The 288358-nt window shown below is 47.4% G+C and overlaps 3 protein-coding genes across 5 annotated transcripts; 1 reads left to right on the forward strand and 2 right to left on the reverse strand.

The window, feature by feature from the left end:
* Positions 1–11565: 11565 nt before the first annotated feature.
* Positions 11566–20059, reverse strand: LOC143804120 (uncharacterized). Its single transcript, XM_077281876.1, has 2 exons — positions 19774–20059; positions 11566–14556 (listed from the first exon to the last, which is right to left on the reverse strand). Exon 2 carries the CDS (start codon positions 14548–14550, stop codon positions 11902–11904), a length of 2649 nt encoding a protein of 882 aa, XP_077137991.1. The 5' UTR covers positions 14551–14556; positions 19774–20059; the 3' UTR covers positions 11566–11901.
* A 20160-nt stretch (positions 20060–40219) lies between these two features.
* Positions 40220–164177, forward strand: SLC22A7 (solute carrier family 22 member 7). Of its 3 annotated transcripts, XM_077281895.1 has the most exons (10): positions 40220–40529; positions 40610–40873; positions 67831–67934; positions 73783–73937; positions 114093–114261; positions 115036–115159; positions 131645–131757; positions 132254–132534; positions 132625–132737; positions 163260–164177. In XM_077281895.1, the coding sequence occupies exons 1-10, from the start codon at positions 40509–40511 to the stop codon at positions 163590–163592; spliced, it is 1677 nt and encodes a 558-aa protein (XP_077138010.1). In that variant the 5' UTR covers positions 40220–40508; the 3' UTR covers positions 163593–164177. The 3 variants fall into 3 exon arrangements, with proteins under 3 accessions (XP_077138010.1, XP_077138008.1, XP_077138009.1); XM_077281893.1 differs by having other exon boundaries at positions 40220–40873; XM_077281894.1 differs by having other exon boundaries at positions 40220–40873; positions 132254–132468; positions 163260–163975.
* Positions 164178–249550: 85373 nt separating this feature from the next.
* Positions 249551–277719, reverse strand: LOC143804127 (zinc finger protein 318-like). Its single transcript, XM_077281896.1, has 10 exons — positions 277318–277719; positions 263394–263500; positions 258597–258744; positions 256721–258115; positions 253990–254092; positions 253660–253910; positions 253005–253457; positions 252769–252859; positions 252576–252694; positions 249551–252419 (listed from the first exon to the last, which is right to left on the reverse strand). The coding sequence occupies exons 1-10, from the start codon at positions 277645–277647 to the stop codon at positions 250647–250649; spliced, it is 4770 nt and encodes a 1589-aa protein (XP_077138011.1). The 5' UTR covers positions 277648–277719; the 3' UTR covers positions 249551–250646.
* Positions 277720–288358: the final 10639 nt, after the last annotated feature.

The following is a 288358-nucleotide window of genomic DNA, read 5'->3' on the forward strand; positions in this document are numbered from 1 at the left end:
GGCTCACCTTCACCTTGAACAAGCCTCTATCTCATAAAACCAGACACCTCCCATCACACATGATAGTCAACACTTCTGTACCACTGGCTCTCGCATCCTCTACCCAATAGCAGCTGCTGCAAATGTAACATGGTCCATCTCGAGTTCTGCAATCCGTAGTCAATGCTGGGGCCATCTGGCCACTCCTGATTATGTTCTGCATGTGACCACAATGTTTCATTTTCTTCATGTGTCCAGTCTGTGGGATTGGGGAGAAGATGGAAGCCTTTTCTTACATAGAAAAACATCTGGCCCGGCGATGTATTGTCATTGACAAAACCTCCATCATGTCTGCCAGAAGTATGTGGAAAATGAGTTGGGTCTGATGAGACCAAGGAGTAGCTTTTGATCATGTGTAGAAAAAAAATCCAGCGATTAAGAATTAATTAGAATTACACTTCAAATTTATTAGAAGTTTTAAAAAAACTTCATAATGTTGAGCATGTCTACACTACTAAAACATAGGGACCCTTTCTGGTCATAGCTCCAAAAGGTACAAAGTCAACATTTAAAACATCTAGCAGGTAACCATTCCCACAGTGAGACATGGTGGAAGCAGCACTGTGCTCTGGGGCTGGGGCCTTAGTCAAGGGTGATGGAATTATGAACAGCCAAGTTATCAGTCAATTTTGTAACAAAACCTTCAGTCTTCTGCTAAAATGCTGAAGATGAATTTCACTTTAGAGATCCTTTTGGTTTCTATTGCTCCCGATACAGATCATCGTGGTCTCAACTTCTACCAGTACAGATACTTGTGGTCTCCACTGATCCATGTACAGATCTGTGGGGTCATCTCTGCTCCCTATACATATTGTGGTGATCCACCTGAAGGGAGGACTCGGGTCCGATGCTGTGGGCCGGAACTGACTTCTCTTCATTTTGAAACCCCTCTTCTAAATGGTAAGCAGACGTGTGTGTTGTGCTGTGGGATTGGCTCTGTACTCGTCGTTCAGGAGTCCTTGTTACTTCCCCATCCTTGGGACCGGATACAGCTGCACACATATTAGGATACATTTCATCCAGTTCAGTTGCAGCATACAGAATGAAAAAGAGTCCCCTATGGTTGGTGTTCCCTTTGCCCAGCACGCTATCAGTTCTTGCCTCCATTCTGCCTGAACTGCCCCATCTCAACAGCTCCTGTTGGTACCAGCCAGGGACTACATACAGTATCCGGCACTACAGCTTCTCTGAGGCCCACCATCTTGCCCTCTCTCCATGACCCGACCAGCCTCTTCCTCTCAGGGAAGACAGAGCCATAGTATCCAATGCTTCTTCTGGGCCCTAGGCTCAAGACTTCCCCGTGATCTGCGTAAAACTTCAGATGTGTCTACATACTGTTTGGAGACTTGATACTGACAGAACCCTTCGCCACTTATGTATCCACTGACCATGAACCTCCCACTCAGTGTCGCTGTCTGAGACTTCCTCCAATAAGGAAGGATTACATTGCGTTAACAGCAGCCTGTTCAACACATGCGTTAATGGGCTGCTGTTAACGCAAGTGCCGATATGTCATCGCGCTAGCGCAGATAGAGTGTTATGATCCGGTGACCCTGGAGCCGCATGAGACTATCTCTGGAGTAGGTGGTACCTGTACTGACCGCAATCCTAATACTGACACCGCAACTAGAAGTAGCCGTGGGATGTACCTAACCAGGCCTAGACACCTCGACACAGCCGGAGGACTAAATACCCCTAAAGATGGAAATGGGAAATCCTATCTTGCCTCAGAGCAGAGCCCCAAAGGATAGGCAGCCCCCCACAAATATTGACTGTGAGTTTAAGAGGAAATACGTACACAGGCAGAAAAAACAGAGTTTAGCAAAAGAGGCCCTTCTAGCTAGATAGAAAGGATAGGACAGAGTTCTAAGCGGTCAGTATTAAAACACTAGAAAATTCCACAGCAGAAAATACTATATACTACTTCTAACTAAAGACATAGGATGTATTTCTGCATCTCCAGAGAAACCAGCATGACAGAAAAATCCAAACAAGTCAAGCTGGACAAAAACACAATAGATTGCACTGCACATAAAAGCACACTGCATGCGTGCTACAGAGAACCAAAACAAGGCACTTATCTTAGCTGAAATGACAGCAGGGCAGTGGAGCCAGACAGAGATGCAATCCCTCCAAGACACAATGGACAACTGGCAGGGATTGATGGATCCAACAAATCTAAATACCTAATAGAGCTGCAATAAGCAGAAACACCTGCCCTGGCCTAAAATCCAGAGACCACTGCACTACCACTAACAACCACCGGAGGGAGCCCAAGAGCAGAATTCACAACAGTACCCCCCCCCCCTTGAAGAGTGGTCACCGAACCCTCACCAGAGCCCCCAGGCCGATCAGGACGAGCCAGATGAAAGGCCCGAACCAAATCAGCAGCATGGACATCAGAGGCAAAAACCCAAGAATTATCCTCCTGGCCGTAACCTTTCCATTTGACAAGGTACTGAAGCTTCCGTCTCGAAAAACGAGAATCCAAAATCTTCTCAACCACATACTCCAACTCCCCATCAACCAACACAGGAGCCGGAGGATCAACAGAGGGAAGAACGGGCACCACATATTTCCGCAATAAAGATCTATGGAAAACATTATGGATAGCAAAAGATGCCGGAAGGGCCAAACGAAAAGACACCGGATTGATAATCTCAGAAATCCTATAAGGACCAATAAACCGAGGCTTAAACTTAGGGGAAGAAACCTTCATAGGAACATGACGAGAAGACAACCAGACCAAATCCCCAACCCGAAGCCGGGAACCCACACACTGACGATGATTAGCAAAGCGTTGTGCCTCCTCCTGAGACAACACCAAATTGTCCACCACATGAGCCCAAATTTGCTGCAACCTGTCCACCACAGAATCCACACCAGGACAATCAGAAGGCTCAACCTGCCCTGAAGAAAAACGAGGATGAAAACCAAAATTACAAAAAAATCCCGCTCCCAATGGTGAAGACGATGGCCGAATATGCCCTTTCTCCAAAGACTCCTTAATATAACTCCGCATAGCGGTATGTTCAGGCACCGACAGGTTGAAAAGTCGGCCCTTAGGAAACTTACAACCTGGAATGAAGTCAATAGCACAATCACAGTCCCTATGCGGTGGAAGGGAACTGGACTTGGGCTCATTGAACACATCCTGAAAATCAGACAAGAACTCTGGAACTTCAGAAGGGGGGGAAGAGGAGATTGACATCAAAGGAACGTCACCATGAACTCCCTGACAACCCCAACTAGTCACAGACATAGATTTCCAATCCAACACCGGATTATGTACCTGCAACCATGGAAAACCCAGCACAATAGCATCATGCAAATTATGCAACACCAAAAAGCGACAATCCTCCCGATGGGCTGGCGCCATGCACATGGTCACCTGTGTCCAAAACTGGGGTTTATTTTTAGCCAAAGGTGTAGCATCAATGCCCCTTAAAGAAATAGGGTTCTCCAAAGACTGCAAGGGGAAACCACAACGTCTAGCAAATTCAAAGTCCATTAAATTCAAAGCGGCGCCAGAATCTACAAACGCCATGACAGAAAATGACGACAATGAGCAGATCAATGTCACAGATAACAGAAATTTAGGTTGTACGGTACCAATGGTAACTGAACTAGCGATTCTCTTAATACGCTTAGGGCAGACCGAAATGACATGAGAAGCATCGCCACAGTAAAAACACAACCCATTCTGACGTCTGAATCCCCGTCGTTCAGCTTCAGACAGAATCCTATCACACTGCATAGGCTCAGGTATCTGCTCTGAGGACAACGCCACAGCGCGCACAACTCTGCGCTCACGCAGGCGCCGATCAATCTGAATGGCCAGAGACATAGAATCGCTCAGACCAATAGGCGTGGGAAACCCCACCATAACATCTTTAACAGATTCAGAAAGACCCTTTCTGAAAATTACCGCCAAAGCATCCTCATTCCATTTAGTCAGCACAGACCATTTTCTAAATTTCTGACAATACAATTCTGCCGCTTCTTGACCCTGAAACAGGGTCAACAAGGTCTTCTCAGCATGATCCACAGAATTTGGTTCATCATATAATAACCCTAGAGCCTGAAAGAAGGCTTCTACATTAAGCAAGGCAGGATTCCCAGATTCCAGGGAAAATGCCCAATCCTGAGGATCGCCACGCAGCAGGGAGATGACTATTTTAACCTGCTGAATGGGATCACCAGAAGAACGAGGTTTCAGAGCAAAAAACAGTTTACAGTTATTTTTAAAACTCAAAAATTTAGACCTGTCCCCAAAAAATAACTCAGGAGTAGGAATCCTAGGCTCTAAAACCGGAGTCTGAACAATATAATCGGAAATACCCTGTACCCTAGCAGCTAGTTCATCTACATGAGAAGCTAATCCCTGAACATCCATGCTAGCACACAGCTCCTCAGTCACCCAGAGGAAAAGAGGGAAGGAAAGACAAAACAGACTGCAGAAAAAAAAATGGCTCAGGACTTTACTTCCTTTCTTCTGAGATGCATTTAACTCATTGTTGGCCAGTTGTACTGTTATGATCCGGTGACCCTGGAGCCGCATGAGACTATCTCTGGAGTAGGTGGTACCTGTACTGACCGCAATCCTAATACTGACACCGCAACTAGAAGTAGCTGTGGGATGTACCTAACCAGGCCTAGACACCTCGACACAGCCGGAGGACTAAATACCCCTAAAGATGGAAATGGGAAATCCTATCTTGCCTCAGAGCAGAGCCCCAAAGGATAGGCAGCCCCCCACAAATATTGACTGTGAGTTTAAGAGGAAATACGTACACAGGCAGAAAAAACAGAGTTTAGCAAAAGAGGCCCTTCTAGCTAGATAGAAAGGATAGGACAGAGTTCTAAGCGGTCAGTATTAAAACACTAGAAAATTCCACAGCAGAAAATACTATATACTACTTCTAACTAAAGACATAGGATGTATATCTGCATCTCCAGAGAAACCAGCATGACAGAAAAATCCAAACAAGTGAAGCTGGACAAAAACACAATAGATTGCACTGCACATAAAAGCACACTGCATGCGTGCTACAGAGAATCAAAACAAGGCACTTATCTTAGCTGAAATGACAGCAGGGCAGTGGAGCCAGACAGAGATGCAATCCCTCCAAGATACAATGGACAACTGGCAGGGATTGATGGATCCTACAAACCTAAATACCTAATAGAGCTGCAATAAGCAGAAACACCTGCCCTGTCCTAAAATCCAGAGACCACTGCACTACCACTAACAACCACCGGAGGGAGCCCAAGAGCAGAATTCACAACATAGAGTTAGCAGATGCTCTATCTGCACTAGCAGTGACGGACCTGGAAACGCTGCAGCCCGCGTCTCAGGGTCCGTCAGTGAATGACGGCACATCGCTAGCGCACGCCCATTGTGGACATAGGACTTAATGGTGGCATTAACGGACTACGTTACACCGCGTTATGCCACGGTGTAACGTAGTCTGTCTAACGGCCGCCTATAACGTAATGTGAACTGTTGTGAATTTGGTTTTTGGGCTCCCCCGGTGGTCACTGGTGGTACTGGACTTGTGTGCTTCACTTTCTCTGTTCACCTGTTTCCATCAGGATATGGGTGTATCCTATTTAGCCTTGCTGCTCAGTTATTCTAGTGCCGGCCATCAATGTAACCAGAGCCTTTCTGTTGCATGTTCCTGCTTCTAGACTACTATCAGCTAAGTTGGACTCTTAGTCCTAAGTTTGTTTTGCATTTTTGTTCCAGTTCACAGTTATGTTATTTTTCTGTAGCTGGAAGCTCTTGTGGGCCGAAATTGCCACTCCGGTGTCATGAGTTGACACATGAGTCTTAAAGTAATTTCGGGATGGTATTTTAATAGGGTTTTCAGCTGACCGTGAAGTTCCCTATTGTATCTTCTTGCTATCTAGTAAGCGGACCTCGCTTTGCTGAACCTACCTTCATACTGCGTATGTCTTTTCCTCTGAACTCACCGTCAATATATGTGGGGGGCTTCTGTCTCCTTTTTGGGGGAATTTCCCTAGAGGTAAGCCAGGTCTGTCTTTTCCTCTATTAGGGTTAGTTAGTCCTCCGGCTGGCGCTAGGCGTCTAGGGATAAAACGTAGGTACGCCACCCGGCCACTGTTAGTTGTGTGGTAGTTTTAGCTCACGGTCAGCTCGAGATTCCATCACCCAGGAGCTAGTCTGTAGTTTAAGTTCTCTGACGTTCCCTTGCCATTGGGAACCATGACAGTATGGCCGGACAAGGGTTAAAACCGTTGGCAGAAGAAAGGAAAGAAAAAGAAGTCTGCAGATTTTTTTTTTTTTCTTCTGAGCTTGCTTTTAGTTGACTCAGTTGCATTTCTGCTCTAATTGCAGCCTTTGTCTCTCTCTCTCCTTCTAATCCTTGAATGGCTCTGATCTCACATGATTAAAATGGATCCTCAGAGTTTGGCTACAGGTTTGAATAATCTTGCTACGAAGGTTCAAAATTTACAGGATTTTGTTATTCATGCTCCTATACCTGAACCTAGAATTCCTATACCAGAATTTTTCTCCGGGGGTAGATCTCGTTTCCTGAATTTCAAAAATAATTGTAAATTATTTTGTTTCCCTGAGATCTCGCTCCGCTGGAGATCCCGCACAGCAGGTTAAGATAGTAATTTCCTTGCTGCGGGGTGACCCTCAAAACTGGGCATTTGCATTGGCACCCGGGGATCCTGCGTTGCTCAATGTGGATGCGTTTTTTCTGGCTTTGGGGTTGCTTTATGAGGAACCTAACTTAGAGATGCAGGCTGAAAAAGCCTTGATGGCCCTATCTCAAGGGCAAGATGAAGCTGAAATATACTGCCAAAAATTTCGTAAATGGTCTGTGCTTACTCAGTGGAATGAGTGCGCCCTGGCGGCGAATTTCAGAGAGGGTCTCTCTGATGCCATTAAAGATGTTATGGTGGGGTTCCCTGCACCTACAGGTCTGAATGAGTCCATGACAATGGCTATTCAGATTGATCGGCGTTTGCGGGAGCACAAACCTGTGCACCATTTGGCGGTGTCTTCTGAGAAGGCTCCAGAAAATATGCAATGTGATAGAATTCTGTCCAGAAGCGAACGGCAGAATTTTAGGCGAAAGAATGGGTTGTGCTTCTATTGTGGTGATTCAACTCATGTTATATCAGCATGCTCTAAACGTACAAAAAAGGTTGATAAGTCTATTTCAATTGGCACTTTACAGTCTAAGTTTATTCTGTCTGTGACCTTGATTTGTTCATTATCGTCAATTACCGCGGATGCCTATGTCGACTCTGGCGCCGCTTTGAGTCTAATGGATTGGTCCTTTGCCAGGCGCTGTGGGTTTGATCTAGAGCCTCTGGAAGTTCCTATACCTCTGAAGGGTATTGACTCTACACCATTGGCTAGTAATAAACCACAATACTGGACACAAGTGACTATGCGTATGAATCCAGACCATCAGGAGATGATTCGCTTCCTTGTGTTGTACAATCTACATGACGTTTTGGTGCTCGGATTACCATGGTTACAATCTCATAACCCAGTCCTTGACTGGAAAGCTATGTCTGTGTTAAGCTGGGGATGTCAGGGGGCTCATGGGGACGTACCTTTGGTTTCCATTTCGTCATCTATTCCCTCTGAGATTCCGGAATTTTTGTCTGATTATCGTGATGTTTTTGAGGAGCCTAAGCTTGGTTCACTACCTCCTCACAGAGATTGCGATTGTACCATAGATCTGATTCCGGGCAGTAAATTTCCAAAGGGTCGTTTATTTAATCTATCTGTACCTGAACATGCTGCTATGCGAGAATATATTAAGGAGTCCCTGGAAAAGGGACATATTCGTCCTTCTTCATCTCCCTTAGGAGCCGGTTTTTTCTTTGTATCTAAAAAAGATGGCTCTTTGAGGCCGTGTATTGATTATCGACTCTTGAATAAAATTACAGTCAAATATCAGTATCCTCTGCCACTGCTGACTGATTTGTTTGCTCGAATAAAGGGGGCTAAGTGGTTCTCTAAGATTGATCTCCGTGGGGCGTATAATTTGGTGCGAATTAAGCAGGGGGATGAGTGGAAAACCGCATTTAATACACCCGAGGGCCATTTTGAGTATTTAGTAATGCCTTTTGGTCTTTCAAATGCCCCTTCAGTCTTTCAGTCCTTTATGCATGACATTTTCCGTGAATATTTGGATAAATTTATGATCGTGTATCTGGATGATATTTTGATTTTTTCGGATGACTGGGATTCTCATGTCCAACAGGTCAGGAGGGTTTTTCAGGTTTTGCGGGCTAATTCCTTGTGTGTGAAGGGTTCTAAGTGTATTTTTGGGGTTCAAAAGATTTCTTTTTTGGGGTACATTTTTTCCCCCTCTTCCATTGAGATGGATCCTGTCAAGGTTCGGGCTATTTGTGATTGGACGCAACCTTCTTCTCTTAAGAGCCTTCAGAAATTTTTGGGCTTTGCTAATTTTTATCGTCGATTTATAACTGGTTTTTCTGATGTTGCTAAACCTTTGACTGATTTGACCAAAAAGGGTGCTGATGTTGCTGATTGGTCCCCTGCTGCTGTGGAGGCCTTTCGGGAACTTAAGCGCCGCTTTTCTTCCGCCCCTGTGTTGCGTCAGCCTGATGTTACTCTTCCTTTTCAGGTTGAGGTCGATGCTTCCGAGATCGGAGCTGGGGCGGTCTTGTCGCAGAAAAGTTCCGACTGCTCCGTGATGAGACCTTGTGCGTTCTTTTCTCGAAAATTTTCGCCCGCCGAGCGAAATTATGATATTGGTAATCGGGAGCTTTTGGCTATGAAGTGGGCTTTTGAGGAGTGGCGTCATTGGCTTGAGGGGGCTAGACATCAGGTGGTGGTATTGACCGATCACAAGAATTTGATTTATCTTGAGTCTGCCAGGCGCCTGAATCCTAGACAGGCGCGCTGGTCGTTGTTTTTCTCTCGGTTTAATTTTGTGGTCTCATACTTACCAGGTTCTGAAAATGTGAAGGCGGATGCCCTTTCTAGGAGTTTTGAGCCTGATTCCCCTGGTGATTCTGAACCTACAGGTATCCTTAAGGATGGGGTGATATTATCTGCTGTTTCCCCAGACCTGCGACGGGCTTTGCAGGAGTTTCAGGCGGATAGACCTGATCGTTGCCCGCCTGGTAGACTGTTTGTTCCTGATGATTGGACCAGTAGAGTCATCTCGGAGGTTCATTCTTCTGTGTTGGCAGGTCATCCCGGGATCTTTGGTACCAGGGATTTGGTGGCTAGGTCCTTCTGGTGGCCTTCCCTGTCTCGAGATGTACGAGTTTTTGTGCAGTCTTGTGATGTTTGTGCTCGGGCCAAACCTTGTTGTTCTCGGGCCAGCGAATTGTTGTTATCTTTGCCTATTCCGAAGAGGCCTTGGACTCACATCTCTATGGATTTTATTTCTGATCTCCCTGTTTCTCAGAAAATGTCTGTCATCTGGGTGGTGTGTGACCGTTTTTCAAAGATGGTCCATTTGGTGCCCTTGCCTAAGTTGCCTTCCTCATCCGAGTTGGTTCCTCTGTTTTTTCAAAATGTGGTTCGCTTGCATGGTATTCCGGAGAATATCGTTTCTGACAGGGGGACCCAGTTCGTGTCTAGATTTTGGCGGGCGTTCTGTGCTAGGATGGGCATTGATTTGTCTTTTTCGTCTGCGTTCCATCCTCAGACTAATGGCCAGACTGAGCGAACTAATCAGACCTTGGAGACTTATTTGAGGTGTTTTGTGTCTGCGGATCAGGATGACTGGGTTGCCTTTTTGCCGTTGGCGGAGTTTGCCCTCAATAATCGGGCTAGTTCTGCCACTTTGGTTTCTCCTTTCTTTTGCAATTCGGGGTTTCATCCTCGTTTTTCTTCCGGTCAGGTGGAGTCTTCGGATTGTCCTGGAGTGGATACTGTGGTGTGTTATGACCCCAATGGCGAGGGTCTCAGAGGAACAAGTAAGTCTGCGAAGTACAAAAATCCAGCTCATAGGGCAGTGGTAACTGGGTTGACCATATATCTACTCCTAACGCCAACACTAGAAGTAGCCGGGGAACATGCCTACGTTGGTCGCTAGATGTCTCGCGCCAGCCGGAGGACTAACTACCCCTAGAAGAGGAAAACAAAGACCTCTCTTGCCTCCAGATAATAGACCCCAAAAGTTGGATACAAGCCCCCCACAAATAACAACGGTGAGGTAAGAGGAAATGACAAACACAGAGATGAACTAGGTTTAGCAAAGAGAGGCCCACTTACTAATAGCAGAATGTAGTAAGATAACTTATATGGTCAACGAAAACCCTATCAAAATTCCACACTGGAAATTCAAGAACCCCCGAACCGTCTAACGGCCCGGGGGGAGAACTCCAGCCTCCCTAGAGCTTCCAGCAAGGTTAGGATACAGATTATGTACAAGCTGGACAAAAATGCAAACAAAAACAAATAGCAAAAAGCAAGAAAGCAGACTTAGCTTAATCTAGCAGGAACCAGGATCAGTAGACAAGAGCACAACAGATTAGCTCTGATTACAACGTTGCCAGGCATTGAACTGAAGGTCCAGGGAGCTTATATAGCAACACCCCTGAACTAACGGCCCAGGTGAGCATACAAGGGATGACTGACATACCCAGAGTCAAATCACTAGTAACCACTAGAGGGAGCCAAAAAGCAAATTCACAACAGTACCCCCCCCCTTAGTGAGGGGTCACCGAACCCTCACCAAGACCACCAGGACGATCAGGATGAGCGGCGTGAAAGGCACGAACCAAATTGGCCGCATGCACATCAGAGGCGACTACCCTGGAATTATCCTCCTGACCATAGCCCTTCCACTTGACCAAGTACTGAAGCCTCCGCCTGGAGAGACGAGAATCTAAGATCTTCTCCACCACGTACTCCAACTCGCCCTCAACCAACACCGGAGCAGGAGGCTCCGCAGAAGGGACCACAGGCACAACGTACCGCCGCAACAAGGACCTATGAAATACGTTGTGAATGGCAAACGACACCGGAAGATCCAGGCGAAAGGATACAGGATTAAGGATTTCCAATATCTTGTAAGGACCAATGAAGCGAGGCTTAAATTTGGGAGAGGTGTTAGAAAAAATGTATCTTAGTGAGGATTGAGAAGAAAAGCAAAAATAGAATTGTGTGGATAAAACAGAACTCATTTAATGTCCATTCAAAAAGAGTGATTACAAAAATGAAGAAAAAGTAAATTATAAGTTCATTGCACACAAATCTTAAGTATTAGATTTAAAAGAAAATGAAAGCAAGCATTGATCTTACATATGGTCTTGTGTGATGATGTGTTCGTCCATGTAGAGAGGCTCAAGGTATGAGGACTCCCACATATACTGAGAAGAGACGGTTTATATACAAATCCGTCCCATAGGCTTTCATGGGTTTCTATTTTCTCCTACATAATATCCATATAAGGTAACCCAGTTCCATGCCAATGGTCTATACCATAAAAGTAGATTCCAGAATATTCCTTATCTTAGTTACACTTGTTTACCGGCTAGAAATAACGCTAGACATCCAAATATAGGTTGGGCTTCACAAACACCCTCTAGCTTTTGACATGCAGAGGACAGATGGTCAATGACAAGACCTTCAGAAACTGTATCATACACTTTCCCTATACCCTTGGTTCTTTATATGATTTCATGTAATTATCCATATGTAAGTGATTATATATATTATTATTGGGTTTTACATTCCCCCCTGATTATGATTTGAGAATATCATAATTAACCCTAAAATCTTTCTCTCACCATTCGTATCACATTCATTCTTTATTCTGAAAACCTTGTATTAACATCTGTCTCGAATGTCACCTGAGTTTTGAAAACTAAAATTAGATTAGAGAATTATATTTTTCTTTTCAGCATTTCTCTTAAAATGTCATCTTCCTTTTTCATTTCTGTCTTTATCTTTTTATAAATGTTCTTAATTTTACACATAATAACTATTTGATATATTATACACAGCAAAACTATAATAAATATAATAACAATCGGATTAGATAATACATTTCCTACTGCCATCTTCGTTGAAGACTGTGACCAACTAGTTACTGATTTTCCTAAATTTTTCCACCAAGATGAGCCTGACATACTCGTCCATTCATGTTCAATATCATTTAAATTCCCTTGCTCATGTCTGAATACAATTTCAGCTTCTTTTAATTGTTTTGTTAACAAATTTAACAAACCCTTGTCTTTCTTTATCTCATTTGTCCACATATTCCAAGGAAAATTATTTATTTGGGACAAATTGAACTGTATTGGAAGGATTTTTAGGTTTCTTGAACTTATTAATGTAATATTAATACTTCCTTCCTTCTTTGAGAGAGTTTTCACATTTCCCTCAATACAATATAAACCTATTGTCAGATTTTCAGCATGTATACAAGATGGAAAGTATGCAGAAACCACTTCTTTCTCTGACATAACTTGGAAACAAATCTTATTAGCGCTTACTGGTGTCACCAAGTCATGGATCGTGTGTACATTCTCCACTCTGGCATGACATGAGGTATGATTATGGAAACACGAATGATAAAGGACTTTATCCTGTCCAGGTAAACACATTACCTTAGAAACAAAATTTAAACATGAAGAAATGTCCAACTGTTCAGTGTTTGTTCCGTCAAATGCAAAATCTGTGTACTGTAATTGATAATATAGCAATTGTGTGTGACTAACAGGAATTCCCAGAACAGTTATAGGAACCAGGGTTTCTTCTCTTCCCGACACTGGAATCAGTGATGTTCCTACACAAATATCCTGGTCACATCCTAACCACTTATTTACCCACAAATCTGTATGATTTAATGCAAAACTATATTCTGTAGGCAAATTTCTCATTAGTCCTAAAGGAGTAATTCCACTTTGTAAGGCTTGTGCAATCATTTCTAGATTGGTGGAATATTCAATCTGAATTTCTAGACATGTTTTGGCCACTTGAGATTCCTGTTCACTTTCTATTAATGCTAAAGTAGCATCTTGTAGATGTGATACAGAAGACCCCAATACAGAAGCAGTAGTCAAAACCATTTTCTCAAGAACTTGATTCAAACTTTTCTGAATCTTTACTCCTTTACCTCCGATATACCCAATATTTTCCAAATCTGATTTAAGTGTATGTATGTCCATAGTGTTAATTAGACTTCCTACTGTACCTAATCCCCCCAAAATACCTTCCAACACTCCCCTCTTACTTCTAACTTGTGTTGGAGTTCTTTTCCCAAACCATTGTTCTATTCCTATTTCCATATTAATGAGATGTGATTGACATTGAGGATATCTAGAAGAAATTTTCCAATTAGACATGTTAAAAGTCCATATCATAGTCATAAACACTCCATCTCGTAATATAGGTTTAGATTGGAATTGGTTAATTTGGAAAGGAGTAGATGGTTGGAATCTTGTCTGTGTGCAAACATTATCCACTGCTGACCATATATTTACATTTACATTTTTGCATTGTTTGTAATTATTTTTCGTTAAAACGCAACATTGGTAAAGTCCAGAATCCTTAGGAGATGGATTATCTACAGAAAAAATAAAATTCTTATTCAACCATCTCACATTTCCGGATTGACCTCTGTGTATAACATTTGTTGGACCACTTGCAAAACTTCCCAAAAATAAATTATCTTTGGTCCAGGTTAACAGAGATTCCGAAGGTAACTCTAACCTTGTGTTGCATTTTAATGACAAAGGAGACATATTTTCTTGGCTATGTACTGTTTGTGGTGTAACCCTTACTTCTGGAACTATAGTATTAGTTACTGTAAAAATTACAGATACCTGTACTTGTACTGGTTCTCTAGTTATCTGGAAGTTCCATGTTTTTACCCAATCTTCGTCTCCTTCTGTAATAGAAAGTAATGAAGGATCTAAAGTTTTCCCAAAAAGTTGTGTTTTCAACCAAATATCTGTTTTGGATGTTCCAACTTTCCCTTTTGTGATCATATCATTTGTAATATCTCCTGACCACACAGCTTTCTCTTCACCTCTTATCTCTATATTCCAGTATAACACATCTGTAGGATTACATTCCCATGTACCCGTCTTATTATTGTGTACATAATCTCCTTGTAACTGTATAAACCCAGCCTTAGGTCCTGTAGTAGCATGTAATATTATGTCAGTGTCGTGTATGAAGTGTAGCTCAATACAGCATTTCACCCCATAACCCATGCAGATGTTTCCAGTAATATCTACTGAATTGTCTGGTATGTCTTCATCTTTAAGGTTTTGTAAACTTGATCCTCTTGGTTTCCTCGAATGTAGAGTTCTTCTGAAAGGTTCATTCACTTCACTAGTGTCTGTTTCACGATGTAAGATGTCTTCTGCGTAGATCACAGTTGAAATAGTACATAGCAGCAGAAATGCGATTCCCATCAGATAGTAACTTTTCCTGGGAACTGTCGTCTTTTCTCGAAGGATTGGTGTTGAATCCCTTCCATCAAGGTCATGGTGTTCCGTATTCCAGCTCTTATTGGAATTCATTTCTTCCTAAAAGAAATGCAGTATCATTATTTTGCAATATACAATTTGCATTGATCAACATGTACCCACACTCTTTGTTGCCTGCGGGTATTTTTAACCACGTTTGATGCTCGTTGCACAAGAATCATAACTTGTCCCATGGTTTCAATGATATCAAAGGGACCTTCCCAGTTACTTTCCCAAGGTCCATTCTTCCTGAAAGTTTTGATCATCACCTGAGCCCCTTTTTTGAATTTAGACTCATATGGTGGCTCCATTCTCTGCATTCTTGATGCAGCATGAGGAAGAATTGTTTTCAAATTTTCCTGCAACAATTGCAACCATTTGGACCTTGCAACAGCATCTTTTTGAGATGTAGACAAAAATGGTTCATGTGGAAAAATCAATGGCATTTTTCTTCCTGTCATTAGTTCAAAAGGAGTGAATTGAGTTGTGGAAGAAGTTGTTCCTCTCACACTCAACAATACAAAAGGTACGGCATCAACCCAAGTATTGCCTTTGTCCAATAGCATCTTGGCAATTCTGGATTTTATTGTCCTATTCATCCTTTCCACAATACCAGCAGACTGTGGATGGTAAGGTACATGGAACTGTTGTTGTACCCCTAGAATAGTACAAACGGCTTGCATGATTTTTCCTGTAAAGTGACTTCCTCGATCAGAGGAGATCATTCTTGGGATCCCCCAAGTACAAAAGACATGATTAACTAATGCTCTAGCTGTAGACAAAGCATCATCTTTTCTGACAGGTAAAATTTCAAGCCATTTGGAAAAAACATCTACCACAACCAATGCATACCTGAGACCATTTTTACCTGATGGTAACGGACCAATGTAGTCGATTTGTAGTGTAGACCATGGACCATCTGCAGGTGCGGTTCGGAGTAGTGGCGGTTTCTGTCCTTTTGGTCTTGGATTAATTTGGGCACAAATGAGACATGATTGGACAATACTTTGTACTGTCTCTTCCATCTTTTCCCAGTAAAATTTCTCTCTGAGAATGTCTAACAATTTCTGTTGGCCCAAATGACCCAAACTTTCATGATTATATTTTGTGAACTCAGCCTGTAGATGTTTTGGTACAACAGGACGCAACTCCCCGTTTAAGTCATGACACAAAACCCCGTTTTCACAAACAAAGGGAGGTTTTGGATCAACCCGGGAAGCAACAAGAGATGTGTCTTTCTCCTGTTCTTCCGCAAAAGAAGGGATATGCGTGTCCGTTCTTTGAACTGCTAAAAGCTCAATAGTCTCTGGTTGAAACACTTCTTCTCCTGTCAGGGCTGCCTCTTTGGCTAACCTATCTGCAGTAGCATTTCCTACAGATAATTTATCATCAGTTTTTTTATGGGCTGGTACTTTGACAATAGCAAAACCATTAGGGGTTTTTGATGCTATTTTGAAAATTGTTTTCAGTGTGTCACTATGTACAAGAGTCTTATTTGAAGAATCTACAGAGCCTCTTTTTTCCCAAACTGGCAAATAATCTGTCAGTGATCTAACAACATAGGAGCTATCACTGTAGATTACAATGGGACACTGATCATCAGCTTCGTTCAGCTGTAGCACCATTTTTACTGCTTCTAGCTCTGCCCTTTGAGCTGAAAAATGACTTGGTAATTTGTGTTTTACTACCTGTTCTCTTTTAGGATAAAAAATGGAATATCCTGCATAGTAATGTCCATCTGCATAAAATCTGGAACCATCAACAAAAATTGGTTCATCTGTTGCCTCTGCCTTCCATCTGAAAAGCGATGGACATGGATCCTGAAAAGACTGCAAACAATCATGAGTTTGTCCTTCATATTGCATCAACTGAGGAAGAACATATTTGGCTTTGTAATCTACCTCAATTTGTTTGGGAGACAATGACAATAACCAATGAGCAAATCTCTGATGTGACACACCTGGGATATTATTCTCAAAGAGAAGTTTTAGTGTAGAATGAGGAGTTTGCAAAGTAATTTTGTTGAACCCAACAATGTGTTCAGTTGCTTTGACTGCAAAGTACACACCTACCAGGTGTCTTGCACATGTCTCAAACCCTCTTTCAACAGGTGAGAGAAGCTTAGAAAAATAGCCCAAAATTCTCCACTCTTCTCCTTGCAACTGCAGCAGCACAGCAGACACAGAAGTCTCTGATGTGTGCACTTGCAAAGCAAATGGAGCCGTAGGATCTACTGTGGACAAAGCAGGTGCAGTTTGTAAATTCATTTTCAATTGTTCAAATGAGGTTTGTTGTTCATCACCCCAAGGACCAAAATACTCACTATTTTCAAATTTTAAAAGATCATACAAAGGCCTGGCTTTGTCTGCAAAATTCTCAATGAATTCCCTTGAAAAATTTATAAGACCCAAGAAATGTCGTACTGCCTTGTATGATGTTGGAACTGGCAAAGAAGCAATTGCATCAATCCGTTCCTGCAATGGTTGTCTTTTACCTGGGCTCAACAATACCCCTAAGAATCTGACCTCAGTCTGCAGCAATTTGACCTTTTTTGTGTTCAATTTCAACCCTGCATCATGCAGCAGCTCAAACAACTCTTTCAGAAGTGAAACATGTGACTCCTTATCTTCTGTGGATAGCAAAATATCATCCACATACTGTAAAATACAGTCCGGCCTTGAAAATTTAGACAATACCTTTGCCAATGCCTGATGAAAGATGCTCGGTGACAAATGAGCTCCCTGAGGTAACCTGCAAAACAGGTATTGCTCATCCAAGAAAGTAAAAGCAAACTTGTACTGACAACTCTTTTCAAGAGGTATACTGAAAAAGCCATTACTGATGTCTAGTACAGAAAAGTATTTTGCCTTTGCATTCAACCTTGCCATCATGTCATGAGTATCTGCAACAATGGGTGCTACATTGGGAGTATGTTTATTAAACATCCGCAGATCCAATATCATCCGATAAGAACCATCAGACTTCAAGACACGCCACAAAGGATTGTTACTTACAGAATTAGCCTTTCGGATGACACCTTGTTTTAACAATTCCTGTATGATCTTTGACATAGACTCAATTGATTCTGGAGGCAATTTATACTGACGCTGAGGTGGGGGATCACGCCCCTCGACATTTACAATTACATCTTTCATGGTCCCTACTTCATTCCTGAACTGAGCCCAAAGAGAAGGAAAAAGCTGTACAATTTCTGTCAATACCTCATCACCACCAGTTTCAGGCCACAGATGATCTGTTGACACAACATCATTTAAGCAAATACTTCCAACATGGCTATAATCACTAGGATCAATGACTACAGGTTTACAACCATTAGAATCCTTCCAGATCACCTGATTTCCTAGATCAACAACCCATCCAAATTTCTGCATAAAATCCGTGCCAAGTATATTTTCAGAGTCACGACAATACCAAATGTCAATTCCTGTTTTGAAAGAACTAGGTATTTCCAATATCACATCAGTAACTAAGGTTGCTCTAGTTCCACCTTTTCCACTAAAACCAACAATTGTACAAACTGGTGAATCTGGTTGTAGCTTCAGATCAAGATTTGTGACACTTAAATGAGCTCCTGTATCAATGAGAAATACAACATTCTGTCCTGCTAGATTTACCTTGACAAATGGTCTTCCACATTCATCTAATGTAACTCGAGTCACAAATTCCAGTGGATGAGGTGTTGGAATTGTCTGTGATTGTCAGAAGGATGAAGGAGATGGAAGAAGTCCAGTGTCCTTCTTGAAAACACTCGGCATTCTATTTCTGGACTCAGTCTCCTTAACTGTCATCTCTCGGATCTGTCTGATTAATGGTGCATACGGTGACTGTGTTTGTCTGTTGTCAGTGTGAGTGGGGGCATTAGACTGTAATGGAGGTGCAGAAGGTCTGGTGGATGATTTTGGCATGAGACCATTTTCCCTTCCAAGATTACCTGTCCCTTGTGTACCTGTCTCTGATTCTGCTCTCAAGAATTTTCTGCATTGCCACTTTAAGTGTCCAGGTATACCACAGAAATAACAATGGATATTGTTTCTTTGTGTAGTATTTTTACCTCTTTGATCCACGTAATCTCTGCTCTTGAATGTTACTGTGGGTCTAAGTTTCAGCTGACTATCCTCTTTTCCATGAATTACAGCTATTTTAGCCTTTACCTGATTTTGCTTCATGGATCTCCTTACTCTGTCGATAAAAACTGTTGCTTCTTGCAATGATGGCTGAGTACTAGCCATTTGTTCTGAGGCAGGATCCAAATATTTGAACTTTTTCACAAAAAATCTGATCATGGATGTTGGTTCCTGATTAGACCCAATTTCCATCACCATTCTATAGGCCTGCTCAAATTTTACCAAAAATACAAATGGATCCTCATTAATATTAGTTTTTAATTGTTCCAAAATTTCAGCATTCGGAGTGGCCTCTCCTGTGATGTAAGAATTTAATTGCCTAAGTCTGTCCTCTCTTGTACTATGTGTCAATTCATGGTTCTCATTTAATCTGGGTGTGGTCTGTAACCTTCTTCCCATATGTGAGGGTAACCATACTTTGAAAATCTTGTTTTTCTGTTCATCATTAAGATTGTATTTGTCTGTGTTTGATTCAAAAATGTCTGCATTGTAAAAGGCATCCATCTTGTCATTGAATTTTGGAATGTCTTTTGCAATTTTCATTAACTGATCGTGTATTTTTAGATTAATGCGTGCAGCTCTGTCATGGAATTTTTTCCGTTGTAATTCTTCTGCATGTAAATCTACTGATTCATCTAATTCTTGTGTGTCAGGTATAAATGATGCGGCATTGTCTTCTTGGTCTTTTGATCGTGTAACAACAGAAGCTTTTTTTTTTAATATCTTGTCTCAATTTGGACAATAATTCTGTTCTGGTATCAATTTGATCTTCCAATTGTTCAATATGTTCAGACAATATCAAACAATTTGGACAGTCAAAGTAATCTCCATCAGCTTCTTGTGTTTCACGTATGTCAGTATGATCAATGTCTTGTGTGACAGTACATATTTGTGTCTGTGTTTCAGTTTTATCAAAAACTAAATTATTGTACACTCGGACCATGTGCATTACATTCTGCAGCTTCCTTTGCAACTTTTTTACAGAAAAAAACTTCTTATCAATTTTAAGATTCTCTGCTTCACATTGGTTATACAGACTAGACCATAATTGTGCATTTGTATGGCTATGAACAAACTGAAACTGTATATTACTCTTCTTAGAGTATTCATGGATAAACTCCATTTCTCTTACCTATGGAAATTCTTTTCCTCCTGGATTGGTCCAATAGTCAATGGAAGATCCTCTGTCTTTATGGATCCTTCAGAGCTCCGTATATGGGACTTGCATCACGTATCCTCACTTCTGTGTGTAGGTTCAGTCTGACTTTTGTAACACGATATAGTAGAATTTCTGTGCCTTTTAACAACTCAAAACAGGTGTTTTAGCAACCTCCCCCCTGAAAAGGCTGAAATTCCTCACAGAAAAGACAAAAAATCAGATCTGGCTAAGGCTCGCCAAAATGTTAGAAAAAAATGTATCTTAGTGAGGATTGGGAAGAAAAGCAAAAATAGAATTGTTTGGATAAAACAGAACTCATTTAATGTCCATTCAAAAAGAGTAATTACAAAAATGAAGAAAAAGTAAATTATAAGTTCATTGCACACAAATCTTAAGTATTAGATTTAAAAGAAAATGAAAGCAAGCATTGATCTTACATATGGTCTTGTGTGATGATGTGTTCGTCCATGTAGAGAGGCTCAAGGTATGAGGACTCCCACATATACTGAGAAGAGACGGTTTATATACAAATCCGTCCCATAGGCTTTCATGGGTTTCTATTTTCTCCTACATAATATCCATATAAGGTAACCCAGTTCCATGCCAATGGTCTATACCATAAAAGTAGATTCCAGAATATTCCTTATCTTAGTTACACTTGTTTACCGGCTAGAAATAACACTAGACATCCAAATATAGGTTGGGCTTCACAAACACCTCTAGCTTTTGACATGCAGAGGACAGATGGTAAATGACAAGACCTTCAGAAACTGTATCATACACTTTCCCTATACCCTTGGTTCTTTATGTAATTATCCATATGTAAGTGATTATATATATTATTATTGGATTTTACAAGAGGAGACCTTCATAGGAACAAATCGAGAAGACAGCCATACCAAATCCCCAACGCAAAGTCGGGGACCCACACCGCGGCGGCGGTTGGCAAAACGCTGAGCCTTCTCCTGTGACAACTTCAAGTTGTCCACCACATGATTCCAGATCTGCTGCAACCTATCCACCACGGAATCTACCCCAGGACAGTCAGAAGGCTCCACATGTACCGAGGAAAAACGAGGATGGAAACCAGAGTTGCAGAAAAATGGCGAAACCAAGGTGGCGGAACTAGCCCGATTATTAAGGGCAAATTCAGCCAACGGCAAGAAGGTCACCCAATCATCCTGATCAGAAGAGACAAAACACCTCAAATAAGCCTCCAGAGTCTGATTAGTTCGCTCCGTTTGTCCGTTAGTCTGGGGATGAAAAGCGGACGAAAACGACAAATCAATGCCCATCCTACCACAAAAGGATCGCCAGAACCTGGAAACAAACTGGGATCCTCTGTCCGACACAATATTCTCAGGAATGCCGTGCAAACGAACCACGTTCTGGAAGAACACAGGAACCAGATCAGAAGAGGAGGGCAGCTTAGGCAAAGGAACCAAATGGACCATCTTGGAGAAACGATCACATATCACCCAGATGACAGACATGCCCTGAGACACCGGAAGATCAGAAATGAAATCCATAGAGATGTGTGTCCAAGGTCTCTTCGGGACAGGCAAGGGCAAGAGCAACCCGCTGGCACGAGAACAGCAAGGCTTAGCTCGAGCACAAGTTCCACAGGACTGCACAAATGACCGCACATCCCTTGACAAGGAAGGCCACCAAAAGGACCTGGCCACCAGATCTCTGGTGCCAAAAATTCCCGGGTGCCCTGCCAACACTGAGGAATGAACCTCGGAAATGACTCTGCTGGTCCATTTGGCAGGCACAAACAATCTGTCAGATGGACAAGAGTCAGGCCTACCAGCCTGAAATCTCTGCAACACACGCCGCAGATCAGGAGAAATAGCTGACAAGATAACTCCTTCCTTAAGAATACCCACAGGTTCAGCGACTCCAGGAGCATCAGGCACAAAGCTCCTAGACAGAGCATCGGCCTTCACATTCTTAGAACCTGGTAAATACGAGACCACAAAGTCAAAACGGGAGAAAAACAATGACCAGCGGGCCTGTCTAGGATTCAGGCGTTTAGCAGACTCGAGATACATCAGATTTTTGTGATCAGTCAAGACCACCACACGATGCTTAGCACCCTCGAGCCAATGACGCCACTCCTCAAATGCCCACTTCATGGCCAACAACTCCCGATTGCCCACATCATAATTTCGCTCTGCCGGCGAAAACTTCCTGGAGAAAAAGGCACAAGGTCTCATAGTAGAGCAACCAGGGCCTCTCTGCGACAAAACGGCCCCTGCCCCAATCTCCGAAGCATCCACCTCCACCTGAAAGGGAAGTGAGGTGTCAGGTTGGCACAAAACAGGCGCCGAAGTAAACCGGCGTTTCAACTCCTGGAAAGCCTCCACGGCAGCAGGAGCCCAGTTAGCTACATCAGAGCCTTTCTTGGTCATATCCGTCAATGGTTTAACAACGCTAGAAAAATTTGCGATAAAACGACGGTAGAAGTTAGCAAAACCCAAGAACTTCTGAAGACTCTTAACTGACGAGGGTTGAGTCCAATCATGAATAGCTCGGACCTTGACTGGGTCCATCTCCACAGCAGAAGGGGAAAAAATAAACCCCAAAAAGGGAACCCTCTGTACACCAAAGAGACACTTTGAGCCTTTAACAAACAAAGAATTTTCACGCAAAATCTTAAAAACCATCCTGACCTGCTCCACATGCGAGTCCCAATCATCAGAAAAAACCAGAATATCATCCAGATAAACAATCAAAAATTTATCCAGATACTTCCGGAAAATGTCATGCATGAAGGACTGAAAAACTGAAGGTGCATTAGAGAGCCCAAATGGCATCACCAAGTACTCAAAATGACCTTCGGGCGTATTGAATGCGGTTTTCCATTCATCGCCTTGCTTAATGCGCACAAGGTTGTACGCACCACGAAGGTCTATCTTGGTGAACCACTTGGCACCTTTAATCCGGGCAAACAAGTCTGACAACAGCGGCAAAGGATACTGAAATTTGACAGTGATCTTGTTTAAAAGCCGATAGTCAATACAAGGCCTCAAAGATCCGTCCTTTTTGGCCACAAAAAAGAATCCTGCACCAAGAGGGGAAGAAGAAGGACGGATATGCCCCTTCTCAAGAGACTCCTTGATATATGAACGCATCGCGGTATGTTCAGGTACAGACAAATTAAACAGTCTCCCCTTAGGAAACTTACTGCCAGGAATCAAATCTATTGCACAGTCACATTCCCTATGAGGAGGCAGTGCACTGGACTTAGACTCGCTGAAGACATCCTGATAATCCGACAAATACGCCGGAACTTCCGAAGGCGTAGAAGAAGCAATAGACAAGGGCAGGGAATCTCCATGAATTCCATGGCAGCCCCAACTTGACACCGACATTGCCTTCCAGTCCAAGACTGGATTATGGGTCTGTAACCATGGTAAACCCAAAACAACCAAATCATGCATCTTATGCAGAACAAGAAAACGTATCACCTCCCGATGTTCGGGAGTCATGCACATGGTAACCTGTGTCCAAAACTGCGGTTTATTTTTTGCCAAAGGCGTAGCATCAATACCCCTAAGAGGGATAGGATTTTCTAATGGCTCCAGAACAAAACCGCAGCGCTTGGCAAATGACAGATCCATCAGACTCCGGGCAGCACCTGAGTCTACAAACGCCATGACAGGATACGATGACAGTGAGCAAATCAAAGTTACAGATAGAATAAATTTAGGTTGCAAATTACCAATGGCGACAGGACTAACAACCCTAGTAAGACGTTTAGAGCATGCTGAGATAACATGTGTAGAATCACCACAGTAGTAACACAAGCCATTCTGGCGTCTATGAATTTTCCGCTCATTTCTAGTCAGGATTCTATCACATTGCACTAAATCAGGTGCCTGTTCAGACAACACCATGAGGGAATTTGCGGTTTTGCGCTCCCGCAACCGCCGGTCGATTTGAATTGCCAGGGCCATGGAATCATTCAGACCTGTGGGAATGGGAAAACCCACCATCACATTCTTAATGGCTTCAGAAAGACCATTTCTGAAATTTGCAGCCAATGCACACTCGTTCCACTGGGTCAGCACGGACCATTTCTGAAATTTTTGGCAATACACTTCAGCCTCGTCCTGGCCCTGAGACATAGCCAGCAAGGCTTTTTCTGCCTGAATCTCAAGATTGGGTTCCTCATAAAGCAAACCGAGCGCCAGAAAAAACGCATCAATATCAGCCAATGCCGGATCTCCTGGCGCCAGCGAGAAGGCCCAATCCTGAGGGTCGCCCCGTAAAAAAGAAATAACAATTTTCACTTGCTGAGCGGAGTCTCCAGATGAACAGGGTCTCAGGGACAAAAACAATTTACAATTATTCCTGAAATTTCTAAATTTAAATCGGTCTCCGGAAAACAGTTCAGGAATCGGAATCTTAGGTTCTGACATAGGATTTCTGGTAACATAATCTTGTATGCCCTGCACACGAGCAGTAAGCTGGTCCACACCTGTAATCAAGGTCTGGACATTCATGTCTGCAGCAAACACAAGCCACTCAGAGGTAAAGGGGAAAAGAAAAAAAAAATGAGAAAAAGAAAAAAAAAACCTCAGAATTTTCTTTCTTATAATCCCGCTTCTGCAATGCATTTAACATTTAATACTGGCCTGGCAAACTGTTATGACCCCAATGGCGAGGGTCTCAGAGGAACAAGTAAGTCTGCGAAGTACAAAAATCCAGCTCATAGGGCAGTGGTAACTGGGTTGACCATATATCTACTCCTAACGCCAACACTAGAAGTAGCCGGGGAACATGCCTACGTTGGTCGCTAGATGTCTCGCGCCAGCCGGAGGACTAACTACCCCTAGAAGAGGAAAACAAAGACCTCTCTTGCCTCCAGATAATAGACCCCAAAAGTTGGATACAAGCCCCCCACAAATAACAACGGTGAGGTAAGAGGAAATGACAAACACAGAGATGAACTAGGTTTAGCAAAGAGAGGCCCACTTACTAATAGCAGAATGTAGTAAGATAACTTATATGGTCAACGAAAACCCTATCAAAATTCCACACTGGAAATTCAAGAACCCCCGAACCGTCTAACGGCCCGGGGGGAGAACTCCAGCCTCCCTAGAGCTTCCAGCAAGGTTAGGATACAGATTATGTACAAGCTGGACAAAAATGCAAACAAAAACAAATAGCAAAAAGCAAGAAAGCAGACTTAGCTTAATCTAGCAGGAACCAGGATCAGTAGACAAGAGCACAACAGATTAGCTCTGATTACAACGTTGCCAGGCATTGAACTGAAGGTCCAGGGAGCTTATATAGCAACACCCCTGAACTAACGGCCCAGGTGAGCATACAAGGGATGACTGACATACCCAGAGTCAAATCACTAGTAACCACTAGAGGGAGCCAAAAAGCAAATTCACAACAGTGGTGGATAGGTTGCATCGGATTTGGGGACAGGTGGTGGACAATTTGGAGTTGTCCCAGGAGAAGACTCGGCATTTTGCTAACCGCCGTCGTCGTGTTGGTCCTCGTCTTCGTGTTGGGGACTTGGTGTGGTTGTCTTCTCGTTTTGTCCCTATGAGGGTTTCTTCTCCTAAGTTTAAGCCTCGGTTCATCGGCCCGTATAAGATTTTGGAGATTCTTAACCCCGTGTCCTTTCGATTGGACCTCCCAGCATCTTTTTCTATCCATAATGTCTTCCATCGGTCATTATTGCGCAGGTATGAGGTACCGGTTGTGCCTTCCGTTGAGCCTCCCGCTCCGGTGTTGGTTGAGGGTGAATTGGAGTACGTTGTGGAGAAGATCTTGGACTCCCGTGTTTCCAGACGGAAACTTCAGTATCTGGTCAAGTGGAAGGGCTACGGTCAAGAGGATAATTCTTGGGTGACAGCCTCTGATGTTCATGCCTCTGATTTGGTCCGTGCCTTTCATAGGGCTCATCCTGATCGCCCTGGTGGTTCTTGTGAGGGTTCGGTGCCCCCTCCTTGAGGGGGGGGTACTGTTGTGAATTTGGTTTTTGGGCTCCCCCGGTGGTCACTGGTGGTACTGGACTTGTGTGCTTCACTTTCTCTGTTCACCTGTTTCCATCAGGATATGGGTGTATCCTATTTAGCCTTGCTGCTCAGTTATTCTAGTGCCGGCCATCAATGTAACCAGAGCCTTTCTGTTGCATGTTCCTGCTTCTAGACTACTATCAGCTAAGTTGGACTCTTAGTCCTAAGTTTGTTTTGGATTTTTGTTCCAGTTCACAGTTATGTTATTTTTCTGTAGCTGGAAGCTCTTGTGGGCCGAAATTGCCACTCCGGTGTCATGAGTTGACACATGAGTCTTAAAGTAATTTCGGGATGGTATTTTAATAGGGTTTTCAGCTGACCGTGAAGTTCCCTATTGTATCTTCTTGCTATCTAGTAAGCGGACCTCGCTTTGCTGAACCTACCTTCATACTGCGTATGTCTTTTCCTCTGAACTCACCGTCAATATATGTGGGGGGCTTCTGTCTCCTTTTTGGGGGAATTTCCCTAGAGGTAAGCCAGGTCTGTCTTTTCCTCTATTAGGGTTAGTTAGTCCTCCGGCTGGCGCTAGGCGTCTAGGGATAAAACGTAGGTACGCCACCCGGCCACTGTTAGTTGTGTGGTAGTTTTAGCTCACGGTCAGCTCGAGATTCCATCACCCAGGAGCTAGTCTGTAGTTTAAGTTCTCTGACGTTCCCTTGCCATTGGGAACCATGACAGTGAACCCAGCCTAAGGGAGTGCTTCCCCTTTTTAACTGATCTGACCCTCCCAATATGTGCTGTTCCTAAGCTTTTAACTATATCTTATCCTGACTGCTAACTGTATCCCTATGTGATGTGCCCACCAGGGCAATGGGGATACTCGGTACCAGGCCCGGTCTATCTTAAAGGGGATGTCACGGTGGCTGCGACCCGGTCCGTGGCCCTGGGCGCTCACTTAAAAGGGGGAAAGTTTTTAAAGGGAATTTGGTAATAAAGTCTATTCGTGACGCCACCTGTGGTTCTAGGTCAGAGTGGACCGACGCTGCTTAAAGGGGTCCTCTGGGGTGATGTTGCAGCAAGATGGTGACGCTTCCAACAGGTGAAGCGGGATCCCCAGGGCTCCCAAGGTGTGTTTGTAAGGATAGAGTATGCTAGCAAATAAATGGAGGACACAAAGTTGTAAAGTCTTTACCTGGTTTACTGGTGGTAGCAGTCCACAGTCCAGGGTACCAGGAACAGGTGGTGATGTGGTCCGGCCAGCCTGGAGGCAATAGCGGATCCCTCTCCCAGGTGAGGTCCGTAAGCCTTCCTACTCGCGCTAGTATGCGAGGTCCCTGCTGCCTGTAGCTTGCTGGCAAAGTCCTCTCCCTCCTGTCTGAGACAAGTACCTGTATGGTGGGCAGCTTGAGCCATTTTATAGGGTCTCTAGCATGACCCGGGCTCTTCAGGTGCTGCTTCCTCCGGGCGTGGTGTGGGCAATTAACATACAGTCCTATGCACTCCGGTTCTGCTATGTGTCCTAGAGTACAACACGGCCTCAGGCTCCCGGAGCCTGGTTCCTGCGCTTCGGCTCTGAGGGTGCCCGATCACAGTTCTCCTCTAAGGCTAGGTTCAGATTGCGTTAGGGCAATCCGTTTAGCGCTAAGCGCTAGCGGATTGCGCTAACGCAATGTCTTTTTAGGGGTCGCGTTAAACGTCCCCGCTAGCGCAGATCCCCGATCTGCCAGAGCGGGGAACGGACCTCGGGCACGCCGCGGACGCTGCAAGCAGCGTCCGAGGCGCGCCACAAAAGAACGGCACATCGCTAGTGCGTGCCGAAAATGGCACACGCTAGCAATGCGCTTTAACATTGCTGGCAATGGGAGCGCTAACGGACGCGTTGCACGGCGTTAATTTCGCCGTGCAACGCTGTCCATTAGCGCTCACACTAAAACTAAATGAGAACCTAGCCTTAGCCCCTTGTTTTCTCCGCTGTGCTCTTTTCCTCAATTGCTCCACCACTCTCAACCCCTCGGTTCACGTCCTTCCCTGGAGCTGCAGCTCAGTCCTGGCTGCACAACTCCGCTGTCTGCTCTCTGTTCCAGACTTCCTTCTCAGTCCACTGTCTCTCACCAACCAACCTAACTCCTCATCCAGACCAGAACACTTAAAGGGAATCTGTCACCCCAAAAATAGCCTATAAACTAAGGCGACCGGCATCAGGGGCTTATCTCCAGCATTCTGTAATGCATTCTGTAATGCTGTAGATAACCCCCGAAAGATAATAAAAACAGGTTACATTATACTCACCCAGGGGTGGTCCCGCTGCGGTCCGGTCCGATGGACGTTGCGGTCCAGGTCCGGCGCCTCCCATCTTCATACGAACACGTCCTCTTCTTGCCGTGGCTCCTGCGCAGGCGTACTTTGTCTGCCCTGTTGAGAGCAGAGCAAAGTTCTGCAGTGCCCAGGCGCCGAGCCTCTCTGACCTTTCCCAGCGCCTGTGCACTGCAGTACTTTGCAGTATAATATAACCTGTATTTTTTATCTTTCAGGATACATCGGGGGCTTATCTACAGTATTACAGATAAGCCACTGATGCCGGTCGCCTTAGTTTATAGGCCATTTTTGGGGTGACAGATTCCCTCTAAAGTTGGGGAAGCTCCTCTGAATCAAGGTCCTGAGCTCCCCCTTCTGGCCTGGATTCAGAATGTGTTGAATGTGGGTGCGTTACCTGGTAAAGGGAATTCTCCTTGCCTCCAAGCATGACATCGCCCTCCCTGAAAGGAAGGCAACAAAACTGTAACAACTGGTTACCTGGGGTGTTACATATGCATTCCATTGGCTTTCCTATGGACAGCCCTCCCCAATCCCCGGAGACGGCCTTGTGGTAAGTATAGATTCTTGCGTTTCCAGTACAAATTCTCATGGTCTCCTGTGCTCCCCGTACAGAACCTAGCTGTTCTCAATGCTCTTGGTACAGATCCTCACATTCCCCAATGTTCTCGGTACAGATCCTCACATTCCCCAATGTTCTCGGTACAGATCCTCACATTCCCCAAATGCTCTAGGTACAGATCCTCACATTCCCCAATGCTCTCTGTACAGATCCTCACATTCCCCAATGTTCTCTGTACAGATCCTCACATTCCAAAATGTTCTCGGTACAGATCCTCACATTTCCCAATGCTCTCTGTACAGATCCTCACATTCCAAAATGTTCTCGGTACAGATCCTCACATTCCCCAATGCTCTTGGTACAGATCCTCACATTCCCCAAATGCTCTAGGTACAGATCCTCACATTCCCCAATGCTCTCTGTACAGATCCTCACATTCCCTAATGTTCTCGGTACAGATCCTCACATTCCCCAATGTTCTCGGTACAGATCCTCACATTCCCCAATGCTCTCGGTACAGATCCTCACATTCCCCAATGTTCTCGGTACAGATCCTCACATTCCCCAATGTTCTCGGTACAGATCCTCACATTCCCCAATGTTCTCGGTACAGATCCTCACATTCCCCAATGTTCTCGGTACAGATCCTCACATTCCCCAATGCTCTCTGTACAGATCCTCACATTCCCCAATGTTCTCGGTACAGATCCTCACATTCCCCAATGCTCTCGGTACAGATCCTCACATTCCCCAATGTTCTCGGTACAGATCCTCACATTCCCCAATGTTCTCGGTACAGATCCTCACATTCCCCAATGTTCTCGGTACAGATCCTCACATTCCCCAATGCTCTCTGTACAGATCCTCACATTCCCCAATGTTCTCGGTACAGATCCTCACATTCCCCAATGTTCTCGGTACAGATCCTCACATTCCCCAATGTTCTCGGTACAGATCCTCACATTCCCCAATGTTCTCGGTACAGATCCTCACATTCCCCAATGTTCTCGGTACAGATCCTCACATTCCCCAATGTTCTCGGTACAGATCCTCACATTCCCCAATGTTCTCGGTACAGATCCTCACATTGCCCACTGCTCTCGGTACAGATCCTCACATTGCCCAATGTTCTCGGTACAGATCCTCACATTCCCCAATGTTCTCGGTACAGATCCTCACATTCCCCAATGCTCTCGGTACAGATCCTCACATTCCCCAATGTTCTCTGTACAGATCCTCACATTCCCCAATGTTCTCGGTACAGATCCTCACATTCCCCAATGTTCTCGGTACAGATCCTCACATTGCCCACTGCTCTCGGTGCAGATCCTCACATTGCCCACTGCTCTCGGTACAGATCCTCACATTCCCCAATGTTCTCGGTACAGATCCTCACATTCCCCAATGTTCTCGGTACAGATCCTCACATTCCCCAATGTTCTCGGTACAGATCCTCACATTCCCCAATGTTCTCGGTACAGATCCTCACATTCCCCAATGTTCTCGGTACAGATCCTCACATTCCCCAATGTTCTCGGTACAGATCCTCACATTCCCCAATGTTCTCGGTATAGATCCTCACATTCCCCAATGTTCTCGGTACAGATCCTCACATTCCCCAATGTTCTCGGTACAGATCCTCACATTCCCCAATGTTCTCGGTACAGATCCTCTTGTTCTCTGCTGGCTTCATACAGTGTTAGCTTTTGACAGGTTGTCTATATCAGTGTTATGCAACATTCACACATCCATGTATCATAGTCCGAGATGCACATACTGTGTGCAGGTCTCTTCACCTGAACCTGACAGCCTTATATACTATATGCCTATGAAGCTGTCAACTTTGGGTCAAGAGATCTTCCTTCGGTTTGTAGCTGAGCCATCGTGACATTGGGCAGGCAGTGTAGGTCAGGTCATTAATCTCCTCTCAATTTTGCAGTCAGTTTTCTGTCACTTTATGGCTGCTGTAAACTTTGTTCTGTTTACAATTTTTCTACTCTTTTGCAGGGATGTGATCGTCTCAAGGGAGACTGGAGACAATATCTCTATCCTTCGGAATGGTGAAGCCCAACAAAACCAAGAGTCCATGCCAAACCCTGCGGAGGAACCTGTGCTTACTCAAGAACACATCCCTCTCCCTCACTAATGCCCTCCACAGTGTGCCGCTCAGTGCATAGCATGAACCCAATAAAAAGTCTGACATGAAGTATCTATTGTCTTTACAAACCACTGTGAAATCCCACCATCACTTCCTCCTGGGACCCCACAAAATATTGCCACTGGTGATGGACCTTAGTCATGGACAATAATGCCCTGGTACCAGCTGCTATAGTCCTGTACTGTACATGAAGACTGTGTGGGCTCCGTCACCTGTTTTACCGCCATACATACTGCGTCCTGAGGAGCTTGTACAGCAGAACAGAGGGTGTAAAATGCTATATACTGCTCTACTGTGTGAATGAGCCATAATACACATCCTGTGATCCACACATGTCCACACTGCGTCTTGAAGTCCCTACCATGTCTGGGGAATATTGGCTGGAAACACATCTCCTCTGTCCTGACTCCAGATTGGTGAGATCAAACCAGTGAGCGCCATGTCTCATGTCCTTGTTCTGCTTGAAGACCCAAGAATATGGGAATTTCACAGTATAATTTGTGGTTCCTGTCATGTCCAGAGTCTGCTGAGCAGATACGTAATCTTAGACAAGTACAGGAATGCAGACAAATCCCAAATAGAAAGATGCAAAAATAAACAAAAACCCAAGAAGAAGAAAGAAAAGATGCCTGGGCTTTATAGCTGTCTGGGATCCAAAAAAAGAGCAGTTGATGTAGATAATTCGGTGCTGAGGAGATGATGTAGATAATGTCGGAGCTGAGGAGATGATGTAGATAATGTCAGTGCTGAGGAGATGATGTAGATAATTCGGTGCTGAGGAGATGATGTAGATAATGTCGGAGCTGAGGAGATGATGTAGATAATGTCAGTGCTGAGGAGATGATGTAGATAATGTCGGTGCTGAGGAGATGATGTAGATAATGTCGGTGCTGAGGAGCTGATGTAGATAATGTCAGTGATGAGGAGATGATGTAGATAATGTCGGTGCTGAGGAGCTGATGTAGATAATGTCGGCGCTGATGAGATGTAGATAATTCGGCGCTGAGGAGATGATGTAGATAATGTCAGTGCTGAGGAGATGATGAAGATAATGTTGGCGCTGAGGAGATGATGTAGATAATGTCAGTGCTGAGGAGATGATGTAGATAATGTCGGTGCTGAGGAGATGTAGATAATTCGGCGCTGAGGAGATGATGTAGATAATGTCAGTGCTGAGGAGATGATGAAGATAATGTCGGTGCTGAGGAGCTGATGTAGATAGTATCGGCGCTGAGGAGCTGATGTAGATAATTCGGCGCTGAGGAGATGATGTAGATAATGTCAGTGCTGAGGAGATGATGAAGATAATGTTGGCGCTGAGGAGATGATGTAGATAATGTCAGTGCTGAGGAGATGATGTAGATAATTCGGCGCTGAGGAGATGATGTAGATAATGTCAGTGCTGAGGAGATGATGTAGATAATGTCGGTGCTGAGGAGATGATGTAGATAATGTCAGTGCTGAGGAGATGATGTAGATAATGTCAGTGCTGAGGAGATGATGTAGATAATTCGGCGCTGAGGAGCTGATGTAGATAATGTCAGTGCTGAGGAGAAGATGTAGATAATTCGGTGCTGATGAGTTGTAGATAATGTCGACGCTGAGGAGATGATGTAGATAATGTCAGTGCAGAGGAGATGATGTAGATAATGTCGGTGCTGATGAGATGATGTAGATAATGTCGGTGCTGAGGAGAAGATGTAGATAATTCGGTGCTGATGAGTTGTAGATAATGTCGACGCTGAGGAGATGATGTAGATAATGCCGGTGCTGATGAGATGATGTAGATAATGTCAGTGCTGAGGAGCTGATGTAGATAATGTCGGCGCTGAGGAGATGATGTAGATAATGTCAGTGCTGAGGAGATGATGTAGATAATGTCGGTGCTGAGGAGATGATGTAGATAATGTCAGTGCTGAGGAGATGATGTAGATAATGTCAGTGCTGAGGAGATGATGTAGATAATTCGGCGCTGAGGAGCTGATGTAGATAATGTCAGTGCAGAGGAGATGATGTAGATAATGTCGGTGCTGAGGAGAAGATGTAGATAATTCGGTGCTGATGAGTTGTAGATAATGTCGACGCTGAGGAGATGATGTAGATAATGTCAGTGCAGAGGAGATGATGTAGATAATGTCGGTGCTGAGGAGAAGATGTAGATAATTCGGTGCTGATGAGTTGTAGATAATGTCGACGCTGAGGAGATGATGTAGATAATGTCAGTGCAGAGGAGATGATGTAGATAATGTCGGTGCTGATGAGATGATGTAGATAATGTCGGTGCTGAGGAGAAGATGTAGATAATTCGGTGCTGATGAGTTGTAGATAATGTCGACGCTGAGGAGATGATGTAGATAATGCCGGTGCTGATGAGATGATGTAGATAATGTCAGTGCTGAGGAGCTGATGTAGATAATGTCGGCGCTGAGGAGATGTAGATAATTCGGCGCTGAGGAGATGATGTAGATAATGTCAGTGCTGAAGAGCTGATGTAGATAATGTTGGTGCTGAGGAGATGATGTAGATAATTCGGTGCTGATGAGTTGTAGATAATGTCGGTGCTGAGGAGCTGATGTAGATAATGTCGGTGCTGAAGAGCTGATGTAGATAACATTGGTGCAGAGGAGATGATGTAGATAACATTGGTGCAGAGGAGATGATGTAGATAACATTGGTGCAGAGGAGATGATGTAGATAATGTTGGTGCTGAGGAGATGATATAGATAATGTCGGTGCTGATGATATGATGTAGATAATGTCAGTGCTGAGGAGATGATGTAGATAATGTCGGTGCTGAGGAGATGATGTAGATAATGTCGGAGCTGAGGAGATGATGTAGATAATGTCGGTGCTGAGGAGATGATGTAGATAATGTCGGAGCTGAGGAGATGATGTAGATAATGACAGTGCTGAGGAGATGATGTAGATAATGTCAGTGTTGAGGAGATGAAGTAGATAATGTCAGTGTTGAGGAGATGAACTAGATTGTGTCGGCGCTGAGGAGCTGATGTAGATAATGTTGGTGCTGAGGAGCTGATGTAGATAATGTCAGTGTTGAGGAGATGATGTACATAATGTCGGAGCTTCGGAGATGATGTAGATAATGTCGGAGCTGTGGAGATGATGTAGATAATTCCGTGCTGAGGAGCTGATGTAGAGAATGTGGGCGCTGAGGAGATGAAGTAGATTGTGTCAGCACTGAGGAGATAATGTAGATAATTCGGTGCTGAGGAGATGATGTAGATAAAGTCATTGTTGAGAAGATGATGTAGATAATTCCATGCTGAGGAGATGATGTAGATAATGTCAGTGCTGAGGAGATGATGTAGATAATGTCGGAGCTGAGGAGATGATGTAGATAATGTTGGTGCTGAGGAGCTGATGTAGATAATGTCAGTGTTGAGGAGATGAACTAGATTGTGTCGGCGCTGAGGAGCTGATGTAGATAATGTTGGTGCTGAGGAGCTGATGTAGATAATGTCAGTGTTGAGGAGATGATGTAGATAATGTCGGAGCTGAGGAGATGATGTAGAGAATGTCGGAGCTGAGGAGATGATGTAGATAATTCCGTGCTGAGGAGCTGATGTAGAGAATGTGGGCGCTGAGGAGCTGATGTAGAGAATGTTGGTGCTGAGGAGATGAAGTAGATTGTGTCAGCACTGAGGAGATAATGTAGATAATTCGGTGCTGAGGAGATGATGTAGATAAAGTCATTGTTGAGAAGATGATGTAGATAATTCCATGCTGAGGAGATGATGTAGATAATGTCAGTGTTGAGGAGATGAAGTAGATTGTGTCGGCGCTGAGGAGATGATGTAGATAATGTTGGTGCTGAGGAGCTGATGTAGATAATGTCAGTGTTGAGGAGATGAAGTAGATTGTGTCGGCACTGAAGAGCTGATGTAGATAGTATCGGTGCTGAGGAGATGATGTAGATAATTCGGTGCTGAAGAGATGATGTAGATAATGTCGGTGTTGAGGAGATGATGTAGATAAATGTGCTGAGGAGATGATGTAGATAATGTCAGTGTTGAGGAGATGAAGTAGATAATGTCGGAGCTGAGGAGCTGATGTAGATAATGTTGGTGCTGAAGAGCTGATGTAGCTAATGTTGGTGCTGAGGAGATGATGCAGGCAGTGTCAGTGTTAATTTAGTTGGTGTCAGGGCTGAGGAAGTGATGTTGATGGTGTCGGTGCTTAAGAACTGATGTAGGCAGTGTCAGTGCTGATTTAGATGATGTCAGTGCTGAGGAGCTGATGTAGCAGTGTCAGTGCTGAGGAGCTGTTGTAGGTGATGAGATGATGAGAGCTGCTGATGTAGGCAGTGGTGGTGCTGAGGAGCTGATGTAGGTGGTGTCGGTGCTGAGAATCTGATGTAGATGGTATAGCTGCTAAGGGGCTGATGTAGGCAGTGTCGGTGCTAAGGAGCTGATGTAGTTGGTGATGTGCTGAGGAGCTGATGTAGGCAGTGGTGGTGCTGTGGAGCTGATGTAGGTGGTGTCAGTGCCAAGGAGATGATGTAGACGGTGTCGGTGCTGAAAAGCTAATGTAGAAGGCGTTGATGCTGAGGAACTGATATAGATAGTGTTGGTGTTGAGGAGCTGAGCTAGAAGGTGTCATTGCTGAGGAGCGGATGTAGCACTAGCAGGTGTCAGTGCTGAAGAGTTGATGTAGACGGTGTCGGTGCTGAGGAGCTTATTTAGACTGTGTCAGTGCTAAGGAGCTGATATAGATTATGTTGGAGCTGAGGAGCTGATGTAGATGAGGTTGGTGTTGTCTGTTGAGGAGATGATGTAGATAGTGTTGAAGCTGAGGAGCTGATATAGATCATGTCGGTGCTGAGGAGATGATGCAGACAGTGTCAGTGTTCATTTAGTTGGTGTCAGGGCTGAGAAAGTGATGTTGATGGTGTTGGTGCTAAAGAACTGATGTAGGCAGTGTCATTGCTGATTAAGATGATGTCAGTGCTGAGGAGCTGATGTAGGTGGTGTCGGTGCTAAAGAGCTGATGTAGGCAGTGTCAGTGCTGATTTAGATGATGTCAGTGCTGAGGAGCTGATGTAGCAGTGTCAGTGCTGAGGAGCTGTTGTAGGTGATGAGATGATGAGAGCTGCTGATGTAGGCAGTGGTGGTGCTGAGGAGCTGATGTAGGTGGTGTCGGTGCTGAGAATCTGATGTAGATGGTATAGCTGCTAAGGGGCTGATGTAGGCAGTGTCGGTGCTAAGGAGCTGATGTAGTTGGTGATGTGCTGAGGAGCTGATGTAGGCAGTGGTGGTGCTGTGGAGCTGATGTAGGTGGTGTCAGTGCCAAGGAGATGATGTAGACGGTGTCGGTGCTGAAAAGCTAATGTAGAAGGCGTTGATGCTGAGGAACTGATATAGATAGTGTTGGTGTTGAGGAGCTGAGCTAGAAGGTGTCATTGCTGAGGAGCGGATGTAGCACTAGCAGGTGTCAGTGCTGAAGAGTTGATGTAGACGGTGTCGGTGCTGAGGAGCTTATTTAGACTGTGTCAGTGCTAAGGAGCTGATATAGATTATGTTGGAGCTGAGGAGCTGATGTAGATGAGGTTGGTGTTGTCTGTTGAGGAGATGATGTAGATAGTGTTGAAGCTGAGGAGCTGATATAGATCATGTCGGTGCTGAGGAGATGATGCAGACAGTGTCAGTGTTCATTTAGTTGGTGTCAGGGCTGAGAAAGTGATGTTGATGGTGTTGGTGCTAAAGAACTGATGTAGGCAGTGTCATTGCTGATTAAGATGATGTCAGTGCTGAGGAGCTGATGTAGGTGGTGTCGGTGCTAAAGAGCTGATGTAGAAGGTATTGATGCTGAGGAGCTGAGCTAGAAGGTGTCAGTGCTGAGGAGCTGATGTAGGCGGTGTCAGTGCTGAGGAGCTGATGTAGATGGTGTAAGTGCTGAGGAGGTCATGTAGGTAGTGTCATGCTGAGGAGCTAGTGTGGCGCCCCAGGATCCTGGTCGTTACAGTGGTATTGCTTTCCTCCCGGGGAGAGTGATGCTACATTTGGAGGCAAGGAAGGATAACTGCATCCAGGTATCACAAACATGCAACACATTCACACTCCAGGCCACCAGGGGGAGCTTTTGATCCTATTTACTAGGTGACTCCCCATATATATATATAACTGGTAATCTGTAGGGAAAGTTTGTCCTCCTCAGACTGATGTCTGGAACTAACTGAGGGTCCATGGAGCTGTGCATGCCCTCAGAGCTGCAGCTCCCAGAAAGTGACATCTTGAAGGCAGAACTGTATTGCAGCGAGTGTGAAGGAAGGCAAAGCAAAGGAGAGGATACCAGAAGGGGACCAGCCCCGAACAGGCTGCCTCCTTCTGAGGTGCAGAACACCGGTAGCCGGAAAACCGAAGTAGTAAGGACCTCTACGCCCTACTTCAGAGACCGGCAGGATAGCTAATTGCATGTTACCTGTTCACATCTACACCCAGGAGGCACGGTGACACCCACAGAGCCGGGTTATCTAAGAGACCCTATAAACAGGCTCAAGTCACCAGTCATACGGGTTTTGTCCTATCCTATATGGGGAACAGAGAAAGCGAAACATCGCATCTGTGAGGACCTTATTTGAAGCTTATGCAGTAAGGGACTACACCACTACAGCGCAAGGGAAGGCTATTGATTTCCACCTGGACAAGGGGATTCTGGACTTGCCTCTGAACTGGCTGGACTCTGCCTACCGTGTGGTCTTCACCCTGGACTGTGAATGCTGAAGTCTTCAGTAAAGGTAAAGAGACTGCAACCCTGTGTCCTCGTTCTTCTCTGCGCCTCTCACCATCCACCATCTACACACCGGGAGCCCTGGGGATATACTTCACCTGTGGGGGTATACAACCTAGCTGCCATAACATCACCCCAGCGGACCCCTTAAAGCAGCGTCGGTCATCCTGACCGAATACCACAGGTGGCGTCACGAACACAAACTTTATCCCTTTAAAGACCTTTCCCTTTTATACGGACGTCCCAGGGCCACGGACCGGGTCAGCCACCGTGACATCCCCCCTGTGAACCGCAGGACCCGGTACCGAGTACCCCACTGCCCTGATGGGGCGCTCCACTGATACAGATTATGTCGGAGCTGAGGAGCTGATGTAGATGATGTCGGTGTTGAGGAGATGATGTAGATGGTGTTGGTGAGAAGAAGCTGATGTAGGCGGTTTCAGTGCTAAGGAGATGATGTAGGCGGTTTCAGTGCTAAGGAGATGATGTAGGCAATGTCAGCGCCGAGAAGGTCATGTAGATACTGTCGGTACGGAGGAGCTTATATACGTGATGTCGCAGCTGATGTAGATGATGTCAGTGCTGAGAAGCTGATGCAGCAGGTGTCAAATGATGCATCATCAAAACAGCGCATGCGGAGGCATCCGCATACATCCACACGACCTGCATACCTAATGTTAGAGATAGGTACGCAGGCCGCATGCGGACGTAGATGGAGCTGAGCGTCGGAGGTGCGGCCATGGGTGGGGCTTCACGGAGGAAGTCCGCAGCTCAGCAAAATGCTAGTGTGAAACTAGCCTACATCAGCTCTTCCTAACCGCCGCTGCCTACATCAGCTCCTCGGCACCGACTCTGCCTACATCAGCTCCTCGGCACCGACTCTGCCTACATCAGCTCCTCGGCACCGACTCTGCCTACATCAGCTCCTCGGCACCGACTCTGCCTACATCAGCTCCTCGGCACCGACTCTGCCTACATCAGCTCCTCGGCACCGACTCTGCCTACATCAGCTCCTCGGCACCGACTCTGCCTACATCTGCTCCTCGGCACCGACTCTGCCTATATCAGCTCCTCGGCACTGACTCTGCCTACATCAGCTCCTCGGCACCGACTCTGCCTACATCAGGCACCGACTCTGCCTACATCAGCTCCTCTGCACCGACTCTGCCTACATCAGCTCCTCTGCACCGACTCTGCCTACATCAGGTCCTCGGCACCGACTCTGCCTACATCAGGTCCTCGGCACCGACTCTGCCTACATCAGCTCCTCGGCACCGACTCTGCCTACATCTGCTCCTCGGCACCGACTCTGCCTACATCAGCTCCTCGGCACCGACTCTGCCTACATCAGCTCCTCGGCACCAACTCTGCCTACATCAGCTCTTCGGCACCGACTCTGCCTACATCAGCTCCTCTGCACCGACTCTGCCTACATCAGCTCCTCGGCACCGACTCTGCCTACATCAGCTCCTCACCACCGACTCTGCCTACATCAGCTTCTCGGTACTGACTCTGCCTACATCTGCTCCTCGCCACCGACTCTGCCTACATCAGCTCCTCGGCACCGACTCTGCCTACATCAGCTCTTCGGCACCGACTCTGCCTACATCAGCTCTTCGGCACCGACTCTGCCTACATCAGCTCCTCTGCACCGACTCTGCCTACATCAGCTCCTCGGCACCGACTCTGCCTACATCAGCTCCTCACCACCGACTCTGCCTACATCAGCTCCTCGGCACCGACTCTGCCTACATCAGCTCCTCGGCACCGACTCTGCCTACATCAGCTCCTCGGCACCGACTCTGCCTACATCAGCTCCTCGGCACCGACTCTGCCTACATCAGCTCTTCGGCACCGACTCTGCCTACATCAGCTCCTCTGCACCGACTCTGCCTACATCAGCTCCTCGGCACCGACTCTGCCTACATCAGCTCCTCACCACCGACTCTGCCTACATCAGCTTCTCGGTACCGACTCTGCCTACATCTGCTCCTCGCCACCGACTCTGCCTACATCAGCTCCTCGGCACCGACTCTGCCTACATCAGCTCTTCGGCACCGACTCTGCCTACATCAGCTCTTCGGCACCGACTCTGCCTACATCAGCTCCTCTGCACCGACTCTGCCTACATCAGCTCCTCGGCACCGACTCTGCCTACATCAGCTCCTCACCACCGACTCTGCCTACATCAGCTCCTCGGCACCGACTCTGCCTACATCAGCTCCTCGCCACCGACTCTGCCTACATCAGCTCCTTGCCACCGACTCTGCCTACATCAGCTCCTCGGCACCGACTCTGCCTACATCAGCTCCTCGGCACCGACTCTGCCTACATCAGCTCCTCGGCACCGACTCTGCCTACATCAGCTTCTTAAAAATATCTTACAGTGATCGCCTCAGCACTGGGTCTACTTATTTCAGCTTTGCAGTACTGAGGGATGTATGGACTGAGGGATGGGGGGACGGTTAATGGGATGGATGGCCTTGTCAGGTCAAAACCTTATACAAACACTGTTAGAGCCTTTATCCTGTGGCCTGAGGTTCTCCGGGATCATGTGGCTGATGGGATATGCTATAAACCTTCAATCACCGTAAACAATTATGTACAGAGCTTAAAGTCTGAGTGTGAATCCTGTCAAATGATTGTGTGCGCGGAGAACCCATGGCCAGTGTTTTGTAATGATGTGTGGTAGGAATGTTCTACGTGTCCCGTGACTTGGCTCCTCTGCTCTTAGGGGTAAGAGGCTTATAGCACCAGGAATGTGAATCTGGGAAGGAACATGTTTTTAGCAGAGGATGGATCTGGAGAGGTAAAGAAGAGCAGGTCTTGGCTTTACACCACTGAGCCAATAAAGACCTGATATAGGACCCTTGCTGATAAAGTTTCCTCATGGATTTCCTGCCTCTGTCCCCAAGGTCCATGTCTCCTCCAGTAACACTGAGCTTTGATGACTTGCTCCATGAGGCCGGTGGGTTTGGAAGATTCCAGGTCCTCACATTATTGATCTTGTGCATTTCCCGAATCATCCTTCCCCTCCATTTCCTCCAGCACATCTTCATCTCAGCCGTGCCGCCCCATCACTGCACCGTCCCCGACCACAGGAACTCAGGAAACCTTAGCCAGGAAGACCTTCTGCTCCTTAACATCCCTCAAGAAGATGATGGCTCCTTCAGCTCCTGTCAGATGTTCTCCAAGCCCCAGCCGCATCAGAACACATCCCAGGACATGATGGCGAATGGGTCCTGGCTGCAGCGCTGTGATCAGGGCTGGGAGTACGAGCGCTCCACATTCTCCTCGACCACCGTCACACAGGTAGCTGCATGGGGCTGGGAGTGGCCCTCAGGGTCCTGGGAAAATGGGCCACAACGGCTTTTAGAAAGGCTGAGACTGAATTGGAGACAGCTCCCATGGCGGTGAGGTGGCAGCCAGGTCAGTGCAGGCTGCAACTTTCTTGGAGAGAAGTTTTCACGTTCTGTCAGAAGGTTCCAATTGTTGCATGTTTTTGTGCGGCACAGAATTCCAGAGGACAGGGGACAATTGGGAGAAGTCTTGGAGAAGATTCAGTGAGGAACGTAAGAGTGTGGAGGAGAGTGTGGAGGAGAGTGGGAGGTCCTGGGAGGACCGGAGATTATGTATGGGAAGATATCGGCAGATTAGTTCGGAGATATATAGAGGAGACAGATTATGGAAAGATTTGTAAGTCAGCATTAGTAGTATGAACTGGATATAATGGGGGATTGGGAGCCAATGACAGGATTTGCAGAGGGGAGGAGAGGAGGAATAGCGAGGAGACAGGTGGATTAGACGAGCAGAAGTGTTAAGGATGGACTGGAGAGTTGCGAGAGTGTTAGCAGGGAGGCCACAGAGGAGGATGTCGCAGTAGTCCAGGCGGGCGATGATGAGGGCATCTATTAACAGTTTAGTAGATTCAGGTTTGAGGAAAGGATGGATTCTGGAAATGGTTTTGAGTTGGAGATGACAGGAGGTGGCGAGAGCTTGGATGTTAGGTGTGAAGGACAGGGCAGAGTCAAGGGTCACTACGAGGCAGCGGACGTCCGATACGGGGGAAAGTGTGATGTCATTTATTGTGACAGATAGATCTGATAGGGGAGTTAGATGTGATGGAGAAAAGATGATGGGTTCAGTTTTGTCCACATTGAGCTACATGAAGCAAGAGGAGAAGAAGGAGGGTTATGGCTGATAAGACTCTCGGGAATTCTGTACCGTAGAGAGGTGATGTCTGAGCCGGAGGGGTAGATCTGAGTGTCATCAGTTGATAGTTGGTAATGGAAGCCATGGGGCTTTATGAGATTTCCCAGGCAAAGATGTAATACAAAGTTATCAGGTGTATAATAATAATAAGTTTTATTTCTATAGCCCTAAAATATTCAGCAGCACTGTACAAATAAGTGGAAACAGGTAAAAACAATAATAGACAGAACGTGATATCATGGCCATAAAAAATAGGGGTTACATGATCCAGCACCAGCCGGGATCTGTATATGTATGTACACGTCTGATCAGTCATCAGCCGGGAGCTGTGTATGTATGTACATGTCTGATCAGTCATCAGCCGGGATCTGTGTATGTATGTACATGTCTGATCAGTCATCAGCCAGGATCTGTATATGTATGTACATGTCTGATCAGTCATCAGCCGGGATCTGTATATGTATATACATGTCTGATCAGTCGTCAGCCGGGATCTGTATATGTATGTACATGTCTGATCAGTCATCAGCCTGGATCTGTATATGTATGTACACGTCTGATCAGTCATCAGCCAGGATCTGTATATGTATGTACATGTCTGATCAGTCATCAGCCGGGATCTGTATATGTATGTACATGTCTGATCAGTCGTCAGCCGGGATCTGTGTATGTATGTACACGTCTGATCAGTCATCAGCCGGGATCTGTGTATGTATGTACACGTCTGATCAGTCATCAGCCGGGATCTGTATATGTATGTACACGTCTGATCAGTCATCAGCCGGGATCTGTGTATGTATGTACACGTCTGATCAGTCATCAGCCGGGATCTGTATATGTATGTACATGTCTGATCAGTCATCAGCCGGGATCTGTATATGTATGTACATGTCTGATCAGTCATCAGCCGGGATCTGTATATGTATGTACATGTCTGATCAGTCATCAGCCGGGATCTGTATATGTATGTACATGTCTGATCAGTCATCAGCCTGGATCTGTATATGTATGTACATGTCTGATCAGTCATCAGCCGGGATCTGTATATGTATGTACATATCTGATCAGTCATCAGCCGGGATCTGTATATGTATGTACATGTCTGATCAGTCATCAGCCTGGATCTGTATATGTATGTACATGTCTGATCAGTCGTCAGCCGGGATCTGTATATGTATGTACATGTCTGATCAGTCATCAGCCGGGATCTGTATATGTATGTACATGTCTGATCAGTCATCAGCCTGGATCTGTATATGTATGTACATGTCTGATCAGTCATCAGCCGGGATCTGTGTATATGTACATGTCTGATCAGTCGTCAGCCGGGATCTGTGTATATGTACATGTCTGATCAGTCGTCAGCCGGGATCTGTATATGTATGTACACGTCTGATCAGTCATCAGCCAGGATCTGTATATGTATGTACATGTCTGATCAGTCATCAGCCTGGATCTGTATATGTATGTACATGTCTGATCAGTCGTCAGCCGGGATCTGTATATGTATGTACATGTGTGATCAGTCATCAGCCGGGATCTGTATATGTATGTACATGTCTGATCAGTCGTCAGCCGGGATCTGTATATGTATGTACATGTCTGATCAGTCATCAGCCAGGATCTGTATATGTATGTACATGTGTGATCAGTCATCAGCCGGGATCTGTATATGTATGTACACGTCTGATCAGTCATCAGCCAGGATCTGTATATGTATGTACACGTCTGATCAGTCATCAGCCGGGATCTGTATATGTATGTACATGTCTGATCAGTCGTCAGCCGGGATCTGTATATGTATGTACATGTCTGATCAGTCATCAGCCGGGATCTGTATATGTATGTACATGTCTGATCAGTCATCAGCCTGGATCTGTATATGTATGTACATGTCTGATCAGTCATCAGCCGGGATCTCTATATGTATGTACACGTCTGATCAGTCATCAGCCGGGATCTGTATATGTATGTACACGTCTGATCAGTCATCAGCCGGGATCTGTATATGTATGTACATGTCTGATCAGTCATCAGCCGGGATCTGTATATGTATGTACATGTCTGATCAGTCATCAGCCGGGATCTGTATATGTATGTACATGTCTGATCAGTCATCAGCCGGGATCTGTATAAGTGTGTACACGTCTGATCAGTCATCAGCCGGGATCTGTATATGTATGTACACGTCTGATCAGTCATCAGCCTGGATCTGTATATGTATGTACACGTCTGATCAGTCATCAGCCTGGATCTGTATATGTATGTACACGTCTGATCAGTCATCAGCCTGGATCTGTATATGTATGTACACGTCTGATCAGTCATCAGCCGGGATCTGTATATGTATGTACATGTCTGATCAGTCATCAGCCGGGATCTGTGTATGTATGTACATGTCTGATCAGTCATCAGCCGGGATCTGTGTATGTATGTACACGTCTGATCAGTCATCAGCCGGGATCTGTATATGTATGTACACGTCTGATCAGTCATCAGCCGGGATCTGTATATGTATGTACACGTCTGATCAGTCATCAGCCGGGATCTGTATATGTATGTACACGTCTGATCAGTCATCAGCCTGGATCTGTATATGTATGTACACGTCTGATCAGTCATCAGCCGGGATCTGTATATGTATGTACATGTCTGATCAGTCATCAGCCGGGATCTGTGTATGTATGTACACGTCTGATCAGTCATCAGCCGGGATCTGTATATGTATGTACATGTCTGATCAGTCATCAGCCGGGATCTGTATATGTATGTACATGTCTGATCAGTCATCAGCCAGGATCTGTATATGTATGTACATGTCTGATCAGTCATCAGCCGGGATCTGTATATGTATGTACACGTCTGATCAGTCATCAGCCGGGATCTGTGTATGTACATATCTGATCAGTCATCAGCCTGGATCTGTATATGTATGTACATGTCTGATCAGTCATCAGCCTGGATCTATATATGTATGTACATGTCTGATCAGTCATCAGCCTGGATCTATATATGTATGTACATGTATGATCAGTCATCAGCCGGGATCTGTATATGTATGTACATGTCTGATCAGTCATCAGCCGGGATCTGTATATGTATGTACACGTCTGATCAGTCATCAGCCGGGATCTGTATATGTATGTACATGTATGATCAGTCATCAGCCGGGATCTGTATATGTATGTACATGTCTGATCAGTCATCAGCCTGGATCTGTATATGTATGTACACGTCTGATCAGTCATCAGCCGGGATCTGTATATGTATGTACACGTCTGATCAGTCATCAGCCGGGATCTGTATATGTATGTACACGTCTGATCAGTCATCAGCCTGGATCTGTATATGTACAGTACATGTCTGATCAGTCATCAGCCGGGATCTGTATATGTATGTACACGTCTGATCAGTCATCAGCCGGGATCTGTATATGTATGTACACGTCTGATCAGTCATCAGCCGGGATCTGTATATGTATGTACATGTCTGATCAGTCATCAGCCGGGATCTGTATATGTATGTACATGTCTGATCAGTCATCAGCCGGGATCTGTATATGTATGTACACGTCTGATCAGTCATCAGCCTGGATCTGTATATGTATGTACACGTCTGATCAGTCATCAGCCTGGATCTGTATATGTACAGTACATGTCTGATCAGTCATCAGCCGGGATCTGTATATGTATGTACACGTCTGATCAGTCATCAGCCGGGATCTGTATATGTACATGTATGATCGGGTCACCAGCCGGGATCTGTATATGTATGTACATGTCTGATCAGTCATCAGCCGGGATCTGTATATGTATGTACACGTCTGATCAGTCATCAGCCGGGATCTGTATATGTATGTACATGTCTGATCAGTCATCAGCCTGGATCTGTATATGTATGTACACGTCTGATCAGTCATCAGCCTGGATCTGTATATGTATGTACACGTCTGATCAGTCATCAGCCGGGATCTGTATATGTATGTACACGTCTGATCAGTCATCAGCCTGGATCTGTATATGTATGTACATGTCTGATCAGTCATCAGCCGGGATCTGTATATGTATGTACATGTCTGATCAGTCATCAGCCGGGATCTGTATATGTAAGTACACGTCTGATCAGTCATCAGCCTGGATCTGTATATGTATGTACACGTCTGATCAGTCATCAGCCTGGATCTGTATATGTACAGTACATGTCTGATCAGTCATCAGCCGGGATCTGTATATGTATGTACACGTCTGATCAGTCATCAGCCGGGATCTGTATATGTACATGTATGATCGGGTCACCAGCCGGGATCTGTATATGTATGTACATGTCTGATCAGTCATCAGCCGGGATCTGTATATGTATGTACATGTCTGATCAGTCATCAGCCGGGATCTGTATATGTATGTACATGTCTGATCAGTCATCAGCCTGGATCTGTATATGTATGTACACGTCTGATCAGTCATCAGCCTGGATCTGTATATGTATGTACACGTCTGATCAGTCATCAGCCTGGATCTGTATATGTATGTACACGTCTGATCAGTCATCAGCCTGGATCTGTATATGTATGTACACGTCTGATCAGTCATCAGCCGGGATCTGTATATGTATGTACATGTCTGATCAGTCATCAGCCGGGATCTGTATATGTATGTACATGTCTGATCAGTCATCAGCCTGGATCTGTATATGTATGTACACGTCTGATCAGTCATCAGCCGGGATCTGTATATGTACAGTACACGTCTGATCAGTCATCAGCCGGGATCTGTATATGTATGTACACGTCTGATCAGTCATCAGCCGGGATCTGTATATGTATGTACACGTCTGATCAGTCATCAGCCTGGATCTGTATATGTATGTACACGTCTGATCAGTCGTCAGCCGGGATCTGTATATGTTTTGTGATATATGTGATGGTGTAGTGACCCCTGTGGTAGCTAGGGGGCGCTTTGTGCGCTCTGTGCGCTCTGTGAGATATGCATGGAAGCGTATCTGTTGTGGTGATATTCATGGTGTACCTGTAATCGGCAGTGTTATGAATGGCCGATGTGTGTCGCGGAAGGAGTCTGCGTAGTAAGTCAGATGTATTGTGGTTATGCTGGGACCTGTAGTCCCTCAAGAGTTTTGTTGTAATGTGTATAGTTAAGTTTGGGTGACTTACTAGGCTAGTCATGAGAGACGGGAGGGTCAGACTAGCCACACATCCACACACCCATCCAGGGGTGTGGTTTCAGGTATATAATGTGACCAGGTTGTGGGTCACATGAGAGGCGTGTCCGGCAGGTCCTGTGTGAAACCTGTGTGGTTCCTGTGTATGGACCTGGCCGGGGGGATTGTCCTAGGAATGACTAGGGTCCCGGGGATTGTCCTAGGAATGACTAGGGTCCCGGGGATTGTCCTAGGAATGACTAGGGTCCCGGGGACTGTCCTAGGAATGACTAGGGTCCCGAAGATGCAGGACTGTCCTAGGAATGACTAGGGTCCTGAATGCTTCTGGATTGGCCTGGGAATGACCAGGGTCCTGCAAGCACCAGAGAACGAGGTGAAGGTGCTGGATTGTCCTAGGAACGACTAGGGTCCCACAAGCACCCGAGAACATGGACTAGGCCACCGGCGTGATCCTGGTAACCTAAGGTAACGGGTGGAGGACGGGGTCCAGGACCTAAGCTGATAGGTGGAGGATGGGGTCCAGGACCTAAGCTGACAGGCGGAGGACGGGGTCCAGGACCTGTTGTGACAGGTGGAGGACGGGGTCCAGGGCCTAAGCTGATAGGTGGAGGACGGGGTCCAGGACCTAAGCTAACAGGTGGAGGACGGGGTCCAGGACCTGTGGGTACGAGGTGAGCACCAGGATCTGCTGGGCCGGTGTCTGTTACTGTGTGGGGAAGCTGGAGTCCTTCGGTGAGGTCTGGACTGACTACTGTGTGCCGGACAGGCGAGTTGGTGATCCCCGTTAGGCAGCTTACCCGGAAGAGGGTTAACAGAGTGTGGGGAAGCTGGAGTCCTTCGGTGAGATCTGGACTGACTACTGTGTATGGACCAGGCGAGTTGGTGATCCCCGTTAGGCAGCTTACCCAAAGGCTGTTGGAAGAGTCGGCAAGGTGGAGCAGGAGCTCCCGTCAGGTACCAAAGAGACTGTTGGTGCCTGTTGTGTTCTATGTAATGAACTGTGTTTAAACCCGGTTTACGTGGCTTAATAAACCGTATGAACTGTTTTGATATAAAAACCCATGCTGTGTGCTTAAATATCGCGGCTAAGCGAGTGTCCCCCAACACTCTCAGCAAGAGAAACCTTACAATGTGTACACGTCTGATCAGTCATCAGCCGGGATCTGTATATGTATGTACATGTCTGATCAGTCATCAGCCGGGATCTGTATATGTATGTACACGTCTGATCAGTCATCAGCCGGGATCTGTATATGTATGTACATGTCTGATCAGTCATCAGCCGGGATCTGTATATGTATGTACATGTCTGATCAGTCGTCAGCCGGGATCTGTATATGTATGTACATGTCTGATCAGTCGTCAGCCGGGATCTGTATATGTATGTACACGTCTGATCAGTCATCAGCCGGGATCTGTATATGTATGTACACGTCTGATCAGTCATCAGCCGGGATCTGTATATGTATGTACACGTCTGATCAGTCATCAGCCGGGATCTGTATATGTACAGTACATGTCTGATCAGTCATCAGCCGGGATCTGTATATGTATGTACACGTCTGATCAGTCATCAGCCGGGATCTGTATATGTATGTACACGTCTGATCAGTCATCAGCCGGGATCTGTATATATATGTACATGTCTGATCAGTCATCAGCCGGGATCTGTGTATATGTACATGTCTGATCAGTCATCAGCCGGGATCTGTATATGTATGTACATGTCTGATCAGTCATCAGCCGGGATCTGTATATGTATGTACATGTCTGATCAGTCATCAGCCGGGATCTGTATATGTATGTACATGTCTGATCAGTCATCAGCCGGGATCTGTATATGTATGTACACGTCTGATCAGTCATCAGCCGGGATCTGTATATGTATGTACACGTCTGATCAGTCATCAGCCGGGATCTGTATATGTATGTACATGTCTGATCAGTCATCAGCCGGGATCTGTATATGTATGTACACGTCTGATCAGTCATCAGCCGGGATCTGTATATGTATGTACATGTCTGATCAGTCATCAGCCGGGATCTGTATATGTATGTACATGTCTGAACAGTCATCAGCCGGGATCTGTATATGTATGTACATGTCTGATCAGTCATCAGCCGGGATCTGTATATATATGTACATGTCTGATCAGTCATCAGCCGGGATCTGTGTATATGTACATGTCTGATCAGTCATCAGCCGGGATCTGTATATGTATGTACATGTCTGATCAGTCATCAGCCGGGATCTGTATATGTATGTACATGTCTGATCAGTCATCAGCCGGGATCTGTATATGTATGTACATGTCTGATCAGTCATCAGCCGGGATCTGTATATGTATGTACATGTCTGATCAGTCATCAGCCGGGATCTGTATATGTATGTACACGTCTGATCAGTCATCAGCCTGGATCTGTATATGTATGTACACGTCTGATCAGTCATCAGCCGGGATCTGTATATGTATGTACACGTCTGATCAGTCATCAGCCGGGATCTGTATATGTATGTACATGTCTGATCAGTCATCAGCCTGGATCTGTATATGTATGTACATGTCTGATCAGTCATCAGCCGGGATCTGTATATGTATGTACATGTCTGAACAGTCATCAGCCAGGATCTGTATATGTATGTACATGTCTGATCAGTCATCAGCCGGGATCTGTATATGTATGTACACGTCTGATCAGTCATCAGCCGGGATCTGTATATGTATGTACATGTCTGAACAGTCATCAGCCAGGATCTGTATATGTATGTACATTAATTCACCCAAAAAAAACGGTCCTATTAGTTTATTGTGTTGTACTACACTTAGAATCCAACATAGAATCAAAAATTGCCTCAACGCAACAAGACTCAAAACACAATTTCCACTGAATTAAATATTGTGATGTTTATTCATAATTATAACATATATTAAATCATAATTTCAGACAGTAAAAAATCTCCAATGTAGAAACAGGAACGGATACATACACATAACATCAATTTAAAAAAACCTATATGCGAGCCAAAATTTCCAATGTGTATATATTTATTCAAATAAATCACCCCTATCTCCAAGAGACAACAACCGTCTCAAAATAAATAGCAGCCTATTACTAATATGCCCATAAATCCTTATATGTATACAAAATACATCTGAAAGCATAAACCGAGACTTAAACTTATTTTACTGCCATTCAGCATATATATCCCAAGTACTCGGTACTTCCTTAAACTCTGGCCAAGGCAATATAAATCAAATAATAGGCAATCAAAAGAAGGGGATCATTACTCACATAAAGGTCTGATGTCCGTGCCTCCTCGGGTTCCGGCATATAGGGCTTGCTGACACGCATAGCGCTCTTTACTGAGCGCTTGCCTGTTTGCGGTCCATGCTCCGGAACTAGTTGGGTCATTTCCGGCGCGCGGTAAACGGCATCAGCGCCACAACAATTCCTGAACCACGCAGCTGATCGGCACCTTAATTAGGAATGTTTTTTGATTGGTGGGGATACTGTTTAAATGTCCGGCGTCCCTGTACCCCGACACGCCCCCTGAGGAAGTGTTACGAAACGCGCGTCGGGGTTCAGGAACGGTGGCACGGATCTGCCAGGATCTGTATATGTATGTACACGTCTGATCAGTCATCAGCCGGGATCTGTATATGTATGTACATGTCTGATCAGTCATCAGCCGGGATCTGTATATGTATGTACATGTCTGATCAGTCATCAGCCGGGATCTGTATATGTATGTACACGTCTGATCAGTCGTCAGCCGGGATCTGTATATGTATGTACACGTCTGATCAGTCATCAGCCTGGATCTGTATATGTATGTACACGTCTGATCAGTCGTCAGCCGGGATCTGTATATGTATGTACATGTCTGATCAGTCGTCAGCCGGGATCTGTATATGTATGTACATGTCTGAACAGTCATCAGCCAGGATCTGTATATGTATGTACATGTCCGATCAGTCATCAGCCGGGATCTGTATATGTATGTACATGTCTGATCAGTCATCAGCCGGGATCTGTATATGTATGTACATGTCTGATCAGTCATCAGCCGGGATCTGTATATGTATGTACATGTCTGATCAGTCATCAGCCGGGATCTGTATATGTATGTACATGTCTGATCAGTCGTCAGCCGGGATCTGTATACAGTTAGGTCCATATGTATTTGGACAGAGACAACATTTTTCTAGTTTTGGTTATAGACATTACCACAATGAATTTTAAACAAAACAATTCAGATGCAGTTGAAGTTCAGACTTTCAGCTTTCATTTGAGGGTATCCACATTAAAATTGGATGAAGGGTTTAGGAGTTTCAGCTCCTTAACATGTGCCACCCTGTTTTTAAAAGGGACCAAAAGTAATTGGACAGATTAAATAATTGTAAATAAAATGTTCATTTCTAGTACTTGGTTGAAAATCCTTTGTTGGCAATGACTGCCTGAAGTCTTGAACTCATGGACATCACCTGACGCTGTGTTTCCTCCTTTTTGATGCTCCCCAGGCCTTCACTGCGGTGGTTTTCAGTTGCTGTTTGTTTGTGGCCTTTCTGTCTGAAGTTTAGTCTTTAACAAGTAAAATGCTGCTCAATTGGGTTGAGATCAGGTGACTGACTTGGCCATTCCAGAATATTCCACTTCTTTGCTTTAATAAACTCCTGGGTTGCTTTGGCTTCATGTTTTGGGTCATTGTCCATCTGTAGTATGAAACGACGACCAATCAGTTTGGCTGCATTTGGCTGGATCTGAGCACACAGTATGGCGGCTCTGAAGACCTCAGAATTCATTCCTGTGTCACATCATCAATAAACACTAGTGACCCAGTGCCACCGGCAGCCATGCATGCCCAAGCCATCACACTGCCTCCGCCGTGGTTTACAGATGATGTGGTATGCTTTGGATCATGAGCTGTACCACGCCTTCGCCATACTTTTCTCTTTCCATCATTCTGGTAGAGGTTGATCATGGTTTCATCTGTCCACAGAATGTTCTTCCAGAACTGTGCGGCTTTTTTAGATGTTTTTAGCCTTTTTCTTCTTGATGCTTATGAGTGTCTTGCACCGTGCAGTGAACCCTCTGTAGTTACTTTCATGCAGTCTTCTCTTTATGGTAGATTTGGATATTGATGCGCCGACCTCCTGGAGAGTGTTGGTCACTTGGTTGGCTGTTGTGAACAGGTTTCTCTTCACCATGGAGATTATTCTGCGATCATCCACCACTGTTGTCTTCCGTGGGCGCCCAGGTCTTTTTGCATTGATGAGTTCACCAGTGCTTTCTTTCTTTCTCAGGATGGACCAAACTGTAGATTTTGCCACTCCTAATATTGTAGCAATTTCTCGGATGGGTTTTTTCTGTTTTCGCAGCTTAAGGATGGCTTGTTTCACCTGCATGGAGAGCTCCTTTACCGCATGTTTACTTCACAGCAAAACCTTCCAAATGCAGCACCACACCTCAAATCACCTCCAGGCCTTTTATCTGCTTAATTGAGAATGACATAACGAAGGGATTCCCCACACCTGTCCATGAAATAGCCTTGGAGTCAATTGTCCAATTACTTTTGGTCCCTTTAAAAACAGGGTGGCACATGTTAAGGAGCTGAAGCTCCTAAACCCTTCATCCAATTTTAATGTGGATACCCTCAAATGAAAGCTGAAAGTCTGAACTTCAACTGCATCGGAATTGTTTTGTTTAAAATTCATTGTGGTAATGTCTATAACCAAAATTAGAAAAATGTTGTCTCTGTCCAAATATATATGGACCTAACTGGATGTATGTACACGTCTGATCAGTCATCAGCCGGGATCTGTATATGTATGTACACGTCTGATCAGTCATCAGCCGGGATCTGTATATGTATGTACACGTCTGATCAGTCATCAGCCGGGATCTGTATATGTATGTACACGTCTGATCAGTCATCAGCCGGGATCTGTATATGTATGTACATGTCTGATCAGTCATCAGCCGGGATCTGTATATGTATGTACACGTCTGATCAGTCATCAGCCGGGATCTGTATATGTATGTACACGTCTGATCAGTCATCAGCCGGGATCTGTATATGTATGTACATGTCTGATCAGTCATCAGCCGGGATCTGTATATGTATGTACACGTCTGATCAGTCATCAGCCAGGATCTGTATATGTATGTACATGTCTGATCAGTCATCAGCCGGGATCTGTATATGTATGTACATGTCTGATCAGTCATCAGCCGGGATCTGTATATGTATGTACATGTCTGATCAGTCATCAGCCGGGATCTGTATATGTATGTACACGTCTGATCAGTCATCAGCCAGGATCTGTATATGTATGTACATGTCTGATCAGTCATCAGCCGGGATCTGTATATGTATGTACACGTCTGATCAGTCATCAGCCGGGATCTGTATATGTATGTACATGTCTGATCAGTCATCAGCCGGGATCTGTATATGTATGTACATGTCTGATCAGTCATCAGCCGGGATCTGTATATGTATGTACACGTCTGATCAGTCATCAGCCGGGATCTGTATATGTATGTACATGTCTGATCAGTCATCAGCCGGGATCTGTATATGTATGTACATGTCTGATCAGTCATCAGCCGGGATCTGTATATGTATGTACATGTCTGATCAGTCATCAGCCTGGATCTGTATATGTATGTACATGTCTGATCAGTCATCAGCCGGGATCTGTATATGTATGTACATGTCTGATCAGTCATCAGCCGGGATCTGTATATGTATGTACATGTCTGATCAGTCATCAGCCGGGATCTGTATATGTATGTACACGTCTGATCAGTCATCAGCCGGGATCTGTATATGTATGTACACGTCTGATCAGTCATCAGCCGGGATCTGTATATGTATGTACATGTCTGATCAGTCATCAGCCGGGATCTGTATATGTATGTACACGTCTGATCAGTCATCAGCCGGGATCTGTATATGTATGTACATGTCTGATCAGTCATCAGCCGGGATCTGTATATGTATGTACACGTCTGATCAGTCATCAGCCAGGATCTGTATATGTATGTACATGTCTGATCAGTCATCAGCCGGGATCTGTATATGTATGTACATGTCTGATCAGTCATCAGCCGGGATCTGTATATGTATGTACATGTCTGATCAGTCATCAGCCGGGATCTGTATATGTATGTACACGTCTGATCAGTCATCAGCCAGGATCTGTATATGTATGTACATGTCTGATCAGTCATCAGCCGGGATCTGTATATGTATGTACACGTCTGATCAGTCATCAGCCGGGATCTGTATATGTATGTACATGTCTGATCAGTCATCAGCCGGGATCTGTATATGTATGTACATGTCTGATCAGTCATCAGCCGGGATCTGTATATGTATGTACACGTCTGATCAGTCATCAGCCGGGATCTGTATATGTATGTACATGTCTGATCAGTCATCAGCCGGGATCTGTATATGTATGTACATGTCTGATCAGTCATCAGCCGGGATCTGTATATGTATGTACATGTCTGATCAGTCATCAGCCGGGATCTGTATATGTATGTACATGTCTGATCAGTCATCAGCCGGGATCTGTATATGTACAGTCACCAGGTGCTATTGGGGTATGGAGGAAGTGGAGACAGATGAGTAAGGAGCAGATTCTAAGGAAAATGTAGGAAGGGCAAAAAGGGAATAGTTAGAATAGTGGGGTGAAGTGATAGGCTAGTTGTGACGGGGTGTGCGACAGAGCAAGCAGGGACAGCAGACCGATGAATAATCCAAGAGACCTTTATTGCAACTGAGAGAATATTCCGGCAAACAGTGATCAGGTTCTTCAACTTACAATAAGGCCGCAACAAAATAACAAATCCAGGGCGACACCCGATAATCCGACTCCAGGGAAAACAAAACACTAGTTCATAGACAGGCACCAGGATCTGGCCGCAGCAGCAGATCCTAGCTCCTCACACCACCCAGGTCCCAGAAGAAGATAGTATATCCATGGGCTTATTGTTCCACCCTATAGTGATCAGCCCCTTGGATGGGTGGAGGGGCTCACACCCACCCTCAAATATTTGTTACCTGGAGCAGAAAGTACAAAAGAGGCTCCAGATGTCCAGTCCCACTGTCCCAGCCAGTCTGAGAAGCCCCCTGCAGAGAGCAACAAATGAACACAATGCCCCCACCAGAAGCAGAAGTAGGAAATGTTAATGAAGTATGGTCTATGAAATCAGGGCGGGGGTGGTACTCCGTTACAACCCCTTCCCCTCTCAGATTGTGTCCAGACTAGTGACCTCAACAGGTCGCTTGTCAAGTACACTTAGACATGGCCAACATGACTTATGACTCCTCCTGCCTGGACAATCCATCGGCATTTTGGTGTTGGCTCCCTCTTCTGTATTGTATGGTGAAATTGTAGGGCTGAAGTGCCAGGCTCCACCGCAGTAAACGTCCATTGTCCCCAGAAACCCTATTCAGCCAAGTGAGGGGATTGTGGTCAGTATCCACAGTAAATTCTCGACCATACAGATATGACCTCAGTTTTCTAATTGCCCATACTACAGCCAGGCATTCCTTTTCTACAGTTGCATAGGCCACTTCTCGGTCCAGCAGTTTCCTGCTGAGGTAGGCAATGGGGTGCTCCTCCCCAGCTGCATTCACTTGGCTGAGAACAGCTCCCAGTCCATAAGAAGAGGCATCTGTCTGCACAATAAACCTCCTCTTGTAGTCCGGGGCAGCAAGAACAGGGTCACAGAGGGCGTTCTTCAGCAGGTTAAAAGCCTCGTCACATGCTGGAGTCCAGGTCACCACTCTGGGCATGGCTTTCTTCGTAAGGTCCGTAAGAGGTTTGGCCACAGTACTGAAATAAGAAACAAATTTCCTGTAATAGCTGGCAGTGCCCAAAAAAGCCATAACTTATTTCTTGGTTTGGGGTACAGGCCATTCTTTGATAGCCTGTATTTTGGCAGGTTCAGGACGTAGTTTCCCTCCCCCTACCCTATGCCCCAGGTATTGTACTTCACCCATCCCCAACTGGCACTTATCAGGTCGAATTGTTAGGCCAGCTGCATAAAGCCGGTCAAGAACAACAGCTACTTGACTCAAATGATCCTCCCATGTGTGACTAAATATAGCAATATTGTCCAAGTAGGCACAAGCAAAGTCGCCGCATCCCCGCAGTATCTGGTCCACCATTCACTGAAATGTGGCAGGGGCATTCTTCATACCGAACGGCATGTATAGGAATTCAAACAGACCAAAGGGGGTTATAAAAGCCAATCTTTCTGTTCCTCCCTTCGTTAGAGGGATTTGCCAATATCCTTTGCTGAGATCCAAGGTGGTGACATATTTTGCCCCAGCTAGCCGGTCTAGAAGTTCATCGATGCGGGGCATTGGGTAGGCATTGCTAATGGTATGGTCATTTAATCGCCTGTAGTCCACGCAAAATCTAGTACTGCCATCTTTCTTGGGTACTAACACCACAGGAGAGGCCCAAGGACTTTGTGAGGCCTGAATTACCCCCAGCTGTAACATCTCCTCCAGCTCATGTTGCATGGTGCTTCTAACAGATTCTGGTACCCGGTAAGGAGCCTGCTGTATAGGGCGGATGCCCTGGGTGTCCACATTATGCTGAGTTACTGTGGTTTGCCCTGGTCGGGATGAGAAAGCAGCCCGTCTTTGGTGAAGCAATTCCAGCATTTGTTTCTGTTGTAAGGAATTCAAGTGGTCCCCCAGAGGAACCTGTTCCACAGTGTATGTGGTTCTCGCAGCTTCAACAAGATCAGGTAACGGGTCCTCATCCTGACTCTCTTCTGAAACTAGCTGACAACTGGCTATCACAGGTAGGGTCCGGTCATGATATTCCTTGATCATATTCACGTGGACAGTCTTTTGCCTTCGACCCTGGTCATCTAAAGCAAGGAGGTAATTGGTGTCGTTAAGTTTTCTGAGAACTCGGAAGGGACCTTCCCAAGTGGTCTGAAGTTTATTTTGTGGATGGGGAACAATCATCAAAGCCCGTTGTCCTTCTGCAAACTCTATAGCGTGCTTTGCGGTCATACCATGTCTTCTGTCTGGTTTGAGCCATCCGTACATGATCCTGAGCAAACCTAGCCAGTTGAGCCAGAGTTTCGCGAAGCTTCAGGACATATAGTATGGGACAACAGGGATTCCTGTATCTTCCACTTGCCCCTCCAAATATTCTTTTAGCAGGGTTAAGGGTCCTCTGACCTTCCTTCCATACATCAGCTCAAATGGAGAAAACCCTGTGGACTCCTGGGGAACTTCCGGTAGGCAAATAGGAGATGGGGTAGATACTTTTCCCAGTCTGAATCTATTTCAGTGAAGGCCTTTAGCATATTCTTCAGGGTGCCATTAAACCTTTCACAAAGCCCATTGGTTTGAGGATGATATGGTGTCGTTCGGATCGCTCGTACTCCACAAGTGCGCCAGAGACACTGTACCAGCTCTGACATGAACTGGGAGCCTTGGTCCGATAGGATCTCACTTGGGAATCCCACTCTAGTGATAATTGTAGCCAGGGCCTCGACTACACGGGGTGTGCGACAGAGCAAACAGGGACAGCAGACCGATGAATAATCCAAGAGACCTTTATTGCAACTGAGAGAATATTCCGGCAAACAGTGATCAGGTTCTTCAACTTACAATAAGGCTGCAACAAAATAACAAATCCAGGGTGTCACGATTCACACCGTGACAGTCACCCCTACGTCACGGATTGGGGTGACTTTAGGCCAACAGACGGCTATCACATGTGCAGGGGGGCTTATCTTAGTTATCCCTCCACTGCTACAATGTGATAAAAGAAACACACACAAGGCTATTGACCTCTTAGTTTACAGCAGGGGCTTATTTTAGGTATCCCACTGCTCTTCAATATACCATGAACTGCAGGGATCTATGAATATCCCGCTTACAGTTCCACTTAAACCTTGCAGCTCTCTGGCGCCCCCCTTTCTGTCAGGTCAGATTAGGTACTGCACCTAGGGTAATTAGTCGCCAGAAAGGCTGCCTGCTATGTACTGGCTATTGGGCACGCTGCAATAAACTACTCCCACTCAGGCAGGAACCATAAATATCAATGCCGCAGTCGCTACTACAACACCCAAAGGCCTGCACGGTATGCTGCCACCAGCTTCGATTAAACGGGTCCGAAGCTAACCCAACACAGCAGCGTAATTCCCTTCAGGAGACAGGGTACGTTTTAGAGCATGAAGAACGAACTAGTACTTTAAATATTTTACTCCGAAAGAAGGCAGTGTTTTTATATAAAAATATTACAAGGATGTTACAGAAGAGACAATTGAAATATGTACAAGGTAATTATAAAAAAACAGGGATTACAATAAGAAATAACACGTACATGTGGTCAGATCTGTTGTGTATCCGCTTTTTGGGCTCCCCTGGTGGTTGCTGGTGGTACTGGTGACTTGTTTGCACTTTGCTGCTTCTGTTCACCTGCTTCCATCAGCGTTTGGGAGTTTCCTATTTAGCCTTGCTCTCCAGTCATTTCCTTGCCGGTCATCATTGTAACCAGAGCCTTCGGTTGCATGTTCCTGCTACTAGTCTGCTGATCAGCTAAGTGGACTTTGTCCTTTTGTTTTGTACCTTTTGTCCAGTTTGCAGTTTTTGTAATTCTCTGTAGCTGGAAGCTCTTGCGGGCTGAAATTGCCACTCCTGTGTCATGAGTTGACACAGGAGTCTTAAAGTAATTTCAGGATGGTATTTTGAAAGGGTTTTCAGTTGACCGTGAAGTCCTCTTTTGTATCCTTCTGCTATCTAGTAAGTGGACCTCTCTTTGCTAAATCTACTTTCATACTGTGTATGTATTTTCCTCTTAATTCACCGTTATTACATGTGGGGGGCTGCTATCATCTTTTGGGGTATTTCCCTAGAGGTAAGCCAGGTCTGTTTCTTCCTCTACCAGGCGTAGTTAGTCCTCCGGCTGGCGCGTGGCATATAGGAAGCCGTAGGTATGCTCCCTGGCTACTGTTAGTTGTGTGGTAGATTTAGCTCACGGTCAACTCGAGTTTCCATCACCCGAGAGCTCGTTCGTTACTTATATGTTTCTTACGTTCCCTTGCCATTGGGAACCATGACAGTATGACCGGCCTGTGTTAAACTTATTGGCAGAAGAAAGGAGAGAAAAAAGAAGTCTGTAATTTTTTTTTTTTTTTTTTTCCCTTTTTCCTCTATGCTTGCTCCATAGTTGGATCTGTTGTATTTCAGCTTTAATTGCAGCCTTTGTCTTTCTCTCCTTATAATCCTTGACTGGCTCTGAGCTCACCTGTTTAAAGATGGATCCTCAGAGTTTGGCTGCAGGTTTAAATAATCTTGCTACGAAGGTTCAAAATTTACAAGATTTTGTTATACATGCTCCTATTTCTGAACCTAAAATCCCTACACCAGAGGTGTTTTCTGGAGATAGATCTCGGTTTTTGAATTTCAAATATAATTGTAAATTATTCCTTTCTCTCAGACCTCACTCCTCAGGAGATCCTGTCCAGCAGGTTAAGATTGTAATCTCTTTGCTGCGAGGTGACCCTCAAAATTGGGCATTTTCATTGGCACCAGGGGATCCTGCGTTGCTCAATGTGGATGCGTTTTTCCTGGCTTTAGGGTTGCTTTATGAGGAACCTAATTTGGAGATTCAAGCTGAAAAAGCTTTGATAGCCCTATCTCAAGGGCAAGATGAAGCGGAGATATACTGCCAAAAATTTCGTAGGTGGTCTGTGCTTACTCAGTGGAATGAGTGCGCCTTAGCGGCAAATTTCAGAGAGGGCCTTTCTGATGCCGTTAAAGATGTTATGGTCGGGTTCCCTGCGCCTACAGGTCTGAATGAGTCCATGACAATGGCAATTCAGATTGATCGGCGTTTGCGGGAGCGCAAACCCGTGCACCATTTGGCGGTATCTTCTGAAGAGACGCCAGAGAAAATGCAATGTGACAGAGTTATGTCCAGAAGCGAGCGGCAGAATTATAGGCGTAAAAATGGGTTATGCTTCTATTGTGGTGATTCTGCTCATGTTATATCGGCATGCTCTAAGCGTACTAAGAAGGTTGACTCATAACCCAGTCCTTGACTGGAAGGCTATGTCTGTGTTAAGCTGGGGATGTCGGGGGGCTCATGGGGACACTCCTATGGTGTCCATTTCGTCATCTATTCCATCTGAGATTCCGGCATTTTTGTCTGATTATCGTGATATTTTTGAAGAGCCTAAGATTGGTTCACTCCCTCCTCACAGGGATTGTGATTGCGCCATAGATCTGATTCCTGGCAGTAAATTTCCAAAGGGTCGTTTGTTTATCCTATCTGTACCTGAACATGCTGCTATGCGCGAGTATATTAAGGAGTCCCTGGAAAAGGGACATATTCGTCCTTCTTCATCACCTTTAGGAGCCGGTTTTTTCTTTGTCTCTAAAAAGGATGGCTCTCTGAGGCCTTGTATTGATTATCGTCTCCTGAATAAAATTACAGTCAAATATCAGTATCCGTTGCCTTTGCTGACTGATTTGTTTGCTCGCATAAGGGGGGCTAAGTGGTTCTCTAAGATTGATCTTCGTGGGGCGTATAATTTGGTGCGAATTAAGCAGGGGGATGAGTGGAAGACCGCATTTAATACGCCCGAGGGCCATTTTGAGTATTTGGTGATGCCTTTTGGTCTTTCAAATGCCCCTTCAGTCTTTCAGTCCTTAATGCATGATATTTTCCGTGAATATTTGGATAAATTTATGATTGTGTACTTGGATGATATTTTGATTTTTTCTGATGACTGGGAGTCTCATGTTCAGCAGGTCAGGAGGGTTTTTCAGGTTTTGCGGGAGAATTCTTTGTGTGTAAAGGGTTCAAAGTGTGTTTTTGGGGTTCAAAAAATTTCATTTTTGGGGTATATTTTTTCCCCTTCTTCTATTGAGATGGACCCTGTCAAGGTTCGGGCTATTTACGACTGGACGCAGCCTACTTCTCTGAAGAGTCTCCAGAAATTCTTGGGTTTTGCTAATTTTTATCGTCGATTTATAGCTGGTTTTTCTGGCGTTGCTAAACCTCTGACGGATTTGACTAAAAAGGGTGCTGATGTTCCAATTGGTCCCCTGCTGCCGTGGAGGCCTTTCGGGAGCTTAAGCGCCGCTTTTTGTCTGCCCCTGTGTTGCGCCAGCCTGATGTTTCTCTTCCCTTTCAGGTTGAGGTCGATGCTTCCGAGATCGGAGCGGGGGCGGTTTTGTCGCAGAAAAGTTCCGACTGCTCAGTGATGAGACCTTGTGCGTTCTTTTCGCGAAAATTTTCGGCCGCCGAGCGAAACTATGATGTTGGTAATCGGGAGCTTTTGGCCATGAAGTGGGCATTTGAGGAGTGGCGTCATTGGCTTGAGGGTGCCAGACATCAGGTGGTAGTTTTGACTGATCACAAGAATTTAATTTATTTGGAGTCTGCCAGACGCCTGAATCCTAGACAGGCACGTTGGTCGTTGTTCTTTTCCCGGTTTAATTTTGTGGTCTCGTACTTACCGGGTTCTAGGAATGTGAAAGCAGATGCTCTTTCTAGGAGTTTTGAGCCTGACTCTCCTGGGAATTCTGAACCTGCTGGTGTCCTTAAGGATGGAGTGGTTTTGTCTGCTGTCTCTCCAGATTTGCGACGTGCTTTGCAAGAATTTCAGGCGGATAGACCTGATCGTTGTCCGTCTGGTAGACTGTTTTTCCTGACGAGTGGACCACTAGAGTCATCTCGGAAGTTCATTCTTCTACTCTGGCAGGTCATCCGGGAATTTTTGGCACCAGAGATTTGGTGGCTAGATCCTTCTGGTGGCCTTCCCTGTCTCGAGATGTGCGTGTTTTTGTGCAGTCTTGCGATGTGTGTGCTCGGGCCAAGCCTTGTTGTTCTAGGGCTAGTGGGTTGTTGTTGCCCTTGCCTATTCCGAAGAGGCCTTGGACGCACATCTCTATGGACTTTATCTCGGATCTCCCTGTTTCTCAGAAGATGTCTGTCATCTGGGTGGTGTGTGACCGTTTTTCTAAGATGGTTCATTTGGTGCCATTGCCTAAGTTGCCTTCCTCATCTGAGTTGGTCCCTCTGTTTTTTCAAAATGTGGTTCGCTTGCATGGTATTCCGGAAAACATCGTTTCTGACAGGGGTACCCAGTTCGTGTCTAGATTTTGGCGGGCAGTCTGTGCCAGGTTGGGCATTGATTTGTCCTTTTCGTCTGCATTCCATCCTCAGACCAATGGCCAGACGGAGCGAACTAATCAAACTTTGGAGACTTATTTGAGGTGTTTTGTGTCTGCAGATCAGGATGATTGGGTTGCCTTTCTGCCGTTGGCGGAGTTTGCTCTTAATAATCGGGCTAGTTCTGCCACTTTGGTTTCTCCTTTCTTTTGCAATTCAGGGTTTCATCCGCGTTTTTCATCTGGTCAGGTTGAATCTTCGGATTGTCCTGGAGTGGATGCGGTGGTGGATCGGTTGCATCGGATTTGGGGACAAGTGGTGGATAATTTGGAATTGTCCCAGGAGAGGACTCAGCAGTTTGCTAACCGTCGTCGTCGTGTTGGTCCCCACCTTCGCGTTGGGGACTTGGTGTGGTTGTCTTCCCGTTTTGTCCCTATGAGGGTTTCTTCTCCCAAATTTAAGCCTCGGTTCATCGGTCCTTATAGGATTTTGGAGATTCTTAACCCTGTTTCTTTTCGTTTGGACCTCCCGGCATCTTTCGCTATCCATAATGTGTTCCATCGGTCGTTGTTGCGGAGATATGAGGTACCGGTGGTTCCTTCTACTGAACCTCCTGCTCCTGTGCTGGTGGAGGGTGAATTGGAGTACGTCGTAGAGAAGATCTTGGACTCCCGTATTTCCAGACGGAGACTTCAATATCTGGTTAAATGGAAAGGCTATGGTCAGGAAGATAATTCTTGGGTAACTGCCTCTGATGTTCATGCCTCGGATTTGGTTCGTGCCTTTCATAGGGCTCATCCAGATCGCCCTGGCGGTTCTTGTGAGGGTTCGGTGCCCCCTCCTTAAGGGGAGGGTACTGTAGTGTATCCGCTTTTTGGGCTCCCCTGGTGGTTGCTGGTGGTACTGGTGACTTGTTTGCACTTTGCTTCTTCTGTTCACCTGCTTCCATCAGTGTTTGGGAGTTTCCTATTTAGCCTTGCTCTCCAGTCATTTCCTTGCCGGTCATCATTGTAACCAGAGCCTTCGGTTGCATGTTCCTGCTACTAGTCTGCTGATCAGCTAAGTGGACTTTGTCCTTTTGTTTTGTACCTTTTGTCCAGTTTGCAGTTTTTGTAATTCTCTGTAGCTGGAAGCTCTTGCGGGCTGAAATTGCCACTCCTGTGTCATGAGTTGACACAGGAGTCTTAAAGTAATTTCAGGATGGTTTTTGAAAGGGTTTTCAGTTGACCGTGAAGTCCTCTTTTGTATCCTTCTGCTATCTAGTAAGTGGACCTCTCTTTGCTAAATCTACTTTCATACTGTGTATGTCTTTTCCTCTTAATTCACCGTTATTACATGTGGGGGGCTGCTATCATCTTTTGGGGTATTTCCCTAGAGGTAAGCCAGGTCTGTTTCTTCCTCTACCAGGCGTAGTTAGTCCTCCGGCTGGCGCGTGGCATATAGGAAGCCGTAGGTATGCTCCCTGGCTACTGTTAGTTGTGTGGTAGATTTAGCTCACGGTCAACTCGAGTTTCCATCACCCGAGAGCTCGTTCGTTACTTATATGTTTCTTACGTTCCCTTGCCATTGGGAACCATGACACAGATCATTTGAAGCAACCAGGCTAGTGGAGTTTCCATCTGTCCCAGTGCATTAGGACTCTGGGTAGGAACAGCTCTTCAAGTCAGACTCCAGCAGACAGACAGACCCTTGCTGGAGTCTGGCCAAAAAACTTATAGCTGCAGCCTGTTACATCACCAAAAGTGTTGAGTTAAGATCGCCCTCTTCTTTCTTCAGTCTTAGTAAATGTCACACAAGTTTGTCTAATACCTATATCTCTGCTCCAGAACATGTCATAGTCATAACAAACCCAGCATTCATCTCGTCTTAATATTGGCATTCTAATGAGATCAAATATGTCCTATTTGTGATGCATAATTACAGAAAAATCCCTACTTCTTTACCAGATGGAGTTAGAAGCCCGTGCTTACCGTGGCGGATAGATCCACCGAGGGAGATTAAGAATATGTATTTTCCTGTTCCTATCTTAAATGGTTGGCCCAATATCTTACAATAATGGAACAAAAGACCCTCATGGATTCTAGAGATTTCTAATCCAGTTCTAGCTGGCAAAGCTTTCCAATGCAGCTATGCCGGTCGTAAATTCCTTTCTTCAATAAAACTCCCCCCACATACATTGGCAAGGCAGCTCTTGGCTGAGTGAAAGGGAAGGGGGGGTTTTGTAGCCCACAGCATAAGCTGAAGGACAAAACTACAACATCATATTATACTTCATACAATATCGTGACACAGGGCGACACCCGATAATTCGACTCCAGGGAAAACAAAACACTGGTTCATAGACAGGCACCAGGATCTGGCCGCAGCAGCAGATCCTAGCTCCTCATACCACACAGGTCCCAGAAGAATGATAGTATATCCAGGGGCTTATTGTTCCACCCTCTAGGGATCAGCCACTTGGATGGGTGGAGGAGCTCACACCCACCCTCAAACATGTGTTACCTGGAGCTGAAAGTACAAAAGAGGCTCCAGATGTGCAGTCCCACTGTCCCAGCCAGTCTGAGAAGCCCCCTGCAGAGAGCAACAAATGAACACAATGCCCCCCACCAGAAGCAGGGTAGGAAATGTTAATGAAGTATGGTCTATGAAATCAGGGCGGGGGTGGTACTCCGTTACACTAGTCTAAAGTAATGTGTTTTTAGGGCACACTTAAAATACCGTGTGTGCACTCTAAAAAAATGGTAAAATCGCAAGGGAAAAAATAATGCCAGTATTGTTGGCCTGCGAGCTTCCAGGCCAAAGATAGGAAGGAAAGGAGTTATCGATAACTTTCAAAGATACAGTAGGTGTACCTCACAGAAGACAGCCCATATGTGAGGTCAGCAAAGTGGAAGTTCTTAGTTTTATGGCCGAAGCATAAAACAAGATCGTCCATCTTTGGAAATCATTCAGAGCCAGGAGAGACAGCTGAACACCATGCTGTGGTACTGGATCATTTCTTTGGGATCTCTCCTCCCCTTTATCGACACGTCATACCTGTGACTGAGATTTAGTAAGTTTTGTATTTTTATCCTGTTTTATTTCATAACTGTTTGTACATACTTGTATTTTGTCTCTTTTGTAATATCATTTGTATCTTTTGTAAACACTGCCGATTATTCTGGAGCTAAATTATAAATCTGCTAGCTTCCTTCTTCTTGTTCTATAAGCGATCCGCTGCGTACTCCATGCAAATTCACGCTACCAAACATGTGTCCGACCAACCTATAAGAGGTCGGTGGTGGCAGCATAGTTGTCGTATTTATGTGGTGTTGGGGACTTGATGGTGACTGGATTGAGGTGTATATATATGTTCCTACCAGGAACCAGTGGTATATACATCCCGTCACATCACGCGCCGCAATATTCAACATAAATTACAGCACTCCTTTTCTTATCCTCTGTCAATATCCTTGTTGGCCAGCAGGGTAAGGGGGCGCCAGAGAGCTGCAAGTTCCTATTAAGTTTGTGACAGTGGAGATCTCTACAATTTAGGGCACGTTACGCCGGCAACAAGAGCTGTAATATGGAGCCATGTATTTAACTATTTAAACAAATGCACAAATAAAGGAATCCACATTTTTCGTAAGTGTCAGCTCTTCTATCTTGGCTTTTCCAATGATGAGCATAGTGGCGGAGTAACAGGCCAGATGAACCCCTGTCCATTTTAAACCCAGGTATAGTGGGGTCCAGGCTAGAGTATACCCAGGGAATATAGTGTCCTAGGCCAAACTATACTGGGGGTGTAAAATAGCCTAGGCCAAACTATACCCGGGGTGTAAAATAGCCTAGGCCAAACTATACCCAGGGTGTAAAATAGCCTAGGCCAAACTATACCCAGGGTGTAAAATAGCCTAGGCCAAACTATACCCAGGGTGTAAAATAGCCTAGGCCAAACTATACCCGGGGTGTAAAATAGCCTAGGCCTAACTCTATCCCACCAGAGTTCCCAGGGGCCGACCCCAGACGCACGTTTCCCATAAGCTTTTTCAATGGGGAATCACAGAGAAGTGCGGCAGATTCTCTACTTCATTAGATCTTTGTGGAAGTTTCATTTTTACTGACTGAAGTTTTTCTGCTTCGAGTAATAAAAGTCAATGTGTTTATAACGTTAAGATGTCAGTCAGTTATCAGCTCACGTCACCCGACAAAGCGGAAACCCAATAAAATGCTGGAAAAATAAGTAACTCTTGTGTATAGTGCTCAACACTGCTGATATCAAGGGGGTATAATCTGGTATGAGGGGGTGTAATCTGACATAAGGCGGTGTAATCTGGTATGAGGGGGTGTAATCTGACATAGGGGGTGTAATCTGATATAAGGGGGTGTAATCTGACATAAGGGGGTGTAATCTGACATAAGGGGGTGTAATCTGGCATCAGGGGGTGTAATCTGACATGAGGGGTGTAATCTGACATAAGGGGTGTAATCTGACATAAGGGGTGTAATCTGACATAAGGGGTGTAATCTGGCATCGGGGTGTAATCTGGCATCAGGGGGTGTAATCTGTCATAGGGGGGTGTAATCTGACATAAGGGGGTTTAATCTGACACAAGGGGGTGTAATCTGGCATCGGGGGGTGTAATCTGACATAGGGGGGTGTAATCTGACATAGGGGGGTGTAATCTGACATAAGGGGGTGTAATCTGGCATCAGGGGGTGTAATCTGGCATCAGGGGGTGTAATCTGACATAAGGCGGTGTAATCTGACATAAGGGGGTGTAATCTGACATAAGGCGGTGTAATCTGACATAGGGGAGTGTAATCTGGCATCAGGGGGTGTAATCTGACATAGGGGGATGTAATCTGACATAAGGGGGGTGTAATCTGACATAAGGGGGTGTAATCTGGCATGAGGGGGTGTAATCTGGTATGAGGGGGTATAATCTGACATAGGGGGGTGTAATCTGGCATGAGGGGGTGTAATCTGGTATGAGGGGTGTAATCTGACATAAGGGGGTGTAATCTGACATAAGGGGGTGTAATCTGGCATCAGGGGTGTAATCTGACATATGGCGGTGTAATCTGACATAGGGGGTGTAATCTGACATGTGGCGGTGTAATGTGACATAAGGGGGTGTAATCTGACATAGGGGGTGTAATCTGACATATGGCGGTGTAATGTGACATAGGGCGGTGTAATCTGACATAAGGGGGTGTAATCTGACATAGGGGGTGTAATCTGACATAAGGGGGTGTAATCTGACATAGGGGGTGTAATCTGACATAGGGGGTGTAATCTGACATAGGGGGTGTAATCTGACATAAGGGGGTATAATCTGACATAGGGGGTGTAATCTGACATAGGGGGTGTAATCTGACATAGGGGGTGTAATCTGACATAAGGGGGTATAATCTGACATAGGGGGGTGTAATCTGGCATAAGGGGGTGTAATCTGACATAAGGGGGTGTAATCTGACATAAGGGGGTGTAATCTGACATAGGGGGGTGTAATCTAGCATAAGGGGGTGTAATCTGGCATAAGGGGTATGAAGTGGCCTAGGCGGCATTAACCCCGGGTATACTTCGGCCTGTTACACCGGTTTGAGGTTTGTGGAGAGACCGGCAGAGGACGGATCCTACACACATCACTTCACCTTTGACTTGAGAGTTTCTGTAATGACTTCATTCTCAGTAATTAAGTGAACCCCTTCTCTGTTACACAGTGGGATCTGGTGTGTGAGAAGAAAGGCTTAGGTCGGCTCCTGACCACCTTCTTTTTCATCGGAGTGACCCTGGGAACAGTGAGCTTTGGTTACCTGTCTGACAGGTAAGTGGATGCAGAGGGGTGATCCGCCATACACATCCATCACAATCCTCAGGGTCCCTGGTGTCCTGCAGCGCTGAAAGGGTTGATCATAATTATCCTGGAAGTCTGGGGAATGAAAGGGCTTCATATTCCAGGTTCATGATTACATCCCTGGTGGGCTGGGGCAGTGAACAGGTTCATGATTAGACCAGATCTGTAGAAAAAAGACATGGATCGCACATCCAAAAAAATCATAGTCTGATCTAATGCCGCTTGGCATAGTGTGCAACACACCGGCAGTCATACCGACACAGTGGACATCACACCGCACAGCGGACGTCACACCGACACAGCGGACCTCACACCGACACAGCGGACCTCACACCGACACAGCGGACCTCACACCGCACAGCGGACGTCACACCGGCACAGCATACGTCACACCGGCACGCCACACCGGCACAGCGCGAGTCACACCAACACAGCGGACGTCACACCGCACAGCGGACGTCACACCAGCACAGCGGACGTCACACCGACACAGCGGACCTCACACCGACACAGCGGACCTCACACTGACACAGCGGACCTCACACCGACACAGCGGACCTCACACCGCACAGCGGACGTCACACCGGCACAGCGTACGTCACACCGCACAGCGGACGTCACACCGACACAGCGGACCTCACACCGACACAGCGGACCTCACACCGACACAGCGGACCTCGCACCGACACAGCGGATGACACACCGGCACAGTGTACGTCACACCAGCACAGCGGACCTCACACCGATACAGCGGACCTCACACCGCCACAGCGGACCTCACACCGGCACAGCGGACCTCACACCGGCACAGCGGACCTCTCACCGACACAGCGGACCTCACACCGACACAGTGGACCTCACACCGGCACAGCGGACCTCACACCGATACAGCGGACCTCACACCGCCACAGCGGACCTCACACCGCCACAGCGGACCTCACACCGACACAGCGGACGTTACACCGGCACAGCGGACCTCTCACCGACACAGCGGACGTTACACTGGCACAGCGGACCTCACACCAACACAGCGGACCTCACACCAACACAGCGGACCTCACACCAACACAGCGGACCTCACACCGGCACAGCGGACGTTACACCGGCACAGTGGATGTCACACCGACACAGCACCGGAGCTGTGTGATGAGGTTTTCTTGGGGAGTAAGGCTATGTGCACACGTAGAATGGTCCACTGTGGATTTTTCCGCAGCGGATTTGATAAATCCGCAGGTCAAAAGCACTGCTTTTTTCCTGGGGATTTATTGTGGATTTACAGCGGTTTTTGTGCAGATTCCACTGCAGTTTTACACCTGCGGATTTCTATTATGGAGCAGGTGTAAAGAATTGACATGCTGCAGAAAATAAACCGCTGCGTTTCCGCACGTTTTTTACCACAGCATGTGCACAGCGGATTGCGTTTCCCATAGGTCTACATGGTACTGTAAACACATGGGAAACCGCTGCGGATCCACAGCTGCGGATCCGCAGCAAAATCCGCATTGTGTGCACATAGCCTAAAGAGATTAATGATTACAAAGGTCTACAAAATAATATTTTTTTCAGGAGCCTAGTTTTTTAATAGATTTCGGGAATTTTACTGAATTCAAAAACCCATTATTTTTCTGATTTGGTTCTAGTTTTTGAGATACCGTATTTTTCGGACAATAAGACGTACTGAACCAAAAAATGCCCCCCAAATATACAGCTCTGGCAAAAATCACTGCACAGTTTTATAAAAATCCGCTTCTGGTCTGACAGCCATTCCATCCCAGTGTCAGTTGAATTCCATCCAGAGGACGCCTCATTCTACTTAATGAGCTTCTGATTAGGTGATCACCTGAACCAAATCTTATTTAACGAAGGAAAGTATAAAAACCCTGCTGCGCTGTTCACAATCCTCCTGCAATGGGACAAACTGGATGGCAAAACAAGTGCTAGTAATATCCCAAAAGTAATAGGAATGAAAAAATAACTTTAACCATGCCAAAGGAGAGGAAAAGAAAAGTCTTGAGTGAGGAAAAGAAGGGTTCAATTCTGGCTTTACTAGCAGAGGGACACAGTGAGCGTCATGTTGCCTCCATCCTTAAAATTTCTAAGACGCAGGCAGTCCATTACAACAAGGTCAAGCAGCAGACATTGGGGACAACAAAGCTACAGACCGGCAGAGTGCGAAAACGACTCTGCACTGACCGGGATGACTGTCATCTTATTCGAATGTCACTCAGCAACTGCAGGATGACATCAAGTGACCTACAAAAGGAATGGCAAATGGCAGCTGGGGTGAAGTGCACGGCAAGAACAGTTCATAACATTCTCCTAGAGGCAGGACTCAAGTCATGTAAAGCTAGAAAAAAGCCTTTCATCAATGAGAAGCAAAGGAGAGCCAGGCTGAAGACTGCCAAAGACCATAAGGATGGGACCATAGAGGACTGGAGTAAGGTAATCTCTGATGAGTCTAATTTTCAGCTTTGCCCAACACCTGGTCTGTCTGATGGTTAGACGGAGACCTGGAGAGGCGCACAAGCCACAGTGTCTTTCACCCACTGTGAAATTTGGTGGAGGATCTGTGATGATGATCTGGAGATGCTTCAGCAAGGCTGGAATTGGGCAGGTTGTTCTTTGCGAAGGATGTATGAATCAAGCCGCATACAAGGTTATCCTGGAAAAACAGGTGATTCCTTCTGCTCAGGCAATGTTCCCCAACTCTGAGGACTGGTTTTTCCAGCAGGACAATGCGCCATGCCACACAGCTAGGTCAATCAAGGTGTGAATGAAGGACCACCACATCAAATCCCTGTCATGGCCGCCCAATCTCCAGACCTGAACCCCACTGAAAACCTCTGAAATGTAATCAAGAGGAAGATGGATATTCACAAGCCATCAAACAAAGAAGAACGGCTGACATTATTGTACCAGGAGCGGCATAAGGTCACCCAGGAGCAGTGTGAAAGACTGGTGGAAAGCAGCCAAGATGCAGGAAAGCTGGGATTAACAGTCATCATGGTTATTCCACACAATATTGATTTCTGAACTCTTCCTGAGTTAAAACATTAGTATTGTTGTTTCTAAATGATTATGAACTTGTTTGTTTTTTTGCATTATTTGAGGTCTGCAAGCAATGTATTTTTTTGTTATTTTGACCATTTCTCCTTTTCATAAAAAAAACAACAAAATTTATTGCTTGGAACTTCGGAGACATGTTGTCTGTAGTTTATAGAATAAAAGAACAATTTACATTTTACTCAAAAATATAAAGAGGAAAATCAGACAAACTGAACATTGTGCAGTGGTCTCTTCATTTTTGCCAGAACTGTAGAGGAGAAAAATAGGAAAAAAAAAAATAATTTTATGTGAAAATAGGAGTCCATCTTATAGTCCGAATTTAGCTTAGTGGGAGGCGGTTGCGGTGGAGCAGGGTCGCCACTGCAGGAAGGCGGCATGAGTGGGGGATGGTGCTGGAAGCCAGTGGCGGCAGGAGTGGGGAGATGCTGTAGGAATCCGGCGATGGCAGGTATAGGGCGATGCTGCTGGAAGCTGGCAGCAGCAGGAGTGGGGAGATGCTGCAGGAAGCCAGCGGCGGCAGGTGTGGGGCGATGCTGCAGGAAGCCATCGGCGGCCGGAGTGGGGAAATGCTGGTGGAAGCCGTCGGTGGCAGGAGTGGGGAGATGCTGCAGGAAGCCGGCAGCAGCAGGAGTGGGGCGATGCTGCTGGAAGCCATCGGCAGCAGGAGTAGGGCGATGCTGGTGGAAGCCGGCGACGGCAGGAGTGGGGCAATGCTGCGGGAAGCAGGCGGTGGCAGGAGTTGGGCGATGCTATGGGAAACTGGCGAAAGCAGGATTGGGGCAATGCTGCTGGAAGCCAGCGGCGGCAGGATTGGGGCGATGATGCTGGATGCCAGCGGCGGCAGGATTGGGACGATGCTGCTGGAACCCGGCAGTGGCAGGAGTGAGACAATGCTGCAGGAAGCCGAAGGCAGGAGTAGTGCAATGCTGCTGGATGCCGGTGGCGGCAGGAGTGGGGTGATGATGCTGGAAGACGGCAACGACAGGAGTGGTGCGATGATGCTGGAAGCCGGTGGCAGCAGGAGTGTGGGTGATGCTGTGGGAAGTCAGCAGTGGCAGGAGTTGGGTGATGCTGCTGGAAGGCGACGGCGGCAGGAATGGGGTGATACTGCTGGAAACCGACGGCAGCAGGAGTGGGGCAATGCTGCAGGAAGCTGGCGGCGGCAGGAGTGGGGTGATGCTGCAGGAAGCCAGCGGCGGCAGGTGTGGGGCGATGCTGCAGGAAGCCATCGGCGGCCGGAGTGGGGCGATGCTGGTGGAAGCCGTCGGTGGCAGGAGTGGGGAGATGCTGCAGGAAGCCGGCAGCAGCAGGAGTAGGGCGATGCTGGTGGAAGCCGGCGATGGCAGGAGTGGGGCAATGCTGCGGGAAGCTGGCAGTGGCAGGAGTGGGGCGATGCTATGGGAAGCTGGCAAAAGCAGGATTGGGGCAATGCTGCTGGAAGCCGGCGGCGGCAGGATTGGGGCGATGCTGCTGGATGCCAGAGGCGGCAGGATTGGGACGATGCTGCTGGAAGCCGGCAGCGGCAGGAGCGGGGTGATGCTGCAGGAAGCCGGTGGCGGCAGGAGTGGGGTGATGCTGCAGGAAGCCGGCGGCAGGAGTGGGGCGATGCTGCGGGAATTCAGCTGTGGCAGGAGTTGGGCGATGCTGCTGGAAGCCAGTGGCGGCAGGAGTTGGGCAATGCTGCGGCCCCTAGGCTGGGAAGAAGGGGCATCCTGGCGGTGCGAGGCAGGTGCCATTGAGCTCCCGGCGGTGAGCTTCAGGAAAATGTCAGCGGTGCGAGGCAGAAGCTGAGTCCCTACTCCGTACACTGAGCCGATATCTAAATCTGCACATTCACCGACACCGTTGACATTTTCCTGAAGCCCACCACCAAGAGATCAATCCTGCCTCGCACTGCCAGGACACCCCCTCCTCCCAACTCTGGTCCCACAGCATCACCTTACTCCTGCTGCCGGCTTCCTGCAGTGGCAAGCCTGCCTCTTGTGAACCCCCCACCGCAGATTTGAAATTGAAATATAAGGCCGGGGTCACACTTGAGAGTGCAATGCGAGAAGCTCGCACGAGTCTCTTGCATCAACACCCGGCACTGCTGCCGGCACTCAGGACCAGAGTGTGCTGCTGCATGTATTTCTATGCAGCCGCACACTATGGTCCCGAGTGCCGGCAGCAGTCCCTGGTATTGATGCGCGAGTTTCTCGCATTGCACTCGCAAGTGAGACCCCGGACTAAGACACATCTCCACTTTCCTCCAAATGTTTTGAGGGAAAAAGTGCATCTTATAGTCCAAAAAATGCAGTAATTCTTCCATGAAAATAATGCCGTACCCAATGTGACCTGTGTGACCACAGATGCCATTGCTTTTGGTGTCTGATAATGACATTTCCCATAGAATTATTTTGTATTCACTTTGTGGCTTATAATGAGAGAACAGAGAGAATTCTACTGAAATTAATTACTTATTATAAATATCTCAGAAAATAGAGAAGATCCGGCAAAACCTAAGTGATCTAATTCATATCTCTGGTGGTCCAGGGCAGAGAAGTTAATAACATCTCTAAAACTCCTAATAGACAGACTGGGCGTCCCTGCCTTCATGTCTGTAATTTGGGGGTCCAGCTCCCCCACTCTATAGTTGTACTGACAGTTCCCCCTAGACACCAAATGCCCACAGATACATGACTACTCATTATCTGGGTAAGGACTGTTCATGTCGAGTGGCCTCCGCTTATTTTCCCTCTTCTGCTGTCCTTAGGTTTGGCCGCAGAGCGATGCTGTTCCTTGCGCTGCTGCTGTCTCTGGTGTTCGGGGGTCTCTCTGCGGGATCGGTCTCCTACCCAATGTTTGTCATCAGCCTGATGTTATCTGGATTCTCTGTCTCTGGACTTACCATTACTGTCGTGGCCCTGAGTAAGATAAATTTACTACATCGAATAGACCCATGGGTGAGGGGGCACTCCACCAACAATCGACCAGACCCAGTAGTGAGGAGGCACTCCTCTCAACTAACTATTTACCAGACCCAGGGATGAGGGGGAAATCCACTCTACTAACCATCTACTAGACCCGGGGTGAGGGGGGCATCCTCTCCCTCAATCACCTACCAGACCGAAGGGTGAGAGAGCACTCCACTCCACTAACCTTCGACCAGACTAAGGAGTGATAAGGCACTCCCCTAACCATCAAGCAGACCCACGGTTGAGGGGAAACTGCACTCCACTAACCATCAACCAGATCCAGGGGTGAGGGGGCACTACTTTCCCCCAACCATCAACCAGACCCATGGGTGATGGGACACTCCACTCCACTAACTATTGACCAGACTGAGGGATGAAGGGGAACTCCACTTCACGATCCATCAATCAGACCCAGGGGTGAGGCGTACCTCCACTCCACTAACCATTGACCAGACCCAGGGGTGGGGGGCACTCCCCCAACCACTCCACTAACCATTGACAATACACAAAGGTGACCAGACCCAAGAGACAGGGGGCTTTCCTCTCCCCAAACCATGGATCAGACCCAAAGGCGAGGGCGCACTCCTCTCCCCAACCATTGACCATACCTAGAGGTGAGGGGGAATGCCACTAACCATTGACCAGACCCAGGGGTGATGGGGCACTCCTCTCCACTAATCATTGACCAGACTCAGGGGTGAGGAGGTACTCAACTCCACTAACCATTGACCAGACCCAGGTGTGAAAGCATTCCCCTTCCCCAACCATCGACCAGACCAAAGGGTGAGGGGGAATTCCCCCTCACCCAACAATTGACCAGACTCAGGGATGATGAAGAACTCTGCACCCCCAACCACCAACCAGACCCAAGGGCCAGAGGGCACTCCTTCCAGCCGCCAACCATAGACCAGACCCAGGTTTGAGGGGGCACTCCACTGCACTATCTACCAGACCCAGGGAAGAGGGGGATTCCTCTCTCCCAATCATCAACCAGATCCAGGGGTGAGGGGGCATTCCCCTCCCCTAACCATCAACCAGAGCAACGGGGGAGGGGCACTCCACTAACCACCAACCAGACCCAGAGATGAGGGGGCATTCCTCTTACCCAACTATTGACCAGACCAAGAGGTGATGAGGCACTCTGCTCCCTCAACCATTGACCAGACTCAGGGGTGAGGGTAAGGCCTCTTCTTCAACCATCCACCAAAGCCAAGGGTGAGGGGGTACTCCTCTCCCCAACCGCCGACCAGACCCAGGGGTGAGGCGGAACTCTACTCCACTAACCATTGAGCAGACCCAGGTGTGGAGGGCACTTCTCTCCTCCAACCCTCAACCAGACCCAGGCGTGAGGCAGAACTCAGCTCCAATAAACATTGACTACATTCAGGGAATGAATGGGGCACTCTACTCCTCTAACGATTGACCAGAGAGAGGTGTGAGGAGGCACTCTGCTCCCCAAACCATGGACCAGACCCAAGAAACAGGAAGCATTCCTCTCCCACAACCATGGACCAGACCCAAGGGTGAGGCGCACTCCTCTCCCCCACCCATACCCAGAGGTGAGGGGGAATGCCACTATCCATTGACCAGACCCAGAGGCCAGGGGGCACTCTCTCCCCAAACCATTGACCATACCCGAGGGTGAGGGGGAACTCTACTCCACTAACCATCAACCGGACCCCGGGGTGAGGAGGCATTCCACTCCACTAACCATTGACCAGACTTGTTCTGTCTTCATACACGTTGATACGGTGTGTGATCCAACATACAGCATAAACCACTTCTGTCTTCCAAAGTAAGCAGACTGTTTTCTGTAGTCTAACTTGTTTATTGGTAACAGGTATTGAAATGCGGTAAAACTATAAGAATACAAATGATTTGAGTAAGTATTGGGCACATAACAGCACAACTGATACTATAACTAGCAGAGAAAGCATGCAGGATGATGCAACTTCTACATGCAACTACATACAGTAACTCACAGATAATAGATTTCCCGGGTACTAGTTGCTATACAGTAATCACATTCTATAGAACACTATATTACAAGAACAAGGATAGCAATCTTACCGGATAAACTAACCAGGGTGGCAGGTAAATGAAGTAGTTCCAACACAGCTGAATAAAGGTACCTTCACACGAAGCGACGCTGCAGCGATAGCGACAACGATGCCGATCGCTGCAGCGTCGCTGTTTGATCGCTGGAGAGCTGTCACACAGACCGCTCTCCAGCGACCAACGATGCCGAGGTCCCCGGGTAACCAGGGTAAACATCGGGTTGCTAAGCGCAGGGCCACGCTTAGTAACCCGATGTTTACCCTGGTTACCAGCGTAAAAGTAAAAAAAACAAACAGTACATGCTCACCTGCGCGTCCCCCAGCGTCTGCTTCCTGACACTGACTGAGCTCCGGCCCTAACAGCACAGCGGTGACGTCACCGCTGTGCTTTCACTTTCACTTTAGGGCCGGTGCTCAGTCAGTGTCAGGAAGCAGACGCTGGGGGACGCGCAGGTGAGTATGTACTGTTTGTTTTTTTTACTTTTACGCTGGTAACCAGGGTAAACATCGGGTTACTAAGCGCGGCCCTGCGCTTGGTAACCCGATGTTTACCCTGGTTACCAGTGTAAAACATCGCTGGGTATCGTTGCTTTTGCTTTCAAACACAACGATACACAGCGATCGGACGACCAAATAAAGTTCTGGACTTTATTCAGCGACATCACAGCAGGATCCTGATCGCTGCTGCGTGTCAAACGAAACGATATCGCTAGCCAGGACGCTGCAACGTCACGGATCGCTAGCGATGTCGTTTCGTGTGAAGGTACCTTTACACGAGTGAACAGGAAATACAGAGAGAGAAGGCTGGGGAATTCCCCAATCCCATGATGCTTTGCTGAAACCCACAATGCAACACTCTATTATTCATGGAAAACACAGGTAATAAATTTATCCACCACTGGGTGGTGCTATAACACAGCAAAACTAAACTATGACAATAGTTAACCTTTTAATGTTTGAAACGAACCCCTGTCCTGTTAGAAGGACAGAACACTCCCCGCTTGGCATCAACCGATGCCACACACAGCTCTTTTGGCGAAAACGGTAAGACAAGTTCCGCAACTGGTCTGAGGAATTAAACGAACGAGGGCACGAACAAGTGAGTCCCAAGTTGAGAACCTGTTGAAGCGGTGGGATTTGAGGTGATTGTCTTTAGTCACCGTACGTAGAACGGATACCTGAGGGCGGATTTCCTCATCTGCCTTTGGATCCACCAGTTCAAAGATGTTTGACTCGTCCACATATGGCGTCGAACGGTATAAGAATGTAGGGCCGGTGAACCAGGTTATGTCTTTAAGGTGTCTTGCTTCAACGGATCTGGTTGCGTGGTCCGCCAGATTGTGGTGCGTGGACACATAGTGCCACTGTTTAGGTTCGGTGGATCTCCTGATCCTTAGCACCCGATTGCTGACATAGACATAGAAGCGACGAGTTTCATTGCAAATGTACCCCAGCACTACCTTGCTGTCAGTGTAGAACTCGACTTCTTTGACTTCCAGGTCCATTTCTGTCGAGATAAGCTCAGCTAACTCTACTGCCAGCACAGCTGCACAGAGTTCCAGTCTGGGTACTGTGTGTTCACGGAGTGGGGCCAATTTTGTCCGGCTCATAACAAGCCTTACGTGGCATTGTTCATTGATGTCAGTTGTTTTCAAATACGCCACTGCTGCAATTGCCTTGGTTGAAGCATCGCAGAAGATACAAAGCCTTTGCACCTTGATTTCTGATGAAAGCACAGAAGCATATGGTCGTGCCACGTAGAGACTCGACAGGGCTTCTAAAGAATTTTTCCATCTTTCCCACAATTCTCTTTTATCGCTGGGAAGCGGATCATCCCAATCGGATGTCTCTTGGGTGAAGTCTCTCAACATCATTTTACCTTGGATAGTTACAGGGGTTACAAATCCCAGAGGATCGTACAAGCTGTTCACAACGGACAGGACGCCTCTACGCGTGAAGGGTTTCTCTTCTTCGCTGATCTGGAAGGTGAATGCATCCTTTTTCAAATCCCAGAGTAGACCCAGGCTCCGCTGCATGGGAAGGGAGTCCGTGCTTAAATCCAAGTCTTTTAAATCGGTTGAGTAATCTTGAGAGGGAAAGGCTGCCATTAGTTTCTGGCTGTTGGAAGCAATTTTGTGCAACCTCAAATTGGATGAAGCGAGCATTTCTTGTGCCCTTTTCAGGAGATTGACTGCCGACTCCTCTGTGGGTGTGGATTTCAGGCAGTCATCTACGTAGAAATCCTTTTCCACAAAAGTTCTTACATCCGATCCATACTTCGCTTCACCTTCTCTGGCTGAATGTCTAAGGCCATAGATAGCGACAGCAGGGGAAGGGCTGTTCCCGAAGATGTGAACCTTCATACGATATTCCACGATGTCCTTGTAGGGGTCATTATTGCGGTACCAGAAGAACCTCAAGTAGTTTCTGTGTTCTTCTTTAACAAGGAAGCAGTGAAACATCTGTTGTATGTCGGCCATAAATGCTACTGCGTCTTTGCGGAAACGAAGAAGTACTCCCAGAAGTCTGTTGTTGAGGTCTGGACAAGACAGGAAGACGTCGTTTAAAGAAACACCTTCGTATCTGGCACTTGAGTCAAATACCACTCTTATCTGACCTGGTTTCTTCGGATGATACACGCCGAAAATAGGTAAGTACCAACATTCCTCGGAATCTTGAAGTACAGGTGCAATTTCCGCGTGGCCACTCTGGAATATTCTCTCCATGAAGGTAAAGAAGTGTTTTGTTTCTGGTGCCTTCTGCAGTTTGCGCGTAAGGGAGACAAATCGACTGTAGACAAGTTCTCTGTTGTTGGGTAAGCGTTGCCTCTGTGGTTTGAATGGTAAAGGTGCGACCCAACTCTTTGATTCATCTCTTACTATCTCTCGCTCCATGATGTCCAAGAACAGTCTGTCCTCTATGGACATTGCTACCTGGTTGTCTTCCCTTGTCCTATGGAAAACTTTGCACCCTATATGATCTTGCTCACCGTCGCATGCATGGTCTTCACAGGAAGGATCAGCTAACGGACAAGGTGGAGGGGTGTGGTGTGGCAATTCTTTAATCAGGAAACTGCTCTCGCATGGCTGGAAGAGAGACGGGCGTCCATTCTCGAGGGTATTGGTGAGCATGCTGTTGACTGATGTCGGCCTGTGTGCTCCACCCAAACAGACATCTCCCACAATGACCCATCCTAGGTCAAGTCTCTGAGCATATGGGGCGTTTTGTGGGCCGTTGATCTGTCCTCTAGCCTTGTGGACCCGTAGTATGTCTCTTCTGAGAAGTAAGACGATAGGAGCTCCTTGGTCGAGCTCTGGTATCAGGTGAGCTATACATCTCAAGTGGGTGTGATGAGCTGCTACCTCTGGTGTAGGTATCTCAGACCTGTTGTCTGGAATCTGGTTGCACTCCAGTATTGATGGCAAGGATAAGCAGGTTTGACCGTCTATAGACTCTACTTTGAATCCAGTTGCTCTCCTCCCCGCCGTCTCGACAGTACCTGCACATGTCTTCAAGGAGTACGGAGAGCCGGGACCAGCAATGTTGAAGGTGTCGAAGAGAAAGGACTTAGCTAGAGACCTGTTGCTCTGATCATCCAAGATTGCGTATACCTTGATCGCCTTATCCCGTTGGCTCGCTGGGAATACTCTGACAAGGCAGATCTTTGAGCAGGATCTTCCTGCTACGAGTTCCTTGCAGATCTCTGTGCACTGAGAAGTGACCACTGGGGTGTCCACGTCAGTGTCCGTCTGTTTTTCGGCAGACTCTTCTACTCGCGACGATACACCTGAGGGTGGTCCAGGATGTAAGGCCGTGTTGTGCTCCACACTACTACATTCTGTGCATTTCACACTGGTTTCACAGTTCTTGGCGAAGTGTGAGGTTGTCGCGCAGCATCTGAAGCATATCTTGTTTTCCTTTAGGAAACTCTTACGGTCTTCTAGAGACTTCTCCCTGAAGGCTCTACATTTTAGTAGAGGATGAGGTTTCTTGTGTAGGGGGCAGTGTTTGCTGAGATCCTGCGGTTTGTCCTCTTCTGGAGAGGACTTACTTGCCCTGTAAGGAAAACCTGTGGAGGTAACATTAGTTTTGTGGACTGCCACTGGTGTTTTACTGGGTTTTACACCAGAGGCAGCGGTACATGACATAGTGAAATCGAAACTAGGGTCATTTCTAACTTTAGCCTGCTGAGCAACAAAGTCTACAAACACCCCAAAGGGAGGAAATGGTAGCTTGTAGCTTATGAGCCTGTTTGTAACGGGACCCGTGACTGACCCACTTTTCTTGTAAGTTGTAAGGGAGCTTTTGGACAATCAGGTTGACACCTCTGGCAGTGTCCAGGAATGCCAACCCTGGTAGATCACCTTCTGCCTGAGCAGCATGTACCTCCATTAACAAGTCGCTCAGTTCCCTGAGCTTTTGATAACCCTTATTTGCTATCTTGGGGAAATCATCAATTCTTTTATACAAAGCATTTTCTATAGCTTCTATTGACCCATAACATTCTTCGAGTCTCTCCCACACCATACGAAGTCCTGTGTGTGGGTACTTTATGTTAATGTTCCTGATTCTTTTGGCATGTTCAGCTGACTCGCTCCCAAGCCACTTAACCAATAGATCTAACTCTTCACTACTGGAAAGATGCAAGTCTCTGATGGCATTCTGAAAAGAGGCTCGCCATGCTCTGTAGCTTTCAGCTCGATCAGTGAACTTTACAAGTCCATTGGTCACCAGCTCCCGGCGGGTAAAGAACCTTGCAAAGTTCATAGTGGCTGAGTCTGTGCCGACGTGAGCTGGTGTGCTGTTGTTATGCAGTGTTTGTGGTGCATCCTCATACCTGGTAGGAGCTTCTGGCATAGGAAAGTCTGTATAAACCTGTTCAGTGGCGAAGGGTGTCCCTGTCAGTCTGGGCGGAGGCCGTACCTTCTGTTCCGTAGGACGGTAGTGGTGATCAATGTCGTTTCGCAGTATACTTTCCTGCTTCCAGTACGGTGTTTGGAGGAAGGATCTCTGGTAATCTGTACAGGCTGGTTGGTGTAACGGATCAGAGTTGTCTTCCACTTTGGGATGTTGGCGGACATATTCTGAGACACGTTGAGCAGGGTCCTGATGATCAAGGTCTGGTCCGCGTATGTCGCTGCCTCGCTCGGATTCAGGAAACTCCACGGCTTCTAAAAACTCAGCTTTGGCTATTGCGGCTGCTGCTTCTTTTTCAGCGGAAAGCCTTTCTAAGGTCGCTTGCAGGTGGGCTCTTTCTGCTTCTTGCTCTGCTTCTTGGCGGGCTCTTTCTGCTTCTTGGCGGGCTCTTTCTGCTTCTTGCTCTGCTTGCAGGCGGGCTCTTTCTGCTTCTTGCTCTGCTTGCAGGCGGGCTCTTTCTGCTTCTTGGTCTGCTTGTCTTAACTTTAACTGCATCTCTTGTGCAGCGAAGGAGGATCTTACTTTCGCCGCCTCAGCTTCTGCTTGGGCGAGGGTGGCAGACATTTTCGAGGAAGACTTGCTAGAGCGGCTTGTTTGGGACCTCGTCCTGAGTGAAGATGTTTGACTTGCAGACATTTTATGTCCGTTTGCAGGCTGTAGGACGTCTCGGAGCGGGTAGGGGTGACTTCAGCGTGGACTGAGACGTGTGGTGCTTGGTGGGCTGCACTCTCGGTACTTGTGACTGTATGGCGGCCACTGCGGTATCTGCAGGCAGTGCGGTGTGGTACAAGCGGCTGCGTAGGTGGTATTTGCTATCGCTGGCATCTTGCCTCCCTTTACTGTCATCCCGGCGTCTAGCATCCGTTTTACTGTTCTGTCTTCATACACGTTGATACGGTGTGTGATCCAACATACAGCATAAACCACTTCTGTCTTCCAAAGTAAGCAGACTGTTTTCTGTAGTCTAACTTGTTTATTGGTAACAGGTATTGAAATGCGGTAAAACTATAAGAATACAAATGATTTGAGTAAGTATTGGGCACATAACAGCACAACTGATACTATAACTAGCAGAGAAAGCATGCAGGATGATGCAACTTCTACATGCAACTACATACAGTAACTCACAGATAATAGATTTCCCGGGTACTAGTTGCTATACAGTAATCACATTCTATAGAACACTATATTACAAGAACAAGGATAGCAATCTTACCGGATAAACTAACCAGGGTGGCAGGTAAATGAAGTAGTTCCAACACAGCTGAATAACACGAGTGAACAGGAAATACAGAGAGAGAAGGCTGGGGAATTCCCCAATCCCATGATGCTTTGCTGAAACCCACAATGCAACACTCTATTATTCATGGAAAACACAGGTAATAAATTTATCCACCACTGGGTGGTGCTATAACACAGCAAAACTAAACTATGACAATAGTTAACCTTTTAATGTTTGAAACGAACCCCTGTCCTCTTAGAAGGACAGAACAAGACTCACAGGTGAGGTGGCACTCCTCCCCCCAACCATCAACCAGACTGAGGGGTGAGGGGGCACTCCACTGCACTAACTATTGACCAGACCCAGTGATGAGGGAGAATTCCACTCCACTATCCATATATCAGACCCTAGCATCAGGGGGAACTTCACTCCACTAACCTTTGACCATACCCAGTGGCGAGGGGCACTTCTCTCCCCTAATCATTGGCCAGACCCAAGGGTGAGGAGGTATTCAACTCCACTAACCATTGACCATAGTCAGGGGTGAGGTGGAACTCCACTCCACTAACCATTAACCAGACCTAGGAGTGAGGTGGCACTCTACTAACTATTGACCCAACCCAGGGGGAGGAGGCACTCCTTACTGCCAGCCATCAACCAGACCCAGGGATGGAAGGGCACTTCACTAACCAATGACCAGACTCAGGAGTATGATGGAACTTCAATCCACTAACCATGGACCAGACCCAGGGGTGAGGGGGAACGCCACTCCAATAACCATTGACCAGAGCCAGGGGTGTGGGGAAACACCACTCCACTAACCATCAACCAGACCCAGGGGTGAGGGGGCACTCCACTCCACAAACCATCGACAAGACCAAGGGGTGAGGGGACACTCCACTCCAGTAACTATTGACCAATCCCAGGTGTGAGAGCATTCTCGTCTTGCAACCATCGACCAGACCCAAGGGTGAGAGGAATTCCCCTCCCCCAACAATTGACCAGACCCAGGGGTGATGAGGCACTCTGCTCCTCCATCAACCAGACCCAAGGGCGAGAGAACACTCCTCCCCCCCAACCATCGACCAGACCATGGGTGAGGGGGCACCCCACTGCACTAACCATCTACCAGACCCAGAGATGAAGGGGCATTCCTCTCCCCCAACCATTGATCAGACCCAGAGATGAGGGGGCATTCCTCTCGCCCAACTATTAACCAGAACCAAGGGTTGATGAGGCATTCCTCTTCCTCAACCACCCACCAGACCTCGGGGTGGGGGGCACTCCACTACACTAACCATCTACCAGACCCAGAGATGAAGGGGCATTCCTCTCCCCCAACCATTGATCAGACCCAGAGATGAGGGGGCATTCCTCTCGCCCAACCATTAACCAGACCCAGGGGTGATGAGGCATTGCTCTTCCCCAACCACCGTCCAGACCTCGGGGTGGGGGCACTCCACTGCACTAACCATCGACCAGACCCAGGGGTGAGAGGGCAGTCTGCTCCTCCAACCATAGGAGGCAGGGGCTGCGACAGTGACCAAGCCATCTGCCCCCGGTGACATCTCGTTCGAGTTTCCAAGCATGCATTGGGGGCAATTAGAGAGAGCAGAGAGGGGGCATTAGGAAGATTTTAATTAAGATATATCAGAAAAGAGATTAGATTATGACATTAAAGGGACCCTGTTACCATAAAATAAGATATTGACCTGCAGATATGTGGATAATCTGCAGGTTACTATAGTTACTAACCTGCCTGGCGCCGACACTTATGCAAAGGCTGTGTACAGAAAATGAACTTTATTCCCCCTGCAGTGTTCAGGTTTGAGTCACTGTGGCGGCATGGGTTCAGTCATTACTCTGAATATAGAGAACGGTGAGTGAAACCGGAATGCAGCTAGGTGGAATAGTAACGCCATCAACCTGCAAATTAACCCCATATCTGCAGGTTAATAGCGCTTTTTCTGGTGACAGGTTCCCTATAAATAGACAGAGATTTAGGATTAAATCAGCGTAAATTTCAGACCCTCGTTTAATTACCACAGCCCCAGCACAACTACGATCGCACCTACTGGAACGCTACATATGCCTATTACTCCCTTCAGAGAAACAACTACATTCTTTACGTCCTGACCACTCCACAGAGAAGATCTGCCCCAGGACCAGGATAACGCAGGGTGAAAAGGCAATGCCTCAGTGTGGTTTCCTGTTCCTGAGGGTATTTATCTTATCTGGAGAAATTTCCACAGGGATGGAGTAGGCATGCCATGAGAATCATGGAGTCTGGTGCATCTCTGTCCTGACATTGCTTTCCGGCTGTAGCCTGAAATTGATGGGAAGGAGGCCACTCTGTTCTAATCATCTGCTTCTGGGTTTGGGAGTTGGGACCGGGTGTGACGTGGCACGTCCGTGATTGCACGTATAATGACCGAATCAGAGATGTAGACCGGATCTGATGCGCTGGTGCATGCACTCGTAATCGCCCGGCAGCATCCAGGTTCAGATGGTGGTACTGGATTTTACATACTGACGTTCATCGGGATACCTGGGGTGATTCAACCTACAATTGGAGGAGCGCTCACTCTTTTGCTTTTAAAATGGATGTGGCTGGCTGTGTAAGAGGGTACGGAAACTGTTCCATGCTCTACCCCCTCCCCTTAAAGTAGAGTAGTACATTTGATTGCAGTGTTTGATTGCAGTGTTTATGTCATTCGGCTATGTCTTGTGTTTGTAAGAAAAGATAGGGTAAGTGTAGTACCCCGAATTGGACACAAGATGGGACATAATCGTGTACATTGTTATTTAGAAGGAGCTAGCCGTGGTTAAGGGGAGAAGACTTCCTGTTGTTAGTGAGAAGGGTCCCAGGTGCCCGTGAAGGGCAGATAGCTCCACAACGTTAAAGCTGAGTACCCAGCCATCTGGAGTTGGATGGACAGATGTGCAGCTGAAGCAGCCTTGTGTCAGCAGTGTGGCGCAGAAGTGAAAGAAAAGGTCCTAAACAGTACGGGGACACAGTCGCTCATTATGTGGCAGATCGTCGCATGGGCTGATGTCCTCAGATCCTGTGTGAAACGGATGGGAACCCCCAAGCGCAGTGAGTGGACTCTGTCTCTTTATATACAACAAGGCCGGCAGCCGAACTTCAGCCAGCCCGATGGGACCCTGATTGGGCAGAAGGTATGCTGCAAAAGAGAAATTATATCCAAGTGACAGGAGACCAGGGCGCTTTAAAGCACATTCTCTTGGCCATGACTACAGCCCTGGCGCTCGCTCACACTTGGCGTAGTCTGCAGTATGCCACAACTGTGCTGCGAGGAAATGCCGTTGAAAATATCATTGATGTGAAAAGAAAGGATGAAGAAAATGTGGAAGTGACTCAAATACTGGACTTGTCTAAATCTTTGAATGTGACTAACACTGTGATGGCAAAGATGGCGGCTTTAGAGATGGTGGAGGAAAGCGCACAAATAGAAGATGACAGCTCTGATCCCTCCCTTCGTGGGCGTCCTGACGGGGAAATGGTGCGAGAAGCTGTCTGGCAGAGACAATGGCCTAATCATGGTGCACTTGTGCTGGAGGAGATGAAGATCCAGCCCCCTACAACAGTTTGCCAAAGTATGGGTGGAGAGGGTAGAGTTCAGAAGAAATTCCCTTGTGCAGCTGCGTGGCGCCTGCAGCGATGCACCACGGCACTGTGGAGGCATAGGCCGTGTGGAATGGAAGTGGCGGCAGGAGGAGGAGAGAACCCAGACTGGACGACAGAGGGACGACGATGCTGGAACGAACCCGTTACATGCGGAGGAGAGTCGCCAACGTCTGCCGGAGCCCGAGCTACGACGTCATCTGGAAAAGGAATGCTGACGTATGGAGACTTGAAACTGGAACTTCTTTGCCCGGAGCCAGTTCCTCAGCATCGACGGGGAAGAGAACCGGCGACAGCCCCGGAGGAGCCTAAACCGGAAGAGAAGGCCGAGCCGCTACTTCGTCACCAGGAGCCGGAGTGCGCAACAGCTTCCGTGGAAGGATCCAACGGTTGTGGGATGGATTATTAAGACCAATGGCAGTGAGTGCGCCTTGTCCCTTGACCCCAGGAGGCTGGTCCCTGCCTCGGCCTTCTACTTCGCCAGGCCGGACTGTCCCTCAGCCTCCTGTCTCAGGAAGCGAGCCTTCGTATGGTGATCCGGGCCCCATATATAACTCCATACAGAATAATGGGCCCCATCTAATGCTCCATATAGAATAGTGTGCCTAATATAATGCTCCATACAGAATAATGAGCCCCATATAATGCTCCATACAAAATAATGAGCCACATATAATGCTCCATACAGAATAATGGGCCCATATAATGCTCCATACAGAATAATGGGCCTAGTATAATGCTCCCTACAGAATAATGAGTCCCATATAATAATCCATACAGAATAATGAGCCCCATATAATGATCCATACAGAATAATGGATCCCATATATTGCTCCATAAAGTCTAATGAACCCCATATAATGCTCCATGAAGAATAATGGGCCCCATAGAATGGTTCATACAGAATAATGTGCCCATATAATGCTTATTACAGAATCATGGGCCCCATATAATGCTCCATACAGTATAATGGGCTCCATAGAGTGCTTCATACAAAATAATGGGCCCATATAATGCTCCATACTGAAAAATGAGCCCCTTATAATAATCTATACAGAATAATGGCCCCATATAATGCTCCATACAGTATAATTGGCTCCATATAGTGCTCCATACAGAGCAATGGGCTCCATAGAATGCTTCATACAGAATAATGAGCCCCATATAATGCTTAATGTAGAATAATGGGCCCCATATAATGCTCTGTACTGAATAATGGGCACCATATAATGATCCATACAGTATGATGCACCCCATATAATGCTCCATACAGAATAATGAGCCCCATGTAATATTCAATACAGAAGAATGGATCTCATATATTGCTTCATACAGAATAATGGGCTCCATATAATGCTCCATACATTAAAATATAAATACATTTCTCTCCCTCTTCTCGTGGCATTTGGATTCTCCTCAGTGACTTCTGTCTCTGCCGTGCTCAGCACAGAGGAGGCCCTGTAGTGACGTCATCGCACCTTCTGCCCTGAGACGTCACAAAGTCAGAAGATGTAGAGGAGACTGGAGCTGTGGAGGGAGAGGTGAGTGAAATTGTTTAAAGCACGGAGGGGGGGGGGTGTTGCCAGCATTCTGGGACTGCCCACCCCCGACTTGCAGGCCTTATTGCGTGCCGGTGTTCCCAACGGCGAGTGGGCCCAGCACTTGCCGGGTGCATCGGTTGGTGACGCCGGCCCTGCCTGCCTGCAAGGGCCCCCCTGCACCTCCGGCCCCAGTGCAGCTGCACTGGCTGCAACGCCGGTATGTCCGCCCCTGGTATATGTGTGTATACACTGAACAAAAATATAAAAGCAACACTTTAGTTTTTCCCCCATTTTACAAGAGCAGAACTCAAAGATCTAAGACTTTTCCTATGGACACACAAGACCTTTTTCTCTGCAACATTGATCTCAAATGTGTGTAAATCTGTGTTAGTGAGATCTTCTCCTCTGCCGCGATCATCCGTCCACCTCACAGGTGCAGTAGATCCAGATGCTGACTACACACCTGCAATCTTGTATCAATCCCTATTCCAATTAAACTTTATTGATTAAAAGAACCCACAATTGGTTCACACCACCAAGTGACCAAATACAAACACACAAACTGAATCGAGTGCTCATAAAAAAACTTTTTTTAAAAATTGGGGTAATCTAGATGTCCCTGGTGTGTTGTCTAAACTCACACCTACCTGGCCGCGGGGGTTGGCACCCTACGGGGGAGCGTTACGGCGCCCTCGCTCCACGATGGCTATCCCTAGGGACCCTATTGAACCCTGCCGCCACTAGGGAATCCCTCTACCCAAAATCTAGAGGGACCACTAACAATAGACATAGATAATTCCTATGCTGAAGGAAACCCTAGATCCCAACACATTAAAAACACATAAGGCAAGCTCATGGCACAACTGGTGGAAAAGTCGATACACAAAAAACCTTTCACATATGTAGCACCTGAACATACAAACTCCTTGCAGATGTTGTCCTTGGTGGGGTGGGGCCCATTATTCTGTATGGAGCATTATATGGGCTCATTATTCTGTACGGATTATTATATGGTGCCATTATACTGTATGTAAGTAAGTAAATGTAAGTTTATGGGACCAGTTATTCTGTATGGGTCACATTAGCAGCGGTCACATTAGCAGCGGTCTCATTACCAGCGGTCACATTAGCAGCGGTCTCATTAGCAGCGGTCTCATTACCAGCGGTCACATTAGCAGCGGTCGCATTAGCATTAGCAGCGGTCTCATTAGCAGCGGTCTCATTAGCAGCGGTCTCATTAGCAACGGTCTCATTAGCAGCGGTCTCATTAGCAGCGGTCTCATTAGCAACGGTCTCATTAGCAGCGGTCTCATTAGCAGCGGTCTCATTAGCAGCGGTCGCATTAGCATTAGCAGCGGTCTCATTAGCAGCGGTCTCATTAGCAGCGGTCTCATTAGCAGCGGTCTCATTAGCAACAGTCTCATTAGCAGCGGTCTCATTAGCAGCGGTCTCATTAGCAGCGGTCTCATTAGCAGCGGTCTCATTAGCAGCGGTCTCATTAGCAACGGTCTCATTAGCAGCGGTCTCATTAGCAACGGTCTCATTAGCAGCGGTCTCATTAGCAGCGGTGACATAAGCAGCGGTCTCATTAGCAGCGGTCACATTAGCAGCGGTCTCATTAGCAGCGGTCGCATTAGCATTAGCAGCGGTCTCATTAGCAACGGTCTCATTAGCAGCGGTCTCATTAGCAGCGGTCTCATTAGCAGCGGTCTCATTAGCAGCGGTCTCATTAGCAGCGGTCACATTAGCAGCGGTCTCATTACCAGCGGTCACATTAGCAGCGGTCGCATTAGCATTAGCAGCGGTCTCATTAGCAACGGTCTCATTAGCAGCGGTCTCATTAGCAGCGGTCTCATTAGCAACGGTCTCATTAGCAACGGTCTCATTAGCAGCGGTCTCATTAGCAGCGGTCACATTAGCAGCGGTCACATTAGCAGCGGTCTCATTAGCAACGGTCTCATTAGCAGCGGTCACATTAGCAGCGGTCACATTAGCAGCGGTCTCATTAGCAGCGGTCTCATTAGCAGCGGTCTCATTAGCAGCGGTCTCATTAGCAGCGGTCTCATTAGCAGCGGTGACATAAGCAGCGGTCTCATTAGCAGCGGTCTCATTAGCAGCGGTCACATTAGCAGCGGTCTCATTAGCAGCGGTCACATTAGCAGCGGTCTCATTAGCAGCGGTCTCATTACCAGCGGTCACATTAGCAGCGGTCGCATTAGCATTAGCAGCGGTCTCATTAGCAGCGGTCTCATTACCAGCGGTCACATTAGCAGCGGTCGCATTAGCATTAGCAGCGGTCTCATTAGCAACGGTCTCATTAGCAGCGGTCTCATTAGCAGCGGTCTCATTAGCAACGGTCTCATTAGCAGCAGTCTCATTAGCAGCGGTCTCATTAGCAACGGTCTCATTAGCAGCGGTCTCATTAGCAGCGGTCTCATTAGCAACGGTCTCATTAGCAGCGGTCTCATTAGCAGCGGTGACATAAGCAGCGGTCTCATTAGCAGCGGTCGCATTAGCATTAGCAGCGGTCTCATTAGCAGCGGTGACATAAGCAGCGGTCACATTAGCAGCGGTCTCATTAGCAACGGTCTCATTAGCAGCGGTCACATTAGCAGCGGTCACATTAGCAGCGGTCTCATTAGCAGCGGTCTCATTACCAGCGGTCACATTAGCAGCGGTCGCATTAGCATTAGCAGCGGTCTCATTAGCAACGGTCTCATTAGCAGCGGTCTCATTAGCAGCGGTCTCATTAGCAACGGTCTCATTAGCAGCAGTCTCATTAGCAGCGGTCTCATTAGCAACGGTCTCATTAGCAGCGGTCTCATTAGCAGCGGTCTCATTAGCAACGGTCTCATTAGCAGCGGTCTCATTAGCAGCGGTGACATAAGCAGCGGTCTCATTAGCAGCGGTCGCATTAGCATTAGCAGCGGTCTCATTAGCAGCGGTGACATAAGCAGCGGTCACATTAGCAGCGGTCTCATTAGCAACGGTCTCATTAGCAGCGGTCACATTAGCAGCGGTCACATTAGCAGCGGTCTCATTAGCAGCGGTCTCATTACCAGCGGTCACATTAGCAGCGGTCGCATTAGCAGCGGTCTCATTAGCAGCGGTCACATTAGCAGCGGTCTCATTAGCAGCGGTCTCATTAGCAGCGGTGACATAAGCAGCGGTCTCATTAGCAGCGGTCTCATTAGCAGTGGTCACATTAGCAGCGGTCTCATTAGCAGCGGTCTCATTACCAGCGGTCTCATTAGCAGCGGTCACATTAGCAGCGGTCTCATTAGCAGCGGTCTCATTAGCAGCGGTGACATAAGCAGCGGTCTCATTAGCAGCGGTCTCATTAGCAGCGGTCACATTAGCAGCGGTCTCATTAGCAGCGGTCTCATTACCAGCGGTCACATTAGCAGCGGTCTCATTAGCAACGGTCTCATTAGCAGCGGTCTCATTAGCAGCGGTCTCATTACCAGCGGTCTCATTAGCAGCGGTCTCATTAGCAGCGGTCTCATTAGCAGCGGTCTCATTAGCAACGGTCTCATTAGCAGCGGTCTCATTAGCAGCGGTGACATAAGCAGCGGTCTCATTAGCAGCGGTCTCATTAGCAGCGGTCTCATTAGCAGCGGTCTCATTAGCAGCGGTCTCATTAGCAGCGGTGACATAAGCAGCGGTCTCATTAGCAGCGGTGACATAAGCAGCGGTCTCATTAGCAGCAGTCACATTAGCAGCGGTCTCATTACCAGCGGTCACATTAGCAGCAGTCTCATTAGCAGCGGTCACATTAGCAGCAGTCTCATTAGCAGCAGTCTCATTAGCAGCGGTCTCATTAGCAGCGGTCTCATTAGCAGCGGTCTCATTAGCAACGGTCTCATTAGCAGCGGTGACATAAGCAGCGGTCTCATTAGCAGCGGTCTCATTAGCAGCGGTCTCATTAGCAGCGGTCTCATTAGCAACGGTCTCATTAGCAGCGGTGACATAAGCAGCGGTCTCATTAGCAGCGGTGACATAAGCAGCGGTCTCATTAGCAGCGGTCTCATTAGCAGCGGTCTCATTAGCAGCAGTCTCATTACCAGCGGTCTCATTAGCAGCAGTCTCATTAGCAGCGGTCACATTAGCAGCAGTCTCATTAGCAGCGGTCTCATTAGCAGCGGTCTCATTAGCAGCGGTCTCATTAGCAGCGGTCTCATTAGCAACGGTCTCATTAGCAGCGGTGACATAAGCAGCGGTCTCATTAGCAGCGGTCACATTAGCAGCGGTCTCATTAGCAGCGGTCGCATTAGCATTAGCAGCGGTCTCATTAGCAGCGGTCACATTAGCAGCGGTCTCATTAGCAGCGGTGACATAAGCAGCGGTCTCATTAGCAGCGGTCACATTAGCAGCGGTCACATTAGCAGCGGTCTCATTAGCAGCGGTCTCATTAGCAGCGGTCTCATTAGCAGCGGTCTCATTACCAGCGGTCACATTAGCAGCGGTCGCATTAGCATTAGCAGCGGTCTCATTAGCAGCGGTCACATTAGCAGCGGTCTCATTAGCAACGGTCTCATTAGCAGCGGTCTCATTAGCAGCGGTCTCATTAGCAGCGGTCTCATTAGCAGCGGTGACATAAGCAGCGGTCTCATTAGCAGCGGTCACATTAGCAATGGTCTCATTAGCAGCGGTCACATTAGCAGCGGTCACATTAGCAGCGGTCTCATTAGCAACGGTCTCATTAGCAGCGGTCACATTAGCAGCGGTCGCATTAGCAGCGGTCTCATTACCAGCGGTCACAGCAGCGGTCTTATTAGCAGCGGTCTCATTAGCAGCGGTCACATTAGCAGCGGTCTCATTAGCAGCGGTCCCATTAGCAGCGGTCTCATTAGCAGCGGTCACATTAGCAGCAGTCTCATTAGCAGCGGTCGCATTAGCAGCGGTCTCATTAGCATTAGCAGCGGTCGCATTAGCAGCGGTCGCATTAGCAGCGGTCACATTAGCAGCGGTCTCATTAGCAGCGGTCGCATTAGCAGCGGTCACATTAGCAGCGGTCTCATTAGCAGCGGTCTCATTAGCAGCGGTCTCATTAGCAGCGGTCACATTAGCAGCGGTCTCATTAGCATTAGCAGCGGTCACATTAGCAGCGGTCTCATTAGCAGCGGTCGCATTAGCAGCGGTCTCATTAGCAGCGGTCACATTAGCAGCGGTCTCATTAGCATTAGCAGCGGTCTCATTAGCAGCGGTCACATTAGCAGCGGTCTCATTAGCAGCGGTCTCATTAGCAGCGGTCTCATTAGCAGCGGTCACATTAGCAGCGGTCTCATTCGCAGCGGTCTCATTAGCAGCGGTCTCATTAGCAGCGGTCTCATTAGCATTAGCAACGGTCTCATTAGCAGCGGTCACATTAGCAGCGGTCACATTTGCAGCGGTCCCATTAGCAGCGGTCTCATTAGCAGCGGTCACATTAGCAGCGGTCACATTAGCAGCGGTCACATTAGCAGCGGTCTCATTAGCAGCGGTCTCATTAGCAGCACTTACATTAGCAGCAGTCTCATTAGCAGCGGTCTCATTAGCAGCACTCACATTAGCAGCAGTCTCATTAGCAGCGGTCTCATTAGCAGCGGTCTCATTAGCAGCGGTCTCATTAGCAGCGGACATCTCTCCATTACTAACCCGGCTTAATGTCACCTTACAATAGCAAGGTGACATTAACCCCTTATTACCGCATATGCCACCGCTACATGGCAAGTGGGAAGAGCTGGGCAGCTAATAGATGCACCTTTTCTGGGCAGCTGCGGGCTGCTGTTTTTAGGCTGGGGGGGGGGCAATATCCCTGGCCCCTTACCAGCCTGAGAAAACCAGCCCCCAGCTGTGAGCTTCAGCAAGGCTGGTTGTCAAAAATGGGGGGGACCCCACGCTGTTTTTTTAATTACCGTATTTTTTGCTTTATAAGACAACATGGATTATAAGACGCACCCCAAATTTTGAGGCGAAAAATAGGAAAAAAACTTTAAAAAAAAAATGATGGTGCTTCTTATCATCCATGCATCTTATTGCTTACCGGGGGTGGTGGCTGCGGTGAAGCGGGGTCTCAGGGTTGCTGCTGGAGGAGGTGGGTGTTGCCATCGCACTCTGTCCCGTGCTGCCAGGTGCTGCCACCATGCTGGGTCCCCAATGCTTGCTGCCGCTCTCTTTTACCGGGTGATGCTGCCGTGCTGTATCCCTGATGCTTGCTGCCGCTCTCTTTTACCGGGTGATGCTGCCGTGCTGTATCCCTGATGCTTGCTGCCGCGCTCTTTTACCGGGTGATGCTGCTGTGCTGTATCCCTGATGCTTGCTGCCGCGCTCTTTTACCGGGTGATGCTGCCGTGCTGTATCCCTGATGCTTGCTGCCGCGCTCTTTTACCGGGTGATGCTGCCGTGCTGTATCCCTGATGCTTGCTGCCGCGCTCTTTTACCGGGTGATGCTGCCGCGCTGTATCCCTGATGCTTGCTGCCGCGCTCTTTTACCGGGTGATGCTGCCGTGCTGTATCCCTGATGCTTGCTGCCGCGCTCTTTTACCGGGTAATGCTGCCACCATGCTGTATCCCCGATGCTTGCTGCCACGCTCTTTTACCGGGTGATGCTGCCGCGCTGTATCCCTGATGCTTGCTGCCGTGCTCTTTTACCGGGTGATGCTGCCGCACTGTATCCCTGATGCTTGCTGCCGCGCTCTTTTACCGGGTGATGCTGCCGTGCTGTATCCCTGATGCTTGCTGCCGCGCTCTTTTACCGGGTGATGCTGCCGTGCTGTATCCCTGATGCTTGCTGCTGCGCTCTTTTACCGGGTGATGCTGCCGTGCTGTATCCCTGATGCTTGCTGCCGCGCTCTTTTACCGGGTGATGCTGCCGTGCTGTATCCCTGATGCTTGCTGCCGCGCTCTTTTACCGGGTAATGCTGCCACCATGCTGTATCCCCGATGCTTGCTGCCACGCTCTTTTACCGGGTGATGCTGCCGCGCTGTATCCCTGATGCTTGCTGCCACGCTCTTTTACCGGGTGATGCTGCCGCGCTGTATCCCTGATGCTTGCTGCCGCGCTCTTTTACCGGGTGTTGCTGCCATGCTGTATCCCCGATGCTTGCTGCCACACTCTTTTACCGGGTGATGCTGCCGCGCTGTGTCCCTGATGCTTGCTGCCGCGCTCTTTTACCGGGTGAGGCTGCCGCGCTGTATCCCTGATGCTTGCTGCCGCGCTCTTTTACTGGGTGATGCTGCCGCGCTGTATCCCTGATGCTTGCTGCCGTGCTCTTTTACCGGGTGAGGCTGCCGCGCTGTATCCCTGATGCTTGCTGCCACGCTCTTTTACCGGGTGTTGCTGCCATGCTGTATCCCTGATGCTTGCTGCCGCGCTCTTTTACCGGGTGATGCTGCCACCATGCTGTATCCCTGATGCTTGCTGCCGCGCTCTTTTACCAGGTTATGCTGCCACCATGCTGTATCCCTGATGCTTGCTGCCGCGCTCTTTTACCGGGTGATGCTGCCGTGCTGTGTCCCCGATGCTTGCTGCCGCGCTCTTTTACCGGGTAATGCTGCCACCATGCTGTATCCCCGATGCTTGCTGCCACACTCTTTTACCGGGTGATGCTGCCGCGCTGTATCCCTGATGCTTGCTGCCGCGCTCTTTTACCGGGTGATGCTGCCGCGCTGCATCCCTGATGCTTGCTGCCACGCTCTTTTACCGGGTGATGCTGCCGTGCTGTATCCCTGATGCTTGCTGCTGTGCTCTTTTACCGGGTGATGCTGCCGCGCTGTATCCCTGATGCTTGCTGCCGCGCTCTTTTACCGGGTGTTGCTGCCATGCTGTATCCCTGATGCTTGCTGCCGCGCTCTTTTACCGGGTGATGCTGCCACCATGCTGTATCCCTGATGCTTGCTGCCGCGCTCTTTTACCAGGTTATGCTGCCACCATGCTGTATCCCTGATGCTTGCTGCCGTGCTCTTTTACCGGGTGATGCTGCCACCATGCTGTATCCCTGATGCTTGCTGCCGTGCTCTTTTACCGGGTGATGCTGCCACCATGCTGTATCCCTGATGCTTGCTGCCGTGCTCTTTAACCGGGTGATGCTGCCGCGCTGTATCCCTGATGCTTGCTGCTGTGCTCTTTTACCGGGTGATGCTGCCACCATGCTGTATCCCTGATGCTTGCTGCCGCGCTCTTTTACCAGGTTATGCTGCCACCATGCTGTATCCCTGATGCTTGCTGCCGCGCTCTTTTACCAGGTTATGCTGCCACCATGCTGTATCCCTGATGCTTGCTGCCGCGCTCTTTTACCAGGTTATGCTGCCACCATGCTGTATCCCTGATGCTTGCTACCACGCTCTTTTACCAGGTGATGCTGCCACCATGCTGTGTCCCCGATGCTTGCTGGCACGCTCTTTTACCAGGTTATGCTGCCACCATGCTGTATCCCTGATGCTTGCTGCCGTGCTCTTTTACCAGGTTATGCTGCCACCATGCTGTATCCCTGATGCTTGCTGCCGTGCTCTTTAACCAGGTGATGCTGCCGCGCTGTATCCCTGATGCTTGCTGCCGTGCTCTTTTACCGGGTGTTGCTGCCATGCTGTATCCCTGATGCTTGCTGCCGCGCTCTTTTACCGGGTGATGCTGCCACCATGCTGTATCCCTGATGCTTGCTGCCGCGCTCTTTTACCAGGTTATGCTGCCACCATGCTGTATCCCTGATGCTTGCTACCACGCTCTTTTACCAGGTGATGCTGCCACCATGCTGTGTCCCCGATGCTTGCTGGCACGCTCTTTTACCAGGTTATGCTGCCACCATGCTGTATCCCTGATGCTTGCTGCCGCGCTCTTTTACCAGGTTATGCTGCCACCATGCTGTATCCCTGATGCTTGCTACCACGCTCTTTTACCAGGTGATGCTGCCACCATGCTGTGTCCCCGATGCTTGCTGGCGCGCTCTTTTACCAGGTTATGCTGCCACCATGCTGTGTCCCCGATGCTTGCTGCCGTGCTCTTTTACCAGGTTATGCTGCCACCATGCTGTATCCCTGATGCTTGCTACCACGCTCTTTTACCAGGTGATGCTGCCACCATGCTGTGTCCCCGATGCTTGCTGGCGCGCTCTTTTACCAGGTTATGCTGCCACCATGCTGTGTCCCCGATGCTTGCTGCCGCGCTCTTTTACCAGTTTATGCTGCCACCATGCTGTATCCCTGATGCTTGCTGCCACGCTCTTTTACCAGGTTATGCTGCCACCATGCTGTATCCCTGATGCTTGCTGCCGTGCTCTTTTACCGGGTGTTGCTGCCACCATGCTGTATCCCTGATGCTTGCTGCCGCGCTCTTTTACCAGGTTATGCTGCCACCATGCTGTGTCCCCGATGCTTGCTGCCGCGCTCTTTTACCAGTTTATGCTGCCACCATGCTGTATCCCTGATGCTTGCTGCCACGCTCTTTTACCAGGTTATGCTGCCACCATGCTGTATCCCTGATGCTTGCTACCACGCTCTTTTACCAGGTGATGCTGCCACCATGCTGTGTCCCCGATGCTTGCTGGCGCGCTCTTTTACCAGGTTATGCTGCCACCATGCTGTGTCCCCGATGCTTGCTGCCGCGCTCTTTTACCAGTTTATGCTGCCACCATGCTGTATCCCTGATGCTTGCTGCCACGCTCTTTTACCAGGTTATGCTGCCACCATGCTGTATCCCTGATGCTTGCTGCCGTGCTCTTTTACCGGGTGTTGCTGCCACCATGCTGTATCCCTGATGCTTGCTGCCGAGCTCTTTTACCAGGTTATGCTGCCACCATGCTGTGTCCCCGATGCTTGCTGCCGCGCTCTTTTACCAGTTTATGCTGCCACCATGCTGTATCCCTGATGCTTGCTGCCACGCTCTTTTACCAGGTTATGCTGCCACCATGCTGTATCCCTGATGCTTGCTGCCGTGCTCTTTTACCAGGTGATGCTGCCACCATGCTGTATCCCTGATGCTTGCTGCCGCGCTCTTTTACCAGGTGATGCTGCCACCATGCTGTGTCCCCGATGCTTGCTGGCACGCTCTTTTACCAGGTTATGCTGCCACCATGCTGTGTCCCCGATGCTTGCTGCCGTGCTCTTTTACCGGGTGTTGCTGCCACCATGCTGTATCCCTGATGCTTGCTGCCGCGCTCTTTTACCGGGTGATGCTGCCACCATGCTGTATCCCTGATGCTTGCTGCCGTGCTCTTTTACCGGGTGTTGCTGCCATGCTGTGTCCCCAATGCTTGACACCATGTTCTGTCCAATGCTGCGGCCACTCTCTGTTCCGTGCTGCATGGGGGAGCTCTGCAGTTCTATCCATGCTTTCCTGTGCAGTGGATTCCTTCTGGGAAAATGGCCGCCAGGAGGTGGCGTATGTGCAGATGGAGATGGCGGCAACAAGATCTGAGGAGATGAGATTTCAGCGCTGAGATCTCATCTCCCGAGACCTCCTGGCGGCCATTTTCCCGGAAAGAATCCACCGCACAGGAAAGCATGGATGGAACTGCAGAGCCCCCCCCACGCAGCACTGGACAGAGAGCGGCAGCAAGCACCGGTGACACAGCCCGGCGGCAGCAGCACACGGCAGCATCGGGGACACAGCGCGGCGGCAGCAGCACACAGCAGCATCGGGGACACAGCGCGGCGGCAGCAGGGATAGTGTGGTGGCAAGCATCGGACACCGGCAGCGGCAGCACAGATAAGGTATATCCGCATTGTAAGACGCACCCCCCATTTTCCCCCCCAAATTTGGGAGGAAAAAAGTGCATCTTACAAAGCGGAAAATACAGTATTCAAATCATTTTTTAAAAAAGCGTGAGGACCCCTCTATTCTTGATAACCAGCCTTGCTAAAGCTGACAGCTGAGGGTTGCAGCCCCCAGCTGCGAGTTTTGTCTGGCTGGTTATCAGAAATAGGGGGGAACCCACACCATGTTTTTTTAATTTATTTATTTATAGCGCAGGAGCAGCAGATGAAAGCTCCCATCCGCCGCTCCTGCTCTCATTGTAATTAGCGGCTGTAGGTGTCACATGATGGGAGCAGTAGTCCCATCAGCTGACACCAGTGACCGGAGATGAAGTTTACACCTCTGATCACAGCTGATCATTCCTGCTGTCTTCTGACAGTGTGGGAGCCGCGGCTCTGTGACCGGTGGGGAGGATTTCTCCACATACGCAAGCGGTGTTTGCCGCGCTGTCATGCATATATGTCGGACCCCCCATTCAAGTGCATGGGGGGTCCGCTGCTGGATGACAGCCTGTATGGACGCACCATGCAGCTGGCCATCTAGATGTAGCAGAGCCGAGTGTGACTTCACATCCAGCTGTCCTTGACGTTTCTGCAGCATAAAAAGTAAACCTGCGTATTTTCAGCGTTTTTTCACCATCCATTCAAGTCAATGGGTGAAAAGTGCTGAAAGAAGCGACATCCTCTATGTCCAAAAACCGCTGCAAAGCACAAAATACTGATCACACACAAACCCAATGTGTGCATGAGATGTCTGAAGTCTCATAGGCTTTGCTGGTACTGTAAAAAGCAGCAGAAAATTAGCATAAAAAAAAAGCAGCAAAAACGCTCAGATTTTTCCTATCACGTAAGGCTTTTGAGAAATGATACGAAACATTATAATAGTCGGTTATAATTCTAAAAACACGGATTATAAACGAAAGTCGTCTGCTAAACCCGTTTGAACAATCCTGCGAGTCGTTATCTGCTCGTTAACGAGCCGTGTCACCAGACTTAGGCTGGAGTCACACTCAACGTCTAAAAAATCGGTCCGTTTTAAACGGACGTGAATCGCAGAAATGTTTCCGAAACAGTGATCCGTCTGTAATCCGATTATAATGCGACGATGCGATTTCCTCGCATGTGAGCGTCCGTTTGCAATCCGTTTGACATCCGTCTGGCGATATTTTGTCGGCGGCTCGCAAAATGGACAAATAACGGTTTGGAGGCCTGTGAAAGAAATTTAAATCAACAGCCAGACCCCTATTTATTGTGAGGCTACCAACTTTGAAGCCAATTTGTGGTTTGGTTTGTGTTCTTTGTGCTTTGTGACAAACATGACAGATAGACTGACATTTAACCACCACAGAGCGGGTGCTTTTCAATTGTGACGTTTTTGGTAGTATATTAGGCATACCCTGTGATTGTGTATCCGAGTCGGCGGAGAAGAATGTTGGACCATCCACTTTTGTAGCAAAGGATAACTAAAAGCCCATTTCCACCATCTATAATCATGTCTGCGTAGCCATCCTGACAATTATTTGCAGTATTGTTGGATGAGCCTTGTTAACGTTTGATATTTTTTCCCAGTTTGGCCACCCTGAGATCACGGTTCAGGACACAAGAATGCACAAACCTAGTTCTGCAGAGGAGTGGATTAATCTTACGTTATTGTCTGTCTAAACAATGATATGTTGATGTTCCTAGCATCTGCATAGTTACTTTCATGCCCTAGGACCCTCCCTCCCCATCGTCCCCTTGATGTTCTAAAAGTACGTGATGAGTTACCTACTTATTTTGTGTCACCTCAGGGTGCTACTCCCTGGCAAGAGGATGCATTATCTATGTAGTGTTGTTAGATTTTACTATTCTAAACTAGATTCCTTGAACGATTTTGTGTTTGTTCTTTTGCTACTGTTCTCCTGTTAGATTTTTCGAACAAATTTGGTAACATGTCATGTCATGTTCATTAACAAGCAGTCATTGTGATAAAACATTTTTATTTGTTGTTTTTGGTTGACATAAAAATAAAAATCCATATTTCAAACATATGGTATAATGTTACACTCACATTTCAATGTAAAAAAATATAAATCCGTACAAAAAGATTTTGGTCAAACAAATATAAGGCACTCACTGTGTCACAAATTCCAAACTACAACTGATGGTAGGTCGGGGGTGGTGAAGGCGGTGGGCCAGATTGGGTTGTTGGCCCAGGTTGATGGCCAACCTCAGTGTCAGCATGTGTGGTGGCAGACAGACCGGGATTCTGTTGGATCCTTCCATGATCCAGTTGTGGGTTTGGGTAGTGATAATTCGGAATATGTTGAGGGTTGTCCAGAGTGTAGGGCTGACCAATCTGACTGTATCCCCCAATATGGCCATGTCGCCCATACCCATGTTGTGGCCAGCCAACAACATTGGGTATGTTCAAGTGACCATAATGGGCATGTGCACTATGGCCCATATATTGTACCTGATGAGGCACATTTGTTATTGCTGCTAGCTGAGGCGGAGGTGTAGGCATCCGTGCAGGAGTAGGAGGAGGAGGTGGTGGAGGATGAGAGGCCGATTCAACTTGCACTTGATGGCTTACATGCGACTGTATTGGATTGTCATTTGCAAGCTGCCACCTTTCTAAAAAGGCAAATACAGGCCTGGGATTATTGGGTGGGGTACCGGCATCTAGGACTATTTGTATAGCCCCTCTTGTACGCAACCTGAACTCACGGGGAATAGCCCTGAGATACTGTGCCAGACTGCGTCCATATGCCTCCTCCCCATCATCACGAGTAACTGTGGACAAATAATCTAAGACACCCCTGTCCACCTGACTCCTTGTGACAGCACCTGCTCCTCCTCTCTTTCGCCGGGCTCGCCGTGGGATGCCAGAAGCCTGGGGAGATGCATCCAGAGGCATGGTGGGGCTGCTACTGACGGCCTGTTCCTCGGGATGTGCTGCCTGGCTTTCAGATTCCGGTGGTGGTAGTGGTGTTGGTGGTGCTGCTTGGGTGCTTCTTGATAGTGATGAGGAAGGACCATCCTGTTCCTCATCATCACCCACTGGATCAATTTGCACCTCAGATTCTGTACCCGTCTCCCTCTCTGTAAGGTTTGACTCCGTACTAAATTTAAAAATTAAAAAAAAAAAACATTAATAATTCACATCAAATTAGCAAAAACCTTTATCAAACAATGCACTTACGGTCTCAGAGACATCACCGGAGCTAGGAAATTCAGCCGGTCAAAGTACAGGTATTTTCTCTTGGTGGTTCCCTCCGCACCACTCCGGCTCCGCAGCTGTCTCTCCCTCCTATATGAATCGCCTTGTCACATCAGACACTGAAATGTAACACAAAACACAAGTATTAAAAAAAAAATATGGTATGTTCAGAGCATCAAAAAAATGGACTTTGCACACAGAAGAAAAAAAGAAAAAAATTGTTCTTGGAAAATTAGACCAAAACGTCATCAGAACATACTTTAAAGGAAAAATACTACATTGATGATGTTTTGATTCAACAATATACTGGCTAAGATAGGGGCAAAACATCAACCAGAAAAGCCACACTTTATGTGTGTTAAATCAGGTAATTAATGCCTAGAAAAGTAATGGGGACAACATACATTGAGCGACAAATTATCTTGTGTAAAGATTCACACATAACAATGTGCCATATTACTTTTAAGCTGTTTAGCTGAAAAGGAGGACACATTTGTAAAATACAAAATAAAAGTAATATTGCACATTTTAGTCTGGTGACACATAAACCAAAAAAACCCACTTTCATACATTAGTTTACTTACTAATTCTCTCCTGGTCCTCCCGAGATCTGTCTGCATAATCTGGGAACATTTGGCAACATATTCTTCTCCACGCTGCCTCCTTGCATGCCCGGTCGGCATAGTGGGCATCTCTCTGGTCCCATAGTTCTGGTCTCTCTTGGACCAGAACTATGAGCATCTCGACGTTAATTACCGTCGACATGCTTGTAGGAATCCGTGGAGGCGTTGTTCCTGGTTTTTTTGAGCGCTCCCAGTGTAATTTGCATGCCAAAGCTTCCTGGCAATGCCTGATGCAATTTCCTGTCTCCTGGAGAAGTCTGGCGATTTAATCACAAGTCACACTTGTGGTCCGTTTGTAATCCGATTTTTCCTCGCATCCATAGACTTGCATTGGCGAGTCCGATCCGATAATCGGTGACAATCGCAGCATGCTGCGATTGTCTCGGACCGAGGAAAGCGGCAGACAAAAAGTCGGCTGCTGGGAGCTGCCCCATAGCTGAACATTGGTCCGAGTGCAATGTGATTTTTTATCGCATTGCACTCGGCCGTTTAAAACGCCAGTGTGACCCCGGCCTTAGGATAAAAGCCAAATAGGATCTCGATTTGTAGACACGGCGAGAGAGTAGAAATTCCGTCACAGCTTTGTGTTTTTCATTCTCAATGTATTTCAGCCGCACTCTGTCATTTATATTCACGTTTATGGCTAATAAGGTTATTATGTTTCGGATCACTTTATACTTCGCTCTCCCACTTTTTTCATTAATCTCTGGGATATACTTTTCTGTGGATATTATTCCGCATGATACCGTTATTACGAGATTACTCATTTAGGTTTTCATAACTAAGATTAAATGATGTTTCGTCACATTCCTCCCCCTTCTTATTATCCAGACATGATAGGCTTCCAATCATCCATCACTTGTCGGGGACAGTCCATCAGCATTTCTTTCAGCACAGACCCAAATGTAAGAGGTTTCACCTTCTTGAGAACGAAACTTTGTATCATCCAGTTTCCTCAAAGAATATTCCATGGTTTCCTTGCGAATAAAGTCCACAATCCCCGCTCCATCCTTGTGTACATCCGCATAGCAGACATCTCCAGTGTAGAGATACAGGGTCAGTGGGCTGTCTTGTCCACTGGCCCGGCTGTCTTTAGAAAGACCTCATGGACCAAGGCTCATACCACTGAACGCCCGCTCTCTCTCCCCGTGGGCAGAACTCTACTCAGACAACACAGGGTGAGGGTAAAACAGGGTGGCAATACTTTACTGAACCACAACACAGAATAGCACACAGAACAGTCCCAGCAATACCCAAGATGGAGCAAATTACAGAGTCTCACCCTTCTGCTCGCTGGCTGGGATTAGAGCTGTTTCCAGGGATGAGTACTCCCACCAGTGGCTTCCCACCCACCAGTGGCTTCCCACCCACCAGTGGCTTCCCACCCACCAGTGGCTTCCCACTTTTGGCGACAAGCTTAGGAAGATGGCAATCCGGTCATATACGAGGCCAGGTGACTTGATTGTCCCAACCTGGATTCTCTAAACATCTTTGAGAGTTCATCGATGGTCAATGAGGCAGCTCTGTGTTTCTTCAGTTGGAGCCATGATGCCATGGCTATTGTAATGTAGACTCTCTGAACACAGGCAGATCCTCCTTTTTATAGGTCATAACTTCTCATTCGGTCATTCCACCACAGGCTTGGGGGAAGGAGGTCGGAGGCCATCCCTCACTGCTGGAGTGTTCAAACGTCATATTGCAGAGCACCAATGGGTCATCAACATGTTAACAATCAAACATTGTGCCTTTGTTTCCCAAAGATAGTAGAACAATACTAGGGCAGCTACAATAGGTAATCAGCAGCCAGTCAACAAATGGCGGCCATTGTACATTAATTCAATGGCAATAAGTGTCAACAGTCATTCTCACATGAATTCTGGCTCATGTCCCTGGGTCTACTAAAATAAGACATGGTTACATAAGCGGAATAAAGACCTCGGTCCATCAAGTTCAACCTTTCTCCACCAATTGTACATTTCGACACTAATCTAGATATATGTTCTGTGTATCGCGGAATCATGCAGCCCCTTGTATAAAGCTGTTCTAGTGTCGGCCATTACTGCCTCCTGTGGTCGGCATTCCACAGTCTGACTGCTCTGACTGTAGAGAACCCTTTCCTGTTCAGCTGCCGGCATCGCCTGTTATCAGTGCCCCCTGGTCCTCAGTACGGTCTATGGAAGGAATAAGTCCTGTGCCGTCCTCTGTACTGACCACACATATATTATACATGTGAGATCTCCTCTGAGGTGTTTGTATTCTAAGCTACACGAGCCCAACTGCTCCTACCTCTCATCATAGGAGAGGCCTCTATCCCGTGTAATAGAGGAGAGGCCTCCATCCTGTGTAATGTAGTAGAGGCCTCTATCCTGTGTAATGTAGGAGAGGACTCCATCCTGTGCAATGTAGGAGAGGCCTCCATCCCGTGTAATATAGGAGAAGCCTCCATCCTGTGTAATGTAGTAGAGGCCTCTATCCTGTGTAATGTAGGAGAGGACTCCATCCTGTGTAATGTAGGAGAGGCCTCCATCCCGTGTAATATAGGAGAAGCCTCCATCCTGTGTAATGTAGTAGAGGCCTCTATCCTGTGTAATGTAGGAGAGGACTCCATCCTGTGTAATGTAGGAGAGGCCTCCATCCCGTGTAATGTAGGAGAGGACTCCATCCTGTGTAATGTAGGAGAGGCCTCCATCCTGTGTAATGTAGGAGAGGCCTCCATCCTGTGTAATATAGGAGAGGCCTCCATCCTGTGTAATGTAAGAGAGGCCTCCATCCTGTGTAATGTAAGAGAGGCCTCCATCCTGTGTAATGTAGGAGAGGCCTCCATCCCATGTAATGTAGGAGAGGCCTCCATCCTGTGTAATGTAGGAGAGGACTCCATCCTGTGTAATGTAGGAGAGGCCTCCATCCCGTGTAATGTAGGAGAGGACTCCATCCTGTGTAATGTAGGAGAGGCCTCCATCCTGTGTAATGTAGGAGAGGACTCCATCCTGTGTAATGTAGGAGAGGCCTCCATCCCGTGTAATGTAGGAGAGGCCTCCATCCCATGTAATGTAGGAGAGGCCTCCATCCTGTGTAATGTAGGAGAGGACTCCATCCTGTGTAATGTAGGAGAGGCCTCCATCCCGTGTAATGTAGGAGAGGACTCCATCCTGTGTAATGTAGGAGAGGCCTCCATCCTGTGTAATGTAGGAGAGGCCTCCATCCTGTGTAATATAGGAGAGGCCTCCATCCTGTGTAATGTAGGAGAGGCCTCCATCCTGTGTAATGTAAGAGAGGCCTCCATCCTGTGTAATGTAGGAGAGGCCTCCATCCTGTGTAATGTAGGAGAGGCCTCCATCCTGTGTAATATAGGAGAGGCCTCCATCCTGTGTAATGTAGGAGAGGCCTCGTCCCGTGTAATATAGGAGAGGCCTCCATCCTGTGTAATAGAGGAGAGGCCTCCATCCCGTATAATAGAGGAGAGGCCTCCATCCCATATAATATAGGAGAGGCTTCCATTCCCTGTAATATAGGAGGCCTCCATCCAGTGTAATATAGGAGAGGCCTCCATCCTGTGTAATGTAGGAGAGGCCTCCATCCCGTGTAATGTAGGAGAGGCCTCCATCCCGTGTAATGTAGGAGAGGCCTCCATCCCGTGTAATGTAGGAGAGGCTTCCATCCTGTGTAATGTAGTAGAGGCCTCCATCCCGTGTAATGTAGGAGAGGCCTCCATCCCGTGTAATGTAGGAGAGGCCTCCATCCCGTGTAATGTAGGAGAGGCCTCCATCCCATGTAATGTAGTAGAGGCCTCCATCCCGTGTAATGTAGGAGAGGCCTCCATTCCGTGTAATGTAGGAGAGGCTTCCATCCTGTGTAATGTAGTAGAGGCCTCCATCCCATGTAATATAGGAGAGGCCTCCATCCCGTGTAATGTAGGAGAGGCCTCCATTCCGTGTATTGTAGGAGAGGCCTCCATCCCGTGCAATGTAGGAGAGGCCTCCATCCCGTGTAATGTAGGAGAGGCCTCCATCCCGTGTAATGTAGGAGAGGCCTCCATCCCGTGTAATGTAGGAGAGGCCTCCATCCCGTGTAATGTAGGAGAGGCCTCCATCCCGTGTAATGTAGTGGAGGCCTCCATCCCGTGTAATGTAGGAGAGGCCTCCATCCCGTGTAATGTAGTAGAGGCCTCCATCCCGTGTAATGTAGTAGAGGCCTCCATCCCGTGTAATGTAGTAGAGGCCTCCATCCCGTGTAATGTAGGAGAGGCCTCCATCCCGTGTAATGTAGGAGAGGCCTCCATCCCGTGTAATGTAGGAGAGGCCTCCATCCCGTGTAATGTAGGAGAGGCCTCCATCCCGTGTAATGTAGGAGAGGCCTCCATCCCGTGTAATGTAGGAGAGGCCTCCATCCCGTGTAATGTAGGAGAGGCCTCCATCCCGTGTAATGTAGGAGAGGCCTCCATCCCGTGTAATGTAGGAGAGGCCTCCATCCCGTGTAATAGAGGAGAGGCCTCCATCCCGTGTAATAATCTAGTTGCTGCTTTTGAACCGACTCTAACTTCTGAACGTCCTTTTTTAAACATGGAGCCCACAATTGGATCCCATATTCTAGATGTGGCCTCACCAGTGATTTATAAAGGGGTAATAATACATTGGGATCGCGGGATTTTATCTCTCTTTTTATACACTCTAAAATCTTGTTTGCTTTTGCTGCTGCTGCCTGACATTGGAGTACCGATGCTTAGATTACTTGTACCCCGATCCCCCGTCCTCCTCCTGTCCTGTAGTCCCGAATACACTCCCATTTAATGTATATGCAGCAATAGGATTCCTCCCTCCTAGGTGCATAACTTTACATTTATCTATATTAAGGCTATGTGCACACGATGCGGATTTAGTGCGGATCTGCAGTGGATTTTTCTGCGCAGAAACGCTGCAGATCCGCACTGTGATTTTACAGTACAATGTAAATCAATGGGTTAGGCTACTTTCACACTAGCGACGTTGCAGCGCACCGACGCTAGCTGTGAATGCGCCGCACAACGGGGGCAGCGGATGCAGTTTTCCAACACATCCGCTGCCCCATTGTAAGGTGCGGGGAGGCAGGGGCGGAGTTCCGGAAATGCTGCAGACGACGCACCAAAAAACGTTACAAGCAACGTTTTTTGGTGGCGACGGTCCGACGCAGCACGACGGTTGCAACGTGTGGCAATGCGTCGCACTGCGTCGCTAATAACAGTCTATGGAGAAAAAACGCATCCTGCAAGCACTTTTGCAGGATGCGTTTTTTCTGCCAAACGACGCATAGCGAGGTGCAGTGCACGACGCTAGTGTGAAAGTAGCCTAAAAAAAAAAGTTGTGCAGACGGTGCGGAAAAATCAGTACGGAAATGTTGCGGATTTAAAAGGAGTGCATGTCACTTCTTTTGTGCGGATCTGCAGCGTTTCTGCACCCCTCCATGATAGAAATCCGCAGTGGGAAAAACCGCAGCAAATCCACACAAAATCCGCATAAAAACCGCGGCAAATCCACAGCTGCGGATTCTGCCAGGAGATGCGGATTTTGTGCAGAGAATTCTGCACCCCACTCCCTACGTGTGCACATAGCATTTATTCTTAATTATCCAGACGTCTTGGCAAATGAGATTTAGGCTGTGTCGTCACATACCTAACCATCTTAATTAGCCAGACATGATAGGCTTCCAATCATTCTTCTCCACTTATCGGGGACAGTCCATCAGCATGTTTTTAAGCACTGACATGAATGTAAGAGGTTTCACCTTCATGAGAACCAAACTTTGTATCATCCAGTTTCCTAACAGCATATTCCATGTCGTCCTTGTGAATAAACTCTACAATCCCCATTCCATCCCTGTGCACATGAGCATAGCAGACATCTCCAGCTTCTCTCATATGATCTCTTAGATCCCGCCAACTTCCCGATGGGGGAAGCCCTGAGACGAGGACTCTGTATTCAGTTCGCTGGGAGGTGATCCGTTTCTCCATCATTAGTATCTGCTGATCGCCCGACACCTTCATCAGTATCTCATGACCGTTCGTCACCTCCATCATTAGTATCTAGTGACTGCCCCTCACCTCCTTCATCAGTATTTGGTAACAGCTCGTCACTTCCATCATTAGTATCTGGTGATTGTCCAACACCTCCTTCATCAGTATCTGGTGACCGCTTGTCACCTCCATCATCAGTATCTGGTGACCATCCATCACCTCCTTCATCAGTATCTGGAGACCACTAGTGGTGAGCAAATATACTCGTTACTCGAGATTTCCTGAGCATGCTCGGGGGTCCTCCAAGTATTTTTTAGTGCTCAAAGATTTAATTTCTTTGCCGCAGCTGAAAGATTTACAGCTATTAGCCAGCTTGATTACATGTGGGGATTCCCTAGCAACCAGGCAACCCCCACATGTACTCAGGCTGGCTAACAGATGTAAATCATTCAGCTGCGGTAATGAAAACTAAATCTCCGAGCACTAAAAAATACTCGGAGGACACCCGAGCATGCTCGAGAAATCTCGAGTAACGAGTATATTCGCTCATCACTAGTGACCACCCATCACCTCCTTCATCAGTATCTGGTGATCGTCTGACACCTCTGTAACAAGGTGGCAGGGGGTGGTAGTCATGGATGACTCCACTAGTTCACAGTCAGTGAGCATCCCAGCCCCTTGCACATAAAAAGACAGTTCCAATCCAAGCCTTATAGCACAGTTGGTTACCTCTGGCACACTGTTGGTTTCCATACTGGGATGGCGTCCTCTGGATGCACCACACATCACACTTCAGCTCCAACAGTGGCAAAACTTTAATAACAATGAAATGGAGAAGATAATGCTTCCTGCGCTGTCCCTATCCAGATATTCTGTCCCAGCAACTTCCGTCCGGTTTTGAGGAGCAGAGTCCTTTATGGGGCACTCGCACAGTCCTAGTGCCCGTTTCAGCTGCCCAGTAGTCCTTTAACAGCACTTCCTCCCCTCCGGGGGGGTGTTATGCTCCTATCGCTGGAGCTTGTCTTGCCATGGGCAAGGCTGCCCGACTCTGCTGCAGAAGCAGGAAATTGCTGCTTCTTCCAGGCTACTAACCCAGCCCCTTCTGGTTAACCTGTTCTAACCCTGAACTAATTACATACATGTGGCATAATATGGTACAGTCGCAATAGTACAACATCAGACATACAGACACATTAATAAAAAGGTGATACATATTGTTAATACATTAACTTAGAGCCCAACCGTCTGGGCACCGTATGGGGCACACATGTCCGCTGTACAGGAGAGAGGGAGCAACTGAGGGTCCCCGCCACCTCCTTACACCTCCTTCATCAGTATCTGGGTACTGGTCGTCACCTGCATCATTAGTATCTGGTGATCATCCGACACCTCCTTCATCAGTATCTGGTTACTGCTCATGGCCTCCAACATCAGTATCTGTTGACTGCTCATCACCTCCTCTATCAGTATCTGGTTACCACTCATCACCTCCATCATCAGTATCTGGTTATCGCTCATCACCTCCTCCATCAGTATCTGGTGACTGCTCCTCACCTCCTCCATCAGTATCTGGTGACTGCTCCTCACCTCCTCCATCAGTATCTGGTGACTGCTCCTTACCTCCTCCATCAGTATCTGGTTACCACCCATCACCTCCATCATTAGTATCTGGTGACTGCTCCTCACCTCCTCCATCAGTATCTGGATACTGCCCATGGCCTCCATCATCAGTATCTGTTGACTGCTCATCACCTCCTCCATCAGTATCTGGTTACCGCTCATCACCTCCTCCATCAGTATCTGGTGACTGCTCCTCACCTCCTCCATCAGTATCTGGTGACTGCTCCTCACCTCCTCCATCAGTATCTGGTTACCACCCATCACCTCCATCATCAGTATCTGGTGACTGCTCCTCACCTCCTCCATCAGTATCTGGTTACCGCTCATCACCTCCATCATCAGTATCTGGTGATTGTCCGACACCTCCTTCATCAATATCTGGTGACCGCCCATGGCGTCCATCAGTATCTGGTGACCGCTCATCACCTCCTCCATCAGTATCTGGTTACCGCTCATCACCTCCTCCATCAGTATCTGGTTACCGCTCATCACCTCCTCCATCAGTATCTGGTGACTGCTCCTCACCTCCTCCATCAGTATCTGGTGACTGCTCCTCACCTCCTCCATCAGTATCTGGTGACTGCTCCTCACCTCCTCCATCAGTATCTGGTGACTGCTCCTCACCTCCTCCATCAGTATCTGGTTACCACCCATCACCTCCATCATCAGTATCTGGTGACTGCTCATCACCTCCTCCATCAGTATCTGGTGACTGCTCCTCACCTCCTCCATCAGTATCTGGTGACTGCTCCTCACCTCCTCCATCAGTATCTGGTTACCGCTCATCACCTCCTCCATCAGTATCTGGTGATTGTCCGACACCTCCTTCATCAATATCTGGTGGCCGCCCATGGCGTCCATCAGTATCTGGTGACCGCCTGTCGCCTCCATCACTTCTACTTGTCACTTGTACACCGGTTATGGAGGATCCCGGCAGGAGATGGGCAGATCTCCTGTGTGTGAGGCTTGTGCCTTCTGTCTCTTCATGTGATCCCAGACTGTTGGTTTCAGGGCTGAATCATCACCCCCAGGACTCCTCATTACTAATACAAAAGATCTAACCCCGGCACATTCCAAAAACGTGAAGACAGAACTGTTGCTTTCAAGGTTTTTTTAATATATCTTATGCAAGAGAGAATGGTTTCCAACGTTTTGGCTCAGGCCCGAGCCTTCATCAGGAGACAATCTTCTGGTAGTTATATCGTCTGTAGGTCCTGGGCTCTCAGATTGCCCTATGGAAGTCTGTCACAAGTGACTTGTCTTGTGTCTTGATTGGCCAGCAGAATGGAAGTAAATGATCTGTTCACACCCATAGTAGACTCTGCTTTGGTATCAATTGCTAGGAATGCAGACGTGTTGAGGTAGACTAAAGGTACCGTCACACTCAGCAACTTTACAACGAGAATGACAACGATCCGTGACGTTTCAGCGTCCTGGATAGCGATCTCGTTGTGTTTGACACGCAGCAGCGATCTGGATCCCGCTGTGATATCGCTGGTCGGAGCTAGAAGTCCAGAACTTTATTTGGTCGTCAGGTCGGCGTGTATCGTCATGTTTGACATCAAAAGCAACGATGCCAGCAATGTTTTACATGGAGCTAACAACCAGCGAGAACGATAAGTGAGTCGCCGTTACGTCACTGGATCGCTCCTGCATCGTTCTGGAGCTGCTGTGTTTGACGTCTCTACAGCGACCTAAACAGCGACGCTCCAGCGATCGGCTCGTTGTCTATATCGCCGCAGCGTCGCTGAGTGTGACGGGACCTTTAGCCTTTATATCTTTAAAGAGTAATGGCATGCGCATGAGGTGTTGTAAGAGGAAGTTAGACCACAATGCGCCTTATTCACTGTTCATAGGAAATTTGCATATCCTCATTATTAATGACATTGGCTGGATGTTGGGTATCGTTGTCCGGCTACAAAATTAATTTGGAGCCCATTAGACTCCTTCCCGATGGTATTACATGACGAGTACGTATCTGCTGGGGTTTTCCTTAAACTGTTCCCACAAAGCTGAAACTACAATGGTCCACAATCTCTTGTACTGAAGATAATAATAATAATCTTTATTTTTATATAGCGCTAACATATTCCGCAGCGCTTTACAGTTTGCACACATTATCATCGCTGTCCCCGATGGGGCTCACAATCTACATTCCCTATCAGTATGTCTTTGGAATGTGGGAAGGAAACACGCAAACACGGGGAGAACATACAAAGTCCTTGCAGATGTTGTCCTTGGTGGGATTTGGACCCAGGACTCCAGTGCTAACTACTGAGCCACCGTGCTGCCCTAGATGAATATTTCCCATCACTGGAGCGGAGGGTCCGAGGCCGCCCCCTGATAACAGCCCATAGCATTATCGTCCTCCACCATCTGTACAGGGGCCACAATGCAGTCAGGGGGCAACATCCTCCTGGAATCACCAAACCCAGACTCCTCAATCAGACACAGAGAAGAACGATCCGTCACTGCACAGAACACGTCTCCTCCAGAGTCCAGGGATGGCGGCCTTACACCACTCCATCCGACACTCGGCATTGTGCTTGGTGATGTACGGCTGCATGCAGCTTCCTTGCCATTAAGCTTCTGGTGAGGGTGCAGTTTCTGTGCTGTTATGGAGTCAGCAGAGCGGTGGAGAGTTTTCTGCCCTCTGCTCCCCAGCACTCGGCCCCCCGCTCTTTAATTTTTCACGGATCTCCACGTCATGGCTGAGTTTCTGCGCTTTCTTCAACTTCTCAGTAATATCACTCACAGGTGATGGGGAACTTTGGGAAGGAAGAAATGTCATGGATGGACTTGTTATCCGGGTGGCTCCTATTACAGGACCACATTGGTATCAGGAGCTCCACACCAGCAGCCACTCTGCCACATGGTGGTAATGACAGATGGACATGGCGGGGGCAGATATTACACACCGGTGACTCCTATTACAGGACCGCGCTGGTATCAAGAGCTCCGCACCACCAGCCACTCTGCCACATGGTGGTAATGACAGATGGACATGGCGGGGGCAGATATTATACACCGGTGACTCCTATTACAGGACCGCGCTGGTATCAGGAGCTCCGCACCAGCAGCCACTCTGCCACATGGTGGTAATGACAGATGGACATGGCGGGGGCAGATATTACACACCGGTGACTCCTATTACAGGACCGCGCTGGTATCAAGAGCTCCGCACCACCAGCCACTCTGCCACATGGTGGTAATGACAGATGGACATGGCGGGGGCAGATATTATACACCGGTGACTCCTATTACAGGACCGCGCTGGTATCAAGAGCTCCACACCAGCAGCCACTCTGCCACATGGTGGTAATGACAGATGGACATGGCGGGGGCAGATATTACACACCGGTGACTCCTATTACAGGACCGCGCTGGTATCAGGAGCTCCGCACCACCAGCCACTCTGCCACATGGTGGTAATGACAGATGGACATGGCGGGGGCAGATATTATACACCGGTGACTCCTATTACAGGACCGCGCTGGTATCAGGAGCACCCTTCCGGGGAAGGCACACAAGCCGAAACGCGCGTAGGGGTGGCGCCGCAGGTCTGAGGTAATTATGCTTCAATAATTGTTACTTAGCGTCTTGCATTTAGCTTGGATGTGCTTGCTGGATGTTTTTCACCAGCTGAATGTTATTTGTTTCATATATTACTAGCACACTTGCTCTCTTTGCTATGAACGTATTTTTTCTTTGAGTATAGCTTATCATTATCCTCTCACCTGCGGCTATGGTGTAGTTGTCACCTTCAAATAGCAAATCCGTCTCTCTTTTTTATATTTGTCATTTTTAATATTGTAGTCTTTAATAAAGTTTACTGTTTGACAATATCCCGTTTTGTGCAAGGTTTCTTTGTAGGGTCTATACCTTATTATGGGATATGTAACTTGGGTCATCAAAGGGAGAAGAGCCCTAGATAGATGCCACAATCCATTTTTGGATTCGTGGAAAGTTGCTAGGTCAGCTGATGTGGTGGTGACCACTCCCACCATCCTTTAAATGGTCACCTGATGCATCAGCTGAGTGTTGGTGATAGAGTTTCTCTATGGAGACCAGCTGTGCAGTTGCAGCTCTCTGTGTCAGCGCTATATCAGCTACTTCTGGAGTTTGGAGTCCTGTTTCTGTGTCCTCTGTGGCGTGGAGCTTGGCACCAGAGTCTAGAAGCTAAGTGTGGTGTTTTTACCTTGTCTGTCTCGCGCTTGTCACCACCCCCTGCATTGTACCATCTGCAGAGGTGAGGCTAGTGTCCTTGCCAGGGCAGAGTCAGGTGACAGCAAGGGATGAGGTTCGTGACAGCGGTGGGGAAAGGACCCATTCAGGGCGTTAGGGGAGTGCAGGGACAGGCTCAGGTTGGAGCTCAGGAGGTGTCTCGTCCATCATTCCCTATCGGTAGCTTCTTCCTCTCCCCATTTCCATCCCGCTGTGTGTGTGTCGTTCCGTCCACTGACCGACCCCCTGGTGGGATCATGACAATAGATGTGTAGATCTAGACCTGATGGATGTGGGGAAAATGATGTTCCTTCCATGTATTGACTTGTCTAACCACAGGTTTGGAGTGGGTGGACACGCAGCACCGCACCGTGGCCGGAGTCATTACCAGCCTCTGCTGGAGTATAGGAAGCGCTCTCCTGGCACTGATCGCCTATCTAATCCGAGACTGGCGCTGGCTGGTGGTATCAATCACAGCCCCCAGTGTCCTGGGCATAGTCAGCATCTGGTAAGGACCTCCTGAAGATCTAACGCAGCCTTTTATCACCAAGTCCACAGCCTCTGCTCCTCAAGATGTCAAGATTGTGAAATTCTCTGGAGACATTTCCAGTCTCAACATCTTGCCTATGTTTTGACTTTTCCTCTCTCCTGGTTTTCCTTCTTTCTACTCTTCTTTCCTCCTTACCCTCTTTTCTACTCTCTGCTCTTCACTCTCCTCCTTCCATTGCATACTTCCTCTTTTTCCTCCACTTTCTTACTGTAATATCTTTGGTTTTGCTCCGCTTTCCTCTTCGTCTCGTCTCCTTTTCTCTGTCCTTCGCCCTTTTTTCCTGATTGTTCCTTATTTCTTTCTCTTCCCCTCTTTTTTTAATTCCTATAACTTTTCTCTCATCATTTCCTTCTTTGTAATTTGTTTTTCCTTTTCTTTCCTTTTCGCTTTTTATCTCACCCCTTTGCTTTTTTCCTTCTCTCCTCTTTACTTTTTTCCTTTTCTTCGCTTCCCATCTCCTCTAACATTTTCACTTCTCCTCTCATTTCACACCTTCCCCACTCATTTTTCCTCCCTTCTCTCATCTCTTCTTCCCTATCCTCTTTCATCTCCTGTCCTCGTCCTCCCATCTCATATTTCCTCCCTTCTCATCTCTTATTTCCTCCCTTTGTTCTCTAATTTTCTCTCTTCCTTTATTTCCTCTCACTTCCTACCTTCCTTTTTCCTCTCTTCATCTTTCCTCTATCCATTCCTCTCTTCTCTCACTTCTTCCTTTCTCTGCTCTCTCATCAGGTGGCTTTCTGAATCGCCTCGCTGGTTGCTGACGAAGGGTTTTATTGAGAGAGGGGAGAAGGAGCTGGCACGATGTGCTGCCATGAATGGCCGGAAGCTGGACTGGATCAGTAAGCAGAGGGAGGTGAGAGTCTGCCGATAACTGGATCAATGGCTTTGTGTCAGGAGGAATCTACTGGATAATTATTATAAACTCGCTAGATCTAGTGATTTTTTGGAGGAGACCTTACAACCATTTTGTAGTATTACTCCAATGTGTCTAAAATGAAAACGTTAAACAGATACACAAACTAATTAACTTCTTATCTATGGTTAAAGAGGCACTAGTAATCAGGGCATACGTGACTGGTATTATTGTATGGGGAGCACTAGAGATCAGGGCATACGTGACTGGTATTATTGTATGGGGAGCACTAGAGATCGGGACATATGTGACTGGTATTCTATGGGGAGCACTAGAGATAGGGGCATATGTGACTGGTATTCTATGGGGAGCACTAGAGATCAGGGCATATGTGACTGGTATTATTCTATGGAGAGGTCTAGAGATCAGGACATACATGACTGGTATTATTGTATGGGGAGCACTAGAGATCGGGGCATACGTGAAGGGTATTATTCTATGGGGAGCACTAGAGATCGGGGCATACGTGACTGGTATTATTCTATGGGGAGCACTAGAGATAGGGGCATACGTGACTGGTATTATTCTATGGAGAGGTCTAGAGATCAGGGCATACGTGACTGGTATTATTCTATGGGGAGCACTAGAGATAGGGGCATACGTGACTGGTATTATTCTATGGAGAGGTCTAGAGATCAGGGCATACGTGACTGGTATTATTGTATGGGGAGCACTAGAGATCGGGGCATACGTGAAGTGTATTAATCTATGGGGAGCACTAGAGATCGGGGCATACGTGACTGGTATTATTGTATGGGGAGCACTAGAGATCGGGGCATACGTGACTGGAATTATTCTATGGGGAGCACTAGAGATAGGGGCATACGTGACTGGTATTATTCTATGGGGAGCGCTAGAGATCGGGGCATACGTGACTGGTATTATTCTAAGGGGAGCACTAGAGATCGGGGCATACGTGACTGGTATTATTCTATGGGGAGCACTAGAGATCTGGGTATACGTGACTGGTATTATTCTATGGGGAGCGCTAGAGATCGGGGCATACGTGAAGGGTATTATTCTATGGGGAGGTCTAGAGATCGGGGCATACGTGACTGGTATTATTCTATGGAGAGGTCTAGAGATCGAGGCATACATGACTGGAATTATTCTATGGAGAGGTCTAGAGATCGGGGCATACGTGACTGGAATTATTCTCTGGGGAGCACTAGAGATCAGAGCATATGTGACTGGTATTATTCTATGGGGAGCACTAGAGATCAGAGCATATGTAACTGGTATTATTCTATGGGGAGCACTAGAGTTCGGGGCATATGTGACTGGTATTATTCTGTGGGGAGCACTAGAGATCGGGGCATACGTGACTGGTATTATTCTATGGGGAGCACTAGAGATCGGGGCATACGTGACTGGTATTATTCTATAAGGAGCACTAGAGATCAGGGCATATGTGACTGGTATTATTCTATGGAGAGGTCTAGAGATCAGGACATACATGACTGGTATTATTGTATGGGGAGCACTAGAGATCGGGGCATACGTGAAGGGTATTATTCTATGGGGAGCACTAGAGATCGGGGCATACATGACTGGTATTATTCTATGGGGAGCACTAGAGATAGGGGCATACGTGACTGGTATTATTCTATGGAGAGGTCTAGAGATCAGGGCATACGTGACTGGTATTATTGTATGGGGAGCACTAGAGATCGGGGCATACGTGAAGGGTATTAATCTATGGGGAGCACTAGAGATTGGGGCATACGTGACTGGTATTATTCTATGGGGAGCACTAGAGATAGGGGCATACCTGACTGGTGTTATTCTATGGAGAGGTCTAGAGATCGGGGCATACGTGACTGGTATTATTCTAAGGGGAGCACTAGAGATCGGGGCATACGTGACTGGTATTATTCTAAGGGGAGCACTAGAGATCGGGGCATACGTGACTGGTATTATTCTATGGGGAGCACTAGAGATATGGGTATACGTGACTGGTATTATTCTATGGGGAGTGCTAGAGATCGGGGCATACGTGAAGGGTATTATTCTATGGGGAGGTCTAGAGATCGGGGCATACGTGACTGGTATTATTCTATGGAGAGGTCTAGAGATCGAGGCATACATGACTGGAATTATTCTATGGAGAGGTCTAGAGATCGGGGCATACGTGACTGGAATTATTCTCTGGGGAGCACTAGAGATCAGAGCATATGTGACTGGTATTATTCTATGGGGAGCACTAGAGATCAGAGCATATGTAACTGGTATTATTCTATGGGGAGCACTAGAGTTCGGGGCATATGTGACTGGTATTATTCTGTGGGGAGCACTGGAGATCGGGGCATACGTGACTGGTATTATTCTATGGGGAGCACTAGAGATCGGGGCATATGTGACTGGTATTATTCTATGGGGAGCACTGGAGATCGAGGCATACGTGACTGGTATTATTCTATGGGGAGGTCTAGAGATCGGGGCATATGTGACTGGTATTATTCTATGAGGAGCACTAGAGATCAGGGCATATGTGACTGGTATTATTCTATGGAGAGGTCTAGAGATCAGGGCATACGTGACTGGTATTATTCTATGGGGAGCACTAGAGATAGGGGCATACGTGACTGGTATTATATGGGGGCACTATAGATCAGGGTGTATGTGACTGGTATTATATGGGGACACTATAGATCAGGGCATATGTGACTGGTGTTATATGGGGCACTATAGATCAGGGCATATGTGACTGGTATTATATGGGGACACTATAGATCAGGGTGTATGTGACTGGTATTATATGGGGCACTATAGATCAGGGCATATGTGACTGGTATTGCATGGGGAGCACTAGAGATCGGGGCATACTTGACTAGTATTATTCTATGGAGAGCACTAGAGATCAGGGCATATGTGACTGGTATTATTGTATGGGGAGCACTAGAGATCGGGGCATACGTGAAGGGTATTCTATGGGGAGCACTAGAGATCGGGGCATACGTGACTGGTATTATTCTATGGGGAGCACTAGAGATAGGGGCATACGTGACTGGTGTTATTCTATGGAGAGGTCTAGAGATCGGGGCATACGTGACTGGTATTATTTTATGGGGAGCACTAGAGATCGGGGCATACGTGACTGGTATTATTCTATGGGGAGCACTAGAGATCGGGGCATACTTGACTAGTATTATTCTATGGAGAGGTCTAGAGATCGGGGCATACGTGACTGGTATTATTCTATGGGGAGCACTAGAGATCAGGGCATATGTGACTGGTATTATTGTATGGGGAGCACTAGAGATCGGGGCATACGTGACTGGTGTTATTCTATGGAGAGGTCTAGAGATCGGGGCATACGTGACTGGTATTAATTATGGGGAGCACTAGAGATCGGGGCATACGTGACTGGTATTATTCTATGGGGAGCACTAGAGATCGGGGCATACTTGACTAGTATTATTCTATGGAGAGGTCTAGAGATCGGGGCATACGTGACTGGTATTATTCTATGGGGAGCACTAGAGATCAGGGCATATGTGACTGGTATTATTCTATGGGGAGCACTAGAGATCAGGGCATACGTGAAGGGTATTCTATGGGGAGCACTAGAGATCGGGGCATACGTGACTGGTATTATTCTATGGGGAGCACTAGAGATAGGGGCATACGTGACTGGTGTTATTCTATGGAGAGGTCTAGAGATCGGGCATACGTGACTGGTATTATTTTATGGGGAGCACTAGAGATCGGGGCATACGTGACTGGTATTATTCTATGGGGAGCACTAGAGATCGGGGCATACTTGACTAGTATTATTCTATGGAGAGGTCTAGAGATCGGGGCATACGTGACTGGTATTATTCTATGGGGAGCACTAGAGATCAGGGCATACGTGACTGGTATTATTCTATGGGGAGCACTAGAGATCAGGGCATATGTGACTGGTGGTATTGTATGGGGAGCACTAGAGATCGGGGCATACGTGACTGGTGTTATTCTATGGAGAGGTCTAGAGATCGGGGCATACGTGACTGGTATTATTTTATGGGGAGCACTAGAGATCGGGGCATACGTGACTGGTATTATTCTATGGGGAGCACTAGACATCGGGGCATACTTGACTAGTATTATTCTATGGAGAGGTCTAGAGATCGGGGCATACGTGACTGGTATTATTCTATGGGGAGCACTAGAGATCAGGGCATATGTGACTGGTATTATTGTATGGGGAGCACTAGAGATCGGGGCATACGTGACTGGTATTATTCTATGGAGAGGTCTAGAGATCGGGGCATACGTGACTGGTATTATTCTATGGGGAGCACTAGAGTTCGGGGCATATGTGACTGGTATTATTCTATGGGGAGCACTAGAGTTCGGGGCATATGTGACTGGTATTATTCTATGGGGAGCACTAGAGTTCGGGGCATATGTGACTGGTATTATTCTATGGGGAGCACTAGAGTTCGGGGCATATGTGACTGGTATTATTCTATGGGGAGCACTAGAGATCAGGGCATACGTGACTGGTATTATTCTATGGGGAGCGCTAGAGATCAGGGCATATGTGACTAGTATTATTCTATGGAGAGGTCTAGAGATCGGGGCATACGTGACTGGTATTATTCTATGGGGAGCACTATAGCTCAGGGCATATGTGACTGGTATAGGGGGACACTATAGATCAGGGTATATGTGACTGATATTATATGGGGGCACTATAGATCAGAGTATATGTGACTGGTATTATATGGGGACACTATAGATCAGGGCATATGTGACTGGTATTATTCTATGGGGAGCACTAGAGATCAGGGCATATGTGACTGGTATTACTCTATGGGGAGAACTAGAGATCGGGGCATATGTGACTGGTATTATTGTATGGGGAGCACTAGAGATCGGGGCATACGTGAAGGGTATTCTATGGGGAGCACTAGAGATCGGGGCATACGTTACTGGTATTATTCTATGGGGAGCACTAGAGATAGGGGCATACATGACTGGTGTTATTCTATGGAGAGGTCTAGAGATCGGGGCATATGTGACTGGTATTATTCTATGGGGAGCACTAGAGATCGGGGCATACGTGACTGGTATTATTCTATGGGGAGCACTAGAGATCTGGGTATACGTGACTGGTATTATTCTATGGGGAGTGCTAGAGATCGGGGCATACGTGACTGGTATTATTCTATGGGGAGCACTGGAGATCGGGGCATACGTGACTGGTATTATTCTATGGAGAGGTCTAGAGATCGAGGCATACGTGACTGGAATTATTTTCTGGGGAGCACTAGAGATCAGAGCATATGTGACTGGTATTATTCTATGGGGAGTGTTATGGACCTGGTGGTTAGGTGCACCTGGAATGACCTGATGGTTAAACTAGAAGACAGGACAAGCTCTGGGAAGTGGGAACTCTGCTGACCACAAATCCTAATCTTATAACACACACACTAGAAATAGCTGTGGAGCGTACCTAACTCTCCCTAGACGCCTCTTCACAGCCTAAGAGCTAACTACCCCTAAATATAGGAAAATAAGCCTTACCTTGCCTCAGAGAAATTCCCCAAAGGTAAAGGCAGCCCCCCACATATATTAACTGTGAGTTAAGGGGAAAGTCACAAACACAGGGATGAAACAGGTTTCAGCAAAGGAGGCCAGACTTACTAAATAGATTGAGGATAGGAAAGGAATCTATGCAGTCAGCACAAAAAACTACAAAAAGCCACACAGAGTGTGCAAAAAGACCCCCGCACCGACTCACGGTGCGGAGGTGCCACTCTGCAACCCAGAGCTTCCAGCTAGCAAGGCAATATCATGTTAGCAAGCTGGACTAGAACTTAGCAAGTACTAAGAAATATATTCAGTACACAATGAACAACAAATGAACTAGCAGGGACTTAGCTTCTGCTGGAGTAGACAGGTCATCAGAAAGATCCGAGAGAGATCTGAACCAGTACTAATACATTGACAGCTGGCATGGAGTAACGATCTGAGTGGAGTTAAATAGAGAAGCCAGCCTAGCCGCAAACGAGGGCAGCTGAGGAAGCGACCTCAGAACCAGCAGTTCCACTCGCAGCCACCAGAGGGAGTCCACGGACAGAACTCGCCAAAGTACCATTCATGACCACAGGAGGGAGTTCGAGAACGGAATTCACAACAGTACCCCCCCCTTGAGGAGGGGTCACTGAACCCTCACCAGAGCCCCCAGGCCGATCAGGACGAGCCAAATGAAAGGCACGAACCAACTCGGCTGCATGGACTTCGGAGGCAAAAACCCAGGAATTATCCTCCTGACCATAGCCCTTCCATTTGACCAGGTACTGAAGTTTCCGTCTCGAAATACGAAAATCCAAAATCTTCTGCACCACATACTCCAACTCCCCCTCGACCAACACCGGGGCAGGAGGATCAACAGAGGGAACCATAGGCGCCACATATCTCCGCAACAACGACCTATGGAACACATTATGGATGGCAAAAGAAGCTGGAAGGACCAAACGAAACGACACAGGATTGAGAATTTCAGAAATCTTATAATCACCAATGAAACGAGGCTTAAACTTAGGAGAAGAAACCTTCATAGGGACATGACGAGACGACAACCAAACCAAATCCCCAACACGAAGTCGGGGACCAACACAGCGACCGCTGTTGGCGAAACGTTGAGCCTTCTCCTGGGACAATGTCAAATTGTCCACTACATGAGTCAAAATTTGCTGCAACCTGTCCACCACAGAATCCACACCAGGACAGTCCGAAGGCTCAACCTGCCCTGAAGAAAAACGAGGATGAAAACCAGAATTACAAAAAAAAGGCGAAACCAAAGTAGCCGAACTGGCCCGATTATTAAGGGCGAACTCAGCCAATGGCAAGAAGGTCACCCAATCATCCTGATCAGCAGAAACAAAGCATCTCAGATAGGTCTCCAAAGTCTGATTAGTTCGTTCGGTTTGGCCATTTGTCTGAGGATGGAAAGCCGAAGAGAAAGACAAATCAATGCCCATCTTAGCACAAAAGGACCGCCAAAACCTTGAAACAAACTGGGAACCTCTGTCCGACACGATGTTCTCCGGAATGCCATGCAAACGAACCACATGCTGGAAAAATAGTGGAACCAAATCAGAGGAGGTAGGTAATTTAGGCAAGGGTACCAAATGGACCATCTTAGAGAAGCGATCACAAACCACCCAAATGACCGACATCCTTTGAGAGACAGGGAGATCTGAAATAAAATCCATGGAAACATGCGTCCAAGGCCTTTTCGGGACTGGCAAGGGCAAAAGTAACCCACTGGCACGAGAACAGCAGGGCTTGGCCCGAGCACAAGTCCCACAGGACTGCACAAAAGAACGCACATCCCGTGACAAGGAAGGCCACCAAAAGGACCTAGCCACCAAATCTCTGGTACCAAAAATCCCAGGATGACCAGCCAACACCGAACAATGAACCTCAGAGATAACTCTACTAGTCCATCTATCAGGGACAAACAGTTTCTCTGCTGGACAACGGTCAGGTCTATCAGCCTGAAACTCCTGCAGCGCCCGCCGCAAATCAGGTGAGATGGCAGACAGAATTACCCCCTCTTTGAGAATACCAGCCGGCTCAGGAACTCCCGGGGAATCAGGCACAAAACTCCTTGAAAGGGCATCGGCCTTCACATTCTTAGAACCCGGAAGGTATGAAACTACAAAATTGAAACGGGAGAAAAACAGCGACCATCGAGCCTGTCTAGGATTCAAACGCTTAGCAGACTCGAGATAAGTCAGATTCTTGTGATCCGTTAAGACCACTACTCGATGCTTGGCTCCCTCAAGCCAATGTCGCCACTCCTCGAACGCCCACTTCATAGCCAACAACTCCCGATTGCCAACATCATAATTACGCTCAGCAGGCGAAAACTTTCTAGAAAAGAAAGCACATGGCTTCATCACAGAGCCATCAGAAGATCTTTGAGACAAAACAGCCCCTGCTCCAATCTCAGAAGCATCAACCTCGACCTGAAAAGGGAGTGAAACATCTGGCTGACACAACACAGGGGCCGAAGAGAAACGACGTTTCAACTCCCGAAAAGTCTCAATGGCCGCAGAGGACCAATTCACCACATCAGCACCTTTCTTGGTCAAATCAGTCAACGGTTTAACAACACAAGAAAAATTAGCGATGAAGCGACGGTAACAATTAGCAAAGCCTAGAAATTTCTGAAGGCTCTTCACAGATGTAGGCTGAGTCCAATCATAAATGGCCTGAACTTTAACAGGATCCATATCGATAGTAGAAGGGGAAAAAATGAAGCCCAAAAAGGAAACCTTCGAGGCATACGTGACTGGTATTATTCTATGGGGAGCACTAGAGATCGGGGCATACGTGACTGGTAGTATTCTATGGGGAGCACTAGAGATCGGGGCATACGTGACTGGTATTATTCTATGGGGAGCACTGGAGATCGGGGCACATGTGACTGGTATTATTCTATGGAGAGGTCTAGAGATCGAGGCATACGTGACTGGTATTATTCTATGGGGAGCACTGGAGATCGGGGCATACGTGACTGGTATTATTCTATGGAGAGGTCTAGAGATCAGGGCATATGTGACTGGTATTATATGGGGACACTATAGCTCAGGGCATATGTGACTGGTATTATAGGGGGACACTATAGATCAGAGTATATGTGACTGGTATTATATGGGGGCACTATAGATCAGGGTACATGTGACTGATATTATATGGGGCACTATAGATCAGGGTATATGTGACTGGTATATGGGGACACTATAGATCAGGGCATATGTGACTGGTAGTATATGGGGACACTATAGATCAGGGCATATATGACTGGTATTATATGGGGACACTATAGATCAGGGTGTATGTGACTGGTATTATATGGGGACACTATAGATCAGAGTATGTGTGACTGGTATTATATGGGGACACTATAGATCAGGGCATATGTGACTGGTATTATATGGAGACACTATAGATCATTGTATATGTGGCTGGTATTATATGGGGACACTATAGATCAGGGCATATGTGGCTGGTATTATATGGGGACACTATAGATCAGGGTGTATGTGACTGGTATTATATGGGGACACTATAGATCAGGGTGTATGTGACTGGTATTATATGGGGACACTATAGATCAGGGTGTATGTGACTGGTATTATATGGAGACACTATAGATCAGGGCATATGTGACTGGTATTATATGGAGACACTATAGATCATTGTATATGTGGCTGGTATTATATGGGGACACTATAGATCAGGGCATATGTGACTGGTATTATATGGAGACTCTATATATCAGTGTTTATGTGGCTGGTATTATATGGGGACACTATAGATCAGGGTGTATGTGACTGGTATTATATGGGGACACTATAGATCAGGGTGTATGTGACTGGTATTATATGGGGACACTATAGATCAGGGTGTATGTGACTGGTATTATATGGGGACACTATATATCAGGGTGTATGTGACTGGTATTATATGGGGCCACTATAGATCAGGGCATATGTGACTGGTATTATATGGAGACACTATAGATCAGAGTATATGCGGCAGGTATTATATGAGGACACTATAGATCAGGGCATATAACTGGTATATGGGGACACTATAGATCAGGCTATATGTGACTGGTATTATATGGGGACACTATAGATCAGGGCATATGTGACTGGTATTATATGGAGACACTATAGATCAGAGTATATGCGGCAGGTATTATATGAGGACACTATAGATCAGGGCATATAACTGGTATATGGGGACACTATAGATCAGGCTATATGTGACTGGTATTATATGGGGACACTATAGATCAGAGTATATGTGACTGGTATTATATGGGGACACTATAGATCAGAGTATATGTGACTGGTATTATATGGGGACACTATAGATCAGGGTGTATGTGACTGGTATTATATGGGGACACTAGATCAGGGTATATGTGACTGGTATTATATGGGGACACTATAGATCAGGGTATATGTGACTGGTATTATATGGGGACACTAGATCAGGGTATATGTGACTGGTATTATATGGGGACACTATAGATCAGGGTATATGTGACTGGTATTATATGGAGACACTATAGATCATTGTATATGTGGCTGGTATTATATGGGGACACTATAGATCAGGGCATATGTGACTGGTATTATATGGGGACACTATAGATCAGGGCATATGTGACTGGTATTATTCTATGGGGAGCACTAGAGATCGGGGCATACGTGACTGGTATTATATGGGGACACTATAGATCAGAGTATATGTGACTGGTATTATATGGGGACACTATAGATCAGAGTATATGTGACTGGTATTATATGGGGACACTATAGATCAGGGTGTATGTGACTGGTATTATATGGGGACATTGTATGGGGAGCACTAGAGATCGGGGCATACGTGACTGGTATTATTCTATGGGGAGCACTAGAGATCGGGGCATACGTGACTGGTATTATATGGGGACACTATAGATCAGAGTATATGTGACTGGTATTATATGGGGACACTATAGATCAGGGCATATGTGACTGGTATTATATGGGGACACTATAGATCAGGGCATATGTGACTGGTATTATTCTATGGGGACACTATAGATCAGGGTATATGTGACTGGTATTATATGGGGACACTATAGATCAGGGCATATGTGACTGGTATTATATGTGGACACTATAGATCAGGGTGTATGTGACTGGTATTATATGGGGACAATATAGATCGTGGTGTATGTCATTGGTATTATATGGGGGCAAAACACCAAGAAAAATTGGATATAAAGTAGGTAAAATTATATACTGTGTAACATGTTATCCCCTTAAAACAATAACTTTATTAATATAAATACTATAAAAATACCAAATCCCTGTGAAACACAAAAAACAATAAAAGGAAATCTAATTGTGCACCTAACCTAACATAAATCCCTACGCTTAGCTGCTATCCCTACCAGTGGAGGTTGGCACCCTATAGAACCGATTTTGGCGCCCCCACTCAGCGGCGGCAGTCCCCAGCTCACCCTGTGAAATGACTAATAAGCTATAGGTGGGCATATGTGACTGGTATTATATGAGGACACTATAGATCAGGGTGTATGTGACTGGTATTATATGAGGACACCATAGATCAGGGTATATGTGACTGGTATTATATGGGGACACTATAGATCAGGGTATATGTGACTGGTATTATATGGGGACACTATAGATCAGGGTATATGTGACTGGTATATGGGGGCACTATAGATCAGGGTGTATGTGACTGGTATTATATGGGGACATTATAGATCAGGGTATATGCAACTGGTATTATATGGGGACACTATAGATCAGAGTATATGTGACTGGTATTATATGAGGACACTATAGATCAGGGTGTATGTGACTGGTATTATATGGGGACACTATAGATCAGAGTATATGCAACTGGTATTATATGGGGACACTATAGATCAGGGTATATGCGACTGGTATTATATGGGGACACTATAGATCAGGGTATATGCGACTGGTATTATATGGGGACACTATAGATCAGGGTATATGCGACTGGTATTATATGGGGACACTATAGATCAGAGTATATGTGACTGGTATTATATGAGGACACTATAGATCAGGGTGTATGTGACTGGTATTATATGAGGACACTATAGATCAGGGTGTATGTGACTGGTATTATATGGGGACACTATAGATCAGGGTATATGCAACTGGTATTATATGGGGACACTATAGATCAGGGTATATGCGACTGGTATTATATGGGGACACTATAGATCAGGGTATATGCAACTGGTATTATATGGGGACACTATAGATCAGGGTATATGTGACTGGTATATGGGTGCACTATAGATCAGGGTGTATGTGACTGGTATTATATGGGGACACTATAGATCAGAGTATATGTGACTGATATTATATGGGGACACTATAGATCAGGGTATATGTGACTGGTATTATATGGGGACACTATAGATCAGGGTATATGTGACTGGTATATGGGGGCACTATAGATCAGGGTGTATGTGACTGGTATTATATGGGGACACTATAGATCAGGGTATATGCAACTGGTATTATATGGGGACACTATAGATCAGGGTATATGCGACTGGTATTATATGGGGACACTATAGATCAGAGTATATGTGACTGGTATTATATGAGGACACTATAGATCAGGGTATATGTGACTGGTATTATATGGGGACACTATAGATCAGGGTATATGTGACTGGTATATGGGGGCACTATAGATCAGGGTGTATGTGACTGGTATTATATGGGGACACTATAGATCAGGGTATATGTGACTGGTATTATATGAGGACACTATAGATCAGGGTATATGTGACTGGTATTATATGGGGACACTATAGATCAGGGTATATGCGACTGGTATTATATGGGGACACTATAGATCAGAGTATATGTGACTGGTATTATATGAGGGCACTATAGATCAGGGTATATGCGACTGGTATTATATGGGGACACTATAGATCAGGGCATATGTGACTGGTATTATATGGGGGCACTATAGATCAGGGTATATGCGACTGGTATTATATGGGGCACTATAGATCAGGGTATATGCGACTGGTATTACATGGGGACACTATAGATCAGGGTATATGTGACTGGTATTATATGGGGGCACTATAGATCAGGGTATATGTGACTGGTATTATATGGGGGCACTATAGATCAGAATATATGTGACTGGTATTATATGGGGGCACTATAGATCAGGGTATATGTGACTGGTATTATATGGGGACACTATAGATCAGGGTATATGCGACTGGTATTATATGGGGACACTATAGATCAGGGTATATGTGACTGGTATTATATGGGGGCACTATAGATCAGAATATATGTGACTGGTATTATATGGGGGCACTATAGATCAGGGTATATGTGACTGGTATTATATGGGGACACTATAGATCAGGGTATATGTGACTGGTATTATATGGGGACATTGTATGGGGAGCACTAGAGATCGGGGCATACGTGACTGGTATTATTCTATGGGGAGCACTAGAGATCGGGGCATACGTGACTGGTATTATATGGGGACACTATAGATCAGAGTATATGTGACTGGTATTATATGGGGACACTATAGATCAGGGCATATGTGACTGGTATTATATGGGGACACTATAGATCAGGGCATATGTGACTGGTATTATTCTATGGGGACACTATAGATCAGGGTATATGTGACTGGTATTATATGGGGACACTATAGATCAGGGCATATGTGACTGGTATTATATGTGGACACTATAGATCAGGGTGTATGTGACTGGTATTATATGGGGACAATATAGATCGTGGTGTATGTCATTGGTATTATATGGGGGCAAAACACCAAGAAAAATTGGATATAAAGTAGGTAAAATTATATACTGTGTAACATGTTATCCCCTTAAAACAATAACTTTATTAATATAAATACTATAAAAATACCAAATCCCTGTGAAACACAAAAAACAATAAAAGGAAATCTAATTGTGCACCTAACCTAACATAAATCCCTACGCTTAGCTGCTATCCCTACCAGTGGAGGTTGGCACCCTATAGAACCGATTTTGGCGCCCCCACTCAGCGGCGGCAGTCCCCAGCTCACCCTGTGAAATGACTAATAAGCTATAGGTGGGCATATGTGACTGGTATTATATGAGGACACTATAGATCAGGGTGTATGTGACTGGTATTATATGAGGACACCATAGATCAGGGTATATGTGACTGGTATTATATGGGGACACTATAGATCAGGGTATATGTGACTGGTATTATATGGGGACACTATAGATCAGGGTATATGTGACTGGTATATGGGGGCACTATAGATCAGGGTGTATGTGACTGGTATTATATGGGGACATTATAGATCAGGGTATTTGCAACTGGTATTATATGGGGACACTATAGATCAGAGTATATGTGACTGGTATTATATGAGGACACTATAGATCAGGGTGTATGTGACTGGTATTATATGGGGACACTATAGATCAGAGTATATGCAACTGGTATTATATGGGGACACTATAGATCAGGGTATATGCGACTGGTATTATATGGGGACACTATAGATCAGGGTATATGCGACTGGTATTATATGGGGACACTATAGATCAGGGTATATGCGACTGGTATTATATGGGGACACTATAGATCAGAGTATATGTGACTGGTATTATATGAGGACACTATAGATCAGGGTGTATGTGACTGGTATTATATGAGGACACTATAGATCAGGGTGTATGTGACTGGTATTATATGGGGACACTATAGATCAGGGTATATGCAACTGGTATTATATGGGGACACTATAGATCAGGGTATATGCGACTGGTATTATATGGGGACACTATAGATCAGGGTATATGCAACTGGTATTATATGGGGACACTATAGATCAGGGTATATGTGACTGGTATATGGGTGCACTATAGATCAGGGTGTATGTGACTGGTATTATATGGGGACACTATAGATCAGAGTATATGTGACTGATATTATATGGGGACACTATAGATCAGGGTATATGTGACTGGTATTATATGGGGACACTATAGATCAGGGTATATGTGACTGGTATATGGGGGCACTATAGATCAGGGTGTATGTGACTGGTATTATATGGGGACACTATAGATCAGGGTATATGCAACTGGTATTATATGGGGACACTATAGATCAGGGTATATGCGACTGGTATTATATGGGGACACTATAGATCAGAGTATATGTGACTGGTATTATATGAGGACACTATAGATCAGGGTATATGTGACTGGTATTATATGGGGACACTATAGATCAGGGTATATGTGACTGGTATATGGGGGCACTATAGATCAGGGTGTATGTGACTGGTATTATATGGGGACACTATAGATCAGGGTATATGTGACTGGTATTATATGAGGACACTATAGATCAGGGTATATGTGACTGGTATTATATGGGGACACTATAGATCAGGGTATATGCGACTGGTATTATATGGGGACACTATAGATCAGAGTATATGTGACTGGTATTATATGAGGGCACTATAGATCAGGGTATATGCGACTGGTATTATATGGGGACACTATAGATCAGGGCATATGTGACTGGTATTATATGGGGGCACTATAGATCAGGGTATATGCGACTGGTATTATATGGGGCACTATAGATCAGGGTATATGCGACTGGTATTATATGGGGACACTATAGATCAGGGTATATGTGACTGGTATTATATGGGGGCACTATAGATCAGGGTATATGTGACTGGTATTATATGGGGGCACTATAGATCAGAATATATGTGACTGGTATTATATGGGGGCACTATAGATCAGGGTATATGTGACTGGTATTATATGGGGACACTATAGATCAGGGTATATGCGACTGGTATTATATGGGGACACTATAGATCAGGGTATATGTGACTGGTATTATATGGGGGCACTATAGATCAGAATATATGTGACTGGTATTATATGGGGGCACTATAGATCAGGGTATATGTGACTGGTATTATATGGGGACACTATAGATCAGGGTATATGTGACTGGTATTATATGAGGACACTATAGATCAGGGTATATGTGACTGGTATTATATGGGGGCACTATAGATCAGGGTATATGTGACTGGTATTATATGGAGGCACTATATATCAGGGTACATGTGACTGGTATTTGATGGGGGCACTATAGATCAGGGTACATGTGACTGGTGTTTGATGGGGGCACTATAGATCAGGGTATATGTGACTGGTATTATATGGGGACACTATATATCAGAGTATATGTGACTGGTATTTGATGGGGGCACTATAGATCAGGGTACATGTGACTGGTATTTGATGGGGGCACTATAGATCAGGGTACATGTGACTGGTATTTGATGGGGGCACTATAGATCAGGGTACATGTGACTGGTATTTGATGGGGGCACTATAGATCAGGGTATATGTGACTGGTATTATATGGGGGCACTATATATCAGGGTACGTGTGACTGGTATTTTATGGGGGCACTATATATCAGGGTACATGTGACTGGTATTTGATGGGGCACTATAGATCAGGGTACATGTGACTGGTATTATATGGAGGCACTATATATCAGGGTACATGTGACTGGTATTTGATGTGGGCACTATAGATCAGGGTACATGTGACTGGTATTTGATGGGGGCACTCTTATTGGGGTAGTATTAGTTCATGGAGCATTATCATGTGATTGGTTAATAAACGTGATGGTCACTGTATGTGGACGCAGTGTTGAAGCCGGAATGATTGCAGTTCAATAGCTTGGACTGTAGGGGCGCTCTCACCTTTGTTGCCAGTATTCTTTTAACCTGATGAAGTTTTCCGTCTGACAGAATATTCAGAGACTGGCGGAGTCATTAGGATCATCCTCCACCGACTACTCCTACATCGATCTGTTCCGGACGCCGAGGCTGCGCAGGATCTCCATATGTGCAGGCCTGGTGTGGTGAGCAGAGCGCCCCTCTCTGCTGCTTATCCTGCTCTTTGGCTTTGTTATAACTGCACTGAAATAGCATTTGACTAATTCTTCATGCCTGGAGCAGAGCAAGGGTTAATTATGTAGTCGGGCTTCTCTGGGTTGCTCCATCCGGACTCCATGACACTAAGGCGCGGAGCACAAGGTCCTTTTGGAGGAGGATTTTGAAGCAGATCCGCTCTGAAATTCACATGCTACATCCTACAAATGCCGTCCATTTTTTCAGTGGGAATCTACTTTGCGACATGTCGCCTCTCGGTGTCCACTCCAAACCTGACACTGACAGATCAAAAAGCAGAAAAATACTGGAAAAAAATACTGCAGGGAAAAACTAACTTCCAACCAGAATTTCTGCCTCCAAAAGCTCCATGTGAAGCCGGCCTGAGTGTACTGGAGTGACAACCAGACAGAGCCCTGGCACATAGCTGTCTCTGGATGGTGACCTCCATGCTGATGTTTCTCGTAGGTTTGGAGTGGCCTTCTCCTACTACGGGATCAGTCTGGACATCTCTGGCTTTGGACTCAACCTCTTCCTCACCCACTTCTTGTACTCCCTGGTGGAGGTGCCCGCCAAGCTGAGCATCTATCATCTGCTGAACTACCTGGGACGTCGCAGGACACAAGTCCTAACCCTGGTCATGACTGGAGCATGTATTGGAGCCAACGTGGTCATCCCCAGCGGTGAGAATCCCAACCCTCAATGTGCGCACACTGCAGGCAAACATATTAGCACCGCCACAACAGACAGTAAGCAGGAAAGCGGCAGAAAGTGTGATGGGTCCAGCGATAACTGAAGGACATTGCTCTGCCTGCCATTTACCTTTTTTTGTTCCACAGCTCTGGGGCCACTGAGAACAACTATAGCCATTATTGGGAAGGGCTTCTCCGAGGCGTCATTTACCGCCATCATCCTGTACACTGCTGAGCTGTACCCTACAGTGATCAGGCAAGTACCCGAGGTGGTCCTCATGCTGTCCAATGGAGGTCTACAACAGGCAGGAGAATGAGGGGTGGAGGATCCATTAGTGGTGGTGGGTGTCAGGTACAAGAACGCGAGAGCCGGAGACAAGAACGTGAGAGCTGGAGAGGCACGTGAATTTCAGAACTACGGGTGTCAGGCACAAGAATGCAACAGTTATGGGTGTCAGGCACAAGAATATGACAGATCAGGATAATCATAGATTTCTTGAATGTTAGAGGTGGAAGGGCTCTGGGGTCATCGTGTCCAATCCCCTGCTCAGTGCAGGAGTCACTAAATCATCTCAGACAGATGTCTGTCCAGCCTCTATGTGAAGACTTCCATTGAAGGAGAACTCAACACCTCTCGTGGCAGCCTGTTCCACTTATTATTCACTCTCACTGTCACCCTTCTAATATCTAATCTTTATCTTCTCCCTTTCAGTTTCATTTTCATTGCTTCTTGTGTTTCCATGTGCAAATTAAAATATTGATGATCCCTCTACACTGTGACAGCCCTTCAGATATTTGTAGACAGCTATTAGGTCTCCTCTTAGTCTTTTTTGCAGTTAAACATTCCCAGATCCTTTAACTGTTCCTCGTAGGACATACTTTGCAGTCCGCTCACCATCCTGGTCGCTCTTCTCTGAACTTGCTCCAGTTTTTCAATGTCTTTTTTTTAGAATGTGGAGCCCAGAACTGGACCCCGTATTCCAGATGAGGCCTGACCAAGGAGGAGTAGAGGTGGATAATGACTTCTCGTGATATAGACTCTATGCTTCTCTTTATACATCCTAGAACTGTGTTTGCCTTTTTTGCTGCTGCATCACACTGCTAACTCATAAGCAGTCTGATCTTCAATTGTGCTCAAAAGTTTACATACGCCGGCAGAATTTATTATTTCTTGGCCTTTTTTCAGAGAATATGAATCATAACACCAAAACTTTTTCTCCACTCATCGTTAGTGGTTGGGTGAAGCCATTTATTGTCAAACTACTGTGTTGAAATCATGACAACCCAAAACATCCAAATGATACCATGTATTGCCCCCTCTAACATCAATGACAGCTTGAAGTCTTTTGTGGTCGTTGTGGATGAGGTTCTTTATTTTCTCAGATGTAAAGCTGCCCACTCTTCTTGGAAAAAGTCTCCAAGTCCTGTAAATTCCTGGGCTGTCTAGCATGAACTGCGCACTTGAAATCTCCCCAGTGTGGCTCAATGATATTAAGATCAGGAGACTGAGATGGCCACTCCAGAACCTTCACTTTGTTCTGCTTTAGCCAATAACAGGTCGACTTGGCCTTGTGTTTTGGATTGTTGTCATGTTGGAACGTCCAAGTACGTCCCATGTGCAGCTTCCGGGCTGATGAGTGCAAATTTGCCTCCATTATTTGCTGATAATGTGCTGCATTCATCTTTCCTTCAACTTTGACTAAGTTTCCTGTGCCTTTGTAGCTCACACATTCCCAAAACATCAGCCATCCACCTCCGTGCTTTACAGTAGGAATGATGTTCCTTTCATCATAGGCCTTGTTGACCTCTCTCCAAATGTAACATTTATGGTTGTGGCCAAAAAGTTCAATTTTGGTTTCATCACTCCAAATTACCTTGTTCCAGAAGTTTTGAGGCTTGTCTCTGTGCTGTTTTGCATATTGTAGGCGAGATACTTTGTGGCATTTGCGCAGTAATGGCTTTCTTCTGGCGACTCGACCATGCAGCCCATTTTTCTTCAAGCGCCTCCTTATTGTGCATCTTGAAACAGCCACACTGCTATTTCTCAGAGTTCAGTATTTCAGCTGATGATATTTGGGGTTTTTTCTTTGCATCCTGAACAATTTTCCTGGGGGGTGGACAACATTTTTGTTGGTCTACCTGACCGTGGATTTGTTTATACAGAGCCCCTGATTTCCCATTTGTTAATCACAGTGTGAACGCTGCTGACTGGCATTATCAATTCCTTGAATATCTTTTTGTATCCCTTTCCTGTTTTATACAGTTCAACTACCTTTTCCCATAGATCCGTTTAAAATTCTTTTGCTTTCCCCATGACTCACAATCTAGAAATGTCAGTGGCTGGATGAAAGATGCCAGAGTCTGTCTGGATCCAAGGAACTCACTCAGCTTTTATGCACACACACTGATTACAAGCAAACAGGTCTCCGGTGAGGATGTTACCTTTAGTAGCCATTCACACCAATTTGTGTCAACTTCTGTGCATGTTATCAGGCCAAAATCACCATGGTATGTGAACTTTGGATGAGGGTCATTTGGATATTTTGAGTTGTCATTATGATTTAACCCCTTAAGGACCAGAGGTACTGTATATATTCGAGTATAAGCCGACCAGAGTATAAGCCGACCCCCCTAATTTTGCCACAAAAAACTGGGAAAACTAAATGACTCGAGTATAAGCCTAGGGTGGAAAATGCAGCAGCTACCGGTAAATTTCAAAAATAAAAGTAGGTACCAATAAAAGTTAAATTAATTGAGACATCAGTAGGTTAAGTGTTTTTGAATATCCATTGTGGAGAAACGGGGTCACTGGGTGCTCTCGTCCGCTGGCCCGGCTGTCTTTAGCAAGACTGCATGGACCACGGCTCATACCACTGAACGCCCCGTGGGCAATACACTACACAGACAACACAGGGTTAAGGTAAAACAGTGTGGCAATACTTTATTGAACCACAACACACAATAGCAAACAGAACAATCTCACTATGGCTGGAATTGTTTGGTTACATGGGCGCATATAAAATATCACTGCGTCTCCATGCATTTCCAGTATGACACGATGTCAGGGCTCCCAGGGTCGCTACTCCATCTGTGGATGAACGCACAGAGAAGGGGTAATGACAAGCATAGGGAGATGACCAAGAACTGTCCATAGAGTCCATACAAGGTCCAAAGCCAGATGACATGATGTCAGAGCTCCCAGGGTCACTACTCCATCTGTGGATGAATGCACAGAGAAGGGGTAACGACAAGCATAGGGAGATGACCAAGAACTGTCCATAGAGTCCATACAAGGTCCAAAGCCAGTTGACAAGAGAGTCACCACCTGTCTTATCTGACCATCTCCATGGAACCAGGCGACCAGCGGAATCCAACCCTGGCTTTCTCCAAACATATCCATGGTTCAGAGATGGTCACTGGATCAGATCTGTGTCCTTCTAACCGCAGTCGAAAACCCCTAGGTTGTATCCTATAGAATCCTAGATCTGTGTCCCTCGTGATGGTGCCATGATGAATTGGCTGCAGTCCTTTCTCTTGTCTGTAGTGTGGTTTGCAGAATGTCTGGCTGGTAGCTCTGTATTACTTCAGTCTCCCAGGATCTGATCTCTGAGTCTTTTTATACCCAAGGCATGTAAGCTATTTTTAGAATTACCCAGGGTCTTTCATTCCAACATTAAGATAAGGTAAACAATGGTGATGGGATTCAGTAGAACTATTAGCATATAAGCACACATCAATACACAAAGCTTAACACACTCAATGTACAGTCACTATTAAATACTTACACAGTATGTTAGATAGTATATGAGTTGGCAGGTCTGTCTTCTTGACCCACCAGACATAAACACTTAAATTCACAAGCCAATATACAGATAAAAAGCCATTTCTTTTGTTTTTTGCAAAAACATGGTTGTCTGGGAAATTAAGATACAATCTGGTTTCTTCACATTCCTCCCCCATCTTAATTAACCAGACATGATAGGCCTCCGATCATCCAGTTTCCTTAGAGCATATTCCATATGCTCCTTACGAAAATAAACTCCATATGTGCATGCCTTTTCAATGGTCTGCTGGGTCTGTCTGTATACCTCCCTTGTTGTGGAGCCCTGGATGGTGTGTGAGAACACCAGTCCCCTGTAGCTCCCCCGGTTCCGCTGGGCTGAGTAGTATCCCACTGCTGCCACCAATTGTGGAGAAACGGGGTCAGTGGGTGCTCTCGTCCGCTGGCCCGGCTGTCTTTAGCAAGACTGCATGGACCACGGCTCATACCACTGAACGCCCGCTCTATTTCCCTGTGGGCAATACACTACACAGAAAACACAGGGTTAAGGTAAAACAGTGTGGCAATACTTTATTGAACCACAACACACAGTAGCAAACAGAACAATCCCACCATGGCTGGAATTGTTTGGTTACATGGGCGCATATAAAAGATCACTGCGTCTCCACGTATTTCCAGTATGACATGATGTCAGAGCTCCCAGGGTCACTATTACAGACTTACACAGTATGTTAGATAGTATATCAGTGGGCAAGTCTGTCTTCTTGACCCACCAGACATGTTTGAAGCGCCCCCAGACGCAGAGCCGCGGGGTACTCGGTACCGGGCCTCTCACTGTCACTGTCCTGGGGTTGTCACGGTGGCTAGACCCGGTCCGTGACCCTGCTAAGGGGCGTCCAATGAAAGGTGTGATGATGGTGCATGGTGCAAGGTGCGATGAATAACGAGGACACAGGGTTGCAGTCTCTTTACCTCTATACTGAAGGCTTCAGGATCCTCAATCCAGAGCACTGCTAACAGGGGTGGCTGAGACTGGCCGGTCCGAAGGCACATCCAGAGTTCCCTTTGCAGGTGGAAATCAGTGCCTACCTCTAGCTCCTGTGTGTTGTAGTACCTCCCTGCTGAGCACCACGGGATAGTCCTCACAACTGTTGTATATGTCTCTGTCCTTTATCTCTCCGTCCCCCAGATAATATGGAAGGGACGCACCCGTATGACGGGGTAGGCCTGGAGCTATTTTATAGGGACCCTAGGGAAGCCCCTCTCCCACCATTGCCTCCGTTGTCTTCATTAGGTGATTTGGGTGAGGCAGCCAACCTATAATTAACTGCCCGGCCGTAGTTTAAAGTAATGCGTGAAGTCTCTTACTTTCTCGGCGTTCCGGCCGCCGGCTACGCGCCTCAGAAGGATGTTGCTGATCTTGGGGAACGACTCCTTCTGGTTCTATTCTCTGTGCTGTGATCCCGTTCCTCACTTCTCCACAATATGCTTCGCTTCGTGTCCTTCCTTAGGAGTCTGCCGTTATAAGGCACAGGCACGGCTCCGTAACGATCTGTCCTTTCCTAGGCTTCTGTCAGGATCCCACCCCTGACAGGTCCTCTCTCAAGCTCTTCCCAGCTACTTTCTGACTAACTTCCTATCCAACCCCCCAGTTTTACCAGAGTGTGGGGAGTGGCCTACTGGATAGAACCACTCCCTCTGGTGGCCGGAGTGTGAAGTGTAATGTGTGTCTGTGATACCTTGTCAGGTGAAGTCCTTTAGTGCCATCAGACATACCATCACTCCCCTTAGCGGTGGAGCAACAGTACTGCAATGACCAGGACTCTGGGGTGCTGCACTCCCCCCGGTTAAATCCAGTACTCCTGGACTGGGAAAAGAAAAACATACAAAAATTTTTAAAATGCAATAAATAAGTAAACTTAACAGTGCTTCCCTTAATGGGAGGTGAGAACACTTGAACATTGCGAAAGTTCGGTCATGCACAGTTTATGACTCTCAGTTCAGTGGTTGTAACTTTGAAATAGCAGGGACCCCGGGTAAACAAAGGGGTCCCTTCTGAAAGTTTTGGAGCAATTCACTGTCCATTACTCCATTGTCCATTTTATTTTTAAACCTGTAACAAAGATATTTACACAAACATTTTTCAACCAAATAGCAGCCTTCGTTAATATCTCCAAGCTTTGTAGCGAAGCGGAGTTTGATTCTTGGTGCTACGTGTAGACCTCCGCAGTGCAGGGGTTGCTATTGGCCTAACAGGGCCCGCTATGCTTGCTACCGCTGGTGTAGTGCACTGCCTTCTAGCTACGCTTCTAGTGAGTCTGGGTAGCACTGGCATGCTGGAGCTCTCAGAGCTGCTGCTACCAACAGTTGGTACAGCAGATTCGCCGACAGCAGAGGGAGGACTTGCTGGTTCAACGGTTGGCATGGCATCTTCTGGCGGGGTCTGCTGTGATTGCGGGCCCGGATGATCTGGCACCACATTTAGTTCTGGCGGGTTCGGTTGACGAAACGTTAGGACAGGTACCACGATGGCCTGATTTATTTGAGTCCAAGACTGGGGAAAATCACCAAGAACAGTGTGTATCATCTTCTCCTCTTCTACAGGTGGAGAGGTTCCTGGATCTGTTTCCCTCTCTCTCAACTTATCAGGGCATACTTTAAGGTGGTCTCGGGATATTGCCGTTGAGGTTTCCCCTCCATCTTTGCTGATGAGACAGACCTTTGTGTTGTCGAAATCGGATGGCAGGATGGTATACGGTTCCGCTTCCCATTGGTCATCAAGTTTGTGTAGCCTCCTCTTCCGTTTGAGTACTTGCTCACCGGGTGACAAGGGAATTGCAGGAGCATGCTGGTTGTAGTCTCTTTCTTGTTTCTGTCTGGCCTGGGTGAGACTTCTTTCCACGCATTCCTGTACTTTGCGGTACCTTCGCTGCCTCTCTGTATCCCAATCTGCATCCGGCGAGGTATCTTCGGGGGTTAGGACCCCCATGTCCAGATCAACGCGTAACTTGCTGGATCTTCCTCGCATCAGGTACGCCAGAGTGCAGTTGGCGGAATTCAATGGGATGTGGTTGTACATGTCAACCAGGTCAGGCAACTTTGTTGACCACAAGTTCCGTTCCTCTACAGGCAAGGTCTTCAGTAAGTCGATCACCACTTGGTTCATCTTTTCACACATCCCGTTGGTCTGGGGATGGTATGGTGTGGTTCTGATCTTCTTACACCCGTACAGATTGCAGAACTCCTGGAACACCTCTGCCTCGAATGCTGGTCCCTGATCGGTCAGTACCTTTTCCGGGTACCCATGCTACTGCTGGAAGGTTTTGGCGGCCGTCCTGGCCGTTAGATCTTTGACAGGTACAACCACCAGGAATCTGGAGTAGTGATCCACGATGGTAAGAGCGTAGATATAGCCTGACCGGCTAGGTGTCAGCTTCACATGATCCAGCGCGACCAGTTCGAGCGGCCGTTTGGTGATGATGGGCTGCAAGGGAGCCCGTTGGCTGTCACGATCCTTCCTGCGTAGGCTACATGGACCACACTCCCGACACCACTTCTCGATGGCTCTCTTCATGCCAATCCAATAGAACCTCCCTCGGAGTAGCCTCTCCAGCTTCCTCCATCCGAAGTGTCCGTCCCCATCGTGGTATGCTCCCAGAACCATTGGCGCATCTCGCCTTGGCACCACTATCTGCCATACCAATTCATGAGTGCGGGGGTCGATGCTTCTCCGGCACAGCTTACCATCGTGGATAAAAAGTTTGCTTCTCCCCTTCCACAGCTGTTGTGTTTCCTGTGGATCATCCGGACCGGGATGCAAACCTGCCTGCGTCAGGAGCTCTTTCACCCGATGGACCGCGAGGTCACCATCCTGGGTTTCTGCCCATCCATGGTGGGGCAGGGGATTCAGCGTGGCATCCTGGTTGTTCTTGTGCCTGTTCTTCACATGATGGGAGCACTGAGCGGCTTCGGGGCGATGGAAAGCGGGTAGCTCTACCTCATCAAGTGCCTCCGGATCCTCCCCCGTTTCTGGCAAATTAGGCATTCGGGACAAGGCATCGGCGTTCGCATTCTTGCGTCCTGCCCGGTACTTGATGGTAAGGTCGTAGTTGGACAGCCGGGCCATCCATCGCTGTTCCAGGGCCCCGAGTTTGGCTGTATCCAAGTGCGTCAGTGGATTATTATCCGTAAAGACGGTGAATTTTGCTGAGGCCAGGTAGTGTTTGAACCTCTCCGTCACCGCCCAAACGATGGCGAGGAATTCCAGCTTAAGGAACTGTAGTTGTCAGGGTTCCGTGGGGCGAAGTTTCCTGCTGGCATAAGCGATTACCCTCTCCTTGCCTTTCTGGACCTGGAACAGCACGGCTCCCAATCCTACATTGCTGGCATCCGTATACAGCACAAACGGTTGGTCATATTCAGGGTAGGCCAGTATCTCTTCTCCCGTCAGTGCCGACTTCAAACAAGTGAATGATCCTTCCAGTCCCTCGTTCCAGTCAAATGGGGTATTCTTCCCCTTGGTCTTCTTGGATTGGCCCACCAACAGGTCTTGCAATGGCGCGGCCTTCTTGGTGAAGTCCTTGATAAACCTCCGGTAATAGCCTACCAACCCGAGGAACTGCCGGACTTCATGGACGTTGCTGGGCTTCGGCCAGTCCTTGATCACCGTAACCTTGTCGGGGTCTGGGGCCACTCCTTCTGCACTCACCACATGGCCCAGGTACTGCACTTTGGGTTTTAGCAGATGGCATTTGGACGGTTTCACCTTTAAGCTAAAGTTGGACAGGGCTTCAAACACCTCGGCCAGGTGCTTCAGGTGGTCTTCATAGGTCTTAGAGAAGACAATGACATTGTCCAGATACAGCAGCACGGTTTCAAAGTTCTTGTGCCCCAGACAGCACTCCATCATCCTCTGGAACGTTCCCAGAGCATTGCACAATCCGAAGGGCATGTAGTTGAATTCGCAGAGTCCCATCGGCGTCGTGAAGGCCGTCTTCTCCTTGTCCGCCTCTGCCACGGGAACCTGCCAGTACCCACTGGTGAGATCCAAGGTAGAGAAGTAGTTAGCAGATTTTAAAGCAGCCAGGGACTCCTCTATCCTGGGCAGTGGGTATGCATCCTTATGTGTAATGCGATTTAGCTGCCTATAATCAACACACATCCTCATTGTGCCATCTGTCTTCTTAACGAGAACTAATGGAGCTGCCCAGGGGCTACAACTGTCTCTCACTACCCCAGCCTCCTTCATCTCTCGCAACATGTCTTTGGCACACTGATAATGAGCTGGGGGTACAGGGCTGTATCTCTCTTTTATGGGTCGGTGATCCCCTGTGGGGATATGATGTTGAATCCCTTTTACCTGCCCAAAGTCTAGGGGGTGCTTGCTAAATACCCGCTCGTACTCATAAACCACCCTGTAGGCCCCCTGTTTCTGGTGAGATGGGGTAGAGTCAGTGCCCACGTGCAACTCCCGACACCAATCTTTCAGTTGCCCTGCAGAACCGTTGTTCTCCGCCGGATTGGACGGGACCAAGGGTCCGGGTGCCTGTATCACACTATTACTAACAGTAAACAGCTTAGCAAGCGTGACGTATTTGGTTAGATGGACCTCCTCCTCCCCACAATTAAGAATGCGTACTGGCACCCTCCCCTTGCGGACATCAACCACCCCTCTGGCTGTCAGGAGGGTAGGCCTATTATCTGAATATACGGGTTCTACCAAGGCCTGATAGTCTTTACCCCTGAGGCCGATGGCTGCCCGAGACCATATTAGCATTTCGCTCCTGGGGGGTATCGCAATGGGGTTTGAATCACTCACTGTGACACGACCAATTTCACCACCAGTCAGCTCCACCTGCTGTCTCTGCATCAGAGCCCTGATTTCTCTTTGCAGGGCGCGTTGTTCACTGTAGCCAGCTGTTTCTGCTACCTGCTGCAACAAGACAATAACTTCTGCAAGACAATTTTCTATGACATTAGTACCAATGGTCATCATGGGATTACATTCACGGCGGTCAATATCAACAATTACAATCCCTTGGGCCTTCAATTCTACCCGCCCCATTTTGATGATGACCTCCTTATACCCCACTTGTGGCAAGGGCTGACCATTACTGGCTATTATGGTGAAATCATCATCGGGGCCACGGGTAATATCGGTGTCCTCCCAATAGTGCTTATAAAGTACGTATGGCATAGTCGTCACCTGAGAACCGGTGTCCAGCAAAGCATTCATGGGGATACCGTCGATCACGATGGGAAGAACTGATCGCCCTCCAATTTATTTGGCTCTCCAGTTCTGCGGGCCTGATCGTCCTACTCCTGGGGGTTGGCCCTTTGCCCCAGGGGTTGCTCGTTTAAATGACAGTACCTTGCAAGGTGGCCCACCTGGTGGCAGCGGCGACAGATAGGTCGTCCGTCCCGATGGAAGCGATCGTCGTCCCTGCCTCTGGTCGGTGGAACCCTCCTCTGTCGCATCCAGGGTACATCCTCCGGTCTGGAAGCCAGCTGGATCTTCTCCTTGGGGGCCTCCTGTAGGGACTGTACGGTCCGGGCTAGGGCAGCAATGCTCTTGTTCAGCTCTTGCATCTGGAGGCGTAGTCCTGCAGGGGAATCGTCCTCCAGGGTCTGGGCATCGGCCTCGGCAGCAATCGGGACATCTGGCGCCACCTCCTGGTGGTACGTGAGAGCTTGACGTCGGGGAAGTACAGCACGGCTGGGCTCTCGCTCCTGTAGCACCTGGATGGCTTTGTCTTTGAATTGCGCGAAGGTCAGGTCTGGATTCTGCATGGCCAGGAAGTCCAGTTGGGCCCTTTGGTGACTGCACAGGAGCCCCTCGATGAACCGCTCTTTCAGGAGTTTATCCTCATCCTGCATGCTGTTTGGATCATTCTGTTTGATGGCCCGCAGTGCCTCTTGGAGATTAAGGGCATAGTCCCGTAAGCTATCCTGCGGTCTTTGCTTACACCCATAGAACATCAGTTTAATTTCTGTAGCAGTGCGGGTGTCAAAGGTGATTTTAAGCTTTGCAAAGATCTGCTGCGCAGTTTTCTTATCTGCGGCAGGCCAGGACTTCACTTCTCTCAAAGCCACCCCAAAGAGTTGGCCTGTTATCATATGAACTTTCTGAGGCTCTGTCAGGGGATAAAACTCAAGCAGGCTGCAGATCCCCTCTTTAAAGTCAGTTAATGTATGTGACTCTCCAGAGTATCGCGGGAGCCAGGCTGCTCCGGGCAGGTACGGCATGGAGAAGGGCATTATGGCTGTTGTAGCCGCGGCAGTATCCGACTGGCTGATGGGGGCGGCAAGCTCTGCGGCGACCGGCGGTGGTACAAGGCCCGCGGCTGCGTCCACCGCGGGGCCCGGAGGTGCTTCTGAGTCTGAGGCTGCGACCGCCGCCTCTGCCCTCCCGACTCAGACATGGCCGTTCCTTCCCCCTGCTAACCTGCTGAGAGTCAGGGTTCCTCTTCCGGAATCGGCACTTCACTGCGTTTTCTTGTTCCGTGCTCTTTTTGGCAGGCCCCGCCCACAAAGCTATGGCTCCTCCCGTCGTGCGCGGCGATGGCGGATTTTGGCGGGAATCGGCAATGCACAGTCTTTGCAATAAATCACAGTTCAAGCACAATTCAGACATTATGCGCCTCAATAGGATGTTGCCTCGTCTTACAGCACGACTCCTACTGGTATTCTCCTTGTCGCGTTGATTTCGTTTCTCACTCAGCACAATAAATCTCGCTTCTTATCCTTTCTTGGGGTACCGCCGCTATATCGTGCAGGCGCGGTCCCGTAATGTTCTCTCTGGTTGCTAGGCCTCTGTCAGGATCCCACCCCTGACAGGGACCCCTCCGAATCTTCCCCTGCAACACCCTCTGCCACAAGGTGTTGCCTGGTTCCAACCCAGTCAGCTTTCTCATCTAACTTCCTATCTAACCCCCAGTTTTACCAGACTGTGATGAGTGGCCTAATGAATAGTGCCCTTAGCTCCCCCTGGAGGCCAGACTGTGAAATGTATTGGTGTCTGTGATACCTGGTCAGATGAACTCCTTCAGTGCCATCATACGTACCATAGCCCCCCTTAGCGGCGGAGCCACAGTACTGCAACGACCAGGACTCTGGGGCGCTGCACTCCCCCCCGGTTAAATCCAGTACTCCTGGACTGGGAAGAAAACAACAATACATGTTAGCAAAAAGACATACAATTTTGAAAATGAAAGTACAAGTAAACTTTTTAACAGAGCTTCCCTTTATGGGAGGTGAGGACACTTGAACGTTACAAACATGGTTAAATACTTTAAATAACAGACTATAAATAACTTCTTTTACCCAACCGGGTATTCTACTCAGTGCAAAACTTTTGAACAATAATTTAACTTTGCCTTTAAGGACATACTCGCTGAATCCACTAAAGACCTTCTTATAATCACATTATAAGGCTAATCAACTTTTATGCATTCTCCTTCTTTACGTCTGCAGGACCGCCTGTCCTAACTGCTCCAGGCCTACTGCCTCTCCTTTCTGTACAGGACCGCCCCTTTCCGCCCGGGCCTACTGTCCTTCCACTACTATACACAGTATAGAACATATCATTTTTCTTTCAGTTCAAGATCACTGAGCCATCTCTGTATGGCTCCTAGGAGGACTCACTAACTAACCCCGTACGGGTTCACTTCCTGTCCTCATTCTTCTATCAACATTATTAAACATTTCTGACAATTAACTAGCTTGTTACATTTAACTTTTACATATCAGCATTACTACTTCTTCTTTTAGAGCATCATCATTCTCTAAGTACTATCAATGAACATCCCCTTTAAGAGGGGACCAAGTCTCTATGAGGTAGTGCAACTTCTCAAGCTGCAAGTCTGTTTGCAATAAGGACTCCAGTGATGTTTTCAAAAACAGTATCTTCGCAAAGTGTCCTTTCTGCATGTAAAACCAGTAGAGAGCACCTTTAAGAAGGTGCAAACTATTTACAATATCAGTTTTTGAATCATTCACCGTCCATGATTCGGCAGTCCTTTGATAACTGTGCAAAAAGTAGAAAACAAACAACAGGCAATAGGGATCCCGGGTCAACAAAGGGATCCCTTTAAGAATAACCCTAGATAGGTTTAAAGCAGCAAAACATCAGGAAGACAAACAGTTAACTATTTACATGTTCAGGTTTCCGAGGTTTAGTTGGACGGCTTCCAGGGCTGCACCTGGCACTTAACCCCTCTTGGCCTGGGAAAAGTGAGGTCCAGGGTCACACCCAGTGCTGGACAAACGCCGTTAATCCGTCTTTCCAGTACGGTTAAATCATGCGCAGCGATGGAGGTCTGCGCAGCTTGAGTATGGGCATTTGCTGCAGCAGAGGTAGCAGCTGCTGCAAGATCAGTCACTGGAACGGAGTCAGCAGCTGTGGCACTAGCAGTCACTGGAGTGGTGTCGGTCGTCAGGGCAGGGTCGTCCTTCATACCTGCTTCAGATGTGGTTCCTCCGGTGCCGATCTGCTCTGCCTCCGCTGGGGTCTGGAACGCTGGCTGCGGGGCCTTGTGCTGCGACGTTGTCATCTCTGCTCGCAGCATCTCACTTTCCGGCAGGGCCTGGCTTTCTGGCTTTGGAGCGCTGTAACTTCCTTCTTGCTCCGGACCAGACGAGGCTGCCGACAGACGTCTGGCGAGGCTCCCGATGATGGTCTTCTTCCACCCGGCCTCAGTGCTCAGCTGCGTCTGCAGGAGTTGGTAGATCAGCTCGTCCGCTCCGGTCTGCAGGAGGTCAGCGTCAACTGTGGAGGTCTGGCTGCGGTGCCTCTCCGGGTAGCTGGGGGAGTCCTCGGCTCTGACCCCACGCTCCGGCTCCGGGCGGCTGGCCATGGCGTCCTCCATGTGGCTCGCTCCTTCTTCCTGGTCCTTTTCCCGCTCTCTCCTTCGTGAGCGGTTTCGCTTTCTTTGTCTCCGCCCTCCATTGAGAATCAGGAGGCGGATCTCGGCTGCTGACGGACACGTCCTCACGGTGCAGAAATATTTAGACTGGGCGGCCATTGTCTTTCGCGCTCTTCAGCTTGTTTACGCCCACTTCCACGCCCTTCTTCTCCTGCGCTCTCCTTAGCGCTGTAATGGCCGCGGTTTTAGCGGGAACTTTTGGCGGCAAGTGGCGATGCACAGTCTTTGCAATAAGTCACAGTCCAAGTATAATAAATCACAGTTCCAAGGCACACATGACCTGATTCTTCAGGCTTAAGTAGATCCTGTTCGTGACGCCAAGTTGTAGCGCCCCCACTGCCGCAGGGCCGAGGGGTACCCGGTACCGGGCCTCTTGCGTCTCTGCTCTGGGGTTGTCACGGTGGCTAGACCCAGTCCGTGATTCTGCTGAGGGGCGCACAATGAAAGGTGGTGGTATGGTGCTGATGTTATGGTGCGGTGTAGTGCCGGACGCGGTCAATAACGAGGACACCAGGTTGCAGTCTATTTACCTCTTTACTGAAGGCTTCTGAGTCCTCAATCCGGAATACGGTTAACCGGGCTGCGCAAGTCCGGCCGGTCCGATGGCACCTCCAGAGATCCCTTTGCAGGTGGAAATCTGTGCCTACCTTCCTGCGCTTGTGTGTTGTGGTCCTCCCCTGCTGTGCTTACGGGATAGCACCCACAACTGTTGAGTCTGTTTCTCGTGTTCCCTCACAACTCGATTCTGATGTTCTCCCTCTACGTCCCCCTGATCTTACGGTTAGGACGCACCCGTATGACGGGGAGGCTCGGAGCTCTTCCGGGACTCCAGCGTCGCCCCACTCCTGTTGTTACCCCCCTGTGTCTTCCTGGGTCTGGGTGAGACAGCCCGCCTGTAACTGACTGTCCTGCCGTAGGTTTGAAGTTTGGCTTGGAGCTCTATACTTCCTCGGCGTTCCGGCCACCGGTTATGCGCCTCAATAGGATGTTGCCTCGTCTTACAGCACGACTCCTACTGGTATTCTCCTTGTCGCGTTGATCTCGTTTCTCACTCAGCACAATAAATCTCGCTTCTTATCCTTTCTTGGGGTACCGCCGCTATATCGTGCAGGCGCGGTCCCGTTACGTTCTCTCTGGTTGCTAGGCCTCTGTCAGGATCCCACCCCTGACAGGGACCCCTCCGAATCTTCCCCTGCAACACCCTCTGCCACAAGGTGTTGCCTGGTTCCAACCCAGTCAGCTTTCTCATCTAACTTCCTATCTAACCCCCAGTTTTACCAGACTGTGAGGAGTGGCCTAATGAATAGTACCCTTAGCTCCCCCTGGAGGCCAGACTGTGAAATGTATTAGTGTCTGTGATACCTGGTCAGATGAACTCCTTCAGTGCCATCAGACGTACCATAGCCCCCCTTAGCGGCGGAGCCACAGTACTGCAACGACCAGGACTCTGGGGCGCTGCACACACATGACCTGACTCTTCAGGCTTAAGTAGATCCTGTTCGTGATGCCAAGTTTGAAGCGCCCCCAGACGCAGGGCCGCGGGGTACTCGGTACCGGGCCTCTCTGTCTCGGTCCTGGGGTTGTCACGGTGGCTAGACCCGGTCCGTGACCCTGCTAAGGGGCGTCCAATGAAAGGTGTGATGATGGTGCATGGTGCAAGGTGCGATGAATAACGAGGACACAGGGTTGCAGTCTCTTTACCTCTTTACTGAAGGCTTCAGCATCCACAATCCAGAGTACTGCTAACAGGGCTGGCTGAGACCGGCCGGTCCGAAGGCACCTCCTGAGTTCCCTTTGCAGGTGGAAATCAGTGCCTACCTACTAGCGCCTGGGTGTTGTAGTACTTCCCTGCTGAGCACCACGGGATAATCCTCACAACTGTCGTGTATGTTTCTGTCCTTTCTCTCTCCGTCCCCCAGATGATATGGAAGGGACGCACCCGTATGACGGGGTAGGCCTGGAGCTATTTTATAGGGACCCTAGAGACGCCCTTCTCCCACCATTGCCTCCGTTGTCTTCGTTAGGTGTAATGGTGAGGCAGCCAACCTATAATTAACTGCCCGGCCGTAGTTTAAAGTAATGTGTGGAGTCTCTTACTTTCTCGGCGTTCCGTCCGCCGGCTACGCGCCTCAGAAGGATGTTGCTGATCTTGGGGCACGACTCCTACTGGTTCTATTCTCCTCTGTGCTGTGATCCCGTTCCTCACTTCTCCACAATATGCTTCGCTTTGTGTCCTTCCTTAGGAGTCTGCCGCTATAAGGCACAGGCACGGCTCCGTAGCGATCTGTCCTTTCCTAGGCCTCTGTCAGGATCCCACCCCTGACAGGTCCTCTCTCGAGCTCTTCCCAGCTACTTTCTGACTAACTTCCTGTCCAACCCCCAGTTTTACCAGAGTGTGAGGAGTGGCCTACTGGATAGAACCACCCCCCCTGGTGGCCGGAGTGTGAAGTGTAATGTGTGTCTGTGATACCTGGTCAGGTGAGCTCCTTTAGTGCCATCAGACGTAACATCACTCCCCTTAGTGGCGGAGCGACAGTACTGCAACGACCAGGACTCTGGGGCGCTGCACAAACACTTAAATTCACAAGCCAATATACAGATAAAAAAGCCAGCTCTTTTGGTTTTTGCAAAAACATGGTTGTCTGGGAAATTAAGATACAATCTGGTTTCTTATTATCATATCATATTGAATCAGGAGCCCCTTATAATGCTCCATACAGTTCATGATGGGCCCCATAAGATGCTCCATATTAAAATATGCCCCATATAATGCTGCACTAACAAAGGTTAATAATGGCCCCATAGGATGAACCATAGACACATTTGCCCCATACAGTACTGAATGAAGGTTAATAAGGGCCCCATAAGATGCTCCATACAGACACTTGCCCCATTTGCTGTTGCTGCGATTAAAAAAAAAAAAAATCACATACTCTCCTCTCCGTCGCTCAGGCCCCTGGCACTTGCAATATTCACCTGTCCTCGTTCCAGCGCCGCTGTGTCTTCCGCGTTCTCTGCACTAACCACATCATTGCGCCCTCTGACCTGGGCGTCACTGCAGGGGACGCGGAAGACGGAGCGGCATCGGAACGAGGACAGGTGAATATGGCGCAAGGCTCCCCCTCCCCATTATACTCATCTGCTCCCGGAGTGGTTCCTGCACGTCCCTGGTTCTCCGGGCGCTGATAGCTTCTTCCAGCGATGAACAGTCACCGTTACCTCTCATTACAGTAATGAATATGTGGCTTCACCCCTAATGGAGTAGAGTCGGGTCCATATTTATTACTGTAATGAGCGGTACCATGTGACCGCTCAATGCTGGAAGAAGCTGTCAGCGCCCGGAGACCATAGGAGATGCAGGGACCTCACCGGGTGCAGGTGAGTATGTGACAGCCGCCGCTCCCCCTCCCCCGCCGACCCCCCTGGGACAATGACTCGAGTATAAGCCGAGATGGGCACTTTCAGCCTAACAAAATGGGCTGAAAATCTCGGCTTATACTTGAGTATATACGGTATTTCCATTTTTGAATTTCAATTTTTTGCTCCCCTTCTTCCCACGGCCATAACTTTTTTATTTTTCTGTCAATATGGCCATGTGAGGGCTTGTTTTTTGTGGCACGAGTTGTACTTTTGAATGTCATCATTGGTTTTACCATATAATGTACTGGAAAACAGAAAAAAATTCCAAATGCGGTGAAATTGCAAAAAAAGTGCAATTCCACTATTGTTTTTTTGGATTTTTTTTTACCGCGTTCACTAAATGCAAAACCTGACCTGCCACTATGATTCTCTTCTCCAGGTCATTACGAGTTCATAGACACCAAACATGTCTAGGTTCTTTTTCATTTAAGTGGTGAACAAAAATTCCAAAATTTGTAAAAAGAAAAATAAATGCACCATTTTCCAATACCCGCAGCGTCTCCATTTTTCATGATCTCGGGTCGAGTGAGGGCTTATTTTTTGCGCGCCAATCTGATGTTTTTAATGATTCCATTTTGGTGTGTATACGATCTATTGATTGAATTCTGGGGGTTTGATTTTTTTCTCACTACGCCGTTTACCAATTGGATTAATTCTTTTTTTATATTGATAGATCGGGCGTTTCTGAACACAGCGATATACACATATTTGGTATTTGAATTTTTTATTGTTTTATTTTGAATGGGGCGAAAGGGGGTGATTTGAACTTATATTTTTTAAATATTTTTAAAAACTTTATTTATTTATTTTTTTACTTGCTTCAAAAGTCTCTATGGGAGAATAGAAGCTGCAGATGTCCGATCACTTGTGATACATAGAGCGGGGCTGCAGTCCTGCTCTATGTAGCAGATATGCTCAATTGCTGTGAGTACTGACCGCTGGGCGGCGCTCATAGCTATCCGGCTATGGCAACCACAGGGGTCTCGTGCTGACCCCTGGTTGTCATGCCAACCCATTGGCGACATTCGCGGTCATGTGACACGGGCGCCAATGAGAGGAGGTAATGACAGCGGCATTTAACATGTGAATCGCAATTCCACCCGCTGATGTTAGGGGCACATAACAGCTGATCAGATCAGTTGTCATGTGGCGCAAAAGCTGTGGGCTCAGCCCGTGCCAAACAGGGGTGTCACAAAAAACCCTCTCTCTTGACGAGAGAGCTGGGGGATACAGATATCACCCCACCGTCACCAATCTGTGATGGAGCTTACACAGCCACAGCTCTCTGGCGCCCTCCTTACCCTCAGGTCAGTGAGGGAACTGCACCTAGGATAAGTAGTCAATGGAGAGGCAGCCCTGTCACTGTACTGATATTTGGGGCGAGGGCGATATATATACCACCAGTCCAAGACCAGGGATACACATATAAACCTCCGTCTGTCACTGCCAGGATCCCCCAATAACACCAGAACGGTATGCTGCCACCAGTTCCTTGTTAGATATAAGCCCGGTCTGTTACCAAGTCTATATCGGGTCAGAAACCAACCCCAGGTAGCATGAATTTGCGCAGAGTGCATGTCGGTTCGATCATAGAGCAAAGAAAACGAAGCTAGCAAATTTAAGTTTTACTCCAGAAAAAAATAAAAAAATAAAAATCGGCAGTGTTTACAAAAATACAAAAGATATTGCAAAAGAGACAAAATACAAATATGTGCAAACAGTTATAAAATAAAAGTGCTGAAAATACGAAACTAAATCTAAGTCACAGGCATGATGTGTCGATAAAAGGAAGGAGAGTTCCCAAAGAGACGACACGAAACTTACTAAATCTAAGTCACAGGTATGATGTGTCGATAAAAGGAAGGAGAGTTCCCAAAGAGACGACACAAAACTTACTAAATCTCAGTCACAGGTATGATGTGTCGATAAAAGGAAGGAGAGTTCCCAAAGAGATGATTCAGTACTCCAGCATGGTGTTAGCTGCTGTCTCTCTGGCTCTGAATGCCTACCAAAATAGACATTCCTGTTTTATGGAATTTGGTTGAAGGGAGGGGGAAGTAGAAATTCACAAAGAGGGGCTGCAGCTGTGCGAGGGGCTGCAAGCAAGACTTGGTCCCACAGCATAATGGAAAAATAATGCATATCTTCCTGACAAGGGGAGGCGTCCAATGACAGACTGTGCCCGTCATTGGACGTTAAAAAGAAAAAACACAGTAGTTTGACAATAAATGGCTTCACCCAACCACTAACCATGAATGGAGGAAAAGTTTTGGTGTTATCATTCCTATTCTCTGGAAAAAAAGCCAAGAAAGCAAAAATTCTGCTGGAGTATATAAACTTTTGAGTACAACTGTATTAGTATACCCAGGTCTTTTTTTACATGTGCTGTTGCTTAGTGCTATTCCTCCCATTCTGTCGATGTAATTTTCCTTTTCTTGCCTAGATGTAGACTCTTGCATTTCTCCCTGTTAAATACCATTCTACACGGTGGGCCATTTATATGGATACACCTAAATAAAATGGGAATGGTTGGTGATATCAACTTCCTGTTTGTGGCACATTAGTATATGGGAGGGGGAAAACTTTTCAAGATGTGTGGTGCTTTCCATTTGGTTGGATTGTCAATGCAACCCTCTTCTCCCACTCTTGACACACTGATAGCAAAACCGCAGAAGAAATGCTAGCACAGGCTTCCAGTATCCGTTTTTCAGCTGCTGCACATCTTAATCCCTTCTCTGTTTTCTCTAGTGTTAGCTAACCCTCCTAGTTTTGCATCATCTGCAAATTTGGTCAGTTTACCTTCAGTTCCCTTTTTTAGATCATTTATAAAAATGTTGAACAACACTGGGGCCAGGACAGAGCCTTGTGGACCCCACTTGTAACACTCTTCCAACTGGATGTGCAACCATTTATCACCACTTTTTGAGTACGATCACTGAGCCAGTTATGAATCCACCTAACCGTAGCTTTGTCAATCCCATGCTCAGTAATTTTTTCTATAAGGATAGTGTGAGATACTGTCACATTTGGCGAGTGTAAGTCCGGTGGACAGAACAACTTACACCAATGACATGGTGGAAAAGGGGGGAGGAAAGCCCTAACAGTAGGGAGTGAGGGATGGAGCACCTCCTGACTCCAATCTGTGCCTGTCTCTAAACTCCCCTAACGCCGTATGCGGTTCTTTCCCCCCCACCGCTGTCACGTGCCTTGTCCCTGATTGTCACCTGAATATATCCTGGCTGGTGCACTGGCCGGCAAAGTCGCTAGCCTCACCACTGCAGATGGTAACAACACAGGGAAAGTGACAAAAAAAGCAGACAAGGGATGAGGGAAATAATACTCAGCTACTGCCTCTGCTGCAAAGCGCCAAACAGCAGAGGATATGGTACCAGGAAACCGAACTCCACAGCAGCATTAGATAACCTGCGGTCACCAGGGAGCTCCTAACTCCAGGCTGGTCCTCATAAAATAACTGTAACCGACAGTCATCTGATGTGTCATGTGACTATGTAAAGGATGGTGGGAGTGGTCACCACCCACATCAGCTGACTAGCAAAAAAAGTAGCTGCCAGCAAGGATACTGTCATTAACCCTTGCTGCTTGCTGGCCAAAAAGGAAAAAAAAAGTTTAAATTATAGCAGAACCAGAGCTGTCACCAACCCAAAATTGAATTGTGACAGATACTTTATCAAATGCTTTGGTGAAGTAATTATTATTATTTATATAGCACCATTAATTCCATGGTGCTGTACATGAGAAAGGGGTTACGTGCAGAGTTAGAGATAGCGTTTACAGTAAACAAATTTACAATGACAGACTGGTACAGAGGGGAGAGGACCCTGTCCTTGCGGACTTACATTCTACGGGATAATGGGAAAGAGACAGAAGGTCGGGGGTGCGGCAGCAGCTCTGGTGGTGGTGAGGCGGCAGCTCTGGTGGTGGTGAGGCGGCAGCTCTGGTAGTGGTGAGGCGGCAGCTCGGGTGGTGGTGAGGCGGCAGAATGGTTATTGCAGGCTGGAGGCTTTCCTGAAGAGGTGGGTTTTCAGGCTCAGTCTGAAGGATCCGAGGATGGTGGATAATCGGTCTTGTTGAGGCGTGGAATTCCAGAGGATGGGGGATATTCGGGATAAATCTTGGAGGCGGTTGTGTGAGGAACGAATAAGTGTGGAGGAGAGTAGGAGGTCGTGGGAGTATTGAAGATTACGTGAGGGAAGATAGTGGGAGATTAGTTCAGAGATATAAGAGGGGACAGGTTGTGAATGGCTTTGTAGATCAGGGTTAGTAGTTTGAACTGGATTCGTTGGTGAATTGGGCGCCAGTGGAGGGATTTGCAGAGGGGAGAAACTGGAGTAGCGAGGAGAGAGGTGAAATACCCGGGCAGCAGAGTTGAGGACAGACTGGAGTGGTGCAAGAGAGTTAGTGGGGAGGCAGCAGAGGAGGGTGTTGCAATAATCGAGGCGGGAGATGATGAGGGCATGCACAAGAGTTTTAGTAGATTCTGGGCTGAGGAAGGGACAGATTCTGGCAATATTTTTGAGTTTGAGGCGACAGGAGGTGGCAAGAGTTTGGAAGTGCGGTTTAAAGGACAGGGCAGAGTCGAGAGTTACCCCGAGGCGGTGGATTTCAGGTGTGGGAGAGAGCGTGATGCCGTTTACCATAATAGATAGATCAGGTAGGGGGGATACGTGATATGGGGGAAAGTGTTGTGAATTCTGCTTTTGGGCTCATCCGGTGGTTGTAGGTGGTAATGCAGTTGCCCCTGAGTTGCAGTCCTGGTCAGGTGTGTCTGCTGATTGCAGATCTGACTGGGGTATTTAGGCGTGCAGGATTCATTAGTCCTTGCCAGTTGTCAATTGTTGTTGGGAGGTGTAGGACCTCTTCCTGGTTCCTCCTGCCTTTCTGCCAAATCAACAAAGATAAGTGTCTGGTTCTTTTTCCCTGTGGCACACATGCTGTGTGCTTCACAATTCAGTGCTATTCTTTGTGTTTTCTTGTCCAGCTTAGATCATGTCAGTATTTCTCAGTCTTGCTGGATTCTCTGGAGTGGCAGATATACATTCCATGTCTTTAGTTAGATTGTGGAACTTTTTGTATTATCTGCTGTGGATATTTTTGGAAGGGTTTTAATACTGACCGCCTAGTTATCTGTCCTATCCTTTCCTATTTAGCTAGAGTGGCCTCTTTTGCTAAATCCTGTTTTCTACCTGCGTGTGTCTATTCTTCTCCTACTCAGTCATTATTCGTGGGGGGCTGCCTATCCTTTGGGGGTCTGCTCTGAGGCAAGATAGCATTTCCATTTCCATCTATAGGGGTATTTAGTCCTCCGGCTGTGTCGAGGTGTCTAGGGAGTGTTAGGCACACCCCACGGCTACTTCTAGTTGCGGTGTTAGTTCAGGATTGCGGTCAGTACAGGTTCCACCGACTCCAGAGAAAGTTTCATGCGGCTCCTAGGTCACCAGATCATAACAGTACAACTGGCCCATAATGAGTTAAATGCATCTCAGAAGAAGGGAAGAAAAGTGTTGAGCCATTTTTTTTTTCTGCAGTCTGTTTTGTCTTTTTTTCCCCCTTTATTTATGGGTGGCTGAGGAGTCTTGTGCCAGCATGGATGTTCAGGAATTAGCTTCTCGTGTAGACCAGCTTGCTGCTAGGGTACAGGGTATTTCTGATTATATTGTTCAGACTCCAGCTTTAGAACCGAAGATTCCTACTCCTGATTTGTTTTTTGGTGATAGGTCTAAATTTTTTGCGTTTAAAAATAATTGTAAATTGTTTTTTGCTCTGAGACCGCGATCCTCCGGTGATTCCATTCAGCCGGTTAAAATTGTCATCTCCCTGCTGCGTGGTGATCCACAGGATTGGGCATTTTCCCTGGAATCTGGGAGTCCGGCCTTGCTTAATGTAGATTCCTTTTTTCAGGCTTTAGGTTTATTATATGATGAACCTAATTCTGTGGATCAAGCGGAGAAAACCTTGTTGGCCCTGTCTCAGGGTCAAGAGGTGGCAGAATTGTTTTGTCAGAAATTTAGAAAATGGTCTGTGTTGACTAAATGGAATGATGATGCTTTGGCGGCAATTTTCAGAAAGGGTCTTTCTGAATCCGTTAAAGATGTTATGGTGGGGTTTCCCACGCCTTCCGGTCTGAGTGATTCTATGTCTCTGGCCATTCAGATTGATCGGCGCTTGCGGGAGCGTAGAACTGTGCGCGCTGTGGCGTCGTCCTCAGAGCCAATTCCTAAGCCAATGCAGTGTGATAGGATTTTGTCTAGAACGGAACGACAAGGATTCAGACGTCAGAATGGGTTGTGTTTTTATTGTGGCGACGCTTCTCATGTCATTTCAGTCTGCCCTAAGCGGACAAAGAGGATCGCTACCATCAGTACTGTGCAACCTAAATTTCTGTTATCGGTGTCCTTGATTTGCTCATTATCATAATTCTCTGTCATGGCGTTTGTGGATTCAGGCGCCGCCTTGAACTTAATGGATTTTGAGTTTGCCAGGCGTTGTGGTTTTCCCTTGCAGCCTTTGCAGAACCCTATTCCTTTAAGGGGGATTGATGCTACACCTTTGGCTAAAAATAAGCCTCAGTTTTGGACACAGGTGACCATGCACATGGCACCAGCCCATCAGGAAGATTGTCGATTTCTGGTGTTGCATAATTTGCATGATGTTATCGTGCTGGGTTTCCCGTGGTTGCAGGTACATAATCCTGTATTGGATTGGAAATCTATGTCTGTGATTAGTTGGTGTTATCAGGGGGTTCATAATGATGTTCCTTGGATGTCATTCTCCTCTTCTTCCTCTTCTGAAATTCCAGAGTTTTTGTCTGATTTTCAGGATGTATTCGATGAGCCCAAGTCCAGTTCCCTTCCACCGCACAGGGACTGTGATTGTGCTATTGACTTGATTCCAGGCAGTAAGTTTCCTAAGGGCCGACTTTTCAACCTGTCTGTGCCTGAACATACCGCTATGCGGAGTTATGTTAAGGAGTCTTTGGAGAAAGGGCATATTCGGCCATCTTCTTCACCGTTAGGAGCAGGTTTTTTTTTTGTTGCTAAGAAGGATGGCTCCTTGAGACCTTGTATTGATTATCGCCTCTTGAATAAGATCACGGTCAAGTTTCAATACCCTTTACCTTTGCTTTCCGATTTGTTTGCTAGGATTAAGGGGGCTAGTTGGTTTACTAAGATTGACCTTCGGGGGGCATATAATCTTGTTCGTATTAAACAGGGTGATGAATGGAAAACTGCGTTTAATACGCCCGAAGGCCATTTTGAATACCTTGTGATGCCATTCAGGCTCACTAACGCTCCATCTGTTTTTCAATCCTTCATGCATGATATCTTCTGGACTTATATTGATAAATTCTTGATTGTATATTTTTGGACAATATTTTGATTTTTTCCGATGATTGGAAGTCTCATGTGGAACAGGTCAGGATGGTATTTCGGATCCTTCGTGACAATGCTTTGTTTGTGAAGGGGTCTAAGTGTCTCTTTGGGGTGCAGAAGGTTTCTTTTTTGGGCTTTATTTTTTCTCCCTCATCTATGGAGATGGATCCGGTTAAGGTTCAGGCCATTCATGATTGGATTCAACCCACATCCGTGAAGAGCCTTCAGAAATTTTGGGGTTTTGCAAATTTTTATCGCTAACTTCTCCAGCGTGGTTAAACCCTTGACTGATTTGACGAAAAAAGGCGCTGATGTGGCGAACTGGTCCTCTGCGGCTGTCTCTGCCTTTCAGGAGCTTAAACGCCGATTTACTTCTGCTCTGGTGTTGCGCCAACCAGATGTTTCTCTTCCGTTTCAGGTTGAGATTGATGCTTCTGAGATTGGGGCAGGGGCCGTTTTGTCTCAGAGGGATTCTGTTGGTTCTTTGATGAAACCGTGTGCCTTCTTCTCCCGCAAGTTTTCGCCTTATGATGTCGGCAATCGGGAGTTGTTGGCTATGAAGTGGGCGTTTGAGGAGTGGCGACATTGGCTTGAGGGAGCTAAGCACCGTATTGTGGTCCTGACCGATCATAAGAATTTGATTTACCTCGAGTCTGCCAAACGGCTGAGTCCTAGACAGGCTCGATGGTCCTTGTTTTTTTCCGTTTTGATTTCGTGGTTTCGTATCTTCCGGGTTCTAAGAATATTAAGGCTGATGCCCTTTCTAGGAGTTTTTTGCCTGATTCTCCTGAGGCCCTTGAACCGGTCGGCATTCTGAAAGAAGGGGTGGTCCTTTCTGCCATTTCCCCTGATTTACGGCGGGTTCTTCAGGAATTTCAGGCTGATAGACCTGACCGCTGTCCTGTGGGGAAATTGTTTGTTCCTGACAGATGGACTAGTAGAGTGATTTCTGAGGTTCACTGTTCTGTGTTGGCTGGTCATCCTGGTATTTTTGGTACCAGAGATTTGGTTGGTAGGTCCTTTTGGTGGCCTTCGTTGTCACTTGATGTGCGTTTTTTTGTGCAGTCCTGTGGGACTTGTGCGCGGGCCAAGCCTTGTTGTTCCCGTGCTAGTGGGTTACTTTTGCCATTGCCGGTCCCTGAGAGGCCCTGGACGCATATTTCTATGGATTTTATTTCTGATCTTCCGGTTTCCCAGAGGATGTCGGTTATCTGGTTTGTTTGTGACCGGTTTTCTAAGATGGTTCATTTGGTGCCTTTGCCTAAATTGCCTTCCTCTTCAGAGTTGGTTCCGTTGTTTTTTCAGCATGTGGTTCGTTTGCATGGTATTCCGGAGAATATTGTGTCCGACAGAGGTTCCCAGTTTGTTTCTAGGTTTTGGCAGGCCTTTTGTGCTAGGTTAGGCATTGATTTGTCTTTTTCTTCTGCATTCCATCCTCAGACAAATGGCCAGACCGAGCGAACTAATCAGACTTTGGAGACTTATTTGAGATGCTTTGTGTCTGCCGATCAGGATGATTGGGTGGCCTTTTTGCCATTGGCCGAGTTTGCCCTTAATAATCGGGCTAGCTCGGCTACTTTGGTTTCGCCTTTTTTTTGTAATTTTGGTTTTCATCCTCGTTTTTCTTCTGGGCAGGTTGAACCTTCTGATTGTCCTGGTGTGGATTCTGTGGTTGACAGGTTGCAGCAGATTTGGGCTCATGTGGTGGACAATTTGGTGTTGTCTCAGGAGGAGGCTCAACGTTTTGCTAACCGTCGTCGGTGTGTTGGTTCCCGGCTTCGGGTTGGGGATTTGGTTTGGTTGTCTTCCCGTCATGTTCCTATGAAGGTCTCTTCCCCTAAGTTTAAGCCTCGGTTTATTGGTCCTTATAGGATTTCTGAGATTATTAATCCGGTGTCTTTTCGCTTGGCGCTTCCGGCCTCTTTTGCTATCCATAATGTCTTCCATAGATCTTTATTGCGGAAATATGTGGTGCCCGTTGTTCCCTCTGTTGATCCTCCGGCCCCTGTGTTGGTTGATGGGGAGTTGGAGTATGTGGTTGAGAAGATTTTGGATTCTCGTTTTTCGAGGCGGAGGCTTCAGTACCTTGTCAAATGGAAGGGTTATGGCCAGGAGGATAATTCTTGGGTTTTTGCTTCTGATGTCCATGCTGCTGATTTGGTTCATGCTTTTCATCTGGCTCGTCCTGATCGGCCTGGGGGCTCTGGTGAGGGTTCGGTGACCCCTCCTCAAGGGGGGGTACTGTTGTGAATTCTGCTTTTGGGCTCCCTCCGGTGGTTGTAGGTGGTAATGCAGTTGCCCCTGACTTGCAGTCCTGGTCAGGTGTATCTGCTGATTGCAGATCTGACTGGGGTATTTAGGCGTGCAGGATTCATTAGTCCTTGCCAGTTGTCAATTGTTGTTGGGAGGTGTAGGACCTCTTCCTGGTTCCTCCTGCCTTTCTGCCAAATCAGCAAAGATAAGTGTCTGGTTCTTTTTCCCTGTCGCACACATGTTGTGTGCTTCACAATTCAGTGCTATTCTTTGTGTTTTCTTGTCCAGCTTAGATTGTGTCAGTATTTTCTCAGTCTTGCTGGATTATCTGGAGTGGCAGATATACATTCCATGTCTTTAGTTAGATTGTGGAACTTTTTGTATTATCTGCTGTGGATATTTTTGGAAGGGTTTTAATACTGACCGCCTAGTTATCTGTCCTATCCTTTCCTATTTAGCTAGAGTGGCCTCTTTTGCTAAATCCTGTTTTCTACCTGCGTGTGTCTATTCTTCTCCTACTCACAGTCATTATTCGTGGGGGGCTGCCTATCCTTTGGGGGTCTGCTCTGAGGCAAGAGAGCATTTCCATTTCCATCTATAGGGGTATTTAGTCCTCCGGCTGTGTCGAGGTGTCTAGGGAGTGTTAGGCACACCCCACGGCTACTTCTAGTTGCGGTGTTAGTTCAGGATTGCAGTCAGTACAGGTTCCACCGACTCCAGAGAAAGTTTCATGCGGCTCCTAGGTCACCAGATCATAACAGGAAAGATGATGAGTTCAGTTTTGTCTACATTGAGTCTTAGGAAGCGAGAGGTGAAAAAGGAGGATATGGCTAATAGACACTCTAGGATTCTGAACAGCAGAGGCGACATCTGAGCCAGAGAGGTAGATATGAGTGTTGTCCGCATACAGGTGGTACTGGAAGCCATGGGACTTTGAGTTGTCCTAGGCCAAGGGTATAGATGGAAAAAAGTAGGGGCCCTAGGACAGTGCCTTGAGGGACTCCAACAGAGAGAGGGCAGGATGAGGAGGTAGTGTGGGAGTGGGAAACACTAAATGTGCGGAAAGGTATGAGGCAATCCAGGACAGAGCAAGGCCTTTGATTCCAAGGGGAGAAAGAATCTGTAGCAATAGGCAGTGGTCGACTGTGTCGAAGGCAGAGGACAGGTCGAGAAGGAGGAGGATGGAGAACTGTCTGTTAGCTTTGGCTGTGAGCAAGTCATTAGTAATTTTTGTCAGGGCAGTTTCGGTGGAGTGGTGGGGGTGGAAGCCAGATTGGAGGTTGTCAAGGAGAGCATTAGATGAGAGGTGGGAGGAAAGTCGAGCATGGACATGCTGCTCAAGAAGTTTTGAAGCAAACGGGAGCAGTGATATGGTGCAATAGCTGGGCATAGCAGTTGGGGCAAGGTTAGTTTTTTTGAGGATGGGTGTGATGGTGGCATGTTTGAAGGCAGAGGGGAAGGTACCAGAAGACAGCGATAGGTTGAAGAGGTGGATTAGGGCTGGAATGAGCATGTTAGTGAGGTTGGGGAGCAGGTGGGAAGGGATGGGGTCAAGTGCACAGGTGGTGAGGTGTGATTTGGAAAGGAAGTGAGTAAGCTCTCCTTCAGTGATGTTGGAGAGGGAAGTTATTAGAGAAGGGCAGAGGTCTGGTATATGGAGTGGTTGGGGTAGTGGAGCAGTAAAGGTTTGCCTTGTTTGGTCGATCTTGTTTTTGAAGTAGGTGGCAAAGTCCCGGAAGAGATGAGGGGAGTTGGAGGTGGCAGTGGTGGGCGGAGGAGAGAGTTAAATGTGCTGAACAGTTGTTTTGGGTTGTAGGATAATGAAGATACAAGGTTTGTGAAATAGGTCTGTTTAGCAGAGGTGAGGGCTAATTTGAAAGCAAGTGTAGCTTGTTTGAAAGCAGTGAAGTCATCTGGCAGGCGTGTTTTCTTCCAACGCCGCTCCACGACCCTGGATGCTTGTCAAAGTTTTTTGGTGAGATTGTTATGCCAGGGTTGCCTATTGATTTGTCGCACTTCGCCATGCATGAGAAGGGTGACTGAGTCTATAGCTGATGTTAGGGAGGAGTTATAGAAAGCGGTGGTGCTGTCCGTGTCATGGAGTAAAGATATGGAGGACAGGGATAGAAAAGAGTCTGAGAGTCTGTGAATGTCAAGGTGTGCAAGGTTTCTGCGAGGATGTGATAGTGGCTGGACATGGAGGACAAGGATGAGAGGGTGAGTAGATGGTGGTCAGATAGGGGGAAGAGAGATGTTGTGAGATTAGATAAGGAACAGAGGCGGGTAAAGATGAGGTCTAGTGTATGTCCGTCTGTGTGGGTGCTTGAGATATACTATATCTACCTCATTTCCCTGATCTACTCAGTCAGTGATTCCATCATAGAAGGAAATTAGATTAGCCTGGCTTGACTTGTTTGCTACAAACCCATGCCTGCTCTGGTTAGTTACTGTATTCCTATACAAGTACTTACATACATGCTGTTTAATAATTTGTTCAAAGATCTTTCCTGGTATAGAAGCAAGCCTCACGGGCCTGTAATTTCCTGGCTCTGTCTTCTATCCTTTTTTGAAGATAGCGACAACATTTGCCCTTCTCCAATATTGTGGAACTTATCCTGTCCTCCCTGATTTTTCAAAGATTCTGGTTAGTGGTTCTGCAAATTTCTCTGCTAACTCTTTCAGTGCCCTAGGATGTAATTAATCTGGACCAGGAGATATAAATTCATGTAAATTAGCTGAGTGTTCTCTCACCATATCTGTTTATGGATAGTATGGATTCTTGTATTCCTTTGATGGCACCGTGAAGATCAATTGATGTTACAATTGCTTTCTTAAAGAACACATAGGAATTTAAAAGTTCAGCCTTCTCATCAATTTTGACCACTTCACCCTTTTCATCCTGTAAAAGTCATATAGCATCTTTGACTTTTCTTTGGCTTTTGACTTACCCTCAAAATCCTTTTTTTCTGCTTTTAGTCACGATTGCAAGCCTTACTTCAATACTGGGTTTAGCTCTTCTAACAATTGCAGAGAGCATTATATTCTTCTTTAGATTTGGCCCCTCTTTCCATTTGATATACATCTCTTTTTTCCTTAAGTTCTGTGTTCATCCACCACCCTGGTCTCTTTAAATGCTTTGAATTCTGAATGTGATAGCTGGGGCTGTCATACCCAATAATGTGACCACCAGGGCTGTAGCTATGAAAATGTGAGGAGTGAACTGTGAGTCAAAAAAATATTATGAGAGGGTTGTCAGACAGGAGAATGCACAGAATAGACAAAGTGAGAAATGGAGGCACAGAATAGACAAAGTGAGAAATGGAGGTGTCAGGCAGACCGTGAGGAGGGTAGAGCAGTTGTCAGGGATGAGAACATGAGAAGGGAGTTTCAAGCTGCACATACGAGATGGTGGGGTCAGGCAGGAGAGTGTGGAATTGTAGGCAGTCAGGCACAAGAAGGTGAGTGGTGGGAAGGACAGAGAACATGTGAGAATGGAGATGAAAGTCTGTCAGGAGAGGAAATATGGAGAAACTCAGGTAAACTAAAATTTATTTTGCTGCCCCTCCCTGGCATTGAGCAGCCTTCTGGTCAGTGGTTCTTCATATGTTATTTGGTCCAGTCTGGTCTGAATATGGGTGCTACAATTAGGACAGAGTGGACAACATTGGGAGGCATATGATAGAGCTGGAAGTAGATCGCTGTGTCACAAGGTCCCTGTGAGGTCCTGGGAAGGACAAACCCCATGTCATCCATTCTTATAACTCGCCACATTTCATGTAAATTCCTCGCAGGGAGGAAAGAGCCGAGGTGGTCATGATCCTCACGTGTCTGACACATCTATGGTCATGAATTGGGCCTCGGGCCTTACAGAAAATTCTGCCGTCTCTGTAGAAAGACCATGGCCGCCCCCAGGTGGCTCTATATTACAGGAATAGCTCCGCCATCAGTGGTGGTCTTCTGAGAATCACTCTAGGATTGGTGTCCTCATCTGTTCCTTCTCTCCCCCACAGACAGAATGGCATTGGTTACACATCATTTTTGGGGAGAATTGGGGTGTCGCTTGCTCCACTGATGAAACTGCTAGATGACTTCTGGGCTCCTCTGTCCAAGGTGATATTCTGCAGCATGGCGGTAATCTGTGGGCTAATGGCCACACTCCTCCCCGAGACCCTCAACGTCCCTCTTCCTGAAATCATCAATGATGTGGAACAGCAGGTCTGTGCCCTGAACAACGAAACACAGACAAAAAGAGATCCTCCGGACCCAGACGTCACATCACCGCAGAGGACCCCCAATCTCACGGTGCTCACCACTAACGCCATGACAGAATTGGATGGACACATGTGATTTGGACTTATGGGGTGGGGTGAGACTCTGGCGCAGCTCCTCTGTTAGGAAGAGATGGAGGAGGTATATATGATGGTGTAGATATAGGGGGGAAGGGGACAGAAGCGGCGGTCAATCCAGGCTATTGGGACTCCCCCCTGAGAGATGTGACTCCTCTGAAAGTGCAGTAATTTGCCCTAATCACTTCTTACCAATTAGACAAAGTGAGGATAGAAGGGGTTGTCCATCTTTGGGGTCTTTTTTTTTCTTTCTTAAATGCACACAGCTGGGGCGAAAAGTCATTTTTGCAATTGGGTTTCATTATAAATGTTTTAGCATTTGCCTCCTGTGTCAGTCTATTGGCAGCTGTAGGAGGAGGTCACAGTCTCCTCATTTATCAGACATGTCGGGGATGTGATTTGTGGCAGTAACTATTATACAGACATGATGGGTTCTCCTCCTCACAGAGTGCACTGGTGGAGGAGCCGTGGAGGAGCATGTGACCAAACCCGTCCATCATTCTACTCCAAGTTCTCATGTGAGGTTTTCTATTTTTTCTATTGGAGGCGGCTGAGCGCTCAGTCATTTTACAGGGGAGGCAGCCCGGCCCTCAGACTTTCCGCCGGGGTGGCGGCCCGGTGCTCAGACATTTTATAGGGATGGCGATCAGGTGCTCAGGCATTCCGCAGGGCATGCGATTGCGTGCTCAGACATTCTGCAGGGTAGGCGGCCGGGTGCTCAGACATTCCGCGGAACAAATGGCTGGGCGCTCGGATATTCCGCAGGGCAGGAGGCTGAATGCTCAAATTTTCTGCGGGGCAAATGGCCAGGCACTCGGACATTCTGCCAGGGGGGTACATGGAGGAAAAGCTCAGACATTACATGGTGTACACGGCCAGGCGATTAGACATTCTGCGGGGTACTTGGAGGTGAAGCTCAGACATTAGAAGGGGCACACACAAACATTACGGGGGGTACACTGCCAGATGCTCCGACATTACGTGGGGTACACGGCCAGGCACTCAGACATTATGTGGGGTACACAGGCATGCACTCTGACATTACATGGAGTACACGGCCAGGTGCTCTGACATTACGTGGGGTACACGGCCAGGCACTGAGACATTATGTGGGGTACATGGGCATGCACTCTGACATTACGTGGGGTACACGGCCAGGTGCTCGGACATTATGTGGGGTACACAGGCATGCACTCTGACATTACATGGAGTACACGGCCAGGTGCTCTGACATTACGTGGGGTACACGGCCAGGCGCTCAGACATTATGTGGGGTACATGGGCATGCACTCTGACATTACGGGGGGTACACTGCCAGATGCTCTGACATTACGTGGGGTACACGGCCAGGCACTGAGACATTATGTGGGGTACATGGGCATGCGCTCTGACATTGTGATTTACATGGGCATGCGCTCTGACATTACGTGGGGTACACGGCCAGGTGTTCTGACATTACGTGGGGTACACAGCCAGGCGCTCAGACATGACACTGGGTAAATACAAAAGTCTGTACACATGTACAGTATATCGACCCTGCTGTATACACACAGATACGTGAAGTCCTCCATGTGTGCGACACCCGATATGTGACATCCTCCGTGTGTGCGACACCTGATATTTGACGGCCTCCATGTGTGCGAGACACCCGATATGTGATGGCCTCTATGTGTGCAACACCCGGATATCGAGAAGAGAGGGGTCCCTACGCCGTTTTTTTTTTTATGGTTTAAATAAAAAAAATTACACAGGATTCTTCCTACCCCCCCTGATTTTTGACAACAAGCCTTGCTAAAGCAGACTGCTGGGGCTGGTATTTTCAGGCTGGTAAGGGGCCATGGATATTGGCCCCCAGGATAAGAATAGCAGCCCACATCTATTAGATGCGGCAATCCTGGCACTTTGCCCGCCTCTTCCCACTCGCTCTGTAGCGACTGGGAAAGCGTCTATAACAGTGTTCCCCAACTCCAGTCCTCAAGGCCCACCAACAGATCATGTTTTCAGGATTTCCTTTGTATTGCACAGGTGATGCAATTATCACCTGGGCAAGACTAAGGAAATCCTGAAAACATGACCTGTTGGTGGGCCTTGAGGACTGGAGTTGGGGACCCCTGGTCTATAAGACACCTATTACTAAACCCATAGTTATTTTGTCAATAAAAAAAACCCACCCAAAATAAAGTTCTTTATTTTAAATAAAAATACACACCAGTTTACAAATTTATTTAAAAACAACAAACACAGTTATACTCACCTAACACCCATTCCACCGAAGCCCTTATCTCCTGTAAAAAAAGCAAAAATAAAAAAACAACAAATATCCCTCACCTGTCCGACATACTTTGCCATGTTATAATCCATGCCTTTGATAATTGATAAGATGCGACGTCCATTCTGAAAACCATGAGCTGCTCTGAGCACAGTGTCAGTGACCGGCAGTGACGTCATCAAGGATACCACAGGCCACTGAGGCTGCGTTACCAGCTCATTTCAATGAGAGCTGGACCAATGAACACCTCAGTGTGATCGTCACTAGCACCATGCGAAAAAGTCTCACAGTGCAGAGGTGAGCTTAGTGAGTTCACTGCAGTTCACCATAAGATAAAACACCCCTCTCCAGATATCAGTTAGGTCATGATTATCACAGCCCGGGAACGTCACATAGAACCATCTGCTGTGACTTTTGTGTTCAACAGCTCTCTGCTACCCCCTATAGTCCGGACAATTACACGATTGGCCGATGATTAGCGGAGGAGGCCGCAGGCTGTCACCACTAATAGGCCGGTTATCGGGAAACTAACTGTGTGCGTATGGGATATACACCAACGCATGGAATTTGTATATACCCCCGTACGATCACTGCTAAAGCCACGATGTCACGGATTCCAGGGAGGATATCTTTATCATCCCACCACTGCCACCAATATGTCACGGTTCACGAAAAGGATCACTTTATCATCCCCAACTCTCACACCAATTTGTCATGAACCGGGGTTGTTTGGTTGTCCCTGGTTCCTTTCTGAAGGGGATTTATCTATATCCCACTTCCCAGTTCCGGTTTGGAAGTTTTAGCTCTCTGGCACCCCCCTTACCCTCAGGTCAGACAGGGTACCGCACCTAGGATAATTAGTCACCAGAAAGGCTGCCTTACTTTGTACTGGCTAATGGACATGCTGCAGTGAGGGCAATATAACTAATCCCACTCAGGCAGAAACAGTAATTATCAATGCCGTCCGTCGCTGCTAGTTTTCTCCAAACGCACAGGACAAATCCGCTGCCTCCAGCTCCGATTTTTTAATTAATAACGGGTCCAGAGCCAACCCAGATTAGTAGCGTAATTCACTTCAGAGGATGTGACAATACGTTATAGAGCAAGGAGAAATTAAGCTATTATTTTTATATATTTTACTCCAAAAAGGTAGGCAGTGTTTACAAAAGGGTAAAAAGATATTATAAAATGAGATGATTAAGTTTATACAGACGATTACAAATAAAAAGGGATTAAAGTTGAAAAAAACCACTTACAGTTCTTTCATATAATTCAATGGTACACCATGCTGTGACGGGGACCTTCTCCACTCATCTTCAAGTCAGATTGCATAGCCTGTCGTAGCTGAATCCCCCGGCAAAAGACCCCCCTTTGTCTGGGCCTCTTGAGTTTTATACTTTAGCCCAAAACTAAGGGTCTCTCCCCCTCTCACCTCATGGGGTGGGCAGAGCTATGGAATGCACTCCTCTTTCTTGAGGATATGAAAAACCATCATCTAGCATATCTTGGCATATGAACTTCGTAGAAAGACGACACAATTATCATGATGCTCCCACGTCATGGGGGTTCCTTTAAGTGTAAACATGAGGTAGATATATGACCCGCTTAAACTGCAGTCCATCTCTCAGTCCCTGCGAGGTGCTGTGCTCAAAAAAGCACCGGCGTGTAGCCCTATCGTCGCACATACCAAATATACAACTTTCATATCTCTGTCACTAATTGGGGTTGAACTATGCCTTACTATTAAGTTTCTACAGGAACAAAAGAGCACATGGTACTAGGGCTGCCTTTCCCAGCTTAACCTCTTTCTGACCTCGGACAGGATAGTACGTCCGAGGTCAGCAGTGGCGTAGGAAGGGGGGTGCGGGGGGGTGGCGGGCCGCCCCGGGCGGCACAATGCGGGGGTGGGTCACCGGGCCGCGGCCGGCGCTACAGGCTGCAGCCAGGGCCGGACTGGCCATCGGGCACTTCAGGCAAATGCCAGAAGGGCCGGTGCCAGTCGTGGGCCGCTCAATCCGCCTCCCCCCGCCGCCGCGAACTCACCCCCCTGCCATCGCATTCAACTATACCGGCGTCGCCGGTACAGTTGAATGCAATGATGGAGGAGAGAGCGTCTGCTGACACTCCCTCTCCCATCATTTCCCGCTCTGCCTCTGACACTGCGGGTGCGCGATGACGTCATATCATCATGCACCTGCTGTGTCCCGGGCAGACTGCAGCCGCTGAGACAGGAGCAGAAAGCAACGCCGGCAAGGGGAAAGGTGAGGAGAGTGTTTTTTTGTTTGTTTTTAACTGGACTGTGGGGACATTCTTAGGGGGGGGGGAGGAGGAGACATGCGGGCTGTGCTGGATATACCACTGTGCGGGCTGTGCTGTATATACCACTGTGTGGGCTGTGCTGGATATACCACTGTGTGGGCTGTGCTGTATATACTACTGTGTGGGCTGTGCTGGATATACCACTGTGCGGGCTGTGCTGGATATACCACTGTGTGGGCTGTGCTGGATATACCACTGTGCGGGCTGTGCTGTATAATATACCACTGTGCGGGCTGTGCTGTATATACCACTGTGCGGGCTGTGCTGTATATACCACTGTGCGGGCTGTGCTGGATATACCACTGTGTGGGCTGTGCTGTATATACTACTGTGTGGGCTGTGCTGGATATACCACTGTGCGGGCTGTGCTGGATATACCACTGTGCGGGCTGTGCTGGATATACCACTGTGCGGGCTGTGCTGGATATACCACTGTGCGGGCTGTGCTGGATATACCACTGTGCGGGCTGTGCTGGATATACCACTGTGCGGGCTGTGCTGGATATACCACTGTGCGGGCTGTGCTGGATATACCACTGTGTGGGCTGTGCTGGATATACCACTGTGCGAGCTGTGCTGGATATACCACTGTGCGGGCTGTGCTGTATATACTACTGTGCGGGCTGTGCTGTATATACTACTGTGTGGGCTGTGCTGTATATACTACTGTGCGGACTGTGCTGTATATACTACTGTGTGGGCTGTGCTATATATACTACTGTGTGGGCTGTGCTGTATATACTACTGTGTGGGCTGTGCTGTATATACTACTGTGTGGGCTGTGCTGTATACTGCTGTGTGGGCTGTGTTATCTACTATGCGGGCTGTGCTTTATACTATGCGGGCTTTGCTATATACTATGGGGAGTATATTATCTTCTATGGGGAGGCCATGTTATGTACTATGTGGCTGTGGTATATACTATTGTGGGGGTATATTATATTCTATGGGGGAGATTGGGTTATATACTATGGGGGAGGTTGTGTTATATACTATGGGGGGGTGCATTATATTCTATGGGGGGCTACATTATATATTATGGGGAGGTGGGCTGTATTATAGTCTATGGGGTTACATTATACTCTGTGGGGTGGCTGCATTATACTCTGTGGGGTGGCTGCATTATACTGTGGGGTGGCTGCATTATACTCTGTGGTTGCCGCATTATATTCTGTAGGGTGGTGGCTGCATTATACTATATGTGGGCTGCATTATACTGTATCAAGGACTATGGGGAATACGTTATACTATATGAAGAACTATGGGGTGCATTATACTATGGGAAGTGAATTGTACTACATGGATGACTATGGCGGTGCATTATACTATATGGAGCACTATGAGGATTGTATTATGCTATATGGAGGACTATGAGGAGTGTATTATACTATGTGCAGGACTGATCAGTGTATTTTAATATATGGAGGACTATAGGGAGTGTATTATACTATATGGAGGACTATGGAGCACATTATAATATATGGAGGACTATGGGGTGTAGTTTACTAAACAAGTAAAATGCTGCATATTCAGATTGTTTTTGCCGGAACAAAAATCATTGTTCTCAGCAGGACGTCGCCGGTGTAAACTGTAGATGTGCTGCTGATAACATGATACTGTATGGTGATCTGTTAGTGATCTATTAGTGATGGTTCTGTCCCATCATTGTTCCTCAGCTGGTGGAAAGAGGCCGGGAAACAAGCGTTGAACAACTTCAGTATTGTTGATCAAACTCATTTAGCGGCATGAACTCAGCGCACGTAAATACAACAGAAAGGCTTCTGTGTGATGTGCAATATGTTAGCATTTGGGGCCCCATTATAAACTTTGCCTAGGGCCCCACTTTGCCTAAAACCGGCCCTGCCTACAAGTGTACAAAGATATTATACAGTCACCATGTGACAAGTGGGCCTGTGTAACTTCAAATGCCAGGGCTGAATGTTAGTCCCAGTCCGGCCCTGACTGCAGCTGTTTAACGCTATTGACGTGTGGGCCTGCACGTCAATAGTTAACAGCCGCCAGCCAATCTGAGGCTGGCAGCGGACGTCAGTCCCAGCGTGCATGTCGCCGGCGAGTGCACGCTTCAGCTGCGTGGAGAGAGCAGGAGCGCGGCAGGTAAGCAGAACTTGTTTGTTTTGCAGTCCTGATCATGTGATGGTATCATTCACCGGCGAAAGAATGTAACTTGTCCATCTGAGGTCTTATTCCTGCTGCATTGTTTTTTATTCTAAAAATGCATCATGGAGAATTCAATTTCAGCGTCCAGGCTTTCCCAAGTCCTCCGCCGCGGGCCGATTGGTCACTTGGTGGGAGGGCAGGACTACTTTTCTTACTATTGCTGTAAGTGTTGCTACTTGTGAGAGGAGTTTTTCCAAGTTAAAGCTGATTAAAAATGACCTAAGATCCACAATGAGCGCCATGCGGTTAGGAAATCTGGCCATTCTGTCTATTGAACATCAGCTGAGTGAAGAAATACACTTTGATGATGTTGTCAACGATTTTGCAAACAGAAAGGCAAGAAAAAAGTAAAACTCTACAACATTTGAAATCAACTTTAGGGTACGTTCACACAGGACTTTTTTGCTGCTTTTTTTTATGCTAATTTTCAGCTGCTTTTTACAGTACCAGTAAAGCCTATGAGATTTCAGAAATCTCATGCACACACGTTGGTTTTTTGTTTGCTCAGTTTTTTCTGCTTTGCTGCTTTTTTTGGACATAGGGCATGTCACTTCTTTCAGCGTTTTTGCTGCGTTTTTGCAGCGTTTTTTCACCCATTGACTTGAAAAAAGTCAACGCTGAAAAAACGCATGTAGCATTATTTGCTGCGTTTTTGTGCAGAAAATCATGGCCAGCAGGAAGGGATCTCACAGCCAAGAGCTTAGGGGTGTGGTTAGTGAGGTGTGAAGAGCCATTGTGAGGTGTCCTGATTGTGATCTACTGTGAGGGAGTTCCTGGTAGTGAGGTGTGAAGAGCCATTGTGAGCCATTGTCAGGTGTGAAGAGCCATTGTGAGGTGTCCTGATTGTGATCTACTGTGAGGGAGTTCCTGGTAGTGAGGTGTGAAGAGCCATTGTGAGCCATTGTGAGGTGTGAAGAGCCATTGTGAGGTGTCCTGATTGTGATCTACTGTGAGGGAGTTCCTGGTAGTGAGGTGTGAAGAGCCATTGTGAGCCATTGTGAGGTGTGAAGAGCCATTGTGAGGTGTCCTGATTGTGATCTACTGTGAGGGAGTTCCTGGTAGTGAGGTGTGAAGAGCCATTGTGAGCCATTGTCAGGTGTGAAGAGCCATTGTGAGGTGTCCTGATTGTGATCTACTGTGAGGGAGTTCCTGGTAGTGAGGTGTGAAGAGCCATTGTGAGCCATTGTGAGGTGTGAAGAGCCATTGTGAGGTGTCCTGATTGTGATCTACTGTGAGGGAGTTCCTGGTAGTGAGGTGTGAAGAGCCATTGTGAGCCATTGTGAGGTGTGAAGAGCCATTGTGAGGTGTCCTGATTGTGATCTACTGTGAGGGAGTTCCTGGTAGTGAGGTGTGAAGAGCCATTGTGAGCCATTGTCAGGTGTGAAGAGCCATTGTGAGGTGTCCTGATTGTGATCTACTGTGAGGGAGTTCCTGGTAGTGAGGTGTGAAGAGCCATTGTGAGCCATTGTGAGGTGTGAAGAGCCATTGTGAGGTGTCCTGATTGTGATCTACTGTGAGGGAGTTCCTGGTAGTGAGGTGTGAAGAGCCATTGTGAGCCATTGTCAGGTGTGAAGAGCCATTGTGAGGTGTCCTGATTGTGATCTACTGTGAGGGAGTTCCTGGTAGTGAGGTGTGAAGAGCCATTGTGAGCCATTGTCAGGTGTGAAGAGCCATTGTGAGTAGGGTTGAGCGAAACGGGTCGATCATTTTCAAAAGTCGCCGACTTTTGGCTAAGTCGGCGTCTCATGAAACCCGATCCGACCCCTGTGCTTGTCGGCCATGCGGTACGCGACTTTCGCGCCAAAGTCGCGTTTCAATGACGCGAAAAGCGCCATTTCTCAGCCAATGAAGGTGAACGCAGAGTGTGGGCAGCGTGATGACATAGATCCTGGTCCCCACCATCTTAGAGAAGGGCATTGCAGTGATTGGCTTGCTGTCTGCGGCGTCACAGGGGCTATAAAGGGGCGTTCCCGCCGACCGCCATCTTACTGCTGCTGATCTGAGCTTAGGGACAGGTTGCTGCCGCTTCGTCAGAAGCAGGGAGAGCGTTAGGCAGGGTCCACTAACCACCAAACCGCTTGTGCTGCAGCGATTTCCACTGTCCAACACCACCTTCGGTGTGCAGGAACAGTGGAAGCTATTTTTTTTTTTTTTTCCCCTCAGCGCTGTAGCTCATTGGGCTGCCCTAGAAGGCTCCGTGATAGCTGTATTGCTGTGTGTACGCCACTGTGGAAACCAACTGCTTTTTTCAAAGCACATATCCTCTTGTTCCTTCCTTTCTGCACAGCTATCTTTTTTGTTTGTCCACACTTTTTATTTAATTTGTGCATCAGTCCACTCCTATTGCTGCCTGCCATACCTGGCTTACATTACTGCAGGGAGATAGTAATTGTAGGACAGTTTTTTTTTTTTTTTGTTTTTTTTTTGTGGGAGATTAAGATTGGCATTTCTGCTACAGTGCCATCCCTGTGTGTGCCATCTCTCACTGAGTGGGCCATAGAAAGCCTATTTATTTTTTCCGTGATTTGTGTTCTAAAATCTACCTCAACACAGAAACACTACATCAATCAGTGGGAGAAAAATATTGGCCTCAGTCAGGGCTTGTGTGCCACTGCTGTGTGTGCGCTATCATTCAGTGGGCTATAGCAAGCCTATATTTTTTTTTTTTTTTTTTTTTTAATATTATTTGGTTTCAAAAGTCTCCCTGAAAAAAAAAAAAAACCTAAAAAAACAGTGGGAGAGTAATATTGCCCTTTCAGCTTGTGTGCCAGTCTTGACTCCTGGGTGTGCCACCTCTCTCCCTCTCATTCAGTGGGCCATAGAAAGCCTATTTATTTTTTTTTTTAAATATTATTGGGTTTCTAAAGTCTCCCTGAAAAAAACAAAAAATACATAAAAAAACAGTGGGAGAGTAATATTGCCCTTTCAGCTTGTGTGCCAGTCTTGACTCCTGGGTGTGCCACCTCTCTCCCTTTCATTCAGTGGGCCATAGAAAGCCTATTTTTTTTTTTTTAATATTATTTGGTTTCTAATTCTCCCTGAAAAAAAAAAAAAAACCTAAAAAAACAGTGGGAGAGTAATATTGCCCTTTCAGCTTGTGTGCCAGTCTTGACTCCTGGGTGTGCCACCTCTCTCCCTCTCATTCAGTGGGCCATAGAAAGCCTATTTATTTTTTTTTTTAAATATTATTGGGTTTCTAAAGTCTCCCTGAAAAAACAAAAAATACATAAAAAAACAGTGGGAGAGTAATATTGCCCTTTCAGCTTGTGTGCCAGTCTTGACTCCTGGGTGTGCCACCTCTCTCCCTTTCATTCAGTGGGCCATAGAAAGCCTATTTATTTTTTCCGTGATTTGTGTTCTAAATTCTACCTCAACACAAAAACACTACATCAATCAGTGGGAGAAAAATATTGGCCTCAGTAAGGGCTTGTGTGCCACTGCTGTGTGTGCTATCTCTCATTCAGTGGGCTATAGCAAGCCTATTTTTTTTTTTTTTTTTTTTTTTTTTAATATTATTTGGTTTCTAAAGTCTCCCTGAAAAAAAAAAAAAACCTAAAAAAACAGTGGGAGAGTAATATTGCCCTTTCAGCTTGTGTGCCAGTCTTGACTCCTGGGTGTGCCACCTCTCTCCCTCTCATTCAGTGGGCCATAGAAAGCCTATTTATTTTTTTTTTTAAATATTATTGGGTTTCTAAAGTCTCCCTGAAAAAAACAAAAAATACATAAAAAAACAGTGGGAGAGTAATATTGCCCTTTCAGCTTGTGTGCCAGTCTTGACTCCTGGGTGTGCCACCTCTCTCCCTCTCATTCAGTGGGCCATAGAAAGCCTATTTATTTTTTTTTTTAAATATTATTGGGTTTCTAAAGTCTCCCTGAAAAAAACAAAAAATACATAAAAAAACAGTGGGAGAGTAATATTGCCCTTTCAGCTTGTGTGCCAGTCTTGACTCCTGGGTGTGCCACCTCTCTCCCTTTCATTCAGTGGGCCATAGAAAGCCTATTTTTTTTTTTTTAATATTATTTGGTTTCTAATTCTCCCTGAAAAAAAAAAAAAAACCTAAAAAAACAGTGGGAGAGTAATATTGCCCTTTCAGCTTGTGTGCCAGTCTTGACTCCTGGGTGTGCCACCTCTCTCCCTCTCATTCAGTGGGCCATAGAAAGCCTATTTATTTTTTTTTTTAAATATTATTGGGTTTCTAAAGTCTCCCTGAAAAAACAAAAAATACATAAAAAAACAGTGGGAGAGTAATATTGCCCTTTCAGCTTGTGCGCCAGTCTTGACTCCTGGTTGTGCCACCTCTCTCTCTCTAATTGTGGGCCATAGAAAGCCTTTTTTTTTTTTTTTTTAATATTATTTGGTTTCTAAAGTCTCCCTGAGAAAAAAAAATAAATAAATTAGGTGGGAGATTAATATTGACATTAGTGCTTGAGTGACAGTCCTGCGTGTGTGTCATCTCTGTGATTTTGTGCCACAGAAAACAGAGTGTGTAACATTGTGCCTGATTTTCCTTGTGGTCTCACCAACCTGTTAAGGGATATTGAAATCATACTGAAGTTATAGCTCACCGTGTAAGTTGTTTGATAGCAACAAATAAAGTTACTTTGGTTAAGATTTTAAAACAATGAGGAAGTCTGGTGCAAGAGGTCGTCGTGGGCGTTCATTGTCAGCTGGTAATGATGGTAGTGGTAGTGGAGCATCAGGTGGTCGTGGGGATAAAAATATTCCACCTAAGTCTGGAGCTGTGGAGCCAGTTTCGTCGTCAGGCTACACAAGGCCTCGAACGCTCTCTTTTCTGGGAGTAGGAAAACCGCTTTTAAAGGCGGAGCAGCAACAGCAAGTTTTGGCTTACATTGCAGACTCAGCCTCTAGCTCTTTTGCCTCCTCTTCCGAAACTGGTAAATGTAAAAGCAGCGCGTCGCTTGTGGATGTTCACGGTCAGGGACAAGTCGCTTCCTTGTCCTCCTCAGCAAAAACTACAACAAGAGAGAAGGATGCAGCAGGCGACACAACGGGTCACTCCATGGAGCTCTTTACACATACCGTCCCTGGCTTAGAAAGTGAAACATTTAACAGGCCATGCCCATTACAAGTATATTCTGACATGGAGTGCACTGATGCACAGCCACAGCCAGAGTACTATGCTGCTCCTTTGACTCAGACCACCACATTGCCCTCTCAGGGTACAGATCCACAATCAGACCCTGATGAGACTATGTTGCCCCGCCACGAACGCTATACCACCGACCGACACAGTGACACAGACGAAGTTGCACACGAGCTCGAAGAGGAGGTAATAGATGACCCAGTTATTGACCCCGATTGGCAGCCATTGGGGGAACAGGGTGCAGGCGGCAGTAGTTCAGAAGCGGAGGTGGAGGAGGGGCCGCAGCAGGCATCAACATCGCAACAGGTTCCATCTGCCGGGCCCGTATCTGGACCAAAACGCGTGTCAAAGCCAAAACCTGTTGGAGCACAGCGTTGCCATCCGGTTAAAGCTCAGTCTGCAATCCCTGAAAAGGGATCAGAGTCTAGGAAGAGTGCAGTCTGGCATTTTTTTAAACAACATCCAACTGATCAGCGCAAAGTCATCTGTCAAAAATGTTCAACTAGCTTAAGCAGAGGTCAGAATCTGAAAAGTCTAAATACTAGTTGCATGCATAGACACTTAACCACCATGCATTCTCAAGCCTGGACTAACTACCAAACGTCCCTCAAGGTTGTAGCACCCTCGGCCAATGAAGCTAGTCAGCAACGCAACATCCCTTCCGTCACTGTAAGGCCACCATTTTCCGCACCACCGGCAGTATCTGTGCAGGTTTCTTTGCCAGCCAAAAGCAGTCAGGGTCAGGGAATCACCAGTTTTGTAGGAGGAAATATTGCATGTAGGGCACCGGCGGAAACAATACCGTCTCCAACCGTCTCTCAGTCTGCCATGTCCACCGGCACACCCGAAAGTTCCACGATCTACAGCTCTCCAGTCCAGCTCACCCTACATGAGACTCTGGTTAGAAAAAGGAAGTACTTATCCTCGCATCCGCGTACACAGGGTTTTAACGCCCACATAGCTAGACTAATCTCGTTAGAGATGATGCCCTACCGGTTAGTTGAAAGCGAAGCTTTCAAAGCCCTGATGGAGTACGCTGAACCACGATACGAGCTACCCAGTCGACACTTTTTTTCCAGAAAAGCCATCCCAGCCCTGCACCAGCATGTTAAACAGCGCATCGTCCATGCACTCAGGCAATCTGTGAGTACAAAGGTGCACCTGACTACAGATGCATGGACCAGTAGGCATGGCCAGGGACGTTATGTGTCCATCACGGCACACTGGGTGAATGTGGTGGATGCAGGGTCCACAGGCGACATCAATTTAGGGACAGTTGTGCCTAGCCCACGGTCTAGGAAACAGTTGGCTGTAGGCGTTCGCACCCCCTCCTCCTCCTCCTCGTCCTCCTGCAGAAGCTACAGCTCTTCCACAGAACGCAGTCGGCCAACCACTCCATCGGCAGATGACACTGTTGCACACCAGTTGTCCCATTATGGGCCAGCTACTGCCAAGCGTCAGCAGGCTGTATTGGCTATGAAGTGTTTGGGCGACAACAGACACACCGCGGAAGTTCTGTCCGAGTTCTTGCAACAAGAAACGCAGTCGTGGCTGGGCACAGTAGATCTTGAGGCAGGCAAGGTAGTGAGTGATAACGGAAGGAATTTCATGGCTGCCATCTCCCTTTCCCAACTGAAACACATTCCTTGCCTGGCTCACACCTTAAACCTGGTGGTGCAGTGCTTATTGAAAACTTATCCTGGGTTCTCCGACCTGCTCCTCAAAGTGCGTGCACTTTGCTCACATATCCGACGTTCGCCTGTACACGCCAGCCGTATGCAGACCTATCAGCGGTCTTTGAACCTTCCCCAGCATCGCCTAATCATAGACGTTGCAACAAGGTGGAACTCAACACTGCACATGCTTCAGAGACTGTGCGAACAGAGGCGTGCTGTTATTTATTTGTGGGAGGATACACGGGCAGGCAGTAGGATGGCAGACATGGAGTTGTCAGGTGTGCAGTGGTCGAAGATACAAGACATGTGTCAAGTCCTTCAGTGTTTTGAGGAATGCACACGGCTGGTTAGTGCAGACAACGCCGTAATAAGCATGAGCATCCCCCTAATGCGTCTGCTGATGCAAAGTTTGACGCACATAAAGGAGCAGGCGTCTGCACCAGAGGAAGAGGGAAGCCTTGATGACAGTCAGCCATTGTCTGGTCAGGGCAGTGTACAGGACGAGGTAGCGGGCGAAGAGGAGGTGGAGGACGAGGAGGATGATGGGGATGAGTATATTTTTAATGCGGAAACTTTCACGGGGGCACAGGAAATTGGTTGCGTGTCACGGCCGGGTTCTGGTTTTTTGAGGGACACAAGTGACGTAGATTTGCCTGCAACTGCCCCTCAACCAATCACAACCGGAGATTTGACAAGTGGAACTTTGGCCCACATGGCGGATTATGCCTTACGTATCCTACAAAGGGACACACGCATTACGAAAATGATGAACGATGACGATTACTGGTTGGCCTGCCTCCTTGATCCACGCTATAAAGGCAAATTGCAAAATGTTATGCCACATGAGAACTTGGAACTAATATTAGCAACCAAACAATCAACTCTTGTTGACCGTTTGCTTCAGGCATTCCCAGCACACAGCGCACGTGATCGTTCTCACACGAGCTCCAGGGGGCAGCAGACTAGGAGTGTTAGGGGTGCACACATCAGAAGTGGCGTTGGACAGAGGGGTTTTCTGACCAGGTTGTGGAGTGATTTTGCTATGACCGCAGACAGGACAGGTACTGCTGCATCAATTGAAAGTGACAGGAGACAACATTTGTCCAGTATGGTTACTAACTATTTTTCATCCCTTATCGATGTTCTCCCTCAACCGTCATTCCCATTTGATTACTGGGCCTCCAAATTAGACACCTGGCCAGAATTGGCAGAATATGCATTGCAGGAGCTTGCTTGCCCGGCAGCAAGTGTCCTATCAGAAAGAGTATTCAGTGCTGCAGGGTCAATATTAACCGAAAAAAGGACTCGTCTGGCTACCCAAAATGTTGACGATCTAACATTCATTAAAATGAACCACAACTGGATTTCAAAATCTTTTGCCCCACCTTGCCCGGCCGACACCTAGCTTTCCTATGAAAAGCTCTTGCCTGTGAATTACTTTTCTAATGTCTAATTTGCTGCTGCAGATTGTACAGCATACGACATGTTTACACCTCCCTAAATGGCCAAACTCCCCACACGGGGCCGTGGTATCGCGACTTGGCGCAAGCACCCGTGAGACTGCTGTTTGTCTGAAGAGGTGGGTGTGCTCGCTTTTGGTTGACGGCATTGCTACTGGGTCCCTCATAGTACAATGTAGTGTCTCTGGCGGTGGTGGTGCGCACCCAACGTCAGACACACCGTTGTAACATGAGTGGCCCTGGGGCGGTCCCGCCGGCCTCAAGAGAGTTCCCCCCTACCCCAGCTCAAACTGGGCTGTACTACGTGCAAAATTATGTCGCACAGCTCCACCAATCTTTAGTCTATTCGCTGACATCATTCAATGTCTGGCACTGACAATACAAATTTGTAGACATCTATGATGCAACTTAAAGTAGTCTGTGTCTGTGTCCTATATTGGCACCATTAAATAGTTACTGCCAAATTACTATGTCAGAAACACAGCAGATGAGCCCACCCCTGTACCTAAGTATGCCATCTTTTTTTTTGTTTTGGTTGTTTTGCGAGACATTAACATCTATTTATATTTTGGGAGTACTGGGACAGACACTCCTTGCACTACTCCTCCACTCAGCACCAAGCTGCCTGCCCGTGTATCCATGTAACCGCTGTAAAACTGCCATGAGCCTATTGTTTGTTATTTTAGGCCTTTGATAGCCTGTCTGCGGTCCCTACTCCTCCACTGACCACCAAGCTGCCTGCCCGTGTATCCATGTAACCGCTGTAAAACTGCCATGAGCCTATTGTTTGTTATTTTAGGCCTTTGAAGCCTTTCTGCGCTCCCTCCTTCCACTAGTCCTCCACTGACCAGACCACTGCTGCCCGTGTACCCCTGGAACCAATTTTAAAGTGCCTACAGCCAGCCCATTTTATTGTGTTAGGCCTTCGAAGCCTGTCTGCGGTCCATACTTCCACTAGTCCTCCACTGACCAGACCACTGCTGCCCGTGTACCCCTGGAACCAATTTTAAAGTGCCTACAGCCAGCCCATTTTATTGTGTTAGGCCTTCGAAGCCTGTCTGCGGTCCCTCCTTCCACTAGGCCTCCACTGACCAGACCACTGCTGCCCGTGTACCCCTGGAACCAATTTTAAAGTGCCTACAGCCAGCCCATTTTATTGTGTTAGGCCTTCGAAGCCTGTCTGCGGTCCCTCCTTCCACTAGGCCTCCACTGACCAGACCACTGCTGCCCGTGTACCCCTGGAACCAATTTTAAAGTGCCTACAGCCAGCCCATTTTATTGTGTTAGGCCTTCGAAGCCTGTCTGCGGTCCCTCCTTCCACTAGGCCTCCACTGACCAGACCACTGCTGCCCGTGTACCCCTGGAACCAATTTTAAAGTGCCTACAGCCAGCCCATTTTATTGTGTTAGGCCTTCGAAGCCTGTCTGCGGTCCATACTTCCACTAGTCCTCCACTGACCAGACCACTGCTGCCCGTGTACCCCTGGAACCAATTTTAAAGTGCCTACAGCCAGCCCATTTTATTGTGTTAGGCCTTCGAAGCCTGTCTGCGGTCCATACTTCCACTAGGCCTCCACTGACCAGACCACTGCTGCCCGTGTACCCCTGGAACCAATTTTAAAGTGCCTACAGCCAGCCCATTTTATTGTGTTAGGCCTTCGAAGCCTGTCTGCGGTCCATACTTTAAATACTCCTCCACTCACCACCAAGCTGCCTGCCCGTGTATCCATGTAACCGCTGTAAAACTGCCATGAGCCTATTGTTTGTTATGTTAGGCCTTTGATAGCCTGTCTGCGGTCCTTACTTTAAATACTCCTCCACTCACCACCTAGCTGCCTGTGTATCCATGTAACCGATGTAAAACTGCCATGACTGCCTACTGTTTGTTATTTTAGGCCTTTGATAGCCTGTCTGCGGCCCCTACTTGCAATACTCCTCCACTGACCACAATGCTGCCTGGAGTGCCTGCCTGTGTATCCATGTAACCGATGTAAAACTGCCATGACTGCCTACTGTTTGTTATTTTAGGCCTTTGATAGCCTGTCTGCGGCCCCTACTTGCAATACTCCTCCACTGAGCACAATGCTGCCTGGAGTGCCTGCCTGTGTATCCATGTAACCGATGTAAAACTGCCATGACTGCCTACTGTTTGTTATTTTAGGCCTTTGATAGCCTGTCTGCAGCCCCTACTTGCAATACTCCTCCACTGACCACACCAATGCTGCCCGTGTACCCCTGGAACCTATTTAAAAGTTCATAGAGCCTAGTTATATATTTTATTTACTATTAATAAGGCCATGATGGACTACGCTGTACCACGCTACAAGCTAACCAGTCGACACTTCTTTTGCGAGAAAAGCCATCCCAACCCTCCACCAGCATGTAGAAGACCGCATTGTCCATGCACTCTGGCAATCTGTGAGTACAAAGGTGCACCTGACAACAGACGCATGGACCTGTAGGCATGGCCACGGAAGATTACGTGTCCATTACGGCGCAATGGGTTAATGTGGTGGATGCATGGTCCACAGGGGACAGCCTACTAAGTCTGTCTGCAGTCCCTAATTCAAATTGTCCTCCACTGTCTAAATCGGAACTTCCACCTTCTGGCTTTCGGCCTATAGTATCAGAAATTAAACTGCATTTGGCCTTCAACTTTGGTTAGGGCCTACTAACGGCTTCTGCCCCTCCCTGGTGTTGTCCTCAACTAAATAAAGCTGAGCTTCAACCTTCCGGCTCTCATTAAGTGGTTTTAAAAAAAAAAAAAATGGTGGTTAGGGCCTACTAACGGCTTCTGCCCCTCCCTGGTGTTGCCCTCAACTAAATAAAGCTGAGCTTCAACCTTCTGCTCCAAATTACCATTTTAAAAAATGCAATAGGCTTTTCCGGCCTACTAAAGGTGTCTGCCCCTCCCTGGTGTTGTCCTCAACTGAACAAAGCTGAGCTTCCACATTCTGGCTTTCGCCCTATACTATCAGATATTAAACTGCATTTGGCCTACTAGTGTGGTTAGGCCCTTGAAACAGTGTCTGCTGCTCTTGGGTTTGCTACTCCACTGAACAAAGCAATGCCGCCTGTTTAGTCCTGTTACCAATTTTGAACTGCATGTAGCCTACTTTATTCTTTGGCCCTATATCTGTTTCCTCCTCATCCTGCCCATTGCCCAGCCACTGCTAAATGAGTCTGCTGGTACATTGACCTAGACCACTACATTCCCCTTGTACTCTACACAGCCAGAATCTGACCCTGCTGAAAGTAAGGTTCCCCTTCCCGCATGTTATACCACCTTACACAGGGACAAAGAGGAAGGTGCAGATGAAAGTGCAGGTTCCTTCATCAGGTGGGGGGGCATACTCGTTGGCGACGTCACTGGCACAGGGCCCCTCAGAGTACGCAAAAGTGTCGCTGCTGGTGGGAGGCGCCCCCGCCATGCAAACACACCGCCGTACTTTGAGGGGCCCTGTGCCAGTGGCAATGCGAACGAGTGGGCCCCCCCTGCTTGCTCAGGATCACAGCACTTGCAACTTTTAAATACTTACCTTTCCCTGCAACACCGCCGTGACGTAGTCCGCATTTCCTGGGCCCACGAAAAACTTGAGCCAGCCCTACTCCCCCCACAACTTTCCCCCAATTCCTTATGCCCAACTATTATTATACAGTTAATTAAGATTGGCAAGCTTCAGAAACAAGAATGGATGTTTTTGGCATTAAAATGGGCACTGTAGGTGTTTTCCTGGCCTCCACTCACTGCCGACTATGCTTCCCCATTGACTTGCATTGGGTTTCGTGTTTCGGTCGATCCCCGACTTTTAGCGATAATCGGCCGACTGCACTCGACTCGACTCTGGACAAAATCGGGTTTCCCAAAACCCTACTCGATCTTAAAAAAATGAAAGTCGCTCAACCCTAATTGTGAGGTGTCCTGATTGTGATCTACTGTGAGGGAGTTCCTGGTAGTGAGGTGTGAAGAGCCATTGTGAGCCATTGTCAGGTGTGAAGAGCCATTGTGAGGTGTCCTGATTGTGATCTACTGTGAGGGAGTTCCTGGTAGTGAGGTGTGAAGAGCCATTGTGAGCCATTGTCAGGTGTGAAGAGCCATTGTGAGGTGTCCTGATTGTGATCTACTGTGAGGGAGTTCCTGGTAGTAAGGTGTGAAGAGCCATTGTGAGCCATTGTCAGGTGTGAAGAGCCATTGTGAGGTGTCCTGATTGTGATCTACTGTGAGGGAGTTCCTGGTAGTGAGGTGTGAAGAGCCATTGTGAGCCATTGTCAGGTGTGAAGAGCCATTGTGAGGTGTCCTGATTGTGATCTACTGTGAGGGAGTTCCTGGTAGTAAGGTGTGAAGAGCCATTGTGAGGTGTCCTAGCAGCTGAAAATTGGCATAAAAAAAGCAGCAAAAATCTGCAGCAAAAATCTGCAGCAAAAAAGTCCTGTGTGAACGTACCCAAAAAACGCACCAAAAACGCACCAAAAAACCGCACCTAAATTAGCATTAAAAAAAAGCAGCAAAAAAAAGCAGCAAAAAAGTCCTGTGTGAACGTACCCTTACTGCCAAAGTGACAATTTAAAGTTTCCGTTAAACAATAAAGAGTTTTGTTTCTGTGCGTGTTGTCCTGACTATTTTTGGTAACCTTTGTGTGTATTGAGCCGGGGGGTGGGGTGGGGGGGGGGCCCAAACTCGGAGACAGCCCCGGGCGGCAAAAGCTCTAGCTACGCCCCTGGAGGTCAGATACCCCGCTTTGATGTGGGCTCCGCGGTGAGCCCGCATCAAAGCCGGGACATGTCAGCTGTTTTGTACAGCTGACATGTGCTCGCAATAGTGGTGGATGAAATCGCGATTCACCCGCCGCTATTAACTAGTTAAATGCCGCTGTCAAACGCAGACAGCGGCATTTAATCGGCGCTACTGGCCATCCGGCCGGAAATGAGCGCATTGCTGACCCCCGTCACATGATCGGGGGTCAGCGATGCATCAGAATAGTAACCATAGAGGTCCTTGAGGCTTCTATGGTTACTGATCCCGGATAGCTGTGAGCGCCCCCCTGTGGTCAGCGCTCATAGCAAGCCTGTTATTAAGCTACATAGCAGCGATCTGATGATCGCTGCTATGTAGCAGAGGCGATCGAGTTGTGCCAGCTTCTAGCCTCCTATGGAGGCTATTGAAGCATGGCAAAAGAAAAAAAAAGTTAAAAAAAATTGTGAAAAAAATTAAAAAAATATAAAAGTTTAAATCATTCACCTTTTGCCCCATTCAAAATAAATCAATAAAAAAAAATCAAACGTACACATATTTGGTATCGCCGCGTTCAGAATCGCCCGATCTATCAATAAAAGAAAAGGATTAACCTGATCGGTAAATGGCGTAGCGGGAAAAAAATTTGAAACGCCAGAATTACTTTTTTTCGTCGCCGCGACATTGCATTAAAATGCAATAACGGGCGATTAAAAGAACATATCTACACCGAAATGGTATCATTAAAAACGCCAGCTCGGCACGCAAAAAATAAGCCCTCAACCGACCCCAGATCATGAAAAATGGAGACACTACGGGTATCGGAAAATGGCACAATATTTTTTTTTTTTAGCAAAGTTTGGAATGTTTTTTCACAACTTAGATAAGAGAACCTAGACATGTTAGGTGTCTATGAACTCGTACTGACCTGGAGAATCATAATGGCAGCTCAGTTTTAGCATTTGGTGAACTTAGTAAAAAAGCCAAACAAAAAACAAGTGTGGGATTGCACTTTATTTGCAATTTCACCGCACTTGGAATTTTGTTCCCGTTTTCTAGTACAAGACATGCTAAAACCAATGATGTCGTTCAAAAGTACAACTCGTCCCGCAAAAAATAAGCCCTCACATGGCCAAATTGACGGAAAAATATAAACGTTATGGCTCTGGGAAGGAGGGGAGCGAAAAACCAACACGGAAAAATGGAAAATCCCAAGGTCATTAAGGGGTTAAAGCCATATACTGCTCAGTGAAGGTTGCTGGCGCGCTGGTCTCACATTACAGCTATATAGCAGGGGGGAGGGAGGGGGAAGGTGAAATCGCACACAGGCACATGCAGGCAGAGGAAACTGCAGCTCAGAGCTCTGTATGTGTAACTGAAGCAATAAGAAATTCTTCCTATTTCCTAACACACACACACACTATATATATATATATATATATATATATATATATATATATATATATATATATATATATATATATATATATATATATATATATATACTAGATTGTGGCCCGATTCTAACGCATCGGGTATTCTAGAATATGCATGTCCCCGTAGTATATGGACAATGATGATTCCAGAATTCGCGGCAGACTGTGCCCGTCGCTGATTGGTCGAGGCAACCTTTATGACATCATCGTCGCCATGCTGTGCCCGTCGCTGATTGGTCGAGGCCTGGCGGCCTCGACCAGTCAGAGACGCGGGATTTCCAGGACAGACAGACAGAAAAACCCTTAGACAGATTAGATTAGATTAGATTATATATATAGATAGATAAACACACACACATTTATACACTGCTCAAAAAAATTAAGGGAACACTACAATCCCACATCCTAGATATCACTGAATGAAATATTCCAGTTGTAAATCTTTATTCATTACATAGTGGAATGTGTTGAGAACAAAAAAACCTAAAAATTATCGACGTAAATCACAACTAATATCCCACGGAGGTCTGGATTTGGAATAATACGCAAAATCAAAGTGGAAAATCAAATTACAGGCTGGTTTAACTTCTTTGATAAAAAAATGAATACTCCTTTATTTAGAAAATCTTTAAAATTTCCATGTGAGAATCTGGGACAATAAATGAGAGATGAGCAGACAGAGCGACGCGTTTCGAACACAGCAGTGATCTTTGTCAAAGCTCTCATCTTACCACCAGCAAGACAGGTTTATAAATCTCTAAAGACCAATCAGAAAGACAGAAGGAATCACATGACATATGTAAATTAGACCAGAAAGGTCCTAAAATAGACATATAAAAACATGAGATATGTTGACATATACAATACAATCCGCAGGATGGTAAAAAATATATCAAGTATACTAGATGTTTCCAGCCAGCTAACGCTCGGCACGCTCACTGCTATCTAATTAACGCTGCTGGTGACTAAACTAAAGTAAATAATGACAACATTCAATAGCGCTTACGCAGGTGGTAAATTAACTTAAAATGAAGTTATGGTTGAATTACATAGAAAGGAAGTGCTGCGTATGGTAATGTGTGGGGAGGGAGCCTCGTGTGGTAATGTGGGGGGACGGAGCCTCATGTGGTAATGTGTGGGGAGGGAGCCTCGTGTGGTAATGTGGGGACGGAGCCTCGTGTGGTAATGTGGGGGGATGGAGCCTCGTGTGGTAATGTGGGGACGGAGCCTCGTGTGGTAATGTGGGGGGATTGAGCCTCGTGTGGTAATGTGTGGGGACGGAGCCTCGTGTGGTAATGTGTGGGGATGGAGCCTTATGTGGTAATGTGTGGGGAGGGAGCCTCGTGTGGTAATGTGGGGACGGAGCCTCGTGTGGTAATGTGGGGGGATGGAGCCTCGTGTGGTAATGTGGGGACGGAGCCTCGTGTGGTAATGTGGAGGGACGGAGCCTCGTGTGGTAATGTGGGGGGACGGAGCCTTATGTGGTAATGTGGGGGAACGGAGCCTCGTATGGTAATGTGGGAGGATGGAGCCTTGTGTGGTAATGTGTGAGGATGGAGCCTCGTGTAGTAATGTGGGGGGACGGACCCTCATGTGGTAATGTGGGGGGACGGAGCCTCGTGTGGTAATGTGGGAGGATGGAGCCTTGTGTGGTAATGTGTTTGGGGTCGGAGCCTCATGTGGTAATGTGGGGGGATGGACCCTCATGTGGTAATGTGTGGGGACGGAGCCTCGTGTGGTAATGTGTGGGGAGGGAGCCTCGTGTGGTAATGTGGGGGGATGGAGCCTCGTGTGGTAATGTGGGGACGGAGCCTCGTGTGGTAATGTGGGGGGATGGAGCCTCGCGTGGTAATGTGGGGACGGAGCCTCGTGTTGTAATGTGTGGGGACGGAGCCTCGTGTGGTAATGTGTGGGGATGGAGCCTCGTGTGGTAATGTGGGGGGACGGAGCCTCGTGTGGTAATGTGTGGGGACAGAGCCTCATGTGGTAATGTGGAGGGACGGAGCCTCGTGTGGTAATGTGGGGGGACGGAGCCTTATGTGGTAATGTGGGGGGACGGAGTCTCGTGTGGTAATGTGGGAGGATGGAGCCTTGTGTGGTAATGTGTGGGGATGGAGCCTCGTGTGGTAATGTGGGGGGACGGACCCTCGTGTGGTAATGTGGGGGGATGGAGCCTCGTGTGGTAATGTGGGAGGATGGAGCCTTGTGTGGTAATGTGTGGGGGCGGAGCCTCATGTGGTAATGTGGGGGGACGGACCCTCATGTGGTAATGTGTGGGGACGGAGCCTCATGTGGTAATGTGTGGGGACGGAGCCTCATGTGGTAATGTGTGGGGATGGAGCCTCGTGTGGTAATATGTGGGGATGGAGCCTCGTGTGGTAATGTGGGGGAACGGAGCCTTGTGTGGGGATGCAGCCTCGTGTGGTAATGTGGGGGGGCAGAGCCTCATGTGGTAATGTGTGGGGACGGAGCCTCGTGTGGTAATATGTGGGGACGGAGCCTCGTATGGTAATGTGTGGGGACGGAGCCTCGTGTGGTAATGTGTGGGGATTCAGCCTTGTGTGGTAATGTGGGGGGACGGAGCCTTATGTGGTAATGTGGGGGGATGGAGCCTCGTGTGGTATTGTGGGAGGACGGAGCCTTGTGTGGTAATGTGTGAGGATGGAGCCTCGTGTGGTAATGTGTGGGGACGGACCCTCATGTGGTAATGTGGGGGGACGGAGCCTCGTGTGGTAATGTGGGGGAACGGAGCCTTGTGTGGTAATGTGGGGATGCAGCCTCGTGTGGTAATGTGGGGGGGCAGAGCCTCATGTGATAATGTGTGGGGACGGAGCCTCGTGTGGTAATGTGTGGGGACGGAGCCTCGTATTGTAATGTGTGGGGACGGAGCCTCATGTGGTAATGTGTGGGGATGGAGCCTCGTGTGGTAATATGTGGGGATGGAGCCTCGTGTGGTAATGTGGGGGAACGGAGCCTTGTGTGGGGATGCAGCCTCGTGTGGTAATGTGGGGGGGCAGAGCCTCATGTGGTAATGTGTGGGGACGGAGCCTCGTGTGGTAATATGTGGGGACGGAGCCTCGTATGGTAATGTGGGGGAACGGAGCCTTGTGTGGTAATGTGGGGATGCAGCCTCGTGTGGTAATGTGGGGGGGCAGAGCCTCATGTGATAATGTGTGGGGACGGAGCCTCGTGTGGTAATGTGTGGGGACGGAGCCTCGTATTGTAATGTGTGGGGACGGAGCCTCGTGTGGTAATGTGTGGGGATACAGCCTTGTGTGGTAATGTGGGGGGACGGAGCCTCTTGTGGTAATGTGTGGGGATGGAGCCTCGTGTGGTAATGTGTGAGGACGGAGCCTCTTGTGGCAATGTGTGCGGACGGAGCCTCGTGTGGTAATGTGTGGGGACGGAGCCTCGTGTGGTAATGTGGGGGGACGGAGCCTCATGTGGTAATGTGGGGGGACGGAGCCTCATGTGGTAATGTGGGGGGACGGAGCCTCGTGTGGTAATGTGGGGGGATGGAGCCTCGTGTGGTAATGTGGGGGGATGGAGCCTCGTGTGGTAATGTGGGGGGATGGAGCCTCGTGTGGTAATGTGGGGGGACGGAGCCTCATGTGGTAATGTGTGGGGACAGAGCCTCATGTGGTAATGTGTGGGGACGGAGCCTCGTGTGGTAATGTGTGAGGACGGAGCCTCGTGTGGTAATGTGTGGGGATGGAGCCTTGTGTGGTAATGAGTGGGGACGGAGCCTCGTGTGGTAATGTGGTGGGGGTGAGATTATGTGGTGATGTGGTGGGGGGCGGGATTATGTGTGGTAATGTGGGGAGCGGGATTGTTTGTGGTAATGTGGTGGGGGTGGGATTGTGTGTGGTAATGTGGTGGGGGGCAGGATTATGTGTGGTAATGTGGTGGGGGGCGGGATTGTGTGTGGTAATGTGGTGGGGGGCGGGATTATGTGTGGTGATGTAGTGGGGGGATTGTGTGTGGTGATGTGGGGGCGGGATTGTGTGTGGTGATGTGGTGGGGGGCGGGATTATGTGTGGTGATGTGGTGGGGGCGGGATTATGTGTGGCGATGTGGTGGGTGGGCGGGATTATGTGTGATGATGTGGTGGGGGGCGGGATTATGTGTGGTGATGTGGTGGGGGGCGGGATTATGTGTGGTGATGTGGTGGGGGGCAGGATTATGTGTGGTGATGTGGTGGGGGGCGGGATTATGTGTGGTAATGGGGTGTGGGGGTGGGATTATGTGTGGTGATGTGGTGGGGGGCGGGATTATGTGTGGTGATGTGGGGGGCGGGATTATGTGTGGTGATGTGGTGGGGGGCAGGATTATGTGTGGTAATGGGGTGTGGGGTGGGATTATGTGTGGTGATGTGGTGGGGGGGCGGGATTGTGTAGTAATGTGGTGGGGAGGCAGGATTATGTGTGGTATAGGGGTGGGGAAGCCGGATTATGTGTGGTGATGTGGGCGGGCGGGATTATGTGTGATGATGTGGTGGGCGGGCGGGATTATGTGTGGTGATGTGGTGGGGGCGGGATTGTGTGCGGTAATGGGGTGGGGGGCGGGATTGTGTGCGGTAATGGGGTGGGGGGCGGGATTATGTGTGGTAATGGGGTGGGGGGCGGGATTGTGTGTGGTAATGTGGTGGGGGGTGGGATTATGTGTGGTAATGTGGTGGAGGGGCGGGATTATGTGTGGTAATGGGGTGTGGCGGGATTATGTGTGGTAATGTAGTGGGGGCGGGATTATGTGTGGTAATGTGGTGGGGGGCGGGATTATGTGTGGTAATGGGGTGGGGGGCGGGATTGTGTGTGGTATAGGGGTGGGGGGCGGGATTATGGGTGGTGATGTGGGGGCGGAGCTACTGTGCACGGGGCGAGATTAGCGAGTAATCACGATGCCTCTTATATATATATAGATAATATATAAATATATATCTGCAATATTTGTATCCCTTTAAAGAACAGAAACAAGAAAAAAAAGGACCATATGTAATCCAAATGAATACCACTGCGTGACTCAGTAATGAAGCATTACTGTCATGTCGGACGCTGTTCAGACCAGGTCGTTCGACAGACAGCGGTTGTTCCGCTTTTGACCACTATGTGCTCATTGGCGTCGGCTAGATTATCTAGCTGGTCCGGGGTTAATTTACCTGATCCTCGGATTGGAAGCTGGGCCATGCCCATTGCCTTTAAATAGTTCTCCTGAACATTGGGCGTCGCCGATTATAGCTTCTGTCTTGTGCGTTGTTATCTCGGTCTGGAGTGGTGAGCTAGTAGTTGGAGTATCGTATCTGGTGGTGTATTTCCCTTTGTCTTATTTACTCCTTCCTATATTTGTATTTGTTTTGCCTTGTGCATTTATAGTGTATTCCTGAGTGACTGCGGCGTGGTGTATATTTTCCGTTATCCTTGTCTGTTCTAACTGTGGGTATTGGTGTATTAACTCTTCACTGGGTGGTGGGCGCTGGTTTCAGCCTAGGGTTGAAACAGGAGACAGGGCGAGGGTCGAGGCCTAGACATGCACACCATCAGTGTAAACTCTAGGTAGAGGGTCAGTCAGGATTTCCCTAGTTTGAGGGAAATTGCAGGGGCCCGGGTTATTAGCTCTTGCCCACCTAGTCTCCCCGTGACATTATAATCGGCCTTAAAAAAAAAAAAAAAAAAAAGTTTCCTTTTTTGTTTTGTCATGGATCCCATGACTTCCATAACCTGCCAGTTGGAGGCGCTGTCCCTACAGGTCACTGAGTTGAGGGGGGCAGTGCAACAACAGGGACTAGCAGTATCTAATGTGCAAGCTGGAGCGACAGGTAGGGTTGCTGAGCCTAAGTTTCCTTTGCCTGAAAAATTTGCTGGGGAACGCAGTAAATTCGTTTCTTTTCGTGAAGCTTGAAAACTATATTTCCGTATGCGCCAGATCTCCTCGGGTAATGAGGCTCAGCGTGTGGGCCTGGTGTTGTCATTGTTAAGCGGGGATCCCCAAGCATGGGCGTTTTCTTTGCCGTCTGATTCTGCTGCATTTGACTCTGTGGAGAGTTTTTTTTCCTTTCTTGGAAATATTTACGACGAGCCAGACAGAATGGCTCTAGCAGAATCTAAGATATGCACTATTCGCCAGGGGGAGCGAGTTGCAGAGGATTACTGTTCTGAATTTCGTCGATGGGCGATCGATACACAGTGGAATGATCCAGCGTTGCGGAGTCAGCTTATTCATGGGCTTTCTGGAAGGGTTAAAAAAGCCCTTCTGATGTACGAGACTCCTACTTCTCTAGATTCCGCTATGAGTCTGGTTGTCCACATTGATCACCGTTTGCGTCAGGGGGAGCATGAGACACCACCTATGGTAGAGGGTTTAGGTTCACGTGTGGTTGCTGCAGGTGAGCCCAAGGAGCCTATGCAAATCGCAGGGGTGTAACATGTGAAGCGTCGAGCCCCTGAGCTCAGGAAGCAGGGAGCCTGTTTTTACTGCGGTAAGACTGGTCATTTTATTAACATCTGTCCTCTACTGTCTAAGAAAAATGCAATGGCGGAAAACTTCTAAGCTCAGAGGGTGTGGAGGAGGCCAATCTGAGCTTATGTATATCCTCCATGGTGGTTTCTCAATGCATGCTTCCTGCTAAGGTTATAATCTCTGGCAGTGAGCTGCCAATTACTGTGTTTGTGGATAGTGGTTCAGCCAAAAATCTCATTGATGAGGAGTTTGCGCGCACAGCAGGTTTTAGGATTGAAAAACTGCCTCATCCTATACGCGTGGTCACCATCAATGCTGCTCCTCTCTCACAGGGGGAGATTACTGAGTTTGTGGCTGAGGTAAAACTCCACATTGGGGTTCTACATTCCTAGCAGGTTACATGTAAGGTGCTCAGGAATCTTTCTGCTCAGGTGGTTTTGGGTTTTCCATGGTTGTCTATGCACAACCTGGTAAATGACTGGAAAACTCAGGACATAATTCAGTGGAGCGAATTCTGCCAGGAGAATTGCCTGGCCACATGTGTGTCTGCTGTGACTTCCGGAGTCACTTCTGGATTTTGTGGATGTGTTCTCTGAGAAGGGTTGTTCAGAGTTGCTGCCACATCGCCCCTATGACTGTTCTATCAGGTTTAAACCAGGGGCCAAATTGCCTAAAGCAAGGATGTTTAACATCTCCGGTCCGGAGAGACAAGCATTAAAGGATTACATTGCTGAAAGTTTGAGCAAAGGGCACATCAGGCCTTCATCCTCGCCTGTGGCAGCAGGGTTCTTCTTCGTGAAGAAGAAAGATGGCGGATTACGCCCGTGTTTGGATTTCAGGGAGTTGAACCAGATTACGGTTCGTGATCCATACCCTATGCCACTGATACCAGATTTGTTCAACCAGGTGGCAGGTGCTAAGTGGTTTACCAAGCTTGACCTCAGGGGGGGCGTATAGCCTCATAAGAGTCCGTCAAGGTGATGAGTGGAAGACAGCTTTTAATACCCCTGAGGGTCATTTTGAAAATTTGGTGATGCCATTTGGGTTGACTAACGCACCTGCAGTGTTCCAACATTTCATCAATGATGTGTTTTCGCATGTTTTGGGGAAATTCGTTATCGTGTACCTAGATGATATTCTCATATATTCTTGCGACCGTGATGCTCATTTAGATCATGTCAGGCAGGTGTTACAGCTTTTCAGAGAGAATAAGCTGTATGCTAAACTTGAGAAATGTGTATTTTCTGTTCAAGAGTTGCCTTTCTTGGGTTATATTGTGTCTGCTTCTGGGTTTAAAATGGACGCTGCTAAGGTGCAAGCGGTGTTGCGTTGGGAACGGCCTGATAACCTAAAAGCACTTCAGCGGTTCCTTGGGTTTTCTAACTACTATAGGAAATTTATCAAGGATTTTTCCATCATTGCTAAACCGCTAACTGACATGACTAAAAAGGGTACCAATTTCTCCGTTTGGCCTGAGGCTGCTGTGCGCGCATTTGAATTTCTTAAGAACAGTTTTGTTTCAGCCCCCATTCTTGTGCAGCCAGATGTATCGAAACCTTTTGTTGTGGAAGTCGATGCGTCTGAGGTTGGTGTGGGGGCGGTACTATCACAAGGCTCATCTTTGAGTGATTTGCGTCCATGCGCCTATTTCTCCAAGAAACTGTCGTCCGCCGAACGTAACTACGATATCGGCAACAGGGAGTTGTTGGCAATCAAGTTGGCCTTTGAGGAATGGCGACACTTCTTGGAGGGGTCGGTACATCAGGTTACTGTTATTACCGATCATAAGAATCTGCTGTATTTGGAGTCAGCCAAGCGTCTGTCCCCCAGGCAGGCTCGCTGGGCATTGTTTTTCACGCGGTTCAATTTTGTTGTCACTTACAGACCGGGGTCTAAAAACCCTAAGGCGGATGCTCTGTCCAGGTGTTTTCCGGGGGGAGAACCTCGGGAGGATCCAGTACCCATCCTCCAAAAGGGTGTTGTGGTTTCGGCTCTCACTACTGAGGTTGAGGCTGAGATTGCCGAGGCTCAGGAGGAGGTACCATCTGAGCTTCCCATCAACAAATCTTTTGTACCGCTTCATCTCCACTTAAAGGTTTTGGCAGAGCATCATGATGCTGTCCTGGCTGGCCACCCAGGGGTTAGAGGTACCTTGGAGTTGGTGTCACGTCGGTTTTGGTGGCTCAAGATCCGACAGGACGTGGTATTGTCAAGGTGAAAATATATTTCTTATATATCTTTCTGTACTTTTATACTCTTATACTGTGAAACAATAAGTTTTTCCTATGCTTGCAGATATAACTGTATTTAAAGATGGCCGCCAGAGCTTAGTTTCGTTTCAGGTTTTAGTGTCCGAAGGGTTAAGCCATTTCCTCAGAAACGAAACTCAGGAATGTGAAGAAAGGGAGGATTCACCAGAAGACGTCAGAACAAATCAGAAAGACTGGATGCTAGCTTAAACCCCGCCTAATGCACGCCTTCCCCTAACACTCAATATAGTATTGTGTATTTTAAAATAAAGCCAGTTGGTTGGTGTGACCGCTGCAGACATGTGTGGATGCACGGGGCATTAACTAAGTTTGAACCAGCTACCTGTCTGATTTATTCTTATCCGGTACCAGATGCCCTGCACACATATTAATTTGGAATGACTGGTGAAGGAAGGGTAATTGTCGTTTTACGGCCCCGACAATTTTGGCGCGACCAACGGGGGGCGTGGCCAGCGATCCGAGGCCCCCTGGACCCATGCCTGGATGTCTGTGGATGATACCCGTAGTGGCTGACCTCGAGGACTGATCACCCTCCTGATACGGTAAGTGGCGATCATGCACACTGTATATGTCACACTTGCTAGTGTCTCAGCCGTTATTGGTTTGTCTGTAGTCTCCTTGGGTCCGGGAGGTGAATGATCGAGTGGTGAGATCAAACGTGATCCTGTGCCACGCTCTGAACCAGCAACTGAGAGATCCTGTGCGATCTCTGTACACCACACCTCCTCCACCGGTCATTGTACTCCGTTCAACCACCCTACCCGTGACTATTGTCTAGTAGTGAAGTGGAGTGATAAATTGAGCCAGTTGTAGATTGTGGGGCAGCTTAGAGAAAGGGATAGGAGACGCAGCCTCTGTGATATTGTGCTGACAGGTAAATAAGGCGTTCCGTGAGGGGACCACCTGTCCAGGCAGGTAAATAAGGCGTTCCGTGAGGGGACCACCTGTGCTAATAGGTAACTTAAGACGTTCCGTGAGGGGACCACCTATATTTTTGTGGAGGGGTCTCATTAGGAGGCTGCCTCCCGACTGTTTGGGATATCGTGGCAGGATAGTCTGTAATCACTGTTGTTCAGGTTAGGGACGGAAATATTGAGCGCGAGGCTCTTTTCCTAGTACGTCGAACGTGAGGCTCCGTACTGTGGAACTCAGTGTTGAAGATCGCTGCCAGTGGTTTTACTGCAGAAAACCATAGTATCCTGGGAGCCAAGCTGCGTATCTTAAAGCAAAAGAAGTCTGTGCCCCACAAGTTAGATGAGGATGCCGTGGAAGTCAAGACAATGGTCACGGGAGGGCAAGAGACAGTCAAGAAGCTTATCTGCGAGTTGCGCGAGGCTTAAAGAACAAAGGATGAGAATAGGTTGATGGAGGGGAGGATCAGATAATGTAGAGCCCGTGTTTGGTTATAAAATGCCTGTGAACTGTGATCTTACAGATTGTAAAATGGCCGCCGTGCCACTGATGATGAAAATGTAGTCCCAGCCACCGCCCTGTAATGGCGGCGGAAAGAGATCTCCAGAAGCGTAGGAGTGTCCTGTTTGTGTTGTGCAGAATCCAACCTGGGTGGAGACCTGCCTTGTGTGTGCGTACGGACCGTCCTTGGGGCTCCGCCCAGACCACGGAGGATTATAGGAAAGTTTTGTAGAAATTAGGTCTGAAAACTGCTGTAATTTGTGACTGTAGAAGATACGGAGCTTTGTATCAGTGCTGTGTACTAGAGGGGAGGGGCTGAGCAGACCGCTGCAAGATTTTTGTCAGTTCTCCTCTCTTCTCCTTATCTACGCTACGTGCTAGAGATAGGGGGGGCAAAGAGCTGGGCTCAATATTCTCCCTTGTACGCTGAGGAATTCTGTGCTGTCTAGCAGGGAGGGGTCACACGCGTAGCTGCGCTAATTGCTTGTCTCTTTTCTCTGTGTAGAGGAATGCTGTGATCTCTTATCTCTGTGTCCTTGGAATGGAGAGAGCACATACTGTAACGGTGTTCTCTGTATTTTCTCTGGTGGATCTGTGTCTGGTTTAAAGCGACAACATTGTTTTGAAGTATGAAGAAATATTATAATCTGGAATTTGAAAGTGAAATATATTGCCTGGTTTTATAAGGAGATTTGTATCAGTGTAATTGAAAGATTGGTAAAAGAGTTGAGTAAAGCAAACAATTAAAAATTTGGGATAGGGGGTAGGTCTCCCTGCTGGATAATATGGTCCCTCCCCAGGAAATTAAGCCTCTACTCCCGACTGTAAACCCTGTGCCCCTTACAGCAATATATATCCTGGACTGCCGAGAAGCTCTATGGGCGTCTTATGGTAGTGTTTGAAGATCTGGGATTCTCACTGTAACAAAAAGCCCATTCATACCTTTTTGTAGTAGACCCAGATTCTCCCCCAAAAATGCCTGTAGAACCAGTAAAAGTGTTTCTCAAACCTGGTACCCCTTTTTCTAAAGTCCATCAATACCCTTTGAAATATGATCAGGAGCAGTGTTTCAAGGGGCAAATATAAATGTTATTCGATAATGGTGCCCTGATACCCTGTGTTTTCCCATGTAACACACCCTTGTTTCCCGTTAAGAAAAAGACCCCACCCAGCCAATCCCCTGCGTACCGGCTGGTACAAGATCTACAGGCATTTAATGCAGTTACTGTTCCAGAAACTCCGGTGGTGCCTAAGCCACATACTCTTTTGTCCCAGATATCTCAGGATGCTGCTTGGTTCATGGTTATCGATCTTGCCAATGTCTTTTTCAGCATTCCATTACACCCAGATTGCCAGTTCTGTTTGCATTCATTTAACAGGGATGACAATTGACGTGGACAGTTATGCCAAAGGGGGGCCAGTCATAGCCCAAGAGTGTCAGGCCTACCTTGTCACTCATAAAGAAAACACCGTGTGCACTGCTATTATTGGTGCAGAGACTAGGTACCCAAATCCTTCTATGAACAGAAAAAGAAGTCTCGCACTCAACTTAAGTATATTTGTGGATTTATTTGGTGCTGAGGTAGCACTGGAGAAACGTTTCAGCCTCAATTAGGCTTTCATCAGTCACGTGCTGTGTCTTTAGCGCTGCTTGAACATTAGTGATGGTCAGGACACAAGTCGTGTGTGATGCACTAGGTGGTCACTTTGTGGACACGTACACAGATAATAAGGATCGGGCACTGAGTAGATAGAGGTCACTCAAATGGGCTGGCCCGGGTATATGGTGGTCCGTACAAAGGTGGCCAAATAAGGTATCCTGTGGCTGGAGTGGAGCCGTTGTGGAGTGGATGTGATCCTACCAGACGCGGTGTCCACCGCGGAGACATGCGGTGGACACCGCGTCTGGTAGGATCACATCCACTCCACAACGGCTCCACTCCAGCCACAGGATACCTTATTTGGCCACCTTTGTACGGACCACCATATACCCGGGCCAGCCCATTTGAGTGACCTCTATCTACTCAGTGCCCGATCCTTATTATCTGTGTACGTGTCCACAAAGTGACCACCTAGTGCATCACACACGACTTGTGTCCTGACCATCACTAATGTTCAAGCAGCGCTAAAGACACAGCACGTGACTGATGAAAGCCTAATTGAGGCTGAAACGTTTCTCCAGTGCTACCTCAGCACCAAATAAATCCACAAATATACTTAAGTTGAGTGCGAGACTTCTTTTTCTGTACCTTGTCACTCATGGCCCCTTGCATCCAGGAGATGCTATGACTACCCAAAGAGGGAATCTGCCCTGTGATATAGTGTTACACACTGCAGGCCCTAGATACTGATTACAAGACACCCGAGCATTGCCGTACAGTATTGCAGACTGCCTTGCAGACAGAGCTCACCTATGCAGGACATGCTACAGGTGTGCTGATTCAGCTTCATGGAGACAAACAGAGACCTGTTGCTTATTATAGTGGCCGCCTGGATACGGTGGCAAGAGGAAGTCCCTTATGTGTTCGGGCCGTGTTGTCTGTCCAGCTGTTGCTACACAAGTCTTCAGAGATTGTTTTGGATTACCCACTGATGGTCCATACCCCACACGATGTATATAGTATCCCTAACCAAGTATAATCTAGCCACATGTCCATGACCAGACAGCTGCGACTTCGGTGTGCTATTCTCATGCCTACTAATGTGACTTTGAAAAGGTGCACTGTCCTGAACCCCGCTACTCTTCTCCTAGTTCCCCTGGATCCAAAGGGGGGAGGAGTAGGTGACATGAAGGTGACATGAACAAGGACACTTTTTCTTTCTAGAATGGATCCAGAGGAACAAGATTAGGTTTCCAAACCATATGATTGTCTAGAATTGATGTTTCAGGAAACGGCTGGTCTCTAGTGTGCCTATTCTAATGCTGATTTTGAGCTTTTTGTAGATGGATCCCGTCACCAAGATGACCGAGGATGCTACTGTACCAGATATGCTGTGGTCTCAGAACATGAGATAATCAAGGCAGAGTCAATGCCAGCTCATATGTCTGCACAAGAAGCAGAAGCTCAAGGCGCTTACAGAAGCGTGCAAACTAGCAGAAGGTAAGACTGTAAATATCTACACTGATTCCAGGTATGCTTTTGGCATTGCACACGGTTATGGGCCTATCTGGAGAGCCAGGGCTTTCCTGACAGCAAATGGCCACCCCTTTAAACGTGCTGAGGCAGTCCAGCAACTTATGAATGCACTACAGCTTCCCACCCAAGCAGGCATCATAAAGGTAAAGGCACATACCAAAGGCACTGATGGACGGATAAAAGGGTAACGCACTGGCAGACCAGGCTGCGAAGAAAGCAGCAAGCACTCCTGTAGCCTCTCAAGTACATCACCTAGACACCCCACCATCTCCACTTGTGTTGAAAGACATCTTAGCCCGGTTACAAGAACAGGCAAGTAAGGAGGAGAAAAATAGGTGGCAAAAGATAGGGGCTTGCTCTGATACCGTTACCGGACTATGGGGGAGGGGTGAAAAGGTCTGCCTACCACAGGTACTGTACCCAATGATGGCACAGGTTCTGCACGGGAATGTGCACCACTCGAAGACGGCCATGTGTGACACCCTACAGAGACAATGGATTGCCCCCGGGTTTTCCACCTGCGCAGAAAGGCAGGTACAGAGCTGCATGATATGTGCCACACATAATCAGAGTAGGACAGTGAAAACTCCATCCAAACACACTCCCCGGCCCTTTAACCAATTACAGAGACTGCAGAATGATTATATTCAGTTACCCAGGGTAGGGACGTATGAGTATGTGTTGGTCTGCATTGATTTATTTTCAGGTTGGCCAGAAGCCTACCCAGTTGACAAAGCTACGGCTAAGACAATGGCGAAGAAACTGATGGCTGAGATCATATGCAGGTATGGAGTTCCTGAAGTCATTGAAAGCGATCGGAGTTCCCATTTTACTGGAGAGATCATGTCAGAGGTAATGGCAGCACTGGGGGTAAGTCAAGCATTGCATAGTCCATACCATCCGCAGAGCAGTGGAAGAGTGGAGAGACTAAATGGAAGTCTTAAGCTTAAAATCCAGAAGGCAATGGCAGAGACTGGTAAACTACGGACAGAATGCCTTCCTCTAGTTTTGTTTTCAGTAAGATATACCCCAAACAGGAAGACAGGACTGTCACCGTATGAGATTCTGTTTGGCAGGAGCCCCAATTTTGAATGTTTCTTTCCACAACAGTTGCAGCTCAAGTACCAGGACTTGACTAGCTATGTGCAGGCCTTACATGGACACTTTGCCAAAGTGCATTTAACTGTCTTCAGTTCTCTTCCAGACCCAGACAAGGTTCCTGGACACCATGACTTTGTGCCAGGAGACCTGGTGTATGTGAAAAAGTTTGTGGGCAGAGATTGTCTCCAGACAAGATTTGAAGGACCTCACACGGTGATCCTGGTCACCCCCCACTGCAGTAAAATTTGAAGGAAAGAGCACCTGGATCCACGCCTCACACTGTAAAAGAGACCGAACCAGTGTTTAGTCACAGAAGTGACTGAAGGGAAATGTTGCTGTTGTTTTTGATCCTGGAACTGAGGGCCATCCTCGCCCCTACCTCTTCGGCCCCTATTGTAAATAAGAATTCTGGTCCCATTATTCTCTGGGTAAACCTGACAGCCCCGGTGAATATCTGGCGATTTGATTTCTGTGATGTAGTCAAGTGCCTTGAGACTGGACGGGTGGTAGAGGAGATCATCCAGTTTTATATGTGCGTTACCAGAAATGACAACAATAACCGTTATTATTGGTCACATGCTGCCTGGAATACGGGAGATGATTGGGGATATAAACCTAGTGAAGCCATGTTCCCAAGGACGGGACGGGTAGGAGTCTTCGTGAGAGAATGCATCTAACAGCCCTTCTGCAACCACTTAGGGGCTGTAAATGGGGTAAAAGTTGTCACCCCCTCCTCCTAAATCTTGAAAGCCCCCAATCTGCTGACCTGCAGACGTTTGTACTGGGAAGATATTATAATTATGTATTTAGTAGTGGATACCATGGGAATTTAGGCCCAGGTGAGCGTTTGCAAAATGTAGTTAATGAAGTGATCCCCATTCCAGCTCTCAGTTGGCAAGAGGTTTTCTCTATAGAAACACAAACAGCCCCAAGGGAAAACCTATGGTTAGAATGGGTGAGATACAATGTAAGAGTCCAGAATATCTCTGTAGGATGTATTGCTTGTGCTGCTGCGAATACACACACCTATACACACATGCATTGCTTTTTCCTGATGACACCACTGCCTGTGTTATGAATCTGTTGAAAGGTTTGAAGTCCACTGATTGCCCAGATTATGTCCTACTAATTCATAAGGAACCTAAACTAAAGGTTCCAGGAGGAGTAACCGTATTAGCTGACACAGGATTGTGGTTGGTGGATAGTGGGGACATTAACTTTTAGGAGTAGGCTGACAGTAATCCTTTTGGGAAGGAGCTGTAGACCAGCATGTCATGTCACCCCCACCACCAGAGAACCGACCACATCAGGTAGGGTAAGACAGATACAGGAGTATTATCCCTGGAGGCCCACTGACTAGCTAGCTACGCAAAAACAATTGGCTGACCCTGAGAACCAACCTTTCTCATTCTACAGACAAATAATGACCATATGATAGATGTATAAATCCACCTAGGCAGGCCTAGGTAGTTAGTGAGCACAAAAATAGGTGACGTGCTAGGACGCAAATTAAGATCTTCTACAGATGTGAAAAAGGAGAGAGTGTAGAGCTATACTTTGGACGGTTACAGCTGAAATAGGAAGACATGGAGTACAGTCCCATAAACCCACTTGATGTTAAAGTATTGGTAAATACATTCATTGACGGTATGACCAAAGACTTACGAGACGAAATATAGACAGCCAGACCTGAATGGCGAAATGTAGATCCGGAAGACCTGAAGGTTTCTAAAGAAGTTGAACAAATTAGGACAATAAGACGACGTGTCATGTATGCTGGAGTAGACACATCTTTCTTCTCCAGTTGGTTAGGTGGGATCAAGGGATTCCTTCAATAAGTTTGTTTAGTACTAATTGCCCTTCTTATAACTGGATCGATAATTTTCTGTTGTGTTATTCCCTTGTATAAAAAGTTATTGCCGAAGCAACTCCGACTGGCACCTTCCTCAATCAAGAAGTAGATCCACCAGAGTACAATGGTACTGATCCAGGGGAGATCCCGAAGTACATTCCTCTCAAGAGAGTAGACAAAATCCCCCATTCTCAGATGATGCTAAGAGATTTAGTTTAGGGACAGTGGGAGAACTCCATGTGAGGTTAGTGAAGGGTTCAGCTGCCTGGAGGCCTCTCGCTAGGGGAGAGTTTCTGAGGTGTCTGGATGAAGAAATCCACCTCCCTTTTCCCCATCACATGGACAGTCTCGAAGGATCTTTCTTTAAGGGAAAAACTTAGTGTTTAGGGGGGATTGTCAAGGTGAAAATATATTTCTTATATATCTTTCTGTACTTTTATACTCTTATACTGTGAAACAATAAGTTTTTCCTATGCTTGCAGATATAACTGTATTTAAAGATGGCCGCCAGAGCTTAGTTTCGTTTCAGGTTTTAGTGTCCGAAGGGTTAAGCCATTTCCTCAGAAACGAAACTCAGGAATGTGAAGAAAGGGAGGATTCACCAGAAGACGTCAGAACAAATCAGAAAGACTGGATGCTAGCTTAAACCCCGCCTAATGCACGCCTTCCCCTAACACTCAATATAGTATTGTGTATTTTAAAATAAAGCCAGTTGGTTGGTGTGACTGCTGCAGACATGTGTGGATGCACGGGGCATTAACTAAGTTTGAACCAGCTACCTGTCTGATTTATTCTTATCCGGTACCAGATGCCCTGCACACATATTAATTTGGAATGACTGGTGAAGGAAGGGTAATTGTCGTTTTACGGCCCCGACAGTATCATATGTGTCAGCTTGTACACCACGTGCGCTAGGGCTAAGACGCCCCGCTCCCGTCCTGTTGGCACACTACTTCCTCTTGAGGTACCTAGTAAGCCATGGACAGAAATCTTCACGGATTTCATCACTGATTTGCCCTCCTCAGCTGGGAACACGGTCATTTTGGTGATTGTTGATCGGTTTTCAAAAATGTCGCACTTTTTGTCTTTGCCTTCGTTGCCTAACGCTAAGACTCTGGCTCAGGTATTTGTGCAGGAGGTGGTCAGACTTCATGGGGTTCCATCTGACATCGTGTCTGATAGGGGTTCTCAGTTTGTGGCAAAATTTTGGAAAGCATTTTGCTCACGGCTGGGGATCAAGTTGTCTCATTCTTCGGCGTTTTATCCTCAGTCAAATGGTCAGACTGAGCGTATGAACCAAAATTTGAAACAGTACTTACGCTGCTTTGTCTCTGATAACCAGGAGGAGTGGTCGACGTTTCTTCCTTTGGCTGAGTTTGCCATCAATAATCACCATCAGGAGTCGTCTGGGGAGTCTCCCTTTTTTTGTGTTTACGGGCTACATCCTCAATTTTGTACTTTGAGTCAGAGGGGCTCTTCCGGCGTTCCGGAGGAGGACCAGTTAGGAACACAATTGTCTTCAGTCTGGAGGAGAGTTAAACAGTGCCTGTTGAGTGTGGGTGCTAGGTACAAACGTGTGGCTGACAGTAGGCGTGTGCCAGGTCCGGACCTGAGTGTGGATGACTGGGTGTGGTTATCCACAAAAAACATACGACTCAAAATACCATCCCTTAAATTGGGTCCACGGTTTATTGGTCCACTTAGGGTCACCGCCGTCATTAACCCAGTAGCGTACCGATTGGAGCTTCCTACGGTGTATAAGATACACAATGTGTTCCACAGGTCTCTTTTAAAGAAGGTGGTGGGTTCTGTGGACGCGGCGCCTATGCCACCTCCAGTCTTGGTGGATGGTAATTTGGAATTTGAAGTCTCCAAGGTGGTTGACTCTCGTGTAGTGCGCCGCACTTTACAGTACTTGGTACACTGGCGTGGTTATGGGCCTGAGGAGAGGTCCTGGGTACCAGCCTTGGACATTCATGCGGATCAGCTGATCAGGTTTTTTCACCGTCGCCATTCGGACAAGCCGGGTCCTATAAGTCGTGAGGGCCCTGGGGTCCCTCGTAGAAGGCGGGGTACTGTCATGTTGGACGCTGTTCAGACCAAGTCGTTCGACAGACAGCGGTAATTCCGCTTTTGACCACTATGTGCTCATTGGCGTCGGCTAGATTATCTAGCTGGTCCGGGGTTAATTTACCTGATGCTCGGATTGGAAGCTGGGCCATGCCCATTGCCTTTAAATAGTTCTCCTGAACATTGGGCGTCGCCGATTATAGCTTCTGTCTTGTGCGTAGTTATCTCGGTCTGGAGTGGTGAGCTAGTAGTTGGAGTATCGTTGCTGGAGGTGTATTTCCCTTTGTCTTATTTACTCCTTCCTATATTTGTATTTATTTTGCCCTGCGCATTTATAGTGTATTCCTGAGTGACTGCTGCGTGGTGTATATTTTCCGTTATCCTTGTCTGTTCTAACTGTGGGTATTGGTGTATTATCACTTCACTGGGTGGTGGGCGGTGGTTTCAGCCTAGGGTTGAAACAGGAGACAGGGCGAGGGTCGAGGCCTAGACATGCACACCATCAGTGTAAACTCCAGGTAGAGGGTCAATCAGGATTTCCCTAGTCTGAGGGAAATTGCAGGGGCCCGGGTTATTAGCTCTTGCCCACCTAGTCTCCCCGTGACAATTACCTCATTACGCTTATTTAGGCCATTAGGAGATCTAGTGCCCAAATAATAAATCTAGTTAGAAGCTGTCGCTGTATATCTCCTCCCCAGGTAAGGAATGAATGACTTCTATGCCATAGGCACGAAGAGAAGCTCTACGCCTCCAATGGCTGTCCAGGAAATGTTTTGCTACTGAAGATAAATTTCTATTATCGCTGGATAGTTCCACAATATCATATATAGAAATGCGGCGTTTCAGTTTGCGAGTCGTGCATTACATATGTATGATTTTGAACAAGACAAACTATCAGTTTTATAAACCACGCTAGTGGAATTGCAATTAATGACATTTTTTATGAAAAACGTTCTAGTATTATTATAGCTGGTAAATGTTTTGACATTGGTAGTTTGTCTACACGTGGTGCAACCAGTTTTTCCACATTTGTAGAAACCGGTATATGTGAGCCAGGTTCTATTTTTCTTCTCAGATGTATAAACACTGGGCGATATCATATTGCCAATAGACGGCGCCCTCCTGGCAACTATATTGCATCCAGATTGTAAGATTCTTCTCCAAGAATGGGCAAATATTTGGTGACAATTTGTTTAATTTCACGAAATTGGGGACTATACTGAAGGCACAAAAAAGGTTTTTGTTGAAAATTAGTGTTTCTTTGTTTTTTTACGAGAAGAATCAAGTAAATCAATCCGTTTTTTTTTTAGAAACATAATTGTGTGCCCTAGTCAATGTCCAATTTGGATAATTACGTTTTTTCAATTTCCGAGCACAATGAGCAAATTCATCTGACAAATTACGAACATTATTACAGTTCCGCTTAATGCGAACAAATTCTCCAAGCGGTATGGATTTAATAATGTGTCTAGGGTGACTGCTCTATGCATGGAATATTGTATTCCCAGCAAATGGTTTGGAAAGCTCTGTCTGCTCAAATTTTAAAGATTTTCTAAATAAAGGAGTATTCATTTTTTTATCAAAGGAGCTGGAAGAGATCTCTTTTTTCATTTGTCTACAACCACGTCAACCAGGACGGACTTCCGCGCACCTGTGCTTCTAACGGTGAGCTGGCTTTTTTTCTATGTCTTTCATTCTGGTCTAACTTTACTGGAAATGACTCAAGACAAGGAAATGATGCTCAGTAGTGTGTGTGGCCTCCACATGCCTGTATGACCTCCCTACAACGCCCGGGCATGCTCCTGATAAGGCGGCGGATGGTCTCCTGAGGGATCTCCCAGGACTAGACTAAGGCATCCGCCAACTCCTGGACAGTCTGTGGTGCAACGTGACGTTGGTGTATGGAGTGGGACATGATGTCCCAGATGTGCTGAATCAGATTCAGGTCTGGGTAACGGGCGGGCCAGTCCATAGCTTCAATGCCTTCATCTTACAGGAACTGCTGACACACTCCAGCCACGAGGTCTGGCATTGTCCTGCATTAGGAGGAACCCAGGGCCAACCGCACCAGCATATGGTCTCACAAGGGGTCTGAGGATCTCATCTCGGTACCTAATGGCAGTCAGGTTACTTCTGGCGAGCACATGGAGGGCTGTGCGGCCCTCCAAAGACATGCCACCCCACACCATTACTGACCCACTGCCAAACTGGTCACAGGGCTGCCACTAGAAATTTCGGGGCCCCATACTGGCAACATTTTCGGGGTCCCCTTGAGACTCCACCCAGACTCCACCCCAGCCCTGCCTCCATGCTCCACCCCTCGAACTGTCCACAGTCCCACCACTCTCTCTTGGAAAATCTCCACTTCTCACCTATTACACATTGACAGTTCCCATCACCAGATCACACATATAGCTGGCAGCGTTTGTTTTGGCAAAAAGATTTTTTTAAGCCACCAAAATGACAAGGTAGACACTTTTGACCAGGCCCTACTCTACTGTAACCTATTAAATATTTGTTAAAATATGCAATACAATTTAGGTATATTTTTATTTTTCAATTTTTAAAATGACCTATAATACCACATACAAGGAACAAATACCACAGCACCATGACCAGACACCATATTATCACCACAGTGACCTATAATACTATCTACAAGGCACAAATACCGCCACACCATGACCAGATGACATATTACCACCACAGTGATCGAATAATATCAAATACAAGGAACAAATACCACAACACCATGTCCAGACCACATATTACCACCACATAGTGACTGAATACTACAATACTGATCAATAATATAAAAAAAAACACAATACTATCACCATAAGTGCCATTTTACACAGGAGATCTGTACTTAGTATGCAGTGTCTGTGTACAGGTAATACAGTGATCACCAGTGACATTATACACAGGAGCTCTGTATATAATGTACAGGTAATACAGTGATCACTGGTGACATTATATACATGAGCTCTGTATATAGTATACAGTGTATAGTGTCAGTGTATAGGTAACACTGACTCACCAGTGACGTCTCTAGGTGAAGTCCTTCATCTTTCATCCAGCACAGACCGCCATCACTTCTTCCAGCCAGGACTCGTCTCTGCAGGAAATAACACAGTTATCTCAAGCTCCGCTTGTAGAACACATTACTTAATTTTCCCAACTTCTACATTACACCACATGAAGAAGGCGACATAGTGTCACTCTGCACAGTAACAGGACCGCCCCCCAATTTAAAACAGTATACTCAAAAGATAAAATAAATACATCACTGCAGTAATAATATCCCTTAATTAGCCCCTATGGTAATAATATTCCCCATCTTGGCCCCCGTGTGTCTCATTCCTGGCTTCAGCCATATGTTCTCCCATCCTGCCCTAATGAGTATCCATTCTGCCCCATATGATCTCTCCATCCTGCCCCATTTGTCTCCATCATATCCATCCAGCCCCATGATCCTGCCCCATCTGTCTCCAATCCTGCCTCCAGTGTCTCCAATCATGCCCCATGTCTCTCTCTAACTCGCCTCTTCCTCTCTCTGACCACAACCTTCTCACATTCTCATCTCTCTCCACTCCATGTCTAGAGTCCCCACCCCACAAACTTTCACACCCTCGCAGAAATCTTAAACATCTTGACCTACATTCATTCTCTGAATCCCTCCTCCCTCTCACAGACATAATTTCCATACACAATGCGGATGACGCTGCCGCTCTATACAACACCACAATAGCTGTAGCTTTGGAATCTGCTGCCCCACTTACACATACCAAAGCTCGCAAAATCAACAGACAGCCCTGGCACACCAGCCTGACCAAAGAACTGAGGCGAGCTTCCAGGGCTGCTGAGCGCAGATGGAAAAGATCCCACTCCAACGACCACTTAATCGCATTCAAACAGTCCCTCACTACTTTCAAGACCGCACTCGCCACAGCTAAACAAACCTACTTCTCATCTCTCATATCCTCCCTATCTCACAACCCTAAACAGTTATTCAACACCTTCAATTCTCTCCTCCGTCCCCCAGCACCTCCTCCCTCCTCACTTATCTCTGCTGAAGACTTTGCCTCATTCTTCAAGCAGAAGATTGATAACATCAGAGACAGTTTTGGTCAACAAGCCCCAGAGCCCTTCCTCCCAACTTCCCTACCCTCCACCTCCAAAACCAACTACTCCACCATTACAGAAGATCAACTCGCCACTCTACTCTCAAGATCGCATCTCACCACCTGTGCACTTGACCCGCTCCCAACCCACCTCATCCCAAACCTCACCACAATCTTCATCCCAACCCTAACCCATCTCTTCAACCTATCACTAACAAATGGTGTTTTCCCCTCAAGCTTTAAACATGCCTCCATCACACCTATCCTCAAAAAGCCCTCTCTTGACCCATCCTCTGTATCTAGCTATCGCCCTATATCACTTCTCCCCTATGCCTCAAAACTACTGGAACAACACGTCTACCTTGAACTGTCCTCCCATCTCTCTTCTTGCTCCCTCTTTGACCGCTTACAATCTGGCTTCCGGCCACACCATTCCACTGAAACTGCCCTAACTAAGGTCACCACTGACCTTTTAACCGCCAAGAGCAAGCGACACTACTCTGTTCTCCTCCTCCTCGACCTGTCGGCTGCCTTTGACACAGTGGACCATTCCCTATTATTACAGACCCTCTCATCCCTTGGCATCACAGACTTGGCCCTATCCTGGATCTCATCATACCTAACAGACCGGACATTCAGCGTCTCCCACTCACACACCACCTCCTCACCTCGCCCCCTATCTGTCGGAGTCCCACAAGGTTCAGTCCTTGGGCCCCTGCTCTTCTCCATTTACACCTTTGGCCTGGGACAGCTCATAGAATCTCATGGCTTTCAGTATCACCTCTATGCTGATGACACACAGATCTACATCTCTGGACCAGATATCACCTCCCTACTAACCAGAATCCCTCAATGTCTGTCCACTATTTCATCCTTCTTCTCCGCTAAATTTCTGAAACTTAACATGGACAAAACAGAATTCATCATCTTTCCCCCATCTCACGTGACCCCCCCAACGAACCTATCCATTACAGTAAATGGCTGCCCACTCTCCCCAGTCCCACAAGCTCGCTGCCTCGGGGTTATCCTTGACGCTGATCTCTCCTTCAAACCACACATCCAAGCCCTTTCCACTTCCTGCCGACTTCAACTCAAAAATATTTCACGAATCCGTTCATTCCTCAACCAAGAATCTGCAAAAACCCTAGTCCATGCCCTCATCATCTCTCGTCTTGACTACTGCAACCTCCTGCTCTGTGGCCTCCCCTCAAACACTCTCGCACCCCTCCAATCTATTCTAAACTCTGCTGCCCGACTAATCCACCTGTCCCCCCGCTATTCTCCGGCCTCTCCCCTCTGTCAATCCCTTCACTGGCTCCCCATTGCCCAGAGACTCCAGTACAAAACCCTAACCATGACGTACAAAGCCATCCACAACCTGTCTCCTCCTTACATCTGTGACCTCATCTCCCGGTACTTTCCTACACGCAACCTCCGATCCTCACAAGATCTCCTTCTCTACTCCCCTCTTATCTCCTCTTCCCACAATCGTATACAAGATTTCTCTCGCGTATCACCCCTACTCTGGAACCCTCTACCACAACACATCAGACTCTCGCCCACCATCGAAACCTTCAAAAAGAATCTGAAGACCCACCTCTTCCGACAAGCCTACAACCTGCAGTAACCACCGATCAACCAACCGCTGCACGATCAGCTCTATCCTCACCTACTGTATTCTCACCCATCCCTTGTAGATTGTGAGCCCTCGCGGGCAGGGTCCTCACTCCTCCTGTACCAGTTATGACTTGTATTGTTCAAGATTATTGTACTTGTTTTTATTATGTATACCCCTCCTCACTTGTAAAGCGCCATGGAATAAATGGCGCTATAACAATAAATAATAATAATAATAATAATAATAATGTCTGCAATCATGCCCCAGTGTCTCCAGTCATGCCGCTATGTCTTTCATTCTGCCCCCTGTGTCTCCAATCATGCCCAGTATCTCCATTCTGCACCAGTGTCCAGCTTTCTGCCCCTGTGTCCAGCTTTCTGCCCCTGTGTCCAGCATTCTGCCCCAATGTCCAGCTTTCTGCCCCTGTGTCCAGCTTTCTGTCCCAATGTCCATCTTTCTGCCCGTGTCCAGCATTCTGCCCCTGTGTCCAGCGTTCTGCCCCTGTGTCCAGTGTTCTGCCCCTGTGTCCAGCGTTCTGCCCGTGTCCAGGGTTCTGCCCTTGTGTCCAGCGTTCTGCCCTTGTGTCCAGCATTCTGCCCCTGTGCCCAGCTTTCTGCCCCTGTGTCCAGCGTTCTGCCCGTGTCCAGCTTTCTGCATCAGTGTCCAGCAATCTTCCCCTGTGTCCAGCGTTCTGCCCATGTCCAGCGTTCTGCCCGTGTCCAGCGTTCTGCCCCTGTGCCCAGCTTTCTGCCCCTGTGTCCAGCGTTCTGCCCCTGTGTCCAGCGTTCTGCCTGTGTCCAGCGTTCTGCCTGTGTCCAGCGTTCTGCCCCTGTGTCCAGTGTTCTGCCCCTGTGTCCAGCGTTCTGCCCCTGTGTCCAGCGTTCTGCCCCTGTGTCCAGCGTTCTGCCCCTGTGTCCAGCGTTCTGCCCCTGTGTCCAGCGTTCTGCCCCTGTGTCCAGCGTTCTGCCCCTGTGTCCAGCGTTCTGCCCCTGTGTCCAGCGTTCTGCCCCTGTGTCCAGCGTTCTGCCCCTGTGTCCAGCGTTCTGCCCCTGTGTCCAGCGTTCTGCTCCTGTGTCCAGCGTTCTGCTCCTGTGTCCAGCGTTCTGCTCCTGTGTCCAGCGTTCTGCCCCTGTGTCCAGCGTTCTGCCCCTGTGTCCAGCGTTCTGCCCCTGTGTCCAGCGTTCTGCCCCTGTGTCCAGCGTTCTGCCCGTTTCCAGCGTTCTGTGTTGTGAACTGTGTTTCTGGGCTCCCTCTGGTGGTCACTAACGGTATTGTGTTAGGCATGTCTTGTTGCAGGCCTGAGCTCCAGCTGTGTCGTTAAGCAGCGGGTGTTCCCTATTTAAGTCTCCTCCGGACTCAGTCTCTTGCCTGGCATCGTTGTATCCAGACCTATATGGTCTCCTCCGGATTCCTTTCAGTCTGTCTCATGCAAGAAAAGCTAAGTCCGTTTTGTATAATTTGGATCGTTTGCATTTTTCAGTGTCTTTGTCCAGCTTGCTTATATTTGATTTTCTGGCTCGCTGGAAGCTCTAAGGGTGCTGATGTTCTCCCCCCGCACCGTCAGTCGGTGTGGGGGTTCTTGAATGTTCAGCGTGGATGTTTTTGTAGGGTTTTCTGCTGACCGCATAGTCCACTATCTATTTTCTGCCTATCTAGACTAGTGGGCCTCACTTTGCTGAAATCTAGTTCATCTCTACGTTTGTGTTTTCTTCTTGCCTCACCGTTATTATTTGTTGGGGGCTTTCTATATCTTTGGGGTTCAATTTCTCTGGAGGCAAATGAGGTCTTATTTTCCCTCTAGGGGTAGACAGTTCTCCGGCTGGCTCGAGACGTCTAGAACCAACGTAGGCACGTTCACCGGCTGCTTCTAGTTGTTTGTGTTAGGATCAGGTATGCGGTTAGCCCAGTTTCCACCTCCCTAGAGCAGTATTTATGTTTTTGCTATCTTGCCGGAATATCAGAGATCCTCTGCCATTGGGATCATAACAGAATGCCAGGCCAAAAGAAAATGTTTAATGCATCGCAGAAGCGGGATTAAAAAGAAGTTCTGAGTTGTTTTTTTTTTGTTTTTTTTTGCTGCAGTTTGCCTAGCTTCTTCCATCCCCTTTTTCTCTGAGTGGCTGAAACTCTGCTGCAGATATGAATGTCCAGACTCTGACTTCTAGTGTGGATCAGCTTGCTGCTAGGGTGCAAAGCATTCAGGATTTTGTTATCTATAGCCCTATGTCTGAACCAAAAATACCTATTCCTGAGCCGTTTTTTGGAGATAGATCTAAGTTCCTGAATTTTAGGAATAATTGTAAATTGTTTCTGTCTCTGAAACCTCGTTCCTCTGGTGGTTCCGCTCAGCAAGTTAAGATTGTTATTTCCTTCTTGCGTGGCGACCCTCAAGATTGGGCCTTCTCTCTGGCGCCAGGAGATCCTGCATTGGTGAATGTTGATGCGTTTTTCCTGGCGCTTGGTTTGCTTTATGAGGAGCCTAATCTTGAAAATCAGGCTGAAAAAATGTTGCTGGCTATCTCTCAGGGTCAGGACGAAGCTGAGGTATATTGCCAAAAATTTCGGAAATGGTCCGTGCTTACTCAATGGAATGAGTGTGCACTGGCCGCAAATTTCAGAAATGGTCTTTCTGAAGCCATTAAAGATGTGATGGTGGGGTTTCCTACCCCTACAGGTCTAAATGATTCAATGGCTCTGGCCATTCAAATTGATCGACGTTTGCGGGAGCGCAAATCTGTTAATCCTTTGGCGGTGCTGTCTGAACGGTCACCTGATTCTATGCAATGTGACAGAATTTTGACCAGAGCCGAGCGACAAAATCGTCAAATAGACGTCAATAGACGTCAAAATGGGTTGTGTTTCTAGTGTGGTGATTCAACACATGTTATCTCAGCATGCTCTAAACGTTTAAAAAAAGAAGTTAATCCTGTTGCCATTGGTACTTTTCAACCTAAGTTTATTTTGTCTGTGACTTTAAATTGTTCATTATCTTCTTACCCAGTTATGGCTTTTGTGGATTCTGGTGCTGCTTTAAGTCTGATGGATTTGTCGTTTGCCAAGCGCTGCGGTTTTGTCCTGGAGCCTTTGGAAAATCCTATTCCTCTTAGAGGAATTGATTCTACGCCATTGGCAGAGAATAAACCTCAGTATTGGACGCAAGTGACCATGTGCATGACTCCTGTACACCAGGTGATTCGTTTTCTGGTACTGCATAAAATGCATGATGTTGTCGTTTTGGGTCTGCCATGGTTACAGGCCCATAATCCAGTTTTAGATTGGAAAGCTATGACTGTGTCTAGTTGGGGGTGTCAGGGGATTCATGGCGATTCTCCATTGGTGTCTATTGCTTCTTCTACTCCTTCTGAGATCCCTGAGTTTTTGTCAGACTTTCAGGATGTATTTAATGAGGCCAGGTCCAGTGCCCTTCCTCCTCATAGGGACTGTGATTGTGCTATAGATTTGATTCCTGGTAGTAAGTTTCCTAAGGGACGACTCTTTAATTTATCTGTGCCAGAGCATGCCGCGATGCGGAGTTATATAAAGGAGTCTTTGGAGAAGGGACATATTCGCCCATCCTCGTCCCCTCTTGGTGCAGGATTCTTTTTTGTGGGCAAGAAAGACGGGTCTTTGAGACCTTGTATAGATTATCGTCTTCTGAATAAGATCACGGTTAAATTTCAGTATCCTTTGCCATTGTTGTCTGATTTGTTTGCTCGGATTAAGGGATCCAGTTGGTTTACCAAGATAGATCTTCGTGGTGCGTATAACCTTGTGCGCATAAAGCAGGGAGATGAATGGAAAACGGCATTTAATACGCCCGAGGGTCATTTTGAGTACCTGGTGATGCCTTTCGGATTATCTAATGCCCCTTCTGTGTTTCAGTCCTTCATGCATGACATCTTCCGGAAATATCTGGATAAATTCATGATTATTTATCTGGATGATATTTTGTTTTTTTCTGATGATTGGGAGTCCCATGTGAACCAGGTCAGGATGGTGTTTCAGGTTCTGCGGGAGAATGCTCTATTTGTGAAGGCAAGGCAAGTGAGGTCTTATTTTCCCTCTAGGGGTAGACAGTTCTCCGGCTGGCTCGAGACGTCTAGAACCAACGTAGGCACGTTCACCGGCTGCTTCTAGTTGTTTGTGTTAGGATCAGGTATGCGGTTAGCCCAGTTTCCACCTTCCTAGAGCAGTATTTATGTTTTTGCTATCTTGCCGGAATATCAGAGATCCTCTGCCATTGGGATCATAACAGTTCTGCCCCTGTGCCCAGCTTTCTGCCCCTGTGTCCAGCTTTCTGCCTGTGTCCAGCGTTCTGCCCCTGTGTCCAGCGTTCTGCCCCTGTGTCCAGCGTTCTGCCCCTGTGCCCAGCTTTCTGCCCGTGTCTAGCTTTCTTCCCCTGTGTCCAGCTTTCTGCCCTTGTGTCCAGATTTCTGCCTCTGTGTCCAGCTTTCTGCCCCTGTGTCCAGTGTTCTGCCCCTGTGCCCAGCTTTCTGCCCCTGTGTCCAGCTTTCTGCCCGTGTCCAGCATTCTGCCCCAATGTCCAGCTTTCTGCCCCTGTGTCCAGCTTTCTGCCTCTGTGTCCAGCGTTCTGCCCGTGTCCAGCTTTCTGCCCCTGTGTCCAGCGTTCTGCCCGTGTCCAGCTTTCTGCCCGTGTCCAGCTTTCTGCCCCTGTGTCCAGCTTTCTGCCCCTGTGTCCAGCGTTCTGCCCCTGTGTCCAGCAATCTGCCCCTGTGTCCAGCGTTCTGCCCGTGTCCAGCGTTCTGCCCGTGCCCAGCTTTCTGCCCGTGTCCAGCGTTCTGCCCCTGTGTCCAGCTTTCTGCATCAGTGTCCAGCGTTCTGCCCCTGTGTCCAGCTTTCTTCCTGTGTCCAGCTTTCTGCCCCTGTGTCCAGCGTTCTGCCCTTGTCCAGCTTTCTGCCCCTGTGTCCAGCTTTCTGCCCATGTCCAGCGTTCTGCCCCTGTGTCCAGCGTTCTGCCCCTGTGTCCAGCTTTCTGCCCCTGTGTCCAGCTTTCTGCCCCTGTGTCCAGCTTTCTGCCCCTGTGTCCAGCTTTCTGCCCGTTTCCAGCTTTCTGCCCGTGTCCAGCTTTCTTCATCAGTGTCCAGCGTTCTGCCCCTGTGTCCAGCGTTCTGCCCCTGTGTCCAGCGTTCTGCCTGTGTCCAGCGTTCTGCCTGTGTCCAGTGTTCTGCCTCTGTGTCCAGCTTTCTGCCTGTGTCCAGTGTTCTGCCCCAGTGTCCAGCATTCTGCCCTGGGCCCCCCGGATCGCCGCTCTGAATAAAAAAAGAAAAAAACAAGTTCTGCTTACCTGGCCGCACTCCTGCTCTCTCCACGCAGCTGAAGTGCGCACTCGCCAGCGACTGACAATGACGTCAGACGGCGGCGACATGCACGCTGCGGCTGATGTCAGCTGCCAGCCTCAGATTGGCTGGCGGCTGTTAACTATTGACATGTGGGCGCGGGCCCGCAGGTCAATAGCGTTAAACAGCTGCAGCGCCGCTAAGGGCCTGGTTTCGCCTGCGGCTGCCAGTAGGGGCCTGGTGAGTAGATGAGACGGGGCCCGATGCGGGCCCACTCTGCCCACCGGGCCCCATATGCCAGTCACGGCCGTAATGCCCTGATTTCGGCCCTGACTGGTCATGCTGAACGATGTTGCAGGCAGAAGATCACTCTCCATGGCATCTCCAGGCTCTGTCTGTCACATGTGCTCAGTGTGAACCTGCTTTCATCTGTGAAGAGCACGGGGCAACAGTGGCAAATTTGCCAATCCTGGTGTTCTGTGACAAATGCCAAGCACCCTGCATGCTGTTGGGCTGTGAGCACAACCCCTATCTGTGGATGTCGGACCACCAGACTATCCTCATGGAGTCGGTTTCTAACCGTTTGTGCAGACACATGCACATTTGTGGCCTGCTGGAGGTCATTTTGCAAGGCTTTGGCAGTGCTCCTCCTGTTCCTCCTTGCACAAAGGTGGAGGTGGCGGTCCTGCTGCTGGGTTGTTGCCCTCCTACGGCACCCTCCACATCTCCTGGTGTATTGGCCTTTCTCCTGGTAGCGCCTCCAGCCTCTGGACACTATGCTGACTGACACAGCTAACCTTTTTGCCACAGCTCGCATTGATGTGCCATCCTGGATGAGCTGCACTACCTGAGCCACTTGTGTGGGCTGTAGAGTCCGTCTCATGCTACCACGAGTGTGAAAGTACAACCAACATTCAAAAGTGACCGGAACATCCGCCAGAAAGCATTGGTACTGAGATATGGTCTGTGGTCCCCACCTGCAGAACCACTCCTTTATTGAGGGTGTCTTGATAATTGCCAATAATTTCCATCTGTTGTCTATTCCATTTGCACAACAGCATGTGAGATTGATTGTCAATCAGTGCTGTTCCTAAGTGGACAGTTTGATTTCACAGAAGTTTGATTTACTTGGAGTTAGATTCCTTTTAAGTGTTCCCTTTATTTTTTTGAGCAGTGTATGTATATATATATATATATATATATATATATATATATATATATATATATATATATATATATTGTGGTGCAGTGACCAGTGGTACAGCCAGGGGGCGCTGTATGTGTACTTCAAGATGCACTTGGAGGCATAGTTGTGATGAGACAAAGTCTGGCAGAATTGTAGATGGCCGGTACGTGTGTCGCAGAGGAGGACACTCTGCGCTGTCAGTCTGAAGTTGTGTTGTGGTCTGGGACCTGTAGTCCCCCATGTAAATGTTTACTTCTAATGGGAGACTGGCAGGGCTAGTTATGAGATGGTCGGGTCAAACTAGCCACACACACCCACTCTCCCACCCAGGGGAGTGGTTACAGATATGTAATGTGACCAGGGTGTGGGTCACATGGTTCCTGTGTTTGGATCTGAATGGTCCAAGTTCAAGGCCCTGGAAGCCTGTCTTGGAAATCCTGGGAATTCCTGAATAGCACATGGTTGGGCTTTGGCACTGAGTGGCCTGTGTGCTGTAGGTCCTGGATGGTCAGTGTTGGAGTCTCCTGAGAGTGGAGACATCCTGGAAGCACCTAGAGACCGTGGACCTGGACAGTCCGTGTTGAGGACCTGGGACTGACGTGGAGTCTACCTGTGGAGCAGGAGCTCCTGAGAGGTAACCCCTGGTATGGGAAAAAGAACTGTGTGCGCTAACATAGGACAGTTGCTGAACTGTGCAGTCACCCGGTGACTGGAGAGATAGAGGCTTGAATAATGAATGATTTGTAAAGCCACATATCATGAAGTAAAGGACTATGTGAGGTCTGTGATACGTAACATGGCCTACAGGTGAAAAACCGTGCCTGTCTATGATCATTCTGCTGCCAAGCGAGTGTCCCCCAAGACACATAGTGGGTGAAACGCTACAAAATATATATATATATATATATATATATATATATATATATATTGTGATTATCTTTTTGTGTCCCACGGATGCATATAAGCACTGTGCACAGGTATATATGTATATACACTGCTCAAAAAAATAAAGGGAACACTTATACAACTGAATATAACTATGTAATGAATAAAGATTTGCAACTGAAATATTTCATTCAGAGATATCCAGGATGTGGTATTTTTTGAGCAGTATATATATATATATATATATATATATATATATATATATATATATGAGACTTTTACAAACAGGTGCACAGAGGAATGGTAATACACATAAATGATAGGAAGTCTGTACACATTTTGTCGTCCCTCTGGCAGGTGCAATCTTCCATCTCCAGCAGCTCCATCCTGGGGGTCTTCAGTCCTCCATCAGCACTTACTGGCCAGATCGCCAGTGCTGAAGTTTTCCAATAAAGCCCCCTCAGTACAGGGAGTGGGGGTAGGTGCAGGGGGATTGATGTGACAGCTCCTGTGAACATTAGGTAGTTCATTGGCAGACCTGCTCAGGAGGCAGCAGAGGTGTCAGATGTACTGACTGCTCGGAGGCTGTTCCCAGCAGCAGTGAGGAGGCAGAAGACAGGGCTGGCTGGGATCAGCCATACTTACCAGGCCTGTTCCTGCCTGCAGGACACAGAGAAGACGGGGGCGTGTCCAGTGATCCCGGGGGCGTGTCCAGGGATCCCAGGGGCGTGCCCAGTGATCCCGGGGGCGTGTCCAGCGATCCCAGGGCGTGTCCAGGGATCCCAGGGGCGTGTTTAGGACTCCCGGGTTCCTGCATCACAGAGTGAGCAGCAGCATCAACTCAGAGGAGAGGAAGGGGCCCCTCTCTGACAGCAAAAGACTCAGGGGGACCCACGTTCCTCCCCTCTTAGCGTACATGTTGCCGCTGACTCTATCAGATATTTCAGCAGCTGATCGGGCCCCCTGTCCTCCTGGGCCCCTGTGTAGCTACACCGGCTGCATATGTGGTATGTCCAGAAAAATTAGGAGGAAAAGGGATACTTAGGTTAAAAAGAGTATTTTATTGTGAAAATGTAATAAAGTGTAACACACAGTAACAAATACAGCAGGATGACATGAAAGACCATGAGCGCCACATACCCCACGTAGCTGCCAGTATCACATAGATCAGGAAGGCATGCCATAATGACAGTGCTAATATAGTGCCATAGTGTGGTCTCATTGAATAAATCCTTATACATCAGCACTTCCCTGCAGCCAGCACCAAACACAATGAGTAGCACTAAAGAAAAAAAAAATGAAGTGCTAACCCAAAGTAACCATATAATCATCAAAGCAAATAGCTGTAAATGGCGCTTACCAGCAGCTAACACCAGAATGGGGTGGATGGCACCAGAGGAATCCAGCACAGCCCCAAACGTACGTTTCGCTTGTTTGTTTGTTGCTTTCTCAAGGGGATTTATCTATATCCCCTTGAGAAAGCAACAAATAAACAAGGGAAACGTACGTTGGAGCTGTGCTGGACTCCTCTGGTGCCATCCACTGGTAAGCGCCATTTACAGCTATTTGCTCTGATGATTATATGGTCACATTTTTTAGTGCTACTCATTGTGTTTGGTGCTGGATGCAGGGAAGTGCTGATGTAGAAGGATTTATTCCCTGAGACCACACTATGGCACTATATTAGCACTGTTATTATGGCATGCCTTCCTGATCTATGTGATACTGGCAGCTACGTGGGGTATGTGGCACTCATGAGCTTTCGTGTCATCCTGCTGTAATTGTGACTGTGTGTTACACTATTAAATGTTCACAATAAAATACTCTTTATAACCTAAGTACTCCATTTTTCTCCTAATTTTTCTAGATAGTATATGGAGTTGGTTTCCTTTGCTGTCCTCTTTTTTGAGGCTTAGTTTTGCATAATTTTATGCAAGGTATTTAGACAATGTGGATATCTGGTATCTGTGTCTCATATCTGGTATGTCCGCCCATGAGTTATATTATACAGCAGTGATGTCACCGCTCTCCAGATATCAGTTATATTATACACACGTGGTCAAAATTGCTGGTCCCCCTCGTTTAATGACAGAAAAACCCACAATGGTCACAGAAATAACTTGAATCTGACAAAAGTGACAATAAATAAAAGCTAATAATAATCATCTTTATTTATATAGCGCCAACATATTCCACAGCGCTTTACAGTTTAGCAGTTTCAAACACAACAGTCATAAGTAACAACGTTAACAATAATCTAATGATTAAAGCACAATAATCTGCCCCTGCTCGAGAGAGCTTACAATCTACAATGAGGTGGGGGAGATACAAAGTACAGGTGTGTATTTACAGTGATGGTCCAGCCATATTCAGGGGATGGGGGATAGATGAAAGTAGTGAATGGGCTACACACACACAAACATGACTTTCATTAGGAAACATGATAGGCCGCTCTGAACAATGTGTTTTGAGGGAACGCCTAAAACTATGTAAATTGTGAATGGTCCTAATCTTGGGGTAAAGCATTCCAGAGGATTGGCGCAGCGCGGGAGAAGTCTTGGATTCTGGAGGGGGAGGTACAGATTAGTGCAGAGGTTAGTCGGAAGTCATTTGCAGGGCACAGTGGTCGGTGTCACGATTCACACCATGACCGTCACACCATGACCGTCACCGCTATGTCACGGATCGGGGTGGCTTTTGGGCCAACAGACAGCTATCACATGTGCAGGGGGCTTATCTTAGTTATCCCTCCACTGCTAACAATGTGATGAAAACACACACAAGGTTATTGACCTATCGATTTACAGCAGGGGCTTATTTTAGGTATCCCACTGCTTTACAATATACCATGAACTGCAGGGATTTATGTATATCCCGCTTTACAATTCTGCTTGAAAACTTGCAGCTCTCTGGCGCCCCCCATACCCTCAGGTCAGATTAGGTACTGCACCTAAGGTAATTAGTCGCCAGAAAGGTTGCCTGCTAGGTACTGGCTATTGGGCACACTGCAGCGAGGCGATATAACTACTCCCACTCAGGCAGGAACAATAATTATCAACGCCGCCGTCACTACAACGACTCCCAAATACACAGAACAAGGTATGCTGCCACCAGCTTCGTTTAAATGGGTCCGAAGCTAACCCAAAACAGTAGCGTAATTCCCTTCAGAAGACTTAGGGTACGTTTTAGAGCAGGAAGAACGAACCTAGTAATTTAAATATTTTACTCTGAAAGATTAGGCAGTGTTTATCAAAATATTACAAGGAGGTTACAATAAGAGACAATTGGAAATATGTACAAAGTAATTATAAAGTATTAGGGATTAAATGAGAAATTGACACTTACATGTGTTCAGATTATTTCAGGCGAAACCAGGCTAGTGGGCGGAGCTCCAAATATCCCATTTAATCAGGGTTGGCAGTAAGAGCTCCTCAGGTAAGACTAACTGCTGGGTGCCTTGCAGAAAACTTATAAACTGCAGCTCTGTGACATCACTAACAGGGCTGGTTTCCCCAGACCCTCCCCTCTCCTCAGACTTACCAAATTAACACAAATTCTTATAATGCTCGTATCTCCGCTCCAGAACATGTCAAAATCACAGCACACCCCTCATTCTTCTTATTTTACAATTGGCTTTCTATTGGTACCAAATTCGAGCTCATTGGGACACCCGGTTCCGGAAGAATCTATACTCTGTCCCCGTTGGGCTCAGAGGCTCGCGCTTACTGTGGCCGACAGATCCGCCGATGGAGATTGCAAAATTGACTTATTATTTTCCTAGCCTAAATCATTGGCCTAATATCTTATTATAATGGAACAAAGGACTTCCTGTCTTTAGAGAAATTCTATATCAGTTCTAGCTGATTCTAGATGGGAGGAGGGAGAGTGAGCAATGTAGGGAGATCGGCTTACAGCTCCAAGCGCAATAAAAATTATTCTGGTAGGGGCATGAGGGGTTTGGGATCTACACATACACATCTCAGAAACACAGAGAGAAGGGGAGTTTTAGCCCACAGCATGGGTGCTAACAGGCAAAGCTACAAAATCATATTACATTTCATACAATATCGTGACACCTCCCCCTTTTGGTCTGCGCTACAGAGGCAGAACCCCTCGGTATGCCTCCATGCGCAGCTCAGTAGGTTCACCCTGGTGGGACAGTCGATCTGCATTGCCATGCTCCCTGCCCATTTTGTGTTCAATGGTGAAGTCAAACTGCTGAAGGGCAAGGCTTCAGCGTAGCAACCTGCTGTTGGTTCCACACATGGCGTTTAGCCAGCGCAGAGGGTTGTGGTCGGTCACCACAGTGAAGGGGCGACCATACAAGTAGGGCTGCAAGCGCTGCAGGGCCCAGATTATGGACAGGCACTCATTCTCGATGGTGGAGTAAAAATAATAATTTTTATTTGTATAGCCCCAACATATTCCGCAGCACTTTACAATTAAGCGGGGACATGTACAAACAATAAATTCGGTACGAGTTAAGACAATTTAAAGAGTGACATTAGGAGTGAGGTCCCTGCTCACAAGCTTACAATCTACAAGGAAATGGGGGGACACAATAGGTGAAAAGTGCTTGTTATTTCAGGTCTGGCAATTATAATACATAGGGATTTTCATACAAAGCTGCATGATCCGGTCATCAGCCCATGTGTTTAAGTGCAATAGTCAAGTATCAAGTGCAGTTATCATGTGCATGGAGGGTGTGGAGACAGATGAATAGTAGGGTGCAGATTCAGAGTAATATTTGGAAGGAGGGAACAGGGCAAAGTTAGTTTACTGAGTAGTTGATGTGGTAGGCTTGTATGAAGAGATGGGTTTTCAAAGCGCGCTTGAATAGTTCGGGGCTAGGTATCAGTCTGATCGTCTGGGGAAGTGCATTCCAGAGAGCTGGCGCAGCACGAGAGAAGTCTTGGAGACGGAGGTGTGAGGTTCGGATTACAGGGGATGTTAGTCTTAGGTTGTTTGTAGAACGGAGGGCACGTGTAGGGCGATAGACAGAGATGAGAGAAGAGATATAAGGCGGTGCAGAACTGTGGAGAGCTTTGTGGGTGAGAGAGATGAGTTTATACTGGACCCTGTAGCGAAAGGGTAGCCAGTGTAATGACTGGCACAAGATGGAGGCATCGGTGAAGCGGCTGGACAGAAATATGACTCTGGCTGCAGCATTCAAGATGGATTGGAGAGGAGAAAGTTTGGTAAGAGGGAGACCGATTAGAAGAGAGTTGCAGTAGTCCAGACGAGAATGAATAAGGCTACTTTCACAATAGCGTCGTGCACTGCACGTCGCTGTGTGACGTTGCAGCGCATCGACGCTAGCGTTGAAAGTGCCGCACAACGGGGGCAGCGGATGCAGTTTTACATCGCATCCGCTGCCCCATTGTGAGGTGCGGGGAGGCGGGGGCGGAGTTCTGGCCGCGCATGAGTGGTCGGAAAAGACGGGAACGACGCACAAAAAAACTTTACATGTAACTTTTTTTGTGCCGACGGTCCGACGCAACACGACGCAACCATCGCATGACGGTTGCGACGTGTGGCAATGCGTTGCACTGCGTCGCTTATACACGTCTATGGAGAAAAAACACATCCTGCAAGCACTTTTGCAGGATGCGCTTTTTATCCAGAATGATGCATAGCGACGTGCAGTGCACGACGCTAGTGTGAAAGTAGCCTAAGAGCAACAGTAAGAGTCTTAGCAGTTTCAAAGGTGAGAAAAGGTCGGATTCTGGATATGTTTTTAAGATGCAGGTGACAAGAGCGAGTAAGTGATCGGATATAGGGAGTAAAGGAAAGTTCGGAGTTGAATATGACCCCAAGACAGCGGGCATGCTGCTTGGGAGTTATGGTTGAACCCTCCAGGGTAATTTCGATGTTGGGTAGAGACAGTGAGGTTAGTAGAAGGGAGAAACACAAGAAGTTCCGTTTTGGAGAGATTTAGTTTCAGGTAGAGGGAGGACATGATGTTAGAGACAGCAGACAGACAATCCTTGGTATTTTGAATTAGGGTAGGGGTGATGTCGGGGGAAGAAGTGTATAATTGGGTGTCATCAGCATAGAGATGATACTGGAACCCAAATCTGCTGATAGTCCAATAGGGGCCGTGTAAAGAGAGAAGAGGAGGGGTCCTAGGACTGAGCCTTGCGGAACCCCGATAGTAAGGGGACGAGGAGAGGAAGAGGAGCTGGCAAAATATACAGTGAAGGAGCGGTCAGAGAGGTAGGAGGAGAACCAGGAGAGGGCTGTGTCCTTGAGGCCTATGGAGCGGAGCATAGTGAGAAGGAGCTGGTGATCCACAGTGTCAAATGCGGCAGATAGATCCAAGAGAATCAGCAGAGAGGAATGACCTTTGGACTTAGCTGTTATTAGATCATTAGAGACTTTAGTGAGGGCAGTTTCAGTGGAGTGTAAAGAGCGGAAACGAGGTTGTAAGGGGTCAAGAAGAGAATTATCTGAGAGATAGCGGATTAGACGGGAGTGGACCAAGCGTTCCAGGAGTTTAGAGATGAAGGAAAGGTTAGAGACAGGTCTGAAGTTAGCAGTGCAGTTCTGGTCCAGGGATGGCTTTTTAAGTAAAGGGGTTCTGATGGCATGTTTAAATGAGGAAGGAAAGATACCTGAAGAAAGAGAGAGGTTAAATATTTTAGTCAGGTGAGTGGTGACCACTGGTGAGAGAGACTGCAGGATATGTGAGGGAATGGGGTCACTGTTCCAGGTTGTAGGCCGAGCAGAAGCAAGGAACTTGGAGACTTCCTCTGAAACAGGCTCAAAGATGAGTAGGCCACTTCCCTCGGCAGAAGTTTCCGGCTCAGGTATAACACGGGGTGCTCTTGGTCCTCCGAGTCAACCTGGCTGAGCACAGCACCGAGGCCAAACTCACTGGCATCGGTCTGCACCAAGGACGGTCGACTGGTGTCAACTGTGTTCAACACAGGGGAGTTGCACGGTGCTGTTTTTAACGCCTGGAAAGCCCCCTCACAGCCATCGGTCCAGTTGACGATGTGGGGTAGCTTCTTCCTGGTGAGGTCCATCAAAAGTTTTGCCAGGCTACTATAGTGCTGTACGAAGCGCCTATAGCACCCTGCAGTGCCCAGGAAGAACATCACCTGTTTCTTGGTCCTGGGGGTGGGCCAGTTCACGATCGCTCCCACTTTCTCAGGCTCTGGCTTTAGGGTGCCTCCGCCTACCCGGTGCTCTAGGTAGTGGACCTCACTCATGCCCATCTGGCACTTTCCCGGTTTGATAGTCAGTCCGGCTCGGTGAATTCGCCTGAGCACCTCCTCGAGATGCTGCAGGTGTTCCTCCCAGGAGAAACTGAAGATGGCAATGTCATCCAAGTACGCCACCGCGTACTCCTCCAGTCCCTGAAGCAGGAGGTTGACCATCCACTGGAAAGTGGCAGGGGCATTCTTCATTCCGAAGGGCATGACCGTGGACTCATACAGTCCAAAGGGTGTGATAAAGGTGGACTTCTCCTGTGCCTCGGGGCTCAGGGGAATCTGCCAGTATCCTCGACTCAGATCCATTATGGTCAGGTAGTCTGCTCCAGCTAACCTCTCAAGCAGCTCCTCGATGCGCGGCATTGGGTGCGCATCAGGGGCTGTGATGGCGTTGAGCCCCCTGTAGACCACGCAGAACCGGGTGGTCCGGTACTTCTTGGGCACGAGAACTACAGGTGAGGCCCACGCGCTCTTTGACCATCGAATCACCCCCAGCAGTAATATCTCTTCGATCTCCTGCCGCATAACCTGCTGAACCTGGTCGAAGATTCGATAGGGTGTTCGCCGTAGTGGGGCATGATTCCCGGTGTCCACCTCATGGACTGCTAACTCAGCCCTTCCAGGTCGGTTGGACAACACGGCTCGGATGGGTTCCAGCGTGGTTTGCAACTGCAACCGCTGGGGTTCGGTTAAAGAGGTGCTTACCTCCACGTCCTCGATTGACCCACCGGCCTTGGCTTGGGCCAGCATGTCCAGGAGGGTGTCTTCCTCCCCGTCTTCGGGGAGGCTGCAGACCGGTAGGACGAAAGGTTCACATTCGTGATGAGCCTTCATCATGTTGACGTGAAAGGCCTTTCGCCTACCCCGAGTTTGGTCAAGTGTGACCACGTAGGTGACCGGGTTGAGCTGTTGGTGGACGACGTACGGGCCCTCCCAGGCTGCCTGAAGCTTATCCGTTGGCACGGGGACCAGCACCCACACCTTTTGACCCACGTGGTAGGTCCTCTCCCGGGCGTTCTGGTCGTACCAGCGCTTCTGATCAGCCTGAGCCTGCGTCATGTTGTCATGCACCAACTGCGTCAAGGTCTGCATTTTGTCACAGAAGTGCATGGCATAATCCACTATGGAGACTTCAGAAGGGTTTGGCTCCTCTTCCCAGGATTCCCTTACCAACCCAAGGGGTCCCCGGACTCGCATACCGTACAGGAGCTCGAAGGGGGAGAACCCTGTCGAGGCCTGCGGAACCTCTCGGTCAGCGAATAGCAGGTGTGGGAGATACGGCTCCCAGTCGCGCCCTTGGGTCTCAACCAGCATGCGTAGCCATTGGTCTGTGGGTGATACGCACTCGATACCAGGTGCTACACCTGCATTCTCTTACAGAGAGCCTCCTTTAGGCTAGACATGAATTGGGTCCCTTGATCGGTAAGCATCTCCCTGGAAAATCCTACACGTGAAAAGATAGCCAACAGGGCATCCGCCACCTTATCTGCCCTAGTTGACGACAGAGCTACTGCCTCTGCATACCGGGTAGCATAGTCTACTACAGTAAGGATGTATTGCTTTCCAGAGCTGCTGTGACGGCCAGCGGGCCCACAATGTCCACCGTGATCCTCTGGAAAGGCTCCTTTATCACTGGCAAAGGGATCAGGGGAGCCTTAAGAGCAGGCCCCGCCTTCCCCACTCTTTGACAGGTGGTACAGGAGCGGCAGTAGTTTAACACATCTGTCCCCATCTTAGGCCAATAGAAGTGTTGACTATAAACATAAGGATGAATGACCCCGGGGAGATCAAAACATCCAACACCGCAGAGACACCATCACGTGTTTCTCAATGCAGTGATCCAGAACACTGCCCCCATCCCTAAAGGGAAATATGCAAATGCATGTAGAAAAGCCACGGAGACACCATCACGTGTTTCTCAACGCAAGCAATGAATAGCCAGGTCTTTCACCGGGAAAGAACCACGGGAAGGGCAGCATCCAATAAAGGAAAACCACCTATGCCAAAATATGGTATCCATCCACAGACAGCTGTTTCGGGGTACTCTGACTGCGGGTGACAGCAGCTACGTAGGCTGTCTCCCCGGGGATTTCCACAGACCATCAGCCGATGCTGCTATGGGTACTACTTCCCCATCCACCCCCATTATCTCAGGAGCAGTGCTACTTATGGGCCAGTTACCTTCCTCGGTGGCACTGGTCAATTGCATGGCATCACCTTCCTCATGGTTCCCATGTATCTCCCCATTTCCTGTAGCACCGACACTTGGGGTTCCTCAGCTGTCTCACTCTGCAGAGTGACGTGGCTGAGCACTCCTGTACCTATGGACACATTAACCTTTGCAGAAAAATGGTTATCAGGTTCAGTTGGCACAGGTACAACATTTTCATCATCAATCCTAGGGAAAAAATGGTTATCAGATGCATCATTACAAGATAAAGCATGGTCAGGTAACACATGCGATTTCCCCAAATCATCATGAAATATAGACTACTGGCACACTCCAGAACTGTGATGCAAAGGGGTTTGTTTATTATATATACAGAACGTTTCGGTCTACAATTGACTTTCATCAGCGTGCTAAAAAAAAGCAGGAGTGGTATGGATGTCAGAACCCCAGTAGCCATTAATTGGTATGCATCAAAATTGTTGTGGGTAGGATAAGAGTATCTACATACATATGTGTATGTATAGGCTAGCATGGATGGCAAGATTGGTCCGGCAAGCAGTGAGGAAGAGGCACAGGAACTACGCGGTATCCACCGCAAGTAGTGAGAGTCTCACTACTTGCGGTGGATACCGCGCAGTTCCTGTGCCTCCTCCCCGCTTGCCGGACCAATCTTGCCATCCATACTGGCCTATACATACACATATGTGTTGTGAATTCTGCTCTTGGGCTCCCTCCGGTGGTTGTTTGTGATAGTGCAGTTGTCTCTGGGTTGTAATCCAGGGCAGGTGTTTCTGCTGATTGCAGCTCTAGTCGGTATTTAGGTGTGCTGGATTCATTAGTCAGTGCCAGTTGTCCATTGTTCTTGGAGGGTTTACATCCCTGTCTGGTTCCTTCTGCTCTGCTGCCAATTCAGCCAAGATAAGTGTCTGGTTTATTTTCCTGCAGCACACATGCAGTGTGCTTTTCAGTTCAGAACAATTCATTGTTTTGTCTCGTCCAGCTTAGACTTGTTTGGATTTTTTCAGTCATGCTGCATTCTCTGGAGATGCAGATATACATTCTATGTCTTTAGTTAGATGTGGAATTTTTGTATTTTCTGCCGTGGATATTTTCAGAGTTTTAATACTGACCGCTTAGTACTCTGTCCTATCCTTTACTATTTAGCTAGAAGTGCCTCTTTTGCTAAATTCTGTTTTCAGCCTGTGTGTGTCTTTACTCTTATTTTCACCATCAATATTTGTGGGGGGCTGCCTATCCTTTGGGGTTTCTGCTCTGAGGCAAGATAGAATTCCCATTTCCATCTATAGGGTTATTTAGTCCTCCGGCTGTGTCGAGGTGTCTAGGATGTGTTAGGTACACCCCACGGCTACTTCTAGTTGCGGTGTCAGTTTAGGGTTGCGGTCTGTACAGGTACCACCTTCTCCAGAGAAGGTCTCATGCGGCTCCAAGGCCACCGGATCATAACACATATGTATGTAGATACTCTTATCCTACCCACAACAATTTTGATGCATACCAATTAATGTCTACTGGGGTTCCGACATCCATACCACTCCTGCTATTTTTTAGCACGCTGATGAAGGTCAATTGTAGACCGAAACGTTCTGTATGTATAATAAACAAACCCCTTTGCATCACAGTTCTGGAGTGTGCCAGTAGTCTATATTTCACATTAAGGTTTGGGAACCTATTCCTGTGCACCCCCCCTTTGCAAGGCTGTGCTGAACATTTTCTTTACCGTTCCCATCATCATCATCCTCATCAGGGCTAACGTTACCCTTATTAGCAGATTGGGGAGGGGTGTCAGGAACGTAGTATGCAACCATCCTCCCCAAATCAGTCCCCAATAAAACATCCGTGGGCAAATTATCAGACAGCCCCACTTCCTTCACCCCGCTCCCGGCACGCCAATCAATATAAACTTGGGCCATTGGCAAGGGACAGCTGATGCCCCCATCACAGTGACAGTTAGGGTTTTCCCCAGAATGATTTCTTCAGGGGCCACCAGTTCGGGTCGGATGAGGGTTCGTACATGCTGTACATTGTCACACACGCTCCCAGCCACCCCACCCACCTAAAGAACTGCTGCCTTAGGCCCTGGGGCCTTGGCTGGGGGGTTCTTCTGCTTGTCTGGACAGTGGGGACTGATATGACCAGTCCACTTGCAGAAGAAACACTGGCGAGGTTCGGTGGTAGGTCTGGTGCTGTTGGCCAAGAGGACAGGACCTCTGGTGTGTTGGCTGCCAGGGGTACTGGCGTTGGTTGCAAACTTACCCCCTTCTCCAGCTGGTGGTGACTGGCTTCCGGACTTCCCATCTACGGTTGGCCTCATAGGCATCGGCAATCTGCGCTGCTTTCGTCACGTCTTTAGGTTCTCTGTCCATCACGAACTGTCGCCCTTCAGCTGGGCAAAGATGGAGGAACTGGTCTTTGATCATCAGGTCTCCCAGCTGCTCAAAGGTGGTCACTGACAGTCCTTGGAGCCACTGGTTGAAGTGGGTCCTGATTCCATGCACATCGCTGTAGCTGTCGTGTGGGCCACGTTGGAGGTTCCGGAACTTTCTACGGACACCTCGGGTGTAAGCTGGTACTTGGCTATCAGGGCCTGATTGATGGACTCATAGTCACCATCTTGATCTTGAGGGAGGGTAGCAAACGCCTCCAGAGCTTTGCCTCTCAGCCCTGGGATAGGTATCGTGCCCATTCTTCTGTAGGCAGCTGGTACTCTGCAGGCTTTTTCAAAGGCCCGCAGAAAAGTATCCAAGTCCCCATCCTTTTTTTCCTTGGAGGAAAGTGATCGGGCCGAGGCTTCGGTATCTGAGTGCTGTTGGGCTCACGGCTCTGGGCGGTGGAGGGCATCCCCCCTGCTAGACCATCTCCAGTTCGTGGACTCGCTGGGCTTGGCGCTCGGCTCTCTCAGCCTCTGGCTTGGCTCTCTCCTGGTATTGCTGGATCAGCTGCAGACGTCCATCATGGTCATCGGCGGGGAGTTCCAAGACCGCCAGCAGATTGGGGTCCAATTCGCCCTGGTTGCTAGTAGAGCCCGTATTCAGTGGTTGGACCTCTGCTGCACCAAGTTCGCTTGTGCTGACTTCTGCGGCCACTGGGCTTTAACAGTGGTCTAGAACGGCTTCCCATTGCACCAGATCTGCGACCAGTTGGGTTTGTTTTTGCCTGCAAAGTCAATGTGCTGTGACCTGCATATAATAGTCTCTGGTCTGCTGCTTATAAAACGTTTCTCCCAGCACAACCATGGTTACCAAATAAAAGATAGGAAAGAAAAACAAAGAGAAGGGAAGGGGATAATTACCAGTACAAACAATTGTCTCAGGACTAATAAACACTGAGTTCGTTCTCCAAACTTATTTGCGCAGAGTCCTCGCAAGAACTTTGCAAGTTTTTAGTAAGAGGAATGATTGCTCAAACCAGATCACTAATGCTCTAAGATCCCACCGCGCTGCCACCAATTTGTCACGATTCACACCGTGACCGTCACTGCTACGTCACGGATCGGGGTGACTTTAGGCCAACAGACGGCTATCACATGTGCAGGGGGCTTATCTTACTTATCTGTCCACTGCTAACAATGTGATAAAAACACACACATGGTTATTGACCTATCTATTTACAGCAGTGGCTTATTTTAGTTATCCCACTGCTCTACAATATACCATGAACTGCAGGGATTTATGTATATCCCGCTTTACAGTTCTGCTTGAAAACTTGCAGTTCTCTGGCGCCCCCCTTACCCTCAGGTCAGATTAGGTACTGCACCTAGAGTAACTAGTCGCCAGAAAGGCTGCCCGCTAGGTACTGGCTATTGGGCACGCTGCAGCGAGGCGATATAACTACTCCCACTCAGGCAGGAACAATAATTATCAACGCCGCCGTCGCTACAATGACTCCCAAATACACAGAACAAGGTATGCTGCCACGGGTCCGTAGCTAACCCAAAACAGTAGCGTAATTCCCTTCAGAAGACTTAGGGTACGTTTTAGAGCAGGAAGAACGAAACTTGTAATTTAAATATTTTACTCCAAAAGATTAGGCAGTGTTTATCAAAATATTACAAAAATGTTACAATAAGAGACAATTGGAAATATGTACAAAGTAATTATAAAATAATAGGGATTAAATGAGAAATTGACACTTACATGTGTTCAGATCATTTCAGGCAAAACCAGGCTAGTGGGCGGAGCTCCAAATATCCCAGTTCATCAGGGCTGGCAGTAAGAGCTCCTCAGGTAAGACTAACTGCTGGGTGCCTTGCAGAAAACTTATAAACTGCAGCCCTGTGACATCACTAACAGGGCTGGTTTCCCCAGACCCTCCACTCTCCTCAGACTTACCAAATTGAACACAAATTCTTATAATGCTCGTATCTCCGCTCCAGAGCACGTCAGAATCACAGCACACCCCTCATTCTTCTTATTTTACAATTGGCTTTCTATTTCTTTTCTATTCAGGCTCGTTGGGAAGCCCGGTTCCGGAGAAATCTGTACTCTGTCCCCGTTGGGCTCAGAGGCTTGCGCTTACTGTGGCTTACTGATCCGCCGATGGAGATTCGCAAAATGGACTTATTTTCCTAGCCTAAATCGTTGGCCCAATATCTTATTATAATGGAACAAAGGACTTCCTGTCTTTAGAGAAATTCTATATCAGTTCTAGCTGATTCTAGATGGGAAGAGGGAGAGTGAGCAATGCAGGGAGATTGGCTTACAGCTCCAAGCACAATAAAAATTCTTCTGGTGGGGCATGAGGGGTTTGGGATCTACACATACACATCTCAGAAACACAGAGAGAAGGGGGGTTTTAGCCCACAGCATGGGTGCTAACAGGCAAAGCTACAAAATCATATTACATTTCATACATTATCATGACAGTCGGTTAGGCCGATAGACAGAAATGAGGGAGGAGATGTAATGGGGTGCCGCACTGTGGAGAGCTTTGTGGGTGAGAACAAGTACTTTGAATTGGATCCTGTAATGAATGGGCAGCCAGTGTAACGACTGGCAAAGAGCGGACACGTCCGAGTAACAATTAGCTAGATGGACAACCCTGGCTGCTGCAATAAGGATGGACTGGAGGGGAAAGTCAGCGAAGGGGAGGCAAATTAGTAGAGCGTTACAGTAGTCCAGGCGGGCATGGATCAAGGTGACAGTGAGGGTTTTCCTTGTTTCCATGGTGAGAAAAGGGCAGATTCTATAGATGTTCTTTAGGTGTAAGCGGCACGAGCGGGCAAGAGATTGTATATGGGATGTGAAGGAGAGATCGGAGTCAAACATAACTTCCTGACAGCGCGCCTGCTGCCGGGGTGTTATTATGGTGCCAGCCACGGAGAGGGAAATGTCAGATTTATGGAGGTTAGTAGACAGCGTGAGCAGAAGTTGGAAAGGTTGAGTTTCAGATAGAGAGGGGACATGATGTTGGAGACTGCGGACTGTGACTGGCGTTCTGTAGTACAGCGGGGGTAAGGTCAGGGGATGACGTGTATAGTTGTGTGTCATCAGCATAAAGATGGTACTGAAAGCCAAATCTGATGATGGTCTGTGTCACGATAATATAAATATGCCATGACTTTAGTTCTAGAAGGTTCCATAGCACAAACAGACGCTGCAGATTCGACCCCCCTCCCTTTTTCCCCCACTGCATCCGCTGATGCAAAAGCAAAGCCCTATGGCAGACACACGCTGTGGGCTCTCTGAACCTCTCTTCACTTTGCCCGTCGGCTCTGTGTAATTCTAAACCCCTCATCCCCCCTCCCGCCTGATACCAGCTATAACTGGTACAGCAACTTTCAGACCGCATGGGACTGACTTCTTTGTTCTTGAAAAGTTACGTATAATGGCACCGATCAGGGACAGAGATATAAAAGTTACATATTCCGGATGTCCACCGAGAAATCTATAACGCACTGAAATCGCTAGGATCTAAAGCCAACGAAATGCAAGGAATGGATTTCTCCATAAGTGGGTCATATATCCACTGCGTGTTTATACTAAAATGAACACCCATGTCGTTGTGAGCATAATAACTTTGTCTTTCTTCTACGAGGTTCATGTGCTGAGATATGTGTAGAGATTGTTTTTTTTTTTATATATCTTCAAGAAAGGGGAGTATTCAGCCACGCAGTGAGGTCACCACAGGGGGCGTACCTTGGTTTTGGGCACAAGTATAGGATGGTGAGACTTCATTTTGCAGTAGCTTTTGTCCAGGAGGCTAGCTGAGAGGTATATCTGTGATGCATCTGGATGTATCGCCCCTCCATCGCAACGCATGAAAAGATATGAAAGAACTGTTTTCCTTCAATACCTTTTATTTTCGTAATTGTTTGTACATACGATACTTGTCTCATTTTATAATATCTTGTTATACTTTTGTAAACACTGCCTACCTTTTGGAGTAAAATATATAAAATTACTAGCTTCGTTTCTCCTTGCTCTATAATGTACTATCACGTCCTCTGAAGTAAACTGTGCTACTAATTGGCTCCTGACCTACTATTAATTCAGGAATAGGAGCTGGTGGCAGTGCAAGGTTGCTGAGCCATTGGGAAAACTAATAGCGATGGACGGCATTGATAATTATTGTTCCCACCTGAGTGGGAGTAGTTATATCGCTCTCGCTGCAGTGTGCCCAAAAACCAGGACATAGTAAGGCAGCCTTTCGGGTGACTAATTATCCTATGTGCAGTACCCTGTCTGACGTAAGGGTAAGGGGGCGCCAGAGAGCTGCAAGTTCCAAACCGGAACTGGGAAGTGGGATATCGATACATCCCCTTCAGAAAAGAACCGGGGCCAAACAACCTCGGTTCATGACATTCTTGGTGTCAGCGGTGGAGATGATAAAAATATTCCCCTGTGATTTGTGAGTCTGTCCAATAGGGGCTGTGTAGATGGAGAAGAGAAGGGGGCCAAGGACTGAGCCCTGAGGTACCCCAACAGTGAGAGGAAGAGGAGATGAAGTGGAGCCAGTGAAAAAAACACTGAAGGAGCTTGTCAGAGAGATAGGAAGAGAACCAGGAGAGCAGTGTCCTTTAATGCCTAGTGACTGGAGCCCAGAGAGTAGGAGATGGTGGTCAACAGTGTCAAAAGCTGCAGAGAGGTCGAGAAGAGTGAGCAGAGAGTGGTCACCATTACATTTTACCGTTACAAAAGATCTATGAAAATGAACAAATGAAAGTCAGACATTGCTTCTAAACCATGCTTCCACAGAATAAAAAAAAATAAAACTCATGAAATAGGCCCAGACATAAATGATGGGACCCCTGAAAATAATGTGACTAAAGGGACATGTTAAATCACGGTGTGTCCACTATCATCACAGGGGTCTACAATCCTGGAATCAGTGAGTGGCCGGTACATAGGGCTACAGATACTCACTGTGCTGTGTGGTGACATGGTATGTATCACACTCAACATGGACCAGAGGAAGTGAAGGAAACAGTTGTCTCAGGAGATTAGAAAGAAAATTATAGACAAACATGTTAAAGGTAAAAGTTATAAGATCATCTCCAAGCAGCCTGATGTTCCTGTGACTACAGCTGAACATATTATTCAGAAATGTAAGATCCATGGGACTGTAGCCAACCTCCCTGGATGTGGCCACAGGAGGAACATTGATGATCAAAGAGACGGAAAATACGAATGGTAACAAAAGAGCCCAGAAAAACTTCTAGTAGAAAACAGTAATAATGGTCCTAGGAGCGCTGGAAATGAGACCAAAACAAGGATTTTAGTGTTGAATCACAACGCATTTCAATGGTTAAACCGTCTTCATCAGGTGAACGTTTTTCCAAACTTCTAAACAGTTTAAAAGTGAACTTCAAGCTCAAGGAACATCAGTGTCAGATCACACCATCCGTCATTGTCTGAGCCAAAGTGGACATCATGGGAGACGACCAAGGAGGACACCATTCTTGAAAAAAAATCATAAAAAAAAGCCAGACTGGGATTTGCCAAACTACATGTTGACAATCCACAAAGCTTCTGGGAGAATGTCCTATGCACAGATGAGACAAAAATTGAACTTTTTGACAAGGCATATCAGCTCTATGTTCACAGGCGGAAAAATGAAGTATATCAAGAAAAGAACACTGCCTACTGTGAAATATGGAGGAGGCTCTGTTATGTTCTGGGGCTGCTTTGCTGCATCTTGCACAGGGTGTCTCGAATCTGTGTAGGGTACAATGAAATCTCAAGACTATCAAGGGATTCTCGAGAGAAATGTGCTGCCCAGTGTCAGAAAGCTTGGTCTTAGTCGCAGGTCATGGGTCTTGCAACAGGATAATGACCCAAAACACAGTTAAAAACACCCAAGAATGGCTAAGAGGAAAACATTGGACTATTCTGAAGTGGCCTTCTATGAACCCTGACCTAAATCCTATTGAGCATCTTTGGAAAGAGCTGAAACATGTGGTCTGGAAAAGGCAACCTTCAAACACGAGACAACTGGAGCAATTTGCATTTGAGGAGTGGCCAAAATACCTGTTGAGAGGAGCAGATGTCTCATTGACAGTTACAGGAATCGATTGATTGCAGTGATTGCCTCAAAAGGTTATGCGACCTTGTGCAATTTCTGTCCAGGCCGATTTCATGAGCTTTATTTTTTTTTTTATTTCTGTGGAAGCATGGTTGAAAAGCAATGTTTGACTTTCATGTTCTTTTTCATAGATCTTTTATTTATTATTACTTTTTGGGTTTTCCTGTCATTCGAGTGCCCCACGTCCACAGATGGGGAGTGTGCTCACAACCCAACACCGTGCATGATGCTTGGCATTTACCACAGAACACCAGGATTGGCAAATTTTCCACTGGCGCCCTGTGATCTTCAGATGAAAGCAGGTTCACACTGAGCACATGTGACAGACATGACAGAGTCTGGAGACGCCGTGGAGAGCGATCTGCCTGCAGCATCCTTCAGCATGACCAGTTTGGCATTGGGTCAGTAATGGTGTGGGGTGGAATTTCTTTGGAGGGCCGCACAACCCTCCATGTGCTCACCAGAGATAGCCTGACTGCCATTAGGTACCGAGATGAGATCCTCTGACCCCTTGTGAGACCATATGCTGGTGCGGTTGGCCCTGAGTTCCTCCTAATGCAGGACAATGCCAGACCACTGTGTGGCTGGAGTGTGTCAGCAGTTCCTGCAAGATGAAGGCATTGAAGCTATGGACTGGCCCGCCCGTTCCCCAGACCTGAATCGGATTTAGCACATCTGGGACATCATGTCTCACTCCATCCACCAACGTCACGTTGCACCACAGACTGTCCAGGAGTTGGCGGATGCTTTATTCCAGGTCTGGGAGGAGATCCCTCAGGAGACCATCCGCCACCTCATAAGGAGCATGCCCAGGCGTTGTAGGGAGGTCATACAGGCACGTGGAGGCCACAAACACTACTGAGCGTCATTTCCTTGTCTTGAGGCATTTATTCTGAAGTTGGATCAGCCTGTAACTTAATTTTCCACTTTTATTTTGAGCATCATTCCAACTCCAGACTCCGCGGGATATTAGTTGTGATTTACGTTGATAATTTTTAGGTTTTATTGTCCTCAACACATTCCACTATGTAATGAATAAAGATTTACAACTGGAATATTTCATTCAGTGATATCTAGGATGTGGGATTTTAGTGTTCCCTTTATTTTTTTGAGCAGTGTATATCCATCCTGGCTCCACCATATATATCCTCCTGGACCCCCAAATATATGCATCCTGTTCTCTTGTCCTGCCCCCCCCCATAAATCCACCCTGCCGCCCGTTATATCCATCCTGGTTTTTTCCTGACCCATATATCCATCCTGGTCCTTAGTTCCTGCCCCATATATCCATCCTGACCCCTTATTCTGGCTTCATATAGAGACTGAGACAGAGAAAAGATTTTTACCTTCCTGTGCTCCCAGCACCGGGCGGCGTCATCCTTATCTGCAGGTGTGGTGCGTACATAGGAAAATGGCCGCCAACCTAGCAGAGACCGGTGGCTAATGTGCGCCCATCGCATAACACTGACTTCATATTCCGTTGATGGTGGGCGCACAGTTGACAGATATGATCAGGACATGCGACGCCACGGTTCAGGTAATGAACGCTGTGCGCGCACTCCCCTGCACATTCTGTCTGCGCTTTTAAAGTGCCCGTGCCCTAAAAAGCACTTTTTTTCTTTTTCTCCTCTCCTTCTCACCACCAAGGACCCATCGGGGATTTCCCAGATAGCCTGCCAGGCCAGTCTGTCCCTGCCTGCAGCTGAAAAACACCCCTATAGCATGATTCCGCCACGTTTCACTGTTGGGATTGTATTGGGCAGGTGATGAGCAGTGCCTGGTTTTCTCCACATACTGCTTAGAACTATCACCAAAAAGGTCTATCTTCATCTCTTCAGACCAGAATCTTATTTCTCATAGTCGGGGAGTCCCTCATGTGTTCTTAGCAAACTCTTTGCGGCTTTCATGTGTCTTGCACAGAGGAGAGGCTTCCGTCGGGCCACTCTGCCATAAAGGCCAGACTGGTAGAGGGCTGCAGTGATAATTGACTTTGTGGAACTTTCTCCCATCTCCCTACTGCATCTCTGGAGGTCAGCCACAGGGATCCTGGGGTTCTTCTCTACCTATTTCCACTTCTCTACCTGGGTGGGGGTTGACTGGTCGGGGGTGGGCCCCAGGTACACAGCATGTTCATCTTCCACTATTGCACTACATTGCTTTTGACTCGTAGACTGCTCCCGGGAGCTGCGCCTGCGCATTCCATTAATTTTCCTTTACTCCTTGATGTGTCTTGGCGCATTCCCATATCCTCAGGCAGCGACGTCTGTCCGCTCTCCTCTTACATGTGACTGCTCACTGACTTCCGGTCTGTGCGCAGGCGGCACGTGACACCGGTAAGCTATTATCCATATTATTTCCATACGTTAAATACCGGACAGTAGGATGCAGATACGTGGGGTCAGTTCCTGGGCCTGTCGGGCGGCTTGCTTTACACCTCTCCACACTTGTGATTCCCCTGGCATCCTCCTATTCATGCCACGTATCCCCACTCACATGTAGGTTTACTCCTAGCCATATTTGAGGCAACTTCCTCATGGGGAATACTACTCGTCCATTGCTCTTTACAACATTCATGTGACCAGTCTCTCTCCATATAGATTGGCCGGACCATGCCATAATAATGTCCATTCATGCTTTGTATTTTCTCCAAGGCCAATGTTTTTTTTAAATCCCATTTGGCCCTGGATACATCACTCCAAGGGGTATTTTCTTCTTACTTGGTTGACAATTGGAGCCTTTGCCTTAAGGATATTTATCACCATTTCTTTCACGGGTCTGTGTAATTTGCATTGACCTATATGTATCAGATGTGTATTCTGACCCACATCCTTGACTCATGTTCACACTACTATGTGGATGCACAGTTGCATTTATAAGCTCAGTTTATATAGAATGGGGTACATTGCTCTGGGAAACTGTTGTATAGTTTTGTTTTTAGACACATTTCTTGCTTGTTATTTTCTGTCTTTGATATGACATATTTGGGAGTGTGCTCATGGTTACAGGTAGCCCTTTCTCTTCTTCTCACTCTGCCTTCATGGATACCATCACTTTATCTTTTGATTTACGGTGCGCCCTTATTCATACATATACTAGTAATCATCAGTCCCTGGTCAGATAAGCACAGGGAACAGGGACGGAATATTACGTCCGATGTCAGAAAGGGGTTAAATTTAGTCATGTATGTCCGGGTCCACTGCAGTCCTTCCTGCTTGTGAGCACAGCTTATTGTGGCTGAATAGTAGGTTTAGGCATAACTGCAGCCTCTGGAGGATCCTACATCTCGTTGTTCATTGGACTTGAGGCACCGGCAGCCTCTGGAAGATGCTACATCTTGTGGTTCATTGGACTCGAGGCACCGGCAGCCTCGGAAGGATCCTACACCTCGTGGTTCATTGGACTTCAAAGGCACCAGCAGTTTCACTTTTCTGTCTGCTGATCTGTGATGGTATTTCACCAGCTTGTGCAGACAAGGTGAGGGGGGAGTGGGGATGTCAGTGGGTGCTCTTGTTCACTGGACCGCTCATCTCACTGAACCCACTTTCCTTTTCCTATGGGCGTAATACTGCTCAGACAACACAGGATAAGGGGAAAATAGTGCAGCAATGCTTTATTGAACCAACAGGCAATAACATATAACACAGTCCCATCAAATTCCCAAGATGCTGCAAATTAGAGTCTCACCATTCTTCTGACATGCTGGGATTAGAACAGCTACGACTTCCGGCTTCCAGGGCCAGCTACCCCCACCAATGGCGCACCACTTTTGGCAGACCCCCCACAGCGAGGAGGTAAAGACAAGCTTAGGAAGCAGACAGTCCATTGAGGTATGTGGCCAGGTGACCTGATGTTCAAACTTGGATTTTCCAAACATCTTTGAGGGTACGATGGTCAATGAAGCACATCTGTATTCTTCCAGCCAGGGCTGTAGTCCCTTAAACTGGCATCCTGTACAATTAACCTGGAAACAGAGGCTATGCTTTTTTTTGGTTCACAACTGTCCTTCAGGCATCATACACAGGTCAGGGGGAGGTAATAACGCTCATTGTTTATTTAATCTGCATATGTCCTCCAGTGTTAGGTCAATAAGCTACATGAATTCATACAATGAATAAACATTATCAAACATTCATTTATCAATGACCCTTTGTTCCTGTCTTGCAAACATAGCATACAAGTTGTAGGATCTGATATAAGAGTTGTGAGGACAGAACATTGTATCTTAATTAATTAACTAAACATCTATTTTCAGAAAGCCAGGAAGAATAGACTTCTCTAGTTGTAGACTTTTGAATTTATGCATTTTATTCTTCAATTTGTCAAGTGTCTGAAATGTTGACTCTTTCATACAGGGTCATGGGACAATGACGTTTGTTAATATGCTATATACACATTGTCAAGACCAGCTAGTTTGTTGACTTTTAGGCTATGTGCACACGTCAGGATTCCTTGCACAAATTTCCTGAACAAAACCGGACATTTTCTGCAAGAAATCCACATGCGTTTTTTCCCCGGAGGTTTCCAATGCAATAATATAGTGGGAAATCCACAAAATTAATGAACGTGCTGCGTTTTCTACCGCAATGCGTTTTTTTCGCTGAAAAAACCCCGCAACATATGCACAAAAATTGCAGAATGCATTATAATGATGGGATGCATATGTATGCATTTTTTAAGCATTTTTATAGCGAAAAATCCTGAACGTGTGAACACAGCCTTAAAATAGTTTTTCCTCCTCTATGCAAGAAGATCACCATTCTTCACCTTTACCTGAGAATGCTGGATTGAAGGACTTTTGTTAACTATTTAAAGGAGATATACACCCAAATATAGAGATACAGCCAAGAGATCCAAAGAACCAGAAACTCTCTACAGGACAGCAGCCAAGACATCATGGCTCTATCATGAAGGAGACAGATTTGTCATCATTCTACAGGATGCCACCTTAGGGGACCACGGTCCCAGCTGAAAGAATACAGATCTGCTCCATTGACCATCACTGGTCAAGGGATATATTTGTAAAAACCATGAATGAGACTCTCCAGTCACCTGGCTCCATGGAGATGTTTGGAGAATCCAGGTTGTGAAGCTCCAGTCAACTGGCTTTGTACCGGAATGGACTGTCATCTTCTTACGCTTGTGATTATCTCCTCTGTGTGCATGCCACAGCTGAAGTAAGCCCTGGAAGCTCTGAAGTCACAGAGACCTGAGACACGAATCATCCAGTAGTTTATTTTAAAAGCAAAAGAAAAATGTTAAATTCACATCTTTATGACACGCAAATCAAATCTGTACAATACTCAGTAGCTTGTATCATGGGAATTACAGTGACCCACGATGATAATTTGGTCTCAAGAATGCGAAATAATCTTTTCTGTAACATGGTCTTCCTAGCTTACATAGCCCCAGAGTGCCTGTAATTGACAGTTGCAGCCAGTTTCAATGACCTGTGTCAATCCACAGATACTCAACGTCAGGTATTGGCGCATCCTTCACTGGCACATAGAACACAGCAGTCAACAACCTTATGAAACACAAACAACCCGACCACAATTCCTCAACTCAAGTTTCAGGAACAGCAGATATGAAGACATGGGGTCACCAGGCACCCTGCTCTGCTAGCCAAAACAGCATAGATCAGGAATCATTCCACTGAAAGCCTGCTCTCCGTTTAAAGTGGGAATAATGATACTCAGTCAACAAAGGGTGAGGTAACACAGTGTGGCAGTACTTTATTGAAACACAAAACAGGCAAATAACACATCAAACAGTACCCAAGACGGTGCAAATTAGTCTCACTGTTCTGCTGATACGCCGGGATAAGAACTGTAACTTCAGAGCTTCAAAAGGGATGATTACCCCACCAGTGGCCTGCACCGACTGGAGGTAACAAGCTTAGGAAGAGGACAGTCTATTGAGGTACAAGGCCATTGACCGGAGGGTCACCACCTGGCTTCAGCTTCCAGGGACAACTACCCCAACTGTGGCACAAACGTACAGAGGAGGTAACGTCAAGCTTAGAAAGATGAGTCTATTCAGATACAAGGCCAGATAACCGGAGGATCACAACCTGGCTTCACTGAACATCTCCATGGGGCTCAGGTGAGCGGTGGGTCAAAATCCTGACAAGCCCAAACGTATCCCTGGATTTGCTATAGTCAGTGGAGCTGATCTGTATTCTTTCAACCGGGGCAGTGGTCCCCTAAGCCGACATACTGTAGAATGACAAATCTGTGTCCCTAGTTTCATTATGGAGCCATGTCTTGCCTGCTATCCTTTACAGAGTCTCTGATTATTTTTGGATGTCTTGGTTGAATCTCTGTCTCCTCATACAGAGGCATATAACCTTTTTATAGTTAGCAACTGTAATTCATCCAGTATTCAAAAGTAAAGGGGAAGAATTGTGATAAGACCTACTGGCATTGTTTGGTTACATAATCTATTTCCTTAGTTTATCCTCTATTTTGCAAGTCTGGCTGGACAATGTGTAATCAACACAACAGCAAACATCAGTCTTCCATGACCCTGTATCACTAGTGTGTAGACACGAGGGGTCGGCGGGTACCGCAGTCCGCTAAATGAAATCTCATGGACCTGGGATCGTCTCACCCAACGCCAGCTCTCCTTTTAATGTAGGCACAATGCTATTCAGACAACACTGTGAGGGTAAAACAGTATGTCAATACTTTATGGAACCACAAAACAGGCAGATAACACACAGAACAGTCCCAGCAACTACCCAAGATGGTGCAAACAGGCAGATAACACACGGAACAGTCCCAGCAAATACCCAAGATGGTGCACATTAGAGTCTAACTTTTCCACTGATGTGCCTGGTGACCAGATGGTCCCAACTTGGTTTTCACAAATGTATCCATGGTACAGCGAAGGTCAATTGAGCAGATCTGTGCACTTCCACCTGGTGCCGAGGTCCTCTAAGTTGGCATTCAGATTGAAAAATCTGTGTCCCTCATGATGGAGCCATGATGTCCTGGCTGCTGTCCGGTCCCTGCTCCTCTGGATGTCTTGGCTGAATCTTTGACTCTCTATTTTTAATGCCAACAAACTGGCTGGCAAGGACAATGTATAATTAGCATATCAGCAAACATCACTAGTCATCCAGGATAAGAGCACATATTACAAGTCAATATTAGGCTACTTTCACACATCAGGTTTTTGCCGTCAGGCACAATCAGGCGAGTTTTGAAAAAAAACCAGATCCTTTTTTACCACCGGATCCCTTTTTTTCCCTCAGAGTTGTATTGGCGCCGGATTGTGCCTGATGGCCACAGGTTTCATCCGTTTTTTAGCCGGATCCATCAAAAAAGCTGTTTCCGGCGGACCGAAAAAACGTACAGAGGAACGTTTCTGTCCAGCAAAAAAACACCCAGCAACTGATCCGGTGAAAAATGTATGAAACCGAGATCTGAAATGATGAATTCGGCCTCCGAATCCAGTTTTTCATATCTCTCTCCCCCGCAACAGGAAGTCCAAACTCTATCCCCGGGTTAATAAATAAAACAAAAACAGATGCAGCAAAAAAAACGTATCCGTTGCATCAGTTTTTCACAATTTGCAACGGATCAGTTTTTTAAAAAATTCGCCAGATCCTGCCTAACGGCAAAAAACTAATGTGTGAAAGTAGCCTCACAGGCTTAAACAAGCAAAAGTCTGTCTTCTTGACCAACCATAAAGAAACACAAATTCAAAAGTCAACATATAGATAGTCTATTCTACCTGGCTTGCTGAAAATAGACGTCTGGTTAAATAAGACACAATGTTGTGTCCTCACAACTAAGCATCCAGGATAACAGCACAATATGTAACAACAAATTGTCTACTTACAAGTCATTATTACAGGCTTACACGAACAAGTCAGTTTTCTTGACCAACCAGAAAGAAAAATTGAAGAGCCAACATATAGATAACAGTCAATGACTCTTGGCTTGCAGAAATTAAGACGCCTGGTTAATTAAAATAAAATGCTGTGCCGTCACAGCAGAGTATTATTATACCAGCTCAACACTGCTGCATGAGTATGATCGAAAAGCGTCACTTTTTGCTCTATGTTGTTTTTTTTTTTTTTAATTGGAAGGCCATGGGATATTAATCATGTTACAATAAAGCTTGGATTTTTACAAAGGATCTGGAACAAACCCCTTTCCTTTGCATCTGTTTACACATTTGGAGTTCTATGAACCTGATACAATTGGACTTTCCTGGTGAGCTGGCTACATTGCGGTTTGTGATCAATTTGCCACATACCATATTTCATCAAGCACAAAGCCTATAGATGGAAACTGGACCACAATACAGTAGTGGTTGTTGTGGTCTACCTAGTATACTTCCAGGTCACCATCCTGACAGCACCATTGGACGACGTCCTTCTTACCCTCAGTGGGACAGGAACAAGCGGTTAAAAGGACCCTCCCCACTCCACCCACCAGTGTTTTTCCTGTCCCACTGTGGATAGGAACGGCAAGCCTTTCCTCCGACGGTGCTGTGCAGATGGTGGGGATCGGGGGACCCAGCCTTTCCCTTCCCAGCCGCAAGACATCTGTGGCTGATACCTGTTATGGGGGGGTCCCTCAGCCTCCCCAGTGCAGTGCTGCTCCTGGGGTCGGGTCCGTCTCCTCCGCTCAGGGGGCTCTCGGTCCGGGCGCTTTCTGCCGGGGGCGAGTGCGGCAGCCGCTTCCAGCAGCAGCCGGTTCCAGCATGCGGCCGCAGCGTTCCCCAGAGTCTGCTTCCAGGTGGTCGCTTCCGGGTCCAGCGGCCGCGTCACTTCCAGTCGCGGCAGCGTGGGAGCATGGCGCCGGCAGCAGCACCGGCCTCGGGGAGGCATTACAGCACGATAAACCGCAGCGGCGGTAAGGAGGGCAGGATCAACCAGGTAAATCCTATATAAACGTCTTATGGGGGTCTTTAATCCCATCCTGACAAAGGGAGCGCTCGGCTATATGGTTAAAACGGTCCTCACTATGGAGGAAACAGCCAGACCTGAGGGGACTGACCAGCTTCAGGGGCACGTGAGTAGGCTATACTAAGCCATACCACAATGCTCACCCCTCCCCCTACTTCCCTATCTACAAGGTTTATCTATGTATTTCTATCTATCTTAGGCAGAGCTTCCTATCCCCGCATCCGAAAGGAACAAATCAGGGAAAAGTAAATGCCCGATATGTGCTGCTAAATTTCCAGAAAATTGGCGGAAGCCACTATGCAAGTCGTGCACATCTAAAATTGTGGGTGATGAACAGACTGCATTATTATCCAGTATGAGGACAATGATTCGTCAAGAGGTTCAGGCATCCATCTCAAGCTTGAATCTTCCCCAGACAAGCCAGTCGGAACCGCAGACATCACGGAAAAGGCCAAGAGAGTCTAGTCCCTCTTCCAAAAGAGAGATTTTGGAGGATTCAGACCAGGAGGAAAGAAACGGATCATTGGGCAGAGATATCTCTTCTCGGTGGCAGATACGGATGAGCCTCTTCATGCAGTTCGTAACACCATGCAGTTACAGGACACGCCAGAGGATACCTCGATCCAGGATGAAATGTTTGGCGGATTACATGCCCAAGTCACAAAGGTTTTTCCAGTCAACAATCACATCCGTTCCATGATTCTGGAAGAATGGGCAGGAAGCGGAGAAGAGACTAGTAGTACCCAGAGATTTCAGACTCCGTTTGCCTTATAATCCAGAGGACATTAAAGTGTGGGATGAAGTTCCCAAGATTGATGTTCCGTTGGCAAAAGTGGCAAAGACCTCAATTCCATTTGAATTAAAGGATCCAATGGATCGCAAAGCAGATGGACTGCTCAGGAGAACTTGGGAATCCTTCGCAGCAATAATACGGGCCAATATAGCTGCAACATCGGTAGCCCGGTCAATGCATCTATGGATAGATGATTTGGAGGAACATCTCAAAGCTAAGACTTCCAGAGATGTTATTCTCAAATCTCTACTGTTACTTAAGCTCGCAACAGGCTTTATGGCAGACGCTTCAGCAGACTCCATGCGTTTTGCCGCCAGAAGCGAGTCCTTATCCAACGCGGCCAGAAGAGCTATCTGGCGAAAGACTTGGTCGGGGGATATCCAATCAAAAAATAAACTGCGGAATCCCATTCTCAGGGAATAAAGTACAGGTCCTTCTCAAAAAATTAGCATATAGTGTTAAATTTCATTATTTACCATAATGTAATGATTACAATTAAACTTTCATTTATTATAGATTCATTATCCACCAACTGAAATTTGTCAGGTCTTTTATTGTTTTAATACTGATGATTTTGGCATACAACTCCTGATAACCCAAAAAACCTGTCTCAATAAATTAGCATATTTCACCCGTCCAATCAAATAAAAGTGTTTTTTAATAACAAACAAAAAAACCATCAAATAATAATGTTCAGTTATGCACTCAATACTTGGTCGGGAATCCTTTGGCAGAAATGACTGCTTCAATGCGGCGTGGCATGGAGGCAATCAGCCTGTGACACTGCTGAGATGTTATGGAGGCCCAGGATGCTTCAATAGCGGCCTTAAGCTCATCCAGAGTGTTGGGTCTTGCGTCTCTCAACTTTCTCTTCACAATATCCCACAGATTCTCTATGGGGTTCAGGTCAGGAGAGTTGGCAGGCCAATTGAGCACAGTAATACCATGGTCAGTAAACCATTTACCAGTGGTTTTGGCACTGTGAGCAGGTGCCAGGAAGCATGAAGTGCTCCAAAATCTCCTGATAGCTAGCTGCATTGACCCTGCCCTTGATGAAACACAGTGGACCAACACCAGCAGCTGACATGGCACCCCACACCACTGACTGTGGGTACTTGACACTGGACTTCAGGCATTTTGGCATTTCCTTCTCCCCAGTCTTCCTCCAGACTCTGGCACCTTGATTTCCGAATGACATGCAAAATTTGCTTTCATCAGAAAAAAGTACTTGGGACCACTTAGCAACAGTCCAGTGCTGCTTCTCTGTAGCCCAGGTCAGGCGCTTCTGCCGCTGTTTATGGTTCAAAAGTGGCTTTACCTGGGGAATGCGGCACCTGTAGCCCATTTCCTGCACACGCCTGTGCACGGTGGCTCTGGATGTTTCCACACCAGACTCAGTCCACTGCTTCCTCAGGTTCAGCAAGGTCTGGAATCGGTCCTTCTCCACAATCTTCCTCAGGGTCCGGTCACCTCTTCTCGTTGTACAGCGTTTTCTGCCACATTGTTTCCTTCCAACAGACTTACCATTGAGGTGCCTTGATACAGCACTCTGGGAACAGCCTATTTGTTGAGAAATTTCTTTCTGGGTCTTACCCTCTTGCTTGAGGGTGTCAATGATGGCCTTCTTGACATCTGTCAGGTCGCTAGTCTTACCCATGATGGGGGTTTTGAGTAATGAACCAGGCAGGGAGTTTTTAAAAGCCTCAGGTATCTTTTGCATGTGTTTAGAGTTAATTAGTTGATTCAGAAGATTAGGGTAATAGGTCGTTTAGAGAACCTTTTCTTGATATGCTAATTTATTGAGACAGGTTTTTTGGGTTATCAGGAGTTGTAGGCCAAAATCATCAGTATTAAAACAATAAAAGACCTGACAAATTTCAGTTGGTGGATAATGAATCTATAATATATGAAAGTTTAATTGTAATCATTACATTATGGTAAATAATGAAATTTAACACTATATGCTAATTTTTTGAGAAGGACCTGTATTTGGGCCTATTGTAGATGACATCTTAGAAAAAGCCTCAGATAAAAAGAAGGGGTTCCCTGAGGACAATACAAAAAAGTACCAGCCCTTTCGTAGATCCCGACCTGGTCAGAAGACAGACTACAGAGGGAAAGGGAAGACTGGGAGGTGGTCTTATCCCAAGGGTGGAAAGGGTAGAGACTCCATCTTCCCAAGTGCAGGAAAGCCAAATAAATGACATCAAGGTGGGTGGTCGGTTACAAAAATTTCTAGGGGGTTGGCAGAAAATATCCCAAAATCCTTGGATTCTGCAGGTAATTGCTCAGGGGTACAAGCTAGAGTTCTCCAGCAGTCCCCCGGAAAGATTTGTTGCAACCCGACCCTGTCCGCTCTCAGACTCCTCTATGTGGACAAACATCCAGGAGTTGATAGTTAGACGCAAATATCCCAGTACCTACAAAAGATTCAGGATGGAATCTATAAAGTCCACAACGCCTCTCATAGACAAAGACATGGTGATGTGCACCTTAGATCTAAGCAATGCATTCTACCATGTCCCAATACACACTTCCTACCAAAAGTTTCTGAGATTCGCCCTAATGATCAAAGGAATAATGTATCACTTCCAGTTCAGATGTCTCCCCTTCGGGCTTGCTTCGGCGCCCAGAATATTCACCAAACTAATGTCAGAAGTTGTAGCCTATCTAAGGAACCAGAATGTGGCCATAGTGCCATATCTGGACGACTTTCTGATAATGGCGAGATCAGAGAAACTTCTCAAAATAGACTGCAGCTTCACACTTTCCATCCTACAGGACCTAGCGTGGATTGTGAATTGGAAGAAATCTTGCCTAGTCTCAAATTCCAGAATGAAATTTTTGGGTGTCATATTAGACTCCAACGTCAGAACATCTTTTTTACCGGAAGAGACAGGAGGCCTTGATCAGGCACATACATCAATTCAGAAGGAGTACCCCCTCCATAAGAGAGGCAATGAGGATTCTGGGCTTTATGACGGCATGCATACCCTGTGTGAAATGGAGCCAATTCCACTCGCGGGGATTACAGAGAGGTTTTGAAATCTTGAAACAGGAAACAGAGTTCCCTAGACAAGAAGATGATTGTGTCTCCGTCAGTAAAGAGATCCCTAACCTGGTGGACCACACCGAAAATCCTAAAAGAGGGAGTTCCATGGATCCTCGATCCCTGTGTTACGGTTACCACAGACGCCAGTCAATTCTGATGGGGCGGTCATATAGAAAGGACATATTACCAAGGAGAATGGACTCCTCAGATTGCCGCAAGGTCGTCAAACTTCAGGGAGCTGTATGCGATCTGGAAGGTGTTATACCAGTCACAGGTCAGGGGCAGACACGTAAGGATACTGACAATGTCACAGCAGTGGCATTTCTAAGACACTAAGGAGGTCCAAAACATCCACCGCTGCAACAACTAGCAGACCAAATTTTCAGATGGGCGGAGAAATCTGTCAAATCCATCTCGGCAGTTCACCTGGAAGGCGCCAAGAATCAAGTAGCAGACTTCTTGAGCAGAACGTCTGTACATCCTGGAGAATGGGAACTGAACCCAGAAATATTCAGCAGTCTGTGCCAGAAGTGGGGAACACCTCAGGTGGATCTTTTTGCCACCAGGTCAAATACAAAGACCAGAGCATTTTTTTCTTTCAATCCTCTAGATGGAGCCACAGCAGTAGACGCCTTGTCTCAGTATTGGGGAGGTCTCCTGTACGCATTTCCGCCTCTTCTTGATACCGAAGACACTCAGGAAGATACGAGACGAGAGAGCAACCGTAATCCTGGTGGTTCCTTTTTGGCCAAAAAGGAGCTGGTTCTCTCTACTATCCAGAATGTCAACAGAGAGACCAATCTTATTACCGAACAGGCAGGACCTTCTACTACAGGGGTCGGTGTTCCACGAAGACCCAGACTCTCTTCACCTGTCTGCTTGGATCCTGAACGGCGAACCCTAAGATCCAGAGGCCTGTCAGAAGAAGTCATTACCACACTCCAGGCAAGCAGAAAGCCGGTGACTTCAGCGATTTATAACAAAATCTGGAAGCGGTATTGTTCCTTTCTGGGAGAGGTTTCTGTGGATACTTCAAAACCTGACATTCCCAGAATCCTCGACTTCCTGCAACTCTGTTTTGAGAAGGGCCTCCGGCCTAGTACTTTAAAAGTACAGATTGCAGCGCTTAGTGTCTTTTTTGATACATCACTAACCTCCCATCCTTGGATAGCAAGATTTTCCAGGGCCACACAGAGAATGAGACCACTTGTGAGAAAATCAACTCCTCCTTGGGACCTATACCTGGTCCTTGATGCCCTGTGTAAAACCCCGTACTTGTTATCAGAAGATATGGGCATAGCCAATCACTCCTTTAAAACTGCCTTTCTGATTGCCATCACGTCAGCAAAAGATTGGGGCAGATGCAGGCTCTTTCCACTCAGGACCCATATCTTCAGATCTTTGACGACAGGATAGTCTTAAGACTTAACCCAGCCTTCCTCCCCCAAGGTACTGTCCTCAACAAATATAAAATCAGGAGATAATCCTTCCCTCATTCTGCCAACACCCTAGAAACACGAAGGAAGGGGTCTACCATAACCTTGACGTTAGGGAGACTGTTCTAAAATACCTGGGGGCGACGGAAGGTTGGAGACGAGACACTAACTTGTTCATACAGTACAGGGGTCCAAATAGAGGTTGCAAAGCAGCAAAATCAACCATTGCTAGGTGGATCAAAACCATGATAAACCTAGCGCATACAGACCAAGGGAAAGATCCCCCGGATATTCTTAGAGCCCATTCAACCCGAGCTATCTCTACATCATGGGCGGAGAAGGGGGGAGCCTCAGCTGAGCAAATTTGTAGGGCGGCGACTTGGACCAGTCTTTCTACCTTCGCTAGACACTATAAATTAGATGTCTCATCAGATCAGTTAGCTTTTGGTAGAAAAGTATTACATGCAGTAGTCCCACCCTAGTTTAACATCCTTTGGTATTTCTCCAATGGTGCTGTCAGGATGGTGAACTGGAAAACGGTAATTAGACTTACCGGTAATTGTATTTCCAGGAATCCATCCTGACAGCACTACTAGTTCCCTCCCACTGCAAGTTTATACTATTGACTAATGTGATGTAACATTGGTATATGACTGTTAATAAACTCTTTTTTGCATCCATTCAGATGTGGTACTTAGAAAATCACTGGTGGGTGGAGTGGGGAGGGTCCTTTTAACAGCTTGTTGTTCCTGTCCCACTGAGGGTACGAAGGACGTCCTCCAATGGTGCTGTCAGGATGGATTCATGAAAATACAATTACCGGTAAGACTAATTACTGTTTTTGTGACTGAGGGTTTCTGCACAAGTCAGATACTGATGAATGGAGCAGAATTACAGAACCCCATCAGTTTTCGTCAATTACATTCATAAGTTCGGAGCTGTAAATCTGCTGAGGAACACCAAGTCTTCCCTCACCTTCCCCTGAAGACCCGTTTATTTCTAGACAGGACTGATGCTTGCTACGCCATCATTTGCAAATTCCCAAAGCCAAGAGGCTGCAGATATTTAGAGGGCAACATATAGCAAACCCTGTCTACTGGTATGTAGAAAATCTGCAGACATGATGGCCAGAAGTTCTCTACAGCAAGACAATGCCTGACACACTGAATCTTGGAGAGAAGTAATCACAAGAAGTCAAACATCCTGCAAGGTACATATAAATGACAAGAAAAAGAAGAAACTAACATGAATGGAGGTAAAGACTTTTATTGAATTGTTCAGAATCTGCATCAGAGACCTGGAATACATCTCCTGGGACATTTCTGTGACCTTCTCCTTTAGGTCATCTTCATATATTATAGAACAGAAAAAAAAACAGCGGGCAACAACCCAAAAGCAGGATCAATATGTACAAACATCTCTTACCCAGACACGTTTCTCCAGGCTCAACCTTCGCAGTCCTTGGGGAAGACCTTGATGGAAGTTGATTGCAAGATGCATAAAGATTAAAATGATTACAGAATTAAACAAGCAACAAAAGAACAGATGTAATTACATCAATACAACATTGTGCTGTCACCCACACTAGATGCAAACCTCACACGCGAAAAACTGGAATGTCAACGTAAAAATACAACAGAAAAAGTTTACAACAGTAAAGCCAAGACGGGGATTCATATCAGAGGCCAAGTTTGCTTAACGAACATGGTCAATTCTGTGCCACCATATCTTCTGAGTATCAGACCTGAAATGATCACATTACATCCACGGGGACATCTGCAGAGCCACTGAGGACTGGTATCAGGCTCCCAATAGATGTGAACAATTCAAGTAACTGATGAGTCAGAATAGAGATATACTGCTCACTGTACACAACTCCTCACTACTGACCCTCAGAGAACTTCTCAATGACCAAACCTAGGCCCCAGAGGAAGAGGTGCTATCCCGACCCAAAACCTTTACTACTTTAAGGCTACGTGCCCACAATGCAGAATTTTGCTGATCAAAACTGGACTCCTCTCGCAGGAAATCCATTAGCTTTTTTTCGCATTTTTTTTTCCAGAGCGTCCCAATACAATTATATAGCGGCAAAATTGCAGAAATTCTGCTAAATTAATGAACATGCTGCGTTTTTGTCCGCGATGCGTTTTTTTGGCAGAAAAAAAACGCAGCATGGGCACGACAATGTAGAATTCCATAAAAAATAATGGGATGCGTTTAGTAAGCAATTTTTAAGAGTTTTCACAGCGAAAAAACGAGAAAAAAAGCAACATGTGCACATAGCCTTACAGATAAAGTTCACTTAGATTAGGTCTGATGGTCAGTGCATCTTCTATTTATGAGGAGTTAATCGGAATCACACGTAACATATACAGACATATCTTCCATGGAGTTTTCCGATGCAGCCACTGTGGTCACATGTGGGTCTTTGTTCATTGAAACTTTTCCAGATGCCAAACTGAATGGCTGCTGGCTGTTACTTGATGCATAATTGGAGTGCATGAGGTTCCAGCCAGATGTCTGGGAAACAGAACTCAAAACGGCACCAGGAACTTCACATGCCATGTCAGAGTCCTCAAAATCTTCACCAGAAACTTCCGATAGAACTGGTCTGATTGGTGGTTTCACAAGACCATGTACCCTTTCTAATTTTACGTTCTTCTCAGGTGGACTTTCTAATTTTGTCTGGAGGAAAGTTCTAATTACATTTGTGGGCTGAGGGGCATCTTCCAAGTCTTGGTCTTCAGACGTGGTTAAGTCTTCAGGATCATCCTCAGATGCGATCATCTTATAATACGAGTCAAGTTCTTGCTGCAATGCGCTGGGGTTGGCAGGGCTGTGTTTAGTACCCAAACTGGATGTAACATTTCCAGAAAGTGGAATCAGAAGAGTAGGTCCAGCTTTTTCAGCCTGTGGGTTAGTGGGATTGATGATGTTGTCTAACCTCGCATTGTTCGATAAACCAGTGGTTGAATTGTTTAATGATGAATTAGCAAATGTGCTGCTAATTGGAGATAGAGCTGGATTTGTAACAGTAGACTTGGTGTTTGGGGTGTGCTGAACCTTTGCAGGTCCTGTGCTCGCTGCTGGTTTGATGGGACCAAAGATGTTTGCATGTGAAGTGGTTGCGGGGACAGGATCGGATTTCTCAGAAATCCAACTTGAAGGTAACTTAGGGACTGAGCTTTCCTTTTCATTCTTTATCTCTTGCCTTTCTACAGTCTCATTTTTATTAACGAGGACATTGAACAGGCCTTGTCTTTTTGTCACCTCTACAGGATTCATGCTTTGTCCATCTGTTTTCTTGGGCTCCATATTTGGAGTTTTATCCTTGGATTCGGGCGGTGCACTCTCTTTAAATATAGCCATTTCTCCTCTAAAAGCTTTGGAGACCAAGTTCTCAGGGAAGACACCTGTGAGTTTGTTTGACACTATTGGGATAGATTTTGATGTTGCATTTGAGGACTTTATAGACAGGAAAGTCATTAGTGGCGCAGGTTTACTCATTCTTACATAAGGGGTCGGTAAACGGATACTCAGTAGACTTGGCAGGTTGGGTCGAACTTTTGGTTGTGTTGTAGAAGTAGATGGAGGTGACGCAGATGTTAAGGTCGTGGAAGTAGTAGAGGTGATGGTTGTGGAGGCAGTCGAATGGGAAGGAGTAGAGGCATTTCCAGGCAGGGTACTGGGTTTACTCAGACGTTTTATGACAAAAGCATTTTGCTTTAAACCGTGAGTTTTAGGCTCCTCTTCCTTCGGTTTGATAGGTGCAGCTTCCACTTTTGCAGAGTTGACAACAGCCTGGGTATTGTTTTCTGATGTTTTCAATACAAACTTCCCAAACGTGGTGTTCTTTGCAGGATCCTTTTCTGGTGTCTTATTCCGCCTCTGATCGGAGGATGGTGGAGAGGCAGTTGAGCGATGTTTGGATTTGACTTTATTTTCTTCTTCTTCCTTCTTTGGCTTCTTAGATTTGCTACAGGCTTGGACTTCGAATTTCTGCTCTGCAATCTTGCGTTTGTGCTCTGCCATTCTCTGGTCCATTTCTTGAGCAGCAGTCAAGCTTGCCTTCTTCTCCTGACGTACCACTTCATAATTGATGTGCACGTCAACGTATTTCTGTAAAGGAATATCAATCAATTAATGTCCAGAGATTCTAAGATTATAAGCATAAAGACTGTCTAAGAACACTCCTCACCATACATCAAAACCGATCCTGTAAGAAGAATTACCAGGACAGATACTGGTTTTAAGATTGACATGAATGAGACAAACCTTGTACTTATTATTGTGGGCATATGTTCTCAAATGATCATCGGCAGCAGTGTGATCCGGGAACGTCTCCTCACATAGTTCACAGTAGTGGCCATTAACAGGGAGCAGGAATTCTGCACCTGCAACACCAATAGCATAAGGAATTGTACAAGCCCCATCCACCCCACAGTCAATGTGAAGGAAACATCTTTACCTTTCAGGGGAACATTTAATCTCCGTTTCTTTGTAGAGCTCGGTTCTTGAGGTTTCTTTTTCACCCATGGTTGCCTCACCTCTTTTAAACTCTGTACAATATGAAAAATAACAGAAATCTGTGAAAACTGAACATCTAGAGCGGAAATTCAACAGGTCACCAAATCCTGCCATAGCCAGTGACAACAGATGCAGCCATCACCCACTCATGGCACAAACCACAGCGTGGTCTCTCACCTGCTTGTGCTTCTCATCGTGGAAGTGAGGCAGGAATTCGAGCAGCGTCATGCAGATTTCATTACAGTCCTCACACCAATGTGAGCCAGGATCATAATACTTAAAGATTTTAGACATCTCAAAAGGCAGAGGATTCTCAGCATTTGCGGGTGTGTTGGATGATGGTGTCGTGGGTCGTGGGCTTTTTGACTGTGACTTGTCTCTTGATTTTGATATGCGAGGTGAGTGGGGCTCTGGGAAATGCTCAAGGGTTTGAATGGGTGGTCTGCCTTTACACTGGACTTCTGACTTCACAGTGACATTGGACAGCTGGGTGGCCCCCAATATCTTTGTGTCAGCTCCACATGAAGAGCTGCTCTTGGCATTAGCATCAGACACTGGGCTGCTTCTAGACTTCAGATCATTTGCTGACTTTGAGGAGACACTACTGGTTCTCGATTCATTATCAGAGTCCTGAATAAGAAACAAGAAAGGTCTAAGAATAAAAATGACAGGTGTATGGATCAGACATATGAGTGGAGCACAGCTCAGGTAACATCGCTCACAACAGCAATGGATTCAATAAGCCCTTGATAATGTGGATCAGATTTTACACTTCATGACAGGTTAACAGACTGATACTTGTATGCAGCCGCTGAGTAGACCTGGTGCTCACCTTGGTCAGCGCAGGAGAAACTGGGCTTCCCTTCTCTTTCTTAAGGGCGCTCTTCTCAGCCAGATCCGTGGGGCTGACACCCAGGATCTCTGCCACCTTAGTGAGCTGCAGTTGCTTCTGTTTTGCTGTGTTGGTCTCCTCAGAGAGGGAGTTTATCTGCTTCTGGGCAGTCTCCAAAACATTGTTCAGTTCTTCCAGCAGTGGATCCTTGTGCCCGTCCTTCTCCCGTTGCTTCTTCCGTAGGAGTATACCTGTGACAATGAGGGAGGGTCATCTGCAGCCAAGGATTAAGCCTGTTCGCAGTTACGTGGATGCCCCCATATAACTCACCCTGCTGGATGCGCAGCTGCTCCACCTTGGTGCTGATGGTCTTTAAGCTCTTGCTCTTGGCCTTGTGCTCCTTCCTTACAGAGCCCAGCTCCTCCAAGACCTTCTATAAATGAAAGGCTCTTTTTCTTAGGGTTGTAAGAAGAATCTATACACTGCAATACAGCCACCCCCCAAAACATGGGTACTCCCTGATCACACTTACCTGGAACAGCACACGCACTGCCTGACTGGTCAGTAACAGCAGCTTACTATAAGCTCTACTGGTCCATTTCCACTGTAGATGTTTGCCCAGAACAAGAGCTGATCGACTATATACATTTTAATGAGCGCTCCGTTTAGGCACCTGTTCACATCGGCCGATAACGTATGGCGACAGAGATTGTTCAATGGTTCTGTCCCCAACAGCATTACGTTTTCAGTAGCACATCCTTCATACAAGGGGCGGTGTGATTCACTCTGCCAACTATTAGCTCTTGGCTTGTTCAATAGCGTATTCATACAGGTCAATAATTGAGAACACTATCGCACATCACACCGTGGTCACAGGTCTGCTCGGCACTGACCCGCTCACTATCGAACATCATACAGGGGTCACAGGTCTGCTCAGCACTGACCCCCTCACTATCGTACATCACACAGTGGTCACAGGTCTGCTCGGCACTGACCGGCTCACTATCATACATCACACCATGGTCACAGGTCTGCTCGGCACTGACCCGCTCACTATCGTACATCACACCGTGGTCACAGGTCTGCTCAGCACTGACCCCCTCACTATCGTACATCACACCGTGGTCACAGGTCTGCTCGGCACTGACCCCCTCACTATCGTACATCACACCGTGGTCACAGGTCTGCTCGGCACTGACCCGCTCACTATCGTACATCACACCGTTATAGGTCTGCTCGGCACTGACCCGCTCGCTATCGTACATCACACCGTGGTCACAGGTCTGCTCAGCACTGACCCACTCACTATCGTACATCACACCGTGGTCACAGGTCTGCTCAGCACTGACCCACTCACTATCGTACATCACACCGTGGTCACAGGTCTGCTTAGCACTGACCCGCTCACTATAGAACAGCTTAGAGGTCATATGTATGCTCAGCACTGACCTGTTCGCTAATGTACAGAAGAGGTCACATGTCTGTTCGAAACTGACCTGCTTGCCATCATACACTGGACAGTGGTCACAGGTCTGCTCGTCACTGATCTCACTATCGTACATCACACCATGGACACAGGTCTGCTCAGCACTGACCCGCTCACTATCGTACATCACACCGTGGTCACAGGTCTGCTCGGCACTGACCCCCTCACTATCGTACATCACACCGTGGTCACAGGTCTGCTCAGCACTGACCCGCTCACTATCGTACATCACACCGTGGTCACAGGTCTGCTCGGCACTGACCAGCTCACCATCATAAATCACACCATGGTCACAGGTCTGCTCAGCACTGACCCGCTCACTACCGTACATCACACCGTGGTCACAGGTCTGCTCGGCACTGACCCGCTCACTATCGTACATCACACCGTGCTCACAGGTCTGCTCAGCACTGACCCGCTCACTATCGTACATCACACCGTGGTCACAGGTCTGTTCGGCACTGATCCGCTCATTATCGTACATCACACCGTGGTCACAGGTCTTCTCGGCACTGACCCCCTCACTATCGTACATCACACCGTGGTCACAGGTCTGCTCGGCACTGACCCGCTCACTATCGTACATCACACCGTGGTCACAGGTCTGCTCGGCACCGACTCGCTCGCTATCGTACATCACACCGTGGTCACAGGTCTGCTCGGCACTGACTCGCTCGCTATCGTACATCACACCGAGGTCACAGGTCTGCTCGGCACTGACCCGCTCACTATCGTACTTCACACCATGGTCACAGGTCTGCTCGGCACTGATCCACTCACTATCGTACATCACAGAGTGGTCACAGGTCCGCTCACTATCGTACATCATACCGTGGTCACAGGTCTGCTCGGCACTGATCCACTCGCTATCGTACATAACACAGTGGTCACAGGTCCGCTCAGCACTGATCCGCTCACTATCATACATCACACCGTGGTCACAGGTCTGCTCGGCACTGATCCACTCGCTATCGTACATAACACAGTGGTCACAGGTCTGCTCGGCACTGACCCGCTCACTATCGTACTTCACACCATGGTCACAGGTCTGCTCAGCACTGATCCGCTCACTATCGTACACGGCATACTGGTCACAGGTCCGCTCAGCTCACTATCGTACAAGGCAAAGGGCTCACAGATCTGTTAGGCACGGATCCGTGCTCTATAGAACAACAGGGGTCACATGTCTGTTTGGCACTGACCCGCTATCGTACAGCACAGTGGTTACAGGTCTGATGGGCGCTAACCCACTCGCCATTGTAGAGCACAAGGATAACACGTCTGGTTGACATTGAACCGCTCACTATCGTACAACAGAAAGACCACAAGTTATATGTTGGTCCATGAGCTTCTTCTCTTATTCATCCATTCCTGGGTCTCTATAAGAGGAAAGTCGCACTGAGGTGCCTACACCACTATGGGATATTAAATGAAGACTGCACACACTGAAAGTTTCTCACAAAACCCAGCTGGATGACAGGAGCTACGACCCCATGAACTAAGAAAATGCAAGGTGAAGGATGAACACTGCAGTCTTTACGCGGCTGCATGCCCTAGGGATGCGGGCTGACTTACTTTAATTTTCTCAGCTTCTTTATTTTTGCGGTCGGTTTCCCGTTCTGCCAGCAGTGTTGCTAATGAAGTTGTGGGTTTGGCGTCTGTTTTGACAGCGGCTTTAGCATCACTAAGATCTTCAGTGGTTTCAATGACGCGCAGGTTGCTGCGGGGGTTGTACACTGGGGTGGGTGCACTGACAGGGACCCTTACAGGAGGCAGCAGTGGTGGAATGTGTGCTGGTGGTGGTTGGGGGGGCACTGGCGAGTACATAGTCCAGCTGGATGTGGGATACGACACATAGGGAGTATAGGGATTGTAGCTAGGTGGCATGCTATATCCAGGGACCATTGGGCAATGTGGGTATGGAGGGTAGATCGGGATTTGTGGGGAACTTATTGGAGAAAGCGTGGGTTCGGACACAGAGCAGGGGATGGGCAGCTGAACAGGGACCTCTACTTTCGGTGCTGCAATTGTCTCTTTGGGTAATGGCTTCCTCAAAATCAGCTGAGGCTTCTTTATAGGAATGGGGGCCGAGCTCTGCAGCGACACTGGGGGTGGTTTTACAACTGCCTCAGTCTTCATTGTAGGTTCTTCTTTCCTTTCTGCTTTAACTTGGGGTTCAGGTTCTTTGGGTTCAGACACATTAGCCTTGAGCTCAGCAGAGTTTACCATGGCCCCGCTCTGCGATTGCTCAGCTGTAGGCTGCGTTATCTTAGGTGCCACTTTCTTCCCATGAAGCCGCTCTTGCGTTCTGACGGCAAGTTTACTGATTTCAGTAACACCAATATCCAGGCCAATGGTCTTCAGCAGGTCTTGGATCTTCTCAAACTCTTGCTTGTTCTCAGAGCTCTTGACTGGCGGAGTGGAGACTGTTTGGTCAGATTGAGCTTTTGTCTGCGCTGCCATCTTCTCCTCGTCTCCATAAAGGAAGAGCTCCTCATCATCAATTTTGGTGGATCTGCACTGCCTGATATCTGAAGCTTTACTTAGAAGAGAAGACTGTTTGTAATCCTGGTCATGAGGCAACAAGAAGCTGCCTGCCACATCAGCCTCCTTCTTAGGGAAGTCGTTCCCACCGCTGAATGGAGCAGTCTGAAATTTAGGGGAGGTCTTGGGAGAAAGGTTTCCTGTAGTGGATGAGTGTGGAGGGGTTTTACATGTGACATTTCGTTGTACCACAAAATCTGCGCTTCTGCTAAGTGTCTGGTTTGCTGGCGCTACCGTAAGTAGGTGACTGCCTTGTGGAAGAGGAGCCTCTGGTCTCTGTGCTGCAGCTGCTAAAGCAGAAGAGTTGGAGGTGCTGGGTGTGAGGGGATCCATCTTTACCACCATAGAGAGGGGGCTTTCTGTGCTCTTCCCTGCCCCCACAGAGCTCACACTTCTCCCATCTTTACTGCTCAAGAGCATGTTAGCCTGGAAAAATATAGAAATATCACATGAGCAGAGTGAGCAGTACAGGACCCCACCACCTCATCCCCGAGGACCTCGGAGAAGTGAGTGAAGAGCCGTAGAATGGAGCCATACTTCCTAACCCGGAGGACAAAGATGTTAGTGGAGAACGGGGGCCCCACAACCTCAGGCCAGAGGACAAAGAAATGTACCAAATGTCAGCAGTATGGAAGCCCCCACCATGTCACCCCAGAGGACAGAGAAGTGAGCAAAGAGTCTGCAGAATGGAGCCATACTTCCTAACCCTGGAGGACAAAGACGTTATGGAGAGACCGTAGTAAGGGGCCCCACAACCTCAGGCCAGAAAACAAAAAGTGTGCGCAGACTTCACATTATGAGGCCAGAGGGAACATAGGGTCAGTATTAAAAATGGCTACCACTTATCCTCAGAGCCCCCACCCTCAACTAGGCCCTTGGGAGGACACAGAAGTAGTGGTATCCGTACCTGGGGAGACTTGTCAGAGCTGGAGGGCTCCACATCTGGACGTTTCTTCAGGATGGACTTCTTGGGCATGGGCAGAGGTGAAGCGTGCAAGTCCCCAGAGAAGCTACGTAAGGAGGAATCATTGCCCATTAGCTTCACATCACCGGACCTGGAACAACAAGCACACCATGTCTGCAGGTGGGAAGCTCTCACTGTGCCGCACCAGTGAATACCAGCTACTGTTCCCAGCTATCAGCCATTGCCTGCAGCTCTGAACTCAATTTCCCCCATCAGGGGAATTTCTGGGCAACCTTCATTTTACAGTGTGCGATCTCCTGCCACTGGGAGGAAACAGTCAGCAAGATGCTCATTAATCGCTGATATAACAATATGTGTAAATATGGTGATGTGCTGCAGGAACATGGAAAGAACGAAAACCTGCAGCACCCCAAGCAGTGAATGTTGGGAGGCCTGAGCAGTTCTAGGTTACGGGGCGGTCTGGTGCCCATCATGTAGCACGGAGGTCTGGTACCTATCAGAGGCGAGCGGCCGTGATCACATCCCCTCCACACATACCTGACAGGACGCAGCAACATCAGCAGATGTCACCTCATCGGAGCAGCTCACCTCCCCATACAGAGCCCCCTTTAACAATGGCGGCTGTACATCAATTTAACCCCATAATGAGGACGGTTCACCCAATGTTATACATTGAGCTAGACACAAGATGTAATAGTGGCTGTCAGGGCTGTGGAGTCTGTAAGCCGAACCTCCGACTCAATTTCCCCGACTCCGACTCCACAGCACCAGTCACTACTGAGCATGTGCATAAAGTGCAGCTCTGGGGTATAATACTGCAAAGCCCTGGTCACTACTGAGCATGTGCATAAAGTGCAGCTCTGGGGTATAATACTGCACAGCCCTGGTCACTACTGAGCATGTGTATAAAGTGCAGCTCTGGGGTATAATACTGCAAAGCCCTGGTTACTACTGAGAATGTGCATAAAGTGCAGCTCTGGGGTATAATACTGCACAGCCCAGGTCACTACTGAGCATGTGTATAAAGTGCAGCTCTGGGATATAATACTGCACAGCCCTGGTTACTACTGAGAATGTGCATAAAGTGCAGCTCTGGGGTATAATACTGCACAGCCCTGGTCACTACTGAGTATGTGCATAAAGTGCAGCTCTGGGGTATAATACTGCAAAGCCCTGGTCACTACTGAGCATGTGCATAAGTGCAGCTCTCATGGTTCACACCGTCCTGCCAACACTATGTCACAGATCCCAAGGAGGATACCTTTATCGCCCCACTATTCACCCCAATTTGTCACGAACCGAGGTTGTTTAATGCCCCTGGTTCCTTCTGAAGGGGATTTATCTATATCCCACTTCTGGTTTGGAACTTGCAGCTCTCTGGCGCCCCCCTTACCCTCAGGTCAGATTAGGTACTGCACCTAGGGTATTTAGTCGCCAGAAAGGCTGCCTGCTATGTACTGGCTAATCAGCACGCTGCAGTGAGGGCAATATAACTACTCCCACAAGGGCGGGAACAATAATTATCAACGCCGTCGTTGCTACAAGGATTCCCAATCGCACAGAACATAGTATGCCGCCACAGCTCTGATTCCACAAGGGTTAACGGGTCCGGAGCCAACCCAAATCAGTAGCGTAATTCACTTCAGAGGACGCGACAGAACATTTTTAGAGAAGGTAGAAAGTATGAAAGATACTATAAAGACAAAATCATGTGTACATTACAGATTACAAATCAAAAGGGATAAAAATTAAAAAACACTTACAGGTCGTTCACATCATTTCAGCCTGTGACTGGCCATGTGCTATGGAGGAGAAAGGGCTTCCATATATCCAGATGCATGAGCACAACTTTGCCGAGTTGTTGTTAGCTCGCTTCCTGGACCAACTATCTCACTCACAACTCAGCAGGGGTAAAGATATGCTCTCTTGTCGTGACATCACTGAGTGGGCTGAGTAATGACATGCACTCTTTCTTTACTATTTACGTTTTTTGAGTCCTCAGACAAAGACGTTCCTTGGGAAGGGGGAACGAGTGGCTTTACAGGATTGGTCATCTGCGGTTTAAAAGCCATAAAATGCCCACACATTGGTATCAAGTTGCACAGTGTCTGCCATAGGGCTTTGTTAGTTGTATGAGCGAATGCAGACGGGGAGAAAGGGGGGTCAAAATTGCAGTGTGTGTCTGTGACATCGTATTTTTTAGAACTAATCTCACAATATGACATTTTTACATTATCGTGACAGCAGCTATGGGGTATAATACTCAGTAGTGATCGGTGCTGTGCAGTATTATACCCCATAGCTGCACTATATGCACATGCTCAGTAGTGATCAGGGCTGTGGAGTATTATACTGTAGAGCTGCACAGAGACTCTACAGGACAGCAGCCAAGACATCATGGCTCCATCATGAGGGACACATTTGTCATTTTACAGGATGCCGGCTTAGGCCCCTTTCACACATCAATTTTTAGCCGTCAGGCACAATCCAGCTAATTTGAAAAAAAAAGGATCCGTTGCAAATTGTGAAAAATTGATGCGACGGACCAGTTTTTCTGCTGGATCCGTTCCCCTCCCCCCCCCCCGAGGATAGAGTTTGGACTTCCTGTTCGAGAGAGAGAGACCATCATTTCACCTCACGTTTCATCAGTTTTTTGCCGGATCCGTCGCTGTGCATTTTTTCGTCGGACAGGAAAAACGTTCCTCTGTACGTTTTCTCCGGCCACCGGAAAACAAATTTTTGATGGATCTGGCAAAAAAACAGATGATGCGTGAGGCTATCCGGCACCAATACAAGTCTGAGGAAAAAAACGGATCTGGCGGCAGCTTTTGCCAAATCAGTTTTTTTCAAAATTCGCCGGATTGTGACTGTCGGCAAAAACCTGATGTGTGAAAGGGGCCTTAGGGGACCTCGTTCCCGGTTGGAAAAATACCATCGCGAATCCATGGATACGTTTGGGGTAGTCAGGATTTAGACTCACTGTTCGCCTGAGCCCCATAGATACGTTTGTGGAGAAGCCAGGTTGTGACCCTCCGGTCCCCTGGCCTTGTACCTGAATGGACTGTCATCTTCCTACGCTTGTCGTTCCCTCCTCTCTGTGTGCGTATCACAGGTGGGGTAGCGACCCTGGGAGCTGTGACGTAACATCTGCCATTATCCTGGCAAGTCAGTGGAAGGGTGAGACTCTAATGTGCACAATCTTGGGTATTGCTGGGACTGTTGTGTGTGTTATCTGCCTGTTTTGTGGTACAATCAAGTATTACCACATTGTGTTACCCTCACCCTGTGTTGTCTGAGTAGCATTATTCCCACAGTAAAAGGAGAGCGGGTGTGCAGTGGGAAGATCTCTGGTCCATGCGGTCTCGAGCCAGCGGACGAGAGCACCCGCTGCTGACCCCCCGTATCTCCACAGGGAGCATATACCAGGATGAGGGGGGATATTCGTTACCTCATTTTACCTCAATAAAATGGTGCCAGAGTGGACATCCCGCAATCTCTAACACCATTTTATTGAAGACACCACATATGCGAATTCGCAGACAGTGTCTTCAACAAAATTGCGCCGGATGTGACAGGATGCGCATGTGTCGACTCTGACGTCAACAAAGAGGTAGAACGGTGTCACAATGTGCCGCAACCGTACAGACGAGAACGGAGTCACAATGTGCTGCAACCATACAGACGAGGAGAACGATGTCACAATGTGCCGCAACCGTACAGACGAGGAGAACGATGTCACAATGTGCCGCAACCGTACAGACGAGGAGAACGGTGTCACAATGTGCCACAACCGTACAGACGAGGAGAACGGTGTCACAATGTGCCACAACCGTACAGACGAGAACGGAGTCACAATGTGCCACAACCGTACAGACGAGGAGAACGATGTCACAATGTGCCACAACCGTACAGACGAGGAGAACGGTGTCACAATGTGCCGCAACCGTACCAATGAGAACGGTGTCACAATGTGCCGTAACAGTACAGACGAGGAGAACGGTGTCACAATGTGCCGCAACCGTACCAATGAGAACGGTGTCACAATGTGCCATAACCGTACAGACGAGGAGAACGGTGTCACAATGTGCCAGAACCGTACAGACGAGGAGAACGGTGTCACAATGTGCCAGAACCGTACAGACGAGGAGAACGGTGTCACAATGTGCCATAACCGTACAGACGAGGAGAACGGTGTCACAATGTGCCATAACCGTACAGACGAGGAGAACGGTGTCACAATGTGCCATAACCGTACAGACCATAACGGCGTCACAATGTGCCGCAACCGTACAGACGAGAACGGTGTCACAATGTGCCGTCACCGTACAGACGAGGAGAATGGTGTCACAATGTGCAGTAACAGTACAGACGAGAACGGTGCCACAATGCGCCGTAACTGTACCAATGAGAACGGTGTTGTGGGGTAATTTGACCACACATTGTGGCGTACAAATAAGTCGGTGGGAATAGCACTTGGTATTTTCCAGTGCGGTAAGATGAGCGGTGTCACTGGAGCGCAACTTGTCCCGATAACACGAGCCCGATACGTCTAAGAGGGCAGAAAACAGAAGGATATTACGGAGGGAAAACATGGAAACGCAAACTGGCGGCGCCAAGGAAAGGGTTAAAGGGGTTTTCCCAAGAACAACATTGTAACCAGCAGACCCCGGAACAACAGCGAGATGATGTGACACCGCAAAGGTACAATGCCGCCCCCCCACTGTGATGGCCGCCAGCAGCATGGTCCGCACCTCCCCCACCCAAGGGTCTCACACCTACCTGTCCTGCTGCGGTGGGCTGGCCCGAGTCCGGTGCCCAGAAGTGCGGGGTTCCCTGGCTGGACTGGAGCGAAAACTGGGGGAATGACGACCGGGGGAGCGACGACGCTGAAAACAGAGGAGGAAAAAGCAAAGTAATCTCCAGGAGAGAAAAGGAAGAGATGGCAGAACCAGATCCCCCCTGTCCCCCAACAAGTGTACGAGTGCAGAGCCGGATCCCCCCTGTCCCCCAATAAGTGTAAGAGTGCAGAGCCGGATCCCCCCTCTCCCCCCAACAAGTGTACGAGTGCAGAGCCGGATCTCCCCTGTCCCCCCCAACAAGTGTAAGAGTGCAGAGCTGGATCCCCCTCTTCCACCAACAAGTGTAAGAGTGCAGAGCCGGATCCCCTTCACCCCCCAATAAGTGTAAGAGTGCAGAGCCGGATCCCCCTCTCCTAACAAGTGTACAAGTGCAGAGCCAGACCATCCTGTCCCCCCAACAAGTGTACGAGTGCAGAGCCGGATCTCCCCTGTCCCCCAACAAGTGTAAGAGTGCAGAGCTGGATCCTCCTCTCCCCCCCAACAAGTGTAAGAGTGCAGAGCCGGATTCCCCTCTCCCCCCAACAAGTGTACGAGTGCAGAGCCGGATCCCCCTTCTCCCCCAACAAGTGTACGAGTGCAGAGCCGGATCCCCCTTCTCCCCCAACAAGTGTACTAGTGCAGAGCCGGATCCCCCTTCTCCCCCAACAAGTGTACGAGTGCAGAGCCGGATCTCCCCTGTCCCCCAACAAGTGTAAGAGTGCAGAGCTGGATCCCCCTCTTCCCCCAACAAGTGTAAGAGTGCAGAGCTGGATCCCCCTCTTCCCCCAACAAGTGTAAGAGTGCAGAGCCGGATTCCCCTCTCCCCCCAACAAGTGTACGAGTGCAGAGCCAGATCCCCCTCTCCTCCTGTTGAGGAGAGCCATAAGATCAAATACTTAATTAACCTCAAGACATAAGAGATTGAGATAAGTGACCCATAACATGTATTGTTTAACCTTGCATACGTTTTCTCAGATCAAAGTGAGACACTGAAGATGGCTGCCATTTCCTGTATCAGCACACCATGTGCTGGTATCCAAGATGACGCCCACCCTGATGACTTCATGGATCCTTCCAGTGACGCCCACCTTGATGACCTCATGGACCAACCCACCCTGATGACCTCATGGATCCGCCCATGGACTTGCTCATTGCCCAACCCACTAACCAATGGAATACATCCGATCACTCCCAATTCAGAGCGAACCGAGCCCCCTTACAGGGGTTACATAAACCTGTGTTCTGACTAAATAAAGCCCTTGGAGCTGAGCCATAGATTGATCAAGGAGAGTTTACATCTGACTGTGAGTTGTCACGTTATTTCTTTAGTGCGCACCTGATCAATATCCATTAGGCCAGAAGTGGGCAACTTAAGTGAACATTTTATTAATTGTTCACCCTACCATATTTGGCGGCCCAACCAGGACGCGCTGAATACCCCGAACCTGGAGACTGATCATCTCCTTATCAGAACACGGTAAGTCTGCTGATTTTTATAATCTGTAGTCTTTACCTGTGTCCTTCGGGGTATCCTGTGCAGATTGCCTGACCGTGTCCGGTTTTCGCGGTATCTGTAAGACGGCAGAAGGGTCTCTCCGCTGCTGGTCATTTAATTACAAGAACCGTCACCTGTTTTAGTTGCCTACTGCCGGTTACGTGTTGTGAAGAGGGGAGATGACTGGTAGTTAAGAGAGCAAGCAGATTTTTTTTCAGCGTAAAAAAAAAAATTAAAATAAAAAAAATTATTGTCTGTGGTACAGTACACGGTTGTCACCTGTGATACGATTTTCAGTTTTGTATAGGAGAGACTAGGACCTGGAGTGAATTGACTCTGCCTAGTAGGGGCCCGTTAACTTGGAGTGAGATGACTCAGTTCAGCGCCTAATAAATTGTGTAGCGGCCCGTAAACTTCGAGTGAGGTGACTCAGTTCGAGCCTAATAAATTTTGTTTTGCCTTGTGACTTGGAGTGAACTGACTCAGCACGGGGCCTGGTAATTTAGGAGTAATTTGATTAAGTAGGGAATAATTGGTTTGTAAAGCACGGAACACGGAAGTTAAACAGGGACCACGTGACAAGAAGGAATAGGAAGCGTGTGCTGCAGACTCAGTTCCCTTTAGAATCTCCGGTTTGAGTAATCTCCCCCGTCTTATTGTTTGTTTGGTGTTTGTTATATATCTCAAGATATCTATAGAAAGATGGAGAAATTAATGCAGTTCTGCCGTATTGGAACTAAGCCAAATTCAGATGGCAAGTTAGACTCGTGCACATTAGTGGCGACTCGTGAAGGGAAGAGTCATGTTAAACAATGTAAAAAGCTTATGAAGTTGTGTGGAATGCCAGAAGGGGGAAGTTACAGCCCCTGGAGTGGAAGATTGTCTTGGAAAAAAAAAAAAAAGCTAGGGCATGGGAGTCTCTGAAAGTCTGTATAGAGAAAATTGGGTAGAAGAGGAAAGGAATAAAAAGGGTACAGTTTTGAGTTATGTGTATTACTGGTCCAAATAACTAAAGCAATTGTTACCATCCACCTCTCGTGTCTCCCCTTTTCCTCATAGATTGTAGCTTGCGAGCAGCAGGGCCCTCATTCCTCCTGGTATCTGTTTTGAACTGTGATTTCTGTTATGCTGTAATGTCTATTGTCTGTACAAGTCCCCTCTATAATTTGTAAAGCGCTGCGGAATATGTTGGCGCTATATAAATAAAATTATTATTACAAAAATATATCCTGTGAGCGGCCACCACCGTATAATGGTGGCCCAGAGCCATGTGCTAACTCTGGCAGCAGCCATTTTGTGGATGGCTAATGTGTTAACGCTGGCAGCAGCCATTTTGTGGATGGCAAATGTGTTAATTCTGGCAGCAGCCATTTTGTGGATGGCAAATGTGCTAATTCTAATGGTAGCCATTTTGTAGATGACAAATGTGTTAATGCTGGCAGCAGCCATTTTGTGGATGGGCCATGTGCTTATTCTGATGGCAGCAGCCATTTTGTGGATGGCAAATGTGTTAATGATGGCAGCAGCCATTTTGTGGATGGCAAAAGTGCTAATTCTGGTGGCAGCCATTTTGCGGATGGCAAATGTAATTCTGGCGGCAGCCATTTTGTGGATGGCAAATGTGCTAATTCTGGCGGTAGCCATTTTATGGATGGGCCATGTGCTAATTCTAACAGCCTTTTTGTGGATGGCAAAAGTGCTAGCTCTTGCAGCAGCCATTTTGTGGATGGCAAAAGTGCTAATTCTAATAACAGCCATTTTGTGCATAGCAAATGTAAGTCTGGCAGCAGCTATTTTGTGGATGGGCCATGTGCTATTTCTAATAGCAGCCATTTTGTGGATGGCAAAAGTGCTAGCTCTGGCAGCAGCCATTTTGTGGATGGGCCATGTGTTAAAGGGACTCTGTCACCTGAATTTGGAGGGAACAATTTTCAGTGATAGGGGTGGGGTTTTCGGGTGTTTGATTCGCCCTTTTCTTACCCGCTGGCTGCATGCTGACTGCAATATTGGATTGAAGTTCATTCTCTGTCCTCCATAGTACACGCCTGCGTAAGGCAAGATTGACTTGTGCAGGCATGTACTACGGAGGACAGAGAATGAACTTCAATTCAATATTGCAGCCAGCGGGTAAGGAAAGGGCGAATCAAACACCCGAAAACCCCGCCCATATGACTGAAAATTGTTCTCTCCAAATTCAGGTGACAGAGTCCCTTTAATTCTGACGGCGGCCATTTTGTGGATGGCAAATGTAATTCTGGCGGCGGCCATTTTGTGGATGGCAAATATGCTGCTCCAGGTGGTGAACATCTCAGACTAAGGCTACACAACACATCACTAAATCCTTGTTACCCAGTAATGACCATTAACGGCCAATACTATATTCCTTCGGGAAGTGAACAGGCTTTACCCATGTTTCGTGTCTCAGTGGTTTCCAATGGGGCACCAACCCTTTCTCCTATCACTCCTGTCATGAATCCAGCAATCCTCCCACCTGGATTGTCCCCGGCACCGACCCTTTCTACTGTCACTTCCACTGCCAATTTAGCCGCACACCCACACGAGATGCTCCAAGCAACGGCCTCTCCTCCCAATGCTTCCGCTACAACAGCACTCTCACACAGTCTACCTAACCCTATACCCAGTAACTCACAGGCTCTCTCGTAGCCAAGCGCACACCTGTATGGGACGGTGGCAACTGTAACAAGGGGGGCTCAATCTGGGAGGGGGATACCAATAGCACAGGAAGCACAAAAGGGAGGGAATGTTGGCAACCTACTTTTGAAAAAGAACTTCCTGAGGGACCCTTGTTAGTGGTGGGAAAGGGTGACATAACAATGGAGACAGAAGCTATTGTTAACCCCTTCATGACCTAGCCTATTTTGGCCTTAATGACCTGGCCGTTTTTTGCAATTCTGATCAGTGTCACTTTATGAGGTAATAACTCAGGAACGCTTCAATGGATCCTAGCGATTCAGAGATTGTTTTTTCGTGACATATTGGGCTTCATGTTAGTGGTAAATTTAGGTCGATAATTTGTGTTTATTTGTGAAAAAAAAACAGAAATTTGGCGAAAATGTTGAAAATTTCGCAATTTTCACATTTTGAATTTTTATTCTATTAAACCAGTTATGTGACACAAAATAGTTAAGAAATAACATTTCCCACATGTCTACTTTACCAGCACAATTTTGTAAACAAATTTTTTTTTTGCTAGGAAGTTATAGGGGTTAAAATTTGACCAGTGATCTCTCATTTTTACAACAAAATTTACAAAACCATTTTTTTAGGGACCACCTCACATCTGAAGTCAGTTTGAGGGGTCTGTATGGCTGAAAATACCCAAAAGTGACACCATTCTAAAAACTGCGTCCCTCAAGGTGCTCAAAACCACATTCAAGAAGTTTATTAACCCTTCAGTTGTTTCACAGCAGCAGAAGCAACATGGAAGGAAAAAATGAACATTTATTTTTAGTCACAAAAATGATCTTTTAGCAACAATTTTTTTATTTTCCCAAGGGAAAGTGGACCACGAAAGTTGTTGTCCAATTTGTCCTGAGTACACCGATACCCCATATGTGGGGGTAAACCACTGTTTGGGCGCACGGCAGGGCTCGGAAGGGAAGGAGCGCCATTTGACTTTTTGAATGAAACATTGGCTCCAATCTTTAGCGGACACCATGTCGCGTTGAGAGCCCCTGTGTGTCTAAACATTGGAGCTCCCCCACAAGTGACCCCATTTTGGAAACTAGACGCCCCAAGGAACTTATCTAGATGCATAGTGAGCACTTTAAACCCCCAGGTGCTTCACAAATTGATCCGTAAAAATGAAAAAGTACTTTTTTTTCACAAAAAAATTTCTGTTAGCCTCAATTTTTTCATTTTCACATGGGCAACAGGATAAAATGGATCCTAAAATTTGTTGGGCAATTTCTCCTGAGTACACCAATACCTCACATGTGGGGGTAAACCACTGTTTGGGCACATGGTAAGGCTCGGAAGGGAAGGAGCGCCATTTGACTTTTTGAATGAAAAATTATCTCCATCGTTAGCGGACACCATGTCGCGTTTGGAGAGCCCCTGTGTGCCTAAACATTGGAGCTCCCCTACAAGTGACCCCATTTTGGAAACTAGACCTCCCAAGGAACTTATCTAGATGCATAGTGAGCACTTTAAAGCCCCAGGTGCTTCACAGAAATTTATAACGCAGAGTCGTGAAAATAAAAAATAATTTTTCTATCCTCCAAAATGATTTTTTAGCCCGGAATTTTTTATTTTCCAAAGGGTAACAGGAGAAATTGGACCCCAAATGTTGTTGTCCAGTTTGTCCTGAGTACGCCGATACCCCATATGTGGGGGTAAACCACTGTTTAGGCGCACGGCAGGGCTCGGAAGGGAAGGCATGCCATTTGGCTTTTTGAATGGAAAATTAGCTCCAATCATTAGCAGACACCATGCCGCGTTTGGAGAGCCCCCGTGTGCCTAAACATTGGAGCTCCCCCACAAGTGACCCCATTTTGGAAACTAGACCTCCCAAGGAACTGATCTAGATGTGTTGTGAGCACTTTGAACCCCCAAGTGCTTCACAGAAGTTTATAACGCAGAGCCGTGAAAATAAAAAATAATTTTTCTTTTCTCAAAAATGATTTTTTAGCCCAGAATTTTTTATTTTCCGAAGGGTAACAGAAGAAATTTGACCCCAAGAGTTGTTGTCCAGTTATTCCTGAGTACGCTGATAACCCATATGTGGGGGTAAACCACTGTTTGGGCACATGCCGGGGCTCGGAAGTGAAGTAGTGACGTTTGGAAATGCAGACTTTGATGGAATGCTCTGCGGGCGACACATTGCGTTTGCAGAGCCCCTGATGTGCCTAAACAGTAGAAACCCCCCACAAGTGACCCCATTTTGGAAACTAGACCACCAAAGGAACTTATCTAGAGATGTGTGGTGAGCACTTTGAACCCCCAAGTGCTTCACAGAAGTTTATAACGCAGAGCCGTGAAAATAAAAAATCATTTTTCTTTCCTCAAAAATAATTTTTTAGCCCGCAATTTTTTATTTTCCCAAGGGTTACAGGAGAAATTGGACCCCAAAAGTTGTTCAGTTTCTCCTGAGTACGCTGGTACCCCACATGTGGGGGTAAACCACTGTTTGGGCACACGTCGGGGCTCAGAAGGGAGAGAGCACCATTTGACTTTTTCAACGCAAGTTTGGCTGGAATCAATGGTGGCGCCGTGTCGCGTTTGGAGACCCCCTGATGTGCCTAAACAGTGGAAACCCCTCAATTCTAACTCCAACACACCCCTAACCCTAACCCCAACACACCCCTAACCCTAGTCTTAACCCTAATTCCAACCCTAAGGCTATGTGCCCACGTTGCGGATTTGTGTGCGGATTTTTCCGCACCATTTTTGAAAAATCTGCAGGTAAAACGCATTGCGCTTTACCTGCAGATTTACCGTGAATTTCCAGTGTTTTTTGTGTGGATTTCACCTGCTGATTCCTATTATGGAGCAGGTGTAAAATGCTGCGGAATCCGCACAAAGAATTGACATGCTGCGGAAAATACAACGCAGCGTTTCCGCGCTGTATTTTCCGCACCATGGGCACAGCGGATTTAGTTTTCCATAGGTTTACGTGGTACTGTAAACGTGATGGAAAACTGCTAAGAATCCGCAGCGCCCACTCCGCTGCGGATCCGCAGCCAAATCCGCACCGTGTGCACATAACCTAATTCTAACCCTAATTCCAACCCGAGCCCCAAGTGCAACCCGAGCCCCAAGTGCAACCCGAGCCCCAAGTGCAACCCGAGCCCCAAGTGCAACCCGAGCCCCAAGTGCAACCCGAGCCCCAAGTGCAACCCGAGCCCCAAGTGCAACCCTAACCCTAATGGAAAAACAAAAATAAATATATTTTCTGTGTTTTATTATTGTCCCTACCTATGGGGGTGATAAAGGGGGGGTTATTTACTATTTTTTTTATTTTGATCGCTGTGATAGGTTCTATCACAGCGACCAAAATGTACAGGGAACGAATCTGCCGGCCGATTTGGCGGAGGGGAGAGGAAGGCGCTTAGGACAGGATGGAGGGGTACGGAACACTGACGGCGGCTGCAGATCGCTGCCGTCAGTCGTGGGGGGGCCAGATCGGGGTCTCCAGCCATGGCCGATGCTATTGCAGCATCGGCCATGGCTGGATTGTAATATTTCACCAATGTTCATAGGTGAAATATTACAGATTGCTATGATTGGCTGTTTCACTTTCAACAGCCAATCAGAGCGATCGTAGCCACGGGGGGGCGAAGCCACCCCCCCTGGGCTGGAGTTAACCCTTTCACCCAGCCTGCAGGGACGCGATCCGACCATGACGCATATGCTGCGTCACAGGTCGGATTAGAACAGGTTTTCATGACGCATACGCTGCGTCAAAGGTCGGGAAGGGGTTAATGCTGCCAATTCTCGGTTAGAGCACAACAGAGGTGTAGCTAGACCTATAGTGGAAGCAGCAGGGGCGACTATTCAAGCTGACAGTCAAATCATTGTTGAGTCACGTGGTCAGATAGCTGTTGGGGACATAGCGGTGACTAAAGCTGGCAATCTTCCATGTAGAATGATCATACATGCTGTGACCCCTACTTATGACCCTATTCATCCAGACGTTAGTGCCCAACAACTTTGTGCAGCAATAACTCGCATTTTAGAGTATGCGAATATTAGTGAGCAGATTGAGACCTTGACAATTCCCGCCATTGGTGTTGGCATTTTCGGTTTCCCTGTTCATGCATGTACAAGAGAAATGGTTGGAATAATAAACAAGTGTAGCCCCCCAAGCATTTGCCGCCTCTCCAAAATCAGGTTAATTAGTAATGAGGACAGGACTGAAAGCTTTTAAGACTGCCTGCGTCACCTGGACCCCACTACATGTTGGAGCTGCCCAAATAGAGCCCCTCATTCCAGGTTTGTTACCTCCTGATCCTCATTCAAAAGTGATTACATCTGTACTCCCGGTGCCATCTCTACTCCCGCCTAAGGTGCCACCACCAACAGTGCCAATGCTCATGTCTGAGGAGCCCACCCTCTATGTCAAGTATACACCCCAGCAAGATGCTACTCTGTTGAATGAAGTTCTAGATCCAGAAAAACAGCCGATGCCTTTCTACAGAAGCATGCTTCAAATCCAAAGTACTTACCCAGCCACGTGGCAAGATCTCATTTCAGATCTCATTTCCCTTGCAAATCTTAAAGCAGGCGATGCATATTGGCCTGGTATGGATATCGTGTTCAATGATGACTCGCTTGCCAGTGACACTACATGGGACTCTGGCGTTCAGTTCTGCCAACAACTTAAGACATGGGCCTCGGATGAGTTGGCTGACCTATCACTTGTCGCCAATGGATTCCAGATGCCTCCAAGCTGATGCAGCCATTGTACGATGAACTCAAGACGTCAGCGTTTCCACTATGTACCAAATCCGTGGAAGCTTTCTACGCTCTTAAACAGGCCATACAGTCTGCACCAGCTTTTGGAATCCCAAATTCTGATATCATCTGAGGACATCCAGTTCTCTTAATGGCTCCACACGACATAATTGCTATTCTTGCAACATAAACATCTGTTGGTGCAGCGTCATATGAGACTCCAATGTTCCCTCTTGGTTCCGGATAATGTCACTCTTGTCCGCTGCAGCATCCTCAAACTGTCCATGCTGCTTCCTCTTTCCAGGGGGGATGTGGATGATGATGCTGATGCTCTCGGAGAAGATGCCTCTACACACTCAGAGGATCATGACTGTCTCGAAGAAATGCAGGAAGAAGCAGCCTCCAAGAAAAACGTGTCTGAAAACCCACTCCCACATGCTGACCTGACGTTCTTCACTGATGGTTCCAGATTTGCAGATGAAACAGGAAGATTCCATACGGGGTATGCCGTGGTTACACATGACCAGGTCATCTCAGCCGGATCCCTACCACCGCACATGTCTGCACAAGAAGTGGAACTTAAGGCTTTGACGTTGGCTTGTCAGGAAGCAACGGAGAAGGTGGTCAACATCTACACGGATTCAAGATACGCTTTCGGAGTGGCTCATGACTTCAGCAGTATCTGGGCAGCCAGATGATACCTAACGTCCAGTGGAACTCCTGTAAAACATGTTGCTACCGTACAAGAACTTGTGGCCGCTCTAGATCTACTTTCGGAGGTTGCAGTGATCAAGATCAAAGCTCACAGGAGATTGGATTCTCCAGAAGCAAGGGGGAATTTATTTGCTGACAAAACAGCAAAAACTTATGCTGCAGATCCATTTGGGAAAGAGAAAGCAGCGGTGTACGTGTCACAAGACACTGAAGAAGGGACTAAAGGCTCTCTTATGAGGATTATCCATCTACATCAAGACAAGACATCAGATGATGAAAAGAAGTCATGGCAAGAAGGAGGAGCTAAAAAGGATGAAGATGGAGTCTGGAGGGTGAACAAAAAGGTCTGTCTACCCCGTAATCTGTACCCCTCGGTGACAGAATGGGCACACGGTATCACCCACAGAGGCAAGAATCGGATGAATGACCTGATTTGGAAGACTTACATGGCACCTGGAATCTCTACTGTTACCCAAAAATATTGCAAGTCCTGCCTTGTGTGTGCAACATGCAATCCAGCACCGCCTCAGAAAGTTACTCAGAAACATTTGGCTAAACCACTTTATCCCTTTCAGAGGATTCAGATTGATCACATTCAAATGCCAAAAGTAGGGAAGTACGAGTATGTACTGGAAGTGACTGACATGTTCTCAGGATGGCCCGAAGCCTATCCAGTAACCAACATGACTGCCAGAGTGACTGTTAAGAGACTGATGACTGAAGTAGTAAGCAGATATGGGGTCCCAGAGGTAATTGAGAGTGACCAAGGACCTGCGTTCACTGCTGCTCTGACTAAGGAACTATGGACATTGGTGGGAGCGGATTTGGGTTTACATACTCCATATCACCCACAGAGCAGTGGGAAAGTAGAAACACTGAATGGCGCCTTCAAAAATAAAATACTGAAAGCCAGTTAGGAGGTCAGACTTGGACAGACATTTTGCCCACTGCCTTATACTCAGAGACTCCAAGGGGTCCCACTAAAAACGTACATCATTCGAGATTCTTTTTGGGGGGCCTCCAAGGTTGAGTCAATATTTTCCACAGCTAGCCTTAGGAAGTGATACTCTTGTAAATTATGTAATTGTCCTTACTAAAGAACTGTCAGTAACACATGTACAAGTTTTATCATCCATTCCAGGTCCAGATACTAGTGAAGGTACCCATACTTTCCAACCTGGTGACTACGTGCTGGTAAAGAAGTGCATCAGAAAGACATTCCTGGAGTCGAGATTTGAGGGTCCCTACCAAGTGCTCCTGACTACTCCTACTTCGGTCAGGATTGCTGAGCGCCTCCTGGATCCATCTCTCACATTGTAAACTTGTTAGACAGTTAGGGACAGAGTAGGATCTGACCTGCTTGTCAAAGTCCAGCTACAAAGGGAGGTTTTCCACAAGGAAAAACTTGTCTCAAGCTGGAGAAAACTCCAATTTCCCCCTCCCGGGCGAGACGGTCAGATCTAGGATGTGTTAAATCAGGGTGAGTGACATGTGTATTTTATGTAACCATGGAGATGGAAGATTGGAGACTAATAGATCCCGCAGGTAGGAAAGTCCCGAGGACATGGGTAACGTGCTCCAATATACCTCCGCAGTATACCCATAATAATTGGTCACACATTCTCTGGTGTCAGTAGCATCCATATTGTCATGAAGCCTCTGATGTCATAATAACACTTAACACTGGTGGGTTAGGGAACCACGGTGGGATCAAGATAAAAGAAAAGGTTAATAAAGTATTTAGGGGGGACTGTTGAGGAGAGCCATAAGATCAAATACTTAATTAACCTCAAGACATAAGAGGTTGAGAGAAGTGACCCCTAACGTGTATTGTTTAACCTTACATAAGTTTCCTCAGCTCAAAGTGAGACCTTAAAGATGGCCGCCATCTCCTGTATCAGCCCACCATGTGCTGGTATCCAAGATGACGCCCACCCTGATGACCTCATGGACCAACCCACCCTGATGACCTCATGGATCCACCCACAGACTTGCTCTATGCCCAACCCACTAACCAATGGAATACATCCGATCACTCCCATTTTAGAGCTAACCGAGCCCCCTTACAGGAGATATATACATCTGTGTTCTGACTAAATAAAGCCCTTGGAGCTGAGCCACAGATTGGTCAAGGAGAGTTTACATCTGACTGTGTCCGGTGTATTTCTTTGGTGCGCACCTGATCAATATCCATTAGGCCAGAAGTAGGCAACTAGAGAATTGAACATTTTATTAATTGTTCAACCTAACACTCCTAACAAGTGTACAAGTGCAGAGCCGGACCACCCTGTCCCCCCAACAAGAGTACGAGTGCAGAACCGGACCACACTGTCCCCCCAACAAGAGTACGAGTGCAGAACCGGACCACACTGTCCCCCCAACAAGAGTATGAGTGCAGAACCGGACCACCCTGTCCCCCCAACAAGTGTACGAGTGCAGAGCCAGATCCCCCTCTCCCCCAACAAGTGTACAAGTGCAGAGTCAGACCACCCTGTCCCCCCAACAAGAGTACGAGTGCAGAGCCGGATCCCCCCAACAAGTGTACAAGTGCAGAGCTGGACCACCCTGTCCCCCCAACAAGAGTACGAGTGCAGAACCGGACCACACTGTCCCCCCAACAAGAGTACGAGTGCAGAACCGGACCACCCTGTCCCCCCAACAAGAGTACGAGTGCAGAGCCGGATCCCCCCAACAAGTGTACAAGTGCAGAGCCGGATCCTCCCGGAGTATAGGACAGCAGAGCCCCCAGACCGCAGGGCCGGACCCCCGAGTGTAGGACCGCAGACCCCCAGTCCGCAGGGCCGGACCCCCCAGTGTAGGACCGCAGAGCCCCCAGACCGCCGGACCGGACCCACCAGTTTAGGACCACAGAGCCCCCAGACCGCCGGGCCGCACCCCCCAGTGTAGGACCGCAGAGCCCCCAGATCGCAGGGCCGGACCCTCCAGTGTAGGACCGCAGAGCCCCCAGACCGCAGGGCCGGACCCCCCAGTATAAGACCGCAGAGCTTCCAGACCGCAGAGCTGGACCCCCGAGTGTAGGACCGCAGAGCCCCCAGACCGCAGGGCCGGACCCCCGAGTGTAGGACCGCAGACCCCCAGTCCGCAAGGCCGGACCCCCCAGTGTAGGACCGTAGAGCCCCCAGACAGCAGGGCCGGACCCCCCCCAGTGTAGGACCGCAGAGCCCCCAGACCGCCGGGCCGGACCCACCAGTGTAGGACCGCAGAGCCCCCAGACCGCCGGGCCGGACCCCCCAGTGTAGGACCGCAGAGCCCCCAGACCGCAGGGCCGGACCCCCCAGTGTAGGACCGCAGAGCCCCCCGACCGCAGGGCCGGACACCCCAGTGTAGGACCGCAGAGCCCCCAGACCGCAGAGCCGGACCCCCCAGTGTAGGACCGCAGAGCCCCCAGACCGCGGGGCCGGACCCCCCAGTGTAGGACCGCAGAGCCCCCAGACCGCAGGGCCGGACCCCCCAGTGTAGGACCGCAGAGCCCCCAGACCGCAGGGCCGGACCCCCCAGTGTAGGACCGCAGAGCCCCCAGACCGCAGGGCCGGACCCCCCAGTGTAGGACCGCAGAGCTCCCAGACCGCAGGGCCGGACCCCCCAGTGTAGGACCGCAGAGCCCCCAGACCGCAGGGCCGGACCCCCCAGTGTAAGACCGCAGAGCCCCCAGACCGCAGGGCCGGACCCCCCAGTGTAGGACCGCAGACCCCCCAGTCCGCAGGGCCGGACCCCCCAGTGTAGGACCGCAGAGCCCCCAGACCGCAGGGCCGGACCCCCCAGTGTAGGACCGCAGAGCCCCCAGACCGCAGGGCCGGACCCCCCAGTGTAGGACCGCAGAGCCCCCAGACCGCAGGGCCGGACCCCCCAGTGTAGGACCGCAGAGCCCCCAGACCGCAGGGCCGGACCCCCCAGCGTAGGACCGCAGAGCCCCCAGACCGCAGGGCCGGACCCCCCAGTGTAGGACCGCAGAGCTCCCAGACCGCAGGGCCGGACCCCCAGTGTAGGACCGCAGAGCCCCCAGGGCCGGACCCCCCAGTGTAGGACCGCAGAGCCCCCAGACCGCAGGGCCGGACCCCCCAGTGTAGGACCGCAGAGCCCCCAGACCGCAGGACCGGACCCCCCAGTGTAGGACCGCAGAGCCCCGGACTATAGATGACGTCACGTGATTACGGCTCCAGATACCGGGAATGAAGCGCGGAGGAGGGGGCGTGGTTTGTCCGCGGGGGCGGGCTCTCACCTCACGGCGGTACTCGTCATCCGGGGACCGGACCCAGTGCGGGGTGGGAGGGGAGCGGCGGGGCCTGGAGCGGGAGCGGCCTGCACGGCTCCGGGACTTGGAGCGCGAGTGTCCCCGAGGTCTGGAGCGGGAGCGGTGCAGGGAGCGGCCTCTTCTGTCCGGTGAGCGGCCTCTTCTGTCCGGTGAGCGGCTGCGCCTGCTGGGAGAGCGCTGCTTCCGGGGCGGGGAGTGGCCGCGGGACCAGGAGCGCTCCTCCGGAGAGCGAGGGCTGTCCCGGTACAGAACCGGAGAGTCCGGGGACAGAGCGCGGCGTCCAGGAGTCCGGTACATGGCGGAGGCTCCGAACACTGCGGCTGAGTCCGGCGTCACACGCTCTACGTGCTACGTCATCACGGCGGCCGCCATCTTACGTCACCTGTACAGACCGCGCCATCTTACTACACCCGCACTACTACATCTGTCCAGACCGCGTCATCTTACTACACCCGCACTACTACATCTGTACAGACCGCGCCATCTTACTACACCCGCACTACTACATCTGTACAGACCGCGTCATCTTACTACACCCGCACTACTACATCTGTACAGACCGTGTCATCTTACTACACCCGCACTACATCTGTACAGACCGCGTCATCTTACTACACCCGCACTACTACATCTGTACAGACCGCGTCATCTTATTTCACCCGCACTACTACATCTGTACAGACCGCGTCATCTTACTACACCCGCACTACTACATCTGTACAGACCGCGTCATCTTACTACACCCGCACTACTACATCTGTACAGACCGCGCCATCTTACTACACCCGCACTACTACATCTGTACAGACCGCGTCATCTTACTACACCTGCACTACATCTGTACAGACCGCGTCATCTTACTACACCCGAACTACTACATCTGTACAGACCGCGCCATCTTACTACACCCGCACTACATCTGTACAGACCGCGTCATCTTACTACACCCGCACTACATCTGTACAGACCGCGCCATCTTACTACACCCGCACTACTACATCTGTACAGACCGCGTCATCTTACTACACCCGCACTACATCTGTACAGACCTCGTCATCTTACTACACCCGCACTACTACATCTGTACAGACTGTGTCATCTTACTACACCCGCACTACTACATCTGTACAGACCGCGTCATCTTACTACACCCGCACTACTACATCTGTACAGACCGCGCCATCTTACTACACCCGCACTACATCTGTACAGACCTCGTCATCTTACTACACCCGCACTACTACATCTGTACAGACTGTGTCATCTTACTACACCCGCACTACTACATCTGTACAGACCGCGTCATCTTACTACACCCACACTACTACATCTGTACAGACCGCGTCATCTTACTACACTCGCACTACTACATCTGTACAGACCGCGCCATCTTACTACACCCGCACTACTACATCTGTACAGACCGCGCCATCTTACTACACCCACACTACTACATCTGTACAGACCGCGTCATCTTACTACACCCGAACTACTACATCTGTACAGACCACGTCATCTTACTACACCCGCACTACTACATCTGCACAGACCGCGTCATCTTACTACACCCGCACTACTACATCTGTACAGACCGCGCCATCTTACTACACCCGCACTACATCTGTACAGACCACGTCATCTTACTACACCCGCACTACATCTGTACAGACCGCGTCATCTTACTACACCCGCACTACTACATCTGTACAGACCGTGTCATCTTACTACACCCGCACTACATCTGTACAGACCGCGTCATCTTACTACACCCGCACTACATCTGTACAGACCTCGTCATCTTACTACACCCGCACTACTACATCTGTACAGACTGTGTCATCTTACTACACCCGCACTACTACATCTGTACAGACCGCGTCATCTTACTACACCCACACTACTACATCTGTACAGACCGCGTCATCTTACTACACTCGCACTACTACATCTGTACAGACCGCGCCATCTTACTACACCCGCACTACTACATCTGTACAGACCGCGCCATCTTACTACACCCACACTACTACATCTGTACAGACCGCGTCATCTTACTACACCCGAACTACTACATCTGTACAGACCACGTCATCTTACTACACCCGCACTACTACATCTGCACAGACCGCGTCATCTTACTACACCCGCACTACTACATCTGTACAGACCGCGCCATCTTACTACACCCGCACTACATCTGTACAGACCGCGTCATCTTACTACACCCGCACTACATCTGTACAGACCGCGTCATCTTACTACACCCGCACTACTACATCTGTACAGACCGTGTCATCTTACTACACCCGCACTACATCTGTACAGACCGCGTCATCTTACTACACCCGCACTACTACATCTGTACAGACCGCGTCATCTTACTACACCCGCACTACTACATCTGTACAGACCGCGTCATCTTACTACACCCGCACTACATCTGTACAGACCGCGCCATCTTACTACACCCGCACTACTACATCTGTACAGACCGCGTCATCTTACTACACCCGCACTACTACATCTGTACAGACCGCGTCATCTTACTACACCCGCACTACTACATCTGTACAGACCGCATCATCTTACTACACCCGCACTACTACATCTGTACAGACCGCGCCATCTTACTACACCCGCACTACATCTGTACAGACCGCGTCATCTTACTACATCCGCACTACATCTGTACAGACAGCGTCATCTTACTACACCCACACTACATCTGTACAGACCGCGTCATCTTACTACACCCGCACTACTACATCTGTACAGACCGCGCCATCTTACTACACCCGCACTACATCTGTACAGACCGCGCCATCTTACTACACCCGCACTACATCTGTACAGACCGCGCCATCTTACTACACCCGCACTACATCTGTACAGACCGCGTCATCTTACTACACCCACACTACTACATCTGTACAGACCGCGCCATCTTACTACACCCGCACTACATCTGTACAGACCGCGTCATCTTACTACACCCGCACTACATCTGTACAGACAGCGCCATCTTACTACACCCGCACTACATCTGTACAGACCGCACCATCTTACTACACCCGCACTACTACATCTGTACAGACCGCATCATCTTACTACACCCGCACTACATCTGTACAGACCGCACCATCTTACTACACCCGCACTACTACATCTGTACAGACCGCGTCATCTTACTACACCCGCACTACTACATCTGTACAGACCGCGTCATCTTACTACACCCGCACTACTACATCTGTACAGACCGCGTCATCTTACTACACCCGCACTACTACATCTGTGCAGACCGCGTCATCTTACTACACCCGCACTACTACATCTGTACAGACCGCGTCATCTTACTACACCCGCACTACATCTGTACAGACCGCGCCATCTTACTACACTTGCACTACTACATCTGTACAGACCGCGTCATCTTACTACACCCGCACTACTACATCTGTACAGACCGCGTCATCTTACTACACCCGCACTACTACATCTGTACAGACCGCGTCATCTTACTACACCCGCACTACTACATCTGTACAGACCGTGTCATCTTACTACACCCGCACTACTACATCTGTACAGACCGCGTCATCTTACTACACCCGCACTACTACATCTGTACAGACCGCGTCATCTTACTACACCCGCACTACATCTGTACAGACCGCGTCATCTTACTACACCCGCACTACTACATCTGTACAGACCGTGTCATCTTACTACACCCGTACTACTACATCTGTACAGACCGCGTCATCTTACTACACCCACACTACTACATCTGTACAGACCGTGTCATCTTACTACACCCGTACTACTACATCTGTACAGACCGCGTCATCTTACTACACCCGCACTACTACATCTGTACAGACCGCGCCATCTTACTACACCCGTACTACTACATCTGTACAGACCGCGTCATCTTACTACACCCGCACTACTACATCTGTACAGACCGCACCATCTTACTACACCCACACTACTACATCTGTACAGACCGTGTCATCTTACTACACCCGTACTACTACATCTGTACAGACCGCGTCATCTTACTACACCCGCACTACTACATCTGTACAGACCGCGCCATCTTACTACTCCCGCACTACTACATCTGTACAGACCGCGTCATCTTACTACACCCGCACTACTACATCTGTACAGACCGCGCCATCTTACTACACCCGCACTACTACATCTGTACAGACCGCATCATCTTACTACACCCGCACTACTACATCTGTACAGACCGCGTCATCTTACTACACCCGCACTACTACATCTGTACAGACCGCGCCATCTTACTACACCCGTGCTACTACATCTGTACAGACCGCGCCATCTTACTACACCCGCACTACTACATCTGTACAGACTGCGCCATCTTACTACACCCACACTACATCTGTACAGACCGCGCCATCTTACTACACCCGCACTACATCTGTACAGACCGCGTCATGTTACTACACCCTCACTACTACATCTGTACAGACAGCGCCATCTTACTACACCCGCACTACATCTGTACAGACAGCGCCATCTTACTACACCCGCACTACATCTGTACAGACCGCGTCATCTTACTACACCCGCACTACTACATCTGTACAGACCGCGCCATCTTACTACACCTGCACTACTACATCTGTACAGACCGCGTCATCTTACTACACCCGCACTACTACATCTGTACAGACCGCGTCATCTTACTACACCCGCACTACATCTGTACAGACCGCGTCATCTTACTACACCCGCACTACTACATCTGTACAGACCGCACCATCTTACTACACCCGCACTACTACATCTGTACAGACCGCATCATCTTACTACACCCGCACTACATCTGTACAGACCGCGTCATCTTACTACACCCGCACTACATCTGTACAGACCGCGTCATCTTACTACACCCGCACTACTACATCTGTACAGACCGCACCATCTTACTACACCTGCACTACTACATCTGTACAGACCGCGTCATCTTACTACACCCGCACTACTACATCTGTACAGACCGCGTCATCTTACTACACCCGCACTACATCTGTACAGACCGCTGTTATGACCCCAGTGGACAGGGTCTCAGAGGAACGTTTAAGTCTGCGAGATACAAAAATCCAGCTCATAGGGCTGTGGTAACTGGGTTGACCAAATAGCTACTCCTAACGCCAACACTAGAAGTAGCCGGGGATCATGCCTACGGTGATCTCTAGATGACTCGGGCCAGCCGGAGAATCTAACTACCCCTAGGAGAAGAAAACAAAGACCTCTCTTGCCTCCAGAGAAAGGGACCCCAAAGCAAGATACAAGCCCCCCACAAATAATAACGGTGAGGTAAGAGGAAATGACAAACACAGAAATGAACCAGGTTCAGCAAAGAGAGGCCAGCTTACTAATAGCAGAAAATAGCAAGATAACTTATCTGGTCAACAAAAACCCTATAAAAATCCACGCTGGAGATTCAAGCAGAACCAGAGATTCAAGGAGAACACCAGCCCCCTAGAGCTTCCAGCAAAGGTCAGGATACAGATAGGAACAAGCTGGACAAAAATACCAAACAAAACAAAAGCAAAAAGCAAGGAAGCAGACTTAGCTTGAAATACAGGAACCAGGATCATAGGACAAGAGCACAACAGATTAGCTCTGATTTCAACGATGCCAGGCATTGAACTGAAGTTCCAGGGAGCTTATATAGCAACGCCCCTGAACTAACGGCCCAGGTGAGGAAATAAGAAAAGACAGACGCTCCAGAGTCAATTCACTAATGACCACTAGAGGGAGCAAAAAGCAAAATCACAACAGACCGCGTCATCTTACTACACCCGCACTACTACATCTGTACAGACCGCGCCATCTTACTACACCCGCACTACTACATCTGTACAGACCGCGTCATCTTACTACATCCGCACTACTACATCTGTACAGACCGCGTCATCTTACTACACCCCCACTACTACATCTGTACAGACCGCGTCATCTTACTACACCCGCACTACTACATCTGTACAGACCGCGCCATCATTGTCTTCTGGCCATGAGGATGGGATAAGAGCTGTTCGTTTTTTTCTTGAAATGAGTAATCTGGACCATTTGTTGATCAAACTGATTTTGGAATTATTGGATTTTGTTTTGAAACATAATTTTTTTACTTTCAAGGATCGCTTTTATTTGCAGGAGCGCGGCACTGCCATGGGTGCGGCATGCGCGCCCTCATATGCTAACCTCTTTCTCGGGTATTGGGAGAGGGAGGTTATCCATTGTGACGGTGCATGTGCCGCCGTTCATTTGCAGTGCTGGCTCCGCTATATTGACGATCTCTTGATTTTTTGGAATGGGTCCAAAATTGATTTTGAAAATTTTGTGACAGGACTTAATCAGAATCCCTATAATATCAAATTGACGCACAGAATTGAAAAAAGTGTGATAGATTTTTTGGATATTTCGATATCTGTGAGTCCGGATGGAACTATACAAACAGATATTTTTTGCAAGGAAACATTGGTTAATTCGGTGTTGCATGCGTTATCGTCACACACACATGCAACAAAAAAAGCCATCCCTATTGGCCAGTATTTAAGGGCAAAATGCACTTGTTCTACAGAAAGTAAATTTGAACAACAGGCCCTAGATTTGGAGAATAGATTTTTGGATAGGGGGTATAGCCATAGAATGATTAAGAATGGATACTGTTGGGCAAAATGTACCCCGAGAGATAAACTTCTAGTTCCAGTCCGAACAGCCAAAGAGAAGGATTTAAAAACTAGATTTATTTCAACTTTTAACTGCCGTTGGCATTCAATCCGACAAATCCTTACGAAACACTGGCCAGTATTGATGACAGACCCTGTACTTCAGAAAGAGATCTCTCCTGCCCCTTTAATGACAGATAGACGTACTAAGAAGTTGAAAGATCATTTGGTTCAAAGTCATTATACAGTAAAAACTAAGAATCCCTTTGGCGCTGGTAAACAAAGATGGGGATGTTTCCCCTGTGGAGATTGCCTGACGTGCAATAGGGGCAATATAATAAGAGCTAGTTCCTTCTCTTCGGCTGATGGGACTCGGTCTTTGGCGGTCACCAGCTATATATCTTGCAGTACATCATACGTTATATATTATGCGGTTTGTCCCTGTTCCAAAGTCTATATAGGACTAACATCAAGAAAACTTTGCATCAGGACCAGAGAACATGTGAGCGATATTATTGTGGCGGGAGTGGTGGATGACCTTTCAGTATTGAAAACGATACCCAAACACTTTAACCCCTTCACCCCCAAGGGTGGTTTGCACGTTAATGACTGGGCCAATTTTTACAATTCTGACCACTGTCCCTTTATGAGGTTATAACTCTGGAACGCTTCAACGGATCCTGGTGATTCTGACATTGTTTTCTCATGACATATTGTACTTCATGATAGTGGTAAAATTTCTTTGATATTACCTGCGTTTATTTGTGAAAAAAACTGAAATTTTGTGAAAATTTTTAAAATTTCGCAATTTTCCAAATTTGAATTTTTATGCAATTAAATCACAGTGATATGTCATACAAAATACTTAATAAGTAACATTTCCCACATGTCTACTTTACATCAGTGCAATTTTGGAACCAAAATTTTTTTTGTTAGAGAGTTATAAGGGTTAAAAGTTGACCAGCAATTTCTCATTTTTACAACATAATTTTTTTTTTTAGGGACCACATCTTATTTGAAGTCATTTTGAGGGGTCTATATGATAGAAAATACCCAAGTGTGACACCATTCTAAAAACTGCACCCCTCAAGGTGCTCAAAACCACATTCAAGAAGTTTATTAACCCTTCAGGTGTTTCACAGGAATTTTTGAAATGTTTAAATAAAAATGAACATTTAACTTTTTTTCACACAAAATTTAGCTCCAATTTGTTTTATTTTACCAAGGGTAACAGGAGAAAATGGACACCAAACGTTGTTGTACAATTTGTCCTGAGTACGCCGATACCCCATATGTGGGGGTAAACCACTGTTTGGGCGCATGACAGAGCTCGGAAGCGAAGGAGCGCCGTGTGACTTTTCAATGCAAAATTGACAGGAATTGAGATGGGACGCCATGTTGCATTTGGAGAGCCCCTGATGTGCCTAAACATTGAAACCCCCCACAACTGACACCATTTTGGAAAGTAGACCCCCAAAGGAACTTATCTAGAGGTGTGGTGAGCACTTTGACCCAACAAGTGCTTCACAGAAGTTTATAATGCAGAGCCGTAAAAATAAAAAATCATATTTTTTCACAAAAATTATCTTTTCGTCCCCAATTTTTTATTTTTCCAATGGTAAGAGAAGAAATTGGACCTCAAAAGTTGTTGTACAATTTGTCCTGAGTACGCTGATACCCCATATGTGGGGGTAAACCACTGTTTGGGCGCATGGGAGAGCTCGGAAAGGAAGGAGTGCCGTTTGACTTTTCACTGCAAAATTGACAGGAATTGAGATGGGACGCCATGTTGCGTTTGGAGAGCCACTGATGTGCCTAAACATTGAAACCCCCACAAGTGACACCATTTTGGAAAGTAGACCCCATAAGGAACTTATCTAGAGGTGTGGTGAGCACTTTGACCCACCAAGGGCTTCACAGAAGTTTATAATGCAGAGCCGAAAAAATAAAACAAACATTTTTTCCCACAAAAATTATTTTTAGCCCCCAGTTTTGTATTTTCCTGAGGGTAACAGGAGAAATTGGACCCCAAATGTTGTTGTCCAATTTGTCCTGAGTACGCTGATACCCCATATGTGGGGGGGAACCACTGTTTGGGCGCATGGGAGGGCTCGGAAGGGAAGGAGCGCCATTTGGAATGCAGACTTAGATGGATTGGTCTGCAGGCGTCACATTGCGTTTGCAGAGCCCCTAATGTACCTAAACAGTAGAAACCCCCCACAAGTGACACCATTTTGGAAAGTAGACCCCCTAAGGAACTCATCTAGATGTGTTGTGAGAGCTTTGAACCCCCAAGTGTTTCACTACAGTTTATAACGCAGAGCCGTGAAAATAAAATTAAAAAAAATTCCCCAAAAAAATATTTTTTAGCCCCCAGTTTTGTATTTTCCCAAGGGTAACAGGAGAAATTGGACCCCAAAAGTTGTTCTTCAATGTGTTCCGGGTACGCTGATACCCCATATGTTGGGGTAAACCCCTGTTTGGGTGCACGGGAGAGCTCGGAAGGGAAGGAGCGCTGTTTTACTTTTTCAACGCAGAATTGGCTGGAATTGAGATCGGACGCCATGTCGCGTTTGGAGAGCCCCTGATGTGCCTAAACAGTGGAAACCCCCCAATTATAACTGAAACCCTAATCCAAACACACCCCTTACCCTAATCCCAACAGTAACCCTAACCACACCCCTAACCCTGACACACCCCTAACCCTAATCCCAACCCTATTCCCAACTGTAAATGTAATCCAAACCCTAACCCTAACTTTAGCCCCAACCCTAACTGTAGCCTTAACCCTAGCCCCAACCCTAACCCTAACCCTAGCCCTAACCCTAACGGGAAAATGGAAATAAATACATTTTTTAAATTTTTTAATTTTTCCGTAACTAAGGGGGTGATGAAGGGGGGTTTGATTTACTTTTATAGCGGGTTATTTAGCTGATTTTTATGATTGGCAGCCATCACACACTGACAGATGCTTTTTACTGCAAAAAATATTTTTTGCGTTACCACATTTTGAGAGCTATAATTTTTCCATATTATGGTCCACAGAGTCATGTGAGGTCTTGTTTTTTTCGGGATGAGTTGACGTTTTTATTGGTAACATGTTCAGGCACAGGAGATTTTTTGATCGCTTTTTATTTCGATTTTTGTGAGGCAGAATGACCAAAAACCAGCTATTCATGAATTTCTTTTGGGGGGGCGTTTATACCGTTCCGCGTTTGGTAAAATTGATAAAGCAGTTTTATTCGTCGGGTCAGTACGATTACAGCGATACCTCATTTACATCATTTTTTTATGTTTTGGCGCTTTTATACGATAAAAACTATTTTATAGAAAAAATAATTATTTTGGCATCGCTTTATTCTGAGGTCTATAACTTTTTTATTTTTTTGCTGATGATGCTGTATGGCAGCTCTTTTTTTGCGGGACAAGATGGCGTTTTCAGCGGTACCATGCTTATTTATATCCGTCTTTTTGATCGCGCGTTATTCCACTTTTTGTTTGGCGGTATGAGAATAAAGCGCTGTTTTTTTGCCTCGGCTTTTTTTTTTTTTTACGGTGTTCACTGAAGGGGTTAACTAGTGATATAGTTTTATAGGTGGGATCGTTTTGGACGCGGCGATACTAAATATGTGTACTTTTATTGTTTGATTTTTTTTATTTAGATAAATAAATGTATTTATGGGAATAATATTTTTTTTTCTTTATTTAGGAATTTTTTTTTCTTTTTTTTTTTTTTTCCACATGTGTAATTTTTTTTTTTTACCTTTTTACTTTGTCCCAGGGGGGGACATCACAGATCGCTGATCTGACAGTTTGCACAGCACTCAGTTCCAGTGCTGCAGGCTTACCAGAGCCTGGTCTGCACCTGGAAGTAATCCCTGCAGGACCCGGATGCAGCCCCGCGGCCATTCTGGATCCGGGACCTGCAGGGATAGGAGGTAAGAGACCCTCGCAGCAATGCGATCACATCACGTTGCTCCGGGGTTCTCAGGGAAGCACGCAGGGAGCCCCCTCCCTGCGCGATGCTTCCCTGTACCGCCGGCACACCGCGATCATGTTTGATCGCGGTGTGCTGGGGGTTAATGTGCCGGGGGCGGTCCGTGACCGCTCCTGGCACATAGTGCCGGATGTCAGCTGCGATAGGCAGCTGACACCCGGCCGCTATCGGCCGCGCTCCCCCCGAGAGCGCAGCCGAGTGCGCTGGACGTAGTATTCCGTCCTTGGGAATTAGGGCCCACCCCACATGGACGGAATAGTACGCCCAATGGCAGAAAGGGGTTAAGATACATCAT

Source organism: Ranitomeya variabilis, chromosome 2 (assembly GCF_051348905.1).
Source record: "Ranitomeya variabilis isolate aRanVar5 chromosome 2, aRanVar5.hap1, whole genome shotgun sequence".
Classification (NCBI taxonomy): Eukaryota; Metazoa; Chordata; class Amphibia; order Anura; family Dendrobatidae; genus Ranitomeya; species Ranitomeya variabilis.

Excerpts from the sequence above, each read along its gene's own strand:
- SLC22A7 (XM_077281893.1), top strand. The coding sequence starts at position 40,451 with ATGGATTTCCTGCCTCTGTCCCCAAGGTCCATGTCTCCTCCAGTAACA. Across the intron at positions 73,938-114,092 it reads CATTACTGTCGTGGCCCTGA|GTTTGGAGTGGGTGGACACG; the intron begins GTAAGATAAATT and ends GTCTAACCACAG. Across the intron at positions 132,535-132,624 it reads TAGCACCGCCACAACAGACA|CTCTGGGGCCACTGAGAACA; the intron begins GTAAGCAGGAAA and ends TTTGTTCCACAG.
- LOC143804120 (XM_077281876.1), bottom strand. The coding sequence starts at position 14,550 with ATGAATTCCAATAAGAGCTGGAATACGGAACACCATGACCTTGATGGA.
- LOC143804127 (XM_077281896.1), bottom strand. The coding sequence starts at position 277,647 with ATGTACCGGACTCCTGGACGCCGCGCTCTGTCCCCGGACTCTCCGGTT. Across the intron at positions 263,501-277,317 it reads ATGACGAGTACCGCCGTGAG|CGTCGTCGCTCCCCCGGTCG; the intron begins GTGAGAGCCCGC and ends CTCTGTTTTCAG. Across the intron at positions 254,093-256,720 it reads AAGAAGCTGAGAAAATTAAA|AAGGTCTTGGAGGAGCTGGG; the intron begins GTAAGTCAGCCC and ends TTTCATTTATAG.